Source organism: Coloeus monedula, assembly GCF_965178545.1.
Source record: "Coloeus monedula genome assembly, chromosome: 11".
Lineage (NCBI taxonomy): Eukaryota > Metazoa > Chordata > Aves > Passeriformes > Corvidae > Coloeus > Coloeus monedula.
In genome coordinates this window covers 9,303,711-9,542,981 of record NC_138791.1, presented here as the reverse complement: position 1 = coordinate 9,542,981, position 239,271 = coordinate 9,303,711, and the positions used below count along the sequence as shown (strand labels likewise).

Genomic DNA, 239,271 nt, shown 5'->3' with positions numbered 1-239,271 from the left:
ACTACTCTGATATTGCACAGATCAGAGTGTAGTTACTGTTTTATTTCCCTAGATGAGCTAAGTAAATATTAATAAAGATTTATATGGCCTACTTTCACAAGGAAAGTAAATCTTTATAAGTAAAAATTCAAAGTGAAGCTATAGCTTGCTTTTTTTGGAGCCATGTGTTCACTGTGTATTTAATCATATTTCTGTTGTTATTGGATTTACTGGATGAATTTTATAAAGTGCATTAGGAGATCCACAGGGATGTCTACTCAGAGGATGTGACCCACCAGCAGGATTTTTGGCCAATGATAGAAATAGAAGCAGGATGAAACCAAGCCTGTTAAATGTTAGCATTTTAAAAAGCCTTCTCTGAGACTGAGAAATAGATAGTAATCAAAAGTCAATAAAAAGAAGTGTCATGTTGTCATTTATATCTAGTTTGGATTTAAACTGCAATTTTTGCAAGGAAAGGCATGTCAAGAAAACATTTTGTATGCCCAACCTGAATCCAAACCTGAAATTATCCATCTGCAGAAAGTCACCGCTGTTCCACTGAAAAATATGGGTATAAATTCTAGAGAAGGAACCAACTATTAGGATCAGTATAAAACCCACTGTTGAACCATCCATGAAGATCACCTGCTCGATCTAAGTCATAACAGGTTTCTGACGGATCTCAAATCTACACCAAATTCCATGTCAGTAAACCAGCTGAGACAAAACTGGAGTCAGAGAACACTGGAAATTTAGCTGCCTGGGGACAGCCCACAGTCTGACTGCAGAAGTGCTGGTCACTGGGTTAATGACACATTGAAACCCTTTTGTAGTAGGGGGAAAATCCATTAGAAAAACCTACAGAGACATCTAGCTCTACGACCTAACTGCTGCAGTTGTCTGCCATACAAGGGATTATTATGGAGATAAGCAAGCATGACAAAAATGTAACAATAACCTTTAAAAACGGGAGACTGGAAATGCAATGCTGTTTTACTTGCGAAGTGTTTCTCATGCAAGTGTCCCTGGGAGATGTTTTATAATAAAGTTTGAATGAAATACAATAAAAATCAAATCAAAGCTCATTCACTACGTACCAAATGGAACAGCTCAGGTTTCAGCTTTGGTTTTAAAGCCAGGAAGATAATTTACTTGATGAATTTCTGCTGCTGCTCAGAATTCCAGAAAAAAAGAAAAACACAGTCACTCGAAAGGTAGTTTACAAAGAGTTTGGATTTAAAAGCTGATGTTGTCAAGAGATCAAAATTGAAAGAATCACAGAATTATTCAGCAAGAGCTTCAAATATCCATAAAATAAACAGAAATCAGTTCTATTCCAGGATCAAAAGCAGAATTTTACATGTACAGCATTTTCTTTTCAAGTATGCACATGGTAATTACTGCATGCAGAAATGTCAGTGTATTACATGTTTCATTTGCATGAAAAAGCTATGCAGCTACAGGAAGAGCTCAGCCCCACTCTGTGTGCACCCCACCACTACAGCTTTGTGTGAAAGAGGGGAATGTAACTCCACAGCCCTGTGTGCATGAGGTTATTCAAATTCAATAGCCAAACACTGATTTGAAAAACAACAGCTGATGCAGAAGTCCAATGTTCATGTTGTTATTTCACTACTGTCAGAACTTTCCAGCTGGACTAGAGGGACCCAGTGTCAGGTAAGATTTGCTGACTTGAAAACTAAACAGCCTGCTCTTATTGGTACTTTTCCATTCCCAAATACAGGTCCAATGGGGTTGTAGCACGAAAGGTATTTTTGCTAATGCTTCATAAAATTCTAGATGAAGTTAAGGCTCTGTGCCAAAAGCTGTCTCTGCAAAGGTATAAAGGCTCTCAGGTTAAATAGTGGTGATTTTCAGCCCCAGCCGATTTCCACATGGGGAATGTTACAATCAAGCTGGCAGTGATTTTTATGTAAATTAGTCCATTATCAGAGCTATATGTATCTGGCTACTAGTCTATAGGCCCTTAAGGGAAATTGACATCAGTATTTGCAAAACAAGCACTTTTTCCTTAATGTTCCAAACACTGTTGTTCGTTGGTTTTTGGGTTTTCTTAAACAATGGTTCCAGGTCAATAGTTTGATGATTAAAAAACAGATCATAGAAGCAAAAGCTAGTTCTTAATCCCTAGAAATATGAAAATGTTTGGTTTAGTTAGCTCTATTATATTTTTTTACAGTATCTAATTAGATAAGACACAGAAAAACAAGTAGGGCATGAAAAATAACCAATCTATTGGGGGGGGGGTAACATAAAAAAGCCATGGTGAAGACTTCAGAAACCTTAAAGAAGCAGGAAGAGAACACCTGGGAAGCATTTAGATGGTGCAGAGACTTTAACCTTGTATTAGCTGTAGGCCTTTCAGTCTTGCTGAAACACTCACCTGTTGGTTCACCATGAGCAGGTACAATTTGCAGGCTGTCAGCTGAGGACCAGCCATTATCAATCTGGTCTGATGTTCTGTGGCCAACACTGCATCCCTCAGGGAAGGCTGTAAAACCACTTCATTCTTCTTGCATATATTTCAACTGCCCATATTGCATGAACTGGTGGTGCTAAGTATCTGTCTGACCTTGCTGGCTGATCTGCATAATTTTACCATAATTTGTCATAATTTGCCCCCTCATGGCATGGTTTAGCAAACAGAAGGTAGCTCTATTAGAGAGCTTTTTCTGAATCAATAGTGCTGCTCTCATTGCAAAGCTGCACATTACCTTTCGTTTCTACTTGACATACTGAGGTTTCCACGTGAAGATGCGGGATGAAACACTGCTCCTATTGCAGTTCTGTTGTTGCTCTTTGCTCCCATTGCAGTTTTGTTGTTGTTCTTTGACAACATCAGGGTTCAGCCACTGACTCTTTGTGCTACACAAAATGTGTGTTACAGAGAAGATCTTTTTTATCAGAGCCAGAAATCAGGATCCTCGTTATTGAGAAAGCACTGCTGTAATGCTGCCAGCTGGGAGCACAGCTCATTAAAGGTACAGTGTTATACAGTACTTTAGATACCTTATTAAGCATTGCCATAAATACATGGAATAAAATGATGTTCTAGGAGCACCTGGGTGAACAAATTTGAGAAATAAGGGTGTGAGTCATAACAGGAGTTCAGGACTCAAAACATTTCATGCAAAGCAGTAGCAAGATATTCAGTTAACCTCTCATGTCCTGATAATGATATAGGAAATGCTTTTGTGCATTGCAATTTTGGACTTACGCCTGGCAGGGAAATTAAACTTACTTCTTTTGATATATTCTATTTAATCAGTGGTTTGCATATCTCATTTTAGATATTGAAATTGAATTTTTTTCCAAATGGGCACAGCTATGAAACAACCAAGTGCAGGGCCCAGCACTTCATAATTGTTGAACCTTGTATGATTGGCCTTGGCCCATCAGTCCAGCCTGCCCAGATCCCTCTGTAGTGTCTTGTCTGGCAGATCAACACTCCCATCAAACTTGTTGTCATCTGCAACCTACTGAGGGTGCCCTCCATCCCCTTGTCCAGATCTGTGATGCAGATATTAAACAGAACTGGCCCCAGTGTGGAGCCCTGGGGAGCACCACTTGTAACTGGCAGCTGCTTGGTGTTCCTCAGGCAAGCTGGGAGATTGTTTGCTGATTACAGACTACAGGGGAAACTCTAGCTCTGTGGAAATCAATGGAGTCTGGCTGTTGGCGTTAGGGAGCTAGCAGCTAAGTCTCTTTTAGGTTAGTAGCAAACTATTTACTTCAGGAATGTGGTCTACTCAGGGTTTCCTGAAGGTCATCCTTATGTCTGTGCTCAGCTGTCATTCAGATCATGAGTTTCCACTTGTGACCTTGTTTCACACATGCTACCACCTCTAGAGCCCATCTACCTGCATAAATAAATCTTTATGGACATCTTAACAAGCACCTGTCAAACAGCCTGAGAGACAGCATGGGGGTGGCAGGCAAAGGGGATGTCAAGTATGTCACGGTTGGGGCTGGTCCCTGGAACACTCTGTCAGAGCACTGGAGACGCAGGTGCTCCATCTGAGCAGGATCTCATGGAGCTCCCCACGTGATGATCTTTTCGGGGGACTCGTGGTACAGCTGTACTCTGCAGAGAGGTCACAGCGATCTCCTGATGCACCGCGTGGGGCCCGGGATCTGTCTGCAGCAAGCTCTGTGCAGGACTGTGGACTGTGTCATATTACACTTAACACAAGGACTTCTGGTCCTGAAAGGGGCCCTTGGGCATTGATGCACTGTGGCAATTAAATAATGACGGTAATAAAACTTGCCTACACAGTTGTGTGCATTTCATGTAAGCTGAGAAGGCACCATAAGTAAAGCAGTTCTTCCACCTTGTGGTTACACAGACAAGTGCTGGCAGAGAACTGGATCCAAACACTGCTATTGCTGCCCAGGACTGCTCTTGCAGACTGATGCTGCAAATCTGAGCTAGCCTTGTTTTGCAAAGTGACCATCCGTGTGTGCGTGTGTGCACTTACACACGAGCGTACAAACAATAGCTTTGTGATGCCCTCTGGCCATTCCAGCCTACAGGTGCTCTGAGACCAGGATCCCAACAGCTGGAGGGACTCCTCCATCCTCCCTGGTAAGGAAAGGCCTTTACTCAGCACAGCAGGCAATCCTTGACACACTGATAAAATGTACTGGTGTGGGAACGGGGCATGAGCAAGTCACAGACATGACAAATGTGACCAATGAGAGATTGTAGCTGGTTTCTGTAAGCAATGGCTAGAACAAAAGGGAACCATTTAGAGGCAGAGAAAAATTCATATTTGCTGCTCTCCCCATTTCTACTCTCTGCCCCTATTTTCTGCTTTTTTAGCTCTGGCTATTGAAATAATCATGTAGTCTTTGCTGTTTGCATCAGGGTACAATTCAGCACAATTAGGTCCAGCATCTGTAGTCAGTCACCACAGAGCTAAGGTTGATTTGAAAAGCAGTAATTAAATGTCAGCTTTGCAGTAATGCAGTAGAGGTATATTGAGATACATAATTTTGCAGTAAAGGCTGCAGATTTGCACTGTGTGGAATGGTGGAACACACTGGCTAACAAACTTCAGTGCCAGTAAGTGAATACTAATGTTTTTAATGGTCCTAAATTACATTATTTCTGAAGCAGGATTAGCTTGGTTACATAACGGGGACTGATTTGGTTCGAAGAAGATGGCAAAACATGAAAAGAAAAAGTTGTTTTAAGTCTATGTCTGCTTCTCAGATGCTGCTGTTCTCTACAGGGCAGTTTATTGATTACATGCTATCCTCCTCCTCCTCTTCATCATCGTTCCAGTTGTACCAGCTGGCACCAGTCTACACTGAGTCCTCTTGCAGTAGTAGGTGCTTCCAAAACAGTGTAAAAATCAGCCCTAGTGTATAAAATTCCTTTTTGGTCACACTGTCTGCAATTGGCTGCCAAAATAGTTCCCCAAGATAAACTGTCAAGGTCAGGGAGTCACACCAGGCCAAAACTGGACTCAGTGTCTCACATGGCTTTACTGTAATAATGCCCCAGGAACTGTATCTTCAGTTTCTTTTGCTCTTCACTTCTACAGAGTGACACCTGATTATACAGAGGAGCTGAACTTGTCTCCTCTCTGTGTATTTTTTTACTGCAGTTGGCAAAACAGTTTCTTTTTTCCACTGTAAGATCCAAGGAAAGGTTGCTTTCAGCAACCCTTTTTTCCACCTAGAATTGAACTTCAATGGCAAATTTCCCCTGTAGGACTGTATCGTTTTCAACCCAAAATGTGAAGTTGTTCATGCCCAGGATGGACAAAATAGAGATGTAGGCAAAATCTAATGAGTTTTCATCCTCCCTGTCTAAGTAGAAAATTCTGTGTAATTATACTTTTTTTTTACAGTAGAAAACCAAATTATCTTCTTGTCTAATATTACTTTAAAAAATAAAAACAGGAACACAAGAAGTCTGACAGGTGGGCCATGTAAATAACAGTCTATTAAATATTTTTCTCTATTCTTATGGGACAGACAAAGTTTACTAGCACAAAAAGCACGTGTGACTGTGCAAATTCTGGCATCTCATTGCATGCTTCTACCATCACTGCCCTAATGTGCTTCCTTTTCCAGACTTCCACAGAACCACTGCTGGTTCTCCCTTTTCCACTTATCAGCTCTGATAAGTGTTCACATCACTAAGTCAAAACAATCTCATCAAATCAACTCTGCAAGACAGCATGCCAGATGGAAAGCAGTTGCTTTATCTCTAACTAGAAATGGGTGGATTAAAACCAGTTTCAATAATCTGGATGTTTTGACATGAGCAATCCTGGACAAGAATTAGAACATTCTCACACCCATTGGCAGATGTCTTCAGTAACTCACAGAGGAGATGTGTGGTTTCAGAAGCCTGGAAAAGGGCAGGCATACAGTCCAACAATAAAAAACTGTAAAAGAAAAAAAAAAAAAAAAAAGAAATGGGAACTAGGGCTGCTCTTTTAAATTAATCTCAGAAAAGTAGGGAACAAATAATCCAACAAAGCATACCTAAGTGCTTAGAAAGTATCAGGGAGATTTTGTGGAAGCCATTATGCATTTTATAGTGTATACACTGACTTTAATAGCTTTGTATTAGCACCTCTATTTACTTTAATCTTTCCCTTGACTTCTGTTTACCTTCCCTTTCAGACCACTGATAACTCCTCCTATAAAGGCCTAGAAAATACACAGAACATTGAGTGGTTCTTGGAAAGAAACACCTCAAACAATCATCCGCCGTGAGCACGTTTCCCTTGTTGGTGCTGCCAGGTGACACAGCGATGTGTGGATGTCCCTTGACTTCCTTGACACGTGGCCCAAAGCTTCACATTTTCAGCAATGTTTCATATTTCATTAAAGCTCAGCTGGACCTGGGTGCGTTACACACGGCCTCGGACAGGCAGGGACTGCGGGACACTGACACCAGACACCTAAAATGCAGGTATCTAGGCTGAAGTTGTCACCTTAGTTCCCTCTATTATAAATAGAGATAAATACCTCTGGAGGATGATTTATCTCATCTGAAAACATGTGCGAGATAAGCAGAGTAATTTCTCCAGAGATGTAATGTAAGCAGAGTATTATTTCTTCACTTGTATCTCCATTGACCACAGAGAGTCCAGAGAACTACGTACACACGTCACTTCTAAATGGCCAAAGGCAGCTGAGCCATTTGGACACAGCCACTCTTTCTGCCATCTGATGCGTGACACTCGTGTTTTGTGGCAGGTGCAAGGAGGTTCTTTCTGCAGAGCAAGGCCTACAACATCCCATACAAAAACATACGACCAGAAAAAAAATTCTAAGTGCTTTTTTATGTATTTATCAGCTGAAATATTTTTAAACCAGCGCTACACTTTCTGGTAGCTAAAACACGCGTTCTTCGACACAACCTGACACAGGTGCGAGTGCCGTGCCGCACCAAGATGGCGGGGGGCACAGGACTACAACTCCCAGCAAGCGGCGCGCCGCCGCGTCATCCGCGCCATTGAGGACACCGTTCGCTCTGACCGCAGAGCACAATGGGAGTTGTAGGCCGCATGCGCGGCGGCGGCGGCGGCGGACGCGGCGCGTGGCAGGAAGCGGAAGGGGGCGGCCGCGCTCGGAGCCTGACGTGTCCCTCCCTTCGCGGCCGCCGCTCGCTGCTGCTCCGCCGGCGCCGCCATGGGCAGTGAGTACCGGGAACCCCCCGATTTAGCCCCTGCTGAGTTCTTGCTTCTCCCCTCCGGCCGGGAAAGCGCTGTTCCTGGGGGTGGCAGCTTATCCCGGCGAAGGAACCGGTGCTGTGTGCCCCGTGCCGGGCGCCCCGCCCGGCCCCGCCAGGCTGAGGGTGCCGGGCGCGGTACCGGGGCGGGGGGGGCGGGATGTGATGACCCTTCCAGAGACATTGTCAGAGGGAGCTACAGACTCTGTCTGCAGCCCGGAGTGACCCGGTCAGTGGGAGTCTGCAGGATCCCCTACCTCGAGGACAAGCTGCTTGGAAAGCGTCTTAGTCGTTTGGTGTATTACTGTAGATGTTGGAGAGACCCTTGATTTGCTTTAAATTGAATATCGCGGTCCAGTGTAACTGTTCAGACAGAATCGTTTGAAATTAAGAAAATCTCTTTGTGGGCTGGTCTTAAAGCGTTACTAAGTTGCCGCTGAAGCTGCAGCCTTCCATGAAGAGGTGGAAAGGCCCCAGTAGTTTCAGTTCTGCACTGTTGTGCTCTTCTTGGTTCAAATCAGTCCAAAATACAAGCGCTACCTTATATTTGCCTTTAGAATTAACTCTTCTTCAGCTTCAGAGCTCTCTGTTTATGGGAGAACTTGTGACTTTGCAAATCCCCTCTTCATTATATGCTTATTTTAAGACAGATTTCTGGTCTAAGGATGCATCTTTTTGGCTAGAAGGGGATCATGGCCTGAGGTGTTCTGTAGACTAACTTGAATTGATGCTTCTGAATTGTGTGGGTAGGAGTTATTAAGCTGTATGGCCCAAAAGTGTGTAGGAATTCTTAAACTGTAGAGCCCAAAAGTGATATATATACAATACCCACAGCACTTTTTTCTCATATATCAGGCTGGGGAGATACTACCGTGAAGTAAAAGCTCAAGGGTATTGATAAACTCCTGTAAAGCAATGACAGCAGTTTTTTTGGTGCTGTCAACCTACTCAGTGAAATGGGAAAACACTTGACTTTCTTTAATTCTGTTCCCAGTCCATACTGTACCTAAAATGTGCTAGCTGCATCTCTGTGTATTTAGAACAGATAAGAATATAATAACACAAAACACTCCCCCCAACTAACCAACCAAAAATTCCCCAAAACTGGGACTTTTATTATATAGAGTACATGTCCAAATTCAATTCAGCTTGAGCTTTTCCCAATGTTCGATGTATCTGTGTGTTCACTTTGTCTTTTAACTTATTTCTGTGCAGTAAAATTTCTTGAAGTAATCAAGCCCTTCTGTGTTATCTTGCCTGAAATTCAAAAGCCAGAACGGAAGGTAGGTTAATAAAATTTTCTTCCTAGGTTTGTATTTGCGTGCTATAAAATGTTTAGAGTTGGCATTTTTGGGTTTTGGGGTTTCTTCCCTGTTGGGGGAATGGCAGTTTTAGGCACAGTTGTTTTTAATGAAGTGCATGCGTGGTGCATCTCATCCTGTAGATGTGGCTGTACAAGAATAAATGCAGTTGTGCAGATTTGGTTGTGTTATGTCACAGCAGTGCATGGTGAGATGTTGAAGGCACTTCAGACTGAAGTTTAAACTAGAGTAAGTTATAACAGCAGCTTGAAAGTCTCTGCTTCACAAGATCTAATCCAAGATTATTTGCTGAGATAAGCTGCTCTCTAATATTGTTTTTTTCTCATCATAAGCTCTTTCTCATGAAAATGCAAGACTCATTTCTGTGGAAGTCCTAGAATTACCTTGCATTGACATAAGCTTGTTTATTTGGATTAAATTTTGAATGAAGCTTTGTAGCGTTCCTTGGTCTTATGTGGAATAAAAGGGATGAACAGTAGGTTATTTTCTTTAGGATGTTCTGTACTTTGTCCCTTCACAAGAAAATCAAATGTGCTACTATGAAAGTTTGCTTGATGGACTAGGTCTTGTTATCTTGACAGCTTTATCATCTGTTGTTGGTTTTTGGGTTTGTGTTTTTTCCCTTTAGATTCAGTTTAAGGAAAAGGTACTATGGACAGCTATCACACTCTTCATCTTCTTAGTATGCTGCCAGGTATGTTTCCTTCCCTTTTTTAAGGAAGAGATGAAATGTTTAAAGCATGCTGTGAAGTCTCTAATTTAATCTCTTGGTTGGAAATGCAGATCCCCTTGTTTGGCATTATGTCATCAGACTCAGCAGATCCTTTCTACTGGATGAGAGTGATTTTGGCATCAAACAGAGGTATGGTCAGTCTTTCAGGAGGGCATTTTTTTTTTACCTTGAATCAAAATGCTTTTGGACTTTCGTTGCAGTTCATTTTAATGAAGAAAAAAACTGAAGTAGAGAATGAAAAGTAATTTTTCTGTATTACGTAAAGTCATAAACTAGTGTGGCATTGGGAAAGGCACAACTTTCTGGACAAAATGAGTTTATGGCTGACTGTGTTCAGTCTATTATATGTACAAAAACTGAGCTTTTTTTTTTTTTTTTTGAGGGAAATGGTTAGGGAAGAGACATTCTTAGTTACCTGCATTGCTGCTGTTGCAATCTTCAGGGTTTGTGATTTGTGTTTCAAATCATATTCCTTGAGTGCTGTGGTTTCCTGGGTGACATCTTTGACTCTGTCACAGAGAATATTGAAATGCATAGTAATTATATAAATTTCAGTTTCTTGTAGAGGCTTTCCAATGCAGTTATGAAGGTTAAAATTCATGATAGTTTATATAAATTTCTGTTTCTTGAGGTTTTCTAATGCAGCTATGAATTAAGAATGGTGACAGTTTCCTGAATTCACTTTATCATTCTATATCATTTGGGCTATCAGTTTATATCGTACTTTGTTTTATGCAGAGTAAATCTGTTCTTGACAGCAAAAGTCTTTTTCAATGAACATAGTATTTTTGAGGTACTGAGGAGTACTACATATCAAACTGACTGCTAACAAGCTTCTGTTGTTATTGAGAACTTTTACATTTATGGAGGTTTCGAGTTTTAGGTCTTCTCCATTGTGATGTAAAGGTTGATAAAAACTAATTTTGAGCTTCTCTGTTCTTCCTGTGTCTGGCAGGAACGTTGATGGAGCTGGGCATTTCACCCATTGTCACTTCAGGGCTCATCATGCAGCTCTTGGCAGGTGCCAAGATAATTGAAGTTGGTGACACCCCGAAGGACAGAGCTCTCTTCAACGGAGCCCAGAAATGTGAGTAACAGCTCATGTAAAGCACTGATGGTTAGAGTATCTCACCCTAACAGTGGAAGGTGGGAATTTACCATGGGATGAATGGTTGAGTTGGACTTGTGGGTTTCTGTCGTGCTCTGTGTTCGTGTTCTGCTGCAAATACTTGTATTTCATCAGTCTTTTACTGGCAGCTCTCTGCCTTGTTGGCTGTTAAGCTTCAAAAAGGTGTGAAAAGGAAAAGTATCAGTGCAATTGGCATTGCTGCTGTAATCTCCCCAGAAAAGTGAAGCAATGTAGAGACTGTGGGGACTCAACTTTTGAACTGTGATGGTCAGTGTTAATCTAAGTATTTCATAGTGATTAAGATGTTGGTTGTAGCTGTTTATACCTTGCAGTTCCAGGCATGGGTCTTTCTCATCAGTAAGGGGTCTCTGTGGTCAGTTGATAATGACTTCTAGAAAAAACTGAGTGTTTTGTAGCTATTGGATGCTGTACACTACTTACTGATATGTGTACTGGAAAAAAATCATAAATTGCTTGTAATATCTTAACACCATCAGAGTTTTCAGTATCTAAAGCAGTCTTTGGTAACCAAACCCACCTGCTTCTAAGTGCATTTGTTTCTGAACTATCTGTGTGTATTTCTATTTCCAGTGCCAGATTTCAGACAGCAGAGTTAACTTGCTCTTGAATTTAAACATCCCCTGAGTTACGTATTCCTTCCTAAGTGTTGTGGTTTAATCCCATCTGGCAACTCAGTGTCACATGGGACACTTGCTCACTCTCCCTCCTGTGGGAAGGAGAGGAGAATCAGAAAAAAAAATAGGAAAAAACTCATGGGTTGAGATAAAAACAGTTCAATAACTGATAGAAAGTAAAAAATAATAATAACAATAACAACTGTAACAAGAAGGAGAGAGAGAAATAAAACCTCAGGGAAACAAGCGATGCACAATACAGTGCTCACCACCTGCTGGCCGATGTCCAGCCAGTTCCTGAGCAGTGATCAGCCCCTCCTGGCCAACCCCCCCAGTTATGTGCTGAGCCTGACACTCCATGGTATGGAATATCCCTGTGGCCACTTAGGGCCAGTTGTCCTGGCCATCCTCTCTCCCAGCTTCTTGTGCACCTGCTGGCTGGCAGAGCATGGGACACTGAAAAGTCCTTGACTTGGGGTAAGCACTTCTGAGCAACAACTAAAACATCAGCCTGTTACCAGCATTATTCTCATGCAAAACCCAAACCACAGCACTGTACCAGCTACTGCAAAGAAAATTAACGCCATCTCAGCTGAAACCAAGATTCTCTACAAAGAAGTGATTTCTATTTCTCTAATTGCCCACTGATATAAATACCCAGGACAAATACATACTTTTTTCTTTTTATTCTGTAGTGTTTGGAATGATCATTACCATTGGACAGTCTATTGTGTATGTAATGACTGGAATGTACGGAGACCCATCTGAGATGGGTGCTGGTATCTGCTTGCTTATCACAATCCAGGTAATTTCTAGTCTTCTCTACTTACTCTTCCCCTGAAAGGGTCAAAAAATCAGCCTTATGGACAGGCTGTCCCACATGCAGAAAAAAAAGGCCCAAGTATACCTGCTTCTTCATATGTAGTCTAATCTTTTAATGCACATTTTTTTAACAAAATGGAAAAGACATGGAGCTAACGCTGTATTTCTTTTTTTACTGTAGCTTTTTGTTGCTGGCTTGATAGTTCTGCTCTTGGATGAGCTGCTCCAGAAAGGATATGGTCTTGGTTCTGGCATCTCTCTCTTCATTGCTACCAATATCTGTGAGACTATTGTGTGGAAAGCATTCAGTCCCACCACAGTGAACACAGGGCGAGGTAATGTGGCACAGTCTGTTTTCTTTACCAATAGGTTGTACAAAAATGCAACTTTTTTTTTTTTTTCCCATTCTTAATGCCAAATGCTGTTTCTACTGTCTTGGCTGTGGAGTGACTCTTGCTAATGCAGCAAGTGCTGCTGTGCAAAGTGCAAGCACAAAGACATTTTTTTCTCAATTTATAGTATCTCACAAGATATTTACTGAACTTGAATTTCTTACAGTGCCTTCATTTAAAGTCAGCAGTGGTAGACTGCCATTGTATTATGGTTGCTGCCCAACTTACTGACCAAATATTAGCTGTTTCTTTCTGTTCCTTGCCTTTTTTACACTTTGCCCTAAAGATCTTATTCTCCAAACTCCACTGGAGGTCATCTTGTTTGCCGCTGTACAGTAGAAAACAGAAGTGAGGTTATGCCATTTGCTGTAATCCAAACAGTAACTTGTGTCTCACCATGACTGACACTAGAAAGCCTGATGCTTCCCTGTAAGCTTTTTGATCAGGAGGAGGGAAGAAAGAACTTGGTGCTTGTCAATGTTTCTAGAGACCAATAAAATTATCCCATGTTGGGTTATGATTTAGTTTCTAGGCCACTACAAGGGGATTTAAAAAAAAATCTTGGCAATAACATAGCTGGTATGAAGGGTGACAGTGTAAAATCCTGAGAGCACGCTCAAGATGCAGAAGACTCAGAGAACTCCCATTCTGAATCCTGTGGTTCAGAAGTATGCTTAATGGGACAAAGCACTGAAGCTTGGAGATACTCAAAACTCACCTAACCTGTTTTTTCTTTTCCTTTCCAAGGCATGGAATTTGAGGGAGCCATCATTGCTCTGTTCCATCTTCTGGCTACTCGCACAGACAAAGTCCGAGCTCTTCGTGAGGCCTTTTACCGTCAGAATCTTCCCAACCTCATGAATCTGATTGCCACCATCTTTGTCTTTGCAATTGTCATTTATTTCCAGGTCAGTTGGAATAATGAGGGTTGTAAAACTATATGGAAGTAGATCTGAAATCTGCTTCCTTCTACAGGAAGTGATATATTCACAAGACTCATTTTTGGACCTGCAGCATCTGGACGTTCATTATACATTGCCTTCTCTTAATCAGTTTCCACACTTATTGTGGTCACACAGAAGACTTGAGACTTACTTTAGTCTCTGAAAAAGAAACAAAAAACCAAACAAAAATGCTCCAGATATATGTGTGCATGTGATATTGTCTAACCCAAATGCTATTGCTTTTTACTGGGAAATACTTTCAAGTCTTTAGACCTGTGTGTCTCATACTGTTTGTTTCTGTTCCTGGATGCTTTGTTCAGTCCCCTTGAAGCTTCAGATTTCTTCTGATGTCTAAGTCTTTCATACCTTCTTGTGTGTGTGTGCTTGGACAGCCCTGCAGGCTTACAGACCCTTTGCAGAAAGGTTCTCATGAGGAGCCCTCTGGGCAGAGTATTTGTAGTTGCACAGAATGATTGCAGGTTTCTTCTGTTGCTGTCAAGGCCTTGCAATTTATGGTCTCTGGTATGGGTTCATGTTCAGATGTAATGGGGGACTTTCTCTTGAAAACTTTTCAGGGCTTCAGAGTGGATCTTCCTATCAAATCTGCTCGCTACCGAGGCCAGTACAACACCTACCCTATCAAGTTGTTCTACACTTCCAACATTCCCATTATTCTCCAGTCTGCCCTGGTGTCAAACTTGTATGTCATCTCCCAGATGCTTTCTGCCCGCTTCAGTGGCAACTTACTGGTCAGCCTGCTGGGCACCTGGTCTGTGAGTATTCCTTCTCATCTTGCATACATCTTTACAAGGGCACCATTGAAATGTGGGGTTGAAGAGATAGTCTCTGATTTTTAGGACACTTTCATAAGTGGTCATGCACACTGAAACTCCTAAATTAGTAATTTGTTTGAATTAATGGTAGCATATTAGACCTGCTGTGAGGAATGTAAATGTGTGTGCTGCTGCAGTAGTAATGATGCAAAGTGACACAAAGGTGATACAAACTTTTCTAAGACTTGGATTAATGGGCAAGAAATAGTGAGAGGGTTGGTGACTGACTGCTTGCTTCCTTCTTCCAGGACACATCATCTGGAGGCCCTGCTCGTGCTTATCCAGTTGGTGGACTCTGTTATTATCTGTCACCTCCAGAGTCCTTTTCTTCAGTGTTGGAAGACCCTGTACATGCAGTTGTTTATATTGTATTTATGTTGGGCTCCTGTGCTTTCTTCTCTAAGACATGGATTGAAGTCTCTGGCTCCTCTGCCAAAGATGTAAGTTTAAAATGACAAATTATGTAAGCATATTTGATGAAAACAGATGGGTTGTTGTAAGAATAAGACTGACTTCCTTCTGGAAAAGCTGTTCTGCTGGTAATGTTGTTGGTAATATTCATTGTTTGTGTAAACAGGGACTGTGTCTTTTTTGCTATTGGAAAAGACTGAGACAAGATTTTTTCCTCTGTTTTCTTTTACTGCTTTTTCAAAAAAATATCAAAACTTAAATAGTTGCTTTCATTGGAATTAGGAAATTTAGAACACACAACATGTGATGAGTGTGAGAGCAGGAAAGATGACAGGAGAGGTAGAAACTCTTTCAGTTCCATGTGACAGGTGCACTGTGTGCAAGGCAGTTGCCACTGAAAATCTTGCAGGTAAAGCTCAGACAGCCATTCCTGACATAGAGAGTTCTGAGCTTCCTTTGTGAGAAAATTACCTGAGGTTGTTATTTTTAAGTTGAGAGCACTGATAATGGAGAAAATAGTGCAGTGCATTAATGTACTTGAGCCTAGCTTCTCAAAAATTCCATTTGCCACAGGATATTTAATATTCAGGAACTATATCATCCTGAAATTGGAATTGGAAAACAAGACAGAAAATAGCTGTCATTGTGGTATGTTTGTATTGTGTGGTTTTGGATGGGAAGTGAAGTTTGGCAGCCATGTGGAATGGTTTAATCCATTCTTTAACAAATATATAGTTGCACAGTTACTGTAGCAGTGTGAGCACTCTTGTTTTGGACTTGCATCTTGCTGCTTGTCAGGCATGCAGGGAGGCACTCACAGCCATGTACAGTCAGGTTTTTATTTCAGAGTAAACCAACAAACAGTTTTTAACACTTTAATACTTTTTCCTGGTACTAAGTAAAATTATCTTAAGTTCATGTAAATAAAGGTCAGAAATAAAAGTTGATAAATCATTGCTTATATGTTCATTGTGTAGTGGAGAACTGGCAGCTTAATCATGTGAAAGTGTGTTTTCTCAGTGCATGGAGTCAGTGATGAGCACCTTCATGTTCTCCTGCTGGAGTTTGTTACCCACAGTTGTTAGTAAAGTGTTTGCAGGGCTCTGCTGTAGGCCTGTGCTACTGCAGAAATCCAGTTTAAGAGTAATGTTCCAAGAAGGGATTCTAAGTGTAGTTTCTAGTGTGGCTCACAAATAAATAGTTAACTCAACTGAATGCAGGAAACTGAAACAGAATGGGCACTTCAAGGAATGGTTCTGCAACATCTACTAGACCCTCATCAGGAGAAGGGTAGATGGCAAAACACAGATTGAATTATGTGTATGAGAGCCTACCAGTATCAAAATTTTCCTTTTCTCAGTAGGACTAGAATTATCCAAAAAGCTTTGTGTAATTGACAGGTAGAAGAGTGCCTGTGACTGTAACTTATCTGAAGTTAAAATACTGGATATTTTTAACTCAGATGAGTAATGTAAAAACCAATCCAAAACAATACAAAAAGTGCCCAACTCCTCCACCATTTATTGCACTGTCTTGCTTCTGTTTTCCCACAGTACTGCATTCCATGGCCTTGGTAAATGACACTAAACTTGCTCCATTCCTTGATTCTGTACAGGTTGCCAAGCAATTGAAAGAACAGCAAATGGTAATGCGAGGGCACAGAGAAACTTCAATGGTACATGAACTCAACAGGTGAGCTACACATTCACTGGCTGTTCATGCAAAGTGTTGTGGGCAAATACATGGCAAAGTTTGCTTTGACTTCCATTTTCTGGATCCTAGAACACAGATATTCTTTCAGCTTTGATGTTACATGCACGAGACATAGAACATTACCTCATTAGTGGAAGACTTGTACAGTACAGCTTTTTTTTGCCTTGCATTTAAAGAATTTGCCTTAAATTCTGGACCTTTTGTTTTCCTATTACATTTTTTCATTTATATACTCTTCTCAAGGCAGCTAATAATGAGCATTTCAGTGTACTTTACTACTTCAAACTGACCCAGAAGTATTTTCTTACTGTAATTTTTTGTGTCTTGAGTACTGTTTTCATGCAGACTTTGCTTCTAAAACAAATACTTACTTAAATCTCCTAGGTGCAGAAGTAGGCAGGGGTTGATGTCTCTAGGTTTTCAGATTTCAGGATAGGACCTTTGTGTTATAGAAATGTTATTGAAACTTTGGATTTCAGTCATCTACAGGTGACTTGATGAGCCAGTAGCCATAAGTTTAATATTTGCTCATAATTGCATGGTGGACTGTAATTCCTTCTCCTCTTAGTGTAGCATTTTTTTCTCCTCCAGTCAGGTTGAGCTTTTTATTTCCTTGCCCAGTGTACTGGCATTTATTGTGTGTTCCTTACAAGAGAAGAGAGTATTCTGCCACTGACTTTTTTTGTCACTATCCTGAGCAAACTGTAATGCCCCTTTTCTGTTCTCTTTTCATGTTTTACAGGTACATCCCTACAGCTGCTGCCTTTGGTGGGCTCTGTATTGGTGCCCTCTCTGTGCTGGCAGACTTCCTTGGGGCAATTGGCTCTGGAACTGGAATTCTGCTCGCTGTCACCATCATTTATCAGTACTTCGAAATTTTTGTAAAGGAACAGAGTGAAGTTGGCAGTATGGGAGCTCTTCTTTTCTAACCCTAGCTTCTCATGGACCCAGGAAAGAGAGGAGGGACATTCTCAAAGTGTAGCCAGTCAGGTGAAAAGAAGTATCATAAACTTGATAGTGTCATTCTATAGAAACACATATTTTAATAATGTTTCCAAAGCACATTCCCTTACGTTCAAACTTTTCTAGCATACTGTTTGCATTTTATAAATTGATGAGGAAGATGTGCAAAAAATTTTTTTAAGAAAATTGTTTTTTAATTATGTGTTAGGAGAGTCAGCTTTTTGACTTGGATTTAATTCAATGACTCCTGAAAATTTTTTGGGCCCCTTTCACATTTAGTAACCGGAAGCCTTTACAGGTTTTAAGTAATGTTTGTTAAATAAATATTTGCAAGGGATTTTTTTCCATTTAACTCGTTTTTGCAGCTCCTTTGCAGTAATGGTGAGAAAAATCTCTCCATCTGATGCTCAAGTTCCATAATTACGGTTGTAAGCACAAACAGTGGTTCATGTGTTTGGGGTTTTTTTTCAGTATGGCAGATTTGAAAGGCAGTTGTTTCTTTTTACTAAATGATTAATTCTAAATGCGTTGTCTTGTAATTACTACACTAGACTTTGTCAGATGTTGAGTATTGGCTTGAGACTGTTGTCAGGTTTCTATGTAAGAAAAGAGTGTGTCCTTTCCCACCACCTCTCCTCCACAAGCAGAAAACTCAGGTAAATCTAGATTCTGCCAAACCTGTGCCTAAGAGTTGCTACTTTGAAACTTGGTTAAACTGACTTTGTAAAACCTTCTAATTAGTTTTTATTGCCATTGGTGGCTGTACTTCTAGTTGTAATGCTGGCTGAAAGGAATGAGTGTGATGGCTGCTTAGATGCAAATCTGCTTGTGCTCTTTGCTAGGGCGAAGTTTCCCTCCTTGATAATGAATTCTGGTCTCATAGCAATCAGGATGTTATCTGATTACTCATATCTAGTGAATTTTGAGTCTCATTACCACAAAAGAGTGGGAAGAATGGATGTTACTTGTCTGTTCCTCTAGATCTAGATACGAGACCCTTGTCAGATAACTCCACTAAGGGGCTTATGTAGAAGACTTTTCCATCCTATAATCTCACGGATTTGAGTGGCACATAGGAAAATACTCTTTCAGAAGGTATTGGGATTCCTTTTTTGAAGATCACACCTTCAAATTGGAGAGGTTACAGTTAAGGCTGTAATGAACCCAGAATAAAACTTAATTTTCCATTTTAATTTAGGTTGTCAGTGCTAATTAGGTGCCTAGGACCAAATGCAAATATTTGTGTACAAGTTTGTAAATACACTTTTCCTCAATCAGTATTGGACAACATGGAAACCAGAACGAGGAGTTTTAATGCTGGAACTTTCCTTTACGCTGCCTCAATATGCCTTCAGTGCATTTTTGCATGTTGGGCAGGCAGTATGTGAGTCACTGTTCCTGCTGGAGTGGTGGGACTGTTGCACACCCAGGGAGCACAGATGACATCCAGAAGCCCTTGTTAATACCCTGAGCTCAGATACCAAACACGTGGGAAATCTGCAAATGTGGAATGAGATGCACCTATCAATGAAAGTCAAACACCTGGGGTGAGGATCACGATTGGAAAAGGAATAAAAGAACTGAGATGAAGTATCCATGAAATGATTGCTGTCAGCCATTCAGTATGATGTCACACTACCTTCAATCATTTTTGTGTTTTTCATAAAGTTCTAGTGCACCACAGCACAACTGTGATATGAAATGGGGACAGTTAAAAGTGGCATTAAAAGGAGAGGGAAAGGGTTCTGATACAATTCTGCTTTGGGGATTTTTTTGGGTTGTTTTTCCAGGAAGCCCAATGCGAACTTTGTTTTGATACAAAAGAGTCCACTTCTGTGCATGCAGCTCTGGCTGGGCTGGAGCTGTACTTGTATTTTTGGTCATATCATTTGTTTGAACTGGTTGCAGTTTAGACCATTTGCTCTTTGGTGTCTAAGCAGCACTTGTTCTGTGCATTTGTATTTTTGTTGTCTAGTGGTAAATCTTTGTTATCAAAAAGCTCTGTCCTCAAAGCAGGATCTGCTGGCCATACAGTGGATGTTCACAAAAAGAAATAATGCCTAAAAAATCTGCTTTATAATTAAATAAAGTACATCTTTGGAGCTAGTACTTGGCTTTTGGTGCTTGGATACTGTTACAGTTCTAACACTTGTAGAATAACCTTACCCACCTGTGAGACTGAGAAAGTGATACCCTCAAAACACCTGATCAGAGCATCAGTGTGAAATCAAGACAAATTGTATTTGCTTCAAGGTCTCTCAGTAGTGGATTCCCAAAATAACTGAACCTTGACCATTCTGCTAAGCGTTTCTTTTTTGAGTTGCAATTCTAATGGCACTGCACAAGTAAATAGAGAGTGAGTGGGGTAGTGATACATCAGTGTAGCAAAAACTGTTTTCATGAGTGATACAGTGCCAGTCTTTTTGTAGCACGATAATTGGAACAGCTAAAATCAAAGGTGATGATATTCCCAATACTGTTTTGCCCTCTGAGTTTTTAAACTTAGAGTAAGGGAAAATTTTGCCTTCCTCCTGAATAGAAATAGCCCAGTACTTGAAAGCAAATTTACTTAAAATACTGTATAGTACTGGATGCAGGAAGTTCAGCCACACTTCTGGTCGTGTATGAAGTCATTCTAAAGAGCAGCCTGATTTCTCCCTTGCTGTTTTATTTTTCACCAGGAAACTTGCACTGATGACTGTGGTTGCTGTAGGAATATTGTCATCAGACATACGATCACAGAAATAATTGAGGTCACTAGATATGAGGAGTTATATGCAAGAGAGCTGGGTGAGAGACCAACACCAGGGCAACATCTGACATCGTCTTTCTGCTGGTGGTGTTCGTGCAAAATTCTTGGCATAGCCTTTTCTTCTGCCCTGCAGGTTTCATGTGAAAGCTTCTGTAGCATTTAAGTGCTGGGTATTATAATTTTGTCCCTTTTGTCATTATTCATAAAGCCTTGAAAATCGTCTAGTTCATTCTAGTTCACTTATTCCTAGGGCCTATTTCCATATAATTTTGAGATGGCAAACAAATGGACTTTTTTTCCTAATCTCTGAAACATTTTGTTGTTGGATTTTTATATTTAAAAATAAATGAATTCCTTTTGGCTTCAACTGTAAAGGTTGTTGCTTTACTCTAAACGTTTCATGACTGTGCTCCCTTGATTTCTTTTGGGGATAACCCTGTCCCATACTGTAAGCAGACTGATTTGTGGAACAGGTTTCGCCGCCAGCTTTTGGTAAAGGAGGAAGAGGAGTGGCCCAGTAACTGCTTTCCCTGACTGTCCTCTCGCAAGGAATAACAAGCTCTAGGTGGCCCTCAGTTTTCCCACTGCTGTGGGGAGTCCCCGAGGTTCCTGTGCGCTGTTTGCTCACGGATGCGCTGTGACACGGCCGTGTCCTCGGCCAGCCCCCGCAGCCTGGATGCCCGGCCCGCTACCGCGGTGTTGCCGAGTGCCGGCTGCGTGCTCCAGTGCTTCCCGCAGCCCGGGTGCCTCCCTGCAGCTCCGTGCATGCTGCACGGTGTTTCCGCCAGTGGACAAGGGGGCTCTGGGCAGGGAGGGACACCGGGACACCTCTGCTGTACCCGGTGTGCGCCTTGGCTGTCCCTCAGCTCCCCTTCCCCGCCGCTCCTCCGCCAGGCTTCCGCCACGATCCCGCAGCCTTCGGCGGCCTCCTGCCCCCAAAGGTGGGGATTGAGCCGTGGCAGGGACGGGCGTGCGGCTGCTGGAACAGCGCCGGGGGCTCCGGAGCGGCTCCTCGGCTCTTCCGAGCCTCCCGAAGCTCCGAGCCCGGCCCGGGAGCCTCTGCCCGCCGGGTGGCAATGTTACCCTGCGAGTCAAGCACGGCACTCGGGACCAGGGAAAGGCGGATCAAAGCTCTTCCAAATGTGTGTCCTTTCTTTGCCTTCGCTGCGATGCCGATGGGCGTCGTACACTGTAAAAAGTTCGGAGCAGAGTTTGCCAACATTTATTTTGTTTCCTAGAGCTGGTTGATGTTGTTTTAAGCTGAAAGGCTTGATGTTGTTTTAAGGATTGATGTTGTTTTAAGCTGAAAGGCCGAAAATAATCTTTTAGAGCGTTTATAATATTTATAATATTTTCTAATATATTTCAAGCATGCTGGGAGTCAAGGGGCAGTTGCTGTTAGAGCGTCTTCGTCTGCCACTTAAGCCTAGAGTGAGACAGTCTATGGAATTGGAGAGAAGACAAAAAAGAAGCATTTAAAACCAGAAACAATATTCTAAGCTGGGGACCTAATTAGTCAGCTAGACTTTAAGCTGCTGGTTTATAATATGTTCCTGGATGGATCTGCTAAAATTGAAGCTCTTCTGTGGGCCAGGTTCTAGCAATCCTCTGGCCATTGCCAGCGTGGTTCCAGCCAAGCTGGCAGCACTTGGCAGAAAGGAAATACCATGACAATTGGCACCTCCTTTGGCAGCTGTATCACAGGGGCTGGAGACTGAACAAGCACAAACATGATACACTTTGTCATCGCAGAGGGGGCCATCAAGGTCAGAGATATTTCTTGCTGGGGAACAAGAAGACCAGGCCAATTTTTCAGAAATAGGAATACCTGGGAGCTTAAAACAGAGGGAACAAATAGAACAGCTAGGATACATATTTTTAAGAAGCTGTTTCAAGATATTTTTATATTGCTTTGAAGAAAATCAGGATACATGGCACATATATAAAATCCCAGATTCCCCTTCTTAGATATTAAGGCTACAGTGGATGGTTCCAAAAATGGTGTGAGCACTGCTGGGGAATATTAGTTATCTGAAATCTCAGATGAGTATTATCCACTTTAATCTCCAGCGTGTCTGAAGCTCTCTGATGGTCTTACAGCTCTGGTGTGTCTCATCTTTATACCTGTGGTATGAAGATTTACAAAAGAAAAATGCAGGTCCAGACATATGGGAACAGGGTACAGTGAGCAGAACATTTTGCCTGATTAACTTCACTATACAAGTGTGACTTTTATTTTTGTTTAAATAGCTTTATCTTTTGGCCATGCAAGAATGTGAAATTGTTGCTGCTGGATTCCCTAGGGCTGCAGAGCTATGCCTAATGGAGGTAGAGCAAGGGCTCCCTGTGACCACAAATGTGGTCACTTACAGAATGATTTGGGATTGCAGAGCTCAGCTGCAGAGAGTAACTGGTGGGAGTGTGGTGAGAGGCCGTCAAGGAATTGTGGGAAGCAGCAGTGCAGGAGCCAAGGCAGTGAGGGGATGTACTCTTGTGAAGCTGGGATGTGGTGCTATGATGTGCCTATACCTAAGTCACTATCTGAAAATGCTTTTGAGCTCCAGGATTTTGAAGACTGCTGACAACAAACTGTGAGTGTGTTGTGTGGCTGGGGATGGTGCTTAAAATGCAGAGGGGCAGCTGCCTGCTGGATCTCCCCTGCCAGACAAGCCCAGAATACCTGTGTGCTATAGAAATCAATGATTTGTTTAACCTTGGCATCCCAGCCTGACCTCTTATTTCCTTTGCACTGTACAAAGTTTTCTTTGTGTTCTGCTGATGTAGAAACTTGTAAAATAGGAAAGTGTGTTTGTTAAAATAATTCCTTTTCTAAGCACTTTTATCTTGGATGTTTGAGGATAAAGCTTGAACTGTTGATTTTTAAGTTATTAGAAGAGCATTTTTTAACCTATCCACCTCGCTTTGAGTGACTCTTGAAAGGAGGAGAGATTTATTGGGGGGACATGTTAATTTCCTTAAGTAGGTAGAAAAGAGCTGCCTCTTATCTCAGTGCTTCCCATTTCTTAAGCAGTGCAGGCTGATGGAAACAAGCCAGCATTTGGGATAAGACTTACCTAATTTAGTGATGGAACACAGTAGCACAAGCCAGGGAGTCTGACACTACTTTCTGCAACTGAGGTACATCAAAGTCATTTTTATTTAGGTTTAAACACAGGTATCCACCTTTTTGTGATGGATAGCTGGAAGCTCTCATGATCCATTAAACTGGGATGGTGACAGGGATATCACACGTGAAAAGAGAAGAGTTCTAGTTGCAGAGCAAATAGACTGGAAGGGTTTCCATTTTTATGAAGTGAGTTCTCATCTGTTACTTGTGTTGCAGGAGTTGTTTCCTTTGCATGTGAGCTCCCATTTTGTGGGTACCAATTCTAATTGCAATATCATGGAGGCTTTTGGCTCCAAAAATTGTACACTCTGTAAAAAATCCTCCCACCTTTTTAAAAAAAAAAAAAAAAAAAAAAAAAGCTGTGGAGCATGTCAGGACCTGTCCCCATTCCTGATCATTACCAGAGTCCTGGCTCAAAAAAGTGTCTGCCATCTCTTTACTTGCCTCTTCTTAAAGCACCAGGCAGAAGTGTTAACTTTGTAGCGACTGAGATGCAGATCCAAACTGCACAGATGTATGTATATAAAGTAGGTGTCTTTAAAGCATAACTGTGAACAGTTAATTAATGAAATAATACACTTAATTCTGTCCTTAACCCCAAAATCAGCATGTGAGCAGTGACCTCACAATTGTAGGAGAATGGGGGTCAGAGAATCGAGTGGTCCATGTGCCATCATGGTCATGTTTTCCTTTGTTCATGCAGAATTGCTGATACATCACGGTCTTGATCCTACTTCACCCTTGTAGAATATCTCTGCTTCTCCAGAGAGTGTTTCTTTTATGCATAATCCATTAAACGATGATCAGAGCTTTGAGTGCCTGCCATTCATCAAGTTTAACACTTTACCTTTACTGTAAGAGAAGACAAAACCATTTCTCTATGGTTTTGGTTGTTAAACATAATAGCTATAAAATCGGCTCAAATCTAAATCATTTACCTAAGCAGAGGTGACGGATTGATGCTATTGGGGTTCTAGAAGGTGTTATTGGAGACATCATGAAGTTGCCTGAAGGCTGTTACACTGCTGCCACTCAGGGAAGTTTGTGTGAGCATAACAAAACAGCACCCTCCAGTCGTCAGGAAAAAGGATCTTTATTTAGCCCAGGCTCCAGCCCACAACTTGAAAGACCTGAGCAAAATTCTCCATCCTATTTTCTTGTATTCCACAGGTGGATCTGCGCTGGGAGGTTCTTGCACAAAGCATGTATTTCTCATCTCAGAGCTTCAGTCCTTCTGTGGAAGTGACCCTTAGACTGTCCAAACCTCACATTTCCCATAATAATGTGGTGTTGCAAATGCAAACACGTTGAGGAGCACTCTGTTCCCCAGCCTGGAGCCCCCTCAGCAGGTACCTGTGCCATCTGGATAGACACTGTTTTGTTCCATTACCCTGCAGAGCCATTACTGCAGCCATAAAGTGCAGCTTTGCCTTTCTCTTGTAAATCCTCTGGCTGGAGCATGATGTGGCTCTTGCCAAATACCTCTGTCAGGGGTAGCAAGAGCCAAGGGGTTTGAGGAGCAGGATGAATGCCCAGAGAGGTGGGCAGCAGAGGTCAAAGATGGCCTTTCTTTCCTGTGCTTCAGAGCTTTGTGCACACACATCTGTCTGCTGGAAGGCACAAGAGCCTCCATGCCCCTGGCTGCCAAATCAGATGGGGCACAGGAGTTTTGCGACCTTGTCCAATGTGACATTTAAAAGGGTGTGAGATGAGCTTCACACAACTTGTTCTCGTCTTACAGCAATACCGAGAGCACTTGACCAAGTGAAACTATTTTGCTCCATTTCTGTCTAAAAGGCTTAGCAATTCCTGGATGTAATTTTTTGATTTTCTCACTTGTTCCTATGTCTGTGTTCTGTTGTTCTTTAAATGCCATTTGATGAGTGCTTTCCTCCTGTCCCAGCACAGGTGGGGTGCCGTTACCCTTCTGTGTGTGAGGGAAGGTGGCTGGGGTTTCTGAAGACAAGTGATGATGTGTGTGGATAGTCCTGGCAAGACCTTGCCTTCTGGATTGGACAAAGCAAATTCATCCTCTGAAAAAATCTATCCAGAGGGACAGGACCCTTTAGGAATATGTAGTTATCAGTCTCTGTAATCTTAGGTGCCTATCACCTGTATCCAAGTTGTACAATACAGATGTCCAGAGGGGCTGGAGCCATTCAATAAAGCTGCTGAAATAGTTCTTTACATTAATACTGAGTTTGAACTCATCACTCCTGCGGTCACTGGTCTGGAAAACCACACACAGCTCTCAGACCTGCAGAGTGTTGGGGATGATAAAGGAACGGACAGGCTGAAGCAGGGCTGAGGATCCTGACAGTCCCCACTTGGGACCCAGCAAAGCTGGTGCTGGGGAGTTGTCTTTGGCCCTTGTGGCAGCATTTGGCTTGCCAGTTCCCAGTATTTACCTAAATATATTTTGGATTGTTGCAGCTCCTATTGTTTGTGATAAAGGCTTGGACAAAAGGTCTATTGATCAGGCGGTCCTGGCCATCCATCTCTGTCTGCCTCCGGAGGCAGCCGGGCTGTGGTGGCAGTGATGCTGCTGAGCCACTGCTCTGCATCAGGCTGGCACAGAGTTGTGCTTCCTGGGAGGGAAAAGGTGTGATGGCACCGCAGATCCCTCTGCCTTTCTCACCACATGCACACGAGGATCACTGTGTGAATACAGAGTGATGTGGGACGGGCTCTGAGCCAGGTTCAAAGCTCACACTCATCTTGCTCCTATGGTCTGGTTTAGTAAGCAACAGTCTGCCAGGTTTGAATGCTCGTGACATTCAAGCCCTGCAGAGCAGAGAGATTATCACAGACAAAGGTGCTGAATTTTACAATTTATTTTTTTTTAATGAAGTCAACTACTGAGTGGAGAAAATCTTGTGACTGGAGGAAAACCCCTGGGTTTCTTAGGAAAAGTGAAATATTTCCTGTAGGTTTGAGCTGAACTTTGACTGCTTGTCTAATGATGAAAAATGGTGTTTGGTGCAATTAGATAATATATGGAAAATAGTCATATTTCTGGAATACTTGTTATTTCTTTTACTGTGTCATAGTCAAAATACAGCCTATGTGTTTTGCAATGAAATTGCATCTCATGCAAAGATTCTTGCACTGACAGAGAAAATGAATACTTTTATTCCTAAAATAGGAGAGGATAAGATATTGAAAATAAAAGGCATCAATATTGCTAATGTGTATACGGAAAAGAAGGTTATATCTTGTGGCTCTGAAGTAGAACTTACATCCAGTCATAATAATGCAGATACATAAAAACTTCTGTTTTGAAGAACTAGCTGGGGGAAAAAACAAAGTGAGATTTCAATATAGATGCTTTTTAATGTAGTTAACAGAGTACAGTGTTAAGGACTGACAGTAAAGTTGGCCAGCTATAAATGGGAGTTATAGTTACCTGTTTTAACATTTAATAAATTGAAGTACTTATTCATTTTAGAGGAAGCTTTTTTTTTTTCAAGCAGTGGAGTTTAGAAGTAACATTATCACCTCAAAAATGAATATATTTTTATACATGTTACCGTGTGTTTCTAATTTCTTTTTTTTTTTTTTTTTTTTTTTAATTTGAGCCTTCCCTGTTTCTGACACCCCCTTGTTCCCGATCCTGCTGTTGTGAAAGGTGGGGATGGGTGTCCTCTGGCTGATCCAGGGACTCAGCACAGTGCAAAAGTCCTGGCTATGCTGGGTCTAGGAAGTTTTAGAAGCCTGGGTGCGGGTGGTGCCTGTAGAGCACAGACAGGCAGGGGCGTGAGCCGTGGGGGCGATGCCAAGGCAGAGCTCCGGGCACCGGGACGAGCCTGGGTGCAGCCCCCATGGCTGGGTACGAGTAGGGCAGGAGTGGGGACAGGAGCCCGCGTGTCCCTGGGATCTCTGCAGCCTTCGGACGTGTCCACTTGCCGGACTGGCTGATGAGAAGTGCTGAAGTGTGGAAGTCATTAACTTCACCCGGATGGAAAAATGGTCCTGCGCCTGCCCTCCAAAGGGAGCCTGCGGTGCCTTCCTGCGGGTGCCGAGGCTCGCTGTGCTGGCCCTGCCCGCCGCCGCTCGCCGGCCTGGCGGCTGCTTCCCCCCGTCCCCGCCGTGCCCCCGCGCCGGTCCCTTCTGTCGCCCCTCGTTTGCCGTCGCTCACATCGGCCGGGGCCGGGCCCGGAGCCCTGGCGGCTCGCCTGTCACCGCTCTGTGCCCCGGGGAGATCAAGGAGCACTCGGACAATGGGGACATTGTCCCCGGGTTCCTGTGCCCTGGCTGGGGTAGCGAGCCTGTCCCCCCGCAGCGACAGCCCCGTGTCCCCACACCCGGCAGTTCACGGGCCGGGTGACGTGGGACTGATGCCGCAGACGTGCGGAGAGAAGCTCTGGGGGGAGTGAATTGTGACAGCTTTTGGCTGGTGAGATAACTGAGGGGAACTGAGCGTTTTGAGCAAACAGTGTGATAAACGGGGTGCAGGATTTGAGGTCCCCCCAGGCACATACATTTGGAAAGCATGTGGCCACGGAGATGCCTCTAATACGAATTGAATACATTTTTTGATTCATAACTTGAGGTAAAACCTCTGCCTGGGGTTTTGGTGGATTTGCTTCTCTACTCAACATTTTTTTTGGTTTGGTTTGGTTTTGGTTTCTTTTTTCCTCTATTTTTTTTAGTGGCATTAGCTTCCTGCCAGAGAGCCTGCTGCATTTTCCAGGGGGTCTCTCTTTCTCTTGCTTTTCCCATTTCACCTTTCTACTCTTCCGTTCTCTTTCCCTTCTCTTGTGAGGTACAACCTTCTTTCAAACATCCCATCTCACTTGTGCTTCTCCTCTTGCTTTCTCTGGGATTGCATCTGCTACACAGAGGGTTTATTCCTCCCCTCTGGTTGTGCTTTCTCTTCTCTTTCTTAGCATATTTCTGCCTTTCTCTCTTCTTTTTTTTTTCCTCATTCTCTAGATTTTCTTTCTTCTGATGCCATGAAGGTTTTCTCCCTTTTCTTTTATACTCCTGTTATACCTTTTTTACAACTTCTGTATTCTTAGTGCTTTTTGCCTACATTCTTGGACTTGTTTGTCAAGCTGAGAGACTCAACATTTTAGAAGCTTTGTAGCTAGGGATCAGTGTGCCCCAGACCCCAAGGTCCTCTCCAGAACACATTTTGTAAACTAAGATAGAACCACCCAGGGGAAGGCTCCTTGGGGATGGGGGCTCATTCATTGGGGAATCTTTGATAGATATGCTAATTAGTAAAACCTATAATGTTACACCAGATCTTTTGGGGGTCCATTTTGGCGGGGTGCATTTCGGTGCATTTGACCTGGATGTGTGCACCTAAGGATCCTTAAAATAAATACCAAGGTAAAATCCCTTTTCCCCTTTAACCGTGTTTGACTCTTGATTTTAAGACCAGGAAAAGGCATTACTTCCTCACACTTTCTTCTCCTGTGTTGAAGATGTTTTATTTTCCATTCTCTTCTTCCTTGTACCTCTCAGGTTTGCCATCCTCCCTTGCAATGTCTGCTCTGTGTTTATCAGCCTTTTCCTTCAGTCCTTTCTGTCCTCTCCTTGGCATCTCAACAAGCAATAGAAATAAACTGAAGTCCCTGGCCAGGCCAGAGGTTCTGTCCAGTGTGATGGGCAAATAGGATCCTACAAATGAACAGAGGAGTTTATCTGTGTGAGGTCATTGGAAATTACATCTACCTTGCCAGCTCCTCTCTCACTAGTACAGGAAAGGTGGTGTCTGCTGATCAGCCTGACCTTCCAGTTAGGAAAAAGTGTTGCTGAGCCCTGCCCATGCTTGGCAAAAGCAGGGACATGGGTTTATTTTGTTAGGCAATGTGCACCTTGTCCCATGATCCAGTCAAACCTCATCACCCAAGAAATGCTGGAATTAATCAACTCAGATAGGAAACTTGCCTCAGATGTGGAGATATTGCAGAGAGCAATTTATCTGAGGATGGTCTTGGTTCCCACTGGATGTGGATGATAATCCCATATAGCAGAGAATTGGGATCCAACCTCACAGCACTCACACCTCCACGCTTCATGGTGTTGCTTGTCACGGGATTGAGCCTGAAGAAATCCCACTCCTGGCCATCCAAGCCCAGTCTCAGTGGTTCAGGAATATTCCATACTTTCTTCTTTGGGCTGTATGTTTTCCCAGACTTTTCCAGAGTGTGTGGCATTACCTTGCTCCATCAGAGTCATATCTCGCCCTAGAGACAGCTGCTTCTTGATGGCAGATGGAGTGATTGAAGCACTACTAGGCTGGGCCACTGTAAATATTCTTTATCAAAAATAAGCCTTGCAAAGAGGGCTGTAATTCTTTTGACCCCCTCCCTTTTTTTATTTTTTCCTGTAGGAGCATTTCAGCTATTTAATTAATTTTTTTTTTAATATCTCTCTTTCCAGACTTTTTGTTCTAGTCCCACGCCTGTGATTCCTGCAGGGTGTGAGGAGGAGGGCTGAGTGACAGGCTAATAACCTGCTCTGGCTCTCGCTCCAAGCCCAGTGGCAGGTGTCCCAGAACCCCTATTGAATGCCAGCATCCAAAAAAAAATTTATCAACAATCTTCCTTCAACAATGATTTATTATTGCCATAATTTGCCTTGGTACAATGAGCTGCAGAGTGTATTTCTGCACCCAACTGACAGGTATTTGATGGCTCCAGGTTCCTATTTTATTTAGTCTTGAGCCTAATATGATTTGGTTACCCTCTCCCCCTCCTTCCCATCCCTCTTCTCCCTCCCCACCCAACCTTTTCTCATTTTGTTTTGTTTTCTATGAGTGTGTTTCGCATAACCCTGGGCTGGCTGACAGCGCTTGTAAAAACCAGAAGTCGATCTTGCAGTGGCTTTTCACCATTAATCAAGCTGCCTGGAATTGGAAAGTAACACTGACAGGCTTTTATCTTGGAGAGAAGGAGGATGGCAGATGTATTTTATGGTGGATGAGCCTTCACGGCTTCTATTAGACTGGGACTTCAGTGGTACAAGGTGGTGGTTTGGGGGAGGAGGGGAGCGAGGGGGAGGAGAAGCTGGGGAGCAGCCTATAGATAAATAGATCCGTCAGTCAGGCGATGTGGAGGTCTCCAGGCGGCCAGCCATTGTAGGTGACAGAAAAGGCAATCAAAGACAAAACAAATCAAAAGGTACATCTTATCAGCAGCAGGCCAGCTGGACTTCCACCGCACTCGGAGGCCCCGCCGAGGGCAGGAGAAATTAATCGTGCTGTCGAGGCCAGAGAAATTGTCGCCGCTGAAGGTCCAAGTTCAGGCGAGCGGAGGTGGCCAACATTAAAGGAGAGGGAGAGCGGGGGGCGGGAGGAGAGGAGCGGGGAAGCGAGAGCCGCTGTCCCACCACCTCTCTCCCTCCCTCTCCCCCCGGCCACCGCGGGCTCCTGACAAGAGCATTCATCGTGCGATGATAGCTCGGCACCTATGATTGGTACCTTTAATAATATAGCCCTCGCTCAGCTGTCACCCTGAAAGAACAATTTTTCCTCCCGCTTTCCTCGATGCAAAGATACATCTGTAATGAGAAGGGTGACAGAAAGTGGGAGTGCAGGGAGCCAAGGAAAGTTTCGAAGAACATTAATCAAAAAGTGAAGTTGGAGGTGATGCTGGCTGCTTGAGGTGCCTGTGCCTCCAGCAGGGAGCCAGCGGCGGGTTTGAAGCTGTTGTCGTGTTTCCTGGCCTTCAGTGCTTGGAGGCCCTTCTGTGAAGGGAGAGGGATCCTTGGCCCACCCTTGGACAGCAGCAACTTTGAAATCCACTGTCCTCCTGCATGGCAGAGCTGGTGGGAGGGATTGGCAAGCAGCCCCATGTGCTGGTAGTCCTTGGTGTAAACCAGAATGACTCCATTGTGCGTGGATTTATGCTGGGCAGGGATCTCCCTTCGCCTCTGGAGCCTGGAGGAAGAAACATGTGGTTACAAGTCCTGTGACTTTCCCTGCAGCAGGACCCTTCTCACGTCCTGCTCTGGTCCATCCTTTACATCCAGCCAGACTCAATCCACAGTGCCATCATTAGCAGCACTGTGCAGAAACTGCCTTATTTCCCCAAAGGAGGAGTTCTGCTTTCCAGGGCATGACGCCCTTGTCTCCAGGCTGCAGCGTGGCTGCTCCTGTCTCACGTGCTCTTGGGGCTCCTTGTGCTTTAGCCCAAAGCCTCTCTCAAGCCCTGATTATGGACCAAGCTGCAGTGTTGTGCTGCCTGGAGCCACTGCCCACATGTTCTGTGCCCAGGGCCATCACAAGAGGTGCCCAGGGATCCCATTGCAGGTGCCCAGCACTGCACACCCGTCAGCCCCTCCAAGCAATCGTGTGTGGGGGGAGGCAGCTGGGGCAGTCTGGGGGAGTGTGTTCCACCCCAGATGTAAAAAAGACGCCGGCAGCCCTGCACTGGGGGGCTGGGAAGAGCAGAAGGTGCCCACATCTGCAAGAAGCACTGAGGGGGCTCATTTTGCTGTATTTAGGGAACATGCCTATTTTAATTTAAGGGATAAGCAGCAACATCCTCAAACACAGTTATCTCCTGTGGTTTTTAGCAGCTTTCCAGGCTGCCCTGCTCTGCTCTGCGGTTGTCAGTCCCTCCCTGGGATGAAGCCCCTGGGCTTGAATTCTTTAGCATTAGCATTTGGCAGTCAGTTCTCTCATTCTGTGCTCTCTTGTCCCTACAAATGATTTGCTAATCTGCATCTGTTTTTGTTTTTATCCTAATAAAAGTGGGGATTATATGAAGATCTGGATCAAACAGGTTGTCTGTAAAACTGGGGGTGCTGGTATCTGTGGTCCACAGTCTCAAATCCCACAGGATCAGAAGGAAAGCAGGGAGGGTTAGGCAGCATCTCCAAAAGAAGTAGTTTGTTCTATCTGGTTTCCAAAAATTCAGCGGTGATTACTTCCTGCCTTCTCCGTGGAAGCAGATAACTTCTGCACGCAGTGGTTGGTGGGTGTGTGAACCACATGGCTGGGATAAATGTTGGTGATAATGGGTGGCAAAAACTGTCTTTGAGGAATGTTTCCCTCATCCAGATGGAAGAGTTGAACCCAGAATGGACAAGCACAGCTCATGCAGGGAAGCAGAGCTCTGGTCTCCATGCAGATCTTACCAAGGACACACAGGAGGGGAAATGGGTCCCGCACAGTTGGTTCGGTCTGTCCATGCAGGAGTTTCAGAGGATGCTTAAAAGGACAAACCCTTCATGTGTCCTCTGCAAAGATGATTCAGATATGCTTTGCTGGCACTCAAATGAGTAAATAATGCTTTTTCCTGGTAACATTTTCTGCAGTCCATAGCCTGGAGCTGTAAGAGCAGGGACCTCTAACTCAAGAGCCCATGATGATTTTGAAAACTGAACAATGGATGTCCCATTCAGGACAGATACAAGGTTAATAGACAATTTAAAAAAACTTTTCTCCTTTACTCCAATTTCGTTGCAATGCTCTGGGGCTCAGTTCAGTTACCTGAACACACCTGGGTATGAGGTATGTGTCTTGGGACCCCAGAGCAGCTGTGGGGGTTGGCAGCTCTGACAGGTGGAGCAGCCTCTGCAGGGGCACAGTGGGTTTACATGGGGGTCCTGTGATTGAATGTTGGGGTTTTGTGGCAGTTGCTGCTGTCCTTGGGCAGTATCTCCACTTCCACAAGCGAATCCAGAGTGTTTTGTGGTCTGTGGGATCTGGCAGTGCTGGTCTCTGTACTGCAGCTCTGTACTGCAGCAGTAGCTTCAGATGGGCTCCCTGGAAGTGACAGACTTGTCTGAAAGCAAAATCTGTTTCGCCCCTTGCACCAGTGCTTGATCCCTGCAGGTCACCCCCATTGCTTTTGAGGGGGAATAATATCCAGGGTAGAAAACAGCAAGCCAGGCATCAAGGGGATGAATCATTGACCCAGAACACAACCATTGTAGTCACAAGTGTGCTGAGCACCCTGTAAGGCAGAGCTGCTTGTGGCCAGGGGAGTTCAGTGCACTGGGGGGTGACAATTGCAGGGAGAGTGCCCCAGGTCTAGGGGATCAGGCATGTGCTGGGAATGCTGCTTTTGTCCTTGCTGGCACTTGCTTGACAAAGGTCCTGAACAGGCAAATGACTTTTACTGTCATCCAGTGCCATCCCCTCTCCCTGCTCGCACAGCAGCAGCCTCTGCCAAAGGCTGGGTGAGAGCAGACCTGATGGTCTTGGCACCCCTGTGTTCCCAAAGCCCAGGAGCCCATAGCTGGCCTCTCTGACTGTCTCCTGTGCTGCTTGAGCTCGGTCTGGAAGTTGTTTTTATCACAGCTGCCTTCAACAACCCCCGTGGATTTCACCCTCCCACGGGAGACAGCATCTGCATGGGGCTGTGGGATCAGAGGCCATGCTGAGCAGGCTGTAAAACCTCAGGTTGTGCCGTTTTCCCACTTTTCATTGCAGACTCAGGAATGTGAGCTTTCTTTGGGGGAGAAAGAACGCATCAGCCGCAGATGTGAGCGTGCTCTTTGCTTCCTCGCCGTCCCTGCACCCCTTCCTATGCCTGGTTTCCGATCTGAAACGTGCTCAAATCTCTCCTCTTTCCCCTTGTTTGCTTGGTTTTGCATCAGAAAACCATCGCAAGCTCCCCTGGCTGCTGGCAGAGGCGTGGGGCCGTCAGCCAGCGGAGATGGGCAGTGGCAGAGCTGGTGCCAGGTTTGGAGGTCGGGGCTGGGAGCCCAGCAGTGCTGTGCAGGCTGCACAGGTACAAGGTCAGGTAAGTGTTATGTCCTCTCCTGTTCGGAAATCCTGAACTGGCACCCAAAATAAAACTCCAAGTGAAGGTTGTTTACAATGTTTTGTAATAAAAATAAAGTAGTTGTTAATTTTTATTGTTTAAAGGGGAAAAAATTCTGCTCTTTCCCTGGCCAGCTCACTTCATCAAAATGTTGCTGTTAAATAGATTTTGTGGCTGTAACTCCCAGGATATCAGTGCTATTGCTTTGCTGGTGCCAATGACTCACTTGGACATGCACAATTAAATATGTACATGGATGCACAGGCTCCAAAGATATTAATGGATAGAAGAGAGACAAATTGTGAACTGAGGGCCCAAAGTGTGTTTATGCCCAGCTCCCAGAGCTGGTGCAGAGCGTAGCACTTGTTTGTTCCTTTTAAAGATATCAAAATGTGAGGCAGGAAAAGCTCCTGTTTGCTTCAGGGCATTTTGAGGCTGGATGAGAACAGTGGAGTTTTAAATAAACTCCTGCTGGTAATGACTCTTGATTACCAGGGTATCTTCTGTCAAAAGAAATAAAAAGCATCATCATCTTCACCTCTCTGAAGTGTTTCCCACCCTGAGGAACACTGATGTATCTCACACCCCACCTGTGTGCACAGGCATCAGTACAGAGGAAGGGTTTCCCAAACAAGTGTTTTTCTGGCCCTGGAGGGTGTAAATCAGGTCACTGGGGTAACTCCAGCACATCATCTGGCCATCCTGCAGCCTGAGGCAAGGCTGTACCTGTGTCTTGTGCCTGCTGAGCCACAGCAAAACTCTTACCATGCTTTGAGCTGCTGTGCTCACCCTGGTGCTGTTTGTGGGTACCCCACTTTCAAATGGTAAAAGCCAATGCAAGAAGGGAATCAAAGTTTTTTCCATTGAGGGCATTTTTGAGATTGGGAAGATTTCAGGATGTGTATAGTCTTGAGTTTTCTTGACAGCTATGGTCTCCTGGCTGGGTCAGCTTTCCTGTTTTTCTCACAAAGGTTAATTGTGTTTTAAATGCTTTTGGCCACATGAAAACTAAAAACACAGCGATTTCTGCCCTTGGTGTGTACAAAGAGGGGGAATCAACTTTCAGGTAGTAGCAGACCATAGCATCTGCATAGGAGGCACGTACACTGGATTTATGTGTATCCCCTGTCTCAGAGCAGGATCCAAGTGTGGCACTGCTGCACATCAAAAGGAAATCACAGCTTATAATATTCAACTGGTTACTATAACCCCCACCCACCCCAGGTTTAATATTAGAACTATTTTTCACGTTGAAACCAAAATAGTACAAAATATGGGCTTGCTGTAATTGTTGTTAGATTATGTGTCACCCTGATAAGATGTAACAAATATTTTCCTATACAGCAGGGCCCGTTTCCCTGCGAGTAATGGATGGAGAAACTTCTCATAGTGTGTAGGCAATCGGTCGTAAAAACTTCGCTGAGAAGATTAATGCATTAAGTGCAACCTTTGTGGAAAATAGGAAGAAAAGAATTAAAATAATAATTTGTTCTTTCACGTTTAATATTAATAACCAAACTTATTTGGTGGGAATGTTCCTTGCTGCCTGTGCCTTCCTCCTTCAAGGGGCAGCTTCGTGTCACGAGTATTTCTACTTTTTCTGAAGATCTTTCAGCAGCACCTATTGTATATGGTGCAGTGATTCTTTCAACAGAACTATTTTTATCAGTAATATGAAAGACTTTTTTTCATGGGCAAAGCTTTGACACCAGTAAGTCTGCTGGACGTCACTTAATAGGCTAGATAAACACTGGCTCACCATTTAGCGTGGAAGGATTTTCCCTTTGTACCACAGCTCTACGTCTTCCTTAGGCACTTAATGGCCAGAGAGGTGGCACCCTGGGGACAGGGCCCTACAGAACTGGGGCAGGGGCTTGTTTGCTGTACAGACATGAAAGTGCAGAAGGGAAACGTGGGGCCCTTCTAGGAGCAAACCCTGTAGGAAACTGCATCCCCTCCTGAGCACACCCTGCACTGAGTTCTGCTGCTGCCCATTAGAAGGGTCCTTGCTCCTTTCTGGGGATTCTTTGGGACCAGCCCTTGCTCTGCCACAGATTTGGCAGATGGAAGGATGGTTTTGTAATCATCATCTTGATGATGATGTAATGTTTGTTTTTTTTTTTAATTGCTCACGGTTTGGGAAAACTGATTTAGATTGATTGCTGCTGCTTTCCCCCCATGTGTATTTTGAGATCTTGTTTTCTTCCCGAAGCACACTTGTGTACCTGCAGTCAGTCTCAAGTGACAGGTACCATCAGTCATGAAGTCTGCTGTGAAACCGGGGTCGGATGGAGCTGCTTATTTGCAGTGTGTGGCACACAGTTCACTTCTCCCCAGGTCTTTGCTTGTATCTGAGGTCTGGCAGGCTACCCAGCTTGAGTTTTACAGAGAATCACTTGTTTTACTAGTTGTGAGCACAGATATTTCCCCCCCAGTTTTACAGAGCTTGAATTTTTATAAAGAACATTTTGTAAGCAAAGAAACAATTGGCTTGCTAAAGGAGAACCAAGAGTTTCTGCCCCTTCCTGCTGATGGTAAGTGGGAACAATGGTCTTAAGATTTCAGTATTCCAGGAGGTAACCACCCTTCACTGCCCCAGTAGGTCTGTTGCTGCTGAGTGAACAGAGACAAATTTATCACTAAAATGCCAATGCCATCAAACGCTGATTAGGCCTTTGAACTGCTCTGGCATTCAGAATTATTTAGGGCTTATTCAAACTTCTTTCTAAATTGATCAGTTAGATATTTCAAAAAACTCCAAGAAAAATGGTACTTATATTCTTAAATAACTATTCATCATTGCCAAGAAGGACTTTCAAACTGCAACAGGAAAAAAAAAAAGTTCAATTTTGATCATGCAGCAGCTTAATTCACTGTCTCTTTCTATGCTGCCATAGCACTAAAACAGGATGTGCCATCCAGCCACAGTAAAAAGAGATTTTAGAAGCACTGTGAAAATTAGTCTGATGGTGTAATTGCAATCTTTGTTCATTTGGAGTCAGTAAGAGAGTGGATTTTTAAGTTTGAAAGCAGGAATGCTCCTTGGCCAAAAACATTCAGAGATAAACCAAAAATCATTCATTAAATGTATCTGTCACTATTGTTTAGTTGCAGATGTAGAGAAAGGAGTAGATAGATTATTTAAAGTACAAAAGCTAATTAGGGCTGGCTGACAAGGCTACTGAATTTTACTTTGAAGAATGGGACAGGTTTTTACATGACTAAGATGGTAGAATGTGATCAAAACATTATTAAATCCAAACTACCCAGCTTGCTTCCAGCACTTTTTTCTCCCCAGCAGTCTCTGCTGTCCAGTCCAGTTTCTGGAGCTGAAAAATCATTAGCAATTTCCACTAACAGCACTTCAGCACAAGGAAGAGACAAGCCTCTACAGCATAAAGGGGTGAGGACAGAGATTTTTAGCAGCTGGACTCCTTCCCCAAAGAGATGATGACTGAGCTCCTGCATGTTTTAGAAGGCAGAACTCTCTGATTTAACAAGGAAGCTTTGTTACATTTGCTCTGTAGCAATTAAGCCATGTAAATACATTTTATACAAACGTGCATGCTATGGTTTTGTGATAATTTTAGTATCTTTAACTACCACAAAGTCTTTCTCTCAGGAAAGCAAAATGAAATAAGAGGTGGATTTTACCTTTAAAACATAACAAAAAAACCCCCAAACCCTAAAAGGCCTGTGATTGCCTCATGTAGTATTACTGAGACACTGACTTCTTGTGAAGGATTCATGGAAGGCCGAGTATCTGTTTGGTATTTGTGAGACAGTGTCTCATTCAGGAACACAGATTTAAATTTTTGATGAGCTAAATGTATTAATTGAAAACTCACCCTCTTCACTCTGCAGATGCTAAAAAGGGCATTTAAAACCAGGCTCCTGTGATAAGTTACTATTTTTCCCCTTCCCACCCTACCCCAAGAAATGCTTATTTAAGTAGTGTACATAGAGTTTTAAATCCCTAAAGGTTCTAATAAGGAACCTAGTGAGGTTATTCACTTAATAAAGCTTCATTTTTTCCCCAATACATCCATTTATGTGGTTACAGAGATTTGTATTTCAGTGTTACAAGGATCTAAATCTTTATTCAGAGTGCTGTGAAGAAATCAGGTATCCATGCTTTACAAAACAAGGAAGTACACTTTGAACATGAGACTAAACTGAAGTTCATCCAAAGTCTGTGCAGAGTGGGATTTTGGTTTTAGTTTGAAATTTTTTCCTGATCCTGAGTGATCAAGAAAGTGGGGATAGTGGAAAAAAAAAAGCTAATCATGATGGAAAGCAATTTTTATTTAATCTGCTTTAGGAAAACCCAAGAAAAGTTTAAGTTACTCTGGGGGAAGGGCTTTCAATAGGGCCAAGATAACTATTATGTATTTCTGCATTCTTCAAGGAAGTCTTCTGAAAATAAAACCCAAACCCTACAAAGAAGTAAACACTTTTTAAAAGTCCTAATCTATTTTTCCCTTTGCTGCAATCTATTTTTGTGTTGCAGATCCATTTTATTCATACTTGGCTTTGTTAATTCCAATTTATTTTGACTGTTCCTTTGACAGGCCAACACCCAGAGTGAACACACACTTCCAATATTCTTGACCTTTTTTTATTATAAAGCACTTCAGACAAACTTTGATTCAAAACCAAACAGTTCTCATCTGTAAAAGGAAACTATTTTAAAACAGGATTCATAACGAAAATAGACTGTTCTTAAGCATCAACTTCAGTTAGAGCTCTTCTGTAACGAAATCTAAAGACAAAGCTGATGGGTCAAGAGCTATTCATTTCATATATACTGATAAAAGGGAGACTAAGATGTTACACACACACCATGGAGCATCTTATTGTTGATAATGAAGTAGGAACACTCGATAGTTAATTCTGGCCTGACAAAGCAGTCCAACATTTAAATATTCTTCAGTCCCAAAAGAGACAAACCATTAACGTTTCTCATTCAATAACTAAGCCAGCCCTGGCTAAGGGTTAAAGCTACTTTAAAGCATCTAACATGATAAGCTTTTCATTTCATGTACTTCTCCTGTTGATCAGCCAAGATTTTTGCTGAGGATTTAGCATCATAGAAAAGTTCATTTATTTCTTCAATATGCTCTTTCTCAATGCTGTCTTTCCCATTAATCTTGGCAAGCAGGTTAGCTGGGGTCAGCAACTGCACAGCATACCTGTGATCAAACAGAGGCAGATGAACAATTACAACTCAGCACATGCCAGGGAACTGAAGATATGGAGGGGTGGGACATTTGCTGGGAAACACAGCTCTGCCACTAGTAAGAAAAAGTCAGCAAGCACTCCAGCACATGCATTCTTTAAAGGAGAAAAGAGGAGCATTACCACACTTTTTTTAATGATTGTTAACACACCATGCCATTGTAAAGGAGAGGTTTGTCTTGCTTCCAACAGTGAGTTATCTTACCATGAGTGGATTTAGACTCAGTCATGCTTAACAGAAAAGTGTGCCCAACTTACCTTAGGGTTGTCTTGGTACCAATTTCCCCTAAGTGGTTTAGAGCTTCTTCACTGATATTAATCCCTTCTGTCTGAGCACGGAGCTTTGTGATCTGTTGGGAAGAATAAGTGAGGTAGGAGTCCAAACAATTAACATGCTAAATTACTTAAATTAGTATCTATGAACTGTCAGCTTCGAGATGACATGCTACAAAACAAGATGGTGTGGAGAGTTACCCTGGTATAACTCACCACTAAACAAGAATTTGTAGAATTTTAAGTCTTTGAACAGGCAAATATAATGTTAAAAAAATTATTATCACAAAAGGAAGGTGAAGTAACACATCTGGAGTGCTAACCCTTCATAACTCTGCATGGTTAGCAAGGCCTACCTACTACTAAGGAGCGGAATATGAGAACTTAAACAAAAAAATGGAAAATACATGTGAGAAATCAGTGGCAGCTGGAGTCTTGTGGACACACCAGTTACTGGATTCTGCAATGTATCACTGATGCTATACAGCAGAGCCCTCCAAAAAGCCCTACAGAAAGCTACACCCTTCCCATAGCAGCTCACAACACACTTTTTATTCAATTGACAAGAAGACAGTAAAATAAATCAAAAAGTTACTTTCTATGATTCACCTATTCCTTTAAGAAAAAAAAAAATCACTAAGAAGAATCTAATCTTTGAAGAACAGTCTCAGGCTTGTACCAGTTTGAAGATCTTTACAAAGTTGGGGAGGAAGATATCACCAATAAGCCTGAGCATATAAAGCTGTAACAAAAGTGGCACAAGTCTCTCGGTAGTCTGTATTACCAGCTGAGTGATAAGGGGCAGACTGGATAATGATGTTGTGTTGTAGTGCTGAGATAACTCTGGAACTGCAAGCCTCATATAATACAGGTATTTTTCACTTTGGCAGCTTTGTAAACAAGATATCAAGAAGCGCTCGTTTAAATTAAAGCCATAAAAATGCGCTCGGGGAGCCAGGGTAGGGAGCAGAGTAAGAGAGGGGCTTGAAATGGCAGAAAGTTGGTGCTGAGATATGTACATTGACTATTGGCAATGGTGCTGCAAATCCCAATTTCAGGTTCAAGATTTTTACTTGCAGATGTCCCCCTCCCTTCGCTCACACACTGCTACTTTGTTCTTCCTCTGCTACAAACAACAAGGTATCAAATGCCACATCTTTAACAATGTTTTTTAAAAGAACTTTTTATCTAGCAACCTGGTAGAACACTGCTGAAGGATTGCGGCCCAAGCCATTAACCCACCAGCTTGCTTACACATGGATTTACTATGGAATAGGAAAACAAGTGTTTATCAGGTAAAATACATTAGGAACAAAACATCTCAGTTACAACCTCTAATATCCAACAGGAGGCACACATGCAAAAAAGTTTGATTATAACAACACCTGACTAGAATAAGCATAAAAGTGAATTTTTTCCCTATTCTGGTTTCACCAAGGTTACTGTGTGTTTTGTCTCAGAGCAGCACTTCACAATGTGATTTCTACTTTATCAACATGCACAAAAAAGTATGTTGAACTGGTTATGAACAAACTTTCAGTAGATTCTGTGCTGATAAAGGAATCAATTGTGAAGGCAAGGGTCTCACACAGAAACATCATCTGCAGAAACCTCTTCCTAACATGAAAGACAAATGAGAGCAAAAATAGAGAATTAAACTTATGGGTGCCTTGTTTTTACCCCCTTTTCCCCCCAGCTGTACTCAGTTAGAAGCCAGAGTTAAATGTAATAGCTCCTCCTCTTCTCCCATGAGAAGCTGCCATTCAAAAGCCTTAATTTAAGGGAAGATGAGATTATCTGACTATGGGAAAATGATTCATGGGGCCCAGAGTCTGGACTCTATTTTTAGCTTTAGGCAATGCTACTGTGAACATTTCCTTTCTTTCAGCCCTGGGGAGGGCGGAAATAACAGCACTTACCCCGCTCTTCTGAAAATCTTATCTGCACGGTAATACAGCACTAACTACACAGAATTCACTTACACTACAGGAAGTCCACACAGTCTTTAATACCGCCAGGCTGAGTAAAAGTCACACATGAAAATTTGTTTTGTATAGAGACTAAACCTAATTGTATTGTTAAATCACTGGGCTGCTTCTACTGCAATCTACACCCTAATGCTTCAAAGTGTCCTTTAGGTACAAAAAAATCATCCTGAGAACAGCTCAGAACAGCATCAGTGAAAAGCTCCTCAAACCAAGTGAAATGAAGCTTTGCCTCTGCGTTTAAGTTCGATAAATGCCTGGCTTCACCTTGGCACTTATTCAGCAGCAGGAGACCATTATCTGGTGACAATGCTCTCCTCCACTGACACTATCTCTTAAATAATACAAAGAATTGACATGGTAAACCCTAATGTCTTCTGCATTGTGTCACTTCCCGGCATTGAGACGCTAATGAGGGGGGATCTTTGACACAATGCATCATAATGGCACCAAGCATTAGAATCGATACACAATACATTGTGATGGCCCCACAGGAAAACTTCCAGGCATTTGGAAGGGTATCTCTGCAACACTTGCTGTGCTTACATTTCCAAACTTGACTTGAGGAGCATGAAAAGTCTCCCAGTTTTAGGAGACAGCCCCAGTACGTTAAAGCTACAGTACAGGGCATAAAGGCAAAAATGCAGCGCATGAGGTTGTATTCCTCAATCTCTTTCGTGTCTCATGTGAGGGAAAAGCCCGAGGTCTGGGACTAAAGATCCCATTATGTGACACTTCAACTTACACCACCTGAAAAAGCACTACCTGCTGAAATCTGCAAACTATAGAAAGCACACCAGTGCAAGAGATTTCTTCAGCTGATAGTCGATGCCTTCCCGCAAGTGAGGTGCCACTTTCAGCCCCAGATGTGCATAGCAACTCCTCAGTGGCTGGGAGTCAGACAGAGAAGTTTGGTGCAGTTTTAACCAGCTCACTGTATTGGCTCCTAGAGAAGCAGGCTTTTAACAAGCAGGAAGCTTTCTGGCACAAGCCCTGGTGACCACAGAGTCAGACAGCTCTACAGTAACAGAATAGGCAGAAGCTGTGCACAACAAGTCATTTGGGGACTTGTAACAAGTTCTTTAAAACGCTGTGCATACCTGCTTCATTTCTTGGGGTGTATAGAGCATGGTTCGGATAATCATTACTCGATCCAGCAGGTCCAATGGTATTCCATGAGGAGATACGATATCCTCTGTGCCTCTAGAGGAGAAATCAAACAGAAAGACATCACACACTAGTCTGAGTTCAGTGCATTGATTGGGTTAAAATCAGTAGAAAGTGACTATACTAGTTTACAATTGTTGTGTGTCCACAGAGACACACACCCATGGGTCAGAGACAGGAAACATTCTGGTCTAACGTTCATTCCAGACAGCCCCAAGGAAACAAATACTATTGCTGGAGCTCTTAAACATGCCATTCAAAAATAGTGAGAGGTGCTTTCCTGCCTTTTATCTCACAATACAGTCTTATCTAATGTTCCAAGGTATCTTCCAGCAAGGAAAAAAATCATTCTTACTAAGTTGTTTAGCAGGATCAGCAGAAATTATATATACTATCATCCATCTGGAGAACATGCCCTGTTGCTGAGCAAGCCATTCTTTCCCCAGTCCCTCCAGTGAATAGTTCAGTGGTTTACATTCCATGCTTGCAATCCAGCAAACTGAGAAGTGTAGGTCTCTGTATGAAGGACAGGGCAGGATCTAGATCCCCAACCATTTTATTTGTTTGATGTACAACACCCAACAGCAAAGCCTGCAGATACGTGTACTCTTGGTTTCCCAAGACCACCATAATTTGCTGTGAAGTCGAGAGTGAAAGATACCTAGATTTAATTTATGACCATTGCAGAGATCGCAGTAAAAACAGTGAAGTGCTGGTAAAGAACTATATTTCTAAGTTCAGTGCTAGTATTTAGGCACTGCAGCTCTTGCCATGGTCCTCCAATACTAGATGCCACTGTTATATGGAAAACTTCCTTTCTTAAAACACAGCTTTTTCATAACAAGATCCACAGTGAATCCATGCTGACAGATCTCTACTTCCTTTACTCTTACAGTCTTTTTGTATCTTTGCAAAGAGAATGCTGTAATGTCCACCTTAAACATTTTCAAAGGGCTTATCATTTTCACTTTTAAGCAATGCAAACAGAGGAAGATTAATACCAGATGAACCACTATGAGGGAAAGGAAAAGCTGGTTATACAGCTGAGTTAAATTAATTCAAAGAGTAGCAATCATTGTTAATGACAGCTTGTTTAGACATAATTAGACCTAGACCACAAACTAGTAGTAGAACTTACAGAGGAGCCTGAAATAGGAGAGCACTTTTACTGAACATGCAAAGAATGCTTTTTGTGGGTGCAAAATATCAAAGTGAAGGCACAAAGTGAAATGAAGATGAAAAACAAGTTGGTTGGCAAGACTGAAGAATCACAAAAAGCCAGACCAACATAGCAGGGAAAGGGAGAGGCTGAACTGTGACACATATAAGAGTAAGAACAAGAAGCTGAAGTCTGATGGAATTAGGATAGTAAACAGCAAAATAATCCAGAAGCAGGAAACAATTATTATTAGAGGTTTGTAGCTCTGGTGCTTTTGATGTCACTAATGTGCAGGCAACAGATGTACCGAGGTATACAATAAGAATGGTAACTGTTACAGATCACTCAGGAAGTGAAACAATTCAGAAGCCGTTAGAGGAGGAGAGATGTGCTAGGGGAAAGGAGGAATTTCAGTCAGCCTGGCATTAAATGCTTGTCCCATCATGAAGCTTATGAGCAGCTCTTGAGCACTGATGCACCTTGCAACTCATGCAGAGGATTATCACAGGTGTCAGTGTCACAGACAAAAGCCTTCAAAGATTGTAACTCTACTGATACAGCTAATTCCAAGGTTTATGGACCAATGCAAACTGGAAAATTCAAGTTTTGATGTCATACCTGATAATGCAGTTTCCTCGGTTGGAAGCAAAGATGACAATGGGGGAAATAGAAGATTCCAGAGCTCGGTGCAGGTATGTGAAACACTCAATATCCAGCATGTGAACCTCATCCACAAAGAGCACACCTGGCACTAGCTCTGCAATGCCTTGATCGATGTATTTGTTCACCACCTTATTTATCTCTCCTCGAAGTTTGTCTGAGAACAAAAAGAAACTGTTGGTTGTTCTGCTAGGGAACGATAGGTCAGTAGGTAAAGACTGAAGCAAGGAAAATTCTTCTTAAACTTTTTCATGGTTTGCTATCTTACTGCCACAGGGAAAATATCTGCGACACTAAAATTTTGTGGCATTTCATACTGTACTGGGGAGCCATCTGTGCAACAAACTATTTAAAAATTGCATTTCTCACACTTATGAAGAATTGATTGTTGGAGGTTTGTGGAGTTTGGTGTAGGGGGTGGAGAAGTCAGTCAAACATCAGTTTAAAACATGAAACTTACTGAAGTTTCCAAGCATAGCTGAAAAGAACATCACTGAAAGAATGAAATCTTTTTATTCTATTTCAGCAAAGAAGTTGTGTTTAACAAAAAAAAAGGCTATATAAGTTTCTGTGAACCTACTGCTCTCAAAGCTATGCCAGATATTACGTCAATAAATCTGGTATTAGAATAAGCAAAGCAACCCCTGGGACAGACAAAACACTTCAAAAGATGGACATTGAGTTAGGTATTGAAACAGATTTTGATTTAAATTTAGATAGTCACTTAGTGAAGCATAATTTCTTTCAAAGCAAAAAGGAGAACACATCTGTCTGTAGATACTGTTTTCCCCAAACACCTGTAGTTAAGATAGGAAGAGCAGCAGTGCATGTGGAGCATCAGGTCCTTAGACAGTTGTTCCAGAGGTGCCATTTTTCTATTCCACCAAAATTCAGTATGGTTGCTACAACATTTTTTAGACGTTGTGTATTACTGCTGTTCAGTTTGGCTCTTTGTTGAAAGCCTGAATCTCACACTGTGGCAGGAACGTTGTGGGAAGGGGGATGGCACTGCCATTCTGACCTCTCCCCAGGAAGACGGGTGCAGAGCAGTGTATACATTTTCCCACTATATGCATGAACTTGTACTGTCTCCAGCCACTGCAATTCTAGCAACTGTATCACTGCTTTGTGAAATCGGAGTATTTATGAATATGTATTATGTAGGCATTCATTTCAATATTGTTACTCTATTTTCTAATCCTTTTCTAACTGGAAAACACATAAATTATATTGGTCTCAAAATACCATACAGGTTTCATACCAGTGATTTCAGTTTTCTTAGGCTTCATCAACTGTCCCATCATAGATAGGATGTCTTGCCCTCCCTAGAAAAACAAAGTTACAGATCAGCTATGAGGTCATGTATAAAGCACATACCTGGGGAATTTTATAGATCAGGAATTGGTTAAAAAAGTTGTTTCTTACAGTTAACTTGACATTTTATATCAGCAGTCTTTGATAATAAGTCTTTGTCAAATTTAGGCCATTTCACCACAACAGTATTCTAAACATAATCACCTAGCTACCTCCTCATCCTTTGTTCAGCCTTGCTCATTTGGAGAGCATAAAAAATCAAAATGAGATATCCTCTCTTAAAAAAACTGTACAGAGAAAATCTTGAGGAATGAAATTGTCAGGGAACACAGAGACTTCGACTGCCTGCATGCACAGTAGGTGTTCAGCCTGTCAACATGGGAAGAATTATTCTAAATTTTATGACTTTTGAATACCATTATTTTTATCAAATAAGGTGGGTTTTTTTGTAAATAAGGAGGTTTATTTTGAAATTGAGTAAGTTAAAGAGTTGTATTGTTATACTGTAGGGATTCCAGCCTTTAAACTTGTTAATGACTTTGTTTTTGACACAGACAAAATTCTCTCAAGAGTGAACAAGACACAGCAAGAAGTAATTCTCCTATTTTTTTTTCTGCAATACATGCAGAGCTCTACTGAAACTCACAAAGAAGTTTAACAAGTGGCTATGAAACATTTCTGAACAAAGGGAGGACATCAGTGGAATCCACAGCGGACAAAAATACTTAGTACCTCAGTCCTTGCAGTTGCCATTTCACAGCCATGAAACCATAAACACAGAGCAGAATAAATTAATTTGCATTCAGAACTTCCAAGAAATGAAATGATGCAGGTCTGGCTGCTGTTACCTCACACCTGTAGGCAGCTTTCCTTCTGGAGAGAAAGCAATAATCTCTTTTCCTGGTCAAAGGAAACAGCCCACATCACTCTTTTCCTGCAAGTGATGGGGCACAGTGGTGGAGGGAAAGAGAGCAGGGTCTAGATTATGCATTAACTGTGAAGGTGGTGGATCCCAACCACGTGGAAGCTCTTCTACAACTCCAAGACTGTTCTCTGTAGTGCTAGAGTGTTACTCTGACCAGTATTCCATGATCAGGTGCATGAATTTTAAGGAAGCAACTGCATCTTTAACCTCCATGGCAGGGCCCTGAAGGCAGGCAGCTGCAGCATGACCTCCCTGAGGAGAAAAGAGCTAGACTGGCCTTCAAGGTGTAACACCCACTGCTTTTCCTACAGTGGAATCTTTGAGGGTGAGTGAGTTAGCTCAACTTCCTACATCTCAATTATTCTGGTAACATCACATCTATGTCAAATAATTTTTCTGAAAAGACTTCATCTGTGAAGTCAGATACCTGAGGTCGAGCATTGGCCACATCCAAGTCATGCAGGGTGACATCCTGAATAATTTCCTTTTTCTTGTGCACATCACCTTTTGGCAAGGGAACATACTCTTCAGCTTCAAGGTCAAATTCCGTAGCATAGATATCACACCTGCCTTGCCTCTGAGAACAGCAAAGAGAAACCCAGGTATAGAATTAATTTCAGTTCCAAAACCTTGAGTGACATGAACTCGATAACGGGGTTAGTTCACAATTCCAGTTCTGACAAGCTTCAGCTGACAATCCAGACATCCCACTCCCTGCTTAGCAACAGGCATACCCTATCTACTGATCAAAGCTCAAACACTCTGTTGAAAAACGCCTGATATTTTCAGTGGCAAGAATATTCCATTTCTCTCTCCCCTTCTTTTAACCGTATGCAATTCTTGCTAAAGGACAAATCCAGCAGATTAACCAGAGATTGGGAGAACTGTTCAAGACTCCTTTGTAGGTGGGTGATTTATTATATGATAGAAAATATTATGCTCATCCATTAAACAGCAAGTATCACTATACACTTACTTTCAAAATCAGATATGAAAAGAATGCTAACTAATGCAGTATTCCCTTCTACATGTATATATCTTGTGGAGAAAATACCAGAGCGATAAAAGAAAGATTAAATACACTGCACATGTCAGCCTGAAAATGACTAAAGTTGCTTGGTTTTTCCCCTCTTCCCTAAGAGATGCCTTGATCTTACAGAAAAGAAAACTCATCCAGACAGCATCAGTGATAGCTTCCTTGCCAGATGACCTTAATTGTGAACCGGATCACCATGTTCTTTGGGTGCAAAAGAGACTTTTCTCTCCAGATAAGGACAGCACTGGGCTCTTTTTAAAATTTCCCTGTAACCATTTCATGTCAGTTAAGGTTAATAAATCAGAGAGCCTTCTGACAAAGGCAGAGAAAGGTCTACAAGAAACATACACCTGCATAAAAGTACAGAACTTTTCTTTTACCTTGACAGCTCCACTGTTTGCCTCAATATAAATAACGTCACCAGTTTCCACTCGCTCCTTCTGCAAGCTTTCAAAAATGCTCGGGTCCAGCTGGAGACAAGCAAACAGCACAGTTGGTCAAAACAGTTCCATATTGTTATGGTAATCAAGGCAAAGAAATTCAGTTTGAAGCTCACTCCCACCAGACAAAATTAAACTGCAACTCACCCCGACAACACCTCTAGGATTTTATAAAGCTGTAACATTTGGAGTAGGGATAGAGAATAAATCTGAAAGATGCACAGAACTCACTGTCTTACCAAAAAAATCTACTATCCAAAAGGAAGTGACAGTGCCAGAAACATAATGGTACCAGCTACAAAACATACCTCTGAGTAATGTGACAATGTATTTATACCTAGGAAACAGTAGTTCCCTAGCTTTCTAGGAAAACTTTTATAAAAAAAACCTGGCTATAGCATTGAATTATATTCCTTGATTTCTTGAGTCCTTATCCTCTGTGGAGCTCTGTGAGGGAGAGTGGGTGTGGAATACATTAGATGCCTTTGTTTCTCTTGGTACATGTTTATTCACTTTTGCTCTTCATTTCCTTCAGAGTGAACAAATGAAAGATGATACTTAACAGCAGAGACAGCTTTTAGTTCTCTCCTAGTCTGACAGGGAAATTGAATGGAGACAAGAAAACAAAAGGAAAGTGGGCCTGAGCTGGCAACACACCAGCTCAATTTCCAGTTCTCTATCAAATATTCACTAGAGCATGACACCCCATGCAGAAAGAAAGGATGTGACAAAAAGAACAATTTATATTTAAACAGGCAATATTTCCCTAGCCAAATCCTCAAAAATTTGGTTCCTGACAATTAGGAAAACAAAACCAAACAAGGCCTTTCTTGTATGTTTATTACCATGAACATGAATTTATAGCCAGGGTCAGAGTGTATCACAGACTGAGACAGAACAAAGTTCAGATTGCCAGCTCAGCCCATTTTTTTGTGGTACTAGTGATCTACAAAACTGTATCAGGATCTCTTCCTAGTAAAACTCACCTTTAACTCACTGAAGACATACAGTTATGTGCTGCCAAACAGAGAAATAACAGCAGCTGCTAACCAAGTGATGATGGGTTTATCTCCTATTTCAATTAGTAGGAGACAAGACCAATATCCAAATATTCTACATAAAGCCGATAAACATGAAGTCAGGATAAAGCTGTCTAGCCAAAGAAAGCAGCCTCCTGGCAGCCCCACTTGACAGAGATGGAGATCAAGAGCTTGAAATGGAAATAAGAAGTGCCAAAAATAGAAGCTGCTAACTTGAAATAGTTAAGGAAATCTCTGAGACTCTACCACACATACCTTCAACTGTTTGGTTCCCTTTGCAGTTTTGAGTCCTATAATTACATGGCTGATGGTTTTGCCATATCCCCCCATAGGATTCTCAGTCTCACAGGGAGTTAGTTCTGTGACTTCTCCTTCATAAACCTCCTTGGTCTCTTTAATCCTCAGCCCTGCAAGAAATTGTTTAGAATAGTTTCAGTATACACTTAGGAGTCTGCTGCTTTACTGTCAACAAAATGTAACATATGGTTAGGCTGCATTACATTTCATGGTAAAATTTTACTTTTATAGGCAGAAAGATGAATTATTGTTCTCTTCTTCAATTTCAAGTGAGAATACTCATCCTGTGCATCAGAATGAAAGCTCAGCCCAAGTTCTGACCTGCTAAGAAGTTCATTAAACTTCTAGAAATTACTTTTTTCCTACTCATTATTACTAGTTTTTGAAGCAAATGTTAGGATCCTCTGTCTCTTTCCCTCCCACAAAGAGGGAATTTGCTTGATTTTTTCCCCTGTGCTAAAGCCAGAAACACAGATCATCTTCTGAAACTAGTGACATTAATTTAACAGTGAGTTTTACACAATTTTTGGACCATCAGAAAAGCCCTGCAAAGTTAACAAAAAGATAGGGGAAAAAAAAAAGTAACTCCATAAAAAACTTTACATTTTAGCAACTGAGTTAAAAATATTACATAAATTGATTAACAGGTATTGTGCTAGAACATCATAAAATTACTAAGGGGTTATTGTATAATTTCAAATATTTCTCAAGTTAATAGCAAAAGCTGAGCTAGACAAAATTTAGCAGAAACTGCTACAATGCAAATTTAAAACTATTTCAAAATAGCTGAAAATTACATCCTCACTTTGTTACTTTTCAGACAGACAAGCAATCATTAGAGTATCTGGTTCTAGTTTGTGTTTTTCTGCTCTAGTCACAACTACTGTTCAAATAACTAGGTTATTTTAAATTGATAATACAGAGCTGATGAGATTTACAGGTAGACTGTTTCAAAGCAAACCCACTATCATCACCACCACCACTACAATTATGTACGTTCTAACTACATAGAAGTTCAAAGAATCCACATCTGAAGAACTCTATAAAGTATTTTATGAGACACACATGCCATACCAAAAATAATGAATGGGCTGTAACAAGATATAAGGAAGTCATCCTGCCCAGTCTGAGGGTACTGTGACTCTATAAAACTTTCCTTGTTCCGTAACTTTTCATTTTGCTTTGAAATAGATCAGACACTTCACCAGTAATTTTGAGCTGCTGATAGGGGCTATAAAGAACTGACAAATACGAGTCTGTCTCCCTCTACTGGGCCTAAATTCAAACCAGGATATGAAATGCGAGAAACAGCGTAACTGTGGATAACATGACAAATTCTTGGTAAGAAATGATTGCTTCCTCTTACTTAAGACTACATAAAAAGTTGTGTATGAAGTTAATTTCAGTAATTTTAAAAATGTTTTTCACGTATGTCAAAACACCAGACAGAAATTAATGAACCTTTGAGTTATAAAACTGACCTAGATGAGGCTGCATCACACTGGCTCATATGTAAGGAGTGTGAAGCAATACGGGAATTTGCACATTGAAACTGCTGTTGTCACAAACTGGACCAGGTTTGTGTGTTCTTTTTGTTTTGCTTTTAAACTTGCAGCACAAGTTCTATTCTGCTCTGAAAACCTGGCAGCCTGTTGTGTTTAGGGTACAATTTGTATGTTGCTGAAGCATGCAATGAATCTTCCAGTTCCATTTCATCTGAAAAGAATCCAGTTCACGTGCTCATTCTGTTCACCAACACAAGTCAAAGCCAAGTCAGCAAGGGCAAACCCAGGGATTTGCTTCAGAAGCCTGCCTCTAATCCAGACTAATGTGCTTTTAAGAGATGTGTCTGTAGAAAATATTTACAGATGAACATGATCTGAACAAAGGTAATTGATGCTTTGAACTTGCTGCTGATTATCCTTTGATTTCAAATTAATCTGCATGTTTCAACTATGAACTTCATTCTCAAAAGAGTTCTTAGAGAGATCTACTTCCAAATCAGACACAAATCCAAGGCAGCAATTGTGGGCTATTTCATGTTTTGGTTCAACAGCACTCCATGGAGCTAAACAGTGCTTGCTTGACTCACTGGCAGGTACAACCTGGCAACACAAGGAACAGTCATACTATTGAAGTGGCTACTGCAGCAGTTATTTTTGATTGCAACTGAGCTCTAACATTAGCTGCTATCATCATCTTCACCAGCTGCTAATGAGCTCTATACTGGATTAATCTACCCCAGGTTAAATTTCTTTTAACCCATACAGCAATTCGATCTGCTCATTTCCCACTCTGTCCTTTTATATTTCTTACATATTATAAGCTCTCTACTGCATCCCAAACACTACTTGGCCTTGAGACTATATCAAGTCTGTTATTAAAACACTCTAAACAATAAAAATTCTGTGAAGTCAGAGTAACTCCTACTTTCTTATAAAGTGATGGGTCCAAACCAGTCAGACTCTGTAATTTCCAAGAAAAAAACCCCAACCATTAGGTAAAAAAATTGGTATTAACATCTCTGATAATTAAATCAGGTGGCTAAACCCCTTGAAAGTAAAATCCATGATATGAGCAATGATGATGTACACAGAAGCTGCTACCAAGGAACCATACAAAAAACCGAAACTCAGTAATACCTAAATGAATACTTCAAGTACTGATGGATGGGTGAGTTGAAGGTTCCCTTGCACCTAGACCCAGCTGCCACTGCACAGAATCATTTTTTTAAAATGCACCCTTGTAAAGTATTTCTTTATCAAGCAGGGAAGCTAAAACCTACCTGAGATTAAAACCCAACTGGAAAGTGTTTCATTACAAGAAATGGTGATTACTAGTCCTTTAAAATATTTTATAGAATTTTTTCTTACATTCATAAAAATATTCAATAAAGGCTGTGTTATGAAAATGTGACATGGAATTCAACAGAAAGGAATAAAAGAAGTTCCATCTTTCATTAACACTAATATTTGTTTAGAAGTGTCTCTCTATTGACATTCAGGGAATGCAGGGAACTAACAATGTAGCTGGCTGTTAAACCTCAGAGAGTTAAAATACTGCTATCTCTAGAAATGACAACATGGATGGCATAAGTTTCATCTGTTGGTTCAGGTTTCCAAATCTCTGACAGGGAACTTCATCACATCAAGGAAATTTTGCAGACTACTGAGTCTCCGTCTTCCCTCCCCCAGGCTCTGCCAGTTTCATGGTAACCAGAAGACCAGAGACTACTGAAAGTTGCTCTCTTATAAAAGTCAAAGGAATACTTTTGTTTCACTGAAGAACTGAGAGACTTCTTCACCCTGCTGCTGCCAGATGAAGTCCAAGAGGAAACATGGTACTGAAACAGGAAAATGAACTGTTAATACGTTCAGGACTAAAATCAACTGGGCTCTCTTTAGCCAATCCTCACACAAATAAGGGCCACTTCTGTCTGCATTTATCAGCTGTCAGCAGCAATCATATAAGAGATTTTAGACAGTCACTGAGCCTGTGCTGCAAATAAAGCCAATTTACATCAAACTTGTAAATGCACCGTAGAATTGAGGAAGACATTGAGTTGAAATGTGTGCTTGCTGGAACAGTAAGTCAGGCTAATGCTGCTGTTTGGGAGCTCCTGATTAAGACTGTTTAGTAGGGTGAAATCACTAAAACAAAAAAAATGGGAGGAGAATTTTTCTGTCTGTAAGTATTTCTGCTAATGTAAGAAACTAAAAATTATTTTTTCTTTCAGCTTTATTCAGCCACAGGCAAAAAGGAGAGGTGAATGTGGAGGATGAGAGAATAATTTGGTGAAGTATAAACCATAATACAATAACTAAGTTACAGTTTGTAAACAGAAAACCTGACTCCACTAAGTGTGAAAGAGATTCACTAAATTAGGACCAGCACTGAAGAAAATAAGCATACAAAAATCTGAGAACATTGTGACCACTGGAAACTTCTTAATTTTTAGGTGACTGGAAAAAAGCAAAGTAAGTATCATGCAAATACTTAATTCTTCTTTTCCTGAAACTTACCAATTGCACGTCGGAAGTTTTCCATTAGGACTTCTGTTTTCTTGATCTCAGTGGAATAGACCTCACTTCCAACCATAGGACAAAAGGGAACTTTGCTTCCCAGTTCCTGAGCAATAGCTAAAGCCAAAGCAGTCTTCAAAAGGAAAAAAAAAAAAAAACCAAAACCAAATACAAAACCCAGACATTAATTTTGAAGAGAATTAAGGATTCTTTTTCCACAAAGTTAATTTTCCTCATTATATCACTTTCTATATATCAACTATCAATTTAATAGTAAGACTATTCTGTCTGACATACATTTCTCACATATAACAACCCTCCTTCAACACAGGTGACTTTGGCCAAAGACTTTTAAAATCTTTAAAGAGCCAATACTGGGCATTTGAATTTGACATCTGATACAGATGCAAAAAGCCTTAAATAGCATGGGGGAAAAAGTAAACCAAACAAAAACTATTCTGGCTTTAAATATAAAAGTAACTTCTAAAACTTTTTCAGAGCCTGTGTTACCTATGTGTTTACTACCCTACAAGAGGTGGGTTCACACTAAAAATGCTGAACACACCACTGGGTACTGCAAGTGTTGATGACATGGCAAAAGTAAAAGTATAAAGTAGGAAACTATACCAATACACTGATTGAAAAAAAATTCTGGTAGATGAAAACATTTTGTAACCACTACCCTAAAACAGTTTTGACAACAAATTAGAATAGATTTGGAAATATTTTATTTCATAACAAAATAGAAAAATAGTACCTTGCCAGTTCCAGGAGGTCCTGCCAACAGCACAGCTCTGCCAGCCATTTTTTTGCTTTTGATTAGCTCCACTATAACCCCACACGCCTATAAGTAAAGTATTTACACTGTTAACACAAGTACTGCTATAGCATCTTTTGTTCCAACACTACCTAACGAGTTTAGAAAAAATAGCTTTTACAAAAAGTAAAGATTTCAATTTCATGCACACACAAAGAAAAACAAGATCAGAAAAACGTAATTTCTACAATTATTTTATCTAACACAGACATTAAAAATCACAGACAAAATAACTCAATCTGTGAGCTCTGACTCCTCTTCCCTCCCGCAGTCCCACACGCAGAGAGAGGTTGGAAAGTAAAGCAGGAGATCAATCTTCGCTGCCTGAGCCGCAGATCCTCTACAGATCCTCTTTCACGGCCAGGCTGGATGGCGCTCCGAACAACCTGGTCCAGGGGAAGGTGTCCCTGCCCACGGCAGGGGGCTTGGAACGAGATGATCTTTAAGATCTCTTCCAACCCAAAGCATTCTATGATTCTGTGAGGCTTTTATCCGAACACCGCACTGAAACGGATGCTCGAATCCCTACTTGCACCAAATCTGTTAACTTTTGGTTGGTTCCGTTGCCTGTAACACCCCAATTTCTACGCCCGACACCCGGGAGACCGTCACCGTCCTCGCACAAGCGGGAACGGAGCAAGTACAGTCCCGATCGCCCCCATCGCATCTCACACGGCAGCAGCGACTCGGGGGAGCCCAGGCACGACTCTCACTCGCTGCCGGGACTTGTCAGACGGCCCGGCCCGGCCCGGCCCGGCCCCGCGCTCACCTCCCGCGCATTCTCCTGCCCCACGAGCCCGGCCCCCGCCGGCTTGGCGGCGCCGCTCTCGTCCAGCCCCAGCCCCTTGACATGGCTGTGGGCGGCGATGCGCTGGGTCTTCGAGGTGCTCTTCACCTCCTCGATCTTCATGGCGGGGCAGGGGCAGCGCAGGGGCAGCTCCGGCCCGGCCGCCCCGCGCTCCTCGCACGCGGCCCGCGCGTTACCGGGGCTCCCGGCGCGCGCCCGACGCGCCCCGCCCCCGCCCCGCCATTGGCCCTCGTCACGGCGCTCTCGGCGCTCATTGGGCGCGGGACCTGCCCGTCACCCGCAGGGGCTCAGGTTTTTAGGGTCCGCCCGCCCGTTTCCGCGTGCGGCGCGTGCGGAGGGTCCGGGCGGGCGCGGGCGCTGCGGAGGAGTTGGGCCGGGAAGGGGAGAAGTGATGGAGTCGCTGTCCCTGAGGGTGCTCGGGGAAACACTGGACGGGCCACTCGGTGCCAGGGTCTGGGTCAGAAGGTGGTGGTCAGTCATGGGCTGGATTCTGTGCTCTCGGAGGTCTTTTCCAACCTAAGTGGTTCTGCGATTCTCTGAATCGGCAGGGGCGGTTTGGGGAGAGGCAAGCGGAGCCCTCCTGGAGGGGGAACCAGCTCGTTCTTGCTCGCTGGCTTTAGCTCACAAAAATAAGCTGAGGCTCACCAAGGGCGTTTTCTAAAACTTTGTCAAAGATTGACAGAATTGTTAAGGTTGGAAGGGACCACTGGAGATCATCTAGTCTAACTCCCCTGACAAGGAAGTAAGGGTGGTCTCTTACCTGCTCGGTGTTGCTCACTAGTTTTTAGCATTCAGTGAAACTGCAGAATAAGCCTTCCTGTAAGCATTTGAGGCTGTCACACGTGCTGCACCTACAGCACGTATTCGTTATGAGCTTTGAGCAATTGAAATGGGTAAAAACACTCCAGCTTCTCAGCAAGTCGTTTCATGGCCTCACAGAAACATCCACGTTTCATGAGGTCTGTGGTGCTACAGCTTCTAACTGTGGTTTGGTGGTAATTCTGCTGCACCTTCTATGAAGGGTTTAAAAGCTTAATATAAGGATCACTCCCAGTGACATTTTAGATGGGATCTGGGAACCTGCAGTTCCAGTGAGTTCTCCTTGTTAGTAGATGTTGTGATCTCTCCCGCAAAGAAGACAGGGGATTCTTCCCATGGATATATAGAGTTGTCTGTGATTATAAACCCCTGGCCATGACTGCAATTTTTAAACCCTGTCGATGAATGTGGTATGAAGCAGGACTGATGCCTGGTGGCATATTGGCTTTCCTGTGCACTGCCAGGGGAATTGCAAAAGCAGTCCTGTGACAGCACAAACTTCTAGAGCAGTTTTAGGGAGGATGGGAGTTATGGTTCAATTTGCAAAAGCCCAGTGAACCACATACATGCTATTCATTCCCTCTTTGTTCAAGAGCTTCCACTAGTTTTGTTATAAATGTCATTTGGCAAAGACAAGACTTTGCTATTTGTTGCTTTCTTTTTCTGTTAATTTTTCTGTCAGTTTATATTTACATATTCTAGTTTTAAATTGTAATTGCAATATAATTGCACACATGTGTGGTTCAACACCTTTGTAAGGGTATCCTGCTATACAACTGTTCAGCTAAGAATTTTGGCCAACAAATATGAGCCATTCTTTAAATAATTAGAAAAGCATGTATGCCATTAGACACTGTACATCCTCTCAGGGTCATATTACTCACAGAACACAAATGCCTAATAGGTACTGAATTGCTGACTTTTTCCTTTGTAAAAGAGCAAATATACAACTTTGATTTCTCCAGTGCATTAAACTGCCGCAAGTGCTGTGGGTAAGTCTGGTCAGAGTTCAAGTTTCTGCCAGTTCTGGAAGGATAATTAGCAAGTCTGGTAAGAGCTCTGAAGGCAGTGATGTTGCTATCAAGGGGTTCAGGTTAAGTATGACCCTCCTTCTCCAAAGGGTGAAATACATAATAATTTGTTAACTTAGACTGAAACCTGTCCATATGGTCCATGTTATCTTGTTTGATGTTGTAGCAAGGCCTGTTTTTGAGATTATGGCATTTCAAAGTCTATTTAATAATATTTGCTTATTTATTTTTGGTGAAATTCAATATACAAGAATGTAGATGGCAGGAATAAAAAACTGCTGTTAATCTTCACTGTAACTTGGAGGAAGGATAGAAATATTCTATGTCTATAAAAATCAGATATGCTACATAAGGTTCTTTAACTTCAGAAATACTAATTAGGGATTTTTCCTGCTTAAAGTGGATAACAAACAGAGTGTTAATTGTTTCTCTACAGCAATAAGATGTCTCAAACCCAGAATTTAGAGCCTAAAACTTCTGTCTGCTAGTGACCATTGCTGTTCAGTAAATAAAATCTGCTGCCACAATGAAGGTACAATTTTAATATTGACCTGCAGAAAATGTGACTAAAATTATTTGGGTTTGTGTTTGTAGTAGAATAGAAATAAGAACAAGTGAAAAATAGTTTGCTGGATAAATGTGAGACTGGGTTCTCCCTCTTTTTTGCTCACAAGTATTACTTAACTGTGCCAGGTTTGGCATTGCTCATTGTATTGATTGTTTCACTCATTCCACTTGTTCTTTGAACGTTGTCCTGAAGTTGCAGTTAAAGAGGGGCAAAAGAGGACATTCAGATGAGGGAAAATAAACAATAATCCTTTAGACCACACAGGATTAGTTGTTTATTCCCCAGGAAGAGCAGAGTACAACTGGAACTACTGGGAAGTTTAGAATTGAGCTTCAATAGTGTAAATCATCTTTTATAGCTGGTGTCTTGTGTTGTGGTGCATCAGTATGAGGAAATACCAAAACTCAACTTTTACATGAATTTTGTGATTTTTTGAATAGTTAACATATTAGAGGGGGAGGATAAAATAATTCAACTGTAAAGCATGAGTCTTCTTTCTCCTTTGTCCAGGCCACCAGATAGAACATAAGTAGGTTGTGCGACCATTCTGCCCAGCCCATTCTATGGATGCTTTGAGTATAATTTAACATTTCACTAGCCAGCTAACCAGAAAAATAATACCTGTCACTAACAGCCTGAACTGTTGTTCCCCAAGTTTAATCAACTCATTTTACCAACGTTTCTTTTGCCCCCTGGTTTGAGGTCTCCTATTTGGCACAGACGTCATGCGATACCCGATGTGGGAGCTGGAGACTTGAGAGCTGTTTTCCTAGACTAAATGTTTGAGGTTACAGGACGTGGCCTAGTTTCACATAAGCTTTCAAATTTCAGTGGGACATGCTGAATCCTGAAACTGTCAAATAGTGTATTATTTTTGGAGTGAGAGAGAGTACGTGTGTGTGAGTGTGTGAATGACCTCTACATTTTTACCCTATCCCAAAAGTCTGACTTCCTGCCCTTTCTCCCATGAGTCCATAAACTTTAGCAATTAAAGTGAACATGTTTTAAGGAAGAAATTTCATATAGGAGAGAACAACTAGGACAGAGAATGGTGTATTTAGGGGAAAACAAGGAAAATAGTAAAATGCTACAAATTTTGTGAGGGATACAGAAAAATCCGGAGAAGGTGGGATTCTTTCATTTTGCCAGGTTCCCCTCTCCCTCTTAGTAATACCAAGACCTTCATGTGGGGGTAGGGAGTGGTGTAGACTGATCACTATGTAGTGATCGTGTCTTGTTTTGTTCCCTGCAAAAGAAGCTGATTTTTTTGCTCTTCAAAGCAATAGGAATGATGTGTCTTACCGAATGCCACATCTTAATTTCCAAATTTGTAATTAATTCTAAAACTTTCATTCAGCATTTAGAAAGGTCCATTCTGTTATCTTACAAAGTGCTTATGTCTGTCTTTATCAGATTTCTTCTTGATATTGGTGATTTAAGTCATTCATTTCACAGGTACTATGTGCACTTTAACATTTCCTCAAGTGATATGTGGCAAAATCAGATCCACAGGCTCTAAAATCCTGGAGAGAGGTATGTTCTGAGTGGTAACAACAAAGCTGTAGGCATTGGATTTTTTTTTCCTTCCCTCTACATAAGAACAACTGCTTCCCTATCTAGAGAGTTGTAAATCTTTTCTATGTCTAAAGGGAGAAAACCAAATCCTCATTTCTACCTGATACTCCTCCTTCTTGCAGGTCACTCAGGAGTAAAAGAAGGGCCACCGTTGTTATATGAACAGTGGAATTAAATCCATTTTCCTGTGGATTTTTATCCTCCTTCTTAGCTATCCTTAACAGAAAGAATTATCTTTTTTTCATCCCTTAAGTTCTGTCCAGTATCCCTCTAAATTCTGGCTGAGCAAAATGTATCTCGTCATTAGGCTGGCAGACCAAAATGGATCTCGCCTGAGCTTTGCTGCGGCCTCTTACACTGTGAGTATTGAAATGGGACCTCCTTGACATCACTGCCAATTTTCTCAAGAGTTGTAGAAACTTTTAGACCTTTCTACTTTGTCAAGGCTTGTTGAAAATGGCTGTTATTTTAAATATTTTGGGCAGATCTCTGGATAATACCTTTCTGGTTGAGAATCAGACCTTTTCCCACCTCTTCCTTCTGAACTCATCTAATAATGCTAAAAGAAAAGAAGTAAAGGGTAATATGATACAAGGATATCTCTGTGGATTCTAACTGTTTAGGGCCTTATGGGAATTGATGTAAACTTTCCCTTCCCTTTGCAAGTGCATATTGATGTAACAGATTCAGCACAAGGAAGTGTATATGAGCCTTATGATTTAACAGGAAACTGTTCAAAGCCTGGGAACTTGGTCTGAAAAGTGACATTATGCTTAATTTGGCTCCCATGACAGAGCTTCCATCAGGCTGAACTGTTCTGTTCAAGAAGCTGATTAGCCAGGCTAGCTCAGTATTCCTTGTGAGTTCACATCTTTCCTTTAGGGAGACAGTTGTCTCTCAAATAGCACTGAGTGCTAGGAAGAAATGCAATTCCTCCCTCCACTTTTCATTGAGTCATTGATTCTGTCATCTTGACTTCCATATGTTTGGGAAGGAGGAGTAATTTGCATCCAGCTCTAAAACAAACTCTTTTATATTGAAAGTGTTGTTATATAAAGCAGCTTTCTTTGTAAGAAAAAGCCTGGAGTTTGGAGTCAAAGCCTAAAAACCAAATGCATGATGTTGACAGTAGCCTTAGGCAAGTCATTTTACACTTTGGCTCATTCATTAGTTATTCAGATGTGAATGTTATTACTATGAGCAGTATGTACTACTGCACAGAGTGAGCAGAAAAGCAACAGCACTGCTCTCAAAGAAGAAAAAGGTAGAATATAGGACAAGTCTAGTCTACTTTGACACCTATGGGAAGTCCATGACACGGTCTTGGTTTCTTCATTTATGAAGAGCTGTTGTCATTTGAAGAGGTACTTTGGGCTCCTTTGTCTCTACTGAAATGCCGAGCACAGGTGTTAAGCTTTATCCTGTAGTGCATTTGGCCCCTGTGCTCCCTGGGTTATCAGTAAAGTCAGGCGACTTAAATCAGTGACGTGATCCTGTCCTCTGAAATGCCCTCAAGGCCTCTCCAATGTTCCTCTACCTGTTGTTGTCTGTTTTGGTGGTGGTAGCAGTGGTTTCCAGGAGAGCTGTTCATCACTGTTAATAATCTTGGATTCTTAATCCACTAAGGATATGATTTTTAAAGCAGCATTTTACCTAACTTAAATATGCTTTTACAGGAAAATGAATTATGTAAGCCTAGAATTTATTAAGTCTACGGGGAGTAAATGACCTTCTTTTTCACGTGGGTTTGCAAATGTCCATGCGCCTTTGAAATCAAACCTGGTCACACCGGGGTGTGCTTGGGGGCAGAATGGAGGGGGTGATGTGACAGTGAGCGGGTTTAAGCAGCCCTGCAATGTCTAATTAGCGTGGGCGAGATGAGAGCAAAGGTGCGGATGCTCAGGGGAATTACAGTGCCCCCTTCCCAGGGCTGCTGGTTCCCAGCTCTCCCTCAGGCCGGGCACACACCGGGGAGAGGGCCCAGCTGTTGGGCATGTGGCCTTCAAAGTAACCTGCTGAAATTGCCTCTCCTTGCAGGGGCTGCCTGGCAGGGGCAGAGCGGTGAGCTGGGGCGTTTGCCAGGCCGGTGGTTCTCATCCCCGGCCGCGGAGACCGAGCAGACCCGCGCACACCGAGCAGCCCAAGCGCGGCCCTGCCCAGCGCGGCCCTGCCGGTCACCGTGCGCGCGGGCCCCCGGCGGGCGGAACGGCGGCGGCGGGGCCCGCGTTGCCGCAGGGGCGCTGTGGGGACGGACCGGGCGGGCGCAGCGCCGCCATGGCCGCCCGCGTCCTGAACGTGAACGTCGGAGTGCTGGGCCACATCGACAGCGGGAAGACGGCGCTGGCGCGGGCGCTCAGCACCACCGGCTCCACCGCCGCCTTCGACCGGGCGCCGCAGAGCCGCGCGCGGGGCATCACGCTGGACTTGGGCTTCTCCTGCCTGCGCACCGCGCTGCCGCCGCAGCTGGGCCCGGGGCCCGGCGAGCTGCAGTTCACGCTGGTCGACTGCCCGGGACACGCCTCCCTCATCCGCACCATCATCGGCGGTAAGGGGGGCGCGGGGGTGGCCGCCCGGCCCGCCCCGGTGGCTGTCGCGCCTCCCGGGGGGCCCCAGCCCTCGTTGGGGTCCGCGCCCCGCGGGGCTGCGCTCGCCCGTGTCCGTGGTGGGAGCGGCGCCGCTGGGAGCCGGGGTCTCCGGCTACGCCCAGCCGAGGGAATGGGGGTGTCAGGTTTTTCATGGGCCTTATGACTTTGCTACACTTTATCGTAGTTACTCTTCAAGTAAAGAACCAGTGCTCATAGAAAAGCGCTTTGTACATGTGAGTTCTTGGGGTGCTGGTTGGATGGTCAAGTGTGCTCAGGTTTCTTACGCTTTTTGAAAAAAAAGTTTTATTTATTTTGTATGGAGGCCCTATTAATGGCATTGAACGGCTCTATGCATTTCTATTTTCTCACTTGTTAAAGCTGTCAGAGTTTATGTTGCCTGTAGTTGAGAGCTGTGATGTAGTTGCTGGACATGCTCGTGTTGTCTTGGAGGACCAGGGAGTTCTAACATGATAATTTTAGGCTTAGAAATAATTTCGTGGATTTTGGTAACTCTGCATTTTAGTTTTCGTAGGTGGTACCGGAAGGTTAATCTGGTTTGCATTAGGACTCATTTTAAATTAGTTCACCTTGTTCTATCTCTATCTTCTATTTCTTCGAAAAAGTGTTAAGAGGTGGTTGGTGCTTGACTAAGGATGTGATGGAGTCACAGCTGCACAAGTTTAAGGTAGTCACAGGTTGATGCGACTGCAGGGATCAGCCTGCAAGGTCAGTTCCTCTGCGTTTCCTCTGCCAGTGTCTCTTTAGTGACAACTTGGTGGTAGTTTTGTAGGACAGTGTTTCTTCTTGGCTAGACTGAGGTTTAGGCTGAGTTACTTTTCATGATACATGAATTTAACCCCCTTTTGAACAGTTGTGTTATTTGTAAGTTTCGTTAGCGGTAACTGCGTTTTATTGTTTGTGCTTCTTGTGGGTAGGATAATAAATATTTACTTATCTGTCAGTTTCACCAGCAGTAAAGTGCTCTGTATCATCAACTTGTGCTTCACAGCTGCAAGGGAGGAGTGGCTGTGTGATTAATTCCAGAAAGTTGCGGTCTTGTAGTCATCTTTTGTACTTGACAATCCCTTATCATTTGTCAGTAATTGTAAGCACCTATTATCCTCTAAAGAGCAAAGTTTACTTTGGCAAATGTTTCTTGGATGTACTGAAGAGTCACTTGTAGTCAGACATTCCTTTTTGCCAGAAGCAACTAATCTCAGTGGTGTAAACTTCCTCATGAAGGGGACATGGGAAAACTTAGAAATCAGCTTTAACCAGTTTTTCAATAACTTTAACACTTATTTGGGGTCGTTGTTTGATACACAGACTTCTTATTGCTTTCTGTTATTTTTATGAAGATCTTCAAAGTATTTAGTCACAGCTGTCCACATCAGCTGAATAAGTTATTCAGATTTGGTTATTGATGGGCCGTGCAGGGAGAATGAAGGCATGGACTGGATTAGATGGCATGATAGAGTTTTCTTCCCAGCAAAAATAATTCTTTACAGGTGGTAATTCAGACACATAAGCGCATCAAACTCGCTTAGTTCCAGTTGTACAAGGTTATGTTTCTTACTGAAAACAGTTGATTAGTGTGACTTACTGCAATTCTGTCTGTTAAGAAAGGGTTGTAGAGAAAATGCAGTATTGTGTTAATAGTTTAAAGAATTAGGAACTTCAGTTTTCTGCTTGATAACATAGATGTATCTTGATAGTGGATGCTTTTTTTGTTTTTTACTACCAGGTTGGAAAGGTGAAACCTTGATGATAAAACCTGATCTGTGCCTGTGGGACTCTTTAGGTGCTTACAGATTTGGTGTGGTTTGGTGAAACTCAAACTGAAGTGTAGCATGTCTTGTGTAACAGGATGCATTCTTTGGTGTTCATGTGTGTTTCAATAATGCCAACTTTTTCACCACTTCAGGAATGGAAAGTGAGCCCTCCCAGATAATGATATTTGAAAAATTTAGGTTATTTTCATCTACTTCCTTGTCACTAAGCGTTAAGGGTTCACCATTCCAAACATTTTCTCTGCAACCAGGAATGCCACTACTCTTTTCTTCTTGATGGAATCCGTGATTTCCCTGTTACTGCACGTTTTCTCTATGTATGGTTTCTAAATAAGACATAAGTGCAAAGTGCTTTATCCTCCTGTGTTTATTCTGCACCTCATATTTCCCATACCTCTTTAAATTATCACTGTTCTGAATTCAAATTCTGAGGGTAGCTACAGGTGGAAGTTATCTGCAGAAAAACTGGAGGTAGGGTGCCTGTGGGCAAGGGAGCTGGATGTGAGGATTTGGAAGGTGGAATGACAACAGATGAGAGGGCTGCTTCAAACCTCTGTGTAAGTCAGGTGCATGCAGGGTTTGCAGGAGAAGCTACAGCTGTGAAAATGTTATTTTTTGAAGCTCTTTTTTCACTGAAGGTGGGATAAACTAGTTGTCTTCCCCTTGGGTGATCCCATCTCATGGAAACACTGTCTGCTGTGGCCGGGTAGCACCAGCATTGTTCACTCAGGTTTCCCATGAGGTGAGGAGCTCAAGGGTTTCCTTCTGAGGTGTCACTTTTTGGCTCTTCTCTTCCCAAGTGCCATTTTCACCAGTGGTGTCCCAGGTTATCTCTCTTGTGTAACTGTCATCTTTTCTGTGCTCCCAGAGTGCTTTAAGGGTTAATTCCTTTGCTGTACATGGCTCATAAATCTGCTCACAGATTAAATGTTACTATTTACCACTCTTTAACATATTTCTGTATGTAGCTAATTCCTGAAGTGGATTTTTTTCATGTCAGAATCTAGTATTACATTTTTGTCATGCTATGCCAGGTAGTGCTTGACCTTGTGAATACTTCTCAGAGTCACTCACAAGATGCTTGTTCAGACACAATACCTTAGGATTAAATGAATGCAGAATATTTGAGCAGTAACCAAATGGAATGAAAAATGGAAGTTGTATTTCATTCTGTGTGGCTACATTTTTCTTGTGAAGCTTGTCCTTGAAAACAAAACATATCAAATGTTAAATCAAAAGTGTTTTGTTTTGGGTTGGTTTTTTTTTCTTTACCTGCATGCTGGGAATTGGAAATGTTGCAGACAGTTTCACCCAAGATATTTTGTTTAAGTTTTAACTGGAAGGTTATAGTCAAGGTTGGAATGGAATAAATAATAGTCACTTGGTGCACTACATCATGCCTTTCACTTGTGTTTAAACCCTACTGGTTTATATTCTTTTAAGGCTCTTGTGTGTCTGTGGCAGGAAGGCATTAATTTAGTGGGTAGCTGTATGGGTTGGACTGTGCTATGCATTTCTTTTTGTCTTACTCTTTCAAACAATAACAACAGAACTCTTTAATTTAAAATAAAATTTCAGGCTTTTCCTGTGCTTTAGCAGGATCTTGTCTCAAGCAATGCAACAAAACCAGTATTTACAGCCATTTGTGTCTGACTTGCTATGGAGAGCAAGCAAGCCTGGGTGACTGAACCTTAAGGGCCAATTCTTAGCTTGTCCTGAGCAGTAAGAAGCACCCACGTCAGCCTTACACTTGGTTTGTGCACTGAAGGAATGACTGCAAGACGCAGGACTGATACTTTTGTCATTCCTGCATTCTTCTGTTGCTGTAGAGATTTAGGGTGGTATTTTTGGTAAAATTTCACACTGAGATGGGGTAGTTTCTGTCACAGCATTATGGGGTTTTTTAAGCTTCTCTTCTTTTGTTAATGTTCAGATCCTGATCTTCCACAAAGCTGATGTTAATGTCATTGAAATAAAATAAGAGTTGCGTATACGTTTGTTTGTCACAGACCTGTGCACCCAGTAGGGTCTGGAATAGTTTCTCAAATGAGTTCAGCAGGAAGGGATGCCTGCTGAGAGGTTAGACAAGTTAATCTGCCAGAAGAAATTCAATCCCCATATTTCATTTTAAGACCACTTTGCGTAGCAAAGTAGTTTAAGCAGTAGCAGATTTTTTCCTTGCTGATGGTTAATTTCATGCCCTACAAAGGGTCAGCACACTAATACAGGAGAACATGATTACCTCATCCCAGCTTCCCCCACACAGGCAGCCAAGGAATACTGAGTGTTTGCTTTAGGTGAGCTGTTTTCAGCTGCCCTTTATCTGTCTGATTTCAAGATGGGTCCTCAAAAGAACTTCTAAATCAGAAAATTGTCCCTTCCCCCCTCCCCCCCCCATGAAGTTCAAAGGACAGTGTATCCTTATAGGGTTTTAATTGGAAAGCTACTGCTTGACCCTGGTTGTCTAAACCTGGGCTGGGGGGAACTCTGACAAACTTGTAGTTTTGTAATCCTTATGCCTGTCTGAACCTTTGACCTTTTTACTTTATAACTAGAGCTTCATTGTCACCATTTGTCCCTGCAGTTCCTTTCAAAGAAAACTGCCTTGCAAGTGTCTGTTTCCACTTTGCTGCTGTGTTCGGCTAAGGAAGGGTATTAATTCATACCTGATACATTGGAGGGGCCAAGACTTTTGAACTTGCACTAGAGCTTGGGGAGGGGGAAATGAGCATAGCAAAAGCATGTCTTGCTGATGCAAATGAGTACAATGAAAACAGGCTTGGGAGATCAAGGGAAATGTGGTCTTGCTACCAGCATTCAAATTCAGTTAGACGAAGATTATTTGTAAGATTAACATATCACAAAAAACCCCCACCTTTTATCACAGATTACTTGTTTTGCTGAGTTTGTTGTAAGCTTTTAAGAGGATTTGTAAACTCGGGGTTACCTTTGCGTTACTGCAGTGAAAACATACTTCTGTCGATGTGAGCTTTTGTTTGTTGAGGCCTTTGTGAAGATGTGACAGTTCTTGTTTTTTTCTAGGTGAGTGAGCGAGTAGAGTTTTATAGTTGTATATGTGGATGACTTGCTGTTGAGTGCAGATGTTGAATGAAGAGAAACCTCTGGAGGAAAGAGTGTCTTGTGTTTAGTGGCTGTCATTCTGGTCAGAACAGTCACTGTAGAGTCTTGAGATCTTTGGCTGCCAGCTTGAAGTGAGAGTAACATAATAATGAACCCTGTTCTGGTGGAAAAAATTGAAACAACATACAACTCTCGGGTAGTGTAATTTCGATTCACAAACCTTGGTGTAGTGGTTGATGTTATGGAAGTACTCACAGGTCAAGAGACTTCAGCTAGCACTAGTGTGAGTGTTTTCTAAAATGTATTAGACTCCTTGGGATCATGGTGCTTGTGAATTGCTGACACTGCTTTGTATTAAAATTTCAAATAAACTTATTTCTGTAAACGAAAGTGAAACTGTCTTTTTTTTTTCTAATCACTAGAATTTGGCTGGTGCCTGATAGTTGCCTGACAACACAAAGGAGTATTTTTATTGACATTTTAAAATGAAAGCCACCTTTTTTTTTTTTCCTTAAATTAAGGAGCTATGCGTGCAGAAAGGCAACCAGTATAAAAATTTTGTTGCATGGTCTCCACAACCTCCAAAGTGGAACTTCGTTTCCTGGATGTTGCAGTGCACAAGAGGGCAGTGTTTGCTTACAATGTAGGATCTTAGGGATAAGTCCTCAGGGTAACAGGTCAGCATGGGGGGAGTGACCTCGCTGTGAATCGAAACAGAATTAAGTAGAAGATTTGGAACACAACTCTGGCTTAATTTTCTCGTTCTTAAAGAAAACATCCTCTGAGTTTTAAGGAAGGTTAGTCTTATTTCATCTATAATTTGGGTAGTGGTTTTTATACCTTAAGCAATAAAAACGTATGGGGTGTTGTTTTAAATGTGACATGAGACACAGGTAACAGGGGGAAAAAAACCAACTAGTTTGATGTGGGAACCATGGAATTTAGTGTACACAGTTCCTTTATTTCCTTCCCCATTTCCCCATGTCTTTTAATAACTGGGCAAAAGCAAGCTAGTTGTGCTAAATCTGCTTTGAACCACTTCTGTGTGAAATAGGATTTGTTGTGTGAGATTGGGTAGAATGAAACTTGGTACCAGGGTACTTTGAAATAAGGTCTTGTGGAATTTTTATCTGTCTATATCATAACTTTAATGGTTCTAACTTTCTGTGTATTGCATTGCTTCTCCTTTCTGTGGGTTTTGTGAGTGGTGTGACAGTGGGACTGCTGCTATTATTTCTGTTCTATACCCTTGTCTGCAATTTTGACTTGAAGCTGATTTCCCCGTTAAAGTTACACAGGTTCAACAACTTCCTAAACTTACACAATAACTCTTAGGTAATATTAGAGACCAAAGCAGGAGGAGTCTTCTGTTCATTTTCTGGGTCAAAAAGTTTACAAGGAGCAAGAGACCCATTGTCTCCTGATATCAGAAGTTGTAGTGAATAATCACATTCTCTTCTGCTTCTTCTTAGAATTCTGTCAGAAATGTACTGGTTTCTGTGTTCGGTTTAAAAAGTAAAAATAATTGTGCATTTCTTGTTTGGAAGGTGTGATTTATAATGGAATTCTCAACTTAAGTGTAGATTTTAACCAGGAGGGGTTTTATTTTTTGAATGTTAAATTGTCCCTTACTATTATATGACAATTTTTCTACAAAGCCTCTGAGTGGTTGTGTTTGTTTGCTTGTATACAACAAAATTATCCTGATTGACACTTTTACACAAAACCATGACAGCTTCTCAGGAAAACTTAATAACCAAGCACTGTAATGGTGCTGTTCAAGTCTGTTTGATCATTTTTCCTACTGGTTTAAAAACAGAATTTCTTTGTTCCATCATACTGTGTGCAAGCATTCATTGAATAACCACATTTCATTTCACTTTTGCTTCATGTTTGTTCTTGCTTTAACTTACTTTGTAAGCTGTTTGGAAGAGTGGGGAAGCTTTGTTAATCAATTTTTAGATGTTTTAAAATATCAGCTAATGTAGTGAAGTATTTAAATAACTGCATAAAATCTAGAACAACTTACTGTAAAATATGAAGCATGTTTATAGTTAAAATTACCCTTGTCAAAATAAATTCAAAGCACATTTTTCAAAGTAGCATTTTTACTGATGATGGATATGCTTGCTTGCTAAATAGTCCAATTTAGTAATTCAGTGGTCTGCTAATCGACAAACCAGCCTTATAAGGTTCTACTGTATTTGTTCTTCATCTTGATTTAGAAGTTGTCTTCAATTAGTAGATGCTAAATAGAAGCTGAATATGTTGCTTATGTATAAACCCATTTTTAATAGCTAGTTAGCTTGATGGAGCCATGAACTGAATTTCCTTAATATATTTATTTGGTTTTTTTGTACTAGAAATAATAATACATATTCTTGTGTGGCTGTTGTAAAGTACTATTTATGAAAACCCCTAGAAAAACAAAATGCAGATAGAAAAATCGAGGTTATAATTGTGAAGCAGATGCGCAGTAGATCTCACTAAGTGAGCAAACCAAACCTGCACACTGTCATTGCTACAGCCCATTAAGTGTAGTAAAAAGTTGATTTTCCTTGTGGTAGTGAGTCATTTTCTGCCTGGGAACCCTAAGATTGGCCTGGCAAGCTGAAGAGCAAGGACAGATGTTCTGCAGTGGTGATTTCCAGCTGGGTTCTTGAACACATTGTTTTCCGTGGTTCCCAGCTCATAATGGGGTAGAGCTGAATGAGAGCTTCAGTGAAGAGACTTAAAGAGCTCATACGATAGCTGGGATTGTGGAGATACTGGGCATTCTGTGAGAAAATATTCCATGTGCTATCTGTAAAATTCAGATTAGGTAGCTGTTCTGAAGTGCTTCCTTTAAAATGTTTGCTTCCAGAAAGTGTTGCAGGCTAAGTAAATACTAATAATTCTTATTTCCCATCTCCTTATCAATTATTTTACCAAAATGTTCTTGCACAATTTATCTAATCTCTTCAAGTGAACATGAAATGGTTAGTGTTGGCTTCCAAATTGAATTACAATCTTGCTTTCAAGTTTAAGATGATTAATCCTACATTAGATTGTAATTATCAGCATTACCAGCACTAGGGGTAGTTGGGACCAAACAAACAATAATAAATATATCTATATCTATCTATAGATATATATATGTTTAATGTAACAGCAGAGGGAATTGGTGAATAGTAGAAGGAGAGGAAATGGAATAGAGAGGGTAGCTTAAATAAAAATGAATAAATTGTATTCAGGAGCATCTTGGAGGTAAAGGATGATAAGGGGGAATAAAAATTGCGGTTTGAATTTTGAGATTTATAGAAGTTGATCTGGGTAAGAATCCAGGCTCGCTCACCTCAGGTTCCAGAGGAGAGATGATTCATTTGGGCTTATAGTTTTGTTGAGAAACTCCTTTTTTACTTCATGTTATAGAAGAATGATGATGACTCTTTTGTCCACTGCAGGACTGTTCTTTTCTGCAGTACTGGAAAAATGAATTTAATACAGTTGCCTGTAGCACTTTCTTGTCTTTTGTGCTTACATTTTCCTTTGTTTTCTGTCTTATTTGGGATGCAGTGTATGATTGGCATATGAGAGTAGCTGGTATTCTTGGATCTCAGGAGCTCTTTTTAATTTTTAAACTTTGCCTTAAATTTTTTCAGCCAAGTTTTACCTGTCTTGCTTCCATTAAATGCATTGTAGAGCAGGTGAATATACTTTAGATATGATTCTCCTGTATATGTAAAATTTGAAATGGTCTTTAAGAACCTGTTGGGTAAAGAAAACCTATAGAAGTGTTTGAGAGTTGTTGATAGAACTATCCTATCATATTAATAAGGATAGGCATGGGAAATGGGGTTTTTTTGTCATAGATGTTTATTCATGCTTACATCGACTTCACTTATATTAAAAATAAGCCTTCCAGCAGTAATGCCTTGGGGAAGAAAGTTTTCCAAAGTATGCAAAAACTGCATTTCAGAGAGAAAAACAAAATGGTAGCTTTCTTTTTTAGGATCAAGAAGAGGGGGAGGGAAACTGGTTTCCTTGTATTTGACTGTGCTGTTGGATGGAAGACAAAGCTCAGTCTCTCTTGCTGACTAATGTCATCATCAAGGCATTTTTTTCTCCCACAGAGCAATTTTGTCTCCATTGAGACCCCCACAGCCATTGGCAAGACCATGGCCTGAGATTAAATCTCACGCTTGGGTGAAATTCTAATGACTGTAATTGTTTCCTCTTTTTAAGTCTGTGGTCCCTTCATCAAAGAGTGGTGCGGAAATTATGCATTTATGTTGTAGAAAGAGAGGTCATGATTACCTGAACCTGTGGTTGACTTGGGGCGATTCTGTGTCGTGTTCTGGCAGTGCTTATCCACGCTGACATTCCAGTGTGTGAAATGATTTAGAGTGTGGCTTGGAGTGCACGTGCAAAGTACCGCTGTGGCACAGCTCGCTCCTTGCTGGCTCTGGGCTGTCGCCGTCGGGTGAGCGCAGCAGCAGCAGCGGCTCTTGAGTGTTGGTCACCTGCTAACAGGAGAGAAGTAGTAGTAAATGTGGGCTGAGGGAGGTTTCTGTGAATGATCTCTTGCAAAAGGCTTGGGACCCATCAGCAAGTGTTATTCTTAACCCTCACAGTGCTTATTGGAGGTGTTCAGCATCTTGGAGGATGGCACCAGTGTGGTGGTGCTGGTTGTGGAGGAACATAAGCCTAGATTTGAAAAGAATTACAGACAACTTTGTGGAGGTAGATTGCCCCATTCTGTAAAATCTGAATGTACGTGTGCAGCAGCGTTGCTGTGTGATGGAAAGATGCAGATAAGTATTTTGTGGTGTTCGGCTTTATTGTGCAGTTCTGTATGTACAGAATTTTGGGACTGTACTGTCCCCTAACTCTGAAGATTTGTGAAAAAAAAGATGAACTGTGTGTTAAGTGGAAAACATTTTGAGTTTGTACTCTAATTTAGGAAGTATCCTTTAAAGACATCAGAAGAACTGACCAAGACACATTTCATCAGAAAATACGGAAAATGGTTCAAATAGTACCTAATTTTAGGTGTCTAGGTTGCATTTATAGACTAAAGAAATTCCAAAGCATTGTCATTCTTAAAAGCATTCAGCAGTAGAGTCTTTCCCTGATCTCTGAAATGATGAGTGTTCAGTTTAGAGTATTAAAAAGTCTATCAACAAAAAGCAACCAAGTGTCAGCAGTGCTGTTCACTTAAGGGACTAGCTTTGGGCATTTGAAACTGAAACCTGGCCCCTGTCTGGTTATATTATGACTTCAAATAATATGAGAATATGCCTAATTAAAAAATTCCTTAAAGCCTGAAAAGCAAGGTTTTTCAGTGAAATGATATCTGTTTGTTTCTATATTTATAAATAAAGCAAATAATTAAAAAATGGAAATAATTGTTAATATTTGTTCTTGTGTATGGCTAAAAATTCAAAAGTCACAAGTTAGGCACCCCGACAACTTTTTTTAAGGAAGTAATTTTATTCTTTGGATTTGCTTGCTGTGTGATACGTTTTCACCCTGTGAGAGGGGCCATCATGAGTATTTTTTTTTCTGAGTGGATTTTTCACCTGATGAACAACTGAGATTCTCCCATTATTTCAAGTGCTGTGACAAAGTTGTGGTGCTGGTGGTGTTTGCCCATGTGTTTGTAGTTGAGCTCTTCCCTTTCTCTCTGGTGTGTATTGCTATATCCAGCAATGGTGGTTTTTTATGTCTAAAATTGGTGTTGAACTGGAGTCTCTTGTGGGAAGAAATTCACCTGTCTGTGGTGCTGCATAGGGCTTTTAGGGGAAATTAAAAAAAAAAAGTGTATTTGGTTAAATTGAACTGTACCAAGCTTTGTGTAGAAAAAATAATTTTCTGCTTAAAGGAACAAAAGAGTTTTGAACTGAAGCTAAATTGCGTTTAAAAAAATCCCAAAAAACCAGAACAAGTGACTGAAAATTCAGTCTTTACGCAAAGTTTGTCTCAGGTGTGTTTTCATTACTGAACTTGTCTTCACTAACAAATTACATGGAGGCGGATGTTTGGGAGTACTTTCATCGTATGTCCCTAAATGTGCTTGCTTTTATTTTTAAATTTTATTTACAGTGTAAACTAGTTGATTATTCTAGTAATAGCCAACACTGCTTTTGTGGGGTTTAATGCTTTCTTTTTTGGCTTGTTAAAGCTAAACAAAGCAAAGTGAAGATAAATTTAGCTGTCTGTTTCTTTACTTACCGTGCACCAAGAAACCAGTGAGCCCTAAACTTACTGTGTAGAAGAATGCTGTTTTTTTTAAGACTTGCACTCAAATTGATGCAGTGGATGAAAGTTATTTTGGTCACTGTACTTTTTTCTTTTTCCTTTGCATTGTAAAGAATGTATTTATTTTTGTCCCATTAAGAAAATGGTGGAGTGAAGCTAGGAAGAGAACAGATCACATAGAAAGTGATGTCAGGTTTATGGAATGTTTTGTTATGTTCTTGCATATAATTGAGTCAATCCTAGGTAAAACCAGAAATGACTAATGTGAAATTTAAATTAGTTGACAGTATCCTTTCAAGGCTTGTGTACTGTTTTAAATTTTTTTGCAGTAACTTATGAGCTCCTGTAAGAACAGTTGGAACAAAATAGTTACAAGAATGTTTGAGGTGATAGTGTTTAATATTTATTTTAGTAGTATATGATAGTTTCACTTTCTGTTGGAGAGCTAACAATTTTGTAGCATCTCAAGTGTACCTGTATTTACTGTTGTTGTTGGATGCTGAAAATTTTCAGGATGACACGATGAAATCATCAAAATGCACTCATTTTGAGGATGTTAGTCAGTTTAGAAGCTTTATGTGAAAGAGTTACACTTTTGTCCCAGTTCCCCTTTATGCGCTGTTTGTTCGGAAGTGGGATAAGTAAGTTCTGTGAATGAAAAATCTGTTTCTGCTAAGAGGATGCTAAAGTGGAGTCTGATGTTCTCTAGCAGTAACAAATTAATTTCTGGGTCAGAAGCACTGTACAGTATAGATGCAGTAAAAGCAGCCAAAGTGAGCGCAGCTGCAAGAGGCCATTTATGAGAACTTGTCATGAGAGTAGAGTTCTGTGGTTAAGTCATGATGGAAATATGGGAAGCTCGGGCATAGTCTGTCGGTGGCAAATGTGATGATGTAATAGGTCAGCAAAATATCCAGCCAGTTTTTCAAAATTAAGTACATTCTGGAAAATATGTTTTTCTGCTAAGTGGTAACAATAATTGTAAAATACTTCAAATGCATGAGTTGTAATCTCTTTTTCTGTTAGCTGTGATCACCTAAAAAATTGAGCTTTAATCACCAAGGCTGTATTCTTTCTTGGTGATTTCAGCATTTCATTAAGGAGTGATTAGTACTCTTCAATTATGCATTCGTTTATCTTAGTGATGCATTTACAGTTGGAGATAGTGTTGGTTTATTGAATTTGGCTGATGCCAAGCAGTTTCAGCAGATTTTTTTTCTTGCCATGTAAGAACACGAAAGAAAGTAGTAGAGAGGGCTTTATAGCCTTGGCATAATTTTAAATGATAATCTATTCTGATTTTTATGAAAAAGAAAAAAAGCGAGGCTTGATTTCGGGATTTTTGTTTATTTGGGTTTTTTTTGTTGTTTTCTTTTTCACACCGCTTTGGACTTCTAGAATTCCTTTCTGAAGTCCATCTGCAAAGGCTTTGTCTGCTGAACATCAATGGTTCATGGTGTGCCTCTTTCAGGTATGGGGGAATATGCTCTGTAGCAGGCTGCTCTGGAAGCTTGTACTTGGAATAGATTTTTCTCTATGTTCATAAGCTGGCAGTTCCAGATATGAGTTAAAAGATCTTATTTACCTAAAGGGATGTCAAGGAAGAAGGAGAAGAGGAGGGACAATGTAGTGTGAAATGGGATTGAAAACCAATTTCTTGATGTTTATATGGTGTCCTTCCCTGTATGAATAAGAGGGAGAAGAAAGGGATCTCGATACTTTTAAAAACTGCCCTTGTTTGTTTTGTATCATAACTGGGGTTAAATTCAAGTGGGCACTGTTGGGCTGAGAGTTATGGTGGTTTGTGGCAGGGGGAGTTGGGTTGCTGATAACCCACACTGCTTCACTTCTGTTTGTTTCATGTTTTCTGTTTACATGTTTTAAAGTTATCTGATCGGTTTGCTTCCAGATTTAACAGTATCCAAGCCTGAGTTCCAGCTTATTAACAGAGCTGCAGTGAAATAGGCTTCTCTGCCTGCCCAGTGCTTCTGCAGAGGGAAGAGATTGTTGCTGCTCTCTTGGGACTGAAAACTTCAAAGCTTTCATTTTGCTGGTAAAGCCCTTCCTAAAACTTGTGTACTTTGAGATGTTGTGATTCAATTTTCCATGGACCAACAGAATCTAGGTCCCAGAGACAGGCAAATCTTCTCATTGTACACTGAATTCTTGTTTTTCTGAGTAACAGGAAGCATGAGGTATGCTTAAAACATGGGAACTACAGATGAGAAAACTGTTTTAAAACCTTTTTTCCCCTCTTGTAGTGTCTCAGGTCACTCCCCAGGCCCAATGTATACCTTGCTTTAACAGGACACTAGAGGTAAAAAGCATGTAAACGGATGCCATTATTACTTTATTAAGGGAGGAAAAAAATTAAGTATCCACTTCTATGATTATTTGATTTTTTTCTTCTGTGTATACCAATCATTAGACTATTTCATTTTATGTACCTACATACCTTTTTCCCTCTTCATACGCTTTATTTCAATGTTATATTTTTGCAAAATGGCAAGATAATTTTTTCCTCAAAAGCAAATTAACTATGACATTTTAAACATAATTAATAAAAATAATTTATTGGAAGTACTTTAAGGAAATCTTCTAACAAAATTTAATTTAAGTCTACAGTAAATTGTCAGTAAGAATATACTTAGTAAAGTTCCATTGTATTTCTCTTCCGTTACTATTATACGATTCTTCAACAGCAGTTGTCTCCATCATTTGATGTGAAGGCCGAACTGGTTAGATAACAAATGAAGTATATTTATTTAAGTTCATTTGAAATTAAATTCTCATTCTGAGTTTTCCATCCCTTGTTCTGTAATTCTAGTTCTTACTGTCAGGAAGTTCAATTTAGAATCTATTGTGCTCTCTGAGTCTACAAGATATGAATGGGAAACAAGACCTAACAAAATGTGAAAAGCAATAATGAAAAATACAAAAAAGGCTCGTACAAGGCAAAAGCATCCCGGAAGGGGTTTTGTAAAAGAGGGGAGTGTGTAATCTTTAAATATTTTTTGTATACTTTGATATACTTTTGATCCTGTTTTGTGCTCATGCTTAGAAATTTCTTCTCTTAGTCACAGAGGTTAGATTGGCAAGGGCAGATGACATTACTGGACTTCTGGGCACTTCTTTTCTAGAACCCCATCCAAGCTAGAGAGTGATGGCTCAGTGCCTGCACTTGCTGCTCTTTGGATTTTTGCTGGGACTGGTGTTCTCTTGCAATGTGCAGTTAAATGAAAATTTACTGTTACAACTTTGGAGTAGCAGCAGTAGTGCTTTGCACTCCATGTTATTTTCTTGTTTATCCAGGATTCTTCCTTGTTGCTTATTTCCAGTGAATAACTTGAGCAGTGCCAGCATTCCTGAGAGCTGGTCATATGAGCCTGGCAGAGCAATGTGTATTCTGAGCAGACTTTGTTTTCTGTAGGCTTTCTTCCCACTTCCCTGGGGATGCTGTCAGCTTTTGTTTTAGCTTGAAAATTTAAATTTCGATTTGTGAGAAAAAAGTGGTTTTTAATCATCAAATAAAACAGGAGGGTGGGTGTAGGATGCAGAACTGGGCGACCTGCTGTACTTCGCTTATGATGGTCCTCCTTTGTCACAGTTCTGTTCTCTTTGAAGGTTTTGAGCTTGAGTGATGTTTTGTTTAACCCACAGGTGTTAGTGCTCACAAACTTAGCTTACACAAACTGCCACTACTGCTTGTAAAATGCTTGTAGCTTTGTGTCAACACTTGTATTTTATTCAGTTCACTCATCCTGGAGAAAATGCTGGAAGGACTTGCTCTGAATTATACTGAAATATCTATGATTAGATAATCATGTTCTGGTTTATATAGTGTTTGAGCTGTCTTATGAAATTTCTGTGTAGGGTTGTGCTGAACAACTTCGCTTTTGGAAATTCTTCAAAATATGTAATTGAAAACTTTTTTCCTTTATTTATGAGGGCTTTTGGAGATAAAGGGCCTGGTTTTGTACGTTGATGGTTTCTATATGTTCACGTCCCAAAGATCTATGCTTTTCTAAGTATAAGACTTGAAGCAATAACATAACATGGTTGTGTCACAGATTAAAATACTTTCATTATTTTAGGGAGCAATGGCTCTAAATTTAGTCTGTGAGCTTTCTAAACCTAGGGCCTTGTTTTGTGTTTATCTGTGAAGTGCCATGCACACTTGCAGCGTTGTAGAAGTACCAGTTCAGTGCCCCGCTGGGTGTTCTAAATCCATGTAGCCTTGTAGGAATGAACTCAGTAAGGGAGACTGCAGGATTAAGGTCCAAACCAATATGAAGTCAGACCAGGTCTGTATTTTGCTCCTTGGCTGTAAAACTTCATTCACATGAATATCTAATTTTAAACAATAAAGTATATAATTCAAAGCACTTAAAATATTTTTTTTAAACTAATACTTTACCAGTGAAATTTGGAATATCTTTATGGCACTCACTCTGCTGTAAAATTTTTTTTAAGAAGTCATCTGGCTATAAATCTTGATAACTTAGATTTTTCACCTTGCCTCCTATTAGTACTTTGGAAAACATTTGCTCAGGCATTGCTACTGTCTCTTATCTCTGTGTGGTTATAGATCATTAAATTCCAGCCCCTCTTAACACAGTATAAATTCTAATCTTGGCAAGTATTGTGCCTAGTTTTATTTAGTAATTAAACTTTGTACAGCTTTTCTCCTTTATGGTGAGCATCACCTTTTATATTTTAGTGGAGTTTTATTAATTATATGGAGAATGTAATAATGTGAACCACAAATGCCATACACCCTGCAATTTCTGGAGTGCTTTGTGGTGTTGGCAATTTAGATAGCATATCCACATGATATAGTTTGTTTTGTCCTGAAGTACTGGGATGGGAGATTTACATGGCTGTTGACCCCTTAGGACTGCTCTGAAATGAGGTGTGTATCTTGTGCAATCCTAGTCAGCAAAAATTTAAATAAAAATAAATACACTGTCAGAAGCCCTTGTGCTGCCCTGGCAGGAGGTATGAAATAGTACCATGTGCTCGATAATGGCCTCCTCGGAGAAGGGTCTCTGGCACAATGTGATGTGACTTAGTGGAATGACAAACTATGCAAAATGCTTGCTATTGTCATGTTTAGGTAGTGAATTGTTAGGCAGGGCCTGATGTCTGCCATGGACTGAAGGCCAGAGAACTAAATATAAAATAAATCTTTAATGAAATTTGAGTGGTGAATCCAATTTATCTTTTAAGACAAACAGAAGTTACAGCCTTTGTGCACAAACACTGAAAACTCAAAGTGAACTGAGAAGAAACTAACAAATCACTGCTTTGACTTTGGTTTTCAAGTGGTGAGTTTGTGGTGATTTTTGCATATGAAAACTTCCCTTGGTAGTTCAGTATAAAGTCTTAAAACCTTAGCCAGAACAATTTAATGGTAGCATTAACTCTTCAGCTACCCCTACGCTGAAATTTGTAAATTAGCAAAGCACCTAATACTTAGCATGGGCAAGTCAGGATAACTGTCTGCTGCCTAGAATGTGTCCAGAAAAATTAGTTTTCCAAAGTATTGCTGGTTACTGTGGCCCTAATTATCTGTGCACACTGCACAGAATGAAAATAATCTATTTCTCAGAACTGGCATTTTTAATGTGTTTGGGACTGATTTGTTTGATATTTCTTTCTGCATGCTGTACTGCTGCACCGGTGTAGTTATGTGGGTGCTTGAAATTAAAACTTGACATAGAAACTGAGATTGTTTGTAGGGTGTCTTTCTTGAGAACAACCTTACTTTTTCTACATGAATCTGTTTTTCGTCCTTTATCCCAATACTGTTCTTGTAAAGATTATAATTGTTGTCGGTGTTTGGAGATGGTGAAGGTTTGGAAGTTAGTGTGTTAGTGTTATAGAAATCTCACAGAATTTTGGATCATGATGTTGAATTAATTTCCCAGTTCACACGTGTGTGGAGTTGTATGTTGAAATATATGACACAAGAAGTAACATAATTGTTCTCTCTTTGTGTTTCTGTTTGGTTATGTTCTGCAGCAGGAATACAAACACAACTGTTTTCTTCATTACTGTCACAGAAATCAAGAAACTTGCATCAAATTGGGGTTCACTGTGCTCCCATGTACAGAAGACTCTAAGGCAAAATGTAATATAGTCCTGATAACTTGAGGTAGTTGTCTTCCAACTTCCCACTAGGTAGTAGTAACTCTTCTACTCGTTCTACATTGACCTGTTTAAGAGAAGCAAAGCTGTGGTTGAGTGTATGAAAGAGATATATATAAGAGATTTTTAACTGAAATAGGCATGTTTATTGCTGTTAGTTGTAGGGGACTGTACCCTCTCCTCCAGTGTCCAGATCAGTGTCCAGATCCAGTGTCTTCTTTGTTCCTTGTTACCCCGTCCATTTGATTCTCAGTTGTTGTGAGATTTGCCCTTTCTTGATTGACAAATTTTCTAACTCTCTCCATAGCATTCTGTCGATGCAGATGATGACTTGGTTTTGTAGCCATGGTGTCACTCTGCAGCTGGGCACCACGTCTGTGTTTTGGGCAAGCTGTCCTGACTCCTGGTCGGAGCTGGGGCTCTCTTTGAGAGGAACTTCTTGACCCTTTGTACTTTGTACAGTATGCGCCTCGCAGGCGGACTCTGGAGCCGTTGTCTGGAATGCGTGTCTAACGCATTCCACTCGGACCTCAGTTCCATTCCATAATGTTAGCTTTAATTGGCTGGTTCTAAACTTTCATGTACAATTTGGTTGTACACGGTAAATTACCACCCTCTTTGCCTTTTCCTAGGAGCACGAAAGTAGAATCCAGGCTCTGCTTTCCTGTGCTGCCTTTTGGTATTGCCCTTGAGCTCTTTTAAGGACAGCACTGGTGGGTAGTCTTTTTCAGAGGACAGGCTTATTTTCTGGTGGTTTTTTTTTTTACCTCTAATCTTCGAAAGACTGTACCTTTTAAACATTATGTTGTATTTTTGAACTGAATTCTGCATTTGAAAGTTTAAAAAGAATTAATACTTCTAGCCCAAAGAAGTATCTCCAGTTTAATAACTGTTGCCTAACTCTTAGTGTGGCTAGGTAGCCAGTGTGTTCTCCAAGTGATTTTTCTTTTCTTTTAAATATTCCTATATTTTAATTTTAGTTACTTTGTTTGAGTGCACGAGAACTTCAGGACAACATCAGTGGTATAACCAAGGCTGGTCTTTACTATGTAAGAATGCCTTTGTAGGTGCTTCTGAAGTGTCAGAATGTGTAGTGTGGGGGCAGAATTGAGAGTGTTATTATACAGGTTTCATCTAGGCTTAAATGCTTGATCAGAGCATCAGCAAAAGCTATTTTTGAGAAAGAGGGGTAGTTGAGTTACATGAGGAAAAAAATTTGCAGTGCTGCATACAAAACAAATTTTGCAGTTCAAGCTCAAAACAGTGATGAGTCTCTTGTTCGTACTTGGTATGAATGAGGTAAAACAAAGCCTGCCTTTATCCTCCACATCAGGCTTATGAGCTCATGTTTCGGCTTTTCCCTTCCCCTCCCTTTCTGACATGGACTCTGTCTTTTTTTTTTTCTTTGCTAAACAGACAGTAACTCTCCACAATATTTTTAATCTCAACAAGACATCCAGTGGCTGATGATGCAAAAGTGTTGCATCAACAAAGAGGGGATGATAGCTGGAGCATTCCAGGTCTGACATTTTTGGCTGAGGAGCTGTGTATTTGTGGCCACTGATTTCTCCTGGCACAGCATGCTTGCTTTGGGCAGGAGAGTACTTTTCACTGACTCCTGTTGTGTGCCTCCCTGCTCCTTATTTTAGGCTTCCCCAAGAAGTTATGACTGGGAGTTTCATGGTTTTAGATGAAAGAGCCTGTTGTCTTGTTGAATTATCTCCTTTTTGTCTGTATTTAAAGCAAAGTTGGCAGGTAAAAAAAAATGCAGTAAAACAAAAGCTCTCTTATGGTAACGTCTGAGGCCAGATTAGAATAAAACTGAAAGAATGATTTAATAGTTTTTGTTTACATATGTTTGTTGAGGCTGCTTGTTTACCTGTGGTTCACTGGCACCCAGCAGTGGAACTGTCCTCATTGCATTGACCTTAAGATGGGTTCCTGGGCACTGGTGGGATCTAACCCGAAAAAATTTTTCCACTGAAATAGATCATGATAAGTATTAGATTATTTGGATTAGAAAAATTAGTATTATGGAATTTAAAAATAATACACATTTGTAATCATCGATACTGAATAGCCATGTAGTGTGCAAGAGCTTGTACTCCTAAATTTTTGAGAGAAAAATTACTTTAAAACCTAAAAGAAATACTTGCAATTTTTTCATGCTGTAGTGCAATATTTTAAACTAATGGCATTTTTTATTGACTGAAGTGAACCCAGCTCATGAAACTTTTCATTCACTAAAAGTATTGCTGATGCTTTTAAAAAGTAAGGACTTAAGAACTTCCTCATGACAGCTAAACTTCTTGAAACCATATAAAAATCTGCTTATACCATAATTCAGCCTTGCAGCACTGGTTTTATTGTGTGAAGAACCTATCAGAATTAGATTTATAAGCTTGTTGTTCCCTAGATGTGCCTGTTTGTTATATATGACTCTTCTTGTTCATAGTCTGTTCCTTCACAGCGTAAAACCTTCAGCCATCTCTGCAGCTGTGCCTTACACTGTTTCCATCAGGTAATACTTCCAGTCATGAAGTTTTCCCCAATTTAATAAAGGTAAGGTGGGATAATTTGTTGTTTGCTACCTAAAAGCATCATTAACCATTGCAAGAGGGGAAATTAGGGCATGGGTTTGGTGTCTTTTGGTTTTTTTGGGGTTTTTTTTTGGTTTTTTTTTTTGCAAATCTTATTTTTGATGCAAAGGCAGTTCTGTCGCCAGCCAGTCCAGCATGCGGAGACTCTCCCCCCTGCCATAAAACAATGAGCACATTCAGGCACAACTCGTGTTTTCAGTTATTAAAAAACGGAGCCGTCTGTCTCTGCCTGTGACTTTAATCTTTAAGCCTTTATTCCCTGTACCCCACCCCCTCTTTCTTTCCCCAACCTTTTGTTTGTGAAGTGCAGAGCTACAGGATATGTGGGCCTGGAGTTTCTGAATGTATTGTACATTCCCCTGGCAATTACAGATGTTTATAACCCTGACTGATGTTATTTCAGTATTGTGGAGGGTGAAGAGAAAATTAAAGAATGCGTTTTTCATTGCCCCTAGCAATCTTCAATTTTATTTTGTTTTTGAGGACAGCAGAGAGGAAAAAAAAAAGAAAAAGCAAAATGTAAACTGTCAATTAAAAAAAAAAAAAAAATCTTGTTTCACATTCTCAGATGAAGCACATCTGAGACCTGTGCAGGAATCTTCCCATACTCTACCATAACTCTTCTGTTAGGACAGTGTGTTGCATACAATGTTGTAAAAAGCATAATAGGACTGGATTTTAATACAAAACAAGCTCCTTTAGTGCAGGGTGCAAGACATTTGCTTACTTTATTTCAAAGACAGAGACAAGGTAGCTTAGGGCTTGCAACAATTTAAGAGCAGAATCACATAATTTTTTTTCAGCTTGGTATGGAACACTTTATTTTTTTTTTTGTAGAATAATGATTTAGAATCTGATTAATTGGAGTTTTACTTGTAGACTTGATGACTTGGTGACAGAATTGTTTAAGAAAATTTATTTTTGTCAGTCTTGTAGAAACATGCTCTTGATCTGTATAAGGTTTTAAATCAATTTATTACTGGTGGTGGTTGAGGTATCTAAAGCTGCAGGTGCACTGTAAGATTAATGTCCTTGAATTGACAGAGGGGTGGAGAGAAGAGAATCCTGTAGCAAATCTCTGATCAAGGTGATAACTTGTGTGTTTCTTGGGGATTCCAGGGCATTTCATGATTTTCAGAGTAGTTGGCCTAAAACATTGAATTTAAGTAGAGAAAAGTTTATTGGAGTCAAGAATTTCAAGGTGGTTCAGCAGTATCTCTCAGGTACAACTTTCATATCTATACTCGTTTTCAGCTGCATGCAAACTGCTGTTTATAGGTTTTGGAAGTTTGGAGTTGCATATCTAAATGTATATTCAGGTCTGTCTACCTGTGTGATGGTCCTTATCTCCAATGACTGCTGCATGGAACTTTTCCTTAGACTGATCTTTCAAAGATACAGCAGAAGAGTGAACAAGAATTTACAGTGAGATATCCTTTGGCTAGGCAGGACTTGAAGAAGTTAACACAAAGATAGCAAAAAAGTCTCCTTGACATCTAATATTAAACTGATTAAAACATGCTTAAAGAAATTCTAACAGATGTTCCAAGATGTTTGTAATTCAGTAATTCTCCAAAGCACCCAGAGGGAGGCAATAGATGCCCTGTAGTAACGGTTCTCCAGTCCTCTGGGAAGGAAAAAAATGAACTCGTTGGTCATTAAGCATAGCACACTCTTTTTATCCTGAGATAATCAAGTACTGAAGTTGTGTATTGCTTGTGTAAGGATTTCTGAGATGTGCTGGTTCTCTTTGTGTTACAACATGGGGGCATGGATGTGATCGAATCCTAGATATGCTAATGGAAAGATACCATCTTGTACAAATGTTAAAAGAGCTTGAAAAGTTGAAGAGCTGAGTGTGAAATAGTACTTATAGAGGGTAGAATTTATAGAAACGTTGTAGTTATTGTTCATGAGTCTGGTTTTGCCCCCTCTGAGTCCAGTATGGGGCCTGTATGTTATAGTAGATTCAAATATGGACAGAAATATGAACAGATTGGTTAGGAAACATTTCAGTTGGTCTGTTCTTGGAAATCAGCGTGTTAAATTGTCTGAAAAGCTAATACAGGAGTTCACTTACTGAAACAGCTCACTGCTTTGAAGGAAAATACGTGCACTGGTGGCTGTTTATGTGCATCTCTCCCTGAAACAATCTTGGAAAATATACAGAGTTATTCCAGTAATTTCTGTACTGCTTTTCTCTTTCCGGTATGAACCTGATTTTGTATGACTTGTCATTTGTAATAAAAGGCATACTGGTATAGGCTGCTGTCGGCTCTGGCCTGAGGATCCTGTAGTATCAGGGAGGTAGCAGGAATTCCCATGGTTGTAGGTACTACAGAGGCTTTTACTCAATATTTGTCTCCACACTCCAGTTAGTGGAGAAACCTCAGGTGCAGCATTCTTGAAGCTGGGAATAGTCTGTTTCTGTGTGGTGTGAACTGAGTAATGAGAGATGGAGCAGAAGGCTCCACATGTGTGGAAGTCAGTCAGAACTGGGGATGGGCTCATGTCCTCATTGGTGCAGGTTCAGTGCCTTTGCAGTTCTTCAGAGGTTTGATTCTTTTTATACCTCTAAGCCACTGTTTTCTCTTTCAGGTCTTGGAAATAGCTTCAAAGATAGTGTCTGTAATCTTTGAAAGATGCAAAGGACAGAATGGTCATACTTGGAGTTATATTTTTTGCAATGTATTTAACATTATCACATGCAAGTATCATTTTTTTTCTTGAAACTTGGCAGGAGATCTTGTAGAGAGCAAACATAAAGCTGATATGGGTCAAGACTATAAAAAGGATATTTTTTTTGTTCTTGGTCCTCTGACCTGTTTGCTTTTCAGTGTTTATAGTAAAGACTTTATGGACCATCAGGGACCATTTATGGTCACTATATAAGGCCCAAGTGTAATGTTACCTTACGTTTAACTCTTCAGAGCAGTGCAAAAACACACGTGGCATTGATACCAAAACAAAATACCTCTGAATAACAAGTCTGAAACTTGACCTAATCACTCATTAGGCTCCTAGGAAAGCTTACTAGAACCCTGAGCACACAATTATCGTCTGAGGAGGTCAAAGCAGGGTTTTACAAGTATCCATTTTTTTCTACTTTGCACCTTTTCTCCTGAAGCATGAATGTCAAGTGTTGATTTATTACACAACTTACTGTCACATTGTTTCAGAAACCTTGTTTATGAACTAAAAAACTCCAGCCAGAAGGAGCAGGGCACTTCATTGCAAATTTCTAAGTTTGGGTTTGATATGAGTTGGTGGAATTACAGGTGCCATTTTTGTATGAGATTGGGAACCTAGAAACTTGACATGACTGTTTCTTATTGAAATAGTTTATAACCTGAATTCCAAAATACGAAACTGAATTTTTTTCCTTTTTTCTGCTAGGTGTAATATAGGCAGGTAGTGCAAAAAAAAAAAAACCAAACAAAAAACCCCTGGACAAACCAGGTTTACAACATGGATAGTAATAACTCAGTTGGTTTCTTCGGTACTTTCTTTTGCTTTCAAGTGTATGAAATTTTTTTTTTTTTTTTTTTTTTACTATATGCCCCTGATTGTACTTCAAGTCTGATGAGCTGTATAGTGACATTCAGTCTAAAATGCTAAGTAACTGCACTGTAGTTTTGTGCAGTATCCTAAACATTTAACTTCTCAGCTTTTACTGGTGTCTGTATTTGCATATACATATATATGAATGACACTTTAAAAAGTTAATGTTTGCTAACTAATTCACAATTTATGCACTTTCGACTTCAAGCCAAGAAAGAAATTAATGCAGCTGAAATACCATGGTATTGTGTAATTTAGCAAATGCTACCTTTTTTTGTAGCAGTCATCTGTGTCTACTCAGAATGATTGTTGCTCTTCCAAGATATGTAGGCTTTCTTGAATTGTACCATAGTTAATGTTTTCAACATTAAAATAAGTAGAGGTCTGTTTTGGACTCTGTCCAGTTTGTGCCCTGTCAATATAGAAATTCAGATCTAGTAATAGGTAATATTACAGAAAAGGACTTTTGTGCATATGGAGGAAGGATGACGTCTTCTCTCATATGGTGCTTTACCTCCGTTTTTACACATGCTATGTATTACATGGCATTTCTTGTTACAAGGCAAGGATTGTTTGCTTTGCTCTCCCCTCATTGTCTATAGGATTTTCATTTGGGGTGATTTTCTGGTTTTCAACAGAAATATTTATTTAAAGAACAGGAATTTAAATGCCAGACCCTAGTAGTCACTCATGTGGTTTGTTACCTTTTCTTTGGAAATAGTCAAAATGAATGTTTTATAGGGACAAACAAAGTCAGTGATGGAATAAAGTGTCCCTTTCTTTAAGTTTCATTTTAATACTCCTTACACGGGATAAAATCATAAATGTTTTCTTAAAAAATGAAGTTTCATCTAGCTGGATGTATCTTTAAAAATCTTAATGTATAAAGCTGTATTTTTATTTGTCTAAAGACAAATGCTATTTAGCAGCACTAAGTTTGACTTGTGCTACTTAAAATTACATAATTGATTGTGCTCTTTTATTGGAGGTGTTTTATTTCCCATCTTTCACTCAGCTTCATTTGTGTTTGTCACTGTGTGCTGTTAACATGGATTTTTTCTTTGTAAGTGAAGTTGTATGTGAAGGACCTGAGTGCATTTGTCTTGTTTCCTTTTTTGAAGCTACCTCAAGATTCCTTCTCCAGAAAGTGACCAGATCAAAAAGCAGGATTTTATTTCAATATTATGTTGGATATAGGTCAAGTCTAGTACTTTACCTTTTTTTGCTGCTTCTAAACGTAAAACAATTTTGCATTGAACAGCATATAATGACTGTATCTTTTCAGAATTTTCTGAAGTAATAGCACTAGTTTTGTGTATATACGCATGTACTTGAGTTTCTTTCAGTTCTTCCTAACAATATGTGGACTGTTTATTCAGCTTTAAGTTTCTCTGTAGTTCCTCAGGCTGCTGTTCAATGAACCTCTTGGCCTGCAGCAGCATCCTGTCCCTAGAAACAGGAGGTTTGCTTTGCTTTTTCCCATTTTCTCTTGGCAGCTCTTGGCTCTTTGGTCCTGCTGCCTCCCTTGTGCCACCTCTGGCTCTCCCTGCAGCAGCTGGGCCACCTCGCCAGTCTCAGGGAGAGCTCTCCGCTGTGGCTGGATTGAACCGACTGGTCTGAGCTTCAACTTTGCCTTTCATCAGACCCTCCATGAACTGTGGGAGGCCTAAATAAACACAGTGCTGGGGAAGCAAAGCTGGGAGCAGGAACTTCCCAGCTCAAGGAACTGCAGCCTCCATGACCAGGTGCCAGAGCCTTTTCACTGCTCTGCTTCAGTGACAATTGCTTCTAGATCGCCGCCTATGTACAGGTAGTGATGTAGATCAGCACAGTAACGAATAAAGTGTGTGATTGCCCTGGCTTGAAACCACGTGGGGAAAAATGCCTTTTTCCCTTGCATGTTTTGTCTTTACCATGGAAGTGAAGGATATTAGTTGCGGCCTTTCCTTGGCTGTAGAAGGATGTATCCTTAGCAGTGGCCATTACTTGTGCTGCTCCAGCTTATGCTCAGGCTGGGAGGAGGTGAGGTGTACTTAGCTTCCATTTGTGTGGGGGAGAGGGGAGGACAAGTGTAGGAAATTAATTTGTTACCTTAATTAAAAAGGTTCATAGCAATCTCTCTTTAGTAGTGAATTTCTATTTGGAAGTCTTTGGAGGGAGGTTTCTCTATAATTTTAGTTTTTTTACAAAATTATGTGTAAATTTAATGTGTGTTTAACCAGTGAATCTAGTCAGATTACAATAAGGGCATCCAGTATTTGTCTTAAGAATAGTGTCTCTTCCATAAGTGGTGGAAATTACCAAGGTGTTCAGACATTTCTCAGGCTTGTGCTTTTGGCCTTCCTCTGAAGAGGCTGAAGACAACATGGGATTCCTTACATTCTGTAAATCCTTGCAAAGGGTGTCTTGATAACCTTCTTTCTTCCTGTGTTGTACTGCATTTTTTGAGAGTGTTTTCACTTGAAGGTTTGTTTGTGATTTTTTTTCTCAATAACTCATCCATTTAATATAAGCTTAATCCTGTGTACAGTATTGCAATAGCTTGACCAGCATATAATAAGTTATTGGAAGATATTCCTCAGTCTTTCTTAGCATGACCTTCATAGAGGCTTTATCAGCTTTGTTCATGCTACTTCAGCATGATCAAGCTTATTGACATACTCAATCATTACAGGCATTTCCTCCCTTTGAAGAACACAGACTTGTTTCTGACACGTAGTTAGAACTTATTCAAACGAGATAGATCCTTGGATGACTTGACAAAGGATATGGTAGAGGTATTCGTGCCTTTGTCCTCTTCAGAACAATATGGCACACTGTTTCTTCTGGCAGATGAAGTATAAAGTATATTCAAGGGGATTCTTGTATGAGGTCTTTTGCAAAAGAACCTTTTATTTCTTATTAACAGTTATCACCTACTACTTGTAGTTGAGTTGAATTTGCGTATACAGATAAATAACTGTAATAGATGGGTTATTTGACATACAAGAAATGGACTTCTTAAAATTATGCCCTTATGGCCACACTTCTTTCCCTTTCCAGCTCTCAGTTACAGACCAACCATAGTGGCTGGTTTTCATCTGAAGAGAATTCATGCAATGACATAATGCTTCTAATTTTAAGCTTTATTGTGCACTCAGAAGTGTTGTGGGTTGCCAGTCTGATGCTTTCTGTCAGAGATATTACAAGGGATCCTGAGTTTGAGGCTGCACAGCTCCCTGTTTGTGCTCTGAGCTGCTGATGGCTGCTTCGGAAATGATGGTGGGATGCTTGAACTCCATGAGTTCCTTTTCTTTTCAAAGTGTTTCCTAACAGGAGTTGTATCGGTTTTGATCCATGATTTGCATTGCTTTACAGAAGGTGTCTTCATGTGTAATTAATGTAAATTCATGTAAAACCCCAGTTGAGTGCATGCCTCTCCCTGCCTCACACCTCCTATTTCTGTTTGAATTTTGGGAGATTCCGCATCCTGTAAAACATCTTCCTTATTCATCACAGTGCCTCCCTTAAGGTAACTAGCAAAATCCTGTGTGACTTGTAACATCTCCCGGGGTGTAACTGTATATGGAAACAGGGAATAATTTAGTTGTTTCTGAATAAAGTTTCTTAACCAAAAAAGGCCAGGGGGAGGGGGCTGGGAAAGGGGAAGCTGGATACTCACTGCATGATATAGACAATATTTCCTGAGACAGGAGATACTAACCTCAAAGAACTCAAAATAAAACATTGATTTCATTTTTTTCTTTTTCTTTTTTTTTTTTTTTGAAAGTGGAATAGTGGAGGTAAAAATGGTAGAATAGTTGGTCTTTTTATCCCGTGTGCAGATGAAATTGATTAAACCTTAAAAACTCGCCTCAGTCCACCCGGTTTATTAATTGAAGAATTTCCTCTTTCCCAGAATGGGAAGTGCACATTAAAACAGAGCTTTGCCCCTGAGTAGCAATGATACTTGAGAACGGTACATTTTCAACAATCCTATTTTCTCTTCTGCATTCGAGGAAATCCTAACATGGTAAAAAGCATATTTAAAAAAAAAAAAAAAAAAAGTATGTTTAAGGAAGTCCTCTTTCATTTCCTTGTAGAGCATGAAATCAAATTATAGCTCATGGCCCACAATTATTTTATTTTTACATTTCAAATTCCATTTTCTGCTTCCTTTTGCTGCCTGTGAACAAGAGTTGCACTGTTTGTGCAAAGTCAGCTAAAAAGATTACCACAAACAGGACAGGACACAGTAGCTTAAAGGAGCCACCAGTCAGAATCTGTGCCTGTGTTCCATGTTTGTGTGGCATGCAAAACCTCCCCTTTGTTCACACAGGGACCTGATCCCCTCTTCTTCCCTCCACTCACCAGGTTTTACCTTTTCAAGCCAAATCAGCTTTATATTGATGTATTATGGGGAATCTAATGCAATACTTTAGTTATGCTTGCCAAAATAATACAACTTAAAAATGCTCTTCTATTCTTGATCTACATTTGGTAAAGACAAAGCAACTGAGATTCTGCCTAGTTGTTGAAAATGCGTTTTGGGGTGGGCTTTTCAGTGAGGAATTGGTAGCTAATTTAGTGCGTGGAGATTATAACTGGATGGTTCTGAAAATGGGCTCAGTGCATGTATAATAAAATAGCAATACGTTTTTGGAGCTGGTAAACTAATACATGAGGCTGAAGTGTTTGGGGGTTTGTTTGTTTGTTTTCCTAGATCTAATAATGTCCTCTTTTTCTGAATTAGTGTTAATGTTATATTTTTCTGTAGGGTCACAGCTCAGTCTGGGAGTTGGTGTATAAAGTTTACAAGCATGCAACAGGCTGCACGAATGGAAGGTGCTCTGAGTTCATGTAACACACAGAACCACAGCAGCCTCTGTGCTTGAGGTTGAAGGAGGTTTGTTATTTAAGGTGTAATGTTCTGTTCCAGAATAAAGCATTGCAGTTACAGTGCTCTACTGTTCTGGAAAATGTCTGATGTGTTGGGTACTCCCATGGTGTTTCCCTGTGAACGCTGGTATAAGAGCTGGTTTTTACTAATTGTGTGTGACACTAAACACATTTATGGGGAGTGAATTTGATGGAGGGGATGAAGGTCTGCAGCCTTGTTGCCTAGAACTCTGGGTAGGCCTTTTTTCCTGTTTCAGCAAAGGTTTGAAGAGATATGATATTAAATAATGCAAATGTAGAGAATGCAGTGAATTTTCTCCTAAAGACTAAAAGTTCATTGATACGTACTTTTAAAATGCATACTATTCTTTTTCAGTGTACTCAGGCAGCAGCTGGTGAGCTCTTTCAGGATCCAAGAGTGAGAGCTAGCTAGGAATGATGTTGCAAGTGGTATCATTTTGCTCTTCCCGTGAAGAAATTGAGCTGGTGGCCACTTCAGGGAAGCTTGAGTTGCTGCCTTCTGCTCTTTGGAAATATGTCATAACCTCTGACATCTGTGATTCAACTAATCTCCTCAGTAAAGAGTAATAAATTACTTCCTTGATGACTTTTTATAATCTCATACTCCTCAAAATTCAGGAGCAAGCATGGGTTGTATGTTCAAAGCAGTAGCTGGACTTTATCTTGTCTGTGAAGGTGTTCTTATTTTCTGAGCTTTGTGTTCCCTGTCACTTTTGTGGCACAAATGAGTGCTGCTGCCTCCAGGTTTAGCTGGCACTTGCAGTCTCTGTGATGCTGTGCTGCTGGTCTTGTGTTTTTCCTGTATCTGGCTGTCATCCAGAATCTCTCAGTTCATGTTTTATCTTTCTTGTTTGTTTTTCTTCACTCAGACTATCTACTTTATTTTTGCTGTGGTTCAGCTGCTTATCTTTGAAATATAATTCCCATCTTTCTCCACCCCCTTGTGTTTTCTGATGACAACTAGTTTATTTCATTTGCTTTTTACAGAGCCTCATCTGAGCTGTGTGTCATCACACAAAGGGTACTCCAATAATTGATCTTTCATTTTCAAGCAAAGTGAGAAATCACACGTCAGGATTTATCTTTCTAAATGTTCTTGAATGTGTCTTTCATAGATGAAGTGGCAAATAAAAGGTTACACCCATTTTCTCTGTAGTAGAAATAATTTGAGTATCTTAGTTTAACTTTTTCATTGATTCTATGTGACCCGCTTCAGTGCATATAAAATATTTTTGATTGCTGTGCTTCCTTGTATGCAGACTTGTCCTTTGCATGTGTCTCTGCTTTGTTCAAAGTAATTTCAAGCGATTTTCTTGCTCTGAAGGCTTGAGGAATACTCAAATCATCCATAATGTCTTCCCTATCACTGTTCTTAACTGTGTAGGCCCATATTTTGTCTCCTTTTTTGAGGAGTTCAGTTCTTTGTTCTTTCAGTTCTTCTGTTTCATTTTGCACAAGAACCCATGGCTGGCATTTTGTTATCGTATAGTGCAGGTGTGAGTAATATTTTCACCTTGTTTTATTCTTGTTACTGTTTTTCAAGTCTCCACAGAGTATTTCTGTAACATTTTTATGCTCCTATTGAAAAATCTTTCCAAGTGAGATTGTATTCATGAGAATGCTCATATAATCCATCCTCACTTCACTGTTCCTAGTTAAATCTTTCTCAGCTGTAGAAAATTATTCAGAAATATTTTGTCTTTTGTTGACTGAACTCTGATATGATGGTGAACTGATTGTTTACTAGAGATTATTTAAGTAGTGAATATAAAGTTAAACATATTCTGTCTGCTATTACCATTTATATGTTTTGAGGAGAAAATGTACTGAATGAGGTGTTCCAAGGTAGATGGGGCGTGTTACAGTTTTGTCATCTTGGCACAAATAACCTGCCAGTTTTCCTGATTTGAAATGTGACATTGGTGAATCCTTGTACACTTCTCTAGATGATTTTGTTTCAGTATTTAATGAACTATTCTGCATGGATGATGGGCAATGAAGGAAATGGGTTCTAGAATAAAACAAAATGTAAAACTGTGTAGGAGAAGATGGGGGACTGGGAAGAAGGTGAATTGTCAAAGATGGTTTATTATACAGCTCAAGAAGGAAAGTTGAGGAACTAAATTTTAGCTTTTTTTTTTTACCTTGTTACTCAAGGGTCCTGTAAACCTGAGCGCTCCTGCCTTGATATGCACGAGTAGACACGTACAAGGCATTACAAAGCATCCTCATGCCTCGGGGAGAATGCAGTTCAAGTATTTCTGTCAATGCTGTCATGATCTTTGCCTTGGCTCCACGACCCCTTTGAAGGGCAGCAGCTTCCCACCCTGCTTGTGTGCCAGCTCTGCCTGCCATGCCTTCTGTCCCATCTTGTGCCATCTCTTCGGAGCTGTGGCCAGTCAGCACATTGGGGCTTCAGAGGAGGCACAGTAATTGTGCCAACAGTGTTTGTGAACTTGAGTGTGTTGTTGCTTCCTTGACTTGAAGTATTTTTTTGTCTGGAGTGTCATGGTGTGTCTTCTGGTGTTTCTGGAGTTTTTCCATGGACTGTACAGTTATTTTTCTTTGTTCATCTTCTCGTTGCTCTGCAATGCCCCGAGGCAGACATTCCCGACCTTCTAGCAACTGGGTTGATGATTTTTATGGCTCTTTTAAAGTGTTGCTAATAGATTCATAAATACAGCAATTGCAAGCATTTGCTTTGTAACAAATGCGTTCAAAGCAGTTGATTTAGAGTTTCAAGGTAAAGTGGCCCCTTTTATTGAAACTACATATTACAGTTCAGTGCAGATTTTGTGTTCTTTTGGAGGGAAAGATACCACACTGTATGTAATGACTCTTATGAGCTGCCCTTTTCAAGGCCAGGTTTGGTTCTGGTTGCTTTGGCTTAGTTTTGGAGCATGAGGATCACTGTGCTTTAGTAGTCACAATCATGTTTGGTACGGCTCAAGCTGCAGCATTGTTGTGTTACCAGAATATCCTTTTTATAGTATTCATAAAGAATTGGACTTGATTGTTTGGTTTTAATTATTTATTTCCATTCATATTGAGGATGTCAGCTGTGTAGAATAGTGTAATACAAAATATTATAAGTTTATAGTTAAGTTTAGAACAGCCCTGCTGTAAGTATTCACAGAAGTGGATCCATTCTGATTCTTAAGTGCTTTGTCCCACTCAAACTATTATCATGCCGTTTGTTTGCCTTGGTTTCTGACCTTTAGGTCTGCACTTGGGTGGTGTATAAAGTCTGAGCCTTTTGTACAGTCTTGATGATGTTTGTGTTGCAATTTAAGCAGGCTCTAAATCAGTACAATTCCCAAAACAAAAAAAATGCAAACTACTTTTGAAGATATAAAGCCTATCTTCAGTTTGTCAGGCAGAGATATTTGAAATGATTGGAGAAGATTCTGCAGGAGCACTGGAAATATCATAATTATCCAACTAGTGCTCCGAAGGGCTTAACGTTCATTATTACAAGATGAAAGCTCTGGTAGGTTAAAATAGTCATTTGTAACCATAATTTTTTTTCTTGTTGTAGTTCCCACCCGCTCATTCACCCATGCACTTCAACCTTGGAATGATTTCCTATCCTGAGTTCATGGGAATTAAGAACAAATGGGAATTAAGAACAAGGGTAGCTGTTGTCACAGCCATTGTAAAAGCCTTAAAAACAAAAAAAGGCAAGGGGAAGGCTGGAGAGGGCGAAGGAACAAGGAACAGTTGTATTGATTTCTTGTTCTTCTGATCTTAAGGCAATTATTAAAAGTACTTAAGTTAGAATGCTGGAATTTTACATGATTTCTAGCTTTTATCATCTTTCAAAATGTGCTTTTTTTGGCATATGACTTTCTTGTAGTTAGTTCAGCTTTAATTTCTGTTTTTCTTTATGTTTAAACTTTCTCAACATTTAAAGTCTGTTGCACTTTTCTATTTTGGTATTCAGAGTATTTCACTTACCTCAAATGAAACAAGAAAATTCTGAATGTAATTAATGGAAGGCCCAATGTTCATCAGATCTTCCTTGAAAACTAATTTAGATCCATGAAATTCAGGTTGCTTCAATCAAAAGATTATGGGTTCATGACAACAATGCTTTGAAAAATAAAAATAATCCATAAGCATGGTAGGTAACTTCAGCCTAAAATGTAGGAGCTTTTCCATGAAGCGATCTAGGAATCAGATCTCTGTTCCTGTGCTTGAAATCACATGCTCATGTTATGTGGATCCGAATGGGGAGTGAATGATGATATGTTGCAGGTTTTAAATTGCCTCTTCCTAACATTGAGGGACTCAAGAATTTCTTTAGACTTTGGATAAACCTGTCTCTTGTGGTCATCACTGTTTTCATTTTTATCAAATTTTGGACTTGGAAAGAAAAATGCTGGTAAGCAGGCAGGGACTGAGGCTTGTGGATGTTTTTGTAGAGTACATGGTCGGCCCTTGTTGGGGTTGCTCTGAGTGTGCAGCTCCCTGCAGTGTTGCTGTGTATTTCTTTGGCTGTATCAGATTCTTGCTTAGCTACTTAGATTATAATTTTTAACTGAGGCAAATGTCATGCCTGTGTTGCTGCAAGCTTAATTTTCGTAGTATTTTTTTAAATGCAGTGAGATAACAGCCTTAGACTTGAACTATCATATTCTTCCCTGGTTTTTATGACCCGATGATAGTCTATAATAGCATAAATTCCCAAGGTCTTAATTTCACAAGAGCCGTGGCATTCAGTGCTTACTTTGACATGTGTTTTGTTTGTCTTTCTGGGCATTTGTACATATGCTGACAATTTTAAATGAAAACTATTTGAGAAAATGATCCTTAATCTTTTTATGCTGTGGCAATACTAACTCTGAGTTCTCCTCCAGGTGCCCAGATTATCGATTTAATGATGCTTGTGATAGATGTGACAAAAGGGATGCAGACACAGTCAGCAGAGTGCTTGGTAATTGGGCAAATTGCCTGCCAGAAGATGGTGGTAGTTCTGAACAAAATAGATCTCCTTCCAGAGGGGAAGAGACAGAGTGCCATTGAGAAGATGACTAAGAAAATGCAGAAGACCTTGGAAAATACCAAGTAAGTGAGCAGTAATACTAACAGGTAACTTGTAACAAAATGTTGAACAAAAATACCAACATTTCCCTTCCAGTGTGCTTCTAAACATACTAGCACATCTAGCAAAAATGATGAGAAGAGGGTGAAAAGATTTACAGAAACTCAGGTGCAATTCCAAATTCATATCTGCAAGTATCATGTGTAGAGAAATACTTTCCTGTAATTGAGCCTTTCGATTTAAAGAGCTGCTTGGAGTTCGGGTAGGATAATACAAAGCCAGAATATCCAGGTGAAGAACTGATGGATGTGTGTTTGGCTAGGTGTGTTTGTTGTGGGGGTGGGTTTTTGGTGGTCTGGGGTTTTTTTGTTTTGTTTTTGTTTGTTTGTGGTGGGTTTTCTTGTTTGGTTGGATTTTTTTTAGCTTATGGGCTTGCAACTTCTGTTATAATCTTTAAGTCTGTTTCACTCCACAGAAAGTGTTAGGAATTTTCCTTAGCTGAGGATGACAAATGTTCCCCAACTAGGGAAAGCAGAATGATGGAAGTTTATATAATGTCATATGGCTCTGGCTGGCACAGTGGAGGCTGGCACACAGCCCTGTTTAGGCACATTAGTTGAGGTATGTGATGAGTGAAGTGCAGGGAAATTCATGAGTGGGAATGTGGCTGTTTTGAAGTGGGAAGCTAAAATATACACACAATATTTATTTAGTGGTTACAGAAACTGCAGCACATCTTTGCTTTTCTCAGGGATATAGGGGGACATAACTATTGGGTCACATTTTGAGTTGAAGAATCTAAGGAACAAGATTCAGAGTACAGAGGAGAGAGAACCAAATCTAAGTTTTGTATGTGCAGTCCGTGCTTGATGGTGCTTTGAAAGCACTGCTTTGACCTGGGTGTGATTGCAAAGTGCTTGTCCTGTTGTATCTTGGGCATGTGGAGTTTCTAAACAGCCTTTTTCCCACCTGACTTTGAATCTCCCAATGCGTGGTTTTAAAATGCTTTTCTATTTCTAAACTATTCTTATTAGCAGGATATATGCTGATACTATTTGACAACTGCCTCTAACCCCAAACGCATGGCAATGAGGGGTTTGGTTTTTTAAAATACCTTACTTGTTGATATATTTTCACTATACACACAGGTGTGCATGTGCAATTCCATAGCAGTAAGCAAAGCTGAAGGCTGTTGTAGAGTAGATGTTGCCACCAATGCTGGGGAAATTATTGTAGTGTTGTCAGGAAATGGCAGAGGGAAGTAACTTGTATATTTGAGTAGTTTGATACTTGTAAATTTACCTAATCAAAACTTAGTTTTCTGTGAATTGATACCAAAACTAAAAGCAAGCTGCCTCTATGAATGGAATTTCTATTTTTTAAAGAAATTTGGTGTGATGGAGTAAGAGTTTCAGTAGGGCTGGATCATGTTTAGAAGTGCCTCCAAATGCAGTATACAATTACTCCAGTTTGTTCTGGTGTATGGGAAGAGGAGTAAAGCATCTGGTTCAGCATAAATTTGTTTATCGCAGTACAGTGCTCTGAAATAATTGTATGAAAATAAATTTCCAAAAGTTTTCTGGTTAATAACAGGAATTTTCAGTGCACATTTTTGTTACCCTTTGTCCCTAGATGCCTCAGGCTTATGGCATGTAAACAAAGAAAATACCTTATGTGCCTGATTACAGATGGGTCAATGAGTGAGCTCCCTTTACAGACCTTAACATTTCTTCTTTAGCAAGGCACTGTCTCTTCCCTCCAGTTTGCTCCCTTTTGAGAGAAAATCAGTGGGGGGTGGGTGTCAAGAGGATGGCCACAATAATTTTGGTCTCATTCTGTTGCAAGAATTAAGTACCTATGAGAGCCAGTCCCTTTTTGGTGTAATTAGTATTTATTATTCCATTACTTTAATATATGTTTTATGTGGTTAATCCTGATTTTTGCAAAAATGCAATAACCAACACTAGGTTGTATTTTAGGGAGCAGAAGTTAAGCCTGCTGACTGAATTAGTAAAAAAAAAAAGTCTGCTGTAAGTTAAGGATTTGAAGAATAAAACTGATTGTAGGATAAAAGGTAAACTGAGGTCAGCTGGCTGTACTGTGCCTCTCTGAACCTTTGCATGTTTGAGATTTGTGAATTTTGCAGGCTTTGATTTCAGCAGATTCACATCTTTCTGTTGTCTACAGATCTTGCAGACTCAGGTAGTCATCATGTGGTATCTTGCATTTGGCTCCTGTTTTGAAGGGTATGACTTTACAGTTAGGATTATAATTGTTTTAATGAAAGTTAAGAATGTGCTAGTCTCCAGGTAAAAATGACTTTGGATGCAAACCACTGCATTAAGACTGGGTAGCAACAGACCTTTGCTTCTGCAATAAACTGAATCTTGCATTTGACTGTTACAGGATTGAATCAGTAGCTAATGTGGAGCAGGACTGAAGCCTTCATAGTGAAGTCCAGTAGTGCTGATCTGCTGGTAATTCAAGAAGAAATTGTCAGTCACATTGGGGGAAGAGCAGATAAATTGGAATTTGAGAGAGTTTCCTAGCCTTCAGATGAGCCTGGAAGTTCTTTATGTTGATGCATATAGGAGATCTGGGGTCTAATGGTGAAAGTCTTTCTCTCTTTCAGGTTCTCTGGGTGTCCTATTGTTGCTGTTGCAGCAAAGCCTGGTGGACCAGAAGCCCCAGAGTCTGAGAATCCACTGGGTGTTTCTGAATTAATTGAGGTACTGGCTGAAGAACATACTAATAACATGAAAGTATCCATTCTCAGATGTTCAAAACCCTTAGTTATGTCACATGAAGTTTGTACTGTGAAGGGCAGGACACCTGAAATAACTAAGAGTAGTTTGTAGCTTGCAATAGACTTGTCACGCTGTCTGTAATTAGCTTAGGGAAAGGAATGTCTTTGCCCTGGAAGGATGCAGCTGTTGCTTCAGACAGCAGAAAATAGTCCCCAAACAAAGGCATCATTCTTTGAATGATGTTGTCAAATTCTGATTTGGATGCTGCCAGGTTTAAAGTACTTGTAAATTGCAGTAAGGTGCAGCATCAGTCATCAAAAAATCTCAGGATGTCTGGCCCTGGGCACTCAGGCTTGTATAAAGGCAGGATGTTCCTCAGGGCTGCTGAGTACTGAATGCTCTATCACCTCCCAGGCTTGTGTGACTCAGGATGGGCATGGGGGTGGGATGTAGTATGGCCTTAGACTAAACTTAGCCAGGACCAATCTGCCCACAGCAGTTTCTAGAGATGAGGAGATACTCAAGTGCTTACTTCTGCCTTCATCTGGTTCCTGTTAGATTTACTGGGATGTTCCTCAGGGTTAAAACCTTTAAAGGAAACACCCATTACAGCTGTTCTGTCAGCTGAGACCCAATATTAGACGAGCTGGCAAATGCTGTGTGAGCCCTGCCATTGAACTTCAAACTATTATCCCTTCTGTCCTTCCTAAGAGACTTTCCATTGTTCTGCCATTACAGCTTGGGCTTGAGCTGCAGTTTTTGACCTTAAAAACAGACGTTAAAGGCAATACCAAGTGTATATGCAGGTGGTATAACAGAGATCAAAAGTGATTTGAGACAGGAGTGAACCAGTTCCTTTGAAGCACTGTTGAGTACATGACTGCCTTTCTATAATTAAAATCTTTTGTCTGATGATATGTTTTAAGAAACATAGTATTTGTCAGCAAAAGAAAAATCCTAAACTCAGAGAATTTCTCTAGAATGTGGTACCTATGTAGTTTTTCTTAGTGGATTGATGCTTCAAGAGGTGCTAACAGAAATCTGAAGGGGAAGTTGACTTTGGAAACTTAACCCAGTATTATAGTTTTTCTGAGAGGGAGGCAGAGATGGGCTTTATGGGGCACTAATATCTGTACATAAGTTCATTTTCACAGAATCCAAAAAAGCTGAAGTAGCAAAACACACTGTAAAATTGTACTTTGGGGAGGGGGTAGGGAGGGGGAGATGGCACATGTACAGTTATTTCTTTTTCTCTTTGCTGCAGTGTTTATATTGAGTTTGGCAGCAACTTTATCGCCAGTGAGGTTTTGCTAACCAAGCTAAATGTGCAGCACCAAATCTTTCTAAGGCAGAAAATCGAACTTTTCCTGCTGCTCTGTGTGTGTCTCCTCCATGGCACACACAGTTAATTTGACATTGGTGAGTTCTAAGCTCATTGGGAGATGCCTGAAATCAGTAAAATTGCAAGCTTGTGCAATCAATCATCTGCTTGCCTGCCTTCTGCTGTGTTGCTGTCATGACTTTTCACCCAGGCATGGTGCTGCTTTTATCTTTTTTTTCAGGTCTTGAAGTCTCAGGCTTACCTGCCATCAAGAGACCCCTCGGGACACTTCCTTATGGCAGTCGACCACTGTTTCTCTATCAAGGGTCAAGGCACAGTGATGACAGGGACTATTCTTTCTGGCTCTGTTAGCCTTGGTGACAGTGTGGAGATTCCTGCCCTGAAGGTGAGTCTCTCATTTTCATTCCCCCTGCTTTTCCTGATAGAAAGAGACACTCAACAAAGAAGAGTGTGTTCTCTTCCAATCTGAAATTACTCAATTATTCTCAATTTTTATTTTTGTACTCTATTATAATCCAGTTTATAACAGGAAGAGGCATAGTAATTTTTAAATAAGTCAGTGAGTAAGGTTACCTGCTCAATTATTTAGTTGGATGAAGACTGATCTAGATTAGCATGTTAGGCTTTCAAATTCAGAAAAGCAAGGTGGGCATGTTTCCAAGATGGGAAGCACCCAAGGACTGAACAAGGTTTGAGGGAGGTTACTTTCATTTGAGATATGCTGCAGTGGGAAGGTTTGCAAAAGAATCCAGGTAAGTAGGCTTCCAGAAATGTCTGAAAGCAAAGGAAATGACAAAAAGAGGGCATTGAAATGCTTGATGCACATTCTCTTTGTTTGCTGAGGCTTTAATTGATGTCAGCATGTTCTGAGAGAACTGCTGGGATGCAGTAGGTGGCTTGCTGCCATTGGGCTCTTTAGAGAGCCTGTAGAAAGTCAAAGAGACCTTTCAGTGGCCTTTGAACTGCTCAACTGTTGTTACTATTTAATTTCTTAAAATATATTCATCCTTTAAAAGAAAACAAAGTGACATATCTTGGAACATGTGAAATCTATTTCACAGATGCTGACTTGCACTGCTCTGATTTTCCCTTAGTATTAATTGCCCAGAATGGATCAAGACTTGAGGAGTATTTTGCAGCTACCACTTAAAAGTGGACCCAGCTGATTACATTCTGCGGGCAGGCAAGTTTTGGCCTAACAAGCCTCGGTGGGACTCTTTTGATGCTGCCAGTATTATCTACAAGTCCTTTTCTGTAAGGACCTTACTGTTTCACTGAGTGAATGTGCTGTTTTGTCATTTTTGACTGTACTGTTTGGACAAGTGAAGGATTAGTGAGGCATTCTGATTTCACCTGAAGTATTTGGCTGATAGCTGACAATTCATTTCTGGCCAGCCTCCTCAGTGACAGCTGTGCTGTCTAGTTTATATCCTGTTGTCCTCTGCATAGAAGTGATTTGTATGATAGACTTCTATGATACACTTCTATTTTGGGATACCAAAATGATATGATACACAGCCTATTTTGGGAGCCATGCTTTCAATTCCTGCAGGGAATATGCTTGCTGGGATTGTAGCTCTAGCTTCAACCTCTCCTGGTTTCCACCTGCCAGTGTTCCTTCCTTTTCTGTTGTGTCCTGTTCTCAGTCCTAGGCCATCCTGTGCTTGGGGTCCAAAGAGGTACAAGTAGTTAGGAGTGCAAGGAGTGTGAGATGGCTCCTGCCCAAACAGGGCCTTGCACAGCGAGTTCACTGCTTTCTTTTTGGCATAGCACTGGCCAAACTTCCTGTCATTTTGTGCTCCAGCAGATGGGGGAGAGAGGGCAGAGTAATTACTTCTTGCAAAGAAAGAATGCATCACTAGATTGTATCTCGAAATGACTATTCTGTTTTTCATGTACAGTCTAAGAATGTTTTGAAGAAATATGTTTAGGAGTAAGTCTGCTTTTTGAGAATCCATATGAAGGGGGAAATAACAAAAATATAGAATAACTTGTAAATGTGTGTTTAAAAGGACAATGGAAAAGGCTTTAAGTGTGGCTTTTTTAGTGGGCTTTCTTCCTAGGTGACTGGGAGAGCAGTCACTGAAGTGACAGACAACTTAGCAGATAAACAGGTCATTTGCAAAGAAAAGCCAAATCACTTGGCTCTTATGGCATTAACAAATTAACAAACACTTCCCTCAAAGTTTTAGTTATTTTTCCAATTGCTGTTAATGAATTAACATTAAACCTTCCTCTTCTATGTGTGAAATAGGAGGTGTGTCCATGCCTCTGAATGATAATAGCAGTGGGCAGAGTTTTGTATTTTGGCACTAGCAGCTTGTGGACATTCACCTTCATGTTGCACAGGTATGGAAACCAAGGCACGGTACAGGAAAGCAATGTTTCTGAGTTTGAGCTGTGTGTTGTACTTACCCCTGCCAGCATCATGCAGAGCTGGGTTAGGATACCTATGAAAGGTCAAACCTTTCTCAGGCCTACAAGGTAACGGAGGAAGCACATTTCACAACACATTGTGGTTTATGACTCTCTCTGACCTTTTTTTGCCCTGACCCAATGGTAACTGAGATTGACAGCTGGTACCCGCTGGGCATTTAGGGACATTACAAACCAACTACTTTTTTTAAATTTGAAGAACCCTCTCACCAAATGAAGTGGCATCACCTCCCAGTTCTACTAATGGACTTCGACATCTTTGACCGCTTGAACCTGCACAAAGGAGGGACACCGCAATTAAAAATAAACAGTGACATTCTCAAACGCCCATGCTTGCTCTGATTGAGGCTGAGAGCACCAGCAGTGCATGGATTCCTTTATGCTTTGCCTATGTAAATTGCCATCTGGGGTTGATTATCCATATAGCAAAAAGAAATATATATGTGTTTGGCAAAAAGCTTTGACACAGCAAACAGTTCGCTATCCAATTGAGTTAGTACTATTTGCTCCTTAGCACTTGAAATCCACCTTGAAGAGCATGAACTTAGGATTTCTGCAGCAAAAACATAGTGTTGGCAGAATTCTGAATGTCACTTAAGATTATTTCAGTGGTCTTTCAATCTCTATAGTCTTCAAGTTTATAAACTGCAACAACTTGTGACACTTGTATTTTTGCTTTATAAAACTTGCGGGAGTTTGAATCATAAGGATTTTTTGCAATTTAGTTTCATTTTGTTTTACTGATAGGTTTTTATTTTACTGATATCTAAAGGATATGTTGTTTAAAGATTTTAGTTCATGTGAGGATGAATGTCAAACTCCAGTGCTGCTGGGTCTTTCCATAGCATACTTTAACTGAAAAAGGAAAGTGTTTTCTTTTCAGTGGGGGAAATGTATCTTTTGCCTTCCTTATCCAGGTGAGAGGGGAAATCAGAGTTCATGATTCTATCTTTAGATTTCACAGTTGCAAGCACATTAGAAATACTGGAAGATTGGGTGAAACAAAGACATACTAATATATCATCTAAAGATGTTTTAGGGCATGGAAAATGTTCCAGGTTGGTTTATAAGAATCACTCCCTCTGTCTTAGGAGCTGTGAAAGAATGTAGAAGAGGTTAGGTCTGAGTTGGGTGAGGAGGCAGAGAGAGATGTGCACAGCTCATGGATCTGGTTATCCTGAAAGTGTCCACTTGGCATTGCCTTTCCTGTGATCAGGGGCTGTGGGTGTACACGAGCCAGAGCACGTACATGGCAGCCAAGTACAAAGACCACTGCTGGGGCTCTATTTCAGGAATTGTAAGTAGTAGAAACTTTTCTCCTTGTCTTATAGTCAGGTTCCTGTCTGTCCTGTTTAATGAATTGCTGACAAATGCTGGAGCAGGTTGATGCAAGCTGAGTGGCTGGTGGAGGTTAATAAATGACTTGGAACCTCTGTAAAGTCCAGTGTGCTGCCATTTGTACTCCGTGTGTGTCAGAAGTTGTGAGTGTCTTGAAGGCTGAGTAGCTGTGTTCCTGCTGAGTGGATACATTCATGTTTTTCTCTAGGAGGATCATCATGTGGGGATTCTCACTCTGTGCTGAATCTGAATAATGTATCTAGTGTTGTATGGCACAAAGTTGTTTCTTGCGTAATAAATCTCATTAAAAGGAAAGAGAAATATTCTTACCAGCTCCAACCTTGGCCATCCTGGAGGTTGGCAGTAGCCAGTTGCCATTATCAGTGTAGAGCATCTCAGTCTCAAGAGTTGCAAGCGCATTTATGAAATGCTCCCCTCGTATTTGGAGAATAATCATCTGGATTGTTTCAGTACTCAGGTGAACTTTCAAAAGGTCATGTGAGACTCAGATACGAGAAACGTGAGAAACTTGCTTCTGTTTATGTAGTCAGGTATCCTGGTAAATGAGAGTGTTCGTTTAAACCAGTAGTGGTTCTGTCTTGGCAGGAGCCTATTGACAGATTATACTGACTTCATGAACTTTCAAGAAGCATCATTTTGTAAGTGTGATACTGAGAAGCTTCATGGTTTCATATGCTTTCAACCGTATGAAAAGAGATGTTTTCTTCTAAGCTTTTTTTGTTGGCTAGATAACCTTGGTCTGTGTTTTGGCAAACATTCTGTAGCTTTTGTGGGTCATACAACAAAAAAATTCTCCACTGTCTGATAGAATAACTCAAATGGTATTTGCAAGACTGTTTCCTTCAAACCATTGTAACTGTTAAAATTGTAACTGAGAGATCTGCTTTTGTCCATGTGAGTACTTCAGTCTATCTGATGTCCCAGAACCTCTGATTAGTGAGCTTTAGTATGTATATATATGTAGTAAGAAATAATTTTAGTTTATTTAAGGACTTTTATCAGCGTTGCACAGTTAAGCCTTGTCAGAGGACATTTAAATCTCTGAAAACAGACTTAGATCAAACCCTACTGAAGTGGATCACAAAGACATTTGTGTGTGGACTTTCATAGTGCAATCTTAAAGAAGTTTTTGCTTTTACCATTTTGAGCACTCTGGGCCTCCTAATATGCCCCTTCCAAACTGCAGTCAATGTTGACTACTTTTTGCACTGTGAATCAAGAGAACCCTTGCTGAATTTTCTGAGAGTCTGAATACTGTTTCTACATCTGTTTTTTCCTATGCTGCTTGGGTTTTTCTTGCCCAATACCAATATAAACAGCCTTTAAGAAGCAACAGTTCCTCTGCTGGGAAGCGAGTTTTCCTTGCCTTGAACATTTTCTTTTCATTGGAATGCTGTGAAGAAGGGCAGTTCAGAGAATTGGGTTGGGGGAGAATCACCTAAATGTAGCTGCTAAAATTGTGAAAAGGCAGTTCATGGTGCATATTAAAAGATGTGGGTGAAAAAATGCAAGAATCTGAAATCCTAAAGCAATAAATTAAATGTATAAACATAATGTTATACATGCGGTTTAATTCAGTACAAGAATTAAACTGGTTTTTTTATTTGTCTGCTGCTTCTAAAGCATGGGTTGTGTTTTTTTGGAGATTTTCTTCTTTCCTAGAAAACATCAGTGTGAATCCTACTGGTTTTGCATCTGCTGTGGCATTACTTAAAAGCAAAATATGCAGGATTTGGCTTATACTGGAAAGTACTTTGCTTTCAGCGTTTAGGATATTATCAGTTGTTTTGGAAGAACTAAAGTGCTCTGCACAGTTCTTTGTGGTTAAGTAAAGGATTAAAGACCTGATCCTGTGCCTGTGGAATGAAATTTAGATCTGGCAATAAAAACTTCTCAAATCTTTTTGGCTTGATCTCTTAAGAGAATAAGAGTAGCAGATGCTGAGCTCTTTCTGAAGATCAGTTCCCTCATTTTCAAGTATGGTTTTGTAACTTTTTACTGTGTGGTTTTTTGGTTTTGTTTTTTATTTCTGTTTTAGTTCACATTTTAAAAAAACCAAACCAACACCAAGCCCTCAAAAAAAAAAAAAAAAGCCAACACAACCTCAAGCGAAGCACAAAACTCATTTTAAGTTTGTATTTAAAACCATACAAAATTGTAGAAAAAACTTTAGACTTATAAAAAATCCTCAGGAATAAAAATGTTCAGGAAGAGATTTGTATGTTGCAATTCATTCACTACCTGTTACTGAAGTACAATGTTTAGTTCATATCACTTGCAATTTTGTATTGAGTATCATGTAGGTACAGTAAAGTGAGGGAGCAAGATGAAGGACTTTTTGCATTAAGGTTTGTTTTATTCAGGACCAGGGATAATACATAATAGAAAGGAATCTTGATATGTATCATGGGGCTTTTAATTTTTTTCTACTTGGTCAGAGCAGAAGGGAAGGAAGCCAGGGGAGAGCAGCCAACCTGAGCAGTGCTAATCCAAACCATACACTGTATTTTCGGAGCTTGTGTGTCTAATGTGATCTCTGTAGGCAGAAAAGTGGCCTAGTCAGTGCTGGCCAATTAACTCTTCAAATACTGAAATTCATCTGCAGCTTTTCTTGGAGATCTAGGTGTACCCTGTGCTCCCTGCCAGATAGAGACAGTTGGGGTACAAGATCAGTCATTGGGGTACTTTTTCTCATCCATTAGAAGGCAAAGAATGAGAGTTTCTCCTTACAGTGAATCTGAAAAGGAAGAGATTTGTAACTTCTGCATTGCTTCTACCCATTTAAATCATCTTGAAATGACTGTTGGGATCAAAGCTTCACATGGATGTGCAGCATTGCTGGAAACAATATTGCTCTCCAAGGTAGACTTAACTTCTGCAGTATTTCCATGGCACTGCTTGCTTGTGCAGGGTTATCTGCAATGCTGACTGGTAATGGTTAATGTGTGAGATTAATTTGGAGTGTGTATATTGTGCCATTGCCATGCAGATAATTTTGCCTTAATAGTTAGCTAGTGCAGAGAGCTGTTTCTGCCTGAGAACTGGTATGCTCTTCAGTGGGGTTTAGAATGAAAAAATAATGCAAGATGATCTTGACTCTAAACAGAAGAAAATACTGTGTGATGTGAATGTCATACTTTTATTTGATATAATGACCGATTTTCTTAGATAAGTCAAGATACCTTTTTTTCTGTCAAGATTTCAGTATACATTTTGTCCCATGAGAACTGTTAGAAAAGCTGAAGAAAGTTGTGACAGAAATACAAGGTGGTAAAGAAACTGATCTGAAGAAGGAACCATTGTACTGACAGGAAAATTATACAGGCAGAGTTGTTCAGAGTTTGGTCTTGGCACTGAAGTGGGATAGTTCCACTAGTGACTGCACATGCTGCCCCATGTATGTAGGCATTCTCCCCACTAATTTGCCACATTAGCATCCTCCCTGGACTCTTGGAGACTGCTGGCAGATGTGACATCCTTGTGTAATCTCTCATGCCGAGCATTCTGTAGCTCTTTTGGAATTACCAACTGGGTTGCAGGATCTGGTGGTAAGGCCTCCATATCCCAGTGCTCAAGTGTGCCACAAATGGAAAAATGGATGATGCTCTTGTATGCTACATGAGTGAGCAGTTTGGCTCTGGTATAGCAACACACGAGGATAAACAAATATGCAGGTTTGTTACTCCAAAACAAGGTTGAAAAGAAAACTAAACATCTAGTGAGCTGTTAAGATTACTCTTGACATCTAGATTTTTCTATATTGTCTCAACTTCCTTTTTCTGCTCACTCTACTTTTTCTCCTGCCTGTTCTTTTTTGTCCATTTCTAGCTTCTTTTCCAGTCTCAGAGTTTGCTCTTCAAAGTGATTGATCTTTTCTACTTACACCATAGATTGAAGAAACCTTTTTCTTTCTCCATTTTCTCATCTGTTGTTGCAATTTTAAACCATGACTGGGATGCAGCTGAACAAAAAGGCACATGTTATCCTGGGACTTAGTAGGTAACATCTTTCCTGTTGAGCCATTGCAGCTCCAGGGATCAAATGTTGTGTTCTTAGCTTTGTGTGCCCTGGGGTTCAAGATCACTTTGAAACTAAGTTAATGGACATTGCTGTAGTAATCACAAGTTTCATCCAAATGCCTTTTTGTTTAACTTTATGGTAATTCCTTAAGGGAAAGGATGGCTGGATTGTGTTTGCAAAACTTGTTTGCTTAAGCATTGCTGCTGCCAAGTCGTTAACTTTATTTTTATTTCTTTTAATTTATCAGGTAGAATTGTTCTCAATGCAGTTCAGTTGAAAGCAGACCCACGTGCAGGTACACAAACTGTTTGAGCAGGAGTATTAGTGGGATGCTTGAGTAGTAATTGGGCAGGTAACCTCCTGTATGGTACACACAGCCTTCACATGGCATTCCTGCTGGGACTGTAGTGTTATGAGAAGGCTTAGTTAGGGCAGAGAGGAACTCTCATGTTTTAAATATTTAAATTCAAGTGCAGGAGGCCTTGGCAGAATTTCAGTAACCAGAATGAAGGAAGGGAGTGTCACCTCTCTTCTTCCTCGGTCGTCCATACATAGTACAGTTCCTCATTTGATGAGGCTTTTAGAAGCAGAACATCTCAGCAAGTGCCACAATAACTAAGCTGTGGTCTGTATGTTATAAAGTTCTGCTCAGTTCTGGCCACTGGCAAAGAAGGGATCTGAATACTGAAAACATTGCTTAACCAATGCTGCTGAAATTAAATTTGACCAAGAGACATAAGAAACTGGGTTAGTGCGTAAGTGCCCAGAAATCTCTATTTACTCTCTTACCAGAATACTTTCTTGAAGTATTGCTATGACACCATAGCAAGTCCTCTGGATTTCATGCCTTTTACTGTGTGTTTCTGAGATGACTTAACTTAGAGAACTCTCTACATTTTATTCTTTGATACTGCTATGAAAATTACATGAGAATTTACTTCGTTCTTTAAAGGTTTATTCAGCTCATCACCTGAATCTGTCATCGTACACCTGTGACAATAACATGTATTGTTGAAACTAAATGTAAGATGCATCTCTTCACTAAAATATTCCCATAACTTCATGTTATAATAGCTGGTGCAGCTTGAATTGGAAAAGTTAATACTAGAGAGAGCCAATACTTACAGTATCAGCTGGAATGATATAATTAGTTTAGCTGCCCAGATAGTACTGTGATGAACATGATATGAATGCCTAGATACAGATTTTCATTTGCAGCTGTCTGAAATGAAAGCTACAAACTCCCAGGCTCTTCATGGGAGTAAAGATTAGCTTCAAGGCATATGACGTAAAATTGGCTTCCCTTTCTTTCTCCTCTGATGAATAAATAATCAAGAATAAACATTTCACACTTTAACAAGGAAAGGTCAAACAGCCTTTTAAAGAGTCTCTCTAGCTAATACATTTTTAAATACTAAAACTGTAGACTTAAAAATCGTCATGTGTTTGTGAAAGTCAGATTTAGTAGTCGAGCTGTTTCTCTCTAGGCAGCCTCTATTTAAGATATATTCTCTCAATATATGTGTGTAATAGATTCTGCAACAGAATGGCAGAGGTGGCCTTAATGCTTGTGCAGTTTGGGTGGCAGGAATCAGCCATGAGAACAGATTAACCCATTGGAATAAATTACCCTGGTGTATATATACACCTGTCAAGGTTTTTTCTTCAGCAGAAAGGGGTTAGAGGTATGGAAAACAATTCAGAAATTTGTTTGTCATGTAAGTTTTGTGTGAGGCTTCAGAATGTCTAGAAGTTTTTCTGCTCTTTCTTGGTATTCCTCTAACTTATTTGCTTTTGTTTTCTTCATTTCAATTGTTGTGTCGTAGTTGCTTTTCCTTAATAATATATTAATTATATAATGAATTTCAATAGACTGTTATGCTAAGCATCCCTAGAGGAGATTTTTGTCTGATGTGCAACACCTAGTACATAGGACTGCAAAAAGTTAAAAGGTGGCTTAGAGAAAAATATGTACTGTTACCAATCAGTTCATTTTTGAAATATGGATATTATTCATGTGGTGTTTTCTTGCCCAGTTGATGATGTTGATCCTGCTTGTGGAGATTAGCTGCCAATAATTTGAAGTCTTGAGGGAGTGAGGAATATGCAGGTATACCACAAACACTCAAAACCACAGAGAAGAAGGAAAGCTTGAAAATACATATTTTTTTCCAAAGGATTGGAATAAATGCTCAATAAGACTAAAATAAATGTCCAGTTTGGCCTTGAGACAGCACAGAGCAACACCAGTTGGTTTTGTCTAAATGCAAATCTTTGTAAAATAAAGTAAAAATAATGAATCCCACTGTAAACTATTTTGCATTCAGTTTTAGGAGAAAGTTGGAGTCAAGTGGTGATTGGACAAGAATAATATTTTGTACAACACGTGTTGCTGTTTCAAATGTTCCTTTTCTGTTGCTGCCATGGTGCTCCTGTTTGGGCAAAAGTTGTTGTGTCTACAAAGTGTATTAAGGTGGCAAGGACTCTCATATTAATGCTTCCTTCTAGTCTTGTCAAAGGCTGCTTGGTTGCTTGGGCTCTAGAGGAGGTTATTAGATATCTTCACCCCAGGGCAGGTCTTTAATCACTTATGGGTGGAGGTGCAGAAAGTTCTCCAATATAGGATAGAGAGCGAGGCCCCAACTTGTTCTGAGCCCTCTGGTGAGTCTGAGATGTTACATAAGATTGAAGTTCAACATAATTTATTCTGGTGTGTTAATATTTTTTGGGCATGTATTTCCCTAAATAGTAGGAAAAGTGGAAAATTCCTAGGTTGTTAGAAATCACAGTGTATGCTTTTCTTTCTTGCAGAAAGCACTAACAGATTAGTCAAAAGTTCGAAAATACAGTTGTGGTCAAACACTTTTTTGTAGTACAATTTTTTTTTCAGGTCTTTCTTACTTGTCTTTGCTTTGTTTTCATCTTCACTTTTCCTGGCTACTCATCCTTTCTGAAGAGGTTGTTGAACTTCCATTTTTAAATCCACTTTCCAGATGTGTGATCCGTGCAGGCAACACATCCCTGTTTGTCAGAGCTGAGATCACAGGCTCTGGCTGCCCTTCTGGAGAGGTCCTTGGAGATTTTAAAGTCTTTGGGGCAGGGGGGAATTTTTTCTCAACTTGAGATTTACTATTAGGAATAGAGAGAATGGGGTTAATAAGATTAAGGAGAACATGTTTAGGGAAGGCAGTTGTGGCTTCAGTAGCCTCTACCTCTGTAAAACATGTATATGCTGAACTAATTTGGGAGATTACTAGAAACATTGAGGTGTTTTTTCTTAATTTTTAAAGGGATGTTTTTGGCAGGAAACAAAGCAGTGTTTTTAAAAAATGACAGTAATTCTCTAGTAAAAACACAAATGAAAATGTGAAGGTAAGGGTTCTATTCACTGGGTTTGTGGGGGTTTTATGGTGTTTGGTTTTTTGTTTGTAGTTTTTTGTTTTTTTAAAATTTTCATGAGGATGGGGGTTTTGGGTTTTTTTGTTTGTTTATTTAAACAAGGGTGGTTCTGTATGTATTGCATGTATTCAATATTGTCGAGGTGCTTTGAAGGTGCATATATGGGGAGAGAGATAGGCAAAGAAGTTTTTACGTCAGATTTAAATGGAGTAGGGAAGAAAACTTAATGCTCAGGCATAGTTTTGTGGTTATACTGTGACTCACAAGAAAGACTTAGTCCTTCTGACATGTACATTACAAACAGTTGTAAAAACATGCCATTAGATATCCAGAATGAGGAGTGGGCTGAGTTAATGTTATTTTGAATCCATAACATTCACGTTTTCTGGCGCAGTGAGTGTAAGGCTGCACATCAAACATTGTATTGCTGCTTTTTCTTTTGCGTTGCTTTGTTGTCCCTGATGGACAACGTCCCTTCTGATCAGCTCGGACGTGAAGTTTTAATCCTGCCTTTCATTTGTTCTGTGTCATCTAGTGATGCTGACACCAATCAAGGCTTTTTATTTGGGTCAGGATTTAGATACACTTGGACAGAGAATGCATTGATGTGATTTAAATTTTTATAGTTATGTGCAGTGCTTTACAGTACACATGCTGAGTTTCTTGCTGTTTTCCTACATATGAAGAACCAAATTTGCAGGTTAGATTTATGTTGAAATGTGATTATATTTTAAGTTTTCATTTATGTCTCAGTTGTGTGGTGATCATTTTCTCCAGTGTGAATATTGTTATAAATATAGTTTTAAACCTATTGGAGCCATACCTATATCTGAGCATGGCCATGTAGAAATGAGTCTTGTATCTTCCTAATGTTTTGTGGACAATTAACATTCGTTGGTAATCTTTGTTCAGAATTTGGATTCCTGTGTTTTAAGTTTTTGAAAGTAGTGGATTTCTTAGGTTCAGCCTGGGATCTGAAGGAGACATTATAAACATTTAATAGTTTTAAAAGAAACTTATTAGAAACTACAGTATCTGTGGCATGTGCTAGATGTAAGAGGTTTTTTATATTTTCATTTCAGAAGAGGGTTGTTTTTTTTTCTAGAAAGCTATGAAGATGAGCCTTTTTTTGTGATAAAGAGTGAGCTCTAGGATCTGTTTCAGATTCTGTTTAATCTTAGCTTTAACCTAGTTAAGATTTCATTCTGTATTTAAATCCCCTTGCCAACGTAATTTATTCCATCTATTGTTTTTTTACCTGTGTTTGTAAGTCAGATACTAAGACTCCAATAGGTTGATAAAGAAACTAAGAACAGCATGTGAAAAAAAAAAATATTCTCCAAATGTAGCAATTGCAGCAAGTGGGATTTGGTTTGAGAGGCTGAGTTTCTCTCTTACACTGATAGTACCAGGAAGGTACTTTTCAGAGTGCACAGAGATGGCACAGCAAGTTTTGGAAGTTGAGTGTGTTGGGTTTTTTGGTTTTTGTGGGGTTTTTTTTAGGGGGTGGTCGTGGGAGTGTGGTTGTTAGATTTTTCTACAGAAACTAAAAGTTCAAGTCACAAAGGAAAACAAATTCACGGAGATGCTGATTATCCCAGTTACCACTCAAATAATTTGCAGCCGTGAGAGCTCAGTGTTCGTATAAAGCAGACTGCTGTGCTTTAATGATGGATTTAGTTGCTTAATTGTAAAAAATGGCCAATGAAGTATTGTAAATGTGTTTTATTTTGGGACTAAGACTTTCCCCCTGTTATATTTAAAGCGCACATTAGATGCATTTCTCATATGCAATTTTTCATGTGGCAGTTCTACCTAGATTGAGTTTGTAGTGCTCTGATAATGATCAGACTTCTGCAATAAAGAAAAATAAATCAGAGTTGGAACAGGCAAATATTTGTGCTTTTGAACCTGCAGGGTTATTTTTTATCTTTTTTTATTTATTCATAAATAAAACAAGCTTTAGTTTCTTTGAAGCAGACATCTCTCTGCAAATGGGAGAAGCTGAAACCAGCACAGGCAGGTGTTGAGCAAATGTCTCCAGTGAGCTCTCACAAGGGTTGTGTTATAGATTTTTGATTGTTTTTATTAGTCTGCTCAGAATCTCACTTCTCACGTTTGTACTTAATTGCTGGGTGATTCTGTGGCATAAACATCCAAATGTCTACCTGTTGTTTAAATCTGATTCCAGCCAGTCTTCCAAGCAAGACGTGTTTACCCCTTATACATCCAAGGCTCACTCAGGTACTTTCTCCTCAGAGCTGGAATGTTGTTGCTTCAAGGTAATTTTAACTGACAAATTTACAAGACCACACTCTTGGGGTATTTAGTTGTACCTTTTGAACCACACTTACAAAAATGTAGGTGTTCCAAAAGCATGAACATTTTCAACCTCGTCAATTATTTTTAATATTAAAAGTCAGCAGATGGAGCCAAAGGCTTGTAGAAAAATGACTTGTGCTGAATGTGTATTAAACCACAAAGCCCAGTAAGTTTAACTAATAATGTTTCTACTAAAATTTATAACAGCAAAGCTATTTATTTGCTGCTAAACCTCATACTAGCATCCCTTTTTCATCCCCTTCTCTGTGCAGAGTGAGAGCTCATCCCTTCATGTACCAGAGGTCTAAGAAGACTAAAAAGAGTTAAGTTTCAGTGGGAACCTGATTTTCTTCGTAGATTTACATCTGTGTGATGTTTCCTGTGGCAGCGTTCACTACTTTATCAGAAAAAATGGTGCTATATTTTGTCAATATTTTTCCTTCTGCTGTGAGCATGGTAATTGGAATCCACTATTGAGGGTTAGACTGGAATTCATTGCAACCTCATTTCTATTGTTGCATGGTTGGTAAGGTGCTGGAGTTTCATGTTTTTCTTCTGAAATGACTGAAATATGTCATTTCAGAAGAAATTTTGCCTTACATAACTTTATATATATATATATGTTCAGATTTTCCTTAGATAACTTGTCAGATTTGGTATTTTAATAGGCTAACCTTATGCTTTTTGTTAAATATTAGCATCCTTTTGGGATTTATAAAAATAAGGGATGTGATGTTTTGTAAACAGTGTGCAATTTATCCCATTTTTATAAAATAAACCCCAAAGGCAATGTGGTACCTACCTTTTGTAGGAAAAGGGGAAAAACAACTTTCATAGTTTTAAAATATGATATCCAAAGAGTATACAAAAAATTATGATGGCTGAACAGAGGATGTTTCAGTGGTACAGTACTGTTTTGCCTTTTAAGAAAGAAAAATGAAAATGTTAAGTGACTAATGGCAGCTGTTTTGTCAAACTTTATGTTAAAAATTTTCTCCTCTAAATCTAATTTTCTGAAGGAATATGAAATGTACATATGTTCCACATGGAATCTAGAGCCAGTGGGATATAAATGGTATGCTTAAGCATTGCATGTATATTTTTTTCTCACTTTTGTTTTTACTGATTCTTGAAGCTCAGTCTCTTCAGTTTGAAGCAAGGATCTCCTTAGAGAAACTTGTGAAACTTGGCTTACTGGCCAAGTTAAAAGCTTTTCTTATTTTTCTGTTTATCTTTGGCCTCATCTCTGTTTAAATTATCTTTCCTGCACTCCTGCTGTTGAAAGACAGTGATAAAACTTCCACCAGTTGTACCAACTTGCTGACTTAATTTCCTCTAAGGAGCATTGGCTGTAGTAGCAAGAGTTTCTAACATTGACATTTTTCTTTCGAATGATAACGGTCAGTTTTTAGTTTCACATTCACTCTGGACTTATTCATAGGCTTCTCTAGTAGACATTTTACTTCCTAAATGTGTTCAGTCACTTCCAGTGAAATTATATTTTCCTTTCAAGCCCCTTGCATTGTGCTAAAAAACTCATACAGGACTGGGACAGTGCATCCCAAATTACATCTTTATTCAGTCTCCAAGTAACTGAATCTTGCAGTCTTACTGTGATGTGAGTATCTTCTATGTTTACAATTACTGTAGATGAACATTAATGCATCTTTTAATACAGAGAAAATAAACTGATAACGTAGGAAAGGCACAGTGCTTTTTGTTGTATTGGAGCTATGAGAGCTAGTGACTAGGATGAAAAAAATCTGCAAATAAGGAAGCCTGATCATGAAGAAGTACATAAAAAAATCGGATGAAACTTTTTAAAAGACATTGCCTTCCCAAAAATCCAAACACCCAACCCTAACTATCTAGTTTTCAATAATGAAAAATTTTTGCATTGCTGGATAGGCTACATAAGCTTCTTTGGACTGGATTCAGTCATCTCAAAGAATTTTTTGTGGCCTGCACATTCTGGATTACATGTAATTTAAACTTTAATATAAAAAGAAAAGGTTCTAGCTTTCAGGACTTGGAAGGGAGTGACAGTTGCAATTTTCCAGTCTTGAGTGCATACAGAGCATTTCACATGTGAAATCTTCTCCCAGTCTTGGAATGTTAATTTTGAAGCCTAATTGTGTTACTTTGAAATGTCATTGGCCATTTTAGGGAAAGTTGTCTCAGCAGGTGTGATTGGGCAGCTACAGTCCTGAGACCCAAAGGACAGGAAGTGACAGATTCTGCGAGGAAAGAAATCAAGCAGAAGAGAGATACATAATACAAAAATATAAAGGAAATGAAAAGCTGTTTTTTGGTGTGCTGCAATACCACTTAAAGAATTGTTCTTTACTCTGTGAAATACCTTTACGTGCCAGCATTAACAGGCTACTGTTCTTTCATAGGTTTCAAGTTGCCCCCATTATTTTTACTGAGCTTCTCTGCTTGGTGCTGTGCTGTCAGGTGTTCTTACGGATGGCTCTGGAGCTGCCTCCTCTGTTAAACACGCGTGTTGTAACCCCAGTCAGCCTATTTTTAAGGTTTCCTCATGGACCACATCTAGCTTCCTTTTAAAAGACCCATAATGGATTAAAATTATTTATAAATTGACAGCTCTTTCTCCTGACTGATGCCTGTTTCCTTATCATTGATATTATAAGTGCCCAGCGCCGATATTTGTCCTATTTGTCAGAAAATACTCTGATAGCGTGTGTTCTAAAACAAAACAATAAATAAAAACACCAACAAAAGCAAAATCTCATTTTGTTCATAGTTTATCCTGAATCTTTTGGTAAATGTTGTATTAGCCAAGAGAATGCTGTTGAGCATTCTCTGTACCTCAGTGGTACTTGCACATCTCTGCACGATGGGCCAGTTCCCTTCCCTGAGTTGCAGTGGATTTCCCGTGTTTCTGTTACAGGTGTCTGTGATAACTTGGTACTGGAAAATGAGGCTGCCTGTTTTAAATAAGAGATTAATTTGCATAGGTACTCAGAAATAGTAAAATATGCTGATGATAGTTGTAATTTCTTTGGATCTTGATGAAAGTTTTAAAAATCATGTCAATAGGACTGCCAGTAGAAAGTGCCTGTGTGGAAAATATAGAAATATTTATTCACCTGATTACAGCTGAAAGGTTTAGGCAAATAGAAAGATAATAGAAGATTAGAAGTGTTTAGAAGATAATAGTTTGTACTTCCATCATTTGAATACAGCTCCTGGCTGTCATGGTCAGAATATACTAGGTGTGCTTGCAGCATGTATCAGGAATTATTTCTTTTATAGTCAAACCTAGGGTTTTTCAAATTGGACAGCTCTTCCATAGCAAGTTAACAAATCCTTGAGAGGCAGAGAAGTCACAACTCTACGTCTATTGTAAATGCTTGTATCAGAGGTGAGGGACCCTTTTCATGAGTTAATCAAAAAGACCTATGCAAACAAGCAGGAGGATTTTTTCTTCAGTCAGTCACTACAGTTACAGAGCCTGACATTGTTAGTGAACCTTCATGATCTCATAGGCTACTGCAGACTCTTGTGCACCAGACCCCTCTTAATAAAAACGTGAGGCACTGGATACACAAATTCATAGCAGCTGTCACAGCTGGGCTGTGGTGAAGTTTGGTCAAGACCCTTTGAACTTTTTATTTCACACTAATCCCATTTAGTGTGATCAATATAAGGACCTCCAGCTCCTAGGTCTGTTAATTAGGTGTCAAGTGTTGGGTTGGCCTGTGTCAGGCTGTAAAATACAAACACAGAAGAGACTATCAGTAGGGAAGTAAAGTGTTTATTGTCTGAATGTATAAGAGTGAAAAGTTGCCTTCCTAGCCTGAGATGTCCTTAGGGATCTTAAGGGTCTTTTGTTTCTCTCAGTAAGGTAATTGTATAGTTAAATATGCATTTTACCAAAAATAGTAGTGCAGTTGGGGGCTGCAGAATAATGTAAAAGATCTAGTTCTGCTAATAATTTAATGCTGGAATACCTCTTTGTCTACCTACCCCCATGCCTTTTCCCCTGATAATAAATACACTTGATTGCTCTGGTAACTATTTGTGTTGGGTTGCTTTAAGATGGGAGTCCTTTCTTGTTCTGCACATGTATGTCTAAAATGAAGTTCCTTCTAGGACTTACCAGTATTAATTTTAACTTATGCTTTGTAGCACTCAGGGAATAGACAGGATAACTTAGATCTTCATTTCCCCATCTCAAAGAATCTCAGGAGGTTTTTGAACTCCCCCATCTTTAGTTCTCTATCATTCAGGGAAGAGTAAATACGTAGAATGATATTTCAACTTTCATACATTTTTGGGTTCTTTTATTTCAGTCTTTCAGTGACAGAAAGGACTGGGGAGTTGTGAGTAGTTTGTTTCATCTCCTTTGAAGAAAACCTAAAATTTATAATCCCAGATCAGACCTTTCCTATAACTCACGCAACTCATCCTGTTAACTGTTTTAATATATGGCACTGCTATTTCATTAAACAACATCCAGGAATAATTAGTTCAGCAACGATGCCTCGGAACAAAAGCCCTTGATTTCGTTTAACTTTATAAGTTGGTCTCTTTTGATCTGCAAGAACACATCTGGGGCCTTTAAGAAAGCAGAAAGAAAAATATTAAATGTTTAGTAAGGCTGTTGGTGAAGGTTTCAAAGCACAGTAACCCTTTGGTACCATGATGTAGCTCAGAGGCAAAAAAGTGTGAATTTTTTATTTCATAAGCTATCACATAGCACCTCTGTATAGTAAATGCAGTTTTTGTTAGCTGATGACGACTGCATTTTGCCTTTATGTCCAGTTTCATAAGAGGGAATATCTTCATTCTTTCCCCACTTTTTTTCGTCCATTTTTCTGACCTTTTACCCCCATTTTCCCTTGGCTGTATTTGAATGAAGTAATCAGGATCATTACTGTAAACTTGACATTTTTTTACCAGGTATCTCTGCATTAGAATTTATTTTTGCTGCATCAAACTTTGCACTGTACTGCTTTGTTCCTTTAATAGCTTACTGTTATTTGCCAGGGTGGTAGGGATAAATCAATTTTTTCTTTACTCTAGACTTAGCTACTTAGATTTTGCAAATATCCTACAGTCCAGAGGATATAAATTTACTCATCTAATCTTAATCACTGTTACTGACTTGTAATAGAAAATTGCTTACCAGTTGAACTCTTTAAAATTTGCCACTAAAAAAATCCTGCCTCGAGGGAAAGCTATAAAGATTTTGTATGCCAATTGTTTTTTATTTCGTAAACCAAAAAGTATGGTGAAAAATACACGTCTGATAGTAATTAATTCCTTTTTCTTTTCTTCTCCTAGCAAAGGTAGCCTTTGTTTTGACTGTAATTAGCAGAAGGAATTCACCAGGAGTAGCACCATATCATTTGATTTGTACTGCTGTGCGTGTTGTGCTTGCTTGTTTGCTGTATTGCACCCGAGTGCTGCTGGATTTATATTCCAAGCGTTTCCTAGAAAATGTACAAATCATCACGATTAATGTTAACGTTTGCCACAGCTAATGAAGCCTACCAGATCTCTCAGTAATTATTCATCACCTTTGTTTCATTTTGTATAAATCATGGCTTCTATTAACAAGCTTGTTTTAGAGAAAGGACAGGAGAACTTCGTTCATGAGAAAGAAATGAGCAAAACAACTTTTTTTTTATTTCTCCCCTTGACCTGTCAAAATAGAAGTGAAGAGTTGAAAATATTATTTTTCATTCCAGGTTTTATTTTTAAATGCAGCTTTATGTTCACTCTGTGTTTGTTTTCCTTAGTGAGCCTTTAACTCCAAGGTTGTGACCCAATAATGACCTCCTTTTCCACTCTCAATTGCTTTTGACCTACTCCAATAAGTAAAAAGAAATAACCCAACAGAAGGGTAACCAGATCGCTGCTACCACACCAAGGAAACAGGCAGGCTTTGGGATGCTCTTCTTTAATCTCTCTATCCACAGAGCCTTCATTTTAATTTGCAAAATTGAACCCAGATCGAGAGCAGTAAAGCCTGAATACGGTAAATATTCATGCCTCAGTGATCTAGAGTGGCTCCATTACATTTCAGAGATTGGGAGAATTACCTTTTGGATTATGTATATTCATGGGCTGATTTTTATTTGAGATATAATATTACTCACATTGGGCTACATGTCGCATATTCTATCAAAACCAGCCTTCTCACAAAGCTCCAAATGTTCCTTACACGTAAAAGTTTTACTTCTTTTCCCTATAGTTTCCTCCCTTTTATGCTTTTCAAAGACTGGTAGTAAACAAATTTCTTTTAAAGAAGAAGGGAAAAAAATGCCAGTAGAAATTCTTCTATAAAACCTTCAACCCTGTGTTTACTGTGATATATTCTTTTGCATGTGACTTTGAAGTCTCCAGATAAAAGTATTATTATTGTTCTAAACCTAAATCTATTTGGAAAAAATAATTCAGTTTGTTCTGTTGGAAGAAGAAAATTCCAGACAGGCTTTCTTTAACCTATAATTTTGCATTGGTTTTGACTTCTTTTTTTTCTTTGAAAAATGTTTTATTGAAATATTTTTGATAAGTTGCAGAAATTTTAATTGGAATGTAAATGTTAAGCTGCTTCTGTGTCATGGTTTTACTATGGGTCTGACATTCTCTGCATAGATACTTGCTACCTAAACTCACTGGCATTATACTGTGCTTTTAAAATGCATACTTTGTCATCTGTAGTGATAGGTGGCACAAGCAGTACCACTTAATTTAGGATACTTGACATCTTAATATTCCTTTCTTGTTACCAAAAAAACCTGCTATGAGATATTTTAGTCATTTGGAGATGAAAGGATTATGGTAGGTGTCTGCCTTCTGCATCTTTCCACATATCTAGGGACTGTAGGGATCTATTCCCTACCTACCAGGTATTTGATGTGTATGGCTCTTAGGCTTTTCTGGCCTGAGGACTAAAATGGGATGTGGCCCTCTCCTGGGTGAAAAGATTGACCCAAATCTACAAGAGGCAAAGCAGAGAGAAAATAAAAGTGCAGTGGGGCTTGGTACTCCTGCTGAATGCTGGGCAGAGGTGAGGCGTGGGAGCCAACAAGTGTGTTAAGGACATGTTTTACTGGGAAATGCTGCGAGGGCAAATGGTGCTTGAGCAGCCCGATTGTCTTCTGGGGCAGAACACACAGGCAGGAAGAGTCATGACTTGAGTGAGGTTTGGGCAACATCTCTCACAGCGTTCTCGTGTGGCAGCTGGGGAGGGATGGGATGGATCCAGGGGGTTCAGTGTGAGTTGAAAGTTGCCTGGAGTGGTTGAGTCTATTGGGAGCTTTGCTGTGGATGAGGAAAATTGCTATAAAATTATAATAAGTCTGAAAAATCAGCCTTTTGCTCTCAAAAACCAGGCATTGGTTTTCTTTCCTTGGGAATTTGGATCATGACAAATGATGCAGTTGAGTTTATCTGCAGTGAGGTGTAATGCCATGTTATATCACAAGGGTGACAAGATTACTGGAGTTTACCAAATAAATACTCCAGTAAGATAGCCTACGTGTAATACAGTGGGAATTTGATGGTTTACAGTAAATAATGAATTCCGGGCAGTTCAGTCATGAGAAGAAAATAAATAGAGGATAGTTTTTTTTGTTCAGTGAGATTTGTCCAGCCTAGACATGGGATAGATTAGGTTCTGTGGAAAAAATTTGGGATTATATATTTAAAGGCTAGAGGGGACTGCTTAAGCACAGGTCACTTAAGTTTACCTGCAGAATCCTAATCTTAACACTTGCTAATTTCTGATTTGTGATTGTCTGCATAAATATAGCATACATGTAATATAAATTAAAATTATGGTGTTAAAGCAGAGTATCATAAGAGTAAGGTCATTGACCTGCTTCTTTATTTACTGGGTGCATAGTCATATTTTAGATGCTGAGAAAGGAGATAAGCTAAATGGATTTTCGTGTCCCCTTTTATATTGCTTTATTCCAGTGTTGCAGTGCAGGCACTTCAGGCAACGGTGTTATTTTATCCAGAAGGAGGAATATGTTAAATAAAATCTGATAGCGTGTGTGTGGTGTTACATAAGCACCACAGTGGTCATATGGTGAATGCCCTTATAAACCTCACTTTAAAAAAATTAAGTTAAAAGAATCATTCGATGTGAAATAATTTTTTCTCCAGATGCTATATTCCTTTCCCACATGGAGGTAAGTGAGGCCATGGAGAAATAATAGATTCTAGAAATATTCAAGGTCTTTCAGAAAATTGCTACTAAGCCACATGATCTTGCTGGAACCCACAAACTTGGAATTATTTCTGGCTCTTTGAGGTTACTACTCTTTGTGGCTGGTCCTGGCTGCTTTTGTGATGTTGGCCCAGGAGAGAAAGCTTTCCACAACCTGAGCAGCGGGCAAAGTTTGCATTGTGTGATTTGCTGTTCTATGGTGTTATTGACAGCTCCTGTGTTATTGACACCACCTGTTTTACCTTCATTTTATGCTGTTTTGAAATCCCGGTTAAAGCTGTCAAACTCATGAGTTACAACATGAACCACAAAGGCATGTCAGAGAATCTAGAAAAGACTTGGTACATACATAATTTCTTAAAATAAATGATTTTTTTGACTTCTTATTTCTGGTGGCTCATTGTTGCTCTCTTGTGCCTTCACAGCCCGTATGTCCTTTCAATGCTTTTGAGCAGGAGTGGTTTGCCAGCTTCACTGAATATGTGGCTGCTTGCTCATCTATGGGATTTGGCTTTGCCGTCCTCAAAAAGCAAAGAATTTGACATTCTTTGTGTTTAGAAGAGAATTTATAAAAAGATCTGCTTACATGTAGGGAACAGTTTTGTGTCTGAATTGGAGCTTTGCTTCATTTCAGTTGATGTGCTTAAACACAGGCTGACTGAAAACTAAAAGTTGTGGTAGCCTTTCAGACAAGAGGCCAGTGTAGTCTGGTATCTTCTGACCACCAAGAGAGGATACTGGAAGAAAGAAAATGCGGTACCTTATTCTTTGAGTTTCTAGTAGATGAATAGGGAGGAAGGAAGTTCTTGCTTTCAAAAGCAGCAGGTATGGGATGCATTTTGGTCATGCACTTGGGAGTTTGCTTGCTCCCCTTCTGCTTATAAAGATGCACTTCTGGATGATACTGAGGTGGTGGTTTGTGTATTTGGCACTTTATTACAATGTATGGCCAGCTTATGCTTCTCAAGAGTGTTTTTTCTTGCTAGGGTGCTGATTTTGGCAGGCTAGCACTTACTTGGTGTATTTTTAAAGCTCGGGGCTGAAATGGTGCTTTCTTAGTTTCAGTTTATTCTTGGATGTAAGTTTAAAGATGCAGCTCTTAACGACTGGGCTCTGAAGTTGATTTTTATTTTTAAACTTGTTGGGGTCCTCAGTATTTGAAGTGGGGTCTTTCTTTATAATGTATATGCAATACTCCTTTTATAAATACTGCACTCATAATCAGTATTTTCTCTAACACACTATTGAGACTAATTATTTTAACTTTGCAGTTTCCCATCAGCATTGCAGGGAAGCATGGTTGCTGTATCTCATATCAGAAAGATGCACTCAGCATTGAGAGGCAGCAGGATGGCTAGGTTTTTATCTAAAGAAGCTATGAGCAATGGCATATGGCTGATAACTTAATGGAAGTTGGATAAATAAAGGAAAAAAAGTCTGACACATCAGTGCAAAAAGTCATTAGTGGACTTTTTCTGTATCCTGTTTTCTATTAGTCCGTAGTAAACTGCTTTGAAAATCTTAGTGGGCTTTTCCTTTGGTCTTAAAATAACGGGTTCTCTTATATTGGATACATTTGTTTATCTCAAGGGCTGAACTGTTGGGTGCTTTTGATTTCTGTTTTGCGTTTTTCAATCTGCATTTGAACACAAACGTTTTTCTCACCCTTTTTATGGTTCTTTACATAATGCTTTAGGAACATTATTGCGATTATACAAATTAAAATTTAAAAAGGGAAGCAAATCTCTGCAAATGATGTAAGATTTCAGCATGAGGCTCTTGATTTATATGTTGACATATAATCAATTCCCCTGTGCCATAAGAAAACAAAATGTGAGTGAATTTCTTAGCAAAGTCTGTGGCAAGTTTTGTAATGGTAACCCAAGTTCTCCATGTTTACCTACATGGTTCACATGCAGTAAAGCCTGTCACTTTAAAGTTCATCTCAATATTGTTCACTTTCTGTCTCTGTAGACCTAATTTTCCCACTGTGAGTGGATTGCTAAAATGGGCTTTGTGCAATTTCCATGGACAATGTAAGACAGAAGTTGTTCTCCAGACAGCAGTTTGAGGACTAAAATGGGGTGCATGAAATAAATGCAAAGAAATGCCAAACATACTTGTGATAGCTGGTCTCAGTTACAAATTCCTGTTGATGGGGACAGTGCTCTGAAGTATTTTACCTCAGTCTGGTGGTGGTAGAGGTGTGGACTGAGTGATCCAGCCCCAGCTCCCTGCTTGAAAAATCCATTGCTGTATAGCTAAAGAAAATATGTGAAAGCTTAGAACTGTGTTATAGCTTGTAGGGATCCCTTACATAGGGAAACTAGATACGCATAGGAGAAACAAATCTAATACTGGAGGTCAGTTGCATCCTTTTCAGTGCTTCTGGGTTTGTATTTTAAAGGCCAGACAAAACAAAGATGAATTTTACTTATGTTCTTGAGCCTCTTGAAGACAAATCCTACATTTGGAGTATTTTAAACCATAGGCAAATGTCTCTGTCAGTCGGGGTCAGAGTGAAATGGAATGAAATACTGTACTGATGTTCATGGTCTGCTCAGAAAACAGGAAATCAATGATTTAAAGCTACTCTGTCTCTTGTTATTTGATCCAGTGGGTGCAGACCAACTCCCTGATTCACTTCTGTACTGGTTCCATGTCTGACCTTTTGAAGGAGATGCAACTCCAACTCACTTTGGGTGATCTAATCCACCCCCCAGTCACACTCTGGCATTGTTCTGGTCAGATTCGAATTCCTACAAACTTCATGCTCTTGGAACAGAGGTTATGGTCAGTTAAGATACTGTGCTGTGTGCTCCTTTGACAGTTCTGGCACTGAGAACAGGAGGGGAAGAAAGGAATGGGCTCGAATGTGTTCTTTCTCTGATAGGTCTATGGAAACTTCAGATACAATAATAGATGCTAATTAGAACAAATATAGATGGGCTTTTAAAATAATCTGCAGGGCCCTGGATAGATCAGCATGGGGTGGTGATTCCCAGTAGGCTGAGTGATGCAGTGTCATTTTCTCCTCATGTCTGAGGGCAAGCAGACCTGTCTGAAAGCCAAACACAGCTACACTGAAATCAGGTGATTCTTAAAGCTTGGGGAGAGCACAGCCAGGATGTGCAGGGCTTCCCTCCTGGGAGAGAGCTGGGGGCAGCACAGATGACCGGCTTTGGTTGGCGGGGGGGTGGGGTGGGTGCATCTTTATATGATTCTGCAAATTTTCAATGTATTTTAAATTAGGATAATGTTTTCTGAAAGAGAGTTAGTTAGGATCCAAACTGTTCTTAAACTGGCATTTGAAACTGTGAAGACCATGAGCAAATGTATCAACAGGAGCCTCATCCAACACTGAAAAATACTTCTGTGTTCATACTCCACTGCAATGTTTGTCCTACACGTAGGAATTACAGCAAACTTTCTGTCACGGGAAGCGATGCTTTTCAATTGTATATTGCTTAATGTAGTTGAACACTGAGGAATGTGGCAGAACACACCTTATATTCTGATACAAGCCAGCTCTGTATGCCATGGTTGAGAACTGCAAATCACAATTAAAAATGATTAATCATGTGAAGTGAATATCTCAAAAGTACTTGTTCATTCTCCTTCTGATTGTTGTTTATGGGCTGCATGTCGGATGCATCAATCCTAATCATTTGAGTTAATTTAAGAGGAGAGAGTAGGCATAACACTGAGGAAAGTTTCATGGATACCAAATTAAAAACGAAGATGTGTTCTGAGAATATGCACGCAATGTGTTTTATAATCGCATTTTTTATTCTTAAATGTTATCTAAATTCTGTTAAAGATATTTCAGATTAATATATGTAGACTGTTTCTGTAATACTTTCATTCATCTGTTTAGGTGGGTAATATAATAATAATACGTAATTATTATATATATAATAATATATAAATATAATAACTGGAATGCTAATAATAAAGTCTTTGTGACTTCATTTAAAATAGAAAACTAGACAGTTCTCTTGTGCATCTTCTGGTTCCAGTTTTGTTTTGAGGAGTGACACTGCTGGTAGATTCCTTAGTTCTTGGCAATTTATTGACCCCATCCATGGTTGTAGAAGAGGAAAGATTTACTGCCAGTATTATCACATGTGAAATCACAGAAGTCTTTGAAAATGGGTTGGGCTGGTATTTTTCATATGGCAGTTTAATTCTTGTAGTGCTTGCAATGTCTCTGAAACATGTTTAGAAAACTTTGGGGTTTTTCCGTTTTATTTTTCTTTTTGGAGTCCGTAAACATTATTTGTATCGCCATTGTTGCAACTGTAACAATGATTGAAACTGGAGAGGGAGGGGGAGTGGATGAAAGAAGGAAGGGTTTGGGAAAGTTTTGATTCAAGCTCCTGTACTTCCAACCTTTAAAAATACAATTATGTAAGTCAGTAGAAAGCTGGAGGTAAATGCTAAATTGTTTCTCTCCAGTTTATCTATATGGGTAGTACTGCTGAGGAGGTTTAGCTAAAGGGGTAATGAATATATTTGAGGACAAAAATGCTTGAAACTGAAACTACCAAGTATTTACAGTGGCCTTTTAAGTCTGTTTTGACCTTAATATCTTGATGAACTATTTTGGTTTAGGCTTTTTTAGTGAGGGCTTTTTCCTCTTACATGAACATACTTCTTGATCTCCTTTCTCATACTATTTTGTGGATTCTTCAAGAATTCACAGGCATTGATGTGGCATTTGATTTGAAAAATGTTATAACAATAACATTATAATCTGTAAAAGGGTGTTTCTTTTGGTTTTGGTTAGCAGCCAGAGGCTCAGGGAACCCAAACAATATTTGTAGTGGTGAAACTCATGGGTATTGTTAGTTGTATAATTATGATTTCCAAATGGAATACAAGGTTTTTGTTGTTTTCCAGAAGGCATGTAGCTGCTACATTTTTTTCTCTCTTTTTTTTTTTAACAGCTTTCTGTATATTGCCTGTGACCATTTTTTGCTGACTTATTTGGAGGCCTCTTTATATTTCAGTTACTGAAGGTATTAGTTCAGCCAGAAGACTTTCCAGCTGCTCCTCTATTTTGATCTAAGTTTATGCAATTTGTTCTCCTCTGAGTCCGGTGATGTTGGGAATAGGCATAGACAGATTATCTGGAGCCAAGTGGGATGTCCTCCATACAGAGCAGCAGGCTTTGTAGGAAAGGAGAAGGTGAAAAACATTGGTTTATTTCCACTTACTCATTGCAGCTAAGATGCAGGAAAAAAGCTGATATTTTCAGTATTATGAATTACTGAGTAAATAGCTCTGTGATTAAAATAATTAAGTTCCCTAGACTGTATTGAACTGTCCAACCTAAATGCTGTGCTCTGACACTGTGTGACATCTGAGGATGAAGCCCAGCACTGCTGAGTCCAGTCCTTTGGTTTGGCATTCTCTTCATCAGTGCTTGCATTTTTTGTTTTTTTTACTTTCAGGAGTTAGAAGATAAATGGGTGAGCTGGGATTAGAAGATGGGCTACTAAGGGACATGCAGTGGTTGGAGATTGATTTAAGAACAGTTCCAGCTGAGTAAGAAAATAAAGGCTTGAATGCTGAGAGTTGCACAGTAGCATTTGGCACGAACCTTTTCGATAACTGGAGAATTGATGCTAAGTAAAGGGAGATGGAAGAAGAAACTATACTGAGAGTTGAGATCTGTCCTAGCAATGTTGTTGTTGTTGTTCTATATGCTCACAGTATAATCTATTTATATAGATAAAAGCATACTAAAAAAGTTATCTCTGGAATTGAGCATTCTCATGGTGAGTTCAGTTCTTGGATCTGAATGTTGAGGTCTCAGCCTTTTAAAAATGCTGTATATAACTTTACTGTCGTAAGGACTTTTGTCCAAGTATATAGTATTTATTTAGGAGATAAATATTTTTTAATTGCCAAAGATATAATTTCAGTATTAAAAGCTACCTAATGTAGGGACTTGAAGCAGAGTGGTTACCTATCCAAGCACCCAGCATTAGCACAAATGCAACAGGTGGCTGTATTACCAGAAAAAAATTTTGGTTACATGCAACTTGAGGGGATAGGGATACTTATTAAGGGTGATGGTTTGCTGAACTGAAAAAGAAAAAATGCCAAAATGAATCCTTGTTAAACTAAACCGGTTTAGTCTGATCAAGCTCAGCCTAGACTGATCTTTAAAAGCTTATTTAATTCTTGTCCTCTTCTTGAAATAAATATTACAGTAGCAAGCTCATTAAGGTCAAAGTTTGATAGCATCTGAGAAATTTTGGTATAAGTAGTGTTTGGTGCTTCACTTTTCCTACAATATTCCTGAGATATGGAGCCCCACATTTTGGTGACAGCAATGCTAGCTATATATGAACACTCAAATCTTCCTAAGAAGGCCTTGAGGATTTTCTTTTTTAGTATATGGAAAACTATAGACTAGAAGAGGGTAGGCTTTTATATTACTAATTATTTTGCAGGGATGGTTCGTAGGAGTTCATTGTGCAAACACATTACAAGTTTTTTTTGCTCTGAACATTTTACAGTTTAATTCAACTATGTCAAGGAAGTGTGTGAAGGGATTTTTATGGAAGGGCTGGGAAAACAGGCACATGGGTGCATGAATGGGTATTGTAGTGCTGTACTTCTGATGTTGCAGATGCTTGAGGGAGTATATTTAAGCTATTCTATGGTGTGGGTATGTCTGATTATTTGCGGATAGTATTGAGGGCACTGCAGCACAGATGATGTAAATATCAACATAATTGTGGTTATGCCAATCTTCCAGTCTCATGAACACAAAAAGAATAAGGTAGGGGGTGCAAATATGTGGTAACTTTAAATGATGGAGTTCTCAGTCTGTTGGCTTTCTACTTTTTGAGTTGTGGACTCTCCTAGAAGGTCACTCATCTTACAAGACAGCAGGCTGTCATATGTGGCTGATACATCACCATATAAGTACATATCATGTGACATAAACATGTATGATGCACTCATATGCAATTAATTGTTTCATTCTTTTTGTTCCCCTTTCATCCGTAGGTGACAAAGAAGGTCAAGTCCATGCAGATGTTCCATACTCCTGTGACTTATGCAATGCAGGGTGACAGAGTGGGTGTCTGTGTGACCCAGTTTGATCCCAAACTGCTGGAACGAGGCCTAATTTGCACCCCAGATTCACTTCACACCATCCACGCTGCCATAATTTCCTTGAAGAAAATTCAGTATTTTCGAGGAGCTCTTCAGACTAAGGCCAAGTTCCACATCACAGTCGGTCATGAAACAGTTATGGGAAGAGTGATGTTTTTCAGTCCAGCCCCTGCTGACTTCAATGAAGAAATTCAAGAAAATGTTTTTGATTTTGAAAAAGATTATCTTTATCAAGAGGAATATTTGTCCAAGGACTTGGTTTCTTCAGAGGAGAACAAAGAAAATGACCAGGCAGGAGAAGTCCAGCTCCCAAAACAGCAGTGGGCTTTGCTGGAGTTTGAAAAACCAGTCACTTGTCCTAAACTGTGCCTTGTGATTGGCTCTAAGCTGGATACGGATATTCATGCCAATACCTGCAGGCTGGCATTCCATGGGGTACTGCTCCAAGGCATGGAAGACAAGAACTACACAGAGACTTTCCTTCCAAAGCTGAAAGTGTACAAACAGAAGCACAAAGAAGGACAAGTGGAAAGGGTAAGCTGTCTCTCTAATGCTATACACGGGAACTAGAAATACTTGTCCTGTGTAAGTACATATGTTGGTGGGCTACAGAATTGTCACTGCTGTGTTCCAGAGCCTTTACACAGGTTTTTCTGATGTTCATATACCAGATGTATTACATCTGGTCTCCTTGCAAACAGAAATCACTGTTTAAAGGGACTAGTTTATTCAGTGCAATCCAGTATTGAGTAATTTGAGGCTGGTTTTTCACTGATCCTTTTGAAGTCTGATCAGTGTGTTCCTCCCAGAGACTGCCTTTGTGCACCTTTCTAAGTGACCAAACTTCCAGCTTTTCACTGACGTCTTCTGCACAGCCTGCAGTACATTGAAAATGTAAAGACAGTAGAAAACACAAAGTAGCATTTGATCAAATAATACAAAGAACACAAGTGATTATCTCTTTGTATTTTTACATTTTAATAAGTAAGAGCATTTATTTTAGCATGCAAAAAAAAGCAATTTCCTACAGGATGCCTTACAAGTGATAGCATGTTGAAGTTGGAATTGGGTTCATGACATGGAAAACTTAAGCTGTGCCTAAGGCGTGTTGTTTCTATGTCACACAGGTAGTAATCATCATCATCATCATCATCATCTGCTATAGTGCTTGTATTTGACCCATCTCAGTGTGGCAGAAGACAGAGGTGCTTGGTAGAGGAGTTAGCAGCTACAGTGGAAATGAAAGGGGATTTGTTTGTACTCTGCCATCAGTGTGGAGAGATGTGCTCTCTGTAGTGGTTTGGTGTTACATTGATGGGCATAGGTTTGGCCTTGGTGGTAGTTACCCTTCAGTCAACAGTGGGGAATCACTTGTTTGTACACTGCATAGTGGAATTTTTCATGATGAATAGTTTAGGTGGAGATGTACAATATATAAATGACTTAGTTGTTTACCCCTTAATGAACAGAGTTGATGCAAACTTCAGCGTTTGTTTACTTGATGTATTGGTATGATCAGTGATCTATTAAATATTGGATAAAGAACTCTTTTAGGGTTTTTTCCCTAACTCAAACTTCATTGTTTGAACAAAATGTTTAGCATTCTTCTTTTCAAAATTCTATAAAGCTGAGTTGAGGATTGCATAACATCTCTGCTTAATTTGCTATAGAAGACTAAACACTTGGCATATGATACCATGTTTGCAATGTATAATGCAGACTTCTTGAATATTGTTTGCTTGCTTTACTAATTTAATAGTAGGAAGATTCCTGCTAGGGCATGATTAGTGAGGTTCTTCAAAATGCCTCCCTAAATTAATTGATCAAATAGCCAATTCATATTTCTTCCTTTTTTTCCTGAGGTTTCTGTTGCATTTTTAGCTCAAAAAAAAAAAAAAAAAAAAAAAAAAAACCCAACCAAACCAGAAAATGAGTTTCTCCTTTGAATTTCCACTTCTGATTTTGGAGGCCTTTTATTTCAAAGGAATAACATGTGGCATTGTGTTGGTTTTTTGGATGCTGGTTTTGTCAGTAGGAAGGGAGGTAGTTAGGAGGGAGATGTCTGTAGCTTTCTGAAAATTTTATCTTTATTTATATGAGTTATCTGAAACACCCAAAATCCACAGTCACTCCTCACAATTTTGGTAGCAGGGGTACTGTCTCCTTTGTTTGATGTGTCCAGCTGCCTTTCTTACTAGCTGGTGGAGATACTGAATCAGAACTAGAAGTCCAGAGTGTTCTGAGCTCGATGCTGCGGAGAAGCTCTAGACCAAATATATGTCTGTCATTCTTCTGGTGCTCTGGAGCTTTCTGAACTCATGAAATATTAGCATTTATCTTGGCTAAAGATTGACTCACTTGTGTGTGGCTCATGCTGCCAGGATCCAGTGAGACCTGGCTTACAATAAGAATGGGAACAGAAGTTTGTGTGAGCCATGGAGACATATGCTTTTCTCTAACTGAGGTGAGCTGGTCCCACATTCTTTATTTTTACTCCCCATACATGGCACTGATCAATGGCACTTGAAAACTTGCCGAGTACCAACTGTGTGAGTTGTCTGATGGGGTTAACAGAGTTTGCTGTTACCTCTGGTCATACAATTTCAATTGTTTTTATTTAGTGTTACTTTCAAACTGTTTGCCAGTTTATATATTCTGCTCTTGATTTTACTGTGTAAATAATGGAATAATGTTAATCAATTACACATACTTTATTTTCTGGCCCAAAAAATAACCCATGAACATGGGTTATTTAATATTTGACCAACAGAGTAATTTATTAGGCTATGTTAGTGAACTGTTTTATCTTCCTGTGCCTTTTAAAATGTAGATCAGGGAGGTTTATTGTTTTACCCTGCTTTTGTCTCACAGCGTGCCCTATATATGTGCCTTGATCACTGTGTGTATGGATACTCATTGGTCCTGTAAAGGGACAGTTGCCATCAAGGAGTTTCTGCAGCTTTGTTTGCACCCAGATTTTGCCTTCTGTGGTACTGCAGATGCTTGGAGCTGGCATTTTCCCTGATGCATGCTGAAGGGATGATGGAGCAAATAATGTAAGAAAGGCTCATGGTGTAAAGTCCCAGGAGTACTCAGGGACTTGGAAGAGTTGGTGGGAAGAGGATTGTGCCAGGTATAAAGGGCCTGCTGGGGAAGTACTTACAGCCAAGGTAGCCGCTGGTTAAGTCTGCTTTGCAGAGCACAGCAGCAGGAACAATTGGGTGGTACAGAGACTTATTTTTGTACACAAAGTCACCAGCTAATAGAAAATCTGAATCAGCTGGTCCCACCCTGCTGCTGATGGATGGCTGGAGATTAGGATCGCTGAATTTAGGGTGTCTATTCTTGGCACTGATACAGGAAAATTTCTTTCTCTGTTGAGCAAGGAAGCTCCCCCCTCCTCACCTTCCCTGGGGAGGCATAAAATAATAATAATAATAATAATTAAAAAATACATGTTACCTTTACAAGAACAGAACTTTTCCTTCAGAGAATACTGCTGGGGAAAATTAGCTTCATAGCTTCCTGAAAGGCTGGGAGAGAGGGAGGCAGGGGCATGTAACGTCCGCCTTCCCAGGTTCGGGATAGAAACATGCTCCCATAACTGGGATGCAGTGGAATTCAATAGTGCCCATTTGTAAAACATTGCTGCTAATCTGATGTGGGGTCTCCCAAGCCCCCCTGCTTGCTGCTGGAATTAAAATAAATTCCCTGCAGTTTAACTACCAGTTTACCCAGGAGAAATCAGGCATTTATGGTTTGGCTTTTTGTTCCTATTCTGATTACTTTCTGAGCACTGATGGAATAGCAAGAACTGTAAATTCATTACGTTTCAGCATCACGGTATTTTTCTCATGTGCCCCTTGTGCACGGCACCCTTCTGGATTGTAAGGTTAATTTTTTTTTAATAAAACAAGAATATTTATTCTCTAGCATTTTTTTGTCTCTCTACAAGGAAGTGTGACAGTTTTCCTGTTTCACATAGAAATCAAATCCATGGAAACTATGGCATTTACTACACCATATTTTAAAGTAAAAAAATCATACTTAAGTTAGCGAACAGTCTTCAAGTAGTACATTTTACATGAAATCTTATGCCTAAGCTTCCTGTTTTTTCTCATCTGCTGAAGTAATGGAAATGTTCTACAAAAATTCAAGTACCCTGTCATTGCATTTTTTTACTGCTCACTTTTTCCTTTTGGTATCTTACTTCTCTAATGCCAAGATGGAGTGGAGCACTGGGAGAGAAAGAATCAAACTTGACTACTGTTGTTCTTCAAAACCTTTGTGTATGCCTGTCTGCAGTGCATCCTTGCTTATTTATCCACTGATTTTTTGGGGGAAGGAGGGTAAAGGGGAATATGTATTACTGTGGTCTATGACAAATTAGTATACAAGAAGTTAGTGTTGTCTGAGGTGCTGGGATCGCATATTGGTTATGAAAAAGTTGTGTGATTCTACTGCAGTAATGGTTTTTATCTGGTATTATATAATTTGATATTTTTGAGCTGTTATGGAAATGTGTGAATGCTCCCTCTTGCTTCAGACTGGTTTGTTGTTTTGGTTTTTTTTATGTTAAAGTAAGTATGGTAAGTTTTAAGGAAAATCAAAATACGCTATTCCATCAGAACTAAGAGGGCAGTGGCAGAGGTTTGTATTTGCTTAACTTGATGGTTTCAAAAACAATATGAAATACTAGTCCAGCTTTCCTCTTGCAGAGAGGACTTGAGAGAGGGGAGAAGTTCAGTGGGAGGAAGTTTCTGTCAAGAGCATCTTTCTGGTGTGGTTATGTGGAGGCAGAGACTGTCGCCCTCTGGATGCTTTATTTTTGCAAACCCTTGGCTGCCTGACAAATGTGCTTTCAATAGGAAAAAGCTAGGCTGGCAACAAGTGGCTTGTACTGATAAAAAGGTAAAAGAGAGTGTTATTGTGAACTCCAGTGTGGCTCTAAGGAGTGTGATGTGGGATTCTTGGTAAAAAAAGGGTAAACGAGTGCGAAGGAGGTTTTGTCCCTCTGATTTGGCATTCAGTGCTGGTGGTGGGTGTGTGCTTGCTGAGCTGCAGCAGGTCAGCAGCTCCTGGAGTTGGAGACAAATGGCCAAGATTAGGGGCAACTGTTGTCCTTGGTCTTGTGCTTCGCTTCTGGAGACAAGCTGCTCACCATTCAGCTCTTCACAGTTCTGTGGGCAAAGAGACTTGTATTAATCCTACATCATCTCTGAAATACCTTCTTTGAATTTCACCTCTGTGCAGCATTGCAGGTTAATTCTCATCTGACTCATGAAACAGTTACTCAGTTCCTGGGATAAATCCTTTGTATTTGTCACATTATTTGCTCTTTAGCTTCCATGAACATACAGGTTGAGTGGAGAGAGTTTCAACTAAAAGGTGAACCATAGGAGTGCATCATGCTTTCCTGCATGACTCAGATATTCTGCCTGTTTTGAAAATGTTTGCACAAGCAGGATTTATCTTAGGATGGTTGCCACAGGGTCCTATTGTCAAGGGTACTCGTAAATCAGTAGCTCTGTGGCAGAAACAAAAGGAGAAGGAAAAACTCTGCACAGTGTGAGCTTCACCTTCTGCACTTTAAGGCTTGTGTAGTGAAAAATACACGCGTGTTGGCTGGAATGGTTTCCCATTTTAAGTGTAGCAGATTGCTTGTCCTTTCTAAAGATACTTTATCTGTGTTCCTCTGACAATTAGAAGAATTAATTCTCTCTATTTCAAAGTTTTTAATGTATCTTCCTTATTACTTGCCTTGCTCTTCGGCTTTACATGATGGTAATCATGGTGCATGGTGTCCTGGTTTTGTTAATAGCCACTCTGTTCACAGGTTTTGTGGGTTTCTGGATAGTGAGTTTTCTTCTTGTACTCATTCTCTGGGGGGCTGAGGCCATCACATAGCCAGCATGCTTAGTTTCTAGGGATGCTTATTGCTTAATAAGAACATGTAACTAATTGTTTGGATATTGCTGTGATCTAAGTGTCCCCAAGGAGAAACACTTTGTTGCAAGAGCAAAACGTGAAAGCAGGGTAAGTTATCAAGATCTTTATCAGTGCATCTCTTTTGAAGCCTGAATGGAGGAGAGAAAGCTTATCTTTCAGCATCTTTAAAAAGTGTTGGGTTTTTTTCCTCTTCTTACAGCAGGATAGGAAGAGCTTTGTCAGAGCAAGTGCATTACCTGAGTGGTCAAAGGGAAGGTCTTTGTCTCCATCACTTCGCAGATCTTTCTGGCCTTTCAGAAGAAGGATGGGATATTGTGGAGACGAGTACCAGTCAGCATCTGCAGGAACTGTGACAAAATGGTATTAAATTTGTTGATGACCAGCAATGACCCAGATTGTCCCTTGGGGACCTAGACATTTTCAAAAGCAGCAGTTTTGAAAATGGTGGGTTTTTAAAAGCTATGAGCCATATTTTTTCTTTTAATTCCTTATGGCTTTTTATGAGTGGAAACAGCAACATTTTGTTACTGAGCACATGCCAAGTTTGTAGTAGCTCAGCCACAAACTTAACCAGACTGCTGAAGGAGGGTGCATAGGAGGAAAAATGGACTTGCCCATGAGTGAATAGGAACATTTGACGTGATTAATTTAAGGGATGTGACCAGTTCTGTGGACATTCCCTTTGCTTGAGGAGGCAGTAGGTTAATGTGGGAGTACCAGAGTATTCCTGTCTGGAAACATTCCTCGGTGGTGGATCATGCATAAGCAACACCAGTATTTTTTTCACTGAATCCTTTCCACATACCTGTAATACTAGAATTTGTTTCACAGAGTTGTACCTATAGACTGTTTTTAAAACATGTGCGACAGAAAATACTGTTCCTTGAATTTTCTTTTGTGTGGTTGCATGGTGCTGCTATGAATGAAGAGAATTAAATTTTACCTTCTTGGATAGTTAGATTCTTTCATCAAACGTATTTCTAGGTAAAGGATGTTTCGTTGCCTTAATGGAGCTAATGTTGCATCTGCTATTTTCTTATAGTGCTATGCCAGGGGCATAGCAAGTAAAACCCTGCATCAGCCAGGTAGTGATGCTTTCTGGGTGACTGAGGTGGGCTGTGCAGGCTGATAGGGGCACAAAGTGAGTAACAAGGCCAGACTGTGAAATCTGATTGAGTGCTGCCTGCAGGCACAAGCAGTGGCCTGGGCTGTCTGCAGAACCCTCTGTGACTCTAGCTGGGAGAAGTGGTGGATGTCACTCCATCATCTACTATAAACATGCAGACGCCACAATTAATATTTTTCCTGCTTTGAAGTCTGAACATGAGTTTGTTTGGTTCTGCTTGGCTGCTGATGGTATGCTAAATACAGTAATAATACAGAGATTAAGGCAATCAGGTGAATAAAAGTGCACAGCACATTCACTAGTTCAAATGCACTGCTAAATAGGAATATAAAAGATGCATTTATTTATTGCCTCTTGTTTCGTTTTTGAGTAAAAGAGTTTGAGAAGCTTAGTGGGAGAAGGGGGAAGGGAGGGCTTGCTGCCCATTAAATAGAAATACCATTTCTGCTAAACACTGCTGAGAAAAGGATGGTGATGTTTCCTGATACAGCCTAACTCAGCATGTGGATTAACACAGTACAATAAATTCGCCATGAAAGTGAACCAGGTAAGTTGCAGAATCTGTTTTCTTGCCCATAGGAAAAAAAAATGGTTTTTTTCACTCACCAGCAAAAGAATGGCTTGCTCCATGTGACTGGGTAGTAGACTTTTGCAAGGTTTGAGTAACACCTATGGTTATTATTTATATTATTAAATTTAAAATGCAGACATGCTTTTGAGTCTTACAAGTGTGTGGACAGCTGGTCTTGATTTTTCTGAGGTTGTGTAAGAGTCACCTGTGGGGGAATCAGTTTGTCAGCAAGGCAACCAATACACCATTTTATTTATTGGATACAAAAATAAATTAAGAATGTTACGTAGGTTGCAAAATCAAGAACTTGAAAGTTAGGAAATACCAGATTTACAGTTGCCTATGCAACATTAATTCTGTTCCCCTGTGCCTCTACCCTGTGCACTTAATAAGGCAAGGTTTCTCTGAAATTTTTTTGGATGTGGTCATGTAAAGACTATATCATGGGGCATATCAAAGAGGAACAGGGATAAGGTTGTATGGACATCTGGCATTTCTTAAGTGCCCAATTCTGCAACTTACATTTATATAAAACCTAAGTTATTTAATTTCCTAGGTATTTTTAAAGTAAAAAGATAAAGTAAAACTAAACCTCCGTATTACTGAAGCATGGCCATGCCTTTGCTGTACACCTTCACTGGGGCTGGAATTGCAAATATCTGACTGTGTAGCAGAGGCTTCTGTTCCTTGATAGCACAAACCTTGTTAGCCAAATGGCAGAAGGAAGCTGTTACCCAATAGAGGTAGCAGATCCAACACTGGAGTTAGAGATCCTTAGAGGAGGGGACAGACTCAGGATATTTGTATGTCTATGCTGTGTCATGAGAGGGGAATGCAAATCTGTCAAGAGCCAGCTATCTCCCTTCCTCAGCATCAGTTGCTTTAGGCACCTCTTTCCAGGCCTGTCCTGTCCTTGTTGCCTGCTTAATTTCCAGTATGGATTTTGTAAACCTCTGCTCTTTGTTCCCCCTGCCCTCCTCAATCTATTTGTGGGCTGTTTCCTTTAGAAAGAAATTTAACTTACTGTCACTATACCTGACCACCTGCTACGTGCCAGGTCTATGCAATATTCCAAATGAGACTTGCCATGTCCCACTGATGTATCCTTTTGGATGTTTAGGATCTAAGAACCTGAAATCACCACAGTTAAAATACTTGAAAATAGTTAAGAAATTGCCTGTATGTTTTTAAGTCATGGAGGTACCACCAGAGTCCTCCTGGCTGCTCAGAACCTTCTCCAGGAAGAGGAGCCCTCTTCAGCTTGGCAGTCCTCTCTGTGTCGTGCTTACAAATGCAGGTCAAGACCTGTACATTCCATCTTGTCTACAGAACAGCCAGTTTCTTGTTTTTTTTCTTGGATAGTAAACATCACAGGGTTTTTAATCTGTGTAGAAAGCCAAGGCTGGCTGATCTGGAGATGGATGGTGTAGGATGTAGTAACACTCTTGAGCCTCCTCTTTTCCATATCTGTTGATGTTGCCTTTCCCACATAACAGGAATGCAGCATAGATTGATAAAAAATGAAATCATGACATGAACCAGTTTCTTCTTACTTGGTAAAACTAATGTGTTCATTCAGACCATGTCAGGAATTCAGTGCCTGTGTTTGTTTTGAGATTCAACCCTTCTAAGCTTTAAATAGAGGTGAAGGAAACTTGGACTGTAAAGGTGCATAATGAATGAATAGTGCCCTGTTGGTACCCTGTATGTGCCTGGAGAATGCTGTTGGGGAGGTATGGAGCTTTTAGAACCTGAAGCAGTCTGGTTGTGCGCCTCTCACTCATTGTCCTGACTCAGTATTCATCACTCCTTTTTTTTGCTGCCATGCAAGGTTTTACCAGGCTCTAGTGGCGGCACAATGCTCAGCAAAGAGAAGGGGATTTCATTGGCTACTTGTTAAATATTCCCAAACACAATTGTCCCTTTACTCAGAAAGGCAGAGAAAGGAAAATGTGTCTTGGATACAGGAAACATGGACTGGTGAGAGATGGGACAAACATCTGAAAACCAAGTTAATGGATATGTGGAGATGTTGATGGGATGGCTTCTATGAAAACAGCAGTAATGGGACCTGAAGCTGAAGGCTTCTAGTGCTGGAGGCAGTTGCAGAAAGAAAAGTCTTTATGCTTCTGTAAGTAAGCTTTTGAGAAAAAAAAGCTGTGGCTGACCAAATAATTCTTTCTTTGTACCAAGTTGTTCACCTAGTTCTCAGTAACCAGCTGTAAACTAGGAGTCTTTGTAGAGTCAAAAAAGCTGGAAATGCAAACATTGGTGCAATTCTCTCAGTTCCTTTCTCATTCACCCTTTTTGTGGCCTCATGTACCATCATTTTCTCAACATATGAAACTTTGTTTTAAAAAAGAACTGGAATTTGCTGCCTCAAAAATATTCCCATTTCTGACACAAATGGAAATTGCTTGAAACTGTTTTTTAGAAATAAATGAGCTGTCACTGATCATGATGAAGATGTCTCGAGTGTACTTTTTCTGAGGTACAAAAAAGTAATAAAAATGCTTTGTATTTTCTGTGTTAGTCATGGGTTCTTTTTGTTCCTTTTTCCTCTCCTGTTGTTTTTCTGCTTTAGTTTCAATGAACCTTTTATCAGTTTGCTGAGAATAATCCTTAGGCTTTTAAAAAATGTTTCTTTTTACACTCATATAATTTTTATTAAATCAGAAAAGGTTATTGCTTCTCTTTCTCTGTATGTTTTCTAGTATTTAATATTCAGTGCTTTTACTTTCTCTGTCTTATACCTTTCCTTATTTCCCTCTCATACTGGTACCACTTGTGTATTTCTGTTCTGATCCACTTTTTCGTTCTCCTACAGATACATTAAGAGATGAGAGTTACTTGCTCTCAAAATGTGTGTGATGGATTGTTTGAGAGGGTGTTCAGATGACAGTCATTTCTAAATTATCGTAAAAAGGAGGGACCTTTAACAGGCTGGACAGTGTAACTTGCTATCCTGCTCCAGGGGGAATCCTGGAGTTGTTTTTCCTTGAAATTAATACTATGGTTTGCACTGAATTCTAGCACATAACATGAACTGTGGTTTTGCAAACAGTCTAAGGCAGAGTAAGTACTCCTGAGATGGGGAGTGCGAGTTGGTTATTTTTTTATATTTTTTTATGTTAACTTCTCGGTTTTAGCACAAGGGTTATGTGCCAGAGATGCACATACTTCACCTATGGTTATAAAGCACTGTTTACTTTTTTTGTGCAAACACAAAAGCCAACTGGGAAGGGATATTTCATAAACTCAGTGCTATTGTGTCCTCTGGTCTAAGCCATAAAACAAGAGTAACAGAGACGTTCCCTTTGAACTTGAAATCCCTTTCTAAGCTGCTGATCTAACCTAAGTGAGAGGGGGAGACTGTACCAGCCAGAAAATTTCTCTTCTGGGTATTTTTCCCTTCCCGCCCCTTTTTCTAAAGTCCTTAAGTGAGTTTGATGCTGCACCTCTGCCCATAAATTTAAAAAAATATTATCATAATGTAGGTCAGTGAACTGAAACGCCACTGTACACCATGGGGGATTAAAGTCAGAGAGGCAGCCCTCTCCCACTCCTACTAGGTCATATGACAATATAAACAAGAAATGCAAGGAGCCTTCAGCTTTTTCTTGCCCTAATCCTTTGTTTATGCAGCACTTAAACTGACTTTTGGGGTCGTCTCTGTCTGGCATTAAAGCCCTAAAGCTTTTTGAAGTTTCCCTGAAGTTAATAAAATTAGTCTGCCCTCATTGCTAGGCCCCTTGCTGCTGCTTCAGAGCAGACTGCGTATCCCTTACTGTCTTTGTGGCATTTGGCTTTGTAAGTTCATAATATTTTATACTGAAAAAAAGAGTGTTTGAGAGAAAAGCAGAAAGCTCTCCCAAAAGGCTGTTCAGCTAATAGGCAAAGTGATTGCCATTGTAGATGTTCTGAGAACTCAAAGGGGATTAACTTAAAATCCCACGATTGGAGGTAAATTGCTGGTAAAATAATTGGAAGTGTTGAGTTTCAGTTAGAGAGAGCAACATGTATTTCTCTGCCTTTTTACAAAGCACAAATAAACCAAAAATTTAATTTTTCTTTTATTTTTTTCCTAATGTAATCTTAAAGTTCAGAAAATGAGCTTTCCTTCATAGCAATTCTCTGCTACACTTATTTATTTTAATGAAGAGACTGATCCAGTTATCTTAGTTCCTGTTAGGACAGGCATTCTCTAGTTATTTTGTCTTTGTCAGGGATAAATTGATGGTAGGCTCACCAGAGGGCATGGATGGCACAGGATGGGGTGTGTAGTATTTAGTGTGTGAGACTGAGACCTTGGGTCATAAAGATTTTATTCCAAATAGCTAGTCAGGCAAGTCACTGATCACTTATTATCTCAGCACCACTAAAGTGGTTTTGTTTCTAATGGCCTGTAGAGATGCCCAAGGAATCATGGTGATACCTACAGAACGTATTGATTGGTTAAAGGAGGGATTTTTTTTTTAAGGAGTTGACCATTAGAGTGAAAAGAACAGTGCATCTGGAGCCCTTGGTTACTCTGCTATACTGAATGTACAAGAGCAAGACCCTAAAAAGCACCTTTCTTTATAAAAGATGAGGGTTTTTTAATTCAAAGGTTTTAAGTGAGTGTGGCATAGCTAAATGGTGATAGATTTTGTTTCTGTTCTAATAATCAGTTAAATGTTATCATTGCTGGTTTACTCTAAGGTACATGATGCCTGTAACACTTGTTCACAGAAATCACTGGGTTTTTTTCTGTCAGCCTTGCTGGGGAGGCTCTAAACTGAACCATGCTAGCCTAGTATGATTGCTCACCCTGTAATTCCATTTTTAATTAAGTTAACTATAACTTTGAAGTGCTCTTGGAAAAATAAAAGATGTTTATGTGGCTTTTAAAGTTGGCTTCCTGTGCCATTTGAGGGATAACTGCAAAAATAATAGATATATTGGAGATCTTCCCTGGAGCATATTGTACTGTCTGTATTTCAAGCATGGGGGCAAGAAACATGTAGCCAGCAGTGGAACAAGAGGGATGAACAGTTTTGAAATTCTTGCTTTAGGAATAAAAGATTTATAGGATGAAGTAACACTTGAATTTCTCCAGCTACTGCAACTGGAAAAAATGTAGGTTTTGAGAATGTAAGTGCTTCTTCAGGTTGGAATTAACAGCTTCTTTTTCTTCTAGTCTTCTGTTTCAGACCCAAAGAAAGGTGAGTGTGCCTGAAAGCTTCTGCCCCCTCTACCACCAGCTATTATCAGGGGCTCTAGGAAGAGATACTGTTCAGTTTTACATTTCAGCCAAGATGTTGCTGAGCAGTGATACTGCCATCAGTGGTTCACAAGCTATTTTGAAGCAGTGGGAGAGGTCAAACACAAGAAAAAGCCAGAAATGTGTCATTTTGGGGAGAGATGAGGAGTGGATGTTCAGGTAGTGAATGTTGTTGAGGCATCTGAGTGTTTCTGCCTACAGCCTTGACTGCACCCAGAGCAGAGCTGCTTGTCCTGCTGTCATGTCCATGTGACAAAAGCAAGAAGGGCTGTAGATATTTCTCATCCTGCATCTGGTCAGGACAGGGAGAGGTCCTGCCAGTGCTCTCTAATACTGCACAGCCCTTTCAAGGCTGTTTATAGCTGAGCAAGGAAGCTCTGTTTAAAATAAAACAAAAATGAAATTTCTGATGCTAGATTTACTACCATACTGAGATTGGCATTAAAGTAGAGGCATATATATGTAACAAAATAATAACAGTCCTAGGGATTTGAGTCTCTGTATGCATTATAGTTTATGGAGGAGGCTTCAGGGGAGGACAGTTGCTTAATAAACCAGCAATACTTTGAGTCATCAATATTTTGAGTGCATTTAAACTGGAGGAAAGGAAGTGTTCAAAACTGGTTGTAATTCTTTACTGTTCTAAGTCACTTTGGTCTTTAAAACCCTTAGGTGTAGCTAAAAAAGGTTCCCAAGATATGAAGAGGAGCTGCAACTCTTACCACAAAAAATAATCTTGGAAAGATTTCAGTAATATCCCCATATTTATTCTGATAAATAAATGTTCTTTCCGCGTCTACAAGGTAGAGTAACTCCAGGCGTCGGGTATACAAGGATATTCACACCTACAGGATTAGGCTCACTTGACTGCACCTTATACTTTGTAATGCCTAAGGGAGGGTTGTTTATCTTGCCTTACCCACCAACCTCACTGCCTCTTGTTCCTGATAGCTTAATTAAGAATTCAACTTGGAATGGTTCTTCCCACTGGGTTACAAACCTTGAAATTAAAATTGGATACAATGGTCATAAGGCTCTTGGTTTAACAAATCAGTATGTATGTAAAGGTGAATATTTAAAAGGCTCTATTTAGAAACACTGTCATTCTTTGGAAGTGTAGCTGTTGGAGTGCAGGTCTGGAGCTAAGAGAAAGAATGTTTATGTAGGTGATAATGTACTTAGCTGTAGAATAAATAATGGAATAAACTTTTTTGTGAGCATAGGTACTTAAGTGACTTTCATGGAAAGGTTTCAAAGCAGAAAAAAGATTTTAATTAACTGATCTTTACAGCATGTTCTGATGCAGGTTTTATTCTTCCTATGTTTTGGTAAGGGAGGTAGAAGCAGAAATAGGTTAATTCATAAAGTCTTCTATGATTTTAGACATAAATTGCCTTAAACTCAGCAGTTTAGATGACTCATCTAGAGTTTTGCTCATTTGGGGATAAATGGTTTGTCAGAGGCAGAGTGATAGAAGTTGCCAAACTTAGCATGTATCATGGATAATTTCTTGTCACTTTAGATTGTAAACTTATGAATCCTTTTTTTTTTTTTTTTGCAGGTGATGGATGATTACAATGTGATTGGTCGTTCGTTGTTTAAAAAGGAAACAAACATCCAAATTTTTGTGGGTCTGAAAGTGAAACTGTCTACAGGAGAAGATGGAATAATAGATGGTGGTTTTGGACAAAGTGGTAAATTTAAAATCCGAATTCCAGGTAGGTGCTTAGCAGCTAACAAATACTAATCTGTGTCAAGTGTAGAGGATGTTTCCATATTGCAAGGTAAAGTGCTACCAGTAATCTCCTGAAGTTTTGAAATCAGCTCATACCCAGTTGGAGCACTGATCTGGTGGGGACTGTACCTCTTCTAATTACATGATGGAGGCTGTGACTTACAGTGTGAGACCGAATGGCCTGAAGCCACATCCCCTGTGTCAACAAACTCAGGTCTCAAAATGACTTCTTGTTAAGTGGCAGTAACACAGGAATCATGCTGTGCCCAGAAAGGTTTGTGGTAATCTCTCCTCTCCTAATGTATGTGAACAAGTAAAAGAAAGCAAACCTGCAATCATTTTTACCTGTAGCTACTTATTAGATATAGTATATTGGATGCAAGTTCCTTAAATTGGCTGTTCTGCATGTTATTACCTAACTTGCCTTCAAGCAAGAACTGCTTGATAAATGGGTTTTTGGACATCTTGAGAGTTTTTTATTGTTCGTGTCTCCTGGTTTTATAATATTACGTACAACGGTATTTTTCATCCTTGGTGAATTACAGGAAGGATTTATGCCTCTGTAGGTTAGAGCATGGGAGATGATGGGTGCTAGAGTTTGTAAGTGTCATTACTGTTTTGGTTTTTTTCTCTTTCTTTTAAGGCAGGAGAGTAGTTCTGAGCCTTTTCAAAAGGCAATAATAGGTGTTGCATTTAACTCAGATTGCAGGATAAGATTTTAAAGATACCAGGCAATATTTTTGTATTTCTCTTGTGTCTTCACCCATTTGTCACTAGTTAATCCCCCATCCTCTTAGGGAGATGAGAAAGATTACTTCTGTTGAACAAATGGAGAAAAGAAATTATTGTGTTCTATGACAGCAAACAATCAACATAGCAATTGATCTACAGAGAAAGGTGAAGTTTCCTGATTTCTTGCAGAAGATGGTCTATTTTCCATTTAACTTAGAGTGTGATGCGACTGCTCTAATTTTGACCCTCTGCAAGTTTCCTTTCTTCTTCCTATTACAAGATAAGATTTTCTGACTATATAAAATATCTCATGTGTTCTATCCTAGCTGTACTTCTAGTTTTGTCATCAAATGCTAGACTTTTCAAGTAGGTCTGAGAGCCTAATTAGCGAAAATACACTTTTAAAGAAAAGGTTACACCAGATAGATGTTTGCTTCTAGTTTTCTGGTATAGAAGAGCTTGTAGGGATTCACTGAGGGTCCCTTCAGGTAGGTGATGAAATGATGCATAGATGACCTTAGAGCTGAAAATCAAGATGATGTCTTGCTTTAAAATATAGTTATGTAATGTTCTTAGTAACTTTTCTCTCCTGGAGGCAAAAATTTGATGAACAAAAAGAACAGGAGGATGGCATTTACATTGCTATTTCTACATTTTTGGATGGAGGAAATGGTTCTTCCTGGGACAGGGAGAAGCCTTATAAGGAGTCTTTGGCACCCTTGTGGATGTAAGCAGGAGCTGTAATTGTGAACCAGTAATAACATGAAGAAAATAGTATATAGATTTAGATAATGGCATTTTGCTCTGTCTATTGAGTTAGTGGGAAGAAATGATAGCTTTCACCAAGGTGTTTGTTATCTAATCTTGGTTACGCTCATCTGATGTTGAACAGCAGACCTTGAAAACAGAGGACCCTTTATGGTTTGTTCTTTCAATGAGAAGGATATGTAGGAGAATGCTAGAACTTAATACCTCTCTAAGGTAGGCAGAATAATACAACTTAGTTTGCTTTGCTTTAGTCTGGGTCAAACTTGGGTACTCTTGTTGTCTGGAAAGAAAAGGCAGTAGGTTAAATTAAGTCAGGTTAAGAGTATCAAGGAATGGGAAAGAAGCACAGGATTTGAAAGAGCCTAAAAACCTGTATCTTTAAGAGTTGCAGCGATTTGGGTGTAGGGGGAGGGCCATTGTTGTGATGCTGCTTGAGTCAACTGCAGTTCACATTCCTTTGTTAGATCAGTGTTGCTTTTTTAATGTGTCTGCATCCTGTTTGTGGGTTGGGGTTTTTTTTTTTAATTTAACTGGTCAGACTTTTCTCTCCCTTACCCCCCAACCTATTCTTCATCCTTGCCTCCTCTCATACAGTCTCTTACAGATTTTTTTGTGAAGAGCTTTTTAAAAATTTTTCTGAAGTAATTTTTCTGTGATTCCTTTGGAAATGTATCAGAGTGGGAGGGAAGGGAAGGAAATGTCCAGATTAAAAACTGCCTTGTACTGCCTCAGCCTGGCATTCAATCAGTCCTCTCATATTTAAAACCAGTCTTGAACTCTGGAACTGAGTTAGCTTGCTCAGCCAGTTGACCTGATGATAGCTGATGGCTGGTTTTAGAAACAAACCTCTCCATAGCAGTAAAAATTAAGTAGATGTGTCAGAGATTTGTGTCCTGACTACTAAAGGTAATGACAGACCATGGCACGCCTTAGTGTGTTGCATGGTCCCACTGGTGCCAACAGCACCCACTCACACGAGCAAGTGTTGGGCTCCCCTGGTGTTGTTCCAGACTCACTTGGAAGTGGCTTGTGTTTGCTTACAGATCAGCCTGGGAGCATTGTCTTATGTCATCTGTGGGCTGTAACTTGGCAGACCACAACTGGGAATGGCAGAACGTGGATCTGTTTCTTATTCTGGCACTGCTCGTGTGCAGCAATAAGGCAGATACTTCTCTCTGCTCTTCTGCTCTGTGAAATGCGGATAATTACTATCCATTCTGGAAAAAAACCCAAAATAATGAAATTCCTGATTTAGATTTGTTCCAGGCTTAGAGCATTAATATTTATTGAAAAGATGTAATTATCTTTCTTTAGATTACAAAAAACAAATCTAGAGTACAGCATGCAATTGGAAGTTCCTCAGTCGCTGAGAGATGTCAGTAGTTTGGAAGAAATTCAGGGAAGAGCAGCAAGAATGCTGGAGAGGCTGAAGGGATTGATTTATGAGGGGAAGAAGATGAAAAGAAATGCATGAAACTTGGTTAAATGATGTCTGAGCAGGAGATATGATTATCTGCAAGTATTTGAAGAACATAAGAGAAGAATCCCTTAGGGTGGTCCAAGGAGGTGGAAGCAAAGCTTAATAACATGAAATAAAGCAAAATGTAACTTGGCTATTGAGAGATGTTATTTAGCAGAGATGTCGTGCACTGCCAGATCATCTCTGCAGAGGAAGATGATGAATTGCAGTTTGACAATACTCATGTGTCGTTTGCCTGGATGTTTGCTCATGCAGGGTAAAATGGGCAGGCAGCAGGGTGGTGGGTGAAAGTACGATTTATTTTTCATCTCACTTCTGGTTTTGTGTCCAGGCATGCTTTTATTGCTTGAATGACAAGGTACAACCTACTTTCTAGAATGTTTGCACCATCATCTGAAAGAAAAAAGCCAGTATTTGCTGGCAGATCTGCTGTTCTGTAGGGCTCCGTTGTGGAGCTGTTTGTGCTTTAACTGAGGGCAAAGTTTCAAGGCCTGTTAATTGACAGGATCATGCTTCCTTTCCAGTCTGGTTGCATGATCAAATGCATAAGAAGGGGGACATAATCTCTAAACTCACAAGAGAGTTTTGCTTAGTTTAACAAGCTGCTTAAAAAGCAAACAGGATTTGAAAGGCAATTTAAACTACACTGCTTTTAAAGTTATTCTTTGTGTGGATGAGGGAGTGAGCTACTGATGGGGCACTGCTTGCTGAGGTGGGTGATATGTGGCAGCTGTTTTAGTTGTAAATGGAAGACTGTATAGGGTAAATGAGTGAAAAGTATTGTTCAAGAACAAGTTTGGGGAGACAGGAACTGTATGTTTAAGTGTCTTATTCTAAAGAAGATAAAAGCTAACAATGACAGTCTTTGGAAAATGCTTATTTCAACATACCTCGCACCAAGGAATGTTGTGCCAGCTGATAAGAAATTTAGAGGAAAGTTCAGCAAATCATTTTGAGTAACCTAGTGCTAATTGTGGATTTTATTTAACTGTCTCTCACCCAAGAACTGACCCTGTAAAACTCTTCTTGGTTTGCAAAATCATGATCTGTTGATGTGTGTCTTGACATCTTCTAAAAGATTGACTTTCGATATGCCCATTTCTTTGGTTTTGGCTCATTGCATCTGTATTATTGCTTGATTATTGTAAAACTTAGCAACTTTTAAAATTTAATTGGAGCATGTGTGATATCTCAGGCGTGGTTCACTTTCTTTTCTGTCTAATTGCTAGTGAAGTGTTCATCCTTTCTGAGGCACTGCAATGTGTTCAATTGCCATTCTCCTCTTTTTAACTAAAAATTGCTATACACGACTTAGTTAAGAGCTACCTTATTTCTTAATGTGAAAGAAGCAGTGCATATCTAACACTCCTTAGGGCTGAACACATTTCTGAATTGAGGAAATTTAAATGTAATAAAAGACACTTTTCATAAGAGATACAAATGAGAATGTTGGAGTACAAGCTTTGTGGCTTTGCTGTTCATTTTAGCCATACAGGATAACAGGAATTTTAAGTTTCTTAAAACAGGTGAAGACAAACTGGTTTATGACTTTGTCTTTTGTTCAGTAACTTTTTGCCTTGCACTTGAGAGAACAAGTCCATTTCAGTGTTTCCACTGCTTGTCATGGTAAGAGGGATTGAATGTGCCATAAAAGTCTGTTCTGAAGTACCAGCACAGATGTGCTCCCTAACCCAGGACACAGCACCTCTGGGATCCAGCTGTGTTGGTATAACATGACATAGAGGGGTCAGAATTAAGCAAAGTGCCTTGTTCTTGAGAATTCCTTGTATTCTTATGTGTGGAGTCGAGGGTAGAAATGCAGAATATGTTTCCCCTTCAGCATATTGTGGATTTGGTGCATCTTTGGTGGTTTATTTTGCCACTTTTTTCATTGGATGAGATCCCACACTGGCTTGCAAAGTACTTAATGACATAGTGGGAGAGCTGTGATGTAAGAGCTGTACATGAACAGCACTACTTTGCATAATTTCAATTCCAGTTAAAACTGAGGGTTTAAAAGTGGGATTCAACTTTTTTTTCAGTATTTTTTAGCACTTAAGCAAGGAAGTTGACTAGAGGTTGAATAGCATGAGGGAAATTAAAGGTATATGAAGATTGAAAAATGCAACAGTAAAATAACGTGTGTATCACGTTGTCTTCTGTAATCTCCTCCTTAAGACCTATCTTAATTGTATTCTTTTCTGATATTCAGGTTGTTTTTATTACTATTCAAAGTATATGTCACTTTGTTCAGGTAGGTCTCAACACCCCAACAGAGCTGGCATTTGTGGAATGTTACTTTCAGGGGTTTGGGTTTTCCTTAACAACTGTAGGAGACAAACTTTAAATGGTTCACTGTAGATAAATGTCAAATTCCCAACTCTGTGATTTAGAGGGTACTCCTTACTGACATCAGCAGGAATGGGGCAGTCGAAACCTTTTCATTGCACAGAGAATAATTAAACATCCTGTCACTAAGCAGCATACCTTTTTTGTGGGAGATCTTGACATTTGGAATTCTTTGCTTGTGTTGCATTAGAATAGGATAATCTTCTCTTACGCCAAATGGAATTTAGGCACATTTCATGTCCTTGTTTTCCCAGCCTGGCTCCTGTTTTAATAAAGGAAAATAAAAAATTGTTGGCTGCAAGGGTCTGGTGGGTTGCCATCCCTGTCAGAATCAGGTGAGGCTGAGCAGGATTTCAGTCAAGAGGAGAAACAAAAGCCCAAGGGCAAAGAAATCTGTGTAGCTGTGTTTTATTTAAAAGCTGGAGATTAGCTCTGCTTGTTCTTTCACAGTCTCTTTTCCCCTACCCTCTAAACCAAACAAAACCTAAAATCCTTAAGGGGTACTTCAGGCATAAATCTCCTTCTCTCCATTTTGTGAAAGTTGGCTGGTGTACTATGGACAGAGGCTGGGAGAGGATTGCTGCCAGGGAGGCATCACTTCCTTGTGTGATCCCCTCTTGAGCAGATTAAACTGTAGTGATGTGGAAGTCCTGGTGACCACATAGGAACTAGGAGTTGGTGCTGCATTTACACAAAAAGGTTGGCCTGAAGGAATCGAGCCTACCTTTTGAGTAGTGACATCGTGTGAGCCCATGTTGACCTTTGAAGCTGAATAACCAGATTTATTGGCCTTAGAGTGTTCTTGTGGAATCAAAGTCGAGATTTGTGCACGTTCCTTCTGAATGAAAACAGAAGTCAAGGAAATGTTAACTTACTAACTGCCTGTCTGCCTTGTTCATGTTAGGATTGGGAGATCCTGGTCTTGTCTGCAGTGACAGGATTGCAGGAATCTCTGAACTCAGAGCTCTGAAGGGGGAATGTGTTGATAGTAAGATTGGTTTCACAGGCAGCAGGTCATTGCACACAAGAGCAGATGCTGTTCCCAGGGGAGGTTATGACTCTTTGAAGTTTCCATTGGAGTGTGTGTCCAGCAGGTTGTTTTTCTGGGATCAAGCAGACGTGGATTATGGAATTATCAGGCATCAGGTGATGTAGCAGCATTTGAGTGTGTTGGCAAGAAAAGAGTCCAGCTCCTGTGTAAGCCCTTGTGTTGGGTACAGTATAGGCTACACAGTGATCCTGTGGGTCATTGAAAAGAATGAGAGGGAGCCTTTTATTTTACTGCCACCCACCCTTTCTATTCTTGTGCAAGAGGAGCTTAATGGAAGTGTCATTAGTGCAACAGAAGGAACATTGGTGGTTCTGCAGCACATGGTGCTACTGCAGCGTTTCTTCCCTACTCACCACATCACACCAGTAACCATCACACTCCGCTCCAGGGTGGTGCCTTCAGGAAGAAGCACTATTGCTCTCTCACCTATCCTTCCATGGCAGTAAAGAGCAGCGTGTACTGAACTCCTTTTGCTCCCCTAAGTAGCAAAGCACCTCACACTTGCACAAGTGTGAGCTCAGCCCCAAAGCAAACTGAGCTTTGCTGCCTGTTGGGTTTGTGTTTAGTTTATTTCTGTCCTACTCAGTAGAGAGTGTTCTTCTGAGCTTACTGTTTGTATGTGGAAAGCAGTAAGGATGTAGGTGCTGCCTCCATCTATGAAGAAAATTACCTTTAAAAAACAAGGCGGTGAAGTTAAGCATTTAAAATTTCAGATACAAAAAAGAATATCTTAATTAGCTCTTCATTGTGAGATGCATTATGATACCAGCTCTAATTAAGTGATTGCATTCCCCATGCTGACACACACAAGGAAAACTTTGCTGGTTTTGGGTGGTGCTTTGTAATTGACCTGTTGCCCTGTACTGAGGGTTTTTTTTCTCCTCAGTGAGTAATCAACTGCTTTATTTTTTGCGTTTCACTGGAGTCCTGCTGTAAATATGAAATTAATTATTTGTGCTATTTATGGGGAAAAAAATCCTATTAAGAAAATAAAAGAATTCCAGCAGATGGGATTTGTTTGACCATAAGGTATCTTAACTTCTACAGATTTTACCACTTGGGAAACGGAAAAAAACCACAACCCACAACCAAAAGAAACCCCACTTGGCAATCACTTGCATACATTTTTTCTTAATATTTGCTTCCAATCTCCATTGAGTCTCCCTTCACTTTGACTTTTTGCTAATGCTCTCACCTCTCTCCTGTTTGCCTCTGTTCTTTATTCATCTGCTACTGCATCCCCTGCCCATCTTTCTTGGTCCCTGAAGTTGGATGCCAGTAACAGCTTATTTTTTCTTCAAATATTTCTACCAGCATTTTCAGGCTTCTGTAGGGATGTGCAAGGTAGAGGCAATTTTTCTGACCTGTGGATGTTCTAGTGCTGCAATATTGTGAGCTCTTGAAAGGAAGGGCTGAAGGGAAAATCCAGTCTAGCTCTGTGCCTGAGATTGCCCTCTGCAGATGGAGGCTGTTGGGAATTGAGCTGCCAAAATAGTCTGCTCCAAGTGCATTCTAATTAAGTTTCCCTTTTTGCTTCCAAGAACAGCAATTGCTCTACTAGTTACCCTGAAGTTAAGCTTCAAATCCCCGTTGCAAAATAGAAAGATGCTATAATAGCATTTGTTTATCTTAATTTGAGGATAAAATCGGGATCTGATAGTGTGGGGAGAGCTTGGGAGCCGACTGTGGGTTTTTATAAGTATTTTTGAAACTGAACAGTTGTTTCAGTTGGCAGTGACATTGGTAGTCAGCTGTCCAAAGTACTCACGATCATAAGCCCCCAAAGAATGATTTTCCTTTTATTAAAAAAAAAAAAAATCTGTAAGGATTGTTTCTTTTCTTAGATAAACTCAGGTCATATATAAGATTCTCCTAAGCCACAAGAGCTAGATACATAAACTAAACAAACTGAGATTTGCACTCAGTTGCATGTTTTTAGGATCTGGGATTTCAAAAGAGGTGCACTTATCTTGAGATTTGTGGTAAAACTGAGAGCTGGAAATGCTGCTGTGTATAATAACCTTACTTCTGTGTAGAGTCTCTTGTGGTCATAAGTCTTTCCAGTTAATCCAGGCTTTGTTATTTTGGGGGAATGTAGTTATTGTGGAAAGTTGCATTCCCTGGGAGAAAATAAGCATCTTGCATATTTAGGGCTGTTACTTTGCTGAATTTTGAATAATTATAACAGCGACTGTAAGCTCTTGGAGCCCATTGCCCAGTGCAGCTCTCTGGCAGGACATGTCTGCAGTGGATATGCCCAAACAGGCAGCTCTATTTGCCTGTATTTGTTCTGTGCTTGTATTTGCCATCACATCACCATTAACTTACTTGGGCACCATTTCCAAATTATCTAATGCCTTTTGGCCCCATGCTGCTGTTATGTAAACTGCTGCTGTTGGGCTGTTGTGAGTCTTGCCTCACATGCTTCGGAAATCCTTTGTTCAGTGGGGTTCCTTTGCTGAAGGTTACCTTTTTTGAAGAAAAAACAGGGAAAAAAATCCAACATGTGGGTGGGAGGCAAAATTAAATATTCAAAATGAAGAATTGAACGAGTTTATTTCCCCTGTAAAAGCAATCCTACCCTGTTTTGCATATGTGATGGTTCCATAAACACACAGCTGCAGAATAGAACCATATTCAGGTTTTAAAAATTCTGCTGCATTTTTATTTTGGACATTTTTCACTTTAAGTGGAGGTGCCTTGCACAGTCACTACAACCCAAATATCCTGTTCCTTACAGACCAAATTCTTCATTTAATTTTGGCTTCACTGGTTTTATGCTGCTGAAGTTGCAAACAGTTTGGATTAGAACAGGGCGTGGAACAACATGATTGCTCTTACATTCATGAAATAGTAGAGAAGTTTAATGTACCACACATCCTGCACACAAGAGCAGGATGCATGTGCTGCCTTCTGTCTGTTCTTTGTTGTTGTCCTTTTTAGGTGTTTCATTTTGCAAATTCAATACATGCTTGCTGTAATTTCAAGTGTGAATATATCTTTTTCTTGAAAAAGAATATAACTAACAGTGAGTTTTATTAAGTGTCTCTACAGTTTGGCTGAGCAACCTTAGAGCATCAAAAAATAATAATTTGGTAATACTTTGTATCTCCTAGAACAAATGGGAATATATATATATATTTAATTTTGTTCTCATATACTTGCCTTTGCGGGTTTGGGATACTTCATTGAGTGCCTTGGAAAAAATTACAGAAGGAACAAATTACAGTTTCTTCTGAAGAGTGAAAAAACATAGATGTCATAAAAATTTCTGTTGGTTTACTGCTGCTCAGTTAAGCATTGTCCTTCTGGGAAGGAAGGGCCCTTTTTCTTGCTGAGGACTTAGCTGATGTCAGTACAGCTAAATGTGAGGGATTCAGAGGATCCCTGTGGATTCGGGTACATGACCAAACTGCCCAAATATGGTACTTTTTAAAGTGATCCTTAAATTCTCCCAAAAATGTGCAGGGGATTTACACAATTTATAATTGCTTCTTTTGATGTTTAAGGTGGAATTTTACTTTCAAGGGTTACTTTTTTTGATGAGAGATGACTGAAATACTCTGTAGACAGGTGGACCAAGGGTCTCAGGATGAGCTGGTCAGGAGGAGCTCGCTCTGTCCTATTTGTAGCAGGCAGCTTTCTCCAGGAAAGCTGTTTCTCTTGTTTACGTAGAGAACGGAAGTAGAAGCCACGAATCTAAATTTTGTGTTGCCAGGTCTGTAGTTTATTTATACAATACCAAAGAAGGAATTATTTCTTTTATCTTTATTTCTGCTTTCTTGTGTGCAAAACGGGATGCTAGTTTTTGGATGTTACAGTTCTCACTCATGGCTTTGCAGTATCTGGGTGGAAAATACTCAGGTTCCAAGCCTTTACCTATCTTTGATCTTATTAAAAGTCTCCACAAGGGTCATTCATGCATTCAGGTTGCCTCCTTGCCATGAAATTTCTCTCCCTTTCTGTAAACTGTTTGTGCTCGTTTACTTGATTTTGATCGTTCATCCCCTGGGCCTTTCACCTTCCCTTTCCACCAGTGTTTGTTCTAATAGCTTTTTGAAGTCTGAGTAAAAACATACACCACAGGGGCTTCCTGGAGGCATAGAGCTTTGTGGTTTGCAAATTGTAGAGTATTTGAAGTATTGACTCGCAACAGTGGCCAGTGCGCAGTGGATGAGAACTGTTGTGTGACAAGGACGTTAACCTTGAGAGCCTGATCCATGTTTTGAGTTTGGGGACAAAAAAAAAAAGTTGTTCTTAATAGTATGCATTGATTTCAAGGAAGTCTGTGTAAAGCAGTCTTTGGTTTGTGTTTTCACAAAGGGATTTGAGTGTTTAATAAAGAATAGGAAATGACTGGAGCTTCAATAGACCTGTTTTGATAGGGGGGGCTCTGCTGTAACATGATTTTGTATAATGTTATACATAAGCAACAAAAGCATTTCCTGCCTGTAGCTACAGTGTTATTGCATTTAAAGAAAAAAATCTGCAAAAAATACTTTTAAAAGTACTTAATACATGGAATAAAAATTATAGGTAAAGTAGAGAAGACCATCATCCTGCTTAGAAAAGTCTTTCATACAATATCTGAAGTTGTAACTTCAATCCTAAGAATTCCAGATTGCATGCTTTTGTGCTATCGGTTTTATGACAATATTTTTTTTAACCTCTGAGCCCTCAATTCCCCCACCCTTTCCCCTCATCCCCCTCAACTATTCCAGAGTAGCAAATCAAGACAACTTGGTGATTTGGAGAACCTGTTCTTTCCTCTTACAACTGATGAGTTACCCAGTTTGGTGGTTTTTGGTTTTTTTTTTTTTTTTTTGATGTTTAACCCTAGTCCATTTCTACTCTCTCCTCTCTGCTCAGTTTCCTCTCTGGCCATTTGCCTTTTCTTAACTTCTGCAGCCCCTTTCCCTGTCCTTTCCCACAGAACCCTGAGCAGCCTCTGCTGCTTTTTAAGGGTTTTTTAATAAGGTAAATAGATAAATGTACATATATGATCTATGCCATCCCTTTGATTAGTTTGTTGTTCCATCCTGAACTATGCCATTGTATGTAAATGAAGAACGTTGTTTGTGTGGTGCAGGCTTTTGCTGTGCACCTGAGGATTTTTAATTCAGTACGAGTTTGCTGCCAGGTATGTATTTACTCCTCAGTGCATTTGTTTACCTTCTCAGCTTTCTATCTGTGAAAGAACAACAACATTCTGTCTCCCTAATATGGCCAGTTGATGCATGGATGTGTTAGGCAAGGGACTGTTTGCCTGCTGAAGTATCAGCTCATCAGGACTGGTATTACAGCATGAATGCAGCCTGAAGAATATGCATTTGTTTTCTTTATGATTGCAATGAATTATGTTTTCAAGCTCCCACAATGGTAACATGGGCTGTGCCAAGCAACATGTGCCAGGCTTAAGAGAAGAAGATGTTTTTTCAGGACTGGAAATGTGCTAAAGAATGCAAGTTCCTGCTGACATGAGAGCAGGCTGTATATCATGAACTGGGGATTTTCTTTTCATGGCTCATTACAATTGACTGTTCTCACAAGTACCTCCTTAGAAGATGTACGAAGATTATAGTCCCTTTGGAGTTCATGTGGAAATGGATGCCTGCTTCCCCAATCCCAGACTTCTTTCCCCTAGTTTTTTTTCATATTTTCCTTGTTATGCTCTGAAGTGAGTAGTTTGCGGACATAATGTAATTGGATTTAGTTGTGGGTTTTATTTTTCTGTCTTGAAATTGTGCACATTCAGAGCAAGATTGACTTATTCAGTAAATTATCAGTTTTTATTTTTTACTTGAAGTGAGATTTAAGCTTGGATTTATTTATTTATTTAAAATTGGATTTATTTATTTATTATCTCTGTTGAGCTACTCTTCCTTTTAAGAGAAGTTGAATATTTTTAAGAACATTTTTCCAGTGACCAAGGTCAAATAGAAAGTTTTTTTGAGAAAATACTAAAATATGTATATAATTTAATATTTGCCAATTTATTCCTGTGAAAAATCAAATTAATTTTTCACATCTGTGAAAATACAACAGCTTGACTATTTCTGTTCAGTTGAGCATTGTGCAATTCGCTAATGTTTAATTTTAAATATGCGATTAGATTTCAGAGTAAATGTATGCTGGGGCAAAAGCAAGAGTGAGTCTCTTTTAGAACTTATTTCTTATAAGCACAGAAAAAAAATAGTTTCATTTGGCATTTGGAAAAAATTATAGGTAGATTAACAAGATCTTAAATGTCTTTTCTGTAAGATTTTGAGCTTTAATAAATACTGATACTTGTAAGAAGACTATGCTGTAGAGTTTTGCAAATGATTTTGGTTGAATAACCTTATTTTCGCTAATCTTCAGAAAGAAAGGATGGATTTGTAGTATACACAAATGATTGCTTTTCGGGTGGCTGAGAAATGAGAGAAATCTTGTAAACATGGTGAGGGAGGGTCTGTGTTCTTCAGACTCTGAAGTTTCCTGGTTTTGCTTGCTGATGGCTGGGAATCTTCTGTTAAAGACCTGTTGATTCTCTCTGTATTTAAAGCTTTTACTCTTATATACTAGGTTTTGATTTCAGGACACACATACATATGGATTACACATAGAAAAAGTAGAAGCATGTTATGGATTCCCTGCTACTTTCATTGAACCAGGTAGTTAGGATTGGCTTGGGGAGGAAAAGGAGGAAAAGACCATCTGTAAGCAAATTGATGGAGGGTATTTCAGTCCACCCCTGCTGATTATTTCTAATTGAAGCTGTCTGAGCCAGTCTTAATACAATTTAGTTATCGCCAGCCAGAAGGATTTTATTTATGGAACAGGGCCTGTTGGAACTTCCTCCGACCCCAGAGAAGCTGTGAATGAGAGAGAGCTGATCAAGCAGGCATGCCTGGCTAGTGTATGCATTTCTTTAATAAGGCAGGGATTGATGTCTTTTGCAGTTCAGGGGTTAGGTAAACAGCAGTCCCTCGGTTCAAGGCTCTCCATGTTCGGTTGTTTGTTTATACGGATCTCAGAAGGTTAGCTTAGCCTTCTTGACATCCCAGGGGAGCTTTCCTGACCATGCTATAACCTCATCTGCTCCAAAGTTGCTCAGGAGGTGTCACATGGCCTTTTAGGAAAGGTACTGGCTGAATGGAGTGTGCAGCTCAGACCTGGTCTCGAGGAAAGGTGGATGTAATCAGAGTGGCTGGAACACTGGGTCTGTCTTCAGGAGCTCATAAATAATTTGCACGTGTAGCGTACGTAACTACTGTGCTTTCATTCTCAGACTTGGTACTTGCACACAAAGATGACAACAGCATGCAACTCAGGCTCTTACTGAATTGCAGTTCTGAGAAATCAGTGACATACGTGACTAATTTCACCAAAACTTTGAGGTTAAGTCTTACTAATTTGTGCTTCTATTGACTTGGCAGTGGTAGTCCATTAAATTGAATGGGATAAACCCCAAATAAATAAGTAGCTATGTTAATAATTTTTTATTTAAAAAATTAGTGATGATTGCGTGTTGAACAATACAGAGAGTTAAAGCATGCATCTCATTAGGCTCATTTTCATAGCTATTGTATCCCAGTGTTCTTCCTCCACAGAGAATGATGACAGTCACATGAGAAATGAGAAAGGAATGGTGCAAATTCATCTGGGTCTTATTGCAGTGTAGTTCTGATGAGTAGAGTTGTTCTGGAATTTGAGGATGACTTTGCTCAGGGTTAGAAGTGTGCTTTATCACATGTGGGCCTGGCTGCTTTTAAAATGTGACATGTTATGAAGTTGGCTTAAATCCCAGAATTTGTTGAATTAGTTTTTGCTGATTTGATGTCTGGTTATTCGTACTTCTTCTGCAGCACCTTCAGTCTGTTATTAATGTCAGACCCAAGCTGACGTTAATAAACTGGCTGCACACCTACAGCACAGTTTGTGAAATATGCTCTTGTACAGATGGGGAAACTGAGGCACAAACACAAGCTGTTAATGGCCACTGGACATTTTTGAGAGAGCAGAGATCTGTACTGACCCTTCTTGTCTTGTAAGCCCCAGCGTTGTGCTGCTTGACCTGCCATGTCTTTGTTTCCTTGAGATCAGTTTGTGTGCTCCTAGAGCTTCTCAGGAAACCTGAACTTTGTCTGGTATTCTCAAGCAGGATGGTGCTCTTAAAGTATCCTGTCCTGTACAAATCCATATGGGTGGCATCCCAGCTGAAGGGTGTTCAGAGTGGGAGGGGGAGGTCACTTCCATGGTGGCTGAGGTTTCAGAGTGCCAAAATATGAACATCTTGTCGCTTTTAAATAATGTGTGGGGTCTGACTTCAATGTTGGGTTTCGTATTTAATCAGTATTAATATGATAACAGGAATGTGACAACTGAAGCGAACACAAAGACGATTATCTTCTTAGCCAAATGCATCCATTAGCTAGGAAATACGGGTTTCTATTAAATGAAGCGGACAGATGGAGTATTGGAGGTGACTGAGAACAGGAGGGGGAGGGGGCTAAGAGGTGAAAGTTGAGGTTTAGAAAATCTCTATAAAAATAAAAACAAACCATCCATCTTGATGGCTGGCGTTTTACCCTCCCGTTGCACTTTCAGGATGGTGCTCCGATTCATATCAAGAACATCATGCTGAAATTTAATCTAACAGAGCACTTACTCCTGCCAAACTCTGGCTCAGCAACTGCTCTGTGCCCCCAGAAAGAAGTGGCCGACAAAGCTTCAAATAGAGGACAGTGTTGTGCCATCTTCAGGAAAGCTGCTACTTTGAGATCCCAAGGGAAGACAGATTGGATCTTGTCCCTCTAGTTGTGGTGCGTTTTTTTGCCTTTTTTTTTTTCTCTTTTTTTTTTCCTTTGTTTTTGCTAGAGAAGCATGTTGGGGAAACAAAATCATGTTCCAGCATTTCAGAGCAGTTGTTAAGTAAATTATTCATCTCAGTGTGTGTATGTATAGGAACTCTCATCTAATAACTGTTGCAACAATGTTTATAACCAGTGTTTGAAACCAAGGTTATAATAGTATAAATAATTTCAGATAATGCAGATAACAAGAAGAAAATAATATAATTAGAATTTTACAAGGTGGGCAATTCACTAAGATAGATGGAGTAACACAATACATTAAAAAAAATAAATCTGTAGCAGCGCAAACATGACACTGGTGACAGGAAACATCTGCACTGCCAACCATCCCTGGGCCGGCCACAGCCTCACATCTGCACCACCAGCCTGGGAGCTGTGTGTGCTCCGTTGCATGAGCACACTTCAGACCCTCTGTTCTGCCACAGAGGTTTGGGTTATTTTCTTTGGGGGCTTTGTATTGGTTTTAAGTCTATAAGCATTTTACTTGAAAACCAATTGAAGAAACCGTGTAGGATGGTGCTGCCTAGGTAGAGTGGACTAAGTGTGAACAAACTGTAGTTCATTTTTTTGAAAGCTGTTTTGAATTGAACCTAATTACTGTCATGGCAAATTCTGCATGTGAGCAGTGAGAGTCTGGTTGGCTGCAAACAATTTTTCATTGCTTGTTCTTATCTTTCATCCCATTTTGATTTTGCTGCTAGTGATTATTCCTCCCCTGGATTTTGAGGAATGTGCCAAGCTTCCTCTGGCTAAGCTTTGTGTGGAGTTTCAGAGTTGGTGATGGTGGGGAATAGGAGAGGGGAAAAAATATGTGGCAAGAGGGAGAAGGAGCATCGCTCTTCTGTCTGGTGTTTCCAGGCTTCACACAGTTTTGTAAGTGAACTTTATGTTCTTTTACTTAAATTCACTCTTTTTGTCTGCATTACTTCTGCTTGAATTTTCTCTTAAGCCTTTGGGTGTTAACAAAAATGGGACATGTGGAAGTCCAGAGTGGACTTTTCTTGATCCTCTACTCTTAGCCCACTGTCCATCTCTAAGCTGGTGCCAAATTAACAGTGACTGGTTCATTTGGGCAGCACAAACCGTATGTTATTACCATCTCCGGATCCAAGAAGCTTTTAGAAATTTAACTTTAAAACCAGATTGGGTTTGTATTTTCCCATAGTCCATGGTGTTCCTTATTTCTATATACACTGATTTCTTTTCCCCCCTTCCTCAACATGCAGTGGGTAACAGGAAGGAGAAGATGATGTTGGAGAAGGTGTGTAGAGATGGGTGATGATGCAGAGACGCCCATGCTGGTGGTAGCAGGGGGAAGGCTGTGGCAGGGCCCCGTTCCCAGCAGGGAGGTGTGTACTTTGCTGGCTTCTTGAGGGGGTGCAGGAGGTGCAGAGCCATTTTTCAGGCTGTCCTGTCATTCCTGCTTGGGAACCTGACACATGGGCCTACTTTCTTGCTTGTGTTGTTTTTTAGGAGGGAGGGAGGTGACTGAGCGGCTAGCCCCTGACGGGGCAGTTTTAAAACATTCATAAAACTTTTATTGGGCTGCCACCCTTACAGATAAATATTTTCTGAGTTTATGGGTTTATTTTAAGGATTGAAGCTTAATAGCAGCTTTGTAGCCCTATCTGTCCCCAGAATAGCCTTTTGGCAAGCCCCATCTCTGGAGGCTGCCATGCTTTCTTAGGTCTTTGGAGTTTCTTCATCACTAAATTATTACCCTTTTGCCTCCTTCCAGCTTTGTCTGACTAAATGTGACCAACTGTTAAATGAGTCTTTCCCCTTCCCCCAGCCTTGCTGAAAGCTGATGCTGTGTACCCGTATTTGGTCATCGTGAAAGGAGAAAGATTGCAGAAGTTATAAATTAATTTCTTTTATTAAATTGGTTTTGTTAGACCTGTTTTATATGAATCTTACTTATCAGTCTTTTCTTAAGGCTGCATGTGATTTTAAGATGGTACAGGCTGGTGGCATGTCAGACGTGTACTGACACTTTTCAGGCACTTTCTCAGTGTGCTTCCACAAATACAAAAGCTTTAAAGCTCGTCTCAGCATTAAGTGGGGAAGCCAGTGGGCTTGCAGCCAAGGCTGTACAAAGGAATGCTATATGTAGTACTTGCAGGAAGATGAAGCTGCAGTTTGAGCATCCCTCCCTGCCATTTGATTTCACTGTGTTGTGTCCAAAGAGGTTTCATGGATTTCAGAATGGGCTTTTGCTCAGCACTGACTCAAGACAGCATGTGCATTTTGGCTGCCCTGGGAGAGCCATGTATGATTCCCATGTGTTCCAGCTCCTGAAAAGTGAGTGTTTTTAGCACCTGGAGCACTATGACATGTTTTGGTCTCTTTGTATCCCAGTACAGTTGCTGATCTCCCTTCTTTTCTTACCAGAGACAGTTGTAATGCCTAGAAGGAAAGTGTGGGACTTCTTTTTTCATTTGCTCAGCTGTGTATTATGACACTACTTTCAATGACAGATTTCCTGAACAGCAAACCTCTGGCACATGGTATTGTATCATGGCATTTTGTTGTCTCATCCCAAGTTTTTGAGAGTGTGAGTCTTTTTCTGTGCAGGAACCCCTTTTCCAGCATATGTGATTGTTGGTCCCTCAGACATACTCAGAAAAGTGCCATGGGTAGGAAACAACATAAAGGTTGGGTTCAGGGGTGTTTGTGGAAGACTAGTCTATAGAAGAGACAAAGATAAAATAAGAGCTTCAGGACAACTGAAGAGATTAAAATAGACTTTATCTCCCTTAAGAGGGTCACTTGGTCCTAACAGATGTAAAAAAAGCCAACTCACTTTATTTTGGGTGAGGTTGACAATATATATAGTCAGGGAACTCCCTTTTCCAGACCAGTCATAGTTCAGCAGTACATTTGCTGGGTTGTTTTTTTTTTTTCTTCTAAAAATAGGAATATCTATTTTTGTACAAAACAATGCCCTGAGACTTTTGTTTCTGGATTTCCATGACTTCTGTTTTTTCATGTCAGCACATCTTGGGGCTTGTCCTAAGAATGGAGCTGATGTAATAATAATGGTTTTCTGGACATCTTAGCCATCTGATTTGTTGCTTAGAATCTGAAACTGTTTACTTTTGCAGGACCATTTTTCTGCAAGTTTTACATTGATGAAAAAAACCCATAGGTGTCAAGAAAATACTATTCATTGTAAAAATGAGTTCAAACAGCTTATGTGCTCAAGTAACTCAGCACAATGTGCCTATCTCAGTACAAGCACAGAGGTTAAGGCTTTTTTTTTTTTCTTTTCAGAAGACTGTTGAGTGCTGGCAGTGTGTACATTATATGCAGAGTTCTTGTCCAGCAAAATTCTGGGCAAAGCTGACAGTCTGAATTTTTGTATATTCACATGTGAATTTTATTGCTATATCCATTATGTAAATATGAGTATAATGGATTGTAACTGTTTCAAGTCCTTTCCTTGACATTTGGTAGTGGTGCTCCCAGCTAGGGCCTTCTCATATCAGATGGAGTTTATTCTTTTTTTCCCCTCTAGAAAGCAGTGGAGCAAAGATGTAGAGATATTAGATAAGTTGCCAGCAAATTCATGGCAGTGCAGTGAAGAAGACTCTGGAGTTTTGGTTTAGCACCAGTGTAGGTCCATCTCCTAGAGCTCTGGCAGTGTGCTGTCTTTCAGGTTAGTTATTGGATCAGCCAGAAGCCTGTTAGCATTGATTGTTAGTAATTTATATTTTTTTAAATTGCTTGTCATAATAGTGTGTTTTGATCCCCTGCATTCATTCTCTATTTTGGATTAATCTTCAGAAGAAAACTGGATGTTGTCTAATTCCTAAGATTTGTAAAAGAGTCTGGGAAGGTAACCAAAGGTGTACTTTCAGGAAATATCCCATCCTAAATTGAGATGTTCTCTGGATGATCTAATAAGTCTCCATAATTATATATACATCTTATAGTTGTAAGGACACAGATCAAGTTTTTAGCAAATACAACTTAGTAGTTTTTGGGGTTTTTCACTCTTTCTTTTTGGTACCTTTTGATTGTGTTGTGACAGGACAGTAGGTTTTTGGTTTGTTGGTTTGGGTTTCTTTGCCAGCAGCATTGAAAGACCCACAGCTAGGCAAGCTGAGAGATACTTCTTGTTCTTATTTGATTTTTGAACTCTGTGTCTACGTTTTCTTTTGTTGTGGTTTAAATTTCACATTACTCAAAAGCTAATGCTTCTTAAGGATGTAATTTACCTTCAACATGATTCTTCTTGGTGTAAAGATAGTTCAAGCACTGTGGTTCTGATGAGAAAATATGAACTGCAGGCAAAAGTTCCTGCTGTGGAAACAGAAATAGTGAAACAAGGAACAAATATGACTTCGTGGTAAAAAATACACTTCTCAAGTTTTGTTGTAAAATAATTAGCCTTCTGTGGAGGCGCAGAGACCATAGAAAAAGCACAGGAGCTGCTCAGTTGCCTGTGATTTGACTTAAAGTTTATGACCTTGAGTAATGTGCCTGCTCAACCACTCTTAACAAAAGCATATTTGATGAAATGTTAAACTCATGAATTACATCTCCACTGAAAGCCTTTTTTTAAAATTTGTAAAATCAGAAATAAATCAACATCTTCAGACCTCAGCGGAGTTGTTTAAACATGGAATTAAAAGGAACAGGCTGTTTCATCAACAGTGACACTTTGTAAACTTACACAGAATGTGTAGCTTTTCTTCAGGTTAAAAAAGGACTCTGTATTCCAAGGTATTGTATAAAGAACTGTAGCATTAGTAACGCCGTTTTCTGAGTGGGGAAGCTGAGACAGAGGTCAAATGTTGTGAACTGATAGAAGCCAAAGAAGCAAAACTGCCTCAGCCTGAGTTTCTTAATTTCCAATCTAAATGTCTGCTGTAAAAATTTGAGAGCAAGTTGTGTGACACTTTGGAGGCTTCTGGAAGGCACTGCCTGTCCCTTTGTTTACCTTGTTGTGAGTAACAGGTACTGGTTCAATTGTCCTCTCATTTCAGCCGTCAAATGTGTAGAGTTATTCCCAGCTTATACTTAAAACAGAGTTTACTTTTGTGAGAATAAACATGCTGTCCCTGCTCACACAGCGGCAAGGGCTGGTATCCCTTCCATAGACCTGTCAGCCCAAGGGCTTGCATGGCATTGGGAGCCTGTTCTTCTCTTTTTCGTGAGTTTTATTTATCTGCTTTACTGTAATATATTGGAGTTGTTATTATTTATTATTTCATTTGTTTGGGGATTTTTTTTAAATAATTGGGTACTACTGTGTTGAGACAAAAATAGGAAATGTTCTCTTTGACTAGATGTTATGATTACTGTGTAACAATGAAAATACAGTTTTTATTTTCTTGGAGAGCTTTTACCTTTTTTTTTCATATATTAGGCATCACATCTGATGCTAAAGCACTGTATAAAACATCTTTGTTGAAAACTGGAAATTTCCCTGTAAAGCTGGATAGATTTTTTTTTATTTATTTATTTTTTTTTTTAGGTCACAAGAAAGTTTGAAATGCACAATAGCTCTGAACATTAACTTTTCGCTTTGTCCCTGGAACTTTTGAAGAGAGAGTTGCATTTTTTGGCATTGGTCAAGTAGTCTGGTCTTGATAGAGTTGCCGTCTGTAGTGTCTTTGTGTTAAGTGTTCCCCCTGGGGCTCCATCTTGTGTTTTAATTCCCAGTTTGCTGCTGATGTATGGGCTCTTCTGTTAAATAACTTTTATTTTCTATGCCATTATGCCTACATACTTTATTTGATTTGTGTTGCATACAGAGTGTTTTCCCCTTGTTGTGTTTGGAACTGGTTTGTAATAGGGTTATTGTTGTGTAATTCTGACTGAAAGTTACAACTTTATCAACAAACACAAAGGGCTTGTTCTGGTTGAAAATTTGTGTTTTACACTCATCATGAACTATTTATCCATTATGTGCTGGTTTTTATCGTTTAAATAAAAGAAACCACTATTTCATACATGCTGCAACTTAGGAAGTATTAAAGAGTCACTGGTATGTAGAGCACTTAATGCTGTGAACACAAGTGAAGAGCTTCTGTAAACAATTGATTCAAGATTTCAAAATAACACAAGTGCTGAGAAAACTGCTGCACTCAACTATACTGTCACATTTCCATGGATTAATGAGTTACTGTTTGTTATCTCAGTGATAGTGACTGTCTGAGTGCTCAAACCCTATCACAAATGTGCTATAAATTCATAAGCTCAGATCTCTCTTTAAATCCCAGTGAAGATGTTCTGTTGTGAATACGATGTGCTGAGGAGCATATTCACAGTTACTGAAGCTCAGTTGATAGGCACTGACTCGCTTCTGTGTCTGAGCTGTAAAATGACAAATGGTTGAAAAATATATCCTTTGTGCCAAGATCAGAGATTTCTGTCTGCAACTGTGGAGTGCTTTAGAGCAATTCAAGAAAATATTCAGATGTTGGCTGGATAATACATTCATTCTTCCAAGTTGTGAATATTCCACCAGTCTGTGACTCTACTTTTGTCACTGTTACTCATAACTTACTGTGCTCAGTGATCCCCAGCCTCCTCACGCTTTCTAGTCTTCCTGCTTGTCTTACTTAACCCCTGGCTTCACTTACACTTTTATCCTGCAGGGTCTGTGATGGAAAGCGCTGTAAATATGAAGAGAACTCCTGGTCTGTTGGATCCATTACTTGGGTGTACCTGTGGTGGGCATGGTAGTGTGTAAATCTAGTCAGGCTTGCAGAACTGGTCAGTGTACTTTCTCTGGAGCATGTTCAGTCAATTTATCTAAGTAGGTAGTATTGCAATTAAATTTTTTTCAGTAGTTTGTGCTTTTGAAATTATGCTTTAAAAGTCCAGGAGCTTTTTGAACTGCAGACTGGCCATGTTTGGTTGGGGATGGCTGAATGCTGCATCCAGTGCACATCACTGCAGTGTATACTGGATGCTGTTTTGGTATTTAGGAAGATGCAGCATGTTCTGTGTGCAAACCTGGACATATAAATGTTCACACACCGTGTATATTATGGCTGCACATCTTCAGCTTGTGTGGTATGATGTACACACTCGTGCACGCCCACACACTAAACCTTTGCAGGTCAAAAAGGGAGGATAAACTTTTGAACCCAGCTGCTTCCAAATTAAGTACATGTGCAGGGACCACCAAAGCTGGGGTTACCGTATTCCAGAAAAGTGCTGGACACTGACACCCACATCTTGTACTGCAGGAGGCTTCTTGTTCTTCCCTTAGAGCCTGAAGCATGATGCCTTGGAAACATGCCGTCCTCTTTGCCCTTTCCTTGTCACCAGAAAGGACAGACAGCAGTTTGGTGACTTCTCCCTTCGTTATGGAAATGGGACTGATACAGTAATCAGGATGCTACATATGGAGCTTTTTAAATTACTGCTCTTCAGTCTTTTGTTAGCCTTCATTATTCCTGAAGATTTTTTCCAAGTCATAAAAATGACATTTTTAATATGCAGAATTAAAAAAAAAAAGGCAATATGAAGAATACATTTTTGTCAATAAGCTTTTACCTTTTAAACCAGTTATCTTAGTTTCTGCTCTAGGTATTTTAATTGAAGATTAACTACTGTTAAAGAGTATACAAATTAAGGTAGTATATATTTGAAGTAGTAAAATAGGACTGAATAAAAGCTGGGAATAGAGTGGCCTGTCCATTATAATTTTAGATTGCAGAGCACAAACTATCCTTCATTGGAAGTCAGCACTGCTGACTGAGAGGCTCTTCTAACATTAAGAATTTTTTTTTGTTCTGATGAAGTTCACTAGAAGTATACTTTGGAATTGCAAGTTTAGCAGGTCTTACCTGGAATGTTTGTTTTATTTCTGCTGCGTTTTTTAATAAAAAGTTGCTAGGTCAAAGCTGATGTATGTAGACATGAAACAAAATGCTAAAAATAATTGGTTTATGGTTCTTTTGACTTCTGCTAAAATGACCTTGGTGAGCTCATTTTTGCCCAGTACAGGAAATAATACGGTTCATTTCTGTCTGTAGACTGATAATTTCTCTTGCACCCTGAGCAGCCTTGGGTACCACATGGGTTGACTAAAATAGGGGCATTCAAGACATGGAGGCTGATTTTGTTCGAAAGAGAGGGAGTTGAAGAGGCTGCCTCACTCTAACCACCTGCCTTGTCTCTTGGGCAAAGTACCTGGTTACCTTCCGAAGAGAGAGGCTCCTCTCTTCCTCACAGTATCCCATTTTTCTTCCAATGATAGCTGTCCTCAGGAAAATCTGCTGTTTAAGCCTATTTGGAAGGAGTGCATCTGGTAGGTTTTGCACACACTTGGATTTTTCTTTCTCCTTGGAGTTTTTACTAGAGCTTGAATTTTAGCAGCATAATTATTAACATAAACTTCCTGTCGATCCATAGCCTTGATGAACTGCATGTAAAACACAAACTGTTATGAACACTTTTATGAATTCCCTCATCATCTAGATGCAGGATGAGGGAATGCTGATGCTTCCATTTTGATCTCTGAAAGCTGCAGTAGCCTAATGAAACGGGAGCTGGTGCGTGCGCTGGCACATTAACCTGCATGGAGACGTGATTCCCGGCTAGATCTTCCCTTGTGCCTCAGGTAGCCCTGCACTGTGCCTCAGTCTGCAGGGCATGGAAAGCTTTAGAAGGAGAATAAGGCTCAATATTGTGGTGTGTTGCAGACTTTCCCCTCTGCTGCCTGCCTGTAAGGAAGGAACCTGGATAAGATAGGACCTTGGGCTTGGCTTAAGGCAGTGTAATAGTCTCTATGTTCCAAGCTTTACACAGACAAAGCTGTTATCGGACAGGCCTTTATCCATGACACTTCCGCAGTCCTTCCCTTTTCTTGTTTTTTTTTTTTTTGCTTGTTCTTGTTGGTTTCCCCCTCCTCATAAGGAGGGAGGGTTTGAACCACAGATTTGCCATGATTCTGCTGCAAAATCAGTAACAGCTGTTGAATTGTAAATGGCTTCTTGGTTGCCGTCATAGAACCTGCAGTTGATCAGCTCTGCCCTGAGCAATAACTGGAGACATCAGGGCTCTGAATAGAGAACACAGATGGGTATTGGAAGGGACAGGGTTTCCTTTTATTGGATGACTTTTCAGATGCTGTGAAGTGCAGAGTTGACTGGAGCAGCGACATAATGGGAGCTACGAGGAAGATGTAGCGGAGCTACCAGAGAAAATGTAATTTGAATGTGAATTTTTCTTCTATTGCCCCCTTTCAAAAATCCAGTATTCTAGGTAAAGTCAGTAGGCAAAAGATATTCCATGGTTTCATTGGGTCAGTCTACAAGTTATTTATATTGATAGGCTAAATCCTGTGTTGTCTTTGAGTAATTTAGGATATCATAAACATTGATATGTTAATACATGGCAAATGTTTGACAATTATTTGTCAAGAAAAATAAATCTTGAGATCTGACAGCTCCTGCTCCTGAAATGGACTGTATTAGAACCTAAACTTAATGAAATCAATAGTCATCACACAAGATGCTGCCTTTGTGGTTTTGGTAATGGGGCTAATTTAGTCTTAACTTGTTTGTGTGTTTTGGCTGGTCATATTACATCTTCTGTAATTTAATTTTCCTCTCCTTCAATGCTGCCTTTTACTGCACTCCCTAGAAACACCGTATTTATTTATGGGGGTTGGATTTTTTTGCAGTGCAAGTCAGAGTGAGTTGGTGTGTTGGAAATGTGCAGTGGCTTTTCAATCAAGGTCCTCGCTCCACGGAGCTGGGTTGGCTGTTGTACCCTGCAATACCAGTTGTGAACCTTTTACCTTTCACAGCTGAATTTGGATCCAGACACTCAAACAGCTTTGCATTGGTAGTGGGAATTGTGTATATTAGGTTGCTGTAATTTGTTCTGTTCCAGCCAGCCACCTCCATCAGGACTCTTGTTAATAATTTATACATCAGAGCCCTGTGAATTGCCTACATCTCATTTCTAAACAGTGTGATCAGCACCTGGAAATCTCAGAAAGATGAAGAGAGTCTTTTGGGGTGATGATTCAGGAAAGCTAATCTCCTTCAGCCTAAACATGATCTGCTTCCCTGGGCTTGGACAGAGGCTGTACCTGTTTTGTGATATTTTACTTGTCTGGGTTTTAGAACAGTCTGTGCCCCAGGAAGAGTGTAATGAGGAAGGAAACCGAGCCCTTGGGTGCTTGCCTAGAAAAATGGAAGTATTGCTGTGGCATGGATAGAGGTATTAAGTTATTAATATGTGCTAGGTCTGTGTCACTTTATCTCTGTAGCTTGTACTATCTCATTTAAAGTCTCACTTGCTGTGCCTGTCCCTTTATAAACATATCACTGCTTATGTTCAACTTTGTTGGCATTGCTGTTTATTTGAAGCCTGAGTACTATAAAGTAATTATTAGAAAACATTAACTTTTATATTCAAAGTTTTGTTTCTGGTCTTTGTATTTACTGAGAAGAAGCACGAAAAGATGGAACTAAGTTTTGATATTTAGAAGGGAAATATAAATAATTTATTACTTCTAGAATAATGCTTATATAAATTTTAAGCATTTTTATTTGGAGTGGACTGATGACTTTGCATTTTTGAAATTAACAATATTGAAGCCGCTTACAGAGAGTCCCATTCTGCAAATCTTCCCCCCTCTTCTGATAATCATTGGTTAATTTATTTCTATAAAAACATTGTAGAATATTGTAGTTAAATAATACACAAAGAATCAGTTAAGGTTCAGTAGTGTTCAACAGCATGTGAAAAGCATCGTGTCTTAATTAAAAGAAATGCAGGAAACTTAGTTACTGGAAAGTATTTTTCACTGCTAGAGGATTTGTGGGTGACTAAGAAATTTATAGACTTGAGTTTTTTATTTTTTAAATAAAAGCCAGATACATGTCTTCATCGTTTGGCTTGTTGACTCAATTTGCTTGGATGGAATTTTTCAACATTTAAAACAAATTAAAATTCATGAATCATTTCTGCTTAAAGGCACAAGCTTTTATAGATACAACAGTTAAGACTTAACTGGTTACATACATAAATACTGTTTTGGATATGTAAATTTTGTACTTGCTCCCTTAAAAAATGTAGATGAGGGTTTGAATAGTTGGGATGCAGCTGTGATTACCTCTTACACAGTAATTACTGTGCTTGAATAACTGTTTATTTTAGCGTTGTATCGTTGTATCGTCTCTTTCTCTCTTGTTTCCTGCAAAAGCAGCGACTACTTTGCAGGACAGCTGTGAAGAAAACATCCCACCGTAGCAGAAGGCAACAACGGGATTTGTAAAGCTGTTTTGTGCTGCCTTAGTCGCAGTCTGCAATTTCTTGGTACTTTAAGAGGTTTTTCAGTTTTGCTGTGTTGATCCATATTGGCTCTTGAGCTCTGGTTTTGCTTCTCAGTGCTGGTATGGTGTGACTTTGTTCAGGAGGGGAAGGTGTCGTTTCAACCAGAGTACATCGGTGTTAGATTAGGATCTGCATTGTTTTACTCTATGGTAAATGCAGCATGTGAATTTTTAAATTGTTTTAATTATCGTGGCCACTTGATTGCTGGTACAGCTAAGTGAGCTTTTCCACAAGTATTCTGTAAACGTGGCAGGCTTTATTGTGAGGTTTTAAACTGTGCTTTCCTGGAGTTTGCTTAAAAACATGACTCTAGGAACATAGGTGAGCAGTCAGTGGATGTCAACGGAATATGACAATTGTTCCAGGTCAAAATGTCTGTTCTCTTTCAAATCTATTATTTCAATAATATTTTGAGGATTTTATGTAGTTCAGTGTTCATTTAAGAAGTTCTTTTCTCTGCTGCTGTAGTACCCAGGCAGCCAGTCACTGTAGCACAGCTCTGGGCACTGTGTTGGTGTTCAGAGAAGTACCAGCCGCAGCTTGTTTTTTTTTCCTCTGGATTTCTTTTGCAGAGGATAAGGGGGAGCAAAGTGAGGGGCTTGTGGCTATACATATGCATGCATATGTACTGCTGGAAACTTTAAAGTAGTTTTAGTAGAATGTACAATTTCTGAGTAAAAAGAAAGGTAAAATAGTAGACAAATTAGGAAGCAAAGTCAGAATACACCCATTTGGATATTCCTTGATAAGGCTGCTTTATATGTAATGTCCATAATTTGTACATAGAAGTCCATAATGGACTTTCACTGAAAGCTGTGTTCATTTCTGCAGAAGGGATTTTTTAAAGAATACTGAATTGTTGAGAGTGAGTTTTGTTACATGAGCCAGGTAATTGGTGTTTGAGCATCCACTATAGCTGGAAGACACAGTGCCTGTGAGAGCAACCCTGTCCAGTCTTGTCCCTCAAGTGGCCTCTACTTATTCAGTGAGCCTTGCTTTTCTCATGCAGCCTTCCCTCCTGTGTGACTGAGATCCACCTGTGGATGGGGTTTGACTCTGGGAACCTCACCCAGGAACACGTGTGTGCCTCACAGAGCTGCTGCATCTGAGGGTGTTTGAGTTTGCCCTTCATGATCTTCACCAATTTCAGTGTTGGCTGTTGGTCTTGGCAGATTGTGAAAGACACTGGGAGGGGAACACACTGTGGAATTGTGAGGAGTCATTTTAGGGAAGAAGTATATGAATAATAAAGGAGAAAGAACTGGCAAACATTTGAATTTGGTAAAACAAAATTATACAAATTTTTAGTAGTTTTTTTGGGGTTTTTTTGGTAGAAAGCCATAGTGGAGAAATTTATAGTTTATTAAAAAGACTGAAAGCTTCATACTAACCCAAAATTATTATGCTGTTTATTCTCCTCTACCTCCCACAACATTTTATTTGCCTTGTAATAATTAGTTTGAACTTTCCTCTATTTCTCTGGATCAAGTAATTTTCATACAACTTTGGGATTTTTTTTCATATGCTTTAAATCTTTATTCTAAATAATGTTTTTTATAACAAAAAAAAGAGCCATGAATACATTATAATTTCAATTTTCATGGTGTGTGAAAGATTTCTGCACTAGGTCTTTATTGTTTTTGAAGAATTCATCACCCTAGTTAAGAAGCTTAATATAAATTAAAGAAGGTATTAAGGCACATTAAGACATCAAAATGTGGAGCGTTCTTTTCCTTTCGATTGCTCCAAATGCAAACAAGTTGAATAAAATGCAATCAAAGGGCCTGTTTGGAGAACATTGAGTGGCTTTACAGCTGTGCTGTAGAGAACCTCTGGTAAGAGCATAATTCAAATAAAAAGGCCTTTCTTTCCTCCTCCTAATTCTCTTTGTTGTGGTGACAACAGAGTACAAGCCCGATAAAAATTTAATCACCTTATCTTTTTAAAGCAAATTGCATATTTGTTTACACACAATATACATAACATGAAAAAGCAAAAGCTGCTATCCAATCCCCCTCCCCTTCTAATCGCATTAAAGGCCCTTGCCTAGAAGTTTAAAAAAAAAAATGTTTAAATGTTTTATTCTTTATTCTGAAGTCCCATTGTTCGGGATTGCTTTAAAAAGGCAGCCCAGGGGAAGATGAATATCACCAAACTTAAACTCTGGACCAGTGCTGAGCAGCAGATGCCTGGGATATGTCAGCAGAGTTGGTCCAGCTTAACTGGCTGCTGCGGTGCCTCCTCCACATCAAGAGTCGCAGGCGAGATGGGAGGATTACAGACAGGCCTGCGGATGGAGCACTTTGATTTGGAGCTGCTTTGTAATGAATTGCCTTTGATTCTGTGTCAGATCTGCTAACCTGAACTTTTTCCACATTGTATATGTTTCTGAGAGGCTGCTGTAGGAGAGATTGGGCGCTGCTGCTGGTTTTGTTGTTGTTCCCTTTTCACTGGGCTGATGAAGTTTTAGTCCCTTGTGTTAATGCAAAACCTGTTTTTAGTTGTTTCTGCTCACCTTGGTTTGAGCATTGTTGGTTTTATTTACTGTTTAATAGGTATTGGAGTTCTGACAAAAACAATCAAAAGTGTCTTCTGGCCCACTGCTGTGTGGCTCTGGGTTGAGAAACTAGCTCACTGGATAGAAATTTAGTGCCAAAGGGATGTTCTATGGTTTTTAAAATTAGGAAAGCTCCTGCACTTAGTGGGTCCTAGATCTGTTTTTACATAACTAACTGTACTCTCTAGGGATGTGTTTGTGATATTGTTCCTCTTGATCTGAGAATTTAATCAGAAAGAACTACTTCAACAAGGTAGTGAAAATCTGTCCTGTACAACAGTTGTCATAGACTCTTCCAAATTCTACTCATTGTGTTTATATCTGCATGTTTCTTAGTACTCTCCCAGGAGAGAGGGGGAGAGAACTTAGGAGATCCATTGACAGTAATTGTGATTTCAAGACACTGTTCTGACTTTGAGTGTTTTGAATGGTCTTGGGTATTTCACGTTGACCTGCCTGTAATTTTTCTACTGTTGAATTGCCTGTAATACCAAGCTTCCAACATTACATTTATATGTATTAATAATTTAATTTCTTATTAGTTCCATTATTTTTTCGTAGTTGCTCCTGTTGTGCACTGGGCATTTTCCATGCATTCAGTTTTTGTTTCAGGGAGCTTGAAGAATGTGTGGACTGCAATCACAGCACCAGTGTGAGTGGTGCCTCTCCCTGCAAGTATGCTGGGAGAGCAAGTACAGCACTTAGGCATGATCTCAATGGCTCTGTGGACCTTGAGTGGCCATCAAGTGAAAATAGAGTTTGAATAATTGCTGGTATGATATATCAGCTGGCATAATTGCAACCTTGTTACTGTACTGAAAGCCCATGAAGAAATTAATTTGAAAATTTCCTCTAGGCTAGTGGAACAGTGTTAGATTTGAGGCCAGAAATATGATCATAGTGGTTGTCTTGTAGCTCAGACAGTTGATCCATTGTATTGTATGTACACTTAATTTGTGTAGCCTAGACCTAGTCCGTGGTGCACTGGAGTCTCCTTGTAACCTGTGTTAAGGTTAGTCCCTGCTGCACAGAAACACAAGGTTTTGTAGAGCATACAATTCATAGTTGTGTTCCAGGAGTGCAGGGTAGAAAATCCTCTGCTCTTTAGGGGAGTTTCTCCAGGATGGCTTGGCCAACAAATGGTTGTGGTGTGCTGTGCAATGGCAGCTGTGTTGGCCTATAAAATGGGGTCAGGTTTGGTACTCTCAACTGATTTGTGCTGAAGGATGGCCAACTGGCCAAGAAATGAAGACCTTAAGTATTTCACTTCATCTCCATGCTGTCATTTAGGGCTGAAGGGTATGTTGGATTAGGGTGTGTTTTGGAAAACCCACTGTGGGAACTGCAAATATCCTTCTGAAGTGTGTGTGGTCTTGTGTAGACTTAAATAATGACATGGGTGCAGACCAGTGGTTTGATACAAGATGGGGATTTCTCAAGTTCAGAAATCTGTCCTGCTACGTGGCTTCAGATGACAGTGGTCCATTTATACCTGGTGTTTAATAGTTACGTTTTATTTTTGAAAAACAAGGTTAAAAACGTGGTTGTATTTTGTAAATTTGGGAAATCAGATAATATAGGCTGGTCATCTTGCTGGAAATTGAGATGTATAAAGCTGAATGAATGGCATACTCAATACACTGTGTTATGCTGGGTCTCCTTGGTGTGGTTGACAGGTTTAGGATGAAGAGCGGAGAGAGAAGGGGAGGGCAAGGCAGGCACAGGGAAGTGCACCACTGATACCCCACTCAGCAGCTATGGTGTGATGCTGGAATCTGTGCTCCATTTAGCAATATGAAAAATATCAGACTGAAAATCAAGACGCTGACTTCATGTAGAGGGTATGGCAGACTAATTAAAGAAAAAAATGTGTACCAATTGAGCCTATAAAACTCTTCCTGACCTTGAGAAAACTCCCAGGGAGCTGTGGGAAACTCCAATCTGTCCCCTCTGAACTTTTTTGTGTTGTTGTTTAAATATAGTAACTGCTTTTTTAATTAAAAAGAAAAATTAGATGGCATTTCAAATTGTGTCCATGGTGCCTTGGGGACCTATTACAGTACAAATTACCCTCTACTATTTAGTGAGGTCTTGTTTACTATTGTGTGAAGCGAGGGTTACCAGTGTAAGGATGTAGGACAAGAAGGGCCCTTCTTTGAAAGTCTGGCTCTGCACATGAAAGTGACGCCAGCAATTGGAAGCAATTTGTGGAATTGTTTGATTATATTAATTATGGCACCAGCAAACAGTTCTTGGGAAACAGTTTTGTTTTCGTGCATTCTTTCTTGATTGCTTGCAGCAAAAGCCAAGATACAAAATGTGCCTTTAAGGACTGCCGGAGAGCGCGGTTCAGGCCATTGTGTGGAATTGGCACTGAGCTTGAAGGGTTGTGTCCGGTTTGATGGGAGAGTTTTCCAAATACGTCTTTGGCCTGAACTTCACCCAGGTCAGCCTCTTAAATTAAAACAGCTTCTGTCTTCCTCATCGAGGAAGATCAGCTCTTTCCCTGTGAAGTAGGAGCCCGTAATGAAATCCATGTTACTTCCAGTAGTACCACTTCTTGTAATAATGTCTTTCAGTCCAAAAGCCTGTATAAACTTAAATTGATACATAAGACTCAATCCTGCTCACCACTGAGCTGCAGACTTCTCTGATGTGGTACAGGGCATCTGTTCCCCAATTTATGGGAAGATGTTTTATTTGTTAAGGATTTCCAAGCAGTCTGCCATGCTGAGACTGCAGGAATAGCTCTGCTGATGCAGGCTGGCTGTCACAGCAGTGTTTGGTTGGGACATAGGGCAGTCTACTTTTGCTTAAAGTGGCTGTAAGATTTTTTTTCTCTTGTCTCTGTCATCAAACAATGAATTATGAATGTTTTGCATAGATCCCAAACATCACACTGAAGATTTAGCGCATTTGAAAGGAAGGAGTCTCCTTTCTTGTCTCCTTGGAGGCTGGTTGCTCCCTGGCCAACTTCTTGCTGTAGCGCTATTAATATTCACAAGCCAGGCAAGGTGATATAACTGATCTTGTACTGGCCAGAAAAGAAAAATGACTCTTCTCTGGAGTTTGAAACTCTAGCAGAATATTTGAGAGAGCTGACAAGAGATGTGGGAGAGGTGGTGTGAATTCAAAATAGAATTACTGGAGAATTGTGGAGGGATTTACATAAGTAAAATTTGTTTCCTGATCTGTAAAAGTAATTGAAGCTCAAATCCTGAGCTCTTGAGAGTAGCAAGGAAAGGAGTATCCCTTGTTTCTTGAGTGAATCTCTGGTCAACTATTACATTGAAATTGTCTTGGTAATCATATTATACTTGTTATCATGGTGATGAACGCCTAGGAACAGAGTAGATTGGCTCCTGTAAGAGGACTGTACTTAAATCTTTTGCCTAGAAAAGGTTTGTAGGTGTTGACCCTGATGTCAGGTAGAGAATTCCTGCCTGATCCTGGGCTCCAGTTAGCTCAGGACCCAGTTTCACCCCTGTTCTTTCTAAAGCACAGTATATTCATGACAGGCAGATGGGATGCCAAGCTAGATAGGACCAGCAGTCTCTAGATGACCCATCCATCATCCAGTCCACTAGATGTGGTGTAGTGCATCTGAGCTCCCTATTACAGTGTTAATGGGTACAGTCACACAGTACTTTTGTCCTTGGAAGGCTCACAAAGATCTTGTTTCTCCTGATCCGTTAGGGGGGTTTTTGGTTTAAGTTTTTGTTTTGTTGGTGTTTTGGGTTGGGTTTGTTTTTTGGGGTTTTTTTTGTTTGTTTGTTTTGGGGTTTTTTGTTTGTTTGTTTGGGTTTTTTTGTTTTGTTTTGTTTCTTTCTGGAATATTGAAGGTGAGAAATTACTTGAATAAAGACAAACAGTAGGATTTGGGGTATCTTTAGCAGAGGAGAAGAGAAGCAGAGTTGCTAACTGATGGCTTAATGTAAAGAGTTGAGGCAGCAGGATGTTACATTTTGTTGTTCTTGTCCTTTCTGCCTGATTGCAGAGATAACTGTAACAGGAGAGGCTGGGCAAACTGATCCTCTCATTTTGGGGTGCTTCTGCCTTGTGTTTAAATCAAAACTCCGGAGTGTTACTTTAGGGATATTCCATGAGCTTTTCAAGTTTTTAGGGTGCATAGAAACAGTTTTGTAGAACTGCTGACGTGTTTGGGGACTAGTTGGAAAACAAATGTGTGCTTTCTAGAGTATTGTGGGACTCTGAGAATCAGTTCTTACAACGTTGGTATTTCTATTAATTTTGCTGGAAACTAATGATAAATTTATTATTCTTATTTTAAAGTTGATCAGAATGTGAAAAAAAAAGGGAGTGCTGCTCTATTTGAACCTTGTACCCTTCTTTGGACATAGGTAGCTCTGTTTTTTAAGTATGAATGCTTTTTAAGGATGAATGAATGTATATAGCTGTTGCAAGAAAAGAAAAATGAATTTTTAATTGTGTTGTGCTGAAGTACAGGATTCTGGAGTCCTGCAGTACTGGCAAAAAGTTTCTGTTTTCTTTCAGTGGTCCGTCATTGCAATAAGCTGAGGGAGAGGCTGGTCTTTGTACGCTCTCCAGTGCAGCCCTTCTGCATCAGCCTGTGGCATGAATGTCTCCATTTGGGCCTCTAATTATTTCTGATTTTCAGGTCAACCAGCTTTTGTACTCCCTGTTAGCAGGAGAGTTGATGCAGGCGCCCACTCTCTAGCTGTGTGATTTGGGTTCAGGTTCTGAGAGTTCAATTTAAGGAAATCCCGAAATTGTGCAAACCAGCTGCTCCGAATAATCCATTGTGAGTGAGGATTATCCCCAACACTTTGCCTCTTTCAAGTTTTGCCCTTTTTTTCCTTCCCTCAGGAGGAAAGAAAAATGTCTGCCTGTCATATTAAAAGGTTACGTGTGCCTCGGATAAAAATTATTTCCAACATCAAATGTGCTAGGTTAACTTGTTCTCTGGTGTTCAGTCAATTTTTAACATTTGAATGTTGACAGGAAACAAGAAGCTGAGTCTTCTACCTGCAGTGTTTGAAGGAAGCGAATAGGATATTTTGTTAACAGAAGGGAAAAGCAAGTTCAGTTTCCCACTGAAACTCTGCTCACAAATTCCTGAATGGAATGGGAGGTTTGGCAATAGTATTGGCTCGTCAAGAATAGCCTAGCAATTTCTTAATATGTAATGCAGAAAGGAATATTTTCTATTCCCAGAGTAGCTGCTGGTGTGGCCTCAATGTGCTTTTTCCTGACAGCATGGTGAGGATCCTGAGCCAGTGCTTTTCCAGCAGACCATGGCAAGTACCAGTGCAGGGTAGGATGAACTTTTAATTTTGGCCTGAAAGTAAAGTTGTCATTAATTGGGAGCATTGAAATCTTTTAACTTTTTTTTTTTTTCCCCATTACAATTCTTGATGCTGTAAGAAAACTGTGTAATCATCCCTGCAAATACTTTCATGTTCACCAGCATAGTTAGTAATAGGCCTTTTTTTTTTTTTTTTTTTTTTTTTTTTATGAGTATGCACATGAGAAGGGAGTTGTTGAAGTTCAGCAAAATAAATTATTCTCCCTGGCTCTGCTGGAGAGCATGTCCTGCACTTACATTATTACACCTGTTTTCAATGATGGGTTTATCAGTTGCTTAAAAATTACTCCTGTCTCTGACTGGGCTACAAGGAGATACTGTATTATCTTGCTTCTCATCTAAAGTGTGTCTGGCATTCAGTCTTTAAAATCTTGCATTCAAACACAATGTTTCGTTAGCTTTGAAGGAGACAGGACTATTCCTAAATATTGAAGAGAACTGTGAAAATAGGAAATGGAAATACAGAGATGGGAAATGTGAAATATTAAGTTGGAAAAGGGGGAGAGAGAGATAAAACTCCTGAAGGGCTGAGTAGCAAGTGCAATTGGGAGTCAAGGAAGGAGGAGCTGGACTTTAGAAAGAAAGAACAGAGACCACCCTTGGCAACCTTTTGAAGGAGCAGGGGAGCAGAAGGCTAATAAGAAAAAAAAAATCAACAAATCTGACAAGGGATGTTGATAAAGAATGACAGTATTACGTGAAGGAGGATGTCTAGTGGAGAAGCTAAAAGTGTAGAAGGCAAAGTAGAATCCAAGTTTACAGGTAATAGATGAAATAAATATGTATATGGGGCAAAAGCATAAAAGTGCTTCTTTACCCTGCTGCTGGGTGAGCCAAAGGAACTAGAGGAGTGGATACTATGTCAGCTTTCATCCTCCTTCCAGCTGAAGCAGTAGTAAAAACAAAGCAAAAGTAAACCTGGTTATGGTGCTGTGTGTGGGTGTTGTGATTTGTGTCAGGGCTGGCATTCCCGGCTGGCTGGACATGGAGCCTGTCCCAGGCCCACCGCGGGATCACCGCCCGGCTCTGCTTAACCGGAGGGCAAAACTTGTATCCTTAGGAGTAACCTCATTGGAGAGAGGGAGGGAGTGGAGCTAACTGGATTGTGTCTAGATAAAATTGGATTTTATCTATACACAAGAAGGCGTCCAGAGTTCTACAGTATGGAATATCCATGTGAAGTAGTAAAGGTCTGCGTGTTTCTACGCTAATTTCTTGTGTAATTGTAAAACTCGAGGCTGCAGTTCATTTCACCGTGTCAGATACTGCAAATCACTAAGCTGCTAGCTTTTTGTTTTTGAAAATTGTATAAAATATTGTGCTTATTCTTTATTTTGTGCACGTGAAATTGTTTTTAGACTTGGAAAATATTTTTCCTGATGTGGTATTGCTTTTCATTTGAATTTGAAAATGCATTTTTTTAATTGATATTATTTCTAAATGGATCAGTTTGGACTAAATCCTTCAGGCCATTCTGAGACAAAGGATTTTAAAGAGTCTGTATTTTTATTTGTTAATTATTAACAGTAGTTGAAATTAAAATAGTGAAGTAGATTACACTGGTTTACAACTGGATTTTCATATCTAACCTGAGTTAGTGGATGCTAAAAGTACATTTTGCATAAGACCTTGTCTGCGCGCTTCTTACAGACATGGTTTTGATGGGTGGGAATGAATTTGCTAAGCTTTCACATATCTTATGTGCCTTTGAGGATGGCCCATTAATAATATTAATACATAGGTATTTTCCATTGTTGTATGCAAGGCATTTCTTAGAACTTTGAAGCTAAAGTCTTTTTTTTAAACACACGGACCTTTTCAATTTAATCCATTAGCAACTTGGCAAAATAAAGTAATTGTCCAACAGAGGAAGAAAAAAAAAATCTATTAACATTTGCTACAAATCCGAGTAGTACAGGCAGCACTTAATTAATGGAATAGATTTCTCACTATGTGTTCAAGTTAACATAGCTATTGTTCAGGAGAGATTAGACCCTTAATGTAAGTAAGTTAAACTAGACCTCCATCTAAAAATACCCATCATTTCAGCTATTAAAGGTCTGATGTCTTCTTCGGTGACAGATATATTTCCCTTCATTTCCTTGGTTTTGTAAAATGTAAAGTATGCATTGTGTGTAATGCGAGAAATCCACGGAGGTAGATGAAACCCCGATTGTGCCTGTCTCTCCCTGCCTGCTCCTTTGTGCTGCTCCCTGTCTCAGAGCCTCCTCAGCCCTGAGACCTCCTGGCACCAGAGCAGAAAAACAGAAAATGCCATTTGTCAGGGTATGATGCCAGCCACCTAATCTGTTTGGAGAATGAGGGCCATGGGATCTGATTAGGTAATTTAGATACCGTGTGAGTTTAATAATACCTGAGCTGCCTTTGGCTGTCAGCCCGTCACTTCACTGGTAGGAACTACCACGTTCTGCCATTTCTTCTATAAACTTCTTACCTGGAATACCTTATTTAGTCCAAACAGGTATTAAGTGGTGCAGGTGAGGTATACCTTTACTACTTCTATGTGGAAGTTAGTGATAGGGTGGAGGAGGTGAGATGGCTCCATTTTAAATGCATTTTCCCCAGCGGGGTTCCACATGCAGAACATGTTTTTTTCTTGAAAATGAAGCTTTTCAAGCATGAGATGCTTTGTTTGAATACTGCAGATGCTGTGCCGGGTTTCAGTTGTGTTGGGCCATCCAAGCTGATGTCACTGGAAGGTTTTGAAGCTCAGTTTATCCAAGGTGGTTATTTCACCCTCATGGCTGAGACTTCCCTGGCTTGCTGCTGCACCCGAGGGTCTCTGTGGGGTGAGAGGCCAACCCCCCCACCGTGTCCCTGTAAGGGCTTGCAGAGGCAGCCTGGGTACTTCAGATACCCATAAGGGAAAATTTTGGCTACAATTTTAATGCCACATCTCCTCCCTTCCTCTCTCCTTTCCGCCAATTAGCATTTTTTGGAAATTAGAGTCTCACAAAGCCTGCTAACATAAATAAAAGTGTTTTAGGATTTGTTTGCTTTAATTAAAATGTGTCTTTCTGAAAGGATTTAGTTAAACATCTTTCTTAAACAGTGCTGTGCCAGTAACAGCAACATTAGTAATAGTGATAAGACCCAGAAAGGGAAACCAACTAGAAAGCAAAATGAAATGTTTCTTTGTCCAAAAAATAAATGGTCATCTCAGGAAAGCGGAGGAAACCCTGTGCAGGGACAGTTACAATTAGGTTTATCAAAACAGTAGAAAACATAAAGTATTAAATAAATTCTTCAAAGGTAGCGAGTGGGGCTGCGTGAGGTCAGTCTTTCTGCTGTTTTTGTTTTGTTTTCCCGTTTTTTGACTGTTGCTATTTTTTTTTTTCTAGCAGCACCCAAGATACTCTCAGAGCTTTCCAAATAGGAAATAAGTTGCTTTTCATGTAGTGATAAATTATTTTTTGTAGTGAAGATGGAGTGATTGTAAGGGTAATGATATTAATGGGATTTATATGAAAGCATCCAATTAAAAAATCGAAACAGCTGCATCAAACATGACTCTACAATGTAATAAAATCATATAATAAGTATGTGGTCCCGCCACACCATATTACCTAGTTTGATTAATTGAACCTTACATGTGCAAAGATAGTCATTATCAGACTTCTCAGCCATCAAGGAAGAACAGTCTCAATTATTTTCACAATGAAATAATCATTGCTTTTTTTGTGTCCTGCCATCTGGAAAGAGAAACCAGCAGCTGCCATGACTGTGAAATGCATGATCTTGCAGAGCTATAGAAAGTTGATTCAGCTTAATGCTAGACTCCTGCAACCTTAGTGTGGGCTGTAATTTCTTTAGTTATATACTAATCTTGTTGCTTTTCTCCTCTTTTGGACCCTTGCGCCTTTTTCCCCTTTTGTTTTCCCTCCCCCCCCCAAAAAAGACCCCTCTCTCTCCAAAAGTCTCCCCACTCCAGGGCCTTAGGGATGGTTTACAGCCTCTGGTTGTGAAATAGCAAACGGGCAGTTTCCTGGTTTTGCTTCAACACTTCCTTGTTTCTTCTCTTCCCTTGGCCATGCGGTGGGAATGCTGCTGGAACAATTTGCTCCCTGACACAGCAAGATGAGAAGGTGGGCTCTGGGGCTGTGTCCCCCTGCCATCAGCTGGGAGTGCCTCTGGATGTGTCTGAGCTGGAGCACATCACCTGTGCCCGTAGACCTTCTGTCTCCAGTAAATCATAAGCATCTCAATCTTTTTGTCGGGCCGTGATATGAGAATCCGCAGCTGAATTTCAATATGAGGGGAGAGAGGCTGATTAAGTGTTTGAGATAACGTTATGTGACACCACAGGTTAAAAATACCTGAACTGATTTTGGCCCAGTGCCTGAGAACCACATTGCAGCATATTCAGGTAGCCCTGAAAAAGCTTCCGAGGAGTTTGTTGTCTTCTGCTTTACGCAAGCACTTCTTCAGGAGTGGTCTTAGGAGCTGCATCTCTCTTGTTTTACAGCTTTTCTTTGGACTTTGCTTTCCTGCATTTCTTACCTAAATTGTTACCAGTGTGTTGAGTTATAAGAAAAAATAAAGGTGTAATAAACCCTGGCCGTTTAGGAAGAAAAGGACAAATAGTTTTGTTTGGCACAAATGTCTGGAGAAACAACCCTGAAATACTACACAGCTTAATTCTAGTGCCCTTAAGCAATGCAAGTTGGAACCCCTAACAAATACTTTGTCTTAACAAAATAAAAACAAAATCCCAACAAACAAAAACACAAAACCTGTATAATTTACAATGTGCAAGTTATAAACAAGGCAGTGTGCTCCTGGTAGATCTGGAAAATAGACTTAAAAAAATTCAAGAATCTTCTGAGTCTTATGACTCTCTATAATTTTAGTATTTTACCAGTTGGGTTTTTTTCATGACTTATATTTTTATAAATATTCTTAGTGATGACAAGAAACTTTGGGTATGTGTCTAAATAATAGGAAAGGCCTGCCAAGTAAAAGACTTAGACCAGGCAAGCTGGTCTGGCTTGTTTAAATTCTTGCCTGTGTTTAATACTTTAAAAGCTGTAGATGGACACAGAAAGATTCAGGATACTGCACTGGATTTGTGGTATTGCTGTTGTGAACTTTGTTATGACTTCTCTTATTTTCTATGTAAATTACTGTATTCCAGGAGTCTTACACAAATATGTGACTTCCCTAATGCATTTCATTTACTTTCTTCTTTTCTTTGGTTGATTTCAAATGTAAACTTGCCTGCTCATTTTTTCTAGTTCTATGAAATGTGATGTTAAGTGTGTAAGTCATGTGTGTTCTTGTTCTTTTACAGATGGGCTGAAGCCAGATACCAAGATGCTGCTAACTGCTGCCTCCAAGAAGAAATCTAAGGGGGGAAAGGGGGATATGACCAAAGAGGATGAAAGCAGCAAGAACGATTCAGCCCAACCTGTTACTATCTCTCTTATCTTTAAAAGATATGTTTTTGACACACAGAAGAAAATGATTCAATCCTGAGGAAGCAAGAGAAGCCCCTGATTATACCTGGAAGTCCAGACCCTGAAATGCATTGAGGTGGAACATGTTTCTTGTCCAAACACATTAGACCTGTTCCTTCCTCACAAACAGAGCCTGGAAGCTTCTGCTGACTGTGCCCCCTTCCAAAATCTCTGCAATCTCATATTGTTCTGTTTGAATTTTCTTATTTTGTCATCTCTTGTGATGTGAATCTTTATGACATCTCAGAGAATCTCACCTGCCAGATGAGCACATTTGGGTGTACGTTCTAATTGCACTGTTTTTCTGGAGAATTGTGTTGAAGTTTCTCCTGATTTAGAAGTTTGCCACCAATATTAATCTAAATCAAGTCAAGATGTGAATTTCATGTGACCCACAAAGTGAAGCTGACTATTCTAGGCTTACTTCCTTGAGCAAAGTGGGAGACAGAAAGCGCACAGTTTAATAGGTGAAACCTAAAATGGGTGTTTCACATTCCTTCAGTTGCAACTATGTAAGATGCTATCTGAGAGATGGTATGGATGTTTTTTATAAATGATTTATATCTAGAAGCAGTTTTCGTATTAAACATAATGTTCTGTGTAGCTGAGAGTCTTAATTGTTCTGTTTGCTGTTCCAAAGGTTCAGAACTTACCTTCAATGACATTTTATGTAACGTTTCTCATTTTCCTGCCTGTTCTGCAATGAATTCCATTGCAGAGCTGTTTTCTTTCTTTTTCCTTTTTTTTTTTTAGCCAAAATGCCTTTTGTGTGTGAGAGAAAAAGTTGCCTCTGGAAATAGTCAAGGCCTTTATTTCATTAAAATAATGATAGAAGATTGCTGCATAAGCCTTGTAAAATGAGTATCTCCAAGATGCTTTAGAAACCATTAGTTGTTTAATAGGGATTTCATGGCTGCTTTAGCTCTTTCTCTCAATTTCATGTCCTAGGCTCATAAAAAGGAGAGCACTGGTAATATCCCTTCTTGCATACAAAGTATAGGGCACTTTACATTAAAACTAACAGCAATTGCACAGGTACGAAAGTTGCAGTCTGGAACAGAAATTGGACTTGGGCTCAGCAGTATGGAAAATGTTAATTCCTGCCTTTTGAACAAAAAGAGTACCTGCTTGTTGATGCTGAATAGCAGCCTGTGACCCATTTGCTGAAGTCAGCTAGAGGTGGTGACCACATGTATAATGTAAGTGCATTAGTTGCACATGGAGGTAAATAATTGCTACATTAATTCTTATTAATCATATTATTATATCCCTTGATGGGCATGAGTCCATCAGGTTAAAATGATCCTGATTTTTTTCCAGTCTTTTCCTTTTAATTTCCAGGTAGCCAAAGTGTCTACAAATAGCAAAGCTATCAGCTATTGAGGGGATATTTACAGCTGGACAGCTGTGAGACAGGGCAAGCCTGGTGTCTAAACTAGGCTAATGGTGTCCCTTTAAATCAGAACAGAATTAGTGCTTTGTGTAATAATCCCAAACGGTTTCTGCTGAGTGAGTCCCAGCAAAGCTTTAGCACATCCCTTAAGATTATGGGGTATGCTTTCAGTGTGATCCCAGAGGAATTAGGCAGGCAACTTCAGCTATTGGCTTAACGTGACTTGTGCTGCCAGCCTTGCTGGAAAATGTATCCTTCTGTAATGGAAAAAATGCATTTCACACCCCTGTCACCTCTCCTTCCCCATTTCTCTCTTCTTCCCAAACACCCCCAAAGGCAGTCTTTGGAAAGAATATTTATAATGTTATCTTTCTTTTAAGCCTTTATCAAATCCTGTTTTGTACTCTGCACTGTTAGCCCTGCCTAAGATACTGCAGTGATGGAACATAGAGAAACAGATGACATTGAAGGAACAATGTTACTATCATTCCAGGTTAGTCTAAGAATTATTGGTATTAAAAAAACCCTAATTAAAAATACCCTAATTATTAAGGAACTTATACTTGTATCTGCATAGTTCTAGTGTCCTTGCCAAATTTTAAATGGGTTGCTGATTTGGAGTATTGGAAAGAAAAAGGTAGTGATCAGGAGACGTGCTTCCAGAGTTGTTATCCTTGCACTTACAGGGGTTTGTCTTTCTCATTTCTAAGCCACTTTTGAGAAGTTCTGGAGAGGAGGTTGTCCGTGTAAATGGGGATATGTATTTTTACAAAGGCCTATCTGATGAGTGTTTCCCCCCCACACCCTGGTGGAGTGCCCTTAACAGGATCAGCGAGTCTGTTGTTATGGAACTTGATCCCTTTGAAAACTCATTAACCTGAACACTTAGATTTGCAGCCCTCTGCTTGGCTGAAAGGACTCCTAGTGCAGGGAGTCCCCTGGTTTATTTGCTTGGGGTGCTCCAAGGGAGTGAGCAGCAGTACTTCCAGAGCTGTACCTACATCCCTTTCTCATCCAGTCTCTTGTAAATATATTTTTAAATTTTCCCCCCATCTTCCATTTCATTTCCAGACTAGCATGCTAACTTTGCATTTTTCTCAGTCCAAGACCTAACCTCCTTCTCAGCGCTCCCATTTCCTTCTTTGCTCATTGCTTCTCCTTGCTCTGGCTCTGCTCTTGCCCTGGAGATCCATGGCAGGGCTCCCACGATGGTTGCTGGGAGCCCAGTGAGGTGGGAAAGGCTCTTGGCCTGCAGCTCACACCAGCTCCTGTGTGCTGCCTCTGTTCAGGCTGTGACCCTGGGCAGCTCTGATGGACCCACAGGAGCAGGCTTTGCCTTCACCTGCCACCCTACCCTGTCCTTGTGCCTTGCAATCCTGTGGACAGCCCCTGTCACAAAGCCCCATCTCTCATTTTGCTCCTGTTGCAGAGGTTTGTGTAGGACACACAGCTGGGAAGGGATCTGGGGCTTGGTTTTGTGTTTCTCCTGATGAAGAATTCCAAAAGGAGAACCTAAGTGTGCCTAAGAACTTTGATTATAATGTGCTATTACTGCAGATCTCTGGCTGCTGTCCTGAGGCTGTTGGATACACATTTGTAAAAGGGTGAAATGGTGGAACAAAATGATTATGGGAAAATCAAAGCTTTTAAAGACATTTGTAGGATGAACAGATGTTCAAACATTCTTTTATTTGGTTTCCAGACAGACGTAGAGACTTTCCTTTCATCCTCATAATCAGTGCATTATGCTGTAATTTGTAAAAATGGCATTAAAAAAATATTAACAGGGTCATATTGTGATCTACTGGCTCTGTGTCATTAAGCCGTGAAGTTAAGAACGGCAACTGGGAACACGGGTTAAATGTTGCAGAATGTACTGTGCTAGCATATATTGTCAGACTGTATTATAATGAATCCAAAATGGAATAAAGATGTAAGGAGTTTTTTTAATACTGCTAAGGTTGTCAAGTGTTGCAAAACTAGAAATTATTACGGCTGTGCAGATGTTCGGTGAGTAATACATCTTCGGGTTGTGGGGAGAGTAGCAGGGAGAAATGCTTTGTTTTTACAAGCCTGTTCTCTACTTTTCCTTGGAATTTATTTTGGGACTGCAGTCTGGCTTGTGATCATGCCAGAGGTCTGGAGCCAGGAGGGTCAAAGCTGTGCTCATGGTAGCAAGGATTCAGTAGGTGGCATCCTTTGCTTGGAATCAAAGCTGACTCTCCCCACCTAAAAAAGGGGGTTTTCACTGGAACTGAGACTGAAGGGTTTGCATCAGGATTGCAACCCAGATCTTAAAGAACAGCTTCTGTTAAAAACTACAATGCCTTTAATGCCTGGGACAGAGCCATCAACTCCAATCCATTGACCAAACCCTGAGGTACTGGTGTCCTTTCTCTGTGTGTTTCTGGCTCAGCTGGAAACAGCTCTGTCTGTTAAATCCTGTGTTAGTTGGTTGCAAGTATCTGACTATGGAAAAGTGAGCCATCTGCACCGGGGGAGTTCTTGATGTGTACAAGGCATCTCCTTCTGGGAAATAGCATTTTCCTTGCCCGTTGGACTCTGCAGTTGAACAGCCACGGGGTGGCAGAGCAAAATGAGAGCCCAGCAGAGCTCATGGGGAGTTGCAGTGGTGCAGCCACGGTCCACCCCGGCACTGTTTGCCTCTCACTGCTGGGAGAGCAGCTCTGTGTTTACATCTGCAGAGTGCTCTGAGATCTTGTGAAATGAAGCATGAAAGGCAGCAGAGGAATGCTACCTTATTAGCAGTTTCAAAAAGCCTTCATGTTTCCCTTTTAGTTTAATATCCACAGTGAGCTGGAAAGCTCTTCATTTACAAGCACATGAGTTTTAAACAAACTTACTGAGGATATAAATAGAATAATTTTAAGATAGAGCCTAGCACTGGGAGCTAACCTGCCAAACCTGGGAGAAGGGGAAATACTGTATGACTGCAATCTGTGGTAAGGCCAGTTTTGGTAGATGATGGGCATCCAGAAGGAATCCAGGGGCTTGGGGAGGTTGTGTTTAAGCAAAATACTGATAGTCTTCTGGGATTCCCCACAAATTTTCCTGCTGTTCTGTACAAAAACAGGTTAAAGCCATCATTTTACACAGTTGTAGCTCCACTGTAGACAATATATGAGGAAAAAGAGTACAGTGGATCTGCTTATTTCCCATTGTTAGTGCCAGATTATGGAGTCTCTCTCTGATCTCCTGCTGTGCATGCTGTGCTAGTTGAAGTTCCAGTTGTTGGGTTTGCATTCCTCAATGAGTGTTACAGTTCTTTATTTTCATTTGTGTGTCTGATACAAGTGCTTTTCCAAGATGGTATAATCAGTCTGTAAGACTTCACTTCCCCTTCAAGGTGACTCTTGTTTGTCAGAGGTGAGTCCTCGAAGGGGCATCTAAGCTTTTTGTATTTTGTATGCTTTTCCTTGTAAAGGACAGGAGAGAGATTCTGTCAAATTCTTCTCTTTCTGTATTTCGCAGTCAGCTGTGAAAGGAACTCATGGAACAGAATCAGAAAATACTGCAAGATCTTTGGTAAATCTCAGCCCTGCACTGCTTTACAAGGCGCAGTCTTAAAAACGTGACTGTCTTTTTACCTATTGAGTCCTTGCCAGTACTGCCTGTTCTAGTTCATATTTCTTAACCAAAAGGTAATTTGAGGTCTGGATCAAGTGCTGCTAAACTGACAACCCCAGTAGTGAATGAGGTGCCTGCTAACACCCTTGTACTGGCATTTTGGCTAAACTGATCTGATTACTTTTGATCCTTTAAGAAAGCTAGGCTGTTCATTTGCTCTAGTATGTTCTGTTTAGATCAATTTCTTCTCCTTTGAGTGGAAGTCGTGCAGTCTTCTTGTGTTTTGGTTGATCATTCTGAGATTTCTCAAGGGCCTCATTCATGTCAATCAGGGAGACTCCATCCTTTTTGGACCACAAAATTGCTTTTATTAGGCTGTATGTGGCCCCCATTCAGACGTGTAGGAACCAGTCCTTTTATACTGTTTTCTGTGAAAACTGATATTTTAGTGCCTATAACTACAGTCTGACAGTTAGGAGTGATCGATGCCCTCATGGTGAATTCATTCCCAAAACAGCATTCCATAAGGACAAGCTGAAACTTAGACCCCACACAGAGGTTTTGCCTAAATTTCTTAGTTTTTGCTAAAGTAAGCGATCCATCGTCTAGTTTCCTTTCTTAAGCCTCACTTCAACCAAAGCTGACTTGAACTCTGCACTCTCTGAGAACACAGTTTTGTTACCTGGAAAGATGAAGGTCTTTCAGAAGCTCTTCCAGACACTGTCAGGTTACTGAAATATTATCTACACTGGTGCCCACCTCTGTTAAATAGGTGCGGGATTCTTTTTTCTGCAGTGTGCTGGTCATACTCTCTGTGAGGACAGTAGAAATGCAGGTCGGGTACTTAGTTACTTACAGTGCAGGAATAACTAAAATTATTCCCCCCAAAATATCAGGCATCTGAGAAGTGGGTTTTCTCATTTGTTTCTTACTTGTTTCTTCTTTAGATGAACTAAGGTAGGTTTTAATTGTTGGTGAACGTGGAAGAGAAAGGGAAGGGATGATGTTGTGTTTTCTTGCCTTTTAAAAATATTGTTGGAGAGCTCTGGCAAGAGAAGCATTTTGTTCGGAGAGAAATGCAAATCACTTTATACCTCAGTGTGGGAGGTTTTTCTGTTGTTTTTAACTGTGAAGATTGATCTGTGCTTAGAACTCCACTGGGTAAGTGGACAGTTTGGGCTCCATCCAGTTCTAAGTTGAGCTGTAAATCTCATTTGCCATCTGGCCAAGCATGGCATGACTGGGCAGTTTCAGGCAGAGATCTGGATTTAGAACAGTGGAAGAACACAGAGGTTGCCAGATTGGAATGAAAATAAATGTGTCAGGAACACAAAACTCAATGAGGCATGGGTTTAGGCTGACATGTATTTGTAGAGACTTAGAACTGCTGTAATAATGGTGTCTGAGCACATTTATTTAGCAATTCTGTTTTTACAACAGGTCCATAAATGTTTAAGCATCACGGTTTAACATATGCAATTTCTTTTAAAGCTGAAGTTGCTGCAAGATCAGTATTGAGAAAAACTCTTGCAAAGCATTTTGCTTTCTCAGTACTAAGTGCTGACAGTATTTGACAATTTTTGCCCTTGATACATGATGTATTTCAAAACTACATCATTATGTACAACTTACCCTCACTGATGTGTTTGTGCAGCAAATCCATGCTCAGCTGATGGGTACAAAAGTGGGAGAATGAATTTGGTCAGTTGTCGGCTGTCACATGTGGGATGTCACAGGAGCAGAGCTGAGTCTTCAGAGTATGGCTCCTGCTGCTTCTCTTCCCACGTTTCCCTTGCTGCCAGGTGAAGGGCACTGATGAGGCTGCTGTTGCCAGCCTTGAGGGTGGTTAGCCTGGACTCCTCAGAACACTGCTTTCCTGGGACAAAAGTAAGAGGATGTCTGTCATAACTTTATCTTTCGCTGAGGCAGTGCAGAGTTTGCCCACATGGCCCATATTTGGTTTGGTCCATCTTGCTAAAGCAGATGCTAAAATGGATTGGCTATGGATTGCCATCCACCCTAACATAGAAAGCTCATGTAGGAATTGGTGCTTGTACCCCACTACTAAAACAGGCAGAAGGGGACTTGTGGTAACTTTGTCCACAGTTATTTGCTTAAAATACTAACATTAAAGTCATCTATGAAATAGCAGCAAAGACCACCTTCAATTTGTACATAAGACTTGCTAATTTGCAACATTAGTTTTGCTGGTTAGTGTGGGGTGTTTTTTTCCCCTTAATTAGAAATTTTAATTAGAGCATGCTGTGTATTAAGATGTTAAAGCTTTGACTGGCAGTTTGGAATTGCAGAAGGATCAGCTGTCTCTGTAGGGCTGCAGCACAACAGGGATTAGCTCGCACCCTCCTGCCTGCAGGTGTGTTTTGCTTTTTGAGTCGGATCATCAGGAAATGTTCCTCCAGGTAGGAAACATTCATCTCACTGATCAGACCTTGTCTGTTCCGAGGAGCCTGAGCTTAGGCAAGAGCTTCAGATTCACATCCACAAGGTGTAAGGACAAAGTCTCAAACCTGAATGACAAACAGTTCAGTTGTTGGAGTGTTTCACCCTGGCAACTTTGTCCACTCGCTCCAGTTGTGCTGCCGCCAGTGCAGGACGGTTCCTTGTCTTTGGAGATCAGTTGCTGTGTTGGCACTTCTGCAGCTCCAATTTTCAGTCCTGTAATGTAGAAGAGCAACCTGAAGAGATTTCCCCATCCCAGAAATCCCATCTGCTGATCTGGGCTGTCTATAACACACCATGCATAGTGAGCTGCTGGGTGTGAGGGAGCCTTGTGGCCTGATGTATTTTGAGTTGCTCAAACTCCCTTACCTCATTTTTCTTCTCTTCTGTTTTAAAGCAGATTCAAGGGGAGATAGGATAGATTCTTAAATATTAACATTCAACATTTCCAGCATCACACTTCTGGAAAGTACAAAAACTTCTGCCATGGATAATTATGGAATAACCTATATAAGGGAACTGTTTCCCCAGTCTCCTCACACTTGGTGGGTATCTTATGTCCTTTGAGCCTGAAAATTCATATTTTTGTTCTGTCTAGAGTAAGTGTGGGGTTTTCTGTTAACCAGACAAATACACAATCATTTAAAAAACTGCTGAAATGCATTTTCCAAGATATCTTGTGGCACTCTAACCCACAAGCTAATTATGGTACTGCAATTATAATTTGCTCTTTTGAGTTGATTTCATGTTCTGCTGGAACAGAAGTCATGATTTCCTTTATTTCTTGCTGTTGGTTTGTTTATCAGATGTCATCTGTCTTCAGAAGTGCAAATCTTTGCAAGCTCTGTTGGTATAGAAAACTATCTATGCTTCTAATGGTTTTAGTAAATCAATATGCTCTTCCAAATGAAGACTGATAAGCAGAGTTTTAATAATTTCAATATTATCTGTCCCTTTTCTTAAGCATCCATCCCGCAGAGTCCTGCTGTGCAAGGTCCCTGCTCTATTGAGTGTTCAAACTGATGCCCAAATATTTCGTCGTGGATTCTTCTATTAAGATATCCATGTAGTTCAATGTATATGTTATTGGTGGTTAACTTTCACTTGTCAATACTCAATTTCAGCCTAGATTTGGTAATACCTAAGTTCTTCCTCCTCTTCCTGACAGCTAAATTAACCTGCTATTTGCAAATCTTGTCCAGTTACAGCTCTTCCCTTTCTGGAGGGTCACTAGTTAAGCAGCACTGAGTTAGTGTGGACTTCTTTAGCACTTGTTGGATCTTTCATTTGATTAAAGCCAGATTCTTATTTTACTTCTGTCCTTTTCTTTCCTTGATTTTCTTGCAGAAAGTCTTTGGTAACCAAATGGTTCATGAATGTGTGTGTATAATTCCAGTATAGTAGAGGTGTACCCAGTTTTCCTTGGCTTTTTTTGGTGCTTGGTGATGACATTGATCAGGATGATTGGCCAGCCCAGTTTTGGTTGTTGCCTCATGGTTTTATCTGGTATGGAAGTAAGCTGACACTGGTCTGTAATTCCCTTGTCGTTCCCTTTCTGTTTTAAAGAAAGTGATAACTCTGGTAATTGACTGTAGTTAAGAAATGTAGTTAAGAAATGTAGAATGTCTGTAGTTAAGAATTAAAGAATGTCTGTTCGTGTGTAAATATTTTAAAATGCTGTCAATAATCAGTGAAGCATTTTATCTGTCATTTTCTGCTGATTGCACATTTAATTAGTGGACTTGTCATTTTTATACCAATCAATAGAAGTGGCTAAGTGGATAATTAATGAATGTTATCGAGCATCTCCACTTTTTGCTGATCAGTTCTAGATCAAAGTTGATCACAAACACAAGTTCTAGAGTTTGTTACCTGATAGTGAAGGCAGATTCTGTTTCAATTTTGTAAAGATAAAATTTCTATTTTCATCTGAACTTTAAGCTAGCATTGTCAGAAAGCACCATGGAATGAGTTTTTTGCTGGAAGGACCTTTGCAGGTATTGTGGATGTTGAGGTGGGCACCCCTTGAGGAGTGGCTGAGCAAACCCAGTGTCACCATTCTGCACTTGGCTGCTCCTGACTCCTGCCTGTTGCAGTAACTTTGAATCCAGCATTTCACTGTCTTAAAAAGGGAACATCAGGAGAGGCTTTGCAACAAGTTGAAAATGAGCAGTGGTGTAGAAAATACACCATGATTGAAAAAAGGCTGATTTAATTAAATGTTTATGGCTGAGACATTCTGGTGTAAACAGCCTGTGGCTCCTGGCTTGCAAATTAGATGTCTTTCTGTTTGTGGCCAATCTCGTTGTTTGTGCTTGTGGTACTGGAGTTTCTGTCACTCTGAGCTCAAAATATCAAATCCAGGTGAGTGACTTGCACATTATGGAATAGGAGAATCCCTTCACTTAAGCACAGGTGAGCAGCCTTTCCTGGAGGGGTGGTCAGCACCAGCACAGTCAGTTACAGAGCAGCAATGCCACAACCATTCCAGCTTGTGGCATTTGTGTGTGAAGAGGAGGAGCTCTATGGCTTGGAGGACAATACAATACTATCTAAGACAGCACCAAATCCTATTGAAAGTACTCTATACTGAGCTTCCACTCTGTTTCTGACATCTCCATTTTTGTCTTGGAATCCTGTGGCTTGCTTTGTTATCAGTATAAAAATATTAAGAGAGCAAACATTTTTTCGTGTTCCATTAGCAAGATCTCTTCAGAATCTGTGATTGATAAGCATCTCTCTGCACCTTTTCAGCAAGGAGCTGTCATCTGTTAGATGTATATAGAATGGCAGGAACTATTACGTTTAAAAGGAAATCCTAAAGTCATCTTGTCCCTCTCCCTACCCAAAGGAAGGACCGGTTGTATGTATGTTCTTTTCTGGTGTTCAGCTGACTGGGTTTTAGAGATTTTTGTCAGTAGCTGTCACAGGACTTCATTATCATTAGGGTTGTTTGGGAGAGCATGGGAACAGATTTTTTTTCTCCCAGTATTTTCCTTGCTGTAGTGTAAGCCTATTTATTTATTTATTTTTTATCTCTATCCACTGTGATACAGAGAACACTCTATTCCTTTTCACTTTGCAGCATTCGTTATGTACTTAAAGACTGAGCATGGATGTGATCAATCTTCTTTCTTCTGGACTAAATGTTCTTTGTTGGTACAGTCTCTCCCCTTGGGGGCTGTGTTTCCTGGACCTGGGCTTGTTTCTGTCTTCCTGAGTTTCTCCAAATGGTCAGTGTCTTGTTTTAAGTACATTTCTCTCAGAGACCTCATGAGTGCTGACTGATTCAAGCAGGATTTTAACTTCGGGGGTGTCTCAGGACATCTTCCTGTTTATGCTTCCCTGTCTGCAGGTTTTGCAGAATCAGGAGTTTATTGCCTTGAGTCTAATGTGTGAGCTCAGATCATGATGCCTCTCTCTAGGTTTCTTAATATAGGCTTCCATTTCTCATTCTGTACTTACACATTTCAACATCCCCTCTTAAAAAGCTTCTTTTTTTTTTTAGATTACTGTCCCAGTTTGCTGGGTTCAAATTCTTGTCATTTCCTCTAGCATATTCATTTCCACCTGATCTATCCAGTCACTGAGATCAGTAATGAAAATATTGAATAGAATTAGCTCAAGGTCAGGCTTCTGTGAACCATCCTTAATACACCCTCTCAAACAGCATACCATTGATAACTCTTCTCTTAATGGTCTCCAAACAGTCTCATGCTCAGCCTATAATGAGTTTCTCTAGGTGACTTTTCCCTAGCTTGCTTATGCAAATGTCTTGTGGAAAACTGTCAAAAGTTTTTTCTAAATCAAGCTACCCACACCTATATTCTAGGTGATATTTTCAGTTTTTCACTCTGCTTTTGTTTGGCTTCAGCTGCAAAACTGGACCTGTGTGAAGCCTGCTGCCCCAAGGCATGTGTTTGTTTTTGGGTTTTACTAGAACCCATTTTTCCTAGAAAAATTTTAATTTTTAATGTGTAAGAGGATGTTTAGGAATGTGAACCACTTTAGTGCAAAATATGCTGTACACAGGTGATATGCAAGTTATCTTGGTTCTGTAGGCGCATTTTAATCTTGACCTGCAAGTCTGTGTTCACAGCCTGGTTTAAGTATGGTGCACTCACAGCCCTAAATCAGAGCTGTCATCAAATACTCAGCTGCCAAGCATCCGAATACAGCCTGGACCCAGTTTCAGCCCTGCAGCTTTTCTCTCTCATGGCTCCTGCCTGAATCACAGCCTGTAAGGCTTCCAGGGCTAAGAAGCAGCAAATTTTGCAGCTGAATTAAACAACACTTTGGTGACAAGGGTGAATCCTAACAGGAGCCCGAGGAGACATTCGGGGTCATTTTCACATATGGAATAAGTGGAGATTTGAATTACAGGTTAGTATTGTGGTCCTTTTCAGTATCGTGATGCTTTCAGGTGTGATTAAAATGTTTTTGTTAACATTAAAAAAATCAAATAAGACGTTTTCTGATAATTCCTTCTCCTTTCTTGGCCTTGTAATAAGCATATAATAAATTCAACAGCTGACGTCATGAGGAGCTATTGGATTTAAGCCCATCTGAACATGGAGATATTAGGACGCCTCCTGCATCTTTGTGTGTAATGAATGGGTCTTAGTTATTATAAACTGCTGCACAACTTCACCTCTGCACAGGGTGCTCAGCAAACAATCCCCAGCAGAAAATGCCTGCTGTTTCTGAAGCCATGGGAAATGCTCTCTTACTCCATTAGCCCCCCTGCACTTGCTTGGTTTTTCTCCCTACTCGCTCCAAAGAGGAGGGAAGCATATCTTTACAGCCACACCAGCAAGAATTAGCCCAACTGTATTTTACAGGTAAACTAACAAATAAGAGGAGAATCTGAGCAGCCCCCAGGGACTGAATTTGTTTGCTGCTGGGCCATTCTATCTGCAGCTGGCATCGGTGGAAACCCGAGTGCTCCATTAAAAGTCGACAACCTCTGTTGGCTGGGGCACGGGGCAAACAGAGCCAGCCTGTTCTGCAGACAGGCTGACGGCCTTTATCTCCCCCCACCCAGCTCAGGATGGGAAATGATGAGACTCTGAAACAAAAAGCTTGAAACTGGGACTCGGAGCTCTTACCCTGCAGCTGTTGTTCCAAGGAGGAGCAGAGACACAAGGTTGCCTTCAAGGGCCATGTGGGAAATTCTCTGAGTGCAATGCATTAAGAAAGGATTGGGGCTCATCTGTGGGAATGGGGAATAATGCATGGGGCTGGTGTGGGCCCCAGGTAGTGACATGGGGGTGTGCATCTGCAAATCTTCATTCCAGAACCTTGGGGATGGTGTGGGTAAGTTACCACTCTAAGTTGATGAGGACAATAATATGTTATAGGGTCTACCCTTTTAACCATGCCCATGGAGTAGTGCCTTAAGCAGCAGCATACTGCCCTCTCACCCACCCCAAGGAGGCTCAGGCCTACGCTGTCCTGTAGCATTTTCTTCCAGTAAATGTGACTGCTCAAATGATGCCTTGATGTTCTGATTACTCACAAAACAAAGTAGGGGTTATATGTACTTCTGTTCCCATGGTGCAGCAGAATTAGATTGCACCTCAAACACCTGGGGTTAGGGATGATTCATGTGAAATACCCAGTATTTGATGTTTTCATCTTTTCAAATGACACCCCTTCAGCCAGGGGACAGTGTGCCACACAGGAAGTACACTGGGCTTTGATGGTATCGTCGTCTGAAGGGAAATGCATGATAGTACTAGGAACGCAAGGGAAGTGGTCTTTCCACCCTGAGTCTGCAGATATTTGAGTGGTGAATTCATTGGTTCTCCCATGCAGAAGAAGTTATCTTGACCCCATCCTTGCTGCTTCTCTGTCCCTTTGTTCCACCAACAGTTTTTATCAGTAAACTCTTTGGTACAAAAGTTGCTGTTTGTCATAGGCTTAAGGCCTTGTTTTGTCACTAAATGCTGCTGTTTTGTTACTTGCTCTTTTCTTTTGCAGTCTGGGTCCACGTGTTGTTACTCAACAGTAACACTGGAGCATTGGGGATGTTGGGGGTTTGTGCATAGTCCTGCTATACTTTTACTTGTTAATTCTATCAGGCAATGTTATAAAATGTGTAAAGGGAGAGTTCCTTATATCAGCTGCCTTTTGTTCATCTTAATCTCTAGTCAGTGTGAGTGACCTTTAGATAACAGCCAAGATAGTAGTTCGTGCTCTAAAAGCTTGAACATAGAAATGAAAGTGCAAATATCCTTTTGCTCTTAGCTGTCTGCCCTGTGTTGGGTACATAGGTTGAATCTTTATTCTAATTACTTTTTGCAGGTAAAAGTGGTATCCCATGAATGGGATTTTCAGAAGCAGTAACCCGAAACCTACTCTTAAAACAGTCAGAGTGAGTTTCATGGCTAACTTCAGGGGTAGGAGTGTACCCACAGCATGCAGCTGAGGGCCTCAACCAAGCTGCTATACCTGGTTTGGTATGGCTGCAGGAGTGAGCTTGGTTGATCTCCAACAGAATTAGGGCATTTTCCTCTGAATTACAGGGTTTTAATGTCTTATTTGTAGGGCATACTCTGATGTCTGTTCAACAGTCTCTAAACCTCTCACATACAGAGTAAGCTCTGGTATTCCTGCGGGGGGGGGGGGGGGGGGAATGAAGGGGAAACATCTGGGGAAAGTAGAACATGAGCACAGACCACTGAATGCATTTGGATGTTGTCCTTTGGTTATAACAGTGTGTGAAACTTTGGGATGATCCACTGCAAAAACAGGGCAAGGATGGCTCCATCAAAAAATACTTCTGGCTTAAAGCTTGTGCCCAGGTTTTTTGTCAATTTGACCATGGTGTTGCGTTGTATCAAAGAAGAATACAGTTTGTGATTTGCCTTTAAGCCCTTCTCCCTGCACCATGCATAGGTCCAAGCCTACTGCTTGACTTTGTGGGTTCTGAGACTTCACAGGAGTTGGAGTGGGGAAGAAGCCCAGTGATCCAAATGTCGGCAAGGATTTGGCTATCCTGCAGTCCCCTTAGCGAGTCTCTCTGGCGTGCATGTGGAATATTTTCTGCCAGGTAAGTGGATCATGTGTCTTTTTTGGTCTTAGTTGCAGCTACTTTGTGTGTGTCATCTTCAGACTCCTGAAAAATTGCCCTGGGTGTCCCATGGTCTCAAGAATACCCATCTCTAAACATTTTGGTAGATGTCTTTGATTTGCACTGTTCTCTGCCGCCTGGTTTGTGACCAATGCTTTGTCTCCCTTCCCTGTTTTTTCTGACATGTTTCTGGTCAAGAGGTTTTGTTCCTTATAGCACCAGGAGCAGAGTTAGAGGCGGAAGTAATGCAAACCTCTGATATGTCCACATCTCTCTTCAATCTGTTTATCTTCCGCAGAGGCCTGATAGTGAATGACATTCATATAAACAGAGGGTGAAAGACCTGATGTGCGCAGTTCAAACATCCTGTCATGGTCTGGGCACATGTACCTGATTGAAAAATAAACACCTAACATGCATAAACATCTGATGTGTTTTCCTGGTTAGAATTTTGTGTCCCTGTGCAGTGTTTTTGGAAGACCTACAGTTCATTCTTCTATTTTCCCACAATCCAGAAATTATAATCTGGTTTTAATTCTGCCTTGAGCTGCTGGCCATGACTTGATTGATGATGTAGACACATTTATCTGAATGCAGGTTTATGTGATATAACAAACAGTACTTCAGAGAAACACTTAAATGCTTTTCTCTTTCCAGCAGCGACCTGTAAACTTTTTTCACACAATTTAACCTTATCTCCCCCTCTCAGTACACTTGAGGGAAAGGACAGTGCTTCAGTCTAGAAAGCCACGGGGGTTGGACCAGGCTATCATTTCAAAACTCTGGAATCTCTATTCTTGCAAATTTTTCAGGACCAAACTGGATAAAGTCCCCAGGTCTGAAATAACTTTGCTTTCAGCAGAGGTTGGTGGTAGATGGTTTCCCAGTATCTTTACCAATCTGAGTGATTCTATGAATCTGTGTTAGACCATGTGCGGCCGTAGTTAAAATCAGGTTTGTTCACCCTGAAATTCCTGTAGCTTGAAAGAACATCATCCTTACATACTGTTCTCATTGCTGCTTCTTTGTGTCAGCCTCCTATCGTGGGGTTTTTGACCCAAAGACCAGATGTTTCCTGGAACTGAGGGCATACAACAGATAAATTGCTGAAAAAGGTGTGAACACAAGATGCAGTAAAACTCTTCTAGAGGCATCATTTGTAGCAATTGTGGTCTGGTTCCAGCTTCCAGCTGTGCACAGGGCTGGACAGTCCTGAGCATCTGTGGTGCTGCTCTGGCTGTGGTGGATTCTCTGTGCTGGGCCTGTGAAGATAAAACTGATCCAACATAAATGGCTGGGAAATTCCTTTTCATGGCAGGAGGGTGTGTGCTCTCACATATTGCTCAGGGGACAGACCTCGGGCAAAGACATTCAAAGTTTGTGCTTTCTCCTACATCTGGGGAAGAAGATGGCAAACCCAAGCAGCTGCTGATGTTAGAGGGGATCAGGCTTTGAGTCTGAAAGTCCTCAGTGATGACTATTTTGGCCTGTAACAAGGCTTGGTAAGATCCCTGGTAGAGAATTACTTGTGCAGTTGACAGTTTTGCCTATGAGAAGAAGTTTGTTTTTGCTATGAGCTGCATTGTGCGTGCTGTTCATCCCTAGCTGTCTCTTTGCCCTCCTGCTATCCTCAGCTCTTTTCAGAAACCTTAGATTTATCACTCTTGGATTGTCTGTCTTGTTCTGGCTTTCAAAAATAAAAGCTTTTCAAAGGGCCTTTGGAACAGGCTGAGTTATTTTTGGCTCAGGCTCTTAGTGACACTCATTGCAGAATTAAAACTTCTAATTAGAAAGCAAAAAAATTGCAAGGGAAGGAAAACACATTGCTGCAAAATTAAGGTGGATATTTTAATTGCCCCAGAGGCATGGAATTGCAGTCCACTGCAGAGTTTGCTCTGCCCCAGAAGATCACTGTAGAAAATGATTACTGTTTTCCATAAGTAGTCTAAAACCTTTACATTTTAAAAGCTCAAACAAACATCTCTGCCAAGATACTTGGATGCTGCCTGAGTTTGATGCAAGTGTCCTAATAAGAATCATTTAAAATTTACACATGTGATGTTGGGAAGATGATGTAGCGGGAAAAAGTAGTGAATTAAGGATGGCAAGGGAAAAAGATTGTTGTAATAAAACAAGAGATACAATGGAGTTGGAAGTGCAGATGACCTCTATGACCTTGGATTTTTCAAGTGATTAATTTCTCCTGTGCAAACTTCTTGAAAATTGCTTTGGGATCATCTGCTGTGAGGCTCTGCACAAAGGGACGTGTCTGTGGGAATTCATGTGGGCTCCTTCCCGGTTTAGGTGGGTGCTGCCTGATGCTGCTCTCTTTCCTTCCTATGTCATGCTTGGCCCTGGTCAAGCCCTCAGTTTTTTCCATGGTTCTTTTCACTGGGGCAGGGGTGGGAGGGTTGTGCTTTTTGGTGTCTGTGTGTATTTGTGTCTGCCAGAACCCCCCTGAGGCCCCAGTTGTTCTCTGCAAAGCTGTTTTGGGGGGAGAAGAAAAAGAAACAGAGAAAAGGAGATGATTGACAGTAGCCCTTTAGATTTCTGTTGTTAATGCACCAGTAATAAGATAAGGCTTATCTTTAAATGTTCATGGAATCGAGACTTTGATGGAAACAGGCTTTTGGGTTAATATATTTTTGATAGATAAAGCAGAATGAAATGAATAGACCAGGGGAACATACAGTATTTAGAGAAAGACATATTTTTTGTTTAAATCTCTCTCCTGGCATGCTGTCTTGGGTGCATGTGACACTCACACATAAATGGTGTGTTTGTAAACACATGCTGGTGCGTGTGTTTTAGGGGGATGTGGGGGCCCAAATGGGGTGTCACTGGGCTAGGAGGCTGCTGAGTGAGATGAAATCTGCCAGTTGAGATGAAAAATCTCACCTTCTGTCCCTCCACTTCCCTTCAAGTCCAGCTCTTGCTGGGTGGGTAAATATGAACAGATAAGAGTTTGCAATGTAGAGATTTTGGCTCCCTCGTGCTGTGACATAAAAGAGGAGTTGTGTGCCAGCCCCTTGGAGGAGTTTGGGCAGCAATGTTCTGTTGTCTGAGCTGCACAGGGGGAGTTTGGGATGTTGTAGTCATTAATGCATTTCAGCTCAAGCCCTTTGGATGGTATGTTTTGCATATTTGCACATTTGGATGAAATTATCTCACAACCGTGCGTAGTACAGTGTCTGGGAAGGCCATGCCAAGGGGACAGAGCCTCCTCACAGCGAAGAGCTGCAGCATCTGGGGCTTGCATCCCGGACCACTTGGTTGCTGCTTTTCAGTTGTGTGTTTACATCACAATTGTTGAATTTTATCTGCCTGGTTTCATGCCTCTCTTTTGTACCTGTTCACTGAGGAGGCATCTGTCCTTCCTTGTCTCTCCCCGCCTGGGAACCTCAGCACTGCAGCCCCAGCCATCTGAGCCACGCAAGTTCATTTTGTCTGTAACCTGCCTGGACTCAAAGTGATCTCTCCCTCTTAGGCTATGCTGACATAACCCCAGCATCTTACCAAATCTTACAAAGTGTCACTGTAAACAGCTGCTAGAGCATCACATGGAATGGCTGGTAAATATTGCCTGGCAAGTGAGTGGCACAGCTGGGAGAAGAAGGTCCCAGAGTCCTTGAAGACAGACAAAGGGGTCTAAAAAACCTGTAATTCAGATCAACCTGGGGGAGCAGGAGACATGAGTTTTCGTTTGATTACACAAAATCTTTGGTGTGGTTATGCCAAATTGGGGCTTTGATTTCGCTGGTTTTAATACAACCTCTTTAGCTTGGTCCAGGGTTTTGCTTGTTTTAAGGGGTTATAAAGTCAGGTCTGGAGACACAGGGTAAAAGCTTTGGTTCTTTTCAAAACTGGTGACAGAAGTCTGACTTAATGCCATAAGGATTGGCATCAAATCCAGGCAAACAATTTTTCCTGGAGTAATTTTGCATAGAACAGACTAGAAGTGTAGTAGGGTCCAAATTCCTCGTTCATTTATCATTTCTTGTTTTTTCAGCCTTTGACTGAGTGGTGGGCTCTGGGCTCTTACTGCCTGAGCTTGCTTATCCCTGTTTGTGGTGTCCTGCTTTCAACTGGATGAACATATCTGTGCTTGTGGGCACCTGTCACAGGTGCCAGTCTTTGCACCACCCTGAAATTTGCTTCCTTTGAACAATTTTCATGGGGTTTGGTTCTTTAGGAACCAAATGCATTTTAGAAACCTGCATGTATGTTGGTTAGAACGTATTTGTGTAGCTCACAGACCTCTATATTTAATTAACGTGAAACAACCGTCTTGAATCTAAGAAGCTATCTAGTTGCAATTAGTTCTTGTTTGCTAATTAATTACCAATGGATGATTAAAGACTTGTTTACTGGGGTTTAGCAGCTATCAAGACACACATCTAGTACTCAGGGGATTTACTATGCGGTAACTGGATTGTTGAATTAAATTCTTATTGGAGACCTTTAAACTGTGACTGAAGAAAGCTGCTCTGCTGACGGAGTTTCCTTTAACAGCTCACCCGGCTCCTCCAGGTCCTGCTGCCATGGGTACCATGGCTCTTAAGGGGGGGGGAGGTTAGGCTGATCCTCCTGACTCATTGGGATGAGCAGCTCATTTCCTTCTGCAAATTAAAGGCAAGGAAAACCGGGATCCCAGGTCTTGGCTGTGTTGGTAGAGCAGTGCTGCTCACACACACTCCCAAATACAGTCTGTCATGCCTGGCACTCATGGGTCACCTTTGTCTCTTCGTGGGTGCTCATCACATCTTGGTCCAAGCAAACAGCCATGAATAGAGTCTTGTTCTGCTGGGATTTGTTTGCAGACTGGCTTTTGCTTCTGCATGGAGGCTTTTGGTTTTGCTTCTTTTGACAATTTGCTGGGTGGTTTTGTTGAATTGTTTAAAGTCTGTGGGTTTGTTTCAGATTCAGTCCCTGTGTTTATGGACTATTCGGTCACCAAAACCCCAAGTTTCTGCTCACCACTTGATGAATGGGAACAAGATTTATGGTGGCAATTAGTGGCTTTTTTGGGTAACCAGCTCGAAGAGGCTTGAGAAGGTGGTGTGTTTGCTGCTTTCTCAAAGCCAAGCTCTTAAGGTGCCTGGAGATTTGCAACCATCATTGCTCACTGCTTTTGAGTGCCCTGCCCTGCACGTTGTGGATAAAACAACAGAAGGGAAAGTTAAACACTGATACTCACACACAGAAGCTCTTGGGTTTGCCACGGAGAGTGGCTTCCTGCAGATTGGCATGAACAAGAGCTGTCCATGCAGGTGTTGGTGAGTAATGAGGGATAGAAATGTGCTTTATGAGAGCAGCAGTTCAGAGTTTGGAGGGTTGGCTTTAAAAGCTGCCTGCAGGTTCTTTAGCCTCTGTCAGGGACTGCACTTGCATTTTGGTTTCTAGCCAGTAGGTCATGAAAGGAGGTAGGAGACCAGCAAGGGTGCTGGGAGTTTCTACATGGAGACAAGCTTGGTAGGATTTCATGGAACAATTTTATCCATTCTTTCATTTTCTCTTGTGCTTTCCTTATTTATAAGCCTGAGGTTTGGATTGCTTTTCTCCAGACTCTCTCACTAAGCGGAGCTGGCAGGGGAAAAAAAAAAAAAATCAGGGAGAATGAGCAACTGTGGCAGAAAACTGATTAAAAAGAATAATTAGCATTTGCCCCTGATAAATGAGCAAAGCCATTAATTAGACTGATTTACTCCTGGCTTTTTTTTTTTCCTTCTCCCTTTCCTCTCTCATTTTTTTTTCCCTCTTTATCAAATGGCAGCGCCGTGACTGCCCCTTTGGTACGTTTTCATCAGCTTTTCACCAGTTGTCAGAGCTAACACCCTCCTTTCCTGGAGCCCAAGCAGCCTCTTGTAGCTAATGGATATGGAATGCAGCCAGAGCTGATAGCTGCTAGATCTCCACTGGCTTACAGGTGTTTCCATCATTACTGGCGTATTATCTGCCACTGGTCTCCTTCTTCCTCCTCCTCCTCCTCCTCTTCTTTTTTTCTCTCTGTTTTCACCCTTCTTTGCAGTGTTCTAGAAGTAATTACAGTTTAAAAAAAAGCTGGCAGATTTTTAAGAATTTTATTTTATGCAACACGATGTCCCAGTGATCAAATCAATTTCTTTTTTTGGCACGGTGACAAACAGCGATGCTGCCGCTGTCGCCTGTTTGAATGTAATTACCAGGATGAAAGGGAGAATTTTAATTAAGACAATTTCCCCCCACACCTTCTTCCCTCCCCCTTATTCAAATAATGAGCTGGGGGCTGTGTTTTTTTAGTGTTGGGGTTTTTTTAATATGTGCTTTTTTATTGAGAAATACTAGTAATCATCAGACTATTGCATATTATATCATGACTATGCCCCCCCCCGACACACACTCCCACCCTGATGAGAGCTGGCTGAAGGCTTGGGTCTGTGCAGAATGGGAAAATGATACATTCACAGTCTCAAATGGGAGCTTGGCACTGTACAAGCCTATATGAGCATAAAAGCTGTGGTTTCAAATCTTAAATGGTGCAAAAGGGATCACTGGCATGTATATGGTGCTTGGATGCTTTTGTGATTAATTATTATATGCATTCCTGTAATGCCCAGAGGTCGAATTTGTCATGCAGTTTAGGGCCCTGGAAGCTGAGACAGGCCCAAGTGGCTGCCTGGGAGCCAAATGCCACAGAAACATCACAACATCTGGATTTGACCTTCATTCTTTAGTCCCAGCTCTAAGCTAGGGAAGCATTTGAATTGTGTGCTGGGCAATGGGTAAGAGAAAGATGCTTCTAGGGTAGAAGGAGGAAGAAAGTTACTGGCAAAGGGCAGATGTGAAGGGAAATGGGAGAAGAATATGTTGGACTTTGTTGGAAGGAGCTGGTAGAAAGCTGAGGAGAAGGAAAATGGCAACTGGAGCTGGGAAATAAGGGAATGAGAGTTTGTCTGGAATGGGCTTTACTTTTAAAGTTCAGGCAAGTACGAATGGTAATTCTTGTGAGCCTCTGTCATGGGAGGTGCGTTGGCAATGGGTTTGCAAGTAAAGACCATCAGTTAGAGTTAGGGCTTTGTGAGGAGCATGTGAGGTGCTGGGCTAAGATTTTGGGGAGTAGTCAACCAAATTCCCTAATCATTCTGTGGGTCTTAACTTTTATCTCAGGGGGGTGCATGCTGGGGATGATTTTAACTGGCTGTTGCCTTGGAGGGACATGCTACCCTGTAGTACTGTCACCTCTGTGTCCCTGAATCTCACCACCATCTGCAGAAGTTATACAGAGGTCAAGTTCTCTGGGACTGTACCCTGATGCACAGGCAGGAGCATGGAGAGGAATTTTACTTTTTTGTTTTGTTGGTTTTTGGGTGGGTGTTTGTTTTTTTTTTTTTTTTGTAGGGAGGGCAAGGGACACCTTCCCTGTCCTGCTGAGATTTGCCCCTATTTGGGTTCACCCCATACCATGCATCACAAGCCCACTGTGCTCTCAGACACAGACAGGGCATCCTCTGCAGCCTGGCCACACAGATCTGTTAGCAATCCAGAGTGGCTGGTTCAGGGTAATTCAAACTGCCTCCTTCCCCCAGGGCAGGACACGCACTGCCTCCAAAATATGCATTTTAACCTGCAGCCTTGGGAGCGGGGCAGTGCCATTACTTGGGACTGAAATTAGGTCTTCAAAGTGTTGGTGTTGGAAGGGGCTACAAAGAGGAAATTCATTTCCCAGATGTGTTTTTGAAGCGTGTCTCGTGTCAGTGGAAGGTAATTTAGACCAATCTGGGTGCTTAGTTTTCCAGAACAACTGCAACTTTATGTGCAAGTTCCTTGGCTGGGCTGTGCATGGCAGGTACCCTGGGCAGGGCTGGTCCCCAGGCTTCACCCTGCCTTCCCAGGCATCACTTCAAGCATGACGTGAAGACTGCTGGACAAATAGGAAAACCTGCAGAGCAAGGTAGGTGCCTGCCAAAAAATGAAGGCAGCAAGCTCTGTTTGGGTCTCTTCACTTGTTCAGTGATATTCAGAAGGGTCACAGCTCTGCCTCCCACCTCGCCTGTCTCGCCAGCTGCCATGGAGCAGTGGAGCTCAGGCATTTGGGCAGAGCTGGTTGAAGCAGCTGAAAAAAAGGAACTGGTAGAACTTGAACCTTGGCTGAATGGCTGCCCTTGTCCTCTGCAAAGAAACCATTCCTGCTTATAAAATCCATGTGCTTACACCTAGGTTTTCAAGTCCAAAGGGGGAACTTCTCTCCTTTATTCCTTGCCAAGTGTGTTGGGGGATAGGTGAGCTGTGGTGTGGGGTGTTACTGGATAGAGTGGGTCAGAGGGTTTAGGTGAGGTACAACAACAGAACAGGATGGTAAGAGAGTAGGGTGGATATATCACTGTGCTTCAGTAGGCCTTGGGCTCTGCTGGATTCATCCTAAACCTGACAGCCATTCATGGGCTGGCATTCACTACCACAATGGCCAGTTGTGCTGGAAGAGGTGGCTCCTTTAGGATGGCAGCCCTCGAGGGTTTGGCAGAGCTTGGATGCACTGGGTTAACGAGCAAGGATCGGTATGCATGCCCCAACCACACACAAACAGATGCAGTAATCTGAATTATTCGTGTGCAGCCCAGGTCCCCGGCTTGCTCAATCCCAGAGTGGAAATTGTGCCTGAGGTTAATGCACTGCAAAGAATGTAGGGGAAATGTTTTGCATTTTAAACAAATAAAAATCAGTGCGTATTTTTTTAACGCTTGCTGACCAGCTCTTCACATCCTGTTAAGCTAAATATTTGCACGGTGGTGGTGCAGGGAGGGCTGAGCAAGGAGCCCCTGTGTTTCGTTTGGGTGGCTCTATATTGCGATCAGCTGCTCTTTCCTCTTCTGTCTGTTTTTCTTAGCAAGGTCAGGACGAGTTTCACAGTCCGAATGGTTCACTGCAATTCTCTACAGGATATCCTCATTTTACTTTAATGGGGAGGAAATTAATGAAACATACAGGCCCTGGGGCTTCAAATACTATACATTAATATTATCCCAACGTATTGTGGTATGTGCACTCTCTCAGACTAAACTTTACACTGGACAGAGGAAGTTGTGATCAGATTCAGGTGCCTGTGAAATTTAAGTGGTGGGGGGGAGAAGGGGGGAAAAAAAATAAAGGAAAAGAGAAGCTTGAAGCTGTTTCCTTCCGTTTCAGCCCCTGATCAGTGTGAGAACAGGGATGTTCAAATGGGATCAGGTCAATACAAACCAAATAAACTATCCTAGCTCTTAGGAGAGGAGTATTTAGCTGTATTTGTGTATCTGAGAGACTATTCTTTTGATTTGTTGGTTACCTACTTTGGAGAGCAAATTCTTCCCATCTGTCACTAGGCCAGTAGTAATTTTAAGGCAGTGGTGGTCTTTGCAGAAGATGGGCTGCTAAAGGATTGCAAATCTTCCCACCTCCCTTTCCTCCAAGTGAAAACCACCACAAAATGGGAGAGTATCATAGGAATAAAAGAAAATTAGGTTCAGCTTCACTTTTCTTTGGTGGTTACAGGGAAAAATGAGAAGACAGGTCTGAGCACACAGCTGTCACCCCTTGTGCCAGCCACCTCACAAGTCAAAAATTTCCACACAGAGATGCATTCTGGCTTCAGCACAGCCCAGGACCTTCAGCTGGGGGTGCCTTGCCCAGACAGTGGATCTTGATGTTATTAAGCTTCTCAAGACAACCAAGAAGCCTTGGCCATGTATTGAAAACAGCTCAGACTGAGGGTGCTCAGCTGCCATCCCACTGTTGCTCTGAGCTGCTTAAATACAGCCCCTCTTGTGTAGCTGCTCCTGCAGCTGGAGGGGGGTCACTAACACTGGGCTGTATTAGACCCATGCTTCAAAGCTGCTGACAGTGAATTCTGTTTTTCCTTCTGGGATTTTTTTTTTGTTTTCTTTCTCCTTGTGCTGTGATTTCCTCATGTTACAGCAACTGGCACTGCCTTTGCATCGAAAGGAGCAGTCCTTCACAATTTTGGTGGAAGAATGTGGAGGAGGGGATCTTGTTTGGAGAAATTGGCTGCATCAAGGAAAAATAAGAATTTAAAAGGTCATCATGGTTTTGGGGTCTTGGGGGATAACAAGGCATTTTTTCTTTTTCTTAGAAATGCACTAAAATACCGTAAATTTTATATGGGCTGAAGTAGAAAGCAAACCCCCTCCCATTCCCAAACCCCACATCCCCAACTCTGTCCATTTGATTTTAAATGTTGCTGAACCGCTTGCCTGGTGGAGAAAACCACAACTTGAATATTACCACATTTTGCAAACTGAAGGCTCTGCCTTGGGATATGGGGACAATTTATTAGTGGAAATATCTTTAATTAATTTGTGCACAAGTTCGTGTTTTTCTTTAATTCTTCTCCCCAGGCACTTGACCCATAGTAATGAAATCCGAGAGCCCTTTTCAGAAAATTACTTTCTCAGCATTTTTGTTCCTTTTAAAGTTAAGTGTATCGCATAATGACCATGAAATGTTATCCTCTATTAGGAACACACTTTTCACTGAGAGTCTTCAAATAGAGTTTATTACCAGGAACTCTGTGGTAAGCTGCCATCCGCTGCCTCACGGTCACACAGGCCTGGCTTTGAACTCTGCATGGGAGTGTCTTCGAGGACAAGTGCTCTCTGTTGGGACTGGTAGTCACTGGGGGAAGGTAGGTCCAAGATTTGGTTCCAGCCTCAAAAGCCAGGCTCAGGAGGGAACAGAGTTCTGACATCAGTGGCCAAAAGCTGGACAATGGGCTCCTGCAACCCAGCCGTGTTTGGGAACGATGTGTGACCTGGTCCCTGGGCAGGTCTAGGTGCCTCCAGTGTTGCAATTGGAAACCCAAGACCTTTGTGTTAGCTCTGAGCAGGGACAATGGCCAGAATGGCTCTTGCTGGCCCTGCCAGTGTCATATTGTGGTGGCAATGTCTCAATTTCTCAATTTCAACTTTCTTCTTGTCCAGGCTGCCCCCAGGGAAGGGTTCCAACCCAGGAAAGCAGGACGTGCCTAGGGAAGTGCTTTGGTGTCTTTGATACACTTTGCCTCTCGCTGCAATCAGTCCATAAGGACGGAACTGTTTCCTTTTGCACAGGGATGGGCCAACAGTCCCCTGTGGTTTGGCATGTGGGGATGTTGGCACTGACACAACAGACACTGATGATTGAGGGGTTGTTTGGGAGTAATGCTGCCAAGGCACAATGGGATTTTTCAGTGTTTTGCAATGGAGAAAGATGGGAGGGGGGTGCTAAACAGCAACAGGCGATGAACAGTTCTGATTTATAACCCATCCGAAATATGTTATCTTCCCACCCCACCTTCTGCCCCTCAACTGCCACTCTCTAAGCCTGGCACCTTCTGATGCAACATTTAGGTGCTGATTCAGACTAGACTTGAAGAATATGGTGTCGTTGTGGAGGAGTTCAGATGGGTGTTTCTTAGAAGGTCTCATTCAAGTACTGAGTGGGTTTTTACCTCCCTGGTCATATGCCAGGGATTCACCGTGCTGTAACATTACTGTGTTGTCCTGGAACGGGCAGTCTTGGCCAGAGCTACAGAGCTCCTTGCACCCCTCTGACTCCAGGTCTGAATCCTTTTTTGGGGCAGTAACACAGGGCACTCGCTGCTCTCTTTGGTCTCTGATGTTCAGTCCAAGTAGATTCAAACCCCAAGGGTCAGAGTTGGTCCCCTGGAACCAATTTGCATCGTGCCCAAGTGATTCATCTTATCATAAAGATATTATTAATGTTTAGAAACCCCTTACCAGCACAGAAAGGGCTGTTTCACAAAGGGCCTGTCCCCATTGTTTCGAGGTCATCCATCTCCCTGTCTTGGTCCCATTTTCACTCTAATTTGTTTAGACAACAGAATGGGCACGTGAACAACTCGTTTTGTTTTTGTTTTTGACGGGTGACCACAGGAACATTAGCTGCATGTGCTTTTTGTTTGGTTGCAGTTTAACAGCTGTTCCCTTTGAAATACCCCCTTTTCTGGCTTTATTTCTTAGCTGCTCTTACCCAACTTTTCTGTCCAGTGAGGCTTCCCCCTCCTCCCCACCCACCTGGCCCTGTTCCCTGCCCTCCCCACCACTACCCCAGGAACCCTTTTGGTTATTTCAACCTCCGTGATTAAACTGGCCCCCAATTGTTATCAAGAAGATTCAGGAAGGAGGATGAAAAAAGGAAACATAATCTTATCTGAGAATAGAAAATATGATAAGGGCCCCCTATCTGGAGGCTGCAGTGTCCCTCGTGGTGGGGCTGCAGCAGTTCCTTTGAAAATAATCACCGACACCATCTCTGCTAAATCACCTTTCACACAACTCAGGCCTTTGATACAAAGGCCCCTGGCAAAATTAGAGCAGGATTGTGTAGACCCCAGAGCAAACGCATTAAATGCTCAAGAGATCAGAATTAGGGGGCACACAGATATAATTGCTTAGGAGGAACTTGTGTTCCTGCAGGGTGACAGTGTGCCTCTGTGGGTGGATGTGTATGCACATTTCTGGGTCTGTCTGGTTGCTACCAGATGATGACTGCAAGTTATAAGGTATGACATGAGGTGCTAATTAAATGGCCTTTGTACCTTTTAATCATCCACCTAGGAGAGGAGTTAATGCTGGACTATATGCAATGTATGATGATTGAGTGCTCAGCTCTCTCAGCCTCGGATAAAGCGTGAGCAGGGCTGTGCTGGTTACATGGAAACAGCAAGACCAAGAAAGTAATTTTTGCTTTTCATTTTTGTTGTTTGGTTTTGGGGGTTTTTTTTCTGTGTTTTGGTGTTCCCCCTGCCTGTTTTGGTGTTGAAGCCTCAGGGTTAAGCTCTTCTTCTTTTATTTCAGCTGAAGTGAATTTCATTGTTTTTTATGCAATAGATCCTATTAGGCACATTGCAAAAACTCCTCCATGTGTTGCTCCCAAGAACTTGACAGACCTTTTCATGAATATACCTGGCCCAAAACAGCACTGGTGCAGTGTGGGGAGGCTGTTGAAGCTGGGAAAGCAAAATACCCTGCAGGGACAGGATGGAGGTGCATTGAGTAGAATCACAGGAAATACAAATAAGCGGCCATAAGTAGTACCTACTCAAAAAAGAAAATAAAATCTCCCCTGTAATTTTCCTAAAATTCTAAAAAACGCTTAGGGATTTCAGGTACTCACTCATTTTTTGGGTTCTTGGAGTGGGGTGCATTTCAGAGAGTGGCATAAAATAGCTCTTTTTAAGCAACTAGGCTATTTTTAAGTGTTTGAAATTAGTAGCGTGAAAATGGACGTTTCCCAAATCCAAGCTCACTTGAGAAAATTGTACACTGCTAATTGACTCCATGCATTTATGATCATCATGGTTTACATCCTTTAGAAAATTATTTGGCTTGAGCTGGAAAACTCTGAGCCACCACCCTGACTTGCAGGTGTTAGCCATCAGCCAGACAACCCATTTCCAAGGTACTTCAAGGCAAAGCTTAAAAATATGCTTAAAAAACCCAAACCAAAACAAAAACCTGTGAAAACCTTCAACAGCCAAGCAAACTCCACTCCTCTGTGAATATCAGGTTAGGAAGTTTTGCTCGGGGCATAGGAAGTGCTGAAATTGTCACATCTTGTGAAATTGTTTAACTAAAGAATCCAGGCTGAATCTGGCAAAGCTCAAACTGTAATGAAGTTCCTCTGCAACATAATAAACTGGAATTAAACTCCTTTTTCTCATTAGAGGGGAAAAATACTTTTTTCTCATACATTTGTGGTGGGACCCTGCAGCACAGGGGAAGGGCATTATAGTGTTGCCACCTGGTATCTCAAAGTGAAGTGTTAACTTCAGCACGGCATCATTATTCTCAGGCAGAAAGTTTGTAAAGTAACCCAATTTTAAGTGCTGGCTGGGAAGCAAATTGCAGTGGTGGGAAATTGGCACGAGAGGTAAGAGATAAGCTTAGAAATCCTCGTCTTTCTGCTGATCTGGCTTTCAGGGACTGGCATTTGTGAATGCGGCCCATTGAATAGGAGTGCTGTAGTTTGCTGGTCTGTAACAGAGACGTGGTCCATGTGGAATAAGGTTGTGAATGACTGGCAGAACCTTCTGTCCAATTTTTTCCAGATACACAAAATATGCCCTTTAGGTCTTTTCCTCCTATTCTTCCCCTTGACAGCGCAAATTATGGATGAAGGTGCCAGCCTGAACACTAAATTTCCTGTTCCATGTTGATTTGTGGTTTATTTGTGCAAGTGAAAAACACACTGATTTGTGGAGCATTCACAGAGGGCTAAACAGTGAATTTGGACATAAATCCATTTTATCTTTCATAGGTGGGTGGAATCTTCTGTCACTTCTGTAGCTGGCTATGAAATGCATCTAAACCAGCTCCTCAAATTTCCTTGATCCTTGTGGGAAGCTTCAATCTGAGATGTCCCACAAGAGGTGTCTAAAAGAAAAATCTGGATTCACCAAAACAGCTGTGTTTTTTAAGTAGATATAATTACTGATCCAGAGACACCACACTCTGATTCACTTGCAGAAGAATGAAGCAAGGCATGAGCCAGCCAAGGCAAGCCCTGCCTTCATCTGCAGAGCTCACTGGCACCACGGTCCAGGGGCATTCCCAGCCTGCAGCAGCCATCCCTGTGATGGTGACCATGTGGTTTTGTAAGGCAGTGCAGTGAAATATCTCAGGGAGCTGATCCAACTGCAGAAGAAAGAGAAAAATCCTGCTTTTGTGTGTCCTGTGTGTTTCTTGTTACAGTGGATCAGTTCTCCAGCCAGGCTGATGTCGTGGACCACTGCAGCAGCACATGGAGGGTATCACACACTGCAGGGCAGAGGCACTCGGAAGGGAATCCCCAAAACTGGAATTGCCGCCAGATCTAACATGAAATTATAGCCCCAGCAAAGCAGGAGAGAAAGATTCTGTGAACAGTTTAAAGAAAAAGAAAAACCCAACCAACAGGGAAAAACTGTTTTGCTGAAGAAAGTACTTGGTGGGAAAAAAAGCAAACCTCCAAAAAAACCCCAACACAACCCAAGTCCTTTTTCATACGAAACTGTTGAAGCTCAGTCTTCCTCAGCCTGACTCAACAGTGTGGAGTGGGACATTTTGGGAAGCTTTGCAATGCAGGAGGGGAGAGAGCGAGGCAAACAAGCAGCACCAATGAGTGCCAAGAGAGCAAGACTCAACAGCCCTCCCTCGTTTGGGTTCCAGCAGCAGAAGTTGCTGTTGGTGACCACGAAGGGAGGAGAGTTCTCCCAGAGTGTCTGACCCTGGCATCCCCATGTGCAGCCCCCATTCCCTGGCCTTTTTTCTGGTTGCACCTTTTAAAGAGGGGTTCCCAGGCATTGCTCAATCTGTAACCTTCGTGTGCTTCCTGTGGAGCGCGCTCTTAAATTGTTTTTTATCAAAAAGGCCCAGAAATTTGATAGGGGAGATGAGAAGATGGGTATGATCAGGGAGGATAATAATGAAGAACTGTCACTTCCCTGGCTGTAGCTTTGTTGGCCCTCCTGCTTTCTGAGATAAAGACACAGCAGCTGGTCTGGGTTCTATATTAAAAGGCCGATTTGGCTGCTTGATTATATATGAAATATAGATTTAAAGCTTAACTTATGTTCCCAAAAGTGAATCAATGCAGAGTAAAGCCTGACACATTTGTTAGGATCACTAAAAAGCTTTGCTTGGCTTGTTGGTGCTCATAGTGGCTGAAGGGGTTTTAAAAAGCTGTTTGGATCCAGTTTAGTGAAAACTTACCAGTTCAGAATCTATTTATATATTTATTAGAAACATCTCAGGATGGGAATGTTTTCCTCTCTGCTATCCTTCTCCACCTGAGTTCCAGGAACCTCTCCAGAGGAGTTAAACCTCCTTTTAGCAGGTAGAAAGGAAAAGAGAGGCAGAAAAAATTCCAGAGCCAGTGTCTAAAAGGATTGTGACCCAGCCAAAGTATTTTATTTCTTCTGGAGATGACCTTGCTCAGCTTCTTGGTTAAATGCTTTGCTGGATCTGTTGCTTTAGGCTTTGTTCCTGGAAAGCTGAGTGTACCAGAGCTAGAGAAATGCTGCCCTAGTATCCCTAAATGGTTCTGGTACCCATGTAAGCTCTCATAGAACAACCTGGAGCATCTCTGTGGGTGCTGGAGGAAGAAAGCACTTTTCAGGGGCTGTGGCTCTTTGCCATGGTCACCTCCCTGGCAGCCTGACAAGTGCACAGCCAGAAGGTCAGTGCAGCACCAGGAGTTTGCCAGGAAGCGGGGCTGGAGCCATCCTGCCTTGGCTGACAGGCCTCTGGGGCTCATCTGCTCACAAATGACACACACATGCAGGCACAAATAAAACCCTGGCAATCGCTGTCTGCAAGAGCCTCACTGCTTCCAGGGGGAAGGAGTGCAGAGTAATTTGATGCCTTCATTATCTCCATAACATGAACCAATTTGTCAGCAAACTACTGTGCGTCCTGATTCCTGATTGCAGGGAAAACCAGGCTGGGAGAGAGGACTATTATTTGCAACTAGTTTAAGCATTGTTCTTTTGCAGAGGAATATAAATACACTGTGTAGAGCTGGCTCATTAGACACTTATCCGTTTGTATTTATGGTTTAATTAAATAACTGCATGGCAGGACTTTGGTTTCTAATGGCAGTTTCTTTCTGAGGAAGGTATTGCAGGCATGAGCACATTCAATCTGCCAGCTCCCATTCCTTGATGGAAAGAAGAAAGTAAAATACTTTAAGCCCCAATATATGGATGAGGGAACTGATAGATAAAGAGTTTCAGTGACCAGCCTCAGGTTATGCTGTTTACTGACTTCTTGTGAGAACACACTGAGTTTTCTGCTGAAAAGCAGGGCTAGGAAGTTAAGTTGCTGATTGCTCTTTGTTTCTAAACAGATGATCCCCCACAGAACTTTCCAAGCACCACTTTTGCCTGCTGCCTTCTTTTGTTACAAATTCCAAGCTTAGTTCATCTTTCCAGTCACCCTGAATCTGGTTTGTCTTGAAGATTTGCTTGTCGTGGCTCTGATTTTAACCCGAAACAGCAAGAAAGCAACATACTGGGTATGATTCCTCTGAATGAGCCCCTGCACAGAGTCCTGTGCTACTTCCCCATCCTAGGAGCTGGATTCCATGTTGGAGGTGGCAGGAACTCCCTGCTAGGTTGGGTGTACAGGGTTGTGAGGTGAGTTACAAACCAGCAGAAAAGCTGCAGCCAAGTCAGGTGACCCTCTGCCTGTCTCTGAAATGGCTCCCACTCTGGTGTTGTTTCTGTTCTGGTATTGTCTTCTGGTACCAAATCCAGTGGGGTTTTTGCCACACCATATTTCCTATAAAAACAGTTCCACAGAAGATGTACTTTGAGATTCTGCTGAGGGAGAGTCTGTGTCATGGCTCTGGAGTGGAGGCCAGGTAAATATAAGGTAAAGGTAGGCTTTCTGTGTCTGCCCATCCCTTCACTTCTTGCATCAACTTGCATCTCTGGTCTCAGTTTGGGACAGAGGACGGCAGGGTTATGAGATCTCCTGATCAGGCATGTAACTTTCAGCAGTGCTTTGACTTTGAGTGTAAATTTTCTCTCTGAAAAGTCAGGGGAAATCTAAAGGAGCTGCCTGTTGCTTAGAGAATAGAGAGGAAGAGTGCTTTGACATTATATTTTCTTATTCCTAATCCCTGAGGTAGCTGATGTTTTTATTTAATATTTTTTACTCCCTTCCATGTTTAATGTGGTCCCTTAAATTGCTTAAGCTTCTTTTTCTTCTCTTTGACTCAGTTAAATCAGATTCCCCTGTACCCTGAAATATAAAATACATGGAGGTTTTCTCTAAAGCATAGTTTATGCAAATAATTCCCTCTCTGCATTCCTGTGCTAGAGTCAAGCACTGCATATCTGATTGGGCTCTTAATGACTTTTGGGAATCATTTAAATATCTAGCTGACTAGCCCAGTTAATAATCAAAGCTGCAGCTTCTTGAAGCAGGAGTGACTCATGATAGAAGAAGAAAGCTTCTGGTTATTTCTAAGCCTCTCTCCTGCCCCTTCACTGCTGTGCAGGCTCTGAAGGGCACGGCCTTATCAGATGTTCCCAGGCAATGTGCATCCTTTCTGTCTTGCTCCCAGTCACACGTTCAGGTGTGCAAAGTGCCAGCTTGGTTGCTGAACATCTGTTGCCTGTGCACCCATTGCAAGGAGATCACTGGAGCTTGCAGATTAAACAGTTCAGGGGCAAATTTACTTTTTGAATTGCAGATTTTTCTGGGGGAGGGGAGAACCCTTAGGTAATTGCAATGGGGATTGTTCTTGGGAGACAACTGGCTTTACTCCTGTGTGCTTAAGTGTGCCCTGATGCTGCCGGTACTATCTGTGGATGAATCAGAAACCAGTGGACATTGGGATTTGCCTTTGGGATCGCTTGTCTAATTCAGTGTCCTTTCCCAAAAGAGCACTACCTTATTCCGATGTTGTTTTCATTCTTAAGGTATTTTCTGACCATGTCACCTAACAGCTCCTGAAGTTTCATTTCATTTCTACATTTTTTGTTCTAGAGTGCCATGGATCGTAGTCATGTGCTGCAGCCAGACAAAAAATCTGCTCTGGTAATGGAAAAAAAAAAAAAAAATTGTTGTGTTTCCCCTCCTCTTGCACCCCCAGATTACTCTCCTGAGCACTAGCATGATGTTAGGACTACCTTTGGCATCTCTGTGTTCCCTTTTGTGTCCTGAATGGCAGTGCTCACTGAGACTCACTGCTTCCCTGATTTATGAATCGAGATATGTTCCACCAGAGAGAATGAGTGCCTGGGGGAGGAGAGCAGGGCTTTGATCTCACTGTGCTTTTGAAATATGACTGTAAAATCAGAATTAGATGGCAATCTCTTTAGGGCAGGGACATCTCTGTTTGCCCGGCACAGTGCCTGGCGTGCTTTGGGTGTTATGTTATCAACAACAGAGGTTGAGTAATGGGTGATGCTCTCAAATCGTGTCTATTGACCGTGAAGAGTTGAGGAGCTGTTCTCTCCTCATCCTATTATTAATAGTGCTTTTGTTTTCTTCCCCTGCTCCACAGTACCTGGGCTTTGCTGGGCCCTCTGGCCATAGGTGTGGTGGCATGGAGCTGCTGCTGAGCCATTGCCTGGTGTTTGCACTGTCACAGGAGCTGTGCCCTCTCCTGTGCACAGCCTCGTGTCCTGCTGTACAAACCATGGTTTTTCTGTGCTGCTCACTCTCCACAGCTGGCCTTAAGCACCGACTATGGCTTCAGAAAGCCTTAAAATAGTGAAAGTAGCAAGGAAAGCACAGGGGTATGTTTGCGTCTGCGGCTGCTGGGACCAGTCACAGATTTTTCCCTTTGCCAATGTGAGTGCAGAGATGCCATCTCATTCTTTCTCTTGGTTTAAAGTTTTGGAGATGTACAAAGACTGTGAAGGATTTAATCACTGAGCTGAGTTGTTCTAAATCCACACAATGATCCTTTGAAATTTCTTTTCCTTAACTCTTTCTTTTTTTTCCCTTCAAACCTACTTTTCTCTCACCTCCAGATGCGAAATGTCAATTTTTCATCAACCTAAATCAAAGTTTTTCAGTGGGGGAGGTACAGCTGAAGATGCCTCATCTGCTTCTAGAACTTCTGTTTCCTCAGCTCTAAAAGCAACACCACGCATAATGGTTTCACCACGGTTTTGCTGTCACTGCTACTAAAGAGCCTGATTTAATTCAGTCATTGCATTTGAGTGGAAAAATTGCCTTATCATTATAGGGCAAGAGGAAGGAAAGGATACTCAAGGTGTGATTGCTGTGGTTCCTAAATGAGTCATGGATTTTGATGTGGAAAGAGCTGACCTTGTCCTCCTCGACTGCATATGTGGCTTTGCTTTTTAAGGTGAAAGATGGGATTGCTGTCTGTTCTGCACCTGCTGGTCCAGATTTGAGGATAGTAGTTTCCATAGCCTTGACAGTTAGAGCTGGAGATTTGGGATGGAGGGCTGCCCCTCTCCAGGGTGCCCTGCTGCAGCGGGGAGTCTGTTCACCCTACAGCAACCATTTCTGAAGAGGGGGAGCAGGATGGGAGCTCAGATTATTTGAACTGAGTTGGCTGTGAAATACAGTCCATGTGGAAACTCTTTCAAAGAGAACTGTTCTTAACCTCTGTCATGATGATTGTGCTTTCTTAAGAGTCAGGAAAATTGATAAGACTTTGGAGAGAGGCAGAAAAAAAGCCTTTTTTAAGATCCAGCAAACTGGGCTGAGGTGCACTCAGGTGACGTCTTCAGCTCAGTTGCCTATGGTGCTCTGCTCTAAAATGGGACATGGGACATCTCTTGTGGGCTACTGACCTGTGTCCTAAAACTCTCACCTAATTGTCTTGGTTCTCCAGCTCCAAAGATTCATTAGTGGAGACAGAAGTGTCTTGCCTCCCCAGCCAGGAATATAAAGGCAAAGGGATGGGTGAAAGGGAGTGGGGAGAGCTCACAAGGAGACTTTGCTGGCAGACATCTGCAGTGGATTTTACAGCCCCATCCAGCACATCTGGCTCTCCAGAGGAGCTGATGGCACGTGTGAAATGCAGCGAGTCCTTGGGCTATTGTGTAGCTTGGGGGATGCCTGCAGCTGCTGTTCATAATTAATCATTTAAGCAACAGTAAAATCAAGTGACTTTACTGACAGTATCCAAACTGCTGACCTCAATGCATTTTAAAAGTTCGCTGGATACTGAACCTCAAATGACCCATGGATGGATCTGGAATAATAATTTTCATAATCCTCAAGTCATTATCTTAAGAGGGAACGTATTGTTCTCCTAATTAAGTCTGTCCACACGCTGTGCAGCTTCCCATGCAAATGCACTGTGCATAAACTAATTAAAAGAAATATACAGCCACAAGGACTTAAACGGTCTTTTATGCAATCTCTTTAAATTATAGTTTCCCTCCTCCCCCCTCACACACACAAACTAACAAGGGATTCAGCATCATATTCAGCAGGGAAAACCACTGAGCAGTTTTGGATCCCAGTCTGGAATCCCCCAGAATTTATTAGAAAGCTTTTGTTTTATGACGTTTTTGTGAGGGCCCTGGATATGTAGAGGACCCTAATTAAGTGAAAGTTATGATTGTTTAATAGGAGACAGTCCCTGCCCTGAAGAGCTTACAGTCTAAACAGACAAGACAGCCAAAAGCTGAAAAAGCCTTGTTTTGCAGTTGAACAGCTCAGCCATTGAAAAGTTGAATGACTTTTTCAAGGTCATATGTACAGAGCTGGGAGCTGGAGGCACACCTATTCCAGCGTTGTAAGTACCTGAGTCTTCTACCTTTAGTAATAGACCCAAAAGACATAATATACAGAAGCCTATTTCGTGCAAGAGCACCAAAGGCCAATTTCACACTGATCCTCACTGGTATTTTGTTGGCTGGGAAGTGGCTCTGAGACTGCTTGGCTGATTTCAGTAGCTGCTTCATGTTCTCTGGTGTGGTGGAGGATGTACCCCTGCAAAGCAGTATGTTGGAGGCATGTGAGCATCCTAAACCATTTTGTGCCGGGTCTCCCCATTTAAACCTCAGCAACACTGTGCAGATACAGCAGAAGCCTCTCTGGCCAGCAGTGTGTGTGTGTTCATGCTCTCTGTGTGCCTCACATTGGATCATGAGTTTGATGAACCCTGGACTGGCCTCTGTTTGTGTTTGGTTGTGAACATGAATGAAGCAAGATGAAAGAGATCATCAGGGTTATTCTTCTGTTGTTTCCCTTGGGGCTGTTGCTGACACTGCCTTTGGCTTCTACTTTACAGAAGAGGAGTGGATGCGCTGGGTGTAGGATGTTCTGCTTGCTGTTTTCGCTCTTCTTCTAGGACGTGTGTTTGCCAGACAAGGGAATACTTTGAGTGGTCTGACCAGAGCAGAGCACCCAGACAAAGAAGCTGTATTTGCACTGAGGTGAACTGGAGCAATGCAGCCATGCCCATACGTGGGAGAGGACGCAAGCAATTGTTGAGCAGCTCAGCTGCTCTGAGCAGGTGGAATGATATCAGCTGCTAGATGAAGATGGGCTGTGTAGCTCACAGCACTGCAGAAGCCTTAAGTTCTGCCAAATAGACATTAGTTGGTGTCTGCAGCTTCTGAACAATTATCGAGGCAGTGGAACTGTAAATGTTCAGAATGTTCAGAAAAAGGCCAACGGTGTGTGAATGGCATCCACAGTGGGCCTGGTTCAGGGAGAAGTGGCAGCCAAGCCCTCAACAGCCCAGGCATGCCTGGATAGGAATTTGCACATAAATTTTGAGAGAGAACAGGGATTTTCTTGCTCTCTTTTTTAGGTGGGTGTTTATGAGTGTGAAGTGGAAGATGAAATTTCCTTAGGCTGGTCTCAATTACGGTCTCATTCTTTGCATGTGGCAGGTTTCCTGACAGCATCCCTCCCAATGCAGCAGCCATTGAAAACAGCAGCTGGAAAAGGAGGGTGAGGAAGAGCCTGGCCTTGCAGCTGGGAGGCCCCTCAGCACAGGATCAGAACCGCAGTGAACAAGCAGTTCTCCTCTTATCTGATGTAGCCTGGAGAGCAGACAGATAGGACTGCAGCAATCAGTATGATGGGAATGCGGTGGGTGGACTCTATCAAGAGAAGAGAAACCCTCCCCTCTATGGATGAACCTTCATCTCTGTGTTTTCCCTCTCTCCAGTCCTCATTCCAGTAAGAGGGAGGATCTTTTCCCCATCCAGCGATGAGATGAAAGAGTGCCCCACATTTGACACTTCATGAGTTGGCTGAACCCTACAAAGTGATCTTCATAAAATCCTGATTCCAAAGCATCAAAGCCTTTTCCTGACTGGTAAAAACCCTAAAAATTCCTGGAAGAACTGCCAAAGGGCAATGGGGCTGATTCTGTCAACTGCCTTTGGTTAGAGCCGGGTTTGGTTATTTATGGGGGCTGGGGGAGGCAAGAACTTTCCAGATGGGCGGCTCAACCAAATATAACAATGATAAAAATCAATGCAGTTATGTGCAGGGAAAAGAATGCCTGTGCATGAGGCACACGCTCCTCTGTGCTGAAACATCCCTCAGCACGGTGCTGCTCAGGGCACCCCACCCCAAGCTGTCTCACCCCTCTGTGTCTGCCCAAATGTGCCCCTTGCTGGGGGGATTCTGGCTTGATTCAGTGGTACCTTCCTAATGAGACTTCACACTGACTGAGGTGCAAATCCTACTAGAAACCTGTCCAGGAGAGTAATCACCCAAATACAATGAGAAATCATCCCACTGCAGTGGGATTATAGCAGGGCTGGTCTGTCAGCCCTCACAAGAAGCCAACAATGGATTATGAGCATGACTTTGATCTCCCTGTAAAGGTGGCAGTGTTCTGATGCACAGGTCATGCTGGGACTCCAAGGAAGCAGGGGTGTCTCTTGTCAAACTGTGCCTCAGAGTTGATGTGTGAGGGATGGAGTTTGGGACACAGGGTTGTACAGAAGCCCTTGGATGAGAAGCAAGGTGTAAAGATGAACACTTCCTGTCAGAAAAGGCTGAAGAATTTTGCTGTTGCAATGTGATGGTGTAAAGGAACTGAGAGAGCAGGAGGACAACCTTCAAAATCATCTGGGTACTTCAGGCATCCTGAAACATTAATTCTGAGAATTCTGAGTCCTGTTGGGGTGTGTGTCACTGCAAAGCTGTGAGTCAGAGTGAAAAACTGTCCCTTCTCCAAAGAATAGCAGTCTAGGCATGCAAGGCAAGAGAAAGCATGAGAATGCAGGACATATGGAATTGGGACTGGTTGTTAGATCTTTTATACATCCAAGATTAGAGGAGGAGGATTCAGTACCTCCTTCAAGAAGGAAGCTTGCTTGCCATCTACTTTGCAAGGAAGCATGCTGAGCATCTCAGCAAGTGACTGAGACGACTAGGAGTCAGGACTGAGTGGAGTGTTGAGATATTTGATGAGAGAGGAAATTTGGTGGAGAGGGCTGGACTTGGTGACTGCAAACTGCTTTTGTATGAATGCACCCCTGTTTTCCCTATGTTAGTGGAATTTTGGATGTCTGCATGGGTTGTTATATAGCCATACCATTAGCCAGTCCAATATCCTCATCTTCTTAGTGCTGGTTTTTGTTTTTGGAGGTATCCTTTGGTGGAAAACCTCTAGTACTCTCATGGAAAAATTGTTCCTTGAGTAATTCCTTTTTTCCCACTGAGTCCTTTTGTACTTCATAGAATCATAGAATGGTTTGGGTTGAAAGGGACCTTAAAGGTCATCTAGTCCCAAGCCCCTGCCATGGGCAGGGACACCTTGCACTAGACTGGGTTGCTCAGAGCCCCACCCAACCTGACCTTGAGCACTTTCAGTCTGGTAATTGCACTCCTTGGCCTCACCTGTTCACCAATACTTGTTTATGCTGTTAAAAAGGTGGTGGGGCTCAACCTACTGAGGTTGCTGTTCATCACTCAGCTCTGTGGGTAAGTGTAATTAAATTTTTTCTCTTATCTGTCAGACAGAGCCTTACTGAGTTCTTTATTTAGGTCAGGTTCTACACTTGTGTGAGTGGTCCCACCACTGGGTTGCTTTTGCCCAGTCTTGTCTTGAGGGAGCCCAGCCCTGGCCACAGTCATCGCTCAGCTGAGACACTTTTTCCTCTCTGCTCCTTACCCACAAGTGGAGCCTGCTTACAGCACTTCAGCAGGAAAGGGACAGGATGAGGTGAGTGATTTGTTTGCTAGTCAGATGGCAGGACCCTTGTTTCTTGTTAAAGGCCTGTAAGATAAGAGATGCCATTGATGTTTCAAGGTGTTCTTATCATAGGCCTTAGTCTGAAACCACACTACTCATCCACACTTTCTCTCCAGCTTGTTGATGAAAATGGAGAATTTTCTTCTGCTCTTACCAGTCTCTGGAATGCCCCCAGACAAAAGAATTTTTCAGACACATCATTTCCTTTTGTGAATCAAACTCTAACCCCTTAATGTTCAGCAAATAATTTGTTCCAAAGGGACTGTGTTGTATGTGATCGTAATTACATTTGGGTTTTAATAATCATAAACACTCCTGTTTTCTAAGAACCAGCTAAACTGATTTCCAAATAATTTAGTTTGAATGGCATGTTTTGTGTTTGTGTAGCATCTTCTCCCCCATACGCACTTCTAAAGAAAAACAAACAATGTATTTAAAAAAAAAAGGCAAGTGTGGGGTAAAAAAAACCTTGGAGAACTTTAAAAGACTCTAAACCTGAAAAGGGAGGGTGGGATCAGCTAATTTGTCCCTCTTTTGTATGGTTTATTAAGCCTTTTGTTCTGGAACGCATGGGTTCAGTGGGAAAGCGGTTTTTGATATATAATGTATTTACTTTTGCTAATTAATTAAAGCAGTATTCATATGAAAATGCCGACTGATAATGGCTTTCACAGCAACAACTGTGTTTTTTAAAGTAGCAACTTTTAATTACAAATTGACTGGCAGAAATATATAAACCCAAATATTGTTCCACTGATTTCCTTTTAACTGTGTTACTCTTGCTTGATTTATCGGATTAGGGCTTTTCACACATAGTGCGTACAAGATATTGTTTTTAATGAGAATTTAAAAGATTACCAACAATACCCATAAACCATTAAAAACACAAACTCTAGATGAATGGTAATTAGACAGTATGATTTGAGGCTGATAAATTGAAAGCAATTAATGTATTTGTTTGGGATTTTGAAGATAGCTCTGGGTGTTCCAGAAAGCACTGAAGGGTTTGGGTTTGGTGTGGAATTGCATGTGGAGATGCCTTGCACTGCTTCAGGTGCCCAGGGTACCAGTGGAGAAGATGCTGACAGGGCTCCACTGGGTTCTGGGAAGGGGAAGAGGTGAGGAGTTACATGAAGGGGTTTTGTGGGGAGGGCTGAAGGGTTGTACCAGGACAGGTTTTCCTTGAATGAAGCCTTTTCTGTGTTTCACTGTTATCTTTGACAGAACATGAGGGAAAACTTGAGGAGGTAAGGCAGGGGGAAGTGCTGAGGAGAAGCAAAGTTGTCTCATCTCTGCTGTGGTTTATCAGGAATGCACCTTCTGTTCGATTCGAGCAACATTAAGTCGGTAAAGCTGCACAAGATGCTCTCTTTTGGGATATGGGGAGGATGCATTTGTTAATGGTGGCTTCTAACCCCAGCAAGAGCATCCTGTTTCTATTCTTTCTCTTATTCTTGGCAAAGCAAATGTTTTGGGATTCTGTTTCAGCAAAAGGAAGTACTCTCGGGTGGTGATGCCTTTTGATATTGTTCCTTGTACTTGGGTCTAGAACAGAGCTCAACATGATTTCCCATCTCAGAAGAATTTTTCAGCAAAACAAGTAATCTCCTCAATCAGGATAGTGATGCCTCTACTCAAAAATCTTAAAACAAAATAGTCCTCCACACCATGAAGCTTAAAGGCCCAGGTGACATATGATCTGAACGACTGAAACATCTAATTTTAGTCTTTGCTATTTTTATTTCAAGTCCTCTCCAAGTGTAAATTAGAACATTCAAATGAAGAGTCACGGCAAACAAAAACTGGAAACCTCTCCCCCATTTTCCCCCAAGTCAGGAATAAAATCAGCCCTTTCTTACACACATTTTTTTGTGACAATTTGAGATTTCTGATGAGGGGTGGGGTGTTTTTCGTGGAAAAAAGATCTTGACGTGGAATTCTGCAAGTAGAAATCCATCTCCACCATTGGCTTATCTCTGTTCCAATCCCTCCTTCAGATGTATTCCTTCCACAAGGCTTTTCAGTTCTTATCCACTGTAGAAAGAAATGCATTATTTAACACAGCAGGAGTATGAGCCCAGTGTATGCCCTCCATGATCTGCCTTCAGCTGCTGGTATCTTGTGAGGGAAACCAGGTTTTCAAAGGGGCGGGAGTTCTTGAATGCACTTAGCTCTTGATGCTGGTGAGTGCTGAGTTCTTTTGTAAACCTGGTCATTGCATTCTGAATGAAAGATGTTGGACTGAACCAGGATGTTTTTCCTGAGTCTTTGCCCCACAAAAAAAAGGTGTTTTCTATAGAAATGCTGTGGCTTTTTGCATTTTCTTACTTGTTGTCTGTCTCCAAGGTACACTTAAGTCTTGCAGGTGCTCTGAAGCTTACATTTGCAGGAGCCCTGCCATCTCTCCCTGTGGCTCCATCCCTGTGCAGCACATTGTGGCTGTTGTAGGGTGATTTGTTATATCTCTTTTACATCCTACTGGAGTCACAGCTGGCTGCAGAAAAAAGTAGGTGTTTTATCAAGAAGTGCCTTGCTTCCAACGATGGACTGGACAAGGAGCCACTTCACCCAGCAGCCTTACTCTGGGGAACATTTCCTGGGTTGTTGCCACTGCTGTGAAGTAGCGTCTTGGGCATTGCATTTCAGTATTTTTCATTCCTCATGCACTGGTTCAGCCATCAAATTAACAAATAAGGCTCTTGGAGGAGCCACCTGGGGCCTATTGCACAAGCTGGACGCCAGTAAAATCCAGTTGTGTGTAGCAAAAGGGAAAAGACCAATAAGGAAACAATAACAGAAAAGCTCTGTTAAAAAGGCATATGGGTACAATGCTGCTGGCCCAGTTAAGGAACCTGTTACATTCAGTAGTGCAATAAAATCCCAAGTAATTGCAAATGAAACTTAATGCCTTGTAAAAGAGCTCAGCTCCTTTCTCCCATAGCTGCAGCTTTTTGAATGGAAGGCCGGGTCCAGCAGGAGGTGTATTTGTGCTGCACAGCCTCGGGAGGCTTTGAGGAAACAGCTGATCAGCTGTGGACAGTGTGAGGGTTGTTTGAAGTGTTCCAGGTTTTTTGGCCAGCCTGGCCTTCTGCAGGAGGATGTGGAACAGGGCAGCACACAGGGAATTTGACTCTGACCCTGTATGTGTGGGATCCAGGATGTTCTGGTTTTCCCACAGGGAATCACTTCAGACTGGTCCAGCCAGGACACTGTTGAGGTGATGGTTACTTTTTCCTCTGTTTTCAAATCCCTGTGTTCCATCATCATCATCCTGACTAGACCAGTGAGCTCAAAAGCCCTGCAAAAGCAAGGCAGAGAAGCCCTCCTAACATTACTTGTGTGCATATTCCTTCTGGGCTTTTGTCCAGACTTTTTCCTGAGTTTTTGCAGCACATGATTCTTGCCTGCTTCAAGAAAATGCCGTTTATTTGGGGAAAGAAAAGAGACTTGTGGTTCTGCTCTTTATTACAGATTTTGTATCGTAACAGTTTCTTTAAGTCATAGGGCTAAATCCTGATTGTCTTTCCTCAGGTCTCAAGTCAAACTTCCTTTATGTGAATAAGAAATATGTAGGAGGAGGGGATTTGCAGCACCAGGCTTTCCAGTGAGGATAGTGATATTTTTTATTGTTTAGTGTCTAGTCTTTGGGAATTAAATAGCTGCTTGAGAATTTTAACTTCATTTCAAAGGCATGCTTCTAGTCCTGTGTGAAGTCCACCCCCCCCACACACCTCCCCATGCAATTTGAAAGTGTGATTTGGTTATGCCTGAAAGACTCAGGATCCAGAAGGCAGAGAAAAACAACCCAAAGCTGATTGTTATTAAAAACAAACACCACCATTCCCTCCCCAAACTGATGGTATTTGAATTCCTAGGTTTGCATTGCTGGTTTTGGGCCAAGGGAAATGAAGGCAGGTAGAAGCCTGACTTGCATTAGAACAGAGAAGCCAGAACCTGGTGGTTTGCTCATAAATGCCCTGAGCCTGTTACACCTGGTGTGTGAGTGCCTGCAAAATGATGTGAGCAAGGACCAAGTGAGTGCTGTGGAGGGGAATACCAGCCCTTAGAGAAAATCCTTCCTGCTTCCACACACTTCCCTCATTTTTCAGTCCTGCAAAGTATGACATCTCCTCCTTCTCCTTTATTAATCAGGTTTTCATTTAAACTGCAATGCTTTGTTTCCCCACACATTCGCTATAGTTGGTAAATAAAGCAGTGAATGGCCCTTTTAAGTTCAAATTATGGTTCTAGCTGCCCACGCAGTTGAAAATGTGCAGTGTCCTTCTTTCCCGGCATGAGCTAGCAGAAATCATGGGGTACACTCTGAGAAATAGCCCCTGCTTTCTTTATTGTTGTTCTTTCCTTCCTCTGATGGCATGAGTCAGGGGCACTGTCAGTCTCTGAACCAACAGTGTCTCCCTTTCAGCAATTAATCTGCCCATTTCATTGTTTGGCTGAGCTATGGAATGCTCTAAGGTTTGTCTTAATTCTCTGTAGTTGACAATAAAGGGGCAAATTTCTGAAATTCTAGGAGGATTTCTAGAGAAACTTCCTTCCCTCTTTCCAACCCCCCCCTCCCCCTCACCTCTAAAGGAAGCAACCTTCTGCAAACTCATCAGCCCATTTCTTTTCTTACAGGGTTGGGGCTGGCATCCTTTGTTAACTTCCTGCATAACCATGGGTTTGACTTGGCTTCTCCCAACGTTCTTGCTGAATTTGGTCCAACACTTTATCCTCACATCCACCCACGCATGTGAATTCCTCAGTGTCATAAGTTAGTTTGGATTCATGTAAGTCATGGCATCTCTTCGTCTTTACCCCTTCGTCCACCCCTGTGAAAAATGTGTGGAGTGTAAAGTGAAGGCAAATGCAAATAGATACAAGGTGGGGATATGGAACTAAGAGGGGAGGACAGTGAAGGCAGAGTCTGTGGAGTTTATTAGGCCATTTCAATAATGAAGTGCAAGACTGTCACTTAAAGCTGAATGTGAAAACTGCTGAGGCAATAGAGATGTTTGTATTGATTTCAGTGAACTCTGGATCAGTCCCTTCAAAAGCAGCAAGGAATATGGACCTAATCAGATGATGCCACTGTGGCAAAAGATAAGGCTTAGCATCTATGTAGGACCCTAAATAAGACCTCAGGTCTTTCAGAAGTGCTCCTTAGGAAAGGGGCAGATCCTATACTCAGGGAGGCTTGCAGCAGTCTGAGACCAGTGCTTTGGAAATTCTCCTCTCTTGGCTAAATGAGAATACCTTGCATTTTCAAATCTGGTTCTAGCTGTAGGTGTTGAATGAGTGAAAGTCTATTTCTGAACAATTTTTTAAAGACTGCCTCCCCTTCCATGTCAAAACTGAGTTTTCCAAGGTGTTATGTTCCTTCAGCTTTTAGGGCTACTCATACACACAGTCAAGGACTTAGGAGGATCACTGATGGGAAATGAAAAATTCAGATAAAAATGGTGTGAATATTTAAATCAAGGATATGGACATTTGAGACCATTCTAAAAATGGCAGGCCAGCCAGCAGTTTCACCACCAGATCTTGGTTTGAACTCTGAAACCCCAGCAAAGTTGGGGTATGTGATCCCAAGACTGGAGTTGTCTCATCATGGAAATCACTCAGAACTCAAGTCAGCAGAAATGTATGTAAAGGCACTGAATAAATGCAGCAGTCGTGGGGAGCTAATCTCCCCACCCAGAGCTCTGGAGTTCTCAGTATGCAACCATTATCATCTAAAATATTACCTGTCCTGTTGCAGCCTGGATTTGGTCTCCTTGCATGTGGATTAGACATAAGGAATATAAAACAAAATACATGCACAAAACCCTTGTGTTTCCTTTGCAAAATCAGGCTGTGCACATAGCTAATTCTTTTCATGTTAATCTACACTTACAACCTGATAACAAGCTACAGCTTTCTTCTAACCAGGCTTGATTAAATTTGGAAGATTTCTTCCCAATAGGAGAACCCTTTCTGCTTTCATGCCGTAAACATGATTTTGTGCTTTCTGTATTTCCCTTTTTTATTTTTATTTCAGGAATTCTTTTTTCCCCCCCCCTATTATTATTATTATGAATAAGCTAGTTTTAAATCAATTTCAACAGCTGGAATTAATTTTCCTGTTACTGACTCTTCACTTGGGCCTGTCACAGAGCGGGAGGCTTTCTATTAGCATAAACATAACTGAAAGCTCTGGAATTTGCATTAATGTACTTTTAACAAGTTGACAGTCTTTTGGCAAACGCTCCTGAGATCTGAGAAGCAAGGGGAAAAAAAGACTGTATTATACCTTACACTGGCCGGATTGTAAGAAGCTGTCAGGTAAAACCTCAGGTTTCTTTTTCTACTACAAAAATATGGGACAAAATATCCACTCATAAGCAGGTGCACATATCTGACAATTTTGCAAAGTCCTTACTGCCTTCCTCCTAGTCCCTGGAAGAGCCTGCTCCCAGCTTGGGAACAAGCTGTTTTATTGTTATTTAATGGATGTGGAACTCGTGCAAGGGGTGGAGGTGCTGAGCAAGGTATTTTACAAAGCTTTTAAAAGGTCTCAAGAAATGTATATTTTGGTGACAGGAGCATGGACCCTTTGAAAAGTGATCCAAACTCTGCTAAATAAATTGGTAGGTGTGCCAAATAAAAAGGAGTCTTGCAAGCTCCTTATTACCATGGTGTAGGAATTTAAGAGGATTCAGCGTGGCAGTTTGGCCAGCAGATGACAAAATCACAAGGGATGACCTGAAGACTGAGATGATGGTTTTCTATGTCTCTGTTTAAACCAAATAATTAAAGTGAGGGTCTTTCCATTTGGTTCCAGCTCCTGCATGGCAAGTGAATTGTGGTTGAACTTGGCCTTCATTAACCAGAGGAACCAGAAACTGCTGTTCCTGCCAAATCATAGAATCATTTACATGGGAAAAGACCTCTAATATCTTTGAGGCCAACCTTTGGCTGATCACCACCTTGCCAACCAGACTATTGCACTAAGTGCCAAATGGCATGGCAGTAGCAGCAGGGCCTGAAAGGAGGATGGTTATTAGGAAACCTGGGGTTGATGACGTTTGGCTGAACTCTGCTGGCTGTGCAGTCAGTGTGCAGAAGTAACTGGGCTACTGCTGGGTTGGTATGGGCAACCAAGCAGTGGTCTGTGCACGCCTGCCTGCCTGAATGGACTCTGCCATGGCCTGAAGCTAAAAGTTAACTGAGTCCCTGCACTGCAGCCTTCAGATGTATGGGTAGGATATCTCTGAGTAGTTCTGGGTCTCTCAGTTACTAGATGTTCTGCTTTGTACCTCAGTGGAGTTGATGTGTATTTTTAAAGAATGCAATGTGTTTCCACCAATTACTTAGAATAAATGTGTTACAGTATTTGCAAAAACTGTACAAGCCAACTGTACTGACACAAGAAAAGGAGGCAGGAGAAAATATTTGGGCTGCAGATCAGACTCGTATCAGTTGCCATGCGAATAAAAGAAATACTGAGAGTTGAGGGAATCCTTTAAACTACAGGATTTTTTAAATTGAGTTCTTATTTGACTGTTTATTTAGGCCCTACATTAAGACAAAAATGTGTGTTTAGCCAGCTCCTCCTGCTGGACCCAGAGCAACTATTAGGGCTTATTTCCACAGAAATATTGCTGATTCTGGCCCCAGAACAGAGAAGAAGGAGGCCTGGGAGAGCTGCTCTGCTTAGGGGCACTGGGCTCACTCTGTGGCCAGGGGCTCGAGCAGCCCCCTTGCAGTTTGGCAAATAGAGGCCAGCTTTATGTTTACATGGTAAAGCTGCTGCCAGTGGTTTGGCAAGGCTGCAGTATTTGTCTGCTCCAGGCTTTGTTTCTGGGTTTGTCTCTTGAGTTTGGAGAGACCAAAATGGTACCCCTTTGCTCTGGAAACTATGACTCGATCTGGCTGGCACAGGAGTGATATGACGCAGCTTACAGTATGGGAACTGTCTCACTGCTGGGAAAAGTCACTGAAAGGTCTGCTAGTTAATTAGCAGGGGGATTGTAAATAGCTAAAACCTGACTGAATTCCTCTGTCAGCTCAGGACAGGATCCTCCTGCCACTCCTCTTCCTGCCTCTTCACTCTTTGACCACAATCGGTTATTCTGGAGATAAATTTTCTTCTCACAGCTTCTGCTCCAGTCACTACTATGGTTCACTGTGGCTGTTACTTGTTCCCTCTAGGAAAACAAGAAACTCAGTGCTATGGAAGAGCAGTATTCTCTCAGTCTCCTTCACACCCTTCATAGTTTTTCCCTTTCCCAGGGAGAGGCTGAGAGCAGAGGCAGCCTGGCCCAGTGCTGCTTGACTTGGATGCTGCTGTCCTCTCTTGCTTCAGCTGGTGGAAAGCACTTGAGGTAGATCTGCCTCGGCTGTAGCTGAACCACAACTTTTCTGAGCCAATCTGCCTGTGTACTTATGGCTTCACAGAGCCTGGTGCAGGTTCCTCGTCCAGCCAAGAACCACAGCCCATGGCAGACTGGGTGGTGTAGAGATACCTTGGTGATATCTTCATCACTGACCAGTGCACAGGAGTAGGGAATAGGACACTTCTTCACTCAAGCCTCCAGACCCTAAGGCTATGAAATCAACAAGCCTTCTAGAAGGTTTATTTCCTTCTTCTTCAGACACTTCCAAGAGCCCCTGGAGGAAACCTGTGTTGATATCGGCAGTGCACCCTGGCTGAAAACGCATCAGAACGTCACCCATCTCACAACTGTGTGTCCTCCTTTGATAAAAAGAAGACATTTCTCATCTTTCACATAAAGATATTTTCCCTACATGCCAACCCAATCCCTTCCAATTGCATGAGCTCAGAAATCATCCCAAATGCAGTCTAAAAGTAAGTTGGAAGCAGGCATCAGCAACTGTGTTTGTGGAGAGAGGAGCTATCCCAAGTGCCTACACCAGCATTGCCTTCATTGGCCTCAACAGAGGGGCTTGTGTGAGCCAGCACTGACAGCACCAGGCCCCTGGCCAGGGTGTGAGCTCTGGGCTGGGAGGACTTTGCAATGATGGGAAGAAGAGTGTGGGAGGGGAAAAGGGAAGAGTAGTTTGGTTTAGAGATACTGTCCACAGTGCTGATTCACTGGGCTAATCGGATCTTGGTGGCATTTTTCCCCTGGTATCTGCTCTGTGCGTCTGTCGCTGTTTTTGAGAATTTATCTTTCTCATCAGAACTTGGGGTTTTTGTTGGGGTTTTTTCCTCTCTTCATTCAATGCCTGTTAGAGGAAAACCTTTGAAAACAAGATGTCCTTTTCTTCAGAGCTCTGTTTGGTAGATCAGAGCTGCGATAAAGTCTCTTCTCATGTTGATTTCCATGGAACATGGGTACCCCATGGGCAGTGGCCAGCCAGTGCTACCTACAGCCTCTGCTGAATTCTTTTTTTTTTTTTTTTTTCAATAGAAGTTCTCAGTTATCCAAACTTTAAAACTTATTTTGGGGCTATGCAGCAAAGGCTGATGGATGGCTGTTTTATGTTGAAGCATGCCTTTGGCATAGATCCTGTGGGCAAGGCTCTGGAGTCATTCCTTAAGTGACCCTATCAAATGTGGGAAGTGGCAGACTGTGATTGAATGGGCAGCCCTGATGAGGCTGGAGATGCAGAGGAGCACTGCCTTGCCTGGTCCCTATCCTCCCAGAGAAAAAGCCTAATGACAAATAGCTGAGAAATTTTTATTATAGTTCAGGTTCTGGTACAGCTGCTGGAGAGGTTTGAGCAAGTCTTGTGGAGCTCCACTGTGTCCTGTACGGATTGAGGTGAAGCCATGAGCTAAGTTGAGCTCGTAATGACCAGTGTGCCAAAACTCTGAAATCTGCAGATTTGGAAAAAGGGTCCAAGTCTTGGTTATTATCTGCCAGCTGAAAACTCCCCTCCAGCCCCTGTTGTATCTGTTTAGCTGAGCACAGTGTGAGAGGGGGGCTGCTTGGGGAGTGCCTGATAAAAGAACTTTAGCTGTGCAAAGCTCCTTTGGTGAGACTTCTCCATAAACATCATCTGTTGTGAATTCAGCCTTGCATGATTACAGGCAGACATCTGTGTTGATTATGTGGGTTTTCTGGAGGAAGGATTTTAAAATATGGAAATGAACGGAGGTATTTGCACAACCGGTTAGCATCCGTTTCATGTTATTATTGAATATATGTCTCAGAGAAGAGCTTAGAGATCTTAGGTCAGAGTAGGGCTTCACTGAACAAGGTACAGAATATGCTTGAGGAGATACACCTTGCTACAAATAGTTTGAGACAGTCCTAGCCAGGGCAGACAGCTGAGCAGAGGGAGGGTGAGCATGAGGGGTAAGGTGACCTGCTCAGGACTGCGTGCAAGAACATAGGAACAAAGCTGGGCCAGGCTGCAGCTCTTCTGGCTCTGCCCAGTCCTCAAACACGGCTGTGCCCCCAGGCTTATGCGGGCAAATGACAAATAAGAATTGCCCTGTAAATCAGTGATAATATTGCTATAGCTCTCTCTGGTGTTTTTACCATCCTTCTCATGGTGTCTGCCTTACATCCTGAGATTTTGAGGAGATAGATGCTGGTGGTTTTAAGGATAAAGCATGATGCTAGTTTTACACCTTTACTGCATTCAGAATGAAGGGACAATAAGAAAAATATTCTTGTTTAAGAAATATCAAAACTCAGAGTGGTGTCAAGAGTGTGTATTAGCTTATAGGTCTGTATAAATCAACACATCTGCTTGTAGAAATTCAAGAACTTGGGATGAGGCAGTGAAAGGAGATCAAATACAATTTTAGGTGTAGATATAGGCTGTTCTGTGGTTTAGCACACTTTGGTTGAGATTTAGACATGAGTGAAAATCAGAATCCTCCTTCTCTAGAGCTGACGTTTTCTGCATTTCAATTTTCTACCATCTTGAACATTGTTAATGTAGGAGATCAGCTGAGGGTTATGACTATCACAACAGTGTTACCAATGGGGCTGGTTTGGGACCAGCTCCAACCTGTTTCTTGCAGGCAGGTTCTGACACAAGGCATTGAGCCATTAGATCCAGGCACCAAAAATGTAGAAATGCCAGCTGGCAGATGTGTCCCACTAACATGGAGTGACCCTTGTGATGGCTCTGTTTTTGCTGAGCAGCACCCTAACCCAAAAGGCGCATATGGAGTTGGGAGTAGGCCACAACCAGGAGCCCTCTCCCATCTTGGGGTGAGCACTTCTCCTTCACACAACTGGCACGCTGGCAGCAGGACCCCCAGTTGAGCATGGATAGGCTGTCAGAGGGACCCCAGATTAATGTGGCTTCAAGAAAACCTGTCTTCGCCTTTTGTTTTTTTGTCATCACACAAACCTTCAGAACCTTTCTGTGGTACCAGGATGGCCGTTTTTTATGGTTATCACAACGGTAAAGTTGTCATGGGTAAAAACATCCCACTGTCCAGAAACACAAGAAAATAGCATGGGCAAAGGGGCCCATCCTCCACACCCCCCTTCCCCTCATGACTCCTCCACAGTCAGGAAGTGGCAAGGCTGTCCTGTGTGGCCAAAAACAAGGCAAAAGAACCCTAGTGAAAAGGGGAGTTAGGGCTGATTGGTAAGCCAGGCATGGGCACTGAACATCTCTCAAGAGATAAGTCTCTGATGCTTGATTCTTTTCAGTCCTTTTGGAGGCCGTGATAAGGAGGCGGCAGTTGCTTTGTCAGGGTTACTCACGCTCTTTGTGCAGCGTGTTCAGTCACTGAACTTGTTCAGATAAGACAAACATCTAAACTCCATTTCCGGAGACACACACCAGTCTTTGCACTCAGGCAATGGTTATACTGGGGTGGGCTGCTGGAGACAGGGCTGATGATGAGTGCTCGTGAGAAAGATGCTCCATTGTAGCTCATGGTTCCCGGTCTCCTTTGTTTCCCTGGACCTCCAAAACTGGAGTCCCAAGTGGTCCAAATATCTGGGATGCTTGGCAAAGGTGGCCACAAGCATTGCAGCAGTGGAGGGGGAAGTACTTCTGAAAAACTCACCAAAATTCTGAATAAAGCTGGACCCGCCCAAAGTCTGGTGACATCCAGACTCATGTGTATCCCCTTTGCAGGATTTGTGAGTCATCAGCCATCAGAAGAAAACTTGTTGTAGTTAGTGAGTGCTTCAGTTGCTGCTGAAAGGCAGCCACGAGGGAATAGAAACATGATTGATTAAAGAGAACAATGTCTGGGCACAATTGTTTAGGACAGACAGTGCAAGAAAATAATGTAGGCAACTGGAAATCTACAGGGAATTCTGTAAGGTGTCAGGATGTGATAAATGCCTGGGGTAGAAATCAGTCTAGCTGTTACTCAGCATCCTTGCTGCAAGAAGTGCTGGGACAGCTCTGATCACTCTAGTTGGCTGGGGCTCTTTTCCAAACTCACACAAAGCAAGAGGTTTGTCTGGGGAGCAGTGCTGACTAGAAGGAAGAAGCACTCCCCATTCAGTGACCTTAATTTTTTCAGCTTCTATGCTTTCTCTAGAGGGTTTCCAAATAACTGCTTATCTTGGTTTTTCCTGAGAGCTCAGAGGAGTCTTTCCCTGAACTGATGAGCAGAATTGCATCAAATGGCTGGAGCTGTCCCTGCAGGAGCAGCAGACTCAGAGCAGTCCTGCTGCCTTGGCAGTGAAGGTTATGGGAAGCTGTGTCTGTGGGTGTTATATTTTCTATTTTGAGACTTAACATGAAAAGGTTGAGATACAGCTTATGTAGAGACTTCTGGGCGAACAACAGCATCATTTGATTTTTTTGTCCTCTTTTTTTGAGGAGATGCCTCATGAAACTGCCATTTCACACAGGACCAGTTTATAAGCCAAGTTGTGAGTAACAGACAGGTGTTACTTGTCCTAAACTGGGCTCCTAGTTGTGTTGTTGTTCTGCACTGAAAATGAATCTACTTTATATGCCTCCTGGAAGCCCTGGAGGGAGAGAGACTGCCAAAACTTTGAGAACTTGTTTCATTATTCTGTCCAAATCTCCCCTAAGATCTCTTTGTGAACAGATTTCACATAGGGAAAAGATTTTCACAAAAAGTCTTCATTCCCCTCCTTAAACAGACTTCCTCTAAAGGCCACCAAGACAGCTGGGGACCTTTAGCACTCAGAGGACCTGGTCCACATTGAAAGCACTGTCACCACAGTGTCCCTGGGGGATGTTTGTCCTGGTGACCCTGCACAGTGCTCAGCAGTTGCATCACTTAGGCATCTAATTGCATTTATAACCCAAGATGCCAGGTATAAGATGCCAATAAATTTTAAAAACCCTGCAATGGAAAGGTTATACTATATATTACCAGGCCATTGAGGATGCAGTTCTGTCAGCACAGGGTTATTCAATTAACTGGAATCCAAGCAATTAGTATGGCAGGGTGTTATTGTTTGGTTTGGAGTTTTGTTGGTTTGGTTTTTTTTTTGTTAAATTCTACTATCAGAGCAAGGATTTAAAGTGTTCCTGAATTTCAGTGACATTTTCATTCACTGCCAGTTGCCCAGAGTAAAATATTAGGCCTAAGGCATGTGCTGGTATCATCCTGCTGTGAACAGCAGCAGTAACTCGTCCTGAGAGGTGCTTGTTCTGGGAGGAATGAATGCACATAGCCTCCCTCTCTTTCCTCATGTTGCACTGGATTCTCCTTTACAGGTCACCCAGCAGCACTGTTTGATTGTGTGGATTTCCCAGCTTTTCCCAGGCTATTTTCTTCGGGGGCTGGGAGCAGTTTTGGCAAGCAGTGACCTAGTCATGGTCCATGACCAAGTGAATTCATGACCTCATGGTTCCCAGTTTTCCCCTGTGTTCTGCTGATGTGCTGTGCTGGCTGGAATAACACAGTCTGTGTGCGGGCAAACCCACAGAGTCCTGTTGTCCTATGGCAGCGTTTCCAGAGTGGAAATACTTCTCTTGCTTTATCTGAACCTGCCTGTCCATGTCCCAGCTGCGAGACACCTGCTGTGCACCTATTCCATTCAGGCTCCAGTGCCCTTCTCTTTCCTCAAGCTTTAATTCCATCCTTGCTTTCCCCATCCCCAGACCAGCTGCCTGCCCAGATGCAAGGGCTGTCTGTTCCCTTCTTGTGGAAGGCAGCTGCCTGCAGCAGGGAACTCCAAAAGCTGCCCATGTCCTGAGCATTGAAACTTTGTTGTTTCAAAGTCACTTTGACCTGAGTGCTGCAGCAAACGTGTACAGCGTCTGCTGCCTCTGCTTCGCATGAGGGAGCTGCAGTCAAATATTAAAAAGGCAGCAAGAGCATTAAATTATTCGGCAATGGAACATTGTCATTCCTCCATAAAACTATTTTGACCTGTAGTTTTCTATGGAGTCCATTGCTCTTAAATGTGCAGTGAGAAAGGAAATTAAAAATTAATCTTTATTTCCATCTCAGAAGAAAACCTTAATTCTCTGCATTGAAATTATACTCATAATCCAGGGTAATAAATTATAGTTTTTAATTGCAGCTAGTCACAGCCAATCAAATGGGAACCTCTCTCTTTCTCTCTCTCTCTCTTTCTCTCTCTCGCTTGCTTTAACTTTGCTATACAGAAAAACTCATGGAGTGCTGGAAAAAATTCACATGCATTGACCCAGGCTCTAATATTGTGTGGAGCAAGGCCAGGATGTATTAAAACAGCCAGGTTCTCTTCTTGCCTGGCACACCTGAGCCAGTGACCTGACAGTACCTCATGGGCACTGGCTGCACCAGGCACACAAGCACAGGGAAATGGATAAATTGTACCATTCCCACATGGGAAAAGTGTGGTGTAGGATCTTGTTCAAGGTTATGGAGTGAGTCAGTGTTGAATGAGGAACAAAATCTTGATCTTGGTTCACCTGCTTTTGACTCTGAGACAGAGCCACCCTTCCAAGCAGAGGATGGGAACCAGGATGCCCTGCTCTGGCCCACTGACCAATGTTGCTGACCTTCAGGCATCTCAGCTCTGACATCAGACCTCTTCTGGCAAAAAGGACAGCTGGTTAAAGCAGATGCTTCCTTGTGCTTGGTGTCTGTTGCAAGTAACCTCTGTGTTCTTCCATGTTACAATGTGTTGCAGACAAGTGGAGTGTTTCTTGGGATTTGACGTTGCTGTATTGCCTATGATGAAAGCCAGCTTGCAAATGGGCTTACTGAGGTATGGCAACCTTTAGCACAGCCAAGGAATTGTCTCTGTTCCCCAAAAACTGATGCTCTGCATGTGCCAGCTCTTTCCATTGTTATCCCACAACATCTAGCTGAGTGCTTGCACACTCACCACACTGCTGGATCATCCTGTCATCCCAGCCCTTGTTCAGTGGTGCTTGGCCAGGGGTTGTTGCCTCTAGGAGCAGCCCATAAGGTGTATAAACACCTGTGTAGCGCAGGTACCTGAAATGTTTGCATAGCACCACTCTCCTGGCAACTCGGCCTTGCTGGTTTGTGATTTTTTTTTTTTTTTTACTCCATAATATCCCAGACAATGTGATAGATCTGTTTTAACAAGGACGATTTTAAGGGTGGCTTAGCACTCCCAAGCTCAGCTAGGGAAAGGGAGAGCCAACAGGAGTGCAATCCTCAGCTGGAGGGAGTAGTGGTAGTGGGAGTCTTCTATTCTGATAATTACTCCTAGCTCTTTCCTTTTTTCTTTTCCTCAATTATAGCAGTATGTGGAAGAATGGACAAGTGAGAAGGATGGAGAAGTGGCAAAAACACCAGACACAGCTATGAGAATGAAATGAGGTCCACGTGACATAAGACGCCTTAAGTGGTTATTATCAATATAATCGCAGCAAAGGTGTCTGTTAGTAATCAGGATTAACCTAGTATGTCTCTAGTCATTGATTTGGAAAAGACTAAAATCTCTGCAGTGAGGATCTTCACTCTGTGGCCATTCCTTCTGAGCAGTTCAGTCCTGTTAACTGCTCTGAGAACAGTGGGGGGAAATCCTTACCCGAGGGTACATGAAAAGGTACAGACAACAAAATCTAATAATATTTTTTTGCAAAGCACTGGTGTTCTTGATTAATAGTCCCTAGATTCCAGACAGGAGGTTTTATGGGGCCTTATTCTGCACTTTTTAACACTGGCTGTTCCTAGAGAGTTTTAGGCGGACAAAAAGAAGCATTAGCATGGGCGAAACATGCTTTTGCCATTATGACAGATTAACACCCCCAGAAATTCTGCTGCCCACCTTCCCTCACTGGCAGTGAGCTGCTCTCTCTGGAGGATCTCTGTGTGCTCTGCAAAGGGCCCCAGTGCAAACCCAAATGGTGCAAGCCCTTCTCCAGGTGACTGGCTTTCCTGGGTGGATGACCAGCAGCTCCACATTAGCAGGACAGGTGTGTGCTGCAGCAGTTGGGCAAAAAGGTTGATTTACCCACGTGAAATTTCAAAAGGAGGACATAAGTGGTGTGAGTGGGAATGGCTGCCCTGAGCACCTTGGGCAGAGCTCATTTTTGCGCTCAGCTGCCTCAGCCCTAGGGCAAGCTTGAAAGAGAATTAGATGGTTACAAGGAAATAAATTTGGCATCCTGGAGTTCTTCTGCCATCTTGACTCTTCCATGCATTTTGTTAGACAGAGATCTCACAAAAATGTGTGTATTCTGAAGGGCTGCTTCTGTCTGAAGTTGTGGGGATGTTGATGACCAGTTTGCACTGAGCTGTCCTGTCCTGCCTTTGCTGCTATCAGAGTGCAAGTTTTAGCTAAAGGTAGCTTATGTGTGCTCATGTGTGGTGAGCACACCTCTGGTTTCTTGTCTCTGAGCTGCTTTTAAATGTGAAATCTCTCCCTGAGCAGGATTAACCATGGCATAATGAATCAAACTGCTTGGAGGCTTTTTCTCGTGATCTAGTTGAATTTGGCAGTTAACTTCCTTCCTTCTCTTCTAGTTCTACCAATTGGATTTACCTCTAAGTTATTCTTCTTTCTTGTAACATTTTAACAGGAATCAGAGCCACATATCTTTTCCAGTCTTTCATTGTTTTCCCTCCTAAAACAGTTCCTCATAATTCTTGGTCATTTTTTATTCTATCTTTATTTCCCACTTTCCCTCCTAGTTTCATAAAAACAAAGAAAAAAAAAATGTTGAGCCTCTTCTCCTAGACTGTGAGACTGTAGAACAGCATACTTGGATTGCTGCTGAGGTAAATAACAGTTTCTTGTGGTTCATGAAAGTGATTCTTAAATTTTGAATGAGACAGCTTTGTGATGCAGAAAGCTGAGACTGCCAGTTATTCAACCAAAGCC

The 239,271-nt window shown here is 41.0% G+C and overlaps 3 protein-coding genes across 3 annotated transcripts; 2 read left to right on the top strand and 1 right to left on the bottom strand.

Moving 5' to 3' along the window:
• Window positions 1-7,584: 7,584 nt before the first annotated feature.
• On the top strand, window positions 7,585-20,698 carry SEC61A1 (SEC61 translocon subunit alpha 1). Its single transcript, XM_082288500.1, has 12 exons — window positions 7,585-7,666; window positions 8,915-8,982; window positions 9,650-9,715; window positions 9,805-9,883; window positions 10,710-10,841; window positions 12,214-12,323; window positions 12,522-12,675; window positions 13,480-13,640; window positions 14,252-14,449; window positions 14,758-14,949; window positions 16,536-16,612; window positions 17,376-20,698. The coding sequence occupies exons 1-12, from the start codon at window positions 7,660-7,662 to the stop codon at window positions 17,560-17,562; spliced, it is 1,431 nt and encodes a 476-aa protein (XP_082144626.1). The 5' UTR covers window positions 7,585-7,659; the 3' UTR covers window positions 17,563-20,698.
• An 18,108-nt stretch (window positions 20,699-38,806) lies between these two features.
• RUVBL1 (RuvB like AAA ATPase 1) lies at window positions 38,807-55,567 on the bottom strand. Its single transcript, XM_082289061.1, has 11 exons — window positions 55,345-55,567; window positions 54,516-54,602; window positions 53,759-53,891; window positions 49,695-49,846; window positions 48,340-48,429; window positions 47,351-47,500; window positions 45,946-46,009; window positions 44,643-44,841; window positions 42,799-42,901; window positions 39,699-39,790; window positions 38,807-39,394 (listed from the first exon to the last, which is right to left on the bottom strand). The coding sequence occupies exons 1-11, from the start codon at window positions 55,483-55,485 to the stop codon at window positions 39,235-39,237; spliced, it is 1,371 nt and encodes a 456-aa protein (XP_082145187.1). The 5' UTR covers window positions 55,486-55,567; the 3' UTR covers window positions 38,807-39,234.
• Window positions 55,568-61,636: 6,069 nt separating this feature from the next.
• EEFSEC (eukaryotic elongation factor, selenocysteine-tRNA specific) lies at window positions 61,637-186,104 on the top strand. Its single transcript, XM_082289000.1, has 7 exons — window positions 61,637-61,921; window positions 95,142-95,349; window positions 97,959-98,055; window positions 99,636-99,800; window positions 128,190-128,831; window positions 142,768-142,924; window positions 182,705-186,104. Exons 1-7 carry the CDS (start codon window positions 61,651-61,653, stop codon window positions 182,887-182,889), a joined length of 1,725 nt encoding a protein of 574 aa, XP_082145126.1. The 5' UTR covers window positions 61,637-61,650; the 3' UTR covers window positions 182,890-186,104.
• The last annotated feature ends 53,167 nt before the right edge of the window (window positions 186,105-239,271 follow it).

What these genes read in the sequence shown, in the direction of transcription:
- SEC61A1 (XM_082288500.1), top strand. An exon ending in TTCAAAAGCCAGAACGGAAG is followed by an intron (nt 8,983 to 9,649) that starts GTAGGTTAATAA and finishes TTTTCCCTTTAG; the next exon opens with ATTCAGTTTAAGGAAAAGGT. An exon ending in GATTTTGGCATCAAACAGAG is followed by an intron (nt 9,884 to 10,709) that starts GTATGGTCAGTC and finishes TGTGTCTGGCAG; the next exon opens with GAACGTTGATGGAGCTGGGC.
- RUVBL1 (XM_082289061.1), bottom strand. Translation starts at nt 55,485, where the DNA reads ATGAAGATCGAGGAGGTGAAGAGCACCTCGAAGACCCAGCGCATCGCC. An exon ending in TAAGAAAACTGAAATCACTG is followed by an intron (nt 44,842 to 45,945) that starts GTATGAAACCTG and finishes TTTTGTTCTCAG; the next exon opens with ACAAACTTCGAGGAGAGATA. An exon ending in CGAGGAAACTGCATTATCAG is followed by an intron (nt 42,902 to 44,642) that starts GTATGACATCAA and finishes TTTCTCCTCTAG; the next exon opens with AGGCACAGAGGATATCGTAT.
- EEFSEC (XM_082289000.1), top strand. Translation starts at nt 61,651, where the DNA reads ATGGCCGCCCGCGTCCTGAACGTGAACGTCGGAGTGCTGGGCCACATC. An exon ending in GTGTTTCTGAATTAATTGAG is followed by an intron (nt 98,056 to 99,635) that starts GTACTGGCTGAA and finishes CTTTTTTTTCAG; the next exon opens with GTCTTGAAGTCTCAGGCTTA. An exon ending in AAGAAGGACAAGTGGAAAGG is followed by an intron (nt 128,832 to 142,767) that starts GTAAGCTGTCTC and finishes TTTTTTTTGCAG; the next exon opens with GTGATGGATGATTACAATGT.